Source organism: Pagrus major, chromosome 23, assembly GCF_040436345.1.
Source record: "Pagrus major chromosome 23, Pma_NU_1.0".
Classification (NCBI taxonomy): Eukaryota; Metazoa; Chordata; class Actinopteri; order Spariformes; family Sparidae; genus Pagrus; species Pagrus major.
In genome coordinates this window covers 21444973-21708533 of record NC_133237.1, presented here as the reverse complement: position 1 = coordinate 21708533, position 263561 = coordinate 21444973, and the positions used below count along the sequence as shown (strand labels likewise).

At 39.4% G+C, this 263561-nt stretch overlaps 6 protein-coding genes and 1 long non-coding RNA gene across 9 annotated transcripts; 2 read left to right on the top strand and 5 right to left on the bottom strand.

Moving 5' to 3' along the window:
- Positions 1 to 44524: 44524 nt before the first annotated feature.
- On the top strand, positions 44525 to 89252 carry LOC141018942 (uncharacterized). The gene is made up of 3 exons (XR_012180756.1): positions 44525 to 44733; positions 87979 to 88083; positions 89175 to 89252. It is a non-coding gene; the product is annotated as an uncharacterized lncRNA (long non-coding RNA).
- micall2a (mical-like 2a) lies at positions 79269 to 92783 on the bottom strand. The gene is made up of 17 exons (XM_073493693.1): positions 92631 to 92783; positions 91864 to 91912; positions 90564 to 90705; positions 90251 to 90417; positions 89659 to 89789; positions 89066 to 89569; positions 88749 to 88933; positions 86812 to 86863; positions 86155 to 86354; positions 85222 to 85329; positions 84982 to 85046; positions 84667 to 84790; positions 81559 to 81661; positions 81082 to 81155; positions 80893 to 81007; positions 80711 to 80757; positions 79269 to 80620 (listed from the first exon to the last, which is right to left on the bottom strand). Exons 1-17 carry the CDS (start codon positions 92771 to 92773, stop codon positions 80541 to 80543), a joined length of 2289 nt encoding a protein of 762 aa, XP_073349794.1. The 5' UTR covers positions 92774 to 92783; the 3' UTR covers positions 79269 to 80540.
- A 4279-nt stretch (positions 92784 to 97062) lies between these two features.
- On the bottom strand, positions 97063 to 98714 carry LOC141019974 (visual system homeobox 2; the record flags this gene model as incomplete). Its single annotated transcript, XM_073495012.1, has 3 exons — positions 97063 to 97491; positions 98018 to 98175; positions 98462 to 98714. Coding segments are annotated over 3 exons (840 nt in total), but the record flags the coding sequence as incomplete, so codon positions are not given.
- A 15014-nt stretch (positions 98715 to 113728) lies between these two features.
- Positions 113729 to 131695, bottom strand: ints1 (integrator complex subunit 1). 2 transcript variants are annotated; one of them, XM_073494639.1, is made up of 48 exons: positions 131622 to 131695; positions 131112 to 131240; positions 130736 to 131026; positions 130455 to 130651; positions 130218 to 130355; positions 129983 to 130142; positions 129773 to 129878; positions 129485 to 129671; positions 129249 to 129394; positions 129027 to 129168; positions 128757 to 128933; positions 128565 to 128673; positions 128356 to 128476; positions 128115 to 128192; positions 127864 to 128021; positions 127524 to 127620; positions 127349 to 127440; positions 127193 to 127253; positions 126910 to 127107; positions 126636 to 126765; positions 126229 to 126408; positions 125897 to 126046; positions 125631 to 125810; positions 125433 to 125537; positions 125160 to 125327; positions 124717 to 124828; positions 124476 to 124634; positions 124243 to 124389; positions 124059 to 124157; positions 123695 to 123819; positions 123249 to 123503; positions 122993 to 123152; positions 122781 to 122912; positions 122130 to 122298; positions 121633 to 121759; positions 121408 to 121523; positions 120520 to 120607; positions 120163 to 120413; positions 118653 to 118782; positions 117159 to 117292; positions 116859 to 117051; positions 116600 to 116724; positions 116092 to 116201; positions 115839 to 115952; positions 115661 to 115731; positions 115475 to 115566; positions 115171 to 115280; positions 113729 to 114970 (listed from the first exon to the last, which is right to left on the bottom strand). In XM_073494639.1, exons 2-48 carry the CDS (start codon positions 131164 to 131166, stop codon positions 114858 to 114860), a joined length of 6558 nt encoding a protein of 2185 aa, XP_073350740.1. In that variant the 5' UTR covers positions 131167 to 131240; positions 131622 to 131695; the 3' UTR covers positions 113729 to 114857. The 2 variants fall into 2 exon arrangements, with proteins under 2 accessions (XP_073350740.1, XP_073350741.1); XM_073494640.1 differs by having other exon boundaries at positions 121633 to 121756.
- Positions 131696 to 138583: 6888 nt separating this feature from the next.
- On the top strand, positions 138584 to 150444 carry mafk (v-maf avian musculoaponeurotic fibrosarcoma oncogene homolog K). Its single transcript, XM_073493897.1, has 3 exons — positions 138584 to 138684; positions 145010 to 145088; positions 145172 to 150444. Exons 2-3 carry the CDS (start codon positions 145044 to 145046, stop codon positions 145607 to 145609), a joined length of 483 nt encoding a protein of 160 aa, XP_073349998.1. The 5' UTR covers positions 138584 to 138684; positions 145010 to 145043; the 3' UTR covers positions 145610 to 150444.
- A 31-nt stretch (positions 150445 to 150475) lies between these two features.
- Positions 150476 to 170639, bottom strand: tmem184a (transmembrane protein 184a). Of its 2 annotated transcripts, none has more exons than XM_073493896.1 (9): positions 170234 to 170639; positions 169782 to 170003; positions 164843 to 165008; positions 163838 to 163928; positions 161266 to 161341; positions 156036 to 156127; positions 153856 to 154025; positions 153568 to 153765; positions 150476 to 152057 (listed from the first exon to the last, which is right to left on the bottom strand). In XM_073493896.1, exons 2-9 carry the CDS (start codon positions 170001 to 170003, stop codon positions 151828 to 151830), a joined length of 1245 nt encoding a protein of 414 aa, XP_073349997.1. In that variant the 5' UTR covers positions 170234 to 170639; the 3' UTR covers positions 150476 to 151827. The 2 variants fall into 2 exon arrangements, with proteins under 2 accessions (XP_073349997.1, XP_073349996.1); XM_073493895.1 differs by having other exon boundaries at positions 170216 to 170600.
- Positions 170640 to 171691: 1052 nt separating this feature from the next.
- On the bottom strand, positions 171692 to 174542 carry psmg3 (proteasome (prosome, macropain) assembly chaperone 3). The gene is made up of 3 exons (XM_073493899.1): positions 174439 to 174542; positions 173249 to 173477; positions 171692 to 172284 (listed from the first exon to the last, which is right to left on the bottom strand). The coding sequence occupies exons 2-3, from the start codon at positions 173465 to 173467 to the stop codon at positions 172132 to 172134; spliced, it is 372 nt and encodes a 123-aa protein (XP_073350000.1). The 5' UTR covers positions 173468 to 173477; positions 174439 to 174542; the 3' UTR covers positions 171692 to 172131.
- Between the last annotated feature and the right edge of the window lie 89019 nt (positions 174543 to 263561).

Sequence of the window (263561 nt, the reverse complement as noted above, 5' to 3'; positions counted from 1 at the left end):
GAAGTTGGACCATCGCCAGCCATGTTAATGGCGACCAAAACAGGTATTTTAAGAAAAACCACAACATTTCCTCACCCATACCAAGTGCTTTTGTGCCTAAACCTCAGCAGAGCATTATGACAAGAGAGAAATAAACCTAAACAAACGTTAAGTTGCAACATAAAGACACGTTAACTTTGAACTTACCAGTGGTTTTGCAGAAATGTTACGTAGCTAACATTTTACCCTGGTGTTGGTGGTCATCTCCATAACACATACAGTGGTGCATATAGAGAAGCAACTACACTTCCTTTAGATCCCCAGGACCTATTACATGAGTTTTTTTTGTGTTCCTCGACAGACGCCTCTGGAGGGATTCCTTCGATGCACAAGGATAGGTTGACACATGACCATTGAGCTTATTGGAGGTGTGCAAGAAGGTGTAACGTAAAGCAAATGAGCCATGGTGATTAGTGATCAATAAATATTTGTTTCCTATCATAAATTAGCTTCTAGAGTTCTTCAACTGCTGCTTCTATTGATGATCCGGCCTTCCAAAGTTTAGCATTCGGGAACAGCAGTTGATCGCGTATCCCTCCAAGGAAAGTAAAGACTGCCTATGTGCTCACTTCTGCTTTAAGTACATGTAGTATTCATGTGGGATACCCTGACTCTTCATGTCCTCTACCTCTTTGACTTCTTGCCAAACCCCCAAATCTACTGTACACATACAAGATCGTGGTTCCTGGTGTTGACAAGAGACAAGTGTCATCTGTCCAAACAGGAAGTAGCTGCTACTCTTCGCAGTGGGCAAATTAGCTAGGGAACCTCAATGCTTGAGGCCCCAGTATAGGATTTTATTGTTCAATAAGCCTATAATTTCTTTGAATCTTTCTTGCTGGATCAATATGAATCACCACCAGGTTGTATGTATCTCAGAAGAGGAACCCTGGAGAACATCCTCAGCCATTGCCTGAAAGCTTGTTGTTCAGTAACCACATCCCAGAGGTCTGCAGAGGCACCATCCAAGGCAAGACACTGCTGTGATCCAAGAAGAAGAGGACACAGCTCCAGAGCTGGGTCCCATGTGGACTTCTCAGGTCAGCACAAGACCGGGTGAACAAATTTCAAAGACCGTCATATCGACTACAGCTGAACTAAAAACTTTACAAAAAGAATCCGTTTTAAGTATCTACACGGTTGGTCAAAGTTTGGAAAGTGGTCCCCCAGAAGGGCGCATCCGGTTGAATGGGTATTTTTGCTTTTCACTCACTCTCTCATTTCAAACTGTACCAGCTCCCAGGCTCCAGCCTGCTATCAGAGTTGAGAAGACAATTATAGTTGGAGAATCAACTTTACTGTGTATATGCACAATGTACACAATGGATTTCTCCACATTTCAAGATGTCTTGACTGAGCCAAATTGATTCAGATGAGTCAAGGAAATAGAACAAATAGAGGCAGTGTTTGTTGTACTGCCCAGGCAACAGGAAGGGCAGCCAACAGCCAGCAGCATTAACGATCTGGTCCTCAAAGATCGAGCTCACTGATTTCTGTTGGATTCAGGTTTTGGTCATGTGTTGATGTGTCAGGGGTCGTGAAACTTGTTTTAGATAAACTGAAATAAACCTCAATAAAAACAAAACAAAAAGGAAAAGGAGAAAGAATCGAGAAGCGTTAAGGGTCATTTCTTAACCTTATGGTGTGCTACAATTCTGTAACTCAAGGTGCACACTAGATAGATCTTTTCCAGATACATTGTAGTTTTTGTTTAACATTTGGAGTTTTGTCTGATGCAAAAGTGGAACACAGTTCATATTTTGTTGAAGATTAGTTAAGCTATTGTTATTTTTTTGTCATTTTATTTATTTATTATTTAGACCAATAAAGAAACAACATTACGAAAATGACCCTGCAATTAACACCATATGCATTTGTTTTTTGTCCTCATTAAATAAATATAAATTAATATCTTGACCTTCCTTGGTTGGATCTCTGATCTTATCTTTAACTATGACCTAATACAAAGCCATGGATGGTTGTTGTTTTCCCTGTGCATTAAAATTAAACTGTAAGGAGCTAAATAAAATATCACATTGGAATATCATCACTATATTTATGGTATGGTTATTTTTAACACTTATAGAGAATAAATGGGGAAAAACCTAATCCCATTTACTGTTGTATTTTGTAGTCTGAAGGCTGTATACATGGCTACATCCAACTGGGATCCATGAAAGTGTCAGACTACTCCATGTATGTAAACACTTGCTTTGGTAGCTGGCATATGTCAGTGTAATCTGGGATACTGAGATAAGTAAACTTCATTTTGTCACAATTACTGTTGTTTTTTGCGAGTCGTGCAAGTTGGTTTTCACAGCAGTGTTTGTCATATTCAGTTCATGCATGGGTACATGGATATTTGTGATCGAGACGTGAGGGTGCATATAAACAGCGTTTACTGAATGGCACCTTAACCGGAATATCAGCTATTATCTGGAATACTGTGTGCATGTAAATGTTGTCATTCGGGGTTTACCGCTTGGTGGTGATTTATATGAGAAAGACAAGCATTTTCTTTCCTTGACTTCCCAGGGAATCTGTGCCCCTGAGGTTAATGAAGTGTGAAGTGTGAAAACTTCCTGAGATGGGATGAGTTAAATAGTGTTCTCAGATGTTAAAGCAACACTGTCCAAATTTATTTGTGTGTGTCAGTTCTTTATAAGTCTTAAATCTGGCGAACATGCCCCATGGGCCGTCTGCTACCACTGTTGGAGCTAATGCCATCTTGTGTGTTCCAGTCGGTCCACATAAACGGGTATAATAACAAGATCTAAGTGAGAGTTCGAATTGAATTCATGGAATTTCCTGACATTTGTTTTACCGTTCAGTGGTTATAATGTTACATTTACATGCAAAGGTGACAAACCACACCATCATATATACTGGATTTAAGCAAGTTTGTCACGACTAAGAATGACAATAATCAAAAATAACAGTCTGTCTTTAAGTCACATAAAGACATATAACTCTAAATTTGACCAATAAGATGGCTGTGCAGCAATTAAAAAACTGTCAATATATGTATGTATAGAAGAAATGAGTATCAACAATTCATACTGCATTTCTCAATGTGTTTGACCATGACAATGCTACAGAAATATTTGGATTAAACAAGATATTATTTAAGTTGCAGTATGGCCAATATCCAAATTGCAAAGCTAAAAGGCATCACAGTATAGAAATGAAGATGCTGAATAGATGCAAACTCCAGCAAAAAATCACATAATCTTTTTAAAACTATGAAAATTATGACACATATTGTAATTGCAAAATCTGTCAAAATATGCACAAAAGCCCTGGAGCTTTGTTGAGGTTGGCGGACTCCATTTTAAAACTAAGGTTAGCTACTGCGCAGATCAAAGCACTGAGACGAGGCCTTCGAGAACGTGCATAGAGTTACATCCTCTGGACTGTCCCGGAAAATCCAACCTGTGTCCTTCACAAAGAAATCGGCAGTCCAGCAGCATTAAACAACTTAAAGAAATTATCCACAGGCTGGTATAGACAACTGAGAGAGACGGGTCTCATTGTTCATGTCACGTTATAATCTGCTCACATATAGTAGATAAAAAAGTGATTAATACATTTAAATTGCTACAAATTGTTACATAGAGCCCCTTTAATGAAGGATGATGAATTTCACAACAGAAAAATACAATAATAATAATAATAATAATAATAATATAACAAATGGTGATAAAATCTTTTGAATGATGTATTTCAACCTAACAGTATGACCTCTATAATAGATACAATATGTGCCTGAGGGAGACTTCACTAATAGACACTTTTGGTTGCAATTAAAAATGGTTCCCATGAAAGGCCTGACATGTCCTCTAAGGCAAGAGTCTCAGACCGGGCTCCTTCCTTTCGTCATTAAAGTGGTATTGCAAATGTTCTTAGCACATCAAGGCCAAGACCTCAGATCTCACTATTACATGCACATTATTTAATCCTTGGGCTCTCTGGTAGTACTGACATGTACAATTTCTGTCATTAACGTGCCTGTAAGCTCAGGGATGGACCAGACTCAGAGATCCACTTGAGGTCCAGTTTTTCATTTAATGGCCCAGGGGAAGTAGAGTTCAACTGGGCCTGAAATGTTACTATAAAAGTGCTCTGTAGAGGAGCATGTTATGGCTCTGTAGCCAGCCCTATCGATCACATTAGGGCTAAGGAAGTGGCGAGATGTGACAGCCCAGAAACATTTCAATACTGACACAGTGTGTCTGAGAGCTTCAGGCACACTTCTGACAATAAAAAAAAATGCCTTGTATCAGTCCTGTAAATGGGTGTGATTAGTCATAAAGGAGCTTATTGTGCAGAGGCTGGAAGCAAATTAGAGGTGATAGTGGGACAGAATCAATGCTGTTTACCTCTCGGAGGTGTGAGCATATCCATCAGCGGCACTGAGGACGGCCGAGGATCCCTCCTTCCCAACTCGTTATTGACAGTTTCAGGAGGACCTGAGGAAGGAGCATTTTAAGACATAACATTCATTTCTCTGCTATCGATGAGTAGACGGGGCTTTCAAAATAAGTGATTAAGAAAGGGACGAAACAATTAAAACAACACCTGCAGCTTCTTAAGCTGCATATATAGGCAGTTTAGAGAAATGCGTACATTCACCTTGTCCCTTTCTTTGAAGGCATATAGTGTTATCTACACTGTGTCTTCTCTCCATACAAATAAGCCAACGAAAGGTTTACGATTATCAGTTTTGGTTCTTACTTTTAGCTTTTACCTTGAAACATGATATAGGTAAAAAAAGAGAAAAAAACGTCAAACTACAAGTTTTATTTTTATGCTTTTAAACACAAATGTTAAATGTTGCTGCTAATGACCAGATTTCTGACAATGATCATCAAATGTGATTTTTGAGCAGTTCATGGTATTGAGAAGTCATAGTAATAAAACATTCTTCAACACCATTAGTCCAACAGCTACCTGGTGATATATTTCTTAACAAGATGAGCCAGAAGATGAATTTTATATATTTTAAGTTATTTTAGCAAATTAGATTTAGATATTAATTGCTCATGCAATAATGTCAGTTATTCTTTAACAGGAACTAACTGTCCACGCTGTCATTCTGTTATTAGTGGGTAAATGTTCCTTTAAGAAACCCCATATTACAACCCAGCCTGCACCCTTTCATTCCTCAGTGGAGGACATACAAACTCTTTCTATCTGACATTTTTTAACTTAACTTTTGCTATAATACAAACATTATTGTATGAAGTCTTGTTGTTTAATAATCAAGTTGGTTTCTTCAGTCCTTTTTACTTTAAAAGTCTTTGTTTTTCCCAGGAAACTGATATCTTGCTGCATCAGAAGGATAGTAGATAGATAACTACTTGTAGTCCTGCTAAAGCCGTATATTGCAAAGCCGGCTAGCTCTGGAGGACAGAGTCGGGTGTAGAGCTCGACCTTCTGGAAGAACAGACACCCAGAGAAACATCTGATTCTGCTCTGATCCGGAGCTCACAGATTATTTTTCAACTTTTGAGATTAAAAAATTTGATTTATTTTCACTCCTGTTAATCAACCTGACTGCAGCAGGAGGTGACCTCCATTGTAGTTCTTTTATGTACTGTGTCGTTGATTGCTGACTGTAGCTGGAGGGGAAATGAGAATGAGAACTGGAGTCTCTGGTGAGTGCTGAATTCGGTGAGAGTTTACCCGAATTTAAACACATAGATACACACACTCCTATTGTGTGCTGTTGCTCGCTATCTTACGGCTAACGTACAGTAAAGTACTCTGGCTGTTTTGACTCAATAAAAACTGTGTGAGTAGTGAAAATAAACACAAATGATCTCGCAATCAAACTCGCTTCACTGTTGGTGAACACACCATTAAACAATCACCATTGTTAATGTAAAAAAACACAACTCAACATAAAAATATAACAGAGGTCTGGTAGTTTTAGACATTTTAATGCAGAATTCTTACTTTTCTGCAGGTCCATGTGAAACATTGACACTTTATCATGAAACCTTAAAGCAGCCATCATTTTGTTGCTACTAACCACTCATGCTCAGATAGATTGTCATCAGTTATGGTGTCTGAGAATGGTCAATTCTCCATATTTGTATCCGCAAAAGGTGATGTGATCCTTATGGATACATTACAATACAGTAGCTTAATCTATCAGCCTGTTGTATCCGTACCTGTAGCTGTTGAATCACATTTTTGACCGTGCCACATCTTGTGATGGTGGTTTCGTCGTCAGCGGCGGCTGGAGAATACACCAAACAAGTCAATCACGGGGAAAGTCACACACTGGGAGAGCCAGACGACATTAAGGAAATAATAGTATAACTTCCAGCAAAGAGGTGAGCTGACCTAGTTCCAGCAGTAGACTCACAAGCCACAGTGTGTCTCAGAGGACTCGATTCTCCTCCGGAGGAAGGTGACTTTGTCCTTGATGGAAGGCAGTCAGTGGCCTCTCCAGCACAACACAAGTTTTTCCTTCAAACACAAAGATATGATGCGAAGCACAAGTACAGTCTATTTAGGAATGATTTGTACAGCAAGACTGGTCTCCTTATAAAGTCTGTGTAGAACAATTGTAAGTGTTCAGTGGATTTTATAAAGAATCAGGGCTGATAAAACATAGGATCTGACTGTATGCTACACTTCTCTCCCAAACAGCAATCAAAGCTTAGCAACCATAACTAGGCATAAAAGCTCTGTCAAGCATGAGGCTATATTAAAAGCAACACTTTATAAAAAAGTTTGGGGGGGTGGTTTGTTTTCTTTTTTTTCTCTTTTCTACAAAACTAAAAATACTGCAGCTAAAGTGTAAGAAATTGATTGAACAGTGTGTTTGTCTGCTCTAAAGATAGCCGCAAGCCTGTCCAGGGATCTTCCTTTCATACATTATTTTGTGTACTCACAGGTTTTGTGAAAAGAAAAGCTCCATACACGACCACCACATCCTGTTGTGAACGACTTTGAACACTTGATGGGCAAAACAGTGGGGGAGCTGGTCCTGCTGCTACCAGTTTAGCCAACTCAGTGACATTTCTCGCTAGAGTCAGAGACTTTTCAGACTTAATGTATAAAGTCCCTGTTAGAGTTCGGATACTGGACCCAAACCTGTTGGGAAATATGTAATAAGGGGATATTAAGTGATAGCTGATAATAATTTCTGGACCTACTGTATGTGTTGTATGTCCTGTTACATGCTGGAGGTTTGTTATTTATGTGACAACGCTTTGAACGCAACACACAGGCTATTTGTTACTTTCCAGGCAACAAACATTCATGTAGTTCTAGCTCGCTAAGGACGGAGGATGAAATCTGTTTCGAGTTTAAAGTTTAAAACTACCAAACAAACAGGGTAAACAGAGAAGCTGTAATCATAGTGCCAACTTTACCACGATACATCCATATGTAAACTCTGAGTGCATATTTAAAACCACTTTTACAGCATTCTAGTTTTAAATCTAGAAAGTAAGCCTCAGAAATTGAAAAGTCAGCAGGAGAAGAGGAGCAATTTCTGCCATTGCATGAAGCCAGTGTTAGCTTAATTAGCTACCTAGTTGAAGGTACTAAAATCTTCTAGCCACACGTTGTCATTTCAGCAAACGATCCACAGTTGCTGGCTGTAAATGAGACACCTGCTTTTGTCTGCCTCTGTCTAAAATTCAAGGATGTATTGTTTTTGATTATTACCAAAAATGAACTGAAAGAAGGAAAGCTTGACAAGTGTAGCAACAGTAACTTAGGGGGACAGAGTTTATCATACAGTTAAGGGCTGAGAGAGTTTTTGATCTCACCCAACCTTTAATTGAGCAAGAACTAGTGTAATTTATGGATAAAATGTAAAGTGGTGTCATGTTATTTCTGTAACCTTACCTTAACCTTCCTGAGACATAATTATTTTTATTCTGTTGAGTAACTGACGGGAGCATTTCTCAGAGGAGATCTCCTCTAATTTGATAAATTCATCAGATTGAGTTCTCAAAGGAGTCTTGTGTGGTCATGTTTCCAGCTATTTTCAGATTTTCAAAATTGTTTTAGCTGCGATACCTGCTGAGTCTATTCTAAACAACTGTTCAGAAGTTGAATCACTTGGCCAATGTAATTTCCAAGGATCGTTAAAGGCAGCCTTTTCAAAAAATAATTGACTAGACAACACACTGACAAAAGCCCACACTGTCATAGATCTTATAGCATGTCTGCAAATTCAAGATATCCTCCACTACAAAAGTGCTTTCCCATTAATGAATAGAACATGAGCTGAGGAAATTATTCCTTGAATTCTCTGGGCAGATAATGATTCTCATCTTTATCAGTGGTTTATCTTCTAAGGTCAAGATTAAAGTGAAAAGTGATGTGAACCCCCAGTGTCTCCAATTAAGAAGAGCGAGAGAGAAAGAAAGAGAGAGGGAACGAGAGAGAGCAGAGGTGGACTCTGCTACATTACTCTGCTTTCTGGTCCCTAAAGTATCCATGAGAAATAGAAAACAACACAATTAAATTATGACACCTGACACCTAGACCTCACATCAGTGTGAATCATAATGGACTAACCGCTGAACGTGAGATCCTGTCAGACGATTAATGTGATCACACACATTAGCACCTTTCTAGCTTGACATTTTTTGATGTTTTTTTTTTCTTTCTGTTCTTGATAAAGACCTACGGATATGATTCTATAGAAACGGTATAGTCGAAGCTTAAAAGTGAAAATGACATTACACTTGTATGTCTCCATGTGGTTTCTATTGAGTTGTTGTCTCGCAAACCCTCAGCAGGTAGCCTGTTTCAGCTGTGCACCACTGTGTTTTCAATCCAGCTACTAATAGCTTTTATAGAGAGCTTCTCCAGGATATGTGCAGTGTTTAAAATTTTTGCAGACTTTCAGTTACAAACACAAAAATATTCAATTTGGCCAGTCTCTCCCAGAAGAATTACTTGTTTCAAGGAGCAGTAGAAACTTGCATGGACGAAGAGCTTCGTCGTTGCACTAGAAAGTACAGGCCCTTATATTAGACCAGTCAAGCCTTCTACCAAATATGTTGCAGTTTGTAATGTTATGTTGTTATGTTTTAAACTGCAAAGACTTTTTGTGAAATACTGTAAGTCCGTGTCTTGGTTAGCACCGTTGCCTCACAGCAAGAAGGTTGTGGGGTCTCTCTTTACGTTTGATTAGTTGAAACCTTAAGTTTCTTTATGTTCAATTTACAATTTCAGGTTGTTGACGATGATGTTGACAAATCAGTGTTTATGATCAGGTTAGTTTTCGGCACAAAAACGACCTACAAATAGGAAAAGATCAAGTTTTGGCTTATCTGGTTTTGTGACCACAAACATGGAAAATCGTCCCGATGTTATCCCATTTGTTGCCTTCTCACATGGCTGGAAAATGTACTGACATCTCATCAAGAATATTCAGTGATTTCAGGCTTACAAATGTTGAAACACCTTCTTGAACAGCCATCATCTCCTTGTCACCACCACTGTACCAAACATTCAAAACTAACATACCCGTGGTTTACAGAAACTTTTATGGTGGCAACTGAGCTGTTCTGTGAGGAGGAGTAAACCTGGGTTTGCTCCAGGAGCTCCATGTTGGTTAAATGTAGGTTAAATGGAGTTTCTAAATTGTTGCCAGTTAACCTAACCCTAACAGAAGGATTGATGGATGTTGATCTTGGTGAGGACCCTGTTAAGACAGATGATTGTACAGCATATTGATAGTATTTGATTAACAATAAATCACAAGATTTCCTTCCTGTTTCCCTCTTTTCATAATTTAAAAGGTCAAACAAGCACATAAGTGTTTCAGTCTTACACCTATGAATCTAGCTGTGCGCGGTTACCATAGAATTTAACCCCTGTAGTCTATTTTTCCTCGAACATGCTGTGTCTGGTAATGATTTTTTTTTTTTTCATGCGGGTGAAGCCAAGGAAGCTTACAAAGTTTTACAAGCAGGGCTGCTACTAGAAATTCTGCCTCCTCTTGACAAGATGTCATACTTGACCCCCCCTCACCCTGTTATCATATAACAGTAGACTATCACCTCAACAGTACCCTCCACCTCGGGGTCCTATTAAGAATACTCAGCGCATTTTCATGAGACCCACTACCTGTGCCCCGAATTAAGAGACTTTCAACACCAGTGAAAATAGCAGCCTGGAGCAGCCCCTTCCCCACCGAGAGGTTGAAGGAGCTCTCAATCAAGTGATGGAGGGGAGTTGTGACCATGTATATTTTAATGTGTAGCCAATCTAATTCCTTATAAGTACCTACACTACACCATCTAATTTAATAACTTCTTTTTTTTTTTGCCATATAATCACATTGTACTGTTTTATTTAGTTGATATATGTCCTGTGATGCATACAGACCAGTTTGCGAGAGAGGGGTCGGATTGACCTCATCCATGAATAATTCTGTAATCTGTAGTTTGTACAAGGACAGCGCCAGCTCCTCAACATCATGTTTCCAGCAGACAGGTCTTGACTATAATGAGTTAACTGTTGAATAACCAAAGAGATTGAAAGCAGCATGTGTTATAGGAACAAACATACCTTACCCAAGTTGCTTTATATGTGAAAAATACCGTAAAGCAACTAAATGTAACTTCCTTGATAAAGACAGTTCTCGTTCTCAGGTCATTTGATAGTGATGCTTTGCCATTCTGCCTATAAATGTCTGTCATGGTGGAGATTGTTCCACTCTTGCAGTGACTTCCTATTTAAGATGGCCTCTCTTTTTCAACGAACTGTTTGTCTGATGCAAATAAATGTATTTTTGCCAGTTAGACAGTGTTCAGGAGTTTGGTTGTATCTTCTGAAAGAAACACAAGGTAAAAACAGTTGACAAAAAAGTCTACTACCCACTTTGGGTAAAATTATGGAGAGAACTGATTGTGCCAGCTAGTCAGTACAGTATATTTCACAGGACTTCATCACGTAAAATGCGACTGGTGGTCAAGATTTTAGTTCTTTAATGTCTTTTCTGGCTGTTGTAACCAATGCCCAATATGGCACATACAAAAACAGTAAGATCGCCATCCATACCTGATGAAGCTGCTGACTTACTGGAAAACACATTTTCAGTCTCAACTCATGCTGACTTCTACAAAATAATGGACAATTCATGCCCATGTAGGTCTATTTGAATGCTGTGGTACTGGGTTGTATCAACAGCTATCAGTCCTTTCTTATTCCAACATGAATCAGACACTTCAACAGGAGCAGCCGCCCCATTATTTCCCTTCTCACTTTCATCTTTTCCCCAGTCCTCAATCCATTTCCTCTTGAAAACCTCTCAGAAGGTGTTGCTCTAGAAAAGGTTTCAACTTAGTGTTCAAAAGGATCCCAGAATTCACTGGTGCCTGATGTTTACACTCCATGAATTTCACATATGCTCACTTACTTGTCAGTCTGACAGTGATAACTAGTATTTGTCCTTTTATCTTATAGTGCTGCTCCTTTAAGTACATTTTTATGTCAAATTGTAGGTTTGCCTGCAGTGTAGTCGTACTTTAGGGCATGTTTGTTTTTCTTCCAGATAAAACTAAACATCAACCAGCTGACAAGTATTGAAGAAAAGGCCTTAAATCATCTTCTGATTTGAGAGTTTTGCCACCAAAAAAGCAACAAGAAATGGGATTTTTATGTTATGGACTGAGAGATCATCAATTCAAAAACATGCTTCTTCATTCTTAGCATTTTCAATAAATATTGAACTTTGAGCTGAAGTCATATTTCTTTGTTTCCAAAATGAGCAGAAATTATACTTCAGTACTAAAAACACACCAGAGCACACACGCTCACATAACACATAACACCTACACATTATGCCCACATTACAACAGTGGGTGCTTTGTTATCAACACGAAGCTCGATTCAAACAGTAAGTCCAAGTAATTCAGTGGCAGCACAAAACAAGTGCAACACATTTAATTGCTGTATGGTATGGTGTCACTATAAGGAACCAGAACAATTTCTGTTATTTTAAATAAAGCCCCCTCAAAGATGAAAATATCACGGCAGCAACAGAGAACAAAACGGACGTGAACAACAGCAAAAAAGTTCTTGACATAAAAGTACTTTATGGTGTTTCTTTGATACTTGAAATAAATACAGAACAAGCAATTATTCATTCTGCAAGAAGATAAAAAAAAATCACTTTCAGATAAATGATTAGCGTTTTATTCAGCAAGGAGAGAAAGATAACTATAGGTGCTCTTTGACTACCTTTTTGATCTTTGCGTTTATATGACATATTATAAATTCTGTATAATAAGTTTAATAACGTAGCAGCAATTGTGGAATAAGTAGTAAGATGCTTTACTTAAACCTGAAGTGTGGAACTGGAGTGATTAAACAAACAAAGTGCTTATGTCGCCCTGGGTTCAAGTTATAATCTGTGTTGAGGGGGGGTCTTGTTTTTAGGTGGCATGGTAGCCAGTCCAGACTACTTTCTATTTAATATATTTTATAAGGATAATATTGCCTGGTTATAGATGTAGTGGCCTTTCTTTTAGCTTGTTTATATCATGAACGTTAACAATCGTCAATACACTGAAAAATTTATTATTTGTGATTGAAATGATGGTTGTTGGTGATGTATGAGCGGCCCCAGCAGATGTACTTTTAGTGGCACAGCTCACTGGCTCCCACATAACTCGAACTCTGATGATCTGTTAAAAGCTGAAATGAACTTTGAACCTGAAAAACATTTTAAAATAATTGATTCACAATCGTAATAATGTTTTTAAGGTGAAGAGATACTTTTATTCTGCACCTTTCTACAAGCTCTGTAGATGTATTGTTTTTGAAAAATATTATTTGTCTACATAAAAAAGTCAATAAGACCTTTAAGTACCAAAAGAAATTGTCTGGCAATAAATGTACTTCAGTATAACAAGTACAAGTAGTAAAATCATACATATATTTTATGTATATACTGTACACTATAGGTTGGCCAGTTGTTGGCCTGGCAGAATCTAATCTACACGCGAAAAGAAGGCAATCACATGTGCAAGTTTAATGCATAATGTATATTTCTCATGCTTATTTTCATTCATACGTGACAAAAGGCAATCGCTTGTGAAAATGTCCAGTTAACATGTGGCATTTTTTTCTTTTCACATATAAAAATCTTTGTTCACATGTGAAATTGTCATTTTCACGTCTGAAAGGCAAATTTCACATGTCACATTTCCATAAGGGATTATACTTTACAGTTACTTCTGACTGCATAGCTGTAGTAGTTGTTAAAAGCTAATTTGAGAACAGAATTATTGCAGCATTTGCTTGTGTCCTAAATACTAAATTCTTAATGATAATTGTACCATTGATATTATTTTCACAGTGAAAAGACCTGTAACCCATCATTTCACCAGCTGTTCTGAGTGATAAAGACGTGGATAACAAGGATTTACACTCCAGTGGGAACTGTTTTAGTGACAGAATCAAGTAGTCTTCAATCAGTTTAATGTGCTAAAGAGACTCATTTTATTTTGTACAAACAATAGAAGCGACAGGGCTACACAGGGAAAGAAAAGCAATCCTTTTGCTCCAGTGGTCCATGGCAGATAGATGATTCCTCCAGGTAGATCTTTTAGTTCAGCTGAGCTGCATTGATTTGGCAGCATCGGGTGGATGTCACACATGCACTGAACAATGCTCAATGACTTTGCTATCCTATTCCCATTTAAATTGCCTCTACGTTTCCTTTCTGACACCTGTTTAAATCAATGCCTTCCTCTGCAGGTCATGGGCTGAATGTACTAAGGCGCACACCAGCCGCCTCTCAAATCCACTAAAATCAACACAATAATTGAAATATTTTCAAGCTGATTACACCGAAGCCCGGGGCTTGGCTGGTTGCTAAGAGTACGCTCCCTAGTTGCTAGGGGGAGTAAATCATCTTGCATTATTTGATTTTTGTTACTGATATGAAACTGCTAGTCCCTCGATTAAATGTCTCACAGTCAAACACCTAGGGGATGGACAGGGGAGGAAAAAAATAAAATAGTCACAGCGAACCTGTAAAATAGCATCTCTAACTTCTCTTTTCCTCGGGGCTTCAACACAAATCTATCTGCTTGTTTATGTTTGTTCCTGCCGAAATAAACAAAGCTCCTGTTTTCGGCTCTCATTGAGGAAAAACAGAAAGGACAGCGAAATATCAGGAAATCCCACATCACACTCAGGTTTGTAACATCATCTGTAATTTTCCCCCCGTCCCTTTTATCAAAACAGATTGCAAAGTCCGAACTGGGATTTTTTTTTCAAAATTGCAATCTCAGGGCGATTTGGGTCGTAACAGACTTATAAATAATAGTCAGTTAAATACAACAAGGGAACCATTGACTGAATAATATACTGTCATAGCAGATTTAGAGATAAATCACCTTGACTTGCACACAAGTTGTTTCATGTGTCACAACTTATGGATCTTACTCAATACAGTCAGTGTGGTTTTATATTTAGCAGAAAATTCATGCAATTTCCTCAGTAACCAGAAATAAATGTTGGCATTGTACATTTCTGAAAACCATGGAGATGTTAAATTTGTACGTTTCATACGTCTTCTTCTTCTTCTTGTTAATGAGTGCATAATAAAGGATTTATTAACCTTAATTTATTGATAAGAGTAGTTATTACAACAACCTTAATATAAAACCTCACCATGACTTTCCCTTGGGAGACTGGGGTTCCCATCCTGTTTGTAACCAAGAGTCAAGAGTAATTAGTTTTAAATGTGTGCAACATATATAAGTAATTGATATTAAGTCCACTAATCATGATGCCGAATTTCACCAGTTGCAAGTGAGAACGTGTTGAAAGTTTCAACATATCCATATGATACGTATTGTAGAAATTGCTGTATCCACATTTTATGTATCCATAGTTACATTTATTCTGGTGATTGGGTTGAATTTCCTCCCTGATGCACCTCAGTTGATTATAAGAAGCTCTAACAAGCTCTTATTTTCCTTCCTTCAGCATGAAAAATAAGGGGCTACAGTCTACTACACTACACTCCAGGATCTGATGCTCCCTGATTATAGCTGGACCTTCACTCTCATTCCATTTAATATTAATACTGCATTGAGGAGGATTTTCTCCAAAGACTTGTCAGACATTGAGGGCTGCTCCAGCCGGCCTTGTCAAATGAGATCAGTGCTCGCCATAATGGTGAGGTCAAGTGGAGGGGCAGCCTCTCGACTCCATAACAGCCTGACAGCGAGCGTTATATTATGCTCTGCAAGTATGGAGCACATAGACGTATGCAGACCTGCACGTTACAAACTACAGATGCACTTGACGCATAGCCAAGGTGTGCCATATCATTAAAAAAGTGTCAACGTAATCCTCCAAATGGGTGTCAGCTGAATTAGTTAATCTACTTATGCAACATTAGATTATATCTATCCAAGGACTCAACTCCCGTGAAAAGAATACAAGCCATTTAACAATATTCCTTGACCTCGGCTATGAGCTGGCCCCTGAATTTGTCTTTCCTTAGCCAATAGGAAAAAGCTGGCTGACAGCTCTACTTAGGGGAGAGTGAGTGGTGATCAGTGGCTACTAAATAAACACCTAAACCACGGACCAGTGTCCCTTCATTAGCCGGCCATCAGATCTGGCTCGGGGTAGTGGGATCGATAAAGCAGTGCCACTCTTTTTTTATTTACCAAGTAGCACATTTCTTGTAGCTGCTTTAAACTGCGCCGCTGTTTAACTGCTTTATTCAGCCTCTGTATGAGACCATCTGGTCCCCTGTCCTGTAAGTCTCTTCTAAAGCCCAGGCCTGACAAGCAAGAGATATGTCAGTGCAGTCCTCAGCACAAAGCAACATCTGCCATGCCTGACGCCCACTATTGTATGGCCATTTAATCTGTCCCCCTCCTCCCCTTAACGGCGCACAACAGTTCCTGGTATTATGTTTTGCCACTCAATTAGCATTATCATCCCGCTGAAATAGAAGCCAATTTACCTTTAATGACGTGATTGTTAGATGAGTGACAGCAGTCGGTGCTGCCACTATCGCTAGATAAACGGAGGCCTGCCCCTGTTTTCCTGACTGGTCGTGCCGAGGGCTGGGAAGTCAGAGCCAGCCAATCGCGATGGCCTGACTTCACCCCTTCACCACCAACATTGTTTCCTCCGGTTCATAGAGGCAGTGTGCTGGAAAATTGAGTCCAGATTCATTAGGTTTTCAGTGTGCCGCTCGAGTCAGTTAAATTGATACATTTCCTAACAAAATTGAAGTGCTTTTGTGGTGCCTGCGGATGGCTGGTGACCCCACTCGGCCCACTGAGCAGCCGAAGCAAGCTGATGGATCCATTAGACCGCTTAGACTGCTTATTCCTCTCTCTCCATCTCTGACTGACACTGTAAATCTGAACCAATTTCAGACTCTAATCACCATTACAAACCCCTTCCACTGTCCATTTGTTACTCTGCAATTCGAATACACTACCTAGATTGGTTCAGAAATACCAGTTTAGAGGGGCCCTCCTGCTTTCCCATGGTTAAATGGCTCATGACTGGTCCCTTTTCTCAGCTGAAGCAGAAAAGCAGTGGCTACTGGAGGAGGGAGAGGAGGAAGGGGGGGATAACATACAGTGAAACAAAAGGGCCTTGAACAATTCCCAAAAGATAAACTGGAATTAAGAAAAATGACAGATAAATGAATAAATACGAGGGAAAAATAGGAAGTGTGAAATTCGGTGAGATGACAGACAGGCCTCAAGGCCACACTGCCGGCTGTGGTAGAAGGGTGTCCCTTGAATAACAATCACTGTTACACCTCCAAAACATTTCCTCATCCACTAGCCATTTTTACCCAAGCTTTTATCTGCTCAGTCAACCGCACAGCACTAGCGAAGCGGCTGGAGGATATTATTTCCCTGTTGGCCCCAGTCATATAACTCTGCTTAATATGCACTCTATAATTTAAGAAACTTGAATTATAACCCGAATACGCCTTGCTTTATATTATCTATCTAACCTTCAACTTTGTTCAACTTTGAATTAGTGACTCTGAACATTTTCACATAACAGGTAAAAATGCTCAAAAAGTAAAGCCTCGCATGCATTATTTATGCACTTAAATCATAGCAGTTCAGTTGAAGGGCTTATATTGAAAACCGGTGAGCTCACCCGTCAGTCTCTACATCTAATTAACTGCTGCACCTCATATCCTCTAAGTGCAGTGGAAACACATTTTAATTGATATTGAGATGTTTATGCCCTTAGAAAGTAATTAAGATTTTCAATTAATCCTGTCTTATTTCTGGACATCTTGGTTCTGTGTCCTTGAGCGTCCAGCGATTAATTCCCCAAACCTCCTCCAAATGAGGGAACTTCAATTACTTTGCACTGAATCACAACCCTGTGAGTGACCTCATCCAAGGCTGCATCATCATTTAAATTAAAGGCAATACAAACCCAATTAATGTAATATAAGGCTGGTGAAATTACCGGTAGCTGAATGGCTGTTTTGGTACATCCTACAAAAGCGCGAGTGAACTGGGGAGTCTCCTTTAAGTCTCCGCAGGGTGAGAAGAAAAGCTTTTATAAAAAACAGCTGCTTTTGGGTTATCAATAGTTCTATAGCAATCAATTAAAACAGCCTCCTCACAGAAAGTTCCCTTTGGGAGCAGAAAAGCAGCATGTGCCTTCAAGGCTGACCTCCTCCCACTCCCCCATGTCTCCATTTGCTTGCTTACTATATTACATTCAAACATGCACACATGCCCACTATAAATATGTTTGCTCACCCATAGGAAAAAGGAGACACACACTTTATCAATCAACTCAAAAAAACGTTTGTTTCCTCTTCCCAGATACACCCTCACTGATAAGGGTAAAAAGTAAGGCCCGATATGAAAACATAATCCATCTTCTACAGAATTTTTATACCTTTGGAATTGCAACTCCCCAAACCTCAAGTGTGTACACACAATATGACAACACTCTGACTGTCCAAACCTCTATTGTCATGCCAAGAATAAATAATAATTTCACTTGCTGCCCTTGCACTGCTGTTTTGCTCACACATAGAATCACCTGCCCATCTAGGCAACAAAAAGCCTGCTTGGGGATTATGGTGACATAATCTTAGCAGTGGCCTGTGAGTCGGGGGCTGAATGGGTTTGAACCCTCTATGCCACGCTGAGATAACATTTGTCACCGGGGTTCCTAGGCGCCCTATTCATAGATTAGTGGACTGTCGCCTTTTCAGAATGTGAAATGGCTTTGGCACTGCTGCATGTTTATTTTTCAAAACCTGTGCCTCCAAGGATGAGGAGAGCATCTTGTCCTTTTCTTGAGAGCACCACCACTTGGCCTCATGCGAGCACACAGAAATCAGCGGCCTCTGTTGTCTCCGTGAATCTGTGAGGGCAGTGAGGAATAGTGTTACATAGCATTGTTGCTCAGTGGACCTCCTGAGATAATACATGATATGTTTCAAAGTGTGATCATTTCACACATTTTTAAGTAGAACAGCCTGATTTCTGTTTGCCTATTTTTGTTCTTTAAACCCAGAAGCACAGTGCAGTCGGCAGAATAAAGGTAGGCATTTTATGTTTCTGCAAACCGTAGGTACGTTCAGATTTGTATGAGCCGTATATATCATATCAACATTTATATGAAGCATGACATATCAGGGTCACATTACATGTATGAGAGTTGACCTTTAGGTCATGTGGAGGGGATGGTGGTGGCGTTACAGCTAGGCAAGACAACTGCTAAGACCGGGATAGCTGTTTCAAGACAGCGTTTCAACATTTCCCTGCTGTGTTAATGACAATAAAACTGTATATATTTCATAAGAGACATTAGGTCAATTTGCAGCCATGTTTGTGGTTACAAACAGCATCTTTTAAGCCCAAACGGCATCTTTTCATAACACTAACCAAGTGTTTTTTGTGCCCAAACCTAACCAGATCATAAGCACAGCGCTGTCAGAACATAAAGTAGAAGACTGAACCTAAATAAACATGAAGTTGCAACATAAAGAAATGTAACGTTTCAAGATATTTGTAGTTTACAGACACCTATTGCCAACATTTATTCTGGCAACTGGATTGGGAACCAGTGTTCAAGCAAATAAGAACAAATAACGCTAACGACATCCAAAGAAACACAATAGGAAGCTACAGCTAGCAGCTGGTTAGCTTAGCATAAATACTAGAAACAAAGGGAAAGAGTTCATCAGGAAAGTAAAAATGTTCATGTGCTTTACCCAAAATGAGCATTAAGTCACTCTTGTGAAGGCTCTACCAAAGCACACAGCACATAAAATCAGCACAGCAGGAGCGTTAGACAGGTCGAACGTCGTCTTTAACTATATATCTTTAAACGTTACAGTCACAGCAGAAAATGACAAAAGAAACAAAGAAGTTTGCCAATTTCACGTTTCTCCACAATGCAAACCAACAGCCAGTTTTCTACCCTGAAGTGACTTTTGCTGTTAGCGACATCACAGTGATTTGGTCGAAAAACCCAAATAAAATGGTGCATTGTTTATTTTTACACTTTGTTAAGTTGTTATTAAACAACAGATAAATAATGTGTTATTTAGTGAGCTGTAGATGTGCTGGTAGGTCATTTTGTTACTTTTGGACAGAGCCAGGCTGTTTCCATCTGTTTCCAATCTAAATGCTACGCTAAGCTAACCAGCTGCTGGCTGTAGTCTTATATTAACTGACAAACAGACAGAGTGGTATCGATCTTATGATCTTACTCTCTGCCAGAAAGCGAATGAGCATTTCTTTAAGCTGTCTTCCTTTAAACAATGAGCTTTACATTTCCCTCCTGTCACACCAGCATCAAGTCAGTATGAGCCATGAGTGATTGGTTACTTATTTATTGAAATTCATTCTGAACAGAAGATTTGGGGATGTTCGCCGCTGCAACATCTCCGCTATCCCTCTCTGAACATCCACAGTGTATTATTTGAGCACGCTTCAAGGGGTCTTTAATCAGCCCGAGCGGTCCCCACAGTTAGCATTTAAAGCGAATCTTTGCATCACAAAAGGGTGGGATGTGTAAATGAGATGTGACATTTTATTTGTGCGTGGCTATGCAGCAAATAAATAAATATCAGGCCATGACAGACAGAGACTGCTGGGAAAATCTCCCCTACACTGCACTCACTGGTTAACTGTCACACCATTAAATTGACTTTCACGTTGACATGTTGCCTTCCGATTGGTTAGCAGATGTAAAAAGAGGGAACACTTGCCAAACAGTTTCCAAGAGCATGAAATTGATATTGTGAATCACATGTGACAGTGACTCTTCTGCCCTATAATTGATCTACATTAAGGCTACAAGGCTTCAGACTGTGATTGGAAAACGGGGCACATCATGAGGCTCTGTGTATCCCCGGCTGGCAGCCAGAGGAGTTTATTCTTGCACTGGAAAGATTACATCTTCAATTTTACCTGGGGTGTATAGACCTCAGTGGGCCAGCAGATATCTCTCTATAAGTGGGACCTTACTTATTGCTCTTTCAAGTGGTAGATCTATCCATTCACTCTAATTAAATTGAGGTTTTTAATCTGGTTCCTCTAATCCAGAGTCAAGTGTGTTGGGACTTGGATGATGTGATTTGAAAGGGAATACTCTTGATTCGCTGAAACACTGTTATCTCTTCCCTACTATTGAAATAAATTTGAAAATGAGGTTTGTGCACTTAAGCACCACACACTCAGCTGGCTTGAGCCGGGTGCTTTGGCGTACAATGTATTCCGAGTAAAGTAGACGGATATAACCGAAAGTAAAAGCTCTAAATCAGCACATGCCATCTTTTTTCTTTTTTTAAACTGAAATGAAATTACAGGAGAAGGGGCTAAAACCAGATCTCAGCAGGGCCCCAAAATAACATTGCTTTTTTATTATTTATCTATTTATTTTTTGGCCAAACAAACATGGCATTATCATGTTGCGGAAACCTTATCATATGTGCCAGATTGGTGGGAATGCTAAATCAAAATTCCTGGCCAACCAGTGAATTTTAGTGCCAAATCCGTCCTGGAGAACGTTAAGTAAGTAAGTAAATATATAAATAAATAAATAAATAAATAAATAAATAATGAGTTGGATCTGTAAGTTGAAGATGACCTCTCATTGCATTTCTAGCATCCGAGTGGGTAAAGGTAAGCCCTCCATCTCAAAAGCAGCAAAGCATCCATCGCTGCACCATATAACCTCTCTGCTGGGGGAATTCATGCAGTTTGGTCTTTAAGATCCAGATCAGGACGAGGTTTGATAAAGCTTGTTCTAGCTGGGTATCCAGAGATAGGGGTCTTACCTATGAGTCATTTTCAGCATGATCACCCTTATCTGTGTTGAGCTGGGCTCCCCTGGCTACTCGGAGGCCTCCGTTTAACCCAGGCCCTCACATGGCTTCACCACCAAACACAAAAACCACTCACAGCCAGAGATGCTTGTTTGTCAGGGATTAAAGGTATTTTCCCTGCCTCTGTCGCTGCATCCTTATTTGGCAACAGCAGCTCTCTAATTCAGGTCATGGTGCCATCGCTCTCATCAACAAACTGTAGGCCACCTTCCAAGTTACACTGGCTCACATAAACCTGTGCAAATCATGTTGAACAAATATCAGGGCAGCCAACTGCCCCAGTGAGAAAAATAAAATGTTAGAAATTAAAAATAAAAGTTTAATGGTCGACATTCAGCCGTAATGTGTGTTAAAATCATGAGAAAATGAAAAAATCTGGGTTGAGATCAAAGCTATGGGAGAAATGTTGCAGGGATAGGACTGAGAAGAATGGGACAATGAATATATTTTAGGCAATTACCTCAGAGAGCAGAGTTCCATAATTTATGCCTGCCAAGATAAAAGTAATCCACAACACAGAAACTAAAGAGCTGATCTCATAATGGATATTTTAATCAAGTCCCTCAAAAAGAAAGAAGAGGCTATTAAATTCCAATTTTAATTTATGAATAAAGAAACGATTTTGCACCTCAGTGAAATTACCTAAGGCATGCTGCACGATTACACGGTGACCTTAAACATGCTCTTTGTAAATATGTATTTTGATGTGTTTGTTTTAAAGAGGATATTTGTCGGCCCATCATCTGCTGTCACTGTTATTCAAGAAAGGAATGAATTATGAAATAGAGCTTTCCTAAAAGGGATTCATCAATATTTCATGGGGGTTTAAGGGACTCGGTGAGGCCTGGTATAGGTTGAAGTGTTGTCTCTAACAATATGTGTAGTATATTTACATTTCCTCCTCATGGGAACGTGTATGCATGTAGGGCCACCATCCCCAAAAGGAATATCACAGTAAACTAATCATGAAGCTCTGACACCAGCATCTCTCTCTGTGTTTCCCAAAGTGGAATACTCTCCTCTAGACTAATTGCCACTGCTGCACACATCCACTGAGACATCACTCAACATGTCTTTATACCACTTTATTAACATTTATGATAAGAAAAAAAGGATTATAATTTCGGGGCTTTTTTTTGCACACTCATCTGGCAATGTCATCTCATTTCGGGCCTTGATTTCGATAACAGACAAACACCAATTTCTGCGACCCTGATTCCATCTATTTAGAATAACATACATTACAGCTAAAATGGCCTAAATGGATGTCTAAACGGCATCTCGTAAACAAACAGCAGCAGGGTGGGAATGGTCTTTGCTTTAGAGCAAAGCACGACACTCTGGGGGGTTGCGGATGGAATCTCCATAGTGACAGGATGTGATCAGAGACGTCCCCGCTGAAATCTATCCAGGTTACACGATACCCACCGCAAAGGGGACTGAATTTTTTAAGGAACCGTGTGGCTGTTGACCTTAAATGCATCTACCCTACGAAAAAAAAAAGAAAAAAAAAAAGCAATTCTGGCAAAGACGTAACAAAGGCAAGACCTTGGAGAAAAAGGAGGAAGAGGGAAGAGAGAAGAGAAGAGGAGGGAGGGAGGGATAGGAGATGTGCTGGTGTGTATTTGTCCATGTAAGGCCATGAGGGAAAAATAAATGGGGAGATGGGGCTAAAAAGAAGGGAGATGACAGAGGAAGCGAAGGAAGTATTGGGGTCACACTGATGGGCACTGAATTGTGTTGTGAATTGAATGAACTCATCTTTAAAAGACTACTGTGTATTTTCCCCTTTATTGAGAGAATAGCCATATTAACATCCTGTTCTCTTTGCGAAACAAAGCCATATCCGATGATGATTGGGTTTGGGAAACGCTCTGATGGAAAAATAGAGCCCATTGCATCCACATCACCATCTCACACCGCATTGGCATATGCGGCTCACTGCTTCCCACTTTTGGCCAAAATTGAAGAGCTTGCACAGAGGAAAATAAATAGATGGTTGAATAGCAATGGCCTCTGCCACTGAACCTTTTATCAGTGGGAATCTAACAGCCGTGCCGTTTCAGAATTTCAGTTTAGCTTCCGATTACGGTATGTCCCGGCATTTTATTCCCTACATCTCTATGCTTCATAGCCTTCAAACACTTCTCGGTAACTGCCTATTATCCAACAGTTCCACTCCACTGACCCTGCCAATAAAACTTTTCATATCCTTATAAATGAACTCAATTGCCACGTTCTAAACATTTACACTGCACTAACAGATCATCTCCACACCTTGGAATTGGGTAAATTCCCTTTTCCTTATGAATATATAGGAGGAGATTAGAGATATGATAGCTTTTCAGATTGCTGCACCCAGTGAAATTAGTTTAGTGAGCATTTACAGACTAAATTGGAACCATTAAATAGCGGATTGAATTGATGGCACATTCATTGTCTCTCCATCGGTATCACTGTAAAATCAATTAGCCGTCACTTTTCCATTCTCAATAAAGTATGATTGTCAGCCACGGATGAATAAAGAAGACCCTGACAGCCACTCAGACCAGAACACCATGTGAAAACAAATCTCTGTGTAGGCCAGGGGCTGGCAAATGTGACCTGTAATTGTGCAAAAAGCCACAATTGACTTCATCAAAAGGCCACTATGCATAGGATGGGTCATTAGTTTAAAAATGTACCACATCAAAGTGATACAGAGAACAGGAAAAGCTGCAACAATTGTTTCAGTGCAACGATAAGTAAAGAATGCATATTGAATTTTTATTATTCATGCAGAAATGTTCAATATTTTTTTTTTTACTGTTAAATAATTTTGAAGGATAGTGCATAAACAGTCTCACAATGTAAGATAGCTTTGCGATACTGTTACAGACATATGAATGAAACATTTGTCTGTTAAAGAGTTCCCAAGTCATTCTGGATCATCAGAAATGAATACAGCAACACATAAATATCTATCATTTAAAATGGATATAGCACGATGTTGACTGAGACATGCTGTAAAAACATCAGTTCATCTGTCACGGAATAAAATCTACAGGATTTGTGTTCATGTACACTAATTTTAAAGTGTTGGCACATTTCTTTGACTGATTGAAACACTGCTAGAACGTCCCAGACCAGTTTACAGTGTTTAGGCAGGGCCGTTTCTAGCTTTTTGGGGGCCCTATGCCACATGTTGTTAAGAGGCCCCTATTTTGGGAAACTATGGGGGGATTATAAAACCTCTAAGACATGTATTTAACATTTAAATTCATCTATATTGTGGAATTCAAGAGGAAAGTTTAGATGTTTGAAAAAATCCTAACTTTTTTAAATATCTCAAATCACTCAGGTCTGACATTTCAAGTTTACCCCAGCATATTTAAACCGACAAATAATGGTAATAAACGAGAACACTGGGGCTGTACTACATAAGGAAACTTTACAGCATTTACAGAATCTGCATTATAACATCAGCCAAATGTTCATAAATGAGACGGATGCTGCATTTTCCCTAAAAAAATAATGTCCAATATTCGGAACAATTTGTTAAGGAATAAAAAAAACTAGCTGACTAATGATGAAAAATTAACTTTCCCATCCAAAAAATAATAAATAATATAAATCTTCACTTTACTACACTGTTAAGGGACCCCATGGTGGTTTTAGGGGCCCTATGTACCTGCATAGTCTGCATTTAGCACCTGTGTTTAGGTTTGGGCAACAAAAGTTAGTTTTGGTTAGAAAAAGACATTTCCAGTCACAAAATATAGGAATCACTTTGATTAAGGTTAGGGAAAGATCGTCATTAATTCAAGTTAATAATAAAAAAAAGTTGGGGAAAAAATTGAAGAATGTAATCTTAAGGAATAGATGGACATACATTTTGTCACTATTTTGTCTGACTGGATAATATTAGGTTGGTCATATAACATAAGCCATCATGGATCATATGCGTATTGCATTTGACAACATTACACCACACATGCCTATAAAATATTGTGCCATGCTGGTTTTCTATCATTCAATATTCCACTTCTTGTTTTCTTTATCAATGAGTGGAATGTCATTTAACCAAACACTCTGTTTGTATAATACATTAATTGCCAGTCAGCTGTTCGGTTTTGGTTGCAAATCAAACAGCATTATGTCTGTCAATTTGCCAGAGGCACTGCTAAGTGTCCTCTGAGATCAAGACTTTCATCTAATTTTTTCCTCTAATGAAATCAAATAGGGTCTCCCAATATCCCTCATCACAATGCTTTGTGCAATATCTGCACTGAGAGCCTCTGCTCCAACAGCTGAAGTCCCCCCCCCCCTTATTTTCTCTGTATAGAGTAACATATGAACATGCATATGAAAATTACCAGAGGCAGCAGCATCACATATGGTATTATGCCATAGATGGCACAATGAAACAATGCCAGTTTTTCATTAAACCGTTTTTGTTGAATTGATAGAACAGCTGAAGCTTTTTGTTTTTGGATAAGCCAACAGCCTGATGGACTGCAACACTGTGACTTTTAAGACCTGCCAAAAATTACTAGTCAGGGCTCCAAAGCACTGATGCTAATGCAGTGTATCAACAATATTGTGATCTCAAGATTTGCTGCAAAGTTGCCTTTGTAAATAAACAAACGTTATTACATGAAATTCCCTCATTTTAAAAGTACGGCTGCAATATTGTTCGACCTTGTTGAGTTAAACCCTGATCACAGAAAATGCTCATGTTCACTTCCCACATTTTACTGCAAATAAACAGAAAAAATAAAAAAAAACGTGTTTCACCAAAGCCAACAGAAATTCAAAGGTTTTCATTGCAAAATAAGTCTCTTCAGTGTCATGAAGGAAATCATAATATGAAGCTAAAATGCAAGCCATGCTCAGTAGATATGTGCCAAAGCTTTTACAGGTATTAAATTCACTGTCAGGACCACATTGCTGTAATTTTCTAAAAAATTAATGAATCCTCATCTCCCTGCTGCAATTACTCTGGTGTGCATTGTGTTGGCAGAGGATTGGTTATCTCCACACATAGTAAAGGGCTTTGAGATGCTCAGATGAAAGGTGAGATGGAAATGCGATCGGGTATTATTGCTTCATGTTATCAACACTTCAGCTTCCAGCGTATGTACTGATACATTGTAGATGCTCATCTCGGAGGTAAATACTTTGATTTCATGAATACATATGGTTGCTCACAAAAGGCAGGGTAAGAATTCAATCTATATCAATCTGATTCAGCGACTCTTCCAGGCCCTTAGAAGAGAATGAAGGGATCCACGCGCCAGCCTTCAGATATGAGCTCAGTGTTTGGTTAGAGCAAAGAGGGAAGGTATAATAAACCGCCTGTGTGTTTTGCAGTTGGCCAATAGCTGCTGAGCTCCCAGGTATGGTGTGAGATTGACAATGTTTAAGGAGACAGGCCGAGCAGCGTCAGGGTCAGAGGATGTCCCAGGTAGCAGATCAACCTTTAGACAAGCAGAGGAGCTCTTTAATGTTCAGGAACTAGCGGAAGGTGAGAAAAGCTTACAGGGGGCTTTCTCATGAACCGGGCTGACCTGGGGGAGAGGCTGTAGGGGAGGCCTGGGGCTTCAGTGGAAAAATAGACAGCTGATGTTTGGTAGCAGGTGGGGTGCTGCTCTGTCCACAGGTGCTGCACAGATGCCTCCGAAACAGAGCAAGCACTGGTTATCCAGGGACGCCGGGACCCGCCGGAGTCTTCTGATTCAGTCTCACCAGCAGCCCTCGCATCTGCTCAGCCATTCTCTAGGAGTAATTACACATGGCACCGGGTGGGCACATGATGGATGCTGGGAAACAAGGACAGGAAATCTGACATGATTTTTTCTTTAAGGTTCAATGGCAACAAATTAAGATTCTTTCTCTCTCTTTTTTTTATTTTCATCATAATTTAAATGATGTTTTGAATGTAGAAGTGAGGTCAGGCCCAGCCGTTCTCTTCCAAAGAGATTTTCCAAGATGTTCAGTATTTCAAAGCCATAATGGAGAATAAATGAAATGTATGAAGAAATGCTGTCCAATTGGTGTCATAATTGCTATTTGGAGGATTCATAATTACAGAGTGCAGCCATCAGATAAAGGAGTGCAGATAAAAAGGAGTTGGGCGGGTAATGGAAATCTGTTTGGAGAGGAATAGTTTCTAATAAGTAATTTTGCCTAATAAACTATAACCGATTTAATCTCCACCTTATCAGGCCAAGATTTCACCACTTTCCTTTTTAATTGGCTATTTTGTAATCCCGATTCCCAACAGAGCGGATGGTCTGTCTCCCTCTCCTGAGACTTAGCATGAAATCAGTTTAAAACACTGTGTCAATCTCATTCTGAAGTGGCCATCTGGCCAGTGTACAGAAGCTGGGGATGGAACGCTGAACCATGGGGTCTCTGTGAGGCAATCATCAGCAGATTTACACAATGTGTTAATGCAAATTTAATAGAGACTTCCTGTCAGCCACTTTAATCTTCCATGTGTTCTCAGTGTTGGCCTGGACCAAAACCCACAACCACAACAGGAAAACATTCTCATCTACAACATATTAAGCTGCCGCACATTCATGACTCTTTTTCTGTATTTACATCTCATTTCCGCGTGTTTAATCATTCGTAGATCAGCTGTGGCAGTGAACAACATTTCAAGTGAAAATATAGCAACAGCAAAACACCGTTTTTGATGGGATGTGATGGGAATTCAGTCACTCACTCACTCGACTAGCTTTATAGATTCTTAATGTCGCCCAACAACACAAACGCTCAATAAAGTGGTAATGTACTTTATGTGCTGTTGAGTTCTGTTGCCCACTTTCAGGTTTTTAAAAGCAGTGACTCGATGGATTAAAGATGGGGATGTAAGTGCCAACATAACTGATCCTCAGACATGGATTTCTACATGGATGTTAATGCTCTAAAATGGATTTTAGCTTACAACTCAAATCAGTTTCCATCCACAGGACAAGCGAACATCCAAGTCTGGTGCTTTTAAAATGTAAGTAACAGTGGTAGACATAGATTATACTTTATTCAGTGCTGATAGAAGACTCACAGTATGCACTGGCACATCCCCAAGAGCCTTGAATTATACTTCTGCTACAAGCCAGACTTGAACAGCAGAAGTAGCTCACTGTTGTGCCCAAGACACCAAACAATATAACAAATGTTTCCTCCTTTCAGACAATGGCACTGCGCTACTCCAGCATCTGCCGTCAATGATTTTCAAGTCAGTATAGTCTCATTCAATTTAGAAATTCAGCCTTTTAATGAATTAAATTTTATAGGTTGTGTTTCATAATTGCTTCCAAAACCCAACGCAGGAATTCCACTGGAACTCTGCTGTGCGGACCCTGAGCAGTAATTTTCTAGGTTGGTTTACAAAAATATGTCTATTCCCTCTATTCATTAAAGTGGAATATATCATGCAGGGCCATAGCTAAGAAATCTAGGACCTTGAAAGAATATTGCTCTGGGCCCTGCTTAATTAATTCATACACCCTACGAAGATTTTTACGGTCTCTCTCCAGCTGTGGGCCCCGAATATTATCCCCACCTTTCACTCTACTGTGTTTGTATTGGCTTTAACAATATTTAATTTCAATTAGGGAAATTCCACATTTTTAATGTGTGCAGAATAAAAACAAACAATTAAACCTGATAGAAATACCACAATTTCTAATGCCAAGAAATATCTTTTAAAAAATACATGCTTAAATACCACACACTGTAGTATTATTCTAATACCAGTAGTTTTGTTTGTAATTGAGTAATATTTCAGTGTATCAATGTAACTATACTCATACTTGAGTACAGACTTTCAGTACTCTTTCCACCAATGAAAAAAAAAGCCAATCACTTGTGAAAATGCGCCGTTCTAATGGGACATTATTTTAATTTCACATATCAAACTTTAGTTCACATGTGAAAATAGCCAATCGCATGTTGAAAATTGTTGAATTCATATGTGTAGAAGCAAATCTGATGTGCAATGTCTTGTTTCCTCATGTGGAAATTCTAATCCACATGTGAGAAAAAACATTATTTTATTTTCCGATTATAATTTTTAGTTCACATGTGGTATTGTGATTTTTCACATGTGAATAGGCAAATTTCACATCTGACATTTTCACAAGTGATATGCCTCTTTTTCTCTTTTCAACAGTTAATAGAAAACAAACAAACAAATAACCAAAAAACTAATAAAAATGTCATTCCAGGTCACAGGACCTCTTTTCACTTTCTAATCATGTTGTGCTGTCATCAGATAATTTCCTTAACTATACTTCATTTTGCCAGATTTTCAGAAGATTATGATTGTGCTACATTTGTATGGACACACCAATACCAACATCAGAGATGGAAAGTCCAGCATCACTGAGCGTCTCTCGGACAGAAAACAAGGAACTGCTGTACAGCCTCAGGGCGCCTCAATGAACGGGGCACAGCCTCATTGTTTTCTTCCAAAGCTATAATATGCAGTCTGATCACCAGAAAATTACACTGGCTGCTCTCTTGGTGACCTTTTTGCATTTTTCCACTTCATTCTCTATGGAGGGGCACATCAGTGTGACATCACAGATTACAGAGGGTGGAAAATCCTCTCTTGTTTCACGTTATTGCAGAAATTATGGATTCGGATCCTTGAAGTGTCCTAAGATGTACTGTAGCAATAACACATTTCAAAGCTGAATGGTAGTGCAGTCTGTGAAGCACAGAGGGCTATAAAGGCAGACACAGCCCTGGAAAAATCAGGAACAATTCAACTTCTTGTATTTTGTTTTAGTTTGTCTGATTGTTTTCTTTGTTTGGTTATGGTGGCGAGAAATCGAAGCAATGACTTACTAACTTTATACGACTTCTACCAGCCCAAGCGCTGTAATAAATGTTGGCTATGTACATTTCAGCAAAACAAAGATATGTTGAAACTTTATATTTCTTTATGTTGCAACTTTACATTTTTTGATTTAGTTTCAGCTTTCAATTGTGTGTTCTGCTTATAGTCGGCTAGGTTTAGGCACAAAAAACACTCTGTTAGGGTTGAGAGAAGATCATGTTTTGGCTTACGAGGTTCTGTCGCCACAAACTCAGCTGGAAATGGTACCAACATCTCATTAAAATCTCCAGTGGTTTCACGATTACAATTACATGTACAAATATGTATGTAGCTGTGGTTTGCAGAAGCGTAAAAAGCCCACATTTGATTCTGGTTTCTATGGCTGCATCCACCTAACTTGTGTCCCAAATGGATGAGAAATAATTTTAACTCAATTGTATAAAGTTGTATTTACTGATGTTTACTGGCTACTGTTCCCCCGAGCTTGTCTGACTGTTTTTATCACACAGTGACCAGTAACCAGGAAACAACACTTAAGAGTTTTACTCATTTCCAACTATTGCTTTGTATCAAAAAATGAGAGGAAATTAACAAAGACACATCCCAGGACTGATGTTGATTAGAAAATGCATCGTTTCCAGTCTAGTTTATTCTGGTCATATTCCAACTTATAAAACGCAAATGCACTGACAGATAGACAATAAATAAGCATTAACTTAATGCTTCTCTAGCTTCAGAAAACAAATCAAACAAACAAACAAAAACAAATAAACAAAACAGGACCGAGAAGGTGTAGGCTGAAGCCTTAGCTTATTACACCAACCCTTTTAACATTAATTATATTTTTTTATGTACACTCTGGTGTTCATACTTCTGTTCTATATTTGTTAATCAATCTCAGTTTAATTTTTTTTTTTAATCTATTGTGTGGATGACACTCTTTCATTTCCATTTCTAAATCATTCCACAAATTTACTTCATATACTGAGATACATCTGTGTTTTATATTAGTTCTGGTCTTTATTTGTGAATATACAGTTATAGGGTTCCCTCTCAGTTCATATTGACATGTCCTTATTAGGAACAACCTCTGGATACAGTCTGGCAACATGTTGTTGTATGCTTCGTACATCAGTGATGCTATTTTGAGCTCTACAACTTCACTGAATTTGAATGCCTGTGAATTTATGAATAATTTGCTCTCCCCAAACCTCCACACAGTATGTAATGTAAGGATGTATGAATGTATGATACAATATGTGTAATTAATTTAGGTTAAGAATGTCTTTTGTTTTTTGTTGAGGCAAACAATAGAGGCAGCTTCTACTCCACTATACATGTGACGTTTGTGTCTACAGCTAATGTCTTTAATTTATCTTAATTAATTAGCCCACTGCCCATCTTTTCTGTATTTGCTCATTTCACTTTTCTTGTGAGTTATGAAAAGAGGAGTTGAAGTGGGAGATAACAGTGTTGCTCCTTAGCGAAAGGACATTTTGTGCCTTTGTTCACAGACAGTAAATAGACATTGTCTTGCCAAGTCCCTCTCTTTATTATTTGCTTTGCCCCTGTCAGGCCCTTTGTTGTTTCATAAAGCAGCTCTACAATGCTACTACACCAGTCACATATGCATCAGTGGTCTCCAGTGGGAGTATTGTTATGTAAATGCATATTAATGAACTTCTCTGTGAACAAGTGCACAGCCACTGGTGTTGCACATGTATCAAGGCAGCGAGGGACATTATGTCCCCTTCTTTAAGTGCTGCATTATTGATATAAATGGAGTAAAACACACAAACTAAGAAGATATCTTTTACTTTAACAATAGGCAGTAAGTGCCCTTCACTGACTAATAGTGCATTTCATTCTACATTCATCGTATGCCACAGAAAGTTAAGCATCGGGAGTGAAAGACAGAAGACAGAAGATTTGTCACAGATGACAGTCCTACTCACCTCTGACTGAGATTAAGGAACATTTCACAAACTTTCTTGAAACAATAAACCAGTTAAACTGAAAATGACAATATTTATTCTGATCAGTTAAACGCACTAAATGGTTTTGTTTCGACACTCCAAACATTTTGAATTTCATTTTGTTTATACTCGTTGGACCTCTCGGCTTTTAGGCACTCGCCAATAGTTTTGGTCATGCTAAATTCTGAAGCAATTAAAACAGTCAGACACACACCGAATGGTTTTTAACAAAATGACATTGTCATATCTGCATAAGACAGGGGACTGAATTTGTATGAATGGCTACAGAACAGGTAAATACAACCTTTGATTTCATTTTAGCTTGAGTGTTTTTTAACAAAAGAGACATGGCTGAAGAAAGAAAATGGATATCAAAATGGAAATTTCCCTGGCTGTTTAATTGGATGGCCACTTTTACTTAACTTATCTTTGCAGCCCAACTCATTCACTGGAAGTGAGCATTTCCAATTAGAGAAAATAACTATTTCTTCTCGGTTCAAAGGCATGTCTTTTACTGTTGCATTTAGTTATGATGGCATGTACCAGTGTAAAGAAATGAGACACTCAGCGATGTCCTCTCCTAACCCTGCTGTCTGTCAAATGTTCTTGTCAACACACATTTACTTAAATCATTTTCCCAGGTTTAGAAGACTCATAGTATGCCATTCAGAATAATACTCGTCTGAAAAAAAATGTTCGATAACATAAAACATGTACTTATTTATGGCTCAGAAAAATGATTCTGGCACAAACAGCCACCCTGGAGAGCATCTCTAAGTAAGTCAATACGACATGAATCAAGATGAACGACATTTTAAATGGCACACCGTTACAATCTTAACAATATTGCAAGCTGAGTTAAGAACAAATGATTTCATCCTGTATAGCCTCGGAATAATGGAGAAGGCATCCTACATTATTGCCCATTTTTTCCTGGAAGCTATAGAGACTGACATTAATCCCAACTGTCTGTAAAATTGAAGCAATAAAAACCACAAGCAGTGGCATCAAATTTTGCCATGGCAATGCTCCTCAAAAATATAGATCCACAGACAAACAATGATATACTTGATTGTTTCAGTAAAGATTCCTGGACTCTCCACATTCCCTTTGTTGTACATGAGAGAGACATTACACCAATGGTGGAATATGACCTCATTTGCTGCAAAGAGGAAATTTAATTAACAGAGCAAACAGCGTCTGCCAATATGCCTCCGTAGAGACTGCAGAGGATAAGAAATACCTTTCACAAGAACCTGCAATACTGCCTTAAGAATGGACCAACAGTTGGACACATGGCTGCAACCCTCTGTGAGCCTTTTAATTCACAGCCTTAATCGAGATCAGTGGAAGGGTACACTATCCATACCATCGCCAATGCACAAAAGATCGCAAGGCCATGAAAGCAGCACGGATGGATATTTTAAATTTAGACATAAAGAGCCAACACCGTGTGATTCTGTACAAACTCTAACATCATCGCTGATATTATCAGGCTTTTTTGCTCTTAACTTGTAAAACTGCTCATTTTTTACTTCATCGCTGTTCTTCTTTGCTGCTTTTGTTGTGCCAAATAAACTGAATATCCTCAAAGGAGCTATGTGTGTATTTTTTAATCCAATATAGTTCATATTGTGCCCAAACTTACTTTAATACACATAGTAATGATGACTATGTTCACACTTCACATTAATCAAGGAGATACACTACATACACATGCTTTCACATATAAACAAGCAGGGGACGTGATACAAACAAACATTCAAGAACAATAACAGATTTCAATTTCAGATGGTAAAATCCGATATACAAATAGGCAACCTCAGCACAAAATTCAAAACACTGGACTCACACTCAGATTGATTGACAGGTCCTTTACAGCCCTTAAAAACTTAGCTTCAAAGTGTTTTTCTCAATAAAATATATAACTAATTAAGAAACAAAGTTAAAGTCAAACTGCTTCATCGGGGTTGTAGGTGTATAGTTCTAGATTTTACTGAAAGTGACCAAGCTGCCCACCATCCACATGGTGCTGAATTCTGATTGGTTAAAATAAGTATGTGACATCACCATTTTCCATTTGAGCCCCGCCCATTTCAATCCAGTGAGAAGAACTCGGAGAAAACACAGAAATCAATTTTCTTACAAATTGGACCTTTAATATGTCATTGATTACAACACTTTCACAAATGTTAGGTTGGAGAATGTCAGACCACAGAAGTAAAGAAAATAACAGCTCGAGTTAACTCAAAACTAGCAGTTTGTCCAGGATGTCGCTGTTGGATAGATATCAAACACGCTAGCAAAGCAACACAGTGCATTAAATAAACATTTGAAAGCTGAGGTCTGACCATAGTGTTGAACTATATATCTTTAGACGTTACAGTTACAGCTAAAAATGACAGAAATAAACAATAATACTACTACTAGTAGTAGCTACTAAAAAACTAATTGATATCAGTAATATTTTGTAAATGATACAAAACAGTTTTTTATTAATTTAATTATGATCAGTTAAAAAAAACTCCCATTAAAAATGTGAATTTAACTCAATCTACAGTATAAAAATAGACATTTTCTTTCTGTCTGGCTGAGTGGATGGCCATTTTTCCTCAACACTTGCCACCGTCACATTAAAGTAAAGTGAACATACAGCCAGGTGTATATACACAGTATAGAACAAGGATGTTTGACTGAATTAACGCATCACCTTTGAGCTTTGCTAATGACTCTCAGAGCTGTCTTGACCTTTTTCCACCTTTACAATGTGCTAACATCTCACAACTTGTGTGAAAAAACACCTTCACATGCCAAGCAGCAATAGAGGTAGTGCTCTATTACCCATGTAGCCCATTCATGGTTATCATTATGCCTCTTTGTGCTCTGTCTGAGACTTAAAACACTTCAAGAGTGGACCGGCTTCATTGAATTGCTGTTACCCTGATGGTTGAGTGGACTGATTTGTTTGCACTGGGAATTGTTCATATGCTATCAAGAAGGGAAACAAATACACAGGGGCTGGTCTGCTTGGACAGGAGGCACATCATCTGTCAGAATAAAAAAAAGAACAATAGATAGCCACAGAAAATGTCACTATAGTTATTTTTTTCTATTTTATTTTTTATCTTTTATGCGGCAACATAATTGGTTTCTGAAACATTAAATTCATAGCTAAAGTGAGCAGCATCCAAACTTCAGTAAACAATTTTAAGCCTAATTTGGTATGAGACATGACTGGCCCAGTGGCAGTGTGCAACTCCAATTATGATAAGGATTAAGCACATGCAATCAAAAGATAGAACAAGATAATGTGCAAAGATACATTTGGCAAGCAAGCAATTAATTGGAGAAGCATGACACCCTGCCTGCAAAAGATGAGGCAGAAGATGATGTTTCAACACTTCAACATTATTAATGGCAAAGACTGCTGATTTCTCCCTGTTCCTGTGAATTGGCCGCAGTCATCACAGGAAAGGCTGTCTGTGTGATTCTGAGGAGCCAGACGGAGCTGTCAGGGAGTCCACTGCGTTTGGTGGTCCCTGTCTCTAACTGCTGTCTGTGCCTAGTGAACCCAGGAGGCAGAAAATGACCGAGTTCACAGGTTGATTAATGAGTGTGCCGCCACCAGTTGTCAAAATCTGACACTGATTGTGAAGCTTCAAGCCTTTTTACGAGGCAGAAAATAAAATACTATATCCTTTGATGAATCAATTTAGTGAGGAAAATTAATTATGGCTCGTACAAACTGACCACACATTCAAGGGAATAGATTCAAAGGCAAGTGAAGTAGATTTTGGCTGATGTGAACCCATCACTGATCCTGACAGTCTGACTTTGCTCCTTGAGAAACTATAATGACAGATAGTATTCACTTTGTAAGAGCAATGGTTTCAGAGTGATAGTAGTGATGATAGCATATGTTGAATCTGTTTAGCTGCTGACTGTCCAACTGTTAGGAGCGATGATGAGATTAATTAGGAGGGGGATGGCTACTGAGGGAGAGATGAAGCTGTCATTATACAGTAGGTGTTGAGTAATGATGACTGCCTTGTCTTTATCCTCGGCGAGACTCTCTCCGCCATGCTTTTAACTCTGACCCAATTAATACCCCAGGTAAACAGGCTCTTGCCGTGGTCACAGGCTCATTCCTCCTGAGATTACTGGAGAAATGAAGCTGTACATTTTATCTGTGCATCATGGTTGGAAAGTCAACTTGACAGAACACGGGGCACTTGATAAACAGTCTATCTAGGGCACACACTGTATAGCAGGTCTCCCAGGGAGGGTAGACAAAGCCCAAGACACTACAGAGAAACCCAAAGCAAATTATCCTGACATGGATGAAACAATAGCAAATTGGACAAATGATATAATTTGAGTCGTATAGGCCCCAGCAGAGTCTAGTTGTTTCTTGCACTCGGAGGGATTTGGAAACAAGAATAGTGTTTGATGGTAAAGGTCAGGAAACAAAGGTGGCTCCCTTCATGGTTTCTATAGCGGGAAGACTACCCTGTGAAACACCCGCCTCCACCAAATGTATTCATTATTTTCTTCCTGTTTTGTAATGTGCCTCATATAAGAGGAATGCTGCTTTCATTATTCAGGAGTGTTTCCTTTGGTATTTCCTCAAAATACAAAGAGATTTGAGGGATTGTCGAAGGTGCCATCCTGGAGGCAGGGCTGTCTCATTTTTCAACACACTGTAAATCAAATTTGTATATTTCTGACACCACAGCCCAGTCGCCAGAATAAAATGCTGGCATTGTACATTTCTGCAAACCATGGATACATTAAATACGTATGTTTTATACCTATCATATCAACATTTTTACCATACGAGTCAAATCAAGGTTGCCATGCTGATGACCACAGTTTGAGTCTGCGTTTCAACATTTTCAGGGCGACCTCGGGACAATGTCCAGCCGTGTTTGTGGCAGCAAAAAACAGATATTTCAAGCCAATACATGATGTTTTCCTGACCCTATTCAGGTGTTTTTTTTGTGCCTAAACCTAACCAGACTTTACCTAATAAAACGGAAAGTTGCAACATAAAGAAACGTTAAGTTTTAACTTATCTGTGGTTTGCAGAAATGTACTTTGCCAACATTTATTGTGGCGATTGGGTTGGCGAGAGGCCGCTGTTTGAGATGCCATTTCAACATTTGTAAGTGTGAAACCACTGAATATTTTTAACGACATTTCGGGACATTTTCCAGCCATGTTCGTGCCAACAAAACCAGACATCTCTGAAGAGACACTGGGACAATCTGGAGCCAAAAAACAGGTATTTATAACCAGACGTTGGGACAATGTGACAGAAAACAAAAGCCAAAACATGATCTTTTTCTAACCTTAAACCTTTCTGCCTAAACCTTACCAGACCATAGGCACAGTCACGGTCACAAGATACAAATGAACACTAGCCCAAAGAAACAGTTGCAACATAAAGAAATGTAAAGTTTCAACATATCTGTGATTGGCAGAAGCGTACACTGCTCATCACCAGTCACTCCTTGATATCTTTCCTGTCATTCCGCTTTAATAAATATGTTAAAATTTCTCCACTTGTTCAGCTAATTAGACTTGATTAACCATGAGGGAATGGAGTGACAGAAATGTGACTTTCCACTTAAAAATCAATTACATTTTTTTGAGTCAGAGGAACAAATGTGTTAAATAAGTTCAGGGGGACAAAGGTCTCTGTGGGATTTGAAAGTCCTCAAATGGTCTGCGGATGTCTCCTTGGTAAGGAGGTGGTAGGTTGGGGAAATCTTAGTCTAGACTGAGTGTGCACTTTTCAGCAGGAGGGAGCCACAGCGAGTCATTAATCACCCGCCACTGACACTGAAAACCTTCTGCCCCTCATAAGGGCAAAATAACCTCTAACAATGAGAGGAACTAAGTGGCCAGAGACAATGGGATATTGCGTGGTAGTTTATGTTCCTCTCATAAGCAGCCCAGCCAGCCTCAGAAGATGGAGCAGCCATTCGATGCGGCGCCCTGAGTGTACACAGCAGCAGGGAGGAACATTACATAGTCGCCTCAGTGAAGCGGGCCTACAGATTCAAAGTGCATAGTGGAACTTGTGTCGTTTCTCACAATGGAGCTGACCCCCGGCAGCATCATTACATGCACATTTGCAGCTGAAATACTAAAAACGAGTTATCGCAACAAGAAAACTGCTGAGTTTAATGACACGAAAAGTGTAAAACGTTTAGCTTCAGCTAAAGTCTGTAGGCATATAACACAAGTCTTGTTTTGTCTTTTGATATATTGCCACAGATGAAATGTGTCAGATAAAAATATACATTAAAAACCAAAATTATCAACAGAATGTGAAGAAATAACAGTTATGACATTATGTCAGAGACGTTCTGTGTATTATGTGCAGAGACATCTGAAGTTAACATGGTAAGCAGCTAGACCCGCCAGTTCTGTCTTGTAATACCACTTTGCACCACATGAGGTGATAGTCCAACAGCGTAGCCCCCCAACATTACAGCTGGGACACGTATGCAAGTTTAGTCGAGCTTTCTTATCATTCTAATTCTAAGAAATTGACAAAATGTAGAGAAAGAAAATATCATTACACCTATTTTCCTTACTCAACATAAAAATACAACCATGCACTTTCTGAATATAAATGTCTCTCTTTTACCTTAATTGCTTAGTTAAAACACACGCTAAAACTCACTAATACCAACTTGGTTTGTCCTTCAAAAATCACCTCTTGTTTGAACCAGATAAACAGAGATGTGTCCCCCTCAATAACCTATATCAGTGAAAACATATACAGTAATATCCACTGTGCACACTCGTGCTATTAAAAGACGAAGAACAATGTGTTTTTACCTTATTTTAAAGATTGGTCCCCCCCTCCGTTCGCCTCACAGTGGTTTGGTCCACTGCCAATCAACCGGCACGTCAAACACGTCAGCGCGAGTGTCTCTGGAGCAGTTTGGTGGTGCCGGCTGACTAAAGTAAGTAACTACTCCTCAAAAGTTAGCTCAAAACAAAATATTATTTTCTCTTGTCACAACGGGTTAGATTTAAGCACAAAAAAACACTTGGTTTGGGTCAGAAAAACACGGTTTCCTAGCTTAAACTTCCCGGTTTGGTCGCCACAAACACAGCGGCCGACTTCCCGTCAAAAATATCTGTTTTTTGTCGCCACAAACACGGCTAGAAAGTGAGCAAACCATGTAGTTCACTGAGCAGTTTAACGCAAAACTAGATGGTATTTCTTATGAATTGACAAACATTATATGTGTGCTTCATGACACAACTCAAGTGGGATTGAAAAATGATTTGTCTTTCTTCATTCACAACATCAAAGTTTGCATATGTTAACCACGTCACCAACACTAACATGGCCGCCAACTTGGCTCAGAAAAGATACTGAATAGGATGAAAATCACAATGAAACTGGCCATCATCATTACTTATATTCACAGTCTTATATTTCATTAGTTTCATGACAAACTGTGACTTTACTGACTTGGAAAATTACCTTTTGAATCAATTCATGGCACAATACAAACTTGTACAAACTTATTTGTCTCTCCCTATCGATTACTGTTCAACATTTTAAATTTAGTTGTTCACCGGAAAGGGTGTGACTCTATACAATACATAGCCCATAACTATTACCCATTTTTAGTCTATTTACTTCTACCTTATTAACAAAACCACATTTACAGGAGTTGTCACTGCATTTTTTTCAACCTATTACCCCACGGTTGAATATTTTGCATCACCGCAGCCAAAATATTGGTACCTTTATCTTTCATTATACAGTGTAGTTCAAAAGTATGCCTAGTAATCAGCGTTTCCTCTATATGTGTTCAGTATAGGCCTAACAGTAGGCTACTATTGGCAGCATCTTTGGTGTCGGCTTCAGGAATTGCTCTTGAGAATTTTTTTCTATTTATTGTCCCCCCCCAACACTGAAGTGAAATATCCGGCCTTGGTGTTCGGTTTGTATATTTTTCAGGCAAGCTGTTATGTTTGCAATCTTTGTGCTATACTTAGCTAAGCTACTTGCTGCTGGCAGTGATATTATATTTAACGGATGGACAAGAAGAGTGGCGTTGACCTTCTCACCTGACTCCACCAGAAAGCCAACAAGCGTATTTCCACAAAATTTTGAACTGTTCCTTTAAGTACAGCAGTTTGATGAATCATTCACTCCACCAACTGGATGGCACTTAATTTTTCTGTTAATCATCACACTGCCAAATTTTAAAAACATCCAATTGTCTGAGTTTACAAGACACTATTAAAGCATTTTATTTTTGTCTGACAACAGAGGTGAATTATATTGAATTTCAACACTCTCATATTTATCATTTCCCTCACCAGTTAGGTCTGTGCTCGTGAGCGCACACAGCTGTCACCGGAAAACAAAAGAGCTGAGCCTTTTCTGCTTCCTAAATTATGTTGTCAGTTCATCACACTGCACCTCTTCAGTGAAAATAAACTGGGAGGAAAAAATGACAAATTTGACAGAGTGAGACACCGGGATGATTTTCATGGAAGATGTTGCAGTGCAGTGAAACCGAGTAAAGCTTATTTGATTATAAATCCTCAAACACACAGTTGCATGTAACCACAAGTCAATTCATTCTTTGCCAGCTGGAAAACGGTAACTCATTTAAATATTTGGTCATGTTTAGTGTCTCCCAGATTTTTTTTTTTTTTTTTGTAATTTTGATTTGTATTTGTATTAGCCCTGTATTTATCCTAAATGTATGTCACAGGAATTTGGCACTCGAGGCCTGAATGATTACAGCAAAAATCCCCTGAAAAATGGGACCTACAGCTATAACACGCATTTGCATCCCGGATCTCATGAAGGCCTGAAGCTGATTGATTAATAGAGACAGAGCATGCCGAGCCATATCAGGGCCCCTGCACAGGTTAAGTGGTGCTAAGATTGTTTTATATAGCCTGTGATTAGAAGATGAGGAAGGAGAGTTTGATCCCTCAGACTTGTTGACCCTCTAATCACAGGGGGGTCTTTTGATCCAACCTGCCCCAACAACTTCAATCAGGCACACTGCTGCGAGTTTGAAACTGGCAGCAGGGAAAAGGAAACACTAACAGAGGAAAGAGAATTAGATGTTTCAGATCAGATAATGATAGGGATACATATACAGGTATTTGTTCTAAAGATCTGCATTATATCAGTTACATTACAGCTGTTGGCTACATACAGGAAAGTATGAATAAAGCTTGACTGTCTGAAGTGGCATTAAAAGTCACTGGGTATTATTGTGATGATCTGATGTTTAGGACACAACACAACAGCTCAGATAACTGGAAAAATGTTAATGTAAAAGAACATAAAGTTTGAACATATCAAAAGCAACATGTCGACATAGGCTATCTGTAGTTTGCAGAAACATACAATGGCAGCATTTACTCTGGCAATAGACCATAGTCACACGGCGGCCATTTTTCTCGTCAGACTCGGATTGGGAAGCTCAAATGTTTTACTGCTGTGAATCTCACAAATCATTATTATTGACTGCTTCCTGATTGATCAGCAACTGAAAAGACAATGGGCAGTGAAAGTCTGGAGGGACATCAGGCCATATGTCAAACATCTATCATTTGCAGTCAACTATTTCCTAGTTAACTAGCTACCGTTACGGTACCATTCCAAGATATGTGCACTGATATTTCAAAATTTATTTACACTTTTCCTATTGTAACTTGTAACACTGTCAAGAAGTAATGTTAGCTGGGGACTGATTGAGTGCTAACATTAGCTGCTGTCGTATGGTAAGTAATGGGTCATCAAATGTCTCTGACCTTGAAATATGGCCTGATGTGCCTCCCAATTTTCACTCTACATTGTCTTTTAGTTGCTGATCAAGCGGTGAAATTATATTGATTTGTCAGTTGCCCCTTGTTTATACTTGCAACCTGGAACACAACAGTATGACATGAGCTACCGACCCTGTGATGTCAGAGGACTATGGCATCACGTGAATACACTCGGCTGGGTTGAAAAATCAAACAAATCCCTGTAGCAGTGACATAAAAAACAAAGACTTCTGCATTCAGTTACAAGGATTAATTCTGCTGGCGGTTTCTAAATTTTATTTATATTTGCACATAAGTTTCAGCTAAATAATTCCAGAAATGAACACGCACTTTCTGAGAAACTAAGTGACTTTTAAACCTTATAGTGTTGCATGAAAGTGAAGTAGCATTATTAGCTCAAAAATACTGGTCACACAGTGTTTACGTGGGATAGTTGAACAGGAAAAACAAAGGTTTGAAGGTTTTTCTGTAATTTGCTTGGTGCAAAAACTCTCTCCGGACTGCAACATAATTATCTACATCATCAAAAGCAATTATGGATGCATAAATTGAATGCATGTCTACATCCCCATTGTCCCTTGCATATTTGTCCCTTGCCCAGATAACACAGCATTATCATTACAATGGAGTGGGAATAATGGAGTTGCCCAGCTGGGGTTAAAGGGACATGACAATAAGTGTGACAAGCCTCAGTCAGATGCTGTGCACAGCAAAAGAAAAAAATAAAGCAACTTTTCATCCTATTCAAATGTGGGTGTGTAGAGTCAAATGAATCACGGACATCATGGCTTCAGAGATGAGCCGCCATGCTAAACATAAACTTAGCATTAACAGAAATATCAACATCAGCATTTGACATTAAGGTTTATGTTAGTTTTTTTTTAGATAATTAAAAAACATAACTTTAGGCACGTATGCTCTTTGTTTTAAAGCTATGCCCTTACAGACATCTAGCCAGAGGCTTATTGGACTAATTGTACTGTATGATGCTTTGGACAAAAGAGAAATGTAGGAGGAGGAATGTAGGAGAGTAGAGATGTAAAGAAGACACATTAATAAGCTTATTAGGCTGATATGTTTTAGTGTTATTCAGTGAATTGGCCTCCAGGAAAACCACCAACTACCTTGAGTTTCTCTTTGAGCTGTGATGAATCTGTTCCTGCTCACTTTTGATTTATGGACTTTCCCTTTCCAGTTTGGGGTCTGAATACATATTTTAAGACATGCAAATTGATATATCATCTTTGCTTATGCTTTACACCCCAAATGTGTATACATCATTTTGGACTCCCTAGAAAAATACCTAAAAATGACATATGTTTGTGTTCAAGAAAACAAGTCCTCCATACTTATGATGACCTTTGTCAGTCAGGAGTAAAGAAGGAAATAGTCAGAAGTAGTTGTCAGTCTTTCCATAAGACAAACCAACTTACTGCTTTGTCCAAACATAACTACAACCAAAACATATTTTTGCAATACTGTTTTTGGAAGGCACATTGGAACGACAGTGTCCTGCTGATAGGGATGTCAGATCAGAAAGTTTCATGTGTTGTTCTCCAACAATGGATTTTTTGTTGAATTTGGAGGACTTGTTGCAATGTTGGTAATGTAAAGCAATTACACCCTTCAAAAAATTAACCCTGGCAGTCAAAGTTAGTTTCACACTCCAACCAGAAGTGCCATTAATTGTGGGAACTACAATCAGTGATGTTAGTCTGCATTGTGATTACAACATCTTCGAAAACACTTTACTTACTTTTGTAGATTCTCTAGGATTTATTTCTACTTTTGTGGTCAGAATAACTCTCCTGTGTCATTATACAGAACGAGCACCACAGGTCAGTCGGACGGGCTCATTTGTCATTCCCCATGAGAAACCACAAACAGTTCTTAAGTCTGTTTGCTTTGGTGTGCAATAAACAATCCACAGTACACAGACTCACACAAACTGCAGTTATTTTGCACAATAGGGACAGAAATATGCCAAACACAGCTACTGCTTACAAGAAAATGAACAACATATTCAATATTTTGATAACAGAGTAGGAACACTAACTGTTTTCTATTAAATTAATAATTTTTAAGCCTCTTGAGAGTCTCAGAAATAATTTTTCTCTTCTTTTATCAGAGGACCAAATTCCTCCACGGACCCTTAAAATAAAGAGCCCCAAACTGACTATTTTCAGACTAACTACAAATGATTTGTATGTAAATATTCAGGCACGCTCTGGTGACTTCAAGTCAACTGTCTAATTATTTGTCGGTAGAAAACTCCAAGCTGAACGTTGGTTCTTTACATTTTCTTTCCTGAGTCTGAATAGATAAAAAGTGAAATGATCAACAGAACAAAACACATCGGTTTGGAAATATTTGATATTTGCACTTGTCATTCAGAGGGTGGTATTTGTCAGACAGAAAGGAAAACTTGTGAGATGATGGATATCCAAACATCAATTCATCCTCCAATTTAACATCCTTATCCTCAATCAACAGGAAGTGATAAACGTCTCCAAATGCTTCATCCACATTATTATCATCAGTCTGGTGCAGAGACTCATTTTGGGCCTTTTTCCTGAGCTGCAGTCGGCACACCAGGCCTTCTTCTCCTCAGCTGAGACTCTCTGAGAATCCCTGGCAGCTCATATATCAAGGGAGATCCTCACAGCAGCACTCCTCTTCCTTTTTCAATGCACAGGGTAAGTATTTTAATTAGTTGGCTAATTGTCTAAGTAATTGGAAGACAACTTAGCTCAAAGAGTAATCAATCTCTACAGGGCTGTGTTCTATCACATCAAAGGATCTGTAATTAACACTGCAAACCATGGGATGGTCTTTGACTGAGCTCGATAGCGTGGGGGCGTATGATCACAGATAACACTGAGGTTGAGGAGACGGATCTGGGAGGCCTCCAATGAGCACGGAGAGAGGTGTTATCATTTAGACACAAACAGAGTCAGACCCAAACACTTTAAAGCAGAGACAGTCAGACCCTTATAGGCTGGCTGTGATGCAAGAGTTGCACTCTGTAAACAAAAGACAAATAAAGCCATTGGTTATTAAATACTGTGTGTAAGAGTGTGTGTGTGTGTTTGTCTTACACACATCTGAGCCGCTTTTATGCTTTTAAATTCTGCAAAACCATGTTTTTATTGTCAATAAGACAAATTCAATATGAATGTCTTACTGCAGAGCTTGAATGTTCAAATGTGCATCCTCCCCTTAAATTTCCCCGTAGAATATCTGTTAGCTTGATTTTGACAACAGAATTGGCAATTCATTAAATGTTTTCATATACCAAGTATCAATTTCACTTTGCAGCAAAGCTCACGCCAGGCATTAAAAAAATTACACATTTGGGATGAACAAGACTAATCATGTCTCGGATTCATCCATTTGAGGCCCCTTAATTTCCCCATTGTAGAAAACAAGACGTATAATGAACAATTATATATAAAGTCAATTTCAGTGTTGTGCAGAAGACTTAATTAAAATTACTAATGAAAAAAAGGACTGCTTACAGTGTGGAAGTTTACTCATCAATTTCAAAATGAGCAAATGCCTCGTCTTCATGGACTGTAATGAAAATGACCCTAAATGGCAACATACTCCATTTTTTTTGTTTACAAACAATCATCGTGAATAAAATTAGTAACCACAAACCCGTCTTGTTATTCATTCTGAAAAGAATTTGACATAATTGGCCAAATTGTGGAAGCAAACAGCAGCTAAACATCAATACCATTACATTATTGTGGGACAACGTATCATATTATCAATTAACAAATGTATTCAAAATGCTGAAATGAATGTCATGCTTGTGGCAGCAGCCTAAAATGGATAATTATGATGAAACATCCAGAGGAGAGCAGTCATTGGAAGACATGATATTCCCTGAAGTGATCCCCTCCCCCCTCTGGCCCCCGCGCTCCCCGCCGCAAGGCACAATCCGCGCAGTGGCACTGACAGATTGACAAATAAGGTTAATAAGTACTTTCCACCTCTCCTAAAGGCTAATCAAATATTAATCCTTGAGGTGTGGTCAGCAGAAAAAAAAAACAACAAACAATTGGTAGAGGGGAATTGATCGAATTGATTCTCTCTCGTAATGCTCGGGGCCGGGTGGAAGAAGAAGAAGAAGAGGAGGAGGAGGTGGGGCGGGTGAGTTGGAACTGTAGGAATTCATTTCAGGCTGAGAACGGACAAATATTTGGTTATAAGCGCTTAAAGCAATTTCAATTTTTAATCCATCTTCACATTCTGGTGGCTCGGTGGGCGCAGTTTATTCGCCACATGCTCACAGTATTGGAGGGTGTGCAGTCTGGCTCATGAACCCCCACCCACACCCAGCCCTTCTCAGACCCTCCACACTCACCCTCCCTCCATAAAACAATAGTTTTTTTTATTTCATTCTTTATTGTGCTCTATAAACCTTTTCACAGAAATGTCACGAAAACTGTCCTTAGAATCTAATTAGAAAACAACAACAAAAGACCAGCAGAGAGTTTAGTTAGTAAAAAAAAAAAAAAAAAATTATAATATGAGCTTTGTAAATGCCACCTCGTGCACACAGGGGGAAGAATCTAAAAAAATGGGACCCTTAAAAAACATACTATTGGTGACAAAATTTGAATTTTACACAAATCTCATCCCCCCTCAAACAGTTTTCACTAATCGGAAGCCTTGGGACATCTCGAGGCCTAGTGGACCATGTGAGCAGAGCCCATGTACTGATAGAGCAAAATTGGATCCAGTGAGAATGCAAAGAAGCTTATCAACCAACACTTCCAGGCAGTGCTCTCTGCAAGAGCATATGTCAACATCATTTATTAGATGTGGCCAGGGACTAAATTATGTATGATCACAAAACGGGGGGAAAAAAAGGGAAAAATAGGATCACGCGCAGCAGGTGGATAGAATAATATTTGGAGAGAATATGAAATTATTAATAGAGGCCCTTAAGGGAGAATATTTGTTAACATTAACTGGTGACTCATTTGTAATGCTTTGAGTCTATAATTAATCATATTGGACATTTCAGGATCATATAAAGAGTTAAGTGAATGTTTTATTTGCTCATATAATTCTATATTAATGTGTACACATACAACACGAGCTAAACATTTTTCAAAATTGCATCCAGTTAAAAAGTGGATGTGGAATTAAAAAAAAAAAAAAAAAAACCTGTTAACTGTATTTCCTTCACTCCAGCCAAACATATACTAAGTAGCTTTAATATTGCCAGATGAGCAATCTCTCAAGCAAAATACTCTTCAGAGATACTATGTAATTGACTCCACATCTAACAGTATGGAACAAATCCCACTAGCAGAGGGAGTTGACAAATTGCATTAAAAACACTCAATTGGGCCAGGATTGGATAGAAGCTCATGTTCCTCCTTATCCCATTAAACATGAAACAGTTTAATCTCTAAAACTTGCTGACATACGAGGAAACGCTTAAGCGTGCAGCCCGTATTTGATTTGTAGAAGAAAATCAAGGCACAACAACACGGCCTCTGAACTACTGTGCGCCTCTGTGCGGGCGTAACACGTGTAGACAAGAGCAGAATTTACACTTGCCTCAACATAGAAATGGCATTATTTTAATCAACGTCAATTACAACATCGTTTAATAGCAGACGACGCCGTAGACGTGCATATCATTTGTTTCAGCCTGCTCAAAGTAGGCAATATTAAAGAGACTCAAACTGTCAAATCATCCAAGTTTCTTCTTCAATAGCTTACCCGATTTGAACATGTTCCGCTTCTTTTCATGACATGTAAACAGGTTTTGACATGGGTCTAGTTAAATGTGTAAGACATGCTGAAAAAAAGGAAAGGGAAATGCCTGTGCAAAAAAAAAAAAAAAGCAAACCTGTCAACACACAGTACCTGCTTTAAATCTGTTCCCCATTTCAGGCAATCTGTGGGAACCAGGCCTGTGGAGTCTAATCCTGTTTTCATCCGTACCCCCCCTACACCCTCCTCATCTGTATCACACTTTCAATTCCACTTGCTGGTGCCTTTGTGTGATTTTCATTTGATCTCGCTTTTAAAATTCAAAATCTATTCAAGGTTTTTTTAGTTGGATTCACGCTGTTGCCGTGAAGCCCTATTTATGTTCTAGATTTGGAATTGCAAATCAAGAGTGTGTGATTTAGGGGGAATGGGAGTCCAAAATTCCCCGGCATCACCTTTTATGATTCTGTAGGTTTAAAAATGTTAACAAGGGTGTTTTAGCAAGCTGATTTGTGCAGTATCAGCCCGTCTCTGGCTGTGTGTGCAGAGAACTCTCTCTGATTGTGTCAGACAATAATCATGGTAAACTTACTCTTATTTACTGAGTGTGTTAGTCTGTGGCACAGAAGCACTGTTGTGTGTTTCATTCTGAGGTCTAGACAAAACCTGTGATCCAAATCTGTAGTACCATAAAGCACATCCTGAGCACACTGATGTTGATAATGCTCTGTTTGAGCAGCTTGTGCATAAAAAATGTAATTAATTTTTGCACGTCAGTGCACAAACACACAATAGATCTTTTTTAAAATCTGACAACTTCAGAAAGAGGAAGTAAAAATATACATTTTCCCAATAGTTTATTGGTTTGTTTCTTTGTTACCGACCTGTCATAAAAGTATTCACACCGCCTATTTTTTCACTTTAAAAAAATGTTTTTATTTAACTTTGCTTAGCCTCTCCTCTTTGTATTGTAAAACAAACTTGTGCATACTGGCATTTGTAGATAGCTTCTCATTTTTCCAGTCGAAACACCACCACACCACAACAACAAATGTCGAAAGGTTTTGCTTAGATTCTTTGCATTATGGAGCAATATTATATATTATTACTTAATTTCATCATTTTTTTCAAACCCCGAGCTTTGCAGTTGTGACACAAGACCAACCCAACCTCCAGAATAAATGTTGGCACGCACATTTCTTCAAACCACAGATATTTTGAAACTTTACATTTTCTCACATTGAAAATGTATCTTTCTTTAGGTTCAGTTTTCAATTTTATGTTGTGACAACATTGCGCTTATAGTCTGGTTAGGTTTAGGCCAAAAACCATGTGTTTAGGGTTTGGAAAAGATCATGTTGTAGCTTAAAATACCTGGTTTTATTGCTACAAACAGGGCTTGAAATGTTCTGACATCACACAACCGGTTTTGTCACCACAAACACGTCTGGAGATGTTCCAACTTCTTGTCAAAAATATTTGTTACCACAAATACTGCTGGAAATTGTCCTGAGGTCTCCTTAAAAAGGATGGATGCCATTTGACATGGATTGTAGAAATGTCAATATGGTATGACACATAGAAGTGCGATTGTGTCAGTGGTTTGCAGAAATCTTAACCATCACCATGCATCCTGGTGACTGGGCTGCACAAGACAGCTCTTAATGAAGTGACTTTTTGGGTGGTTAAATCAAAAGTGCAGTTACAAGCCAAGGTGCATGGTAGATCCTGCAGCAGCCACGGACATACTTGTTGGGAGTCATCACTGAAGTGATCTGCACACATACGCCTGATCATCGCCGTCTCCAAAGTCTCTTCAAGCTGTAGGATTTTCAGAACAGAGAAACAAAAGCACGGAGATAACAACATAGGTTTCTCATGACTGCTGAGAAATAATCTTTACATTTGCTGCAAAATGTCAGCAAAACATTGCATTGAGTTGCAAAGAGAAACATCTGTATGTACTGTAGAACAAACTAGGATATCAAAAGTATAAGAACCCTATCCATTTATAATACCCCGCAACAGTAAAGTATGGTTTGAGAAACCTTAAAAGCATTACAATCCAAGGCACTTGTGACTGATTTCAACTCAGCCAGTGATACCAGTGATATCGATGGGACAATATCAATATCGGCCAACTGTGAAAGATCTCAGTCTGTGCTATGGCTGTATCATATAAGAAATGGTGGGGAAACGAATTTTGCATCTATATGAATAAATTCCTATGAGCATTTTATGCAAAGAAATGTAATATTGCTTCTGATTCTCATCCGCTGTGCAAATAAATGATCACTTCTGTGCTCAGATACGACTCTAAAGAGCACATCATAGAGAATCCACATTCATATTCCTGAATCGTTAACATTCAAAAAAGATACACTTGGTTGTTTTTTAAATGTCAAGGCATAATAAACAACTGAATATTTTGTGTGTGTGTTTCAGCTCGGCAGTATGTAGCATGAGCCTTTGATGATCATTCCTGAAGTCATGTTTGTTTTGGAATAAGTTATAACTGATAATCGTGTTATGAGAAAACAGTATATCTGCTTATCGGAGAATATTGCTGCCCTACTTGATGCCCAGTGAGGGATTTAGGTGGGCATTATGAACTCAGCCATAACAAGCCCCACTTCCTGTGATTATCTGACACAAGGTGCTGACAGACGCTCACTGTTGACATTTCTGTTGATATTGGCAGTGAAAAGGACAGCAACAGCCGAGTCTTACACCGCTTACAGGTCTTACATAGATGTATTTTCCTCTTTGTTGGCCTGTGTTGTAGGACTTAGCGTATCATCAGCAGTTGAATGAGCCGTGGTACTGACCTGTCGTGACAGACCAGGATCATACATCAGGGCTGTTTTCTCTCTGTCATCACAGTTGTGTGGTCAGGCCTGACACCTGGAACAGCTGAAACATCACAAATGCAAAATGTAAAAGCCCCATTGTAGAGCAGCATGTCAAAAAGTAGTGTGTGTAATGGAGAGAGGGTCACAGTGTCGCTGTTTTTTATGTTGCGGTCTGATCCTAACCTGATTAGTTTCTGTTAGAAGTTATTATTAGAATAACACAGACCCTACTTACCATAAAATAACAGGTGAGGTTAATGGCAAATGATTTGTTGCATTAAAACCACAGTTTTTGCGTCTCTCTCACTTTTTTTTTTGCCCTAATGGATTATATTTTACTGAATATTTGCTGAAAGCATACATAATTCCGTGTGAAGGCAAATCTATTTTTCATGAATACAAAGCAATATTAAAAGCACAACTTAGGAGACTATGAATTAATAATTTTGTATTACTGAACATGAAAAATGCTCAATTAAGAATATTTTTTCACGCCCTCCTGTGTGGTGGCATAGATGATGTACTTTATAATATACTCTTTCGCAAACCTCTATTTGTTGAGGTCTTGTTACACAGTCCTTTTGAATATGTGAGTTTAGATGGTGCACAAAAGTACATTTGAAAGCATCACTATCATTTATGGGACATATGAAATTACCAATTTGTTTAAATGATAGCAAAAAATGCATTTATTTGTGCGATAGATCTACTGCTGAACAATGCCGAGCAAGACTCCATCCATAAAAAACATTGGTATTTGAGATATTGTCACCACATGACACCTTCAGGAGACTTAGACCTAATTACACCAAGCAGTATCATCTGACATGTAGTTTTAGGGCCGTGACATACCAGGAAGACGGCACAAGTTGGCACTAGTCGGCCCTTGCTGGCCCTTGTCGGCGGCTTTTGCCCGGTTGAGTTTGTAGAGTTGGCGGTGGAGCCCATCGATCAGAGAAATCACTCCAACTGGCTGTTCGGCTATTGAATGATTGTGCGAGAAGAGAAAGGAAAAGAGAAAGGGGAAACCCATTGAGCCTGTCACGGTAGTATTCATGATTTCATCCATTTAGTGCGGTAACTCCTCATTTTCTGCCTCCGCTTGCTCACTAGTGCCATGCGCAACATTTTATCAGACATATTCTTGATATTCTCATATCAGTGAGAGTGGAGTCAAAAACTGCTTCTTTATCATGACAATGATTTGTATATCTGCAGTCCGGAGTCTTCTGGTTACCCTTTTTGAAAGATGGATACATACTAGGAACACCTGGTGGTATGGAGAGGTATTTCCTCTCACACAGCTGCAGAATGTACAAGCTAGGTTGTTGTTGGCTGTGGTTTTTGCAGTGTGTTCAAGTGAAGCTTTTTGGATGAGACACAGGCAAAATGAGGCGACGCAAAGTCAGCCTTTGTCGCCACTAGTTCTTTGATGTCAGCTTGGGAGGATAAGTCTGGCAATAAACAAAATGTTTGTAATTGTCAACTAACTCGGTATCGTGGCAGTTCATGAAATAGTGACAAACACAAATTGTCCTTTTTTTAATTTCATCAGTATTTCGTGAACTGATCCTGATCAGCCTCCTGTGACTCCATAGAACCATGGTTAAGCACAGTCATGCTTAGAGTCACGAAAACAATTTGAAAATTGTGTCCAGTACCAGATCCTGGAGATTATACTTTATTTCAAAAAATGCTGTGATACTATGTTATGTCACCAAATCTCATTAAAAGACTAAAATACTCCATACTTTACAAGATCTTTACCCTGTCAGTGGATCATACTCTGGAGCACATTTGGTCCTACTGAATTTGTGCAACTGAAAAAATGGGTCATGAATTTATAATTATACTTAAAAAAAGGGTCAGTACAAATAAAAGTTACTCAAACAGGAGTAAATGGTTCCTACGTTTAAAAACTATTTTAATCTGCAGATATAATGCATTAGTGAATATTAGGGCAGCAGGACTCTGCATGTGGGATTGAGTCACAGTGCCCATGATCATCATTATAAAGGAAAGATGTCAGCCAGTTCAACAGTGTTTTTAATAGTAATAATGAAGATCCATGGGCACAGAAAGCAATGTCAGGGTTTGGCTATACAAACAATACTTGTTAGGAGAATCAATTTATTTTTGGTTTTGGTCTTTTCATGTGATGCGTCGACAAAAGGGAAAATATGAAATATCACCAGACTTCTTCTTTAACCTGCATTTCACTTCCAAAACCACCAATATCACTTTTGGCCCTAAACAATCCATTCAGGCATCCTCAAAATGCACTGGACCAACGATCAGAAGCTTGAGAGTTGATGGGTCTTGGTTGTAGCAGCAGGCTGAAACATCAGCAAGTAAGTGGATAGCACATCACTGGTATCAAAGCCTTTGCTGTCTTTTGATAATGCTGCATTTTAATCTTGCAATGCATTTTCAAATATATAAAAGCCCTGCAGTGTTAGAGTCATTGAGTGTAAAAATGCATTAGTTATATAAAGCATATGTCCTGTGTAGTCTGTCACCATGCTTTGCCTACCTGAAGCACATACAGTAATAGCAGTGGCAGCGGCTTTTCCCATGACATTTGGAGGTTAATTTGCACTGGTTTCATGGTCATTTATCGATGGTGGGCTCAGAAATTAGCATTCACCACGCTTTTTATTGACAGAAGTGTTTAATAACCCATCAAATCAAACAGGATGGCCAGCCAGGAAGTGCTCCAGTGCAGAGAAAATATGCTCCATTCAAACAGCAAATGTTTTTAGTTCAAAGTGTAGTGATTGAACTTGTGATGCTGAAACCCAGAAGTTTCTGTGAATTAATTTTCATGCTAGGTGTTGTGACAGATTTATGCCGGGGAAGCTATGAGGTAAATATTCTGTAGGAAGTGATTCCTGATGTAGGGCTAATGTGCGTGGAGGGATTTGCAGATGACGAACCTGCATGAGCTGCTTTGATCCAGATGGACTTGGTCAGTATAGTGGAGACAGATGAGGGAAGAGGAAGGAGGTTTCTTGTTCTCACCACAGGTTTTCCCTCTTTTTGACACATTTACAGCCCTGCTCAATCTGTTATATTTTTTTTTTCACCTATACAGCACGTTCTGCCCTGCTCTGCCTCAGCTCTACAGTTTCTCCTCACTTCCTTTCACAGCCCTTTTCACCAACTTTGTCACATTCCTTTGAACATGAGTGAAATTGTTTACTTTTGTGGTTGGATGAACGATAATTTCTTTCTGAGAGGCTGCAGAGGAGGCATTGTGGGCTATGGAACAATGTACCGTGTTCAAAAACATTTGCAGAGAACTTATTCAACAGACAAAGTGCTTGTATTAGCGGCAAAAGCCGAGAAAAAAGCGTGTGCTTTTTTGTCGAGGAAATTAGTTCAAACCCATAAAATATGTTGCACATAATTTTTTGTGATCTCCTTTATAATTCCCAGCTTCCTCCTCCACGCTTATCTCCCGCTAACCACTGTTGTGCTCGAATATGTATAATTTCACATCCACAGATTCACACGGCATGTCACCAACTCAGAGTGAAATATACTTATGTTCAAAGGAGTCCTAATGTGGAGTGATGGGTGGGCCTACGGTAGCCTCGCAGCCGTTGACACACAGCTGTCTTTGCTATAAATCTTGCAAATCCACAAAAAAAAATTCCCTCTCTTGAGACTTCTTTGAGTGGTAAATTGCTTCGGCTCTAAAAGTAAGTGTAGTAAGAGTCGTCCTGAATGAGCCACTATTGAGCAAATCATTGAAGTCCAATGGAGAAAGGCAGTCAAAGCTATAACTGCAGTTCAAATAACACGGAGCAATTCTTTTTAGATTATGTGTCTGTGTGACCAAATGTAAATAAGTAAACAAATCTGACTTCTAACGTATAGTTACTGGACAAGGTTAATCCTGCAGGTTAATAAATACAATGCATCCCCCTCTTAATGGCATGCATGGCCTTGTCAGAGTTCCTTTATCTACAGGCTTTGTCTGTGAGGCTATTATATAATTATATCATTGCATTTGTCATTTGCGTTTCACCCTTGGGGTGAAGAACAAATTAAAGCACTGAGTATGTTAGCTTTATAAGCAGAATGTCTGCAACACAAACCATAACAAAAGTTCATATTTTCTGTGTAATGAATGTTACATTATTTATACTATGAATTATGGATGAACTTGTGCAGACCTGCGCAGCCCTGACTAGGATGGCTTGTAATCAATCCTTGTCTGATGGACCTCTCCAACAAACTGTTATTAGTGGCTGTCTGAAGTCTTCTTGGGGAAAAATCGAACTAACTGGTACAGAGCGATAATATGAGCTATTATTACCTGCGCTCGAGGTGTAAATGACACTATTCACAGAAAATTCATTGCCAGTAATTTGGGAATAAATATTAAGATATTGTAACTGTGGTGATTTAAAGATTGTGGCAACAGCGATTAAGCAGTTCACTGATTTCGTGACATTGAAAGGCTTATTGAAGCGAACTGTTAATACTTTTCACCAAATACTATAGAGAATGCACATTAAATGACAGCATCCTTTGAATTAATACACTTTGTAACTTCGCAGGCAGTGGCATAAGCACTGAGCCGAGATAGGGAGGAAACATTATTCATGGTGTTTTTCATCCTAACTCTACTTTATTAGCTTATTTGATTCTCCTTTCTCCTCATAGTTGATTCAATACATTTCCTATTTGCATAAAACTGTCCGGTAAGATTATCTTCACTTATTCGATCTATCCTAAGAGTCACCTTGTTCAGGATCTTATATGAATAATGAGATTTTAAATTGGAAGACACTCGCACAGAGAATGAGGCATTTACAGTTAATTCATCTCATTGAGTTACATTGCTTAGAGGTATTGGAGGGTTTAGATTTTCATTCAAGCATCATATTTAACAGTGTCTGCTTCCCCCACTTTACTGCCATTGAAATTTAAATGGCCTGAGCCTGACAGATCCAATATTGCGACCCACTGTTGCTATTTTCCTGGGAGCAAATATATTGTCAAAATCCCTATATTCAGAGAATGAGAAGGCAAAAAAAAAAAAAAAGATCACATGGAAGCCCCTCATTATTGTGGTTTCCCCTTTTTACAAATATTTCAATAGGACCAAACTCCATTCTTTATTTGCCTATTTATAGAAATGATATGCATCTGAATGTTGCAGGCATTATTACAGAGCTCAAGAATTTGCTTTTAAAAAATGACTTCAAAATCATAGTGTTTTATGTAACAAAACAAATTTGTACAATAGCATCACATACTCAAATTTCTGTCACACATGCACACACATTTACAGTGATTTGACAGAGAGAAAGAGACAGAATGAGAGAGTGGGAAAGAGAGAGAGAGGGGGGAGGGGGTTAATTGGCTTTTTATGACTCCAATTAAATAACATTATGCATATACTGGCTTAACGGCTTATATGTGGCCTCCATTAACAATGTCCTCTTGATTGGTTCTTGGGCTTAAGGTCTCCTCCAACTCAGGCAGAGCTTGTCATAGTGTTTAAACCCGTATGTGGAGAAAAAGCTTGTGACAGTAAGAGATTTTATACGTGTGTGAATAATTTAAAAGGAAAACTACAAATCTCGAAAAAGATCAATGACCCTTTCTCTTCCGACACAACCTGCAACAAGACCGGCTGAAACGTTATCTGTCTGAGATGACAATTGAATAAAATAAATCTCATCATTAAGACCTTAGTGAGTTATCTTGAAAGCAAAAGAGAGAGAAAGAAAACAAGCATGTGCCTGTCCTGAAGCGGAGCTCCTGAGGTGTTAACTAATCTCTAGTGGCCAGTCTATGCACTGCCTCCTCTAATTGCTCCCTGTATTTCAGTCTGGTGTGAGAGCAGCCATTGTAGCGAGCGCCCAGTCAGCCCCCAGAGGTCTCACACCTTCATTATCACTCTTTATTGCAGAACCTTATACGGGCACTCGGCACCAAACAGCCTGCCCGTTAAAAATAGAGCCTTCTCCTCTCCTCTCCTTTTGGTGGTTTCAGTTTTAATTACTAACACAGAGCCAAAGCCAGAGTCCTCAGCAGGCCTGGCGTTTTTTGTTCACTAATTAAAGCGAGGATGGAGTTTATTGAAGGGACCCTGACTCTGCTCTCTCATCTATTATTAAGAGGGCAGGACAAATCATTTTCAAATTTATATGCTGAAACCTGTCCAGGGACAGGCACGGGGCGGTAAAGGTTGGGGGAAGGTGGGGTGAAATGGTGCTGAACACAAGGGGAGGTGGTTGAGACATACTGTATATGTGCAGAGTGGAGGAGATCCTGAAGAAGAAGGATAAATGCAGAAAACCAACTGTTATATAACGCAACACAAAGTAAGGAAGTGCAGCAGATTAATGCTAACTGCTGTAACATGTGAAAAGTTGCTGTGATGCAGCACACCTTAATTTTGATCATTAAGGGATGGGAGTCTGCTAGACCTGCACCGGCAGTATTAGCAAAGATAATGGCATTGATTGGAGGACCCCCTCTGTGTGCTCTGTGTAAACAGTGGGCATAAATACCAAAACAGCAGGGTGGTAATGCGAGAGCACAATGTCCAGCCAGATTGATGTTCTTAGTGATTCACTAACCCCCTCCGTCTAACATTCTTAATTGTCTAAACAGCCGCGACCCTGACAGCTGCACAGGTACCTCACTGACAGAACAAAAAGACAAGCCTCTGACTGGAGAGATGGGAAACGGGTGAGACAGCTGGCAGCACAGAAACAGTTTAAACAAGTCTTTACACATGTACTTTTAAATCATACTCTAAATATAATGTTTGTGCAGATTTTGAGCAAAAAAATACGTCAAAGTTGGATATGATGATGATGATGTAAAGGATTTTTGTTTTATCTGAGGAATTGTGATGGTTTTATTCATGGTAATCTCAAAAGTAATTTTCCGGAAGTAAATAAGCATCAAAACTATATCATACCAACATACCAATATATATATATATATATATATATATATATATATATATATATATAAGTATATATATACATGAATATATATATATATATATATATATATATATACTTGGTCGACGGATTACTGGCCGGGCTGATTATCGGATCCAATATTCAGCATTTCTTTAAATGGAATCGGTGTTTTTTTTTTAATTTAATCTTATTAGATTACAGTACAAATATCGATCACTTTCAGAGTGATGTTGTGTCAGACTTGTGATGCGTTGTCATGTGCACGTGTGCATAGTTACAGAGTAGTATATCATTCTTAATTTTAAATTGTAATCCTGTTAGTAATCCCCTTTTCTACCCAATGTATCTGGAATCTAATTTTTTATATCCTATTTATGTAATTTAGTTACATGTACTCTGTTACTCCTCAAACCTGAGCCTGTCCCAGCACAGTAAAAATGAGTATAGACTGATTTAACCAAGAATTCATTTATTTATTTATTTAAATCCTACAACGATTCAATTTAAAAATAAAGAATAAAACAACCTTGACTCTAACACTTTCAAAGCGTTATGAACAAATGAGCGCCTTATCAAATTGCCTGCCATATATTAACTTGGCCTCTAACAGCTGCAGTATGTGAAGTATCCGTGCTGAAAAACACAACTGGGAGCAAGTCCACATGGAAAATTAGCAACATACAATTAGAGAAAGAAAATCTTCATATCTGGTTTCTAACCTTTATGAGGTGAGGTAGAGTGAATTGAAAAGGAGAAATAATTAATTTAGCCTGGTGAAGAGCAAGAGAATCCTCCCTTTGCCTAACAAGCAGCTCGCATCCTCAGGGCAATTAGTCACTGTCATATGAGGGCAAATGTAGAACCCTTTGCATGCTTGTTAAGTAAAAACTTACACAGGGGTCACTGACATGTAAGAGAAATGCATGTAACCAGTGAGCTGGAGAAGATTTCGGAGTAAAATAAGGCAGATAAAACTCCACTGTTACAATAAATCTGTGTCCGTGAGATTTTTAATATAATTTAACTTTGTCTTACTAACCAGATTTGGTGCTTTGACTGATGTTGATCACCTTTATTCAAATCTGACACAAAATGTAATGCTGCTGGCCAAAACACATAAGCCTCCAGACAATATAACAATTCATGTTTTCTTTTATCACTTTCTGCATGCACAATAATACATGTTCACCTAAATAAGGATTAATTCCAAGACATTTGACGTAATGCAACTGCAAAAAAAGACAGCCCTCTGACATATTGTAAAATCTGGACACTGTTGCTGTCACAATATTATGTTTCCTTCAGTGTTGGTGTGAGATTTTACCGATTTTCACTCAATCGCCCATGTCCGGCATGTGCCAGATCATACTTCCATCTAGACAATTTAGCCCAATGCGTCACACCAAACAAATCCTCCATGTAGAGCTAACTCAAGAATAAAGTGAATTTCACAGCCGTGCAATGTGTGATTGTTTAATTTCACCATTTCTATGCATTATAAATGTACATTTCTTTCAGGGTGGATTTTTCCAATACATACAGGGAGGGATATATAGGTCAGAGACCCCAGTGCCTTATCAGTAATTCGCCATTGCCTGGTTATTAAGGACAGCTTAGGTGGAGAGGGCTGGAGTACCAGGAGGGGTTAAGGTGAATTGATTGCCTGTGGACATGTTAAACATGACCCTGTCAGGCCTCCACTCCACTCCTAAAATGCACCAACCTGTGCACCTCACTCCAAGTAATCAGCTGTAGAGGCTTTAATAAAATTCAGAAAGCCCCGAGAACTTCCCCCCAGGGACTGCACCAAGTTGGAAATAATCGAAACCCGCGGCAAGAGACATTTGCACTGTGTTACCGTAGGAAGCATAACAAAATGCCTGGTGCTCTGAACCCTCAAAAAATGTTTTCAGGGAAGGAAAAAAAAAGTTGTGGTTTATGAGCGTAATGGAAGCACATAGGTTGTTGTTGTTCACTGTTAAACAGATTGGAAAGTAATCACCAAAGTGTCTGTTCCTCTGCTGACTGGGTTCAGATGCAGCAGCTTGCAGCAGAGGGGCAGTGGCAGGGTAATTACGGGGTAACTTGGGCTCAATCTGTCTGTAGACGCCCTCCCTCTTGGAAGGGGGTGTTTCCCTTGATTAGCCCGACTCAGGGTGAAGCCCCCTCTGCAAACGGCAGATTGAAGTTCATCACAGGGGTCTCAGCTGCCAGTATGTTGCAATGAATTGCTAGCTGTAAGAAGGTGTTGACAGGAGCAGCTGGACATCAGAGAGTGATGAAAAGAAAGGGAAATTCATGGAGAACCCAGACAGAACGGTCCACTGGGGGAAAAGACAGAGAATTGGTCATCTGCTGGTGGAGAGCAGAACTGCAGCCATTGTAGTCTGGCCTCAGGGTGTATGTGTGTGTGTGTGTATGTGTGTGTACAAGTCATGTTAGTTTATGTGTGGCCTTCATTGAGGAGAGAGCCTGCGTTTGAGAGTTAAGAACAGTGAAGTGTGTGAAGTTCAGTCACGCCGATTGATTGGATCACTGCAGCCTCTGGCGATTACTCAAGTGAAAACCTCCCTGAAATAGATATTTAAGTCAAATAATAATGTGAACCATTCAAAAAATGATGATGTGCCTGCAGCATGTTGATAAAATGACAATAATGATGAGGATACATGTTAAATATTTCTATTTTCTTTATGTCATCTGTTGGAAAGGCAGAAGTGGCAGGAATTGTCAGAAAGCGTCGTCACTGTTTAAGACACAGATCACATCAAACCTCGTTTAGCATCCAAATTATAAATAATGACTTTGGACAGGCCATTCAGGGTGGCTGACAGCGACTGTAGGACGTTACACACACATGTGCCTATTGTCTTCTTAGCTCAGCAATGGTGACTAATGTTAGTGAAAATGAGAAATGTGTGTGTGTGTTTTGATGAATAGAGATGGTGCCCTAAGGTGAGGACAGACTATATTGGTGTGATTCTACCATTCACTATATTAATGAACTGCCTAAAGGTGCAAATTACGTTTTAATGGGTGTTACTTTACTAGCTTGGTTCCACCACACACAAAGCCCTTTCACTCAGTGGTCCTCCTGCACCTTTTTTTTTTTTTTTTTAAAAAAAGCAATTACAATTTGAGTCATTTTAGTAATGCCAAAATAAAATACAAACATTAGCAGCTCAACTTCTTGAGAGGAAAATAAAAATGCTTATTCATTTTGTTATGACACTATGTTCTGACTCTGTTCCCTCCACACTTGAAATGCCTCAACTCATACTGCCAAATTTTGTCTTCCACCAGCTTACTGTGAACAAAGCCAAACCATTTTGCATGCCTGCGCGTTTGAACCCTTCATGCTGTATAATTTAACGCTCTTTATTTTGCAGCAGGAGAATTTGGAAAGAGGAAATGTAGATTGCTGCATTTCAAAGAAATAGGTGCAAAAAGAGAGAAGTTTAGCTGGGGAAAAAAGACTGAGGGAACAAATGTGTTTTAAGTCAGTGGTTTGAGGGAGCAGCTCCCTGCCTAACATGGTCTCTTAGTATACTTGACACCAGCCACTACTTAATTAGCTGCCATCATCTCTGAGCCCTGGAGAAAGAGGGACAGGCTAATGATTAATGATAAAAATGCCGGAAAAAAAAAACCCTTTGACAAAACACAACATGTCATCTTGTGTCCTCTACAGACGTGAACCACTGCTGTGATTTACCCTCCTTGACGCCGCTGAAGATCATTTATACTCACAAACCTGATTAAGCTTAGATTTGTTTCTGCTTTTCCAAACACAGATGGGATTTTAGGACACTGTTTGCAATCGTAAATGATGCTGTTTCCCCCCACAATCAGTCATTCGTGAGGAATTTGTGACAGAAATAATGACTGACTGTACAAAGTCTTCAGGGAAATCTGAAGAGTCATGTTTCTGTCTGTATGTAACGGTCAGGTTGTATTGCATTTTTCATGCTTTAACTCCTCCACTGAATCTCCGAGCATACTGCAAAATCAATTGCCTTATTGATCTATAACTAATTAGGGGAAGATAAATGGTTCAACTAAACAAATACAGGCTCTATAATGAGCCGATACAGTGCAAGACATATTAATTGAGTTCTGCATAATATGAGGCTATTCTTCTATATTAGCCCTTACATGGTGTTCAACAAGAACTAATGTGACTGATGTTGATGCACATATACCTGCAGCCAGAACAAAGCCTGAACGTGAAATCATTTATATATGTTTTTAACAGTTAAAAAGATGTCCAGTCTCCACATCAAGGTATTTTGTGAGCTTATTGTAGCAACCAGTTCCCTTGGTAAAAAAAAAAACACACACACAAAAAAACACCTCTCCGGTGTGACTCGTGTTGTGTGCAGTCACCAGCGATCAAAGGCTAATTAGTTTCAGCTGACACGGGGTATGGCCCTCAGGTCAAAGATCATGACTGATGTTATGGAGATGATGGTGGAGAGAGGGAGAAGCACGGGTAGAGCCCAGGGATCCGAATCCTCATTAGCAAGAAATTGTTGCGCCTACATCAATTCCCAGACTGAACTTAAACTGAACACATTTCCTATTCTAATCACTTGTGTTACTCTTTTAAGATTTCTGAACGTGTTTGTGGAAGCAGCTCGTCCCTCGGTGTGTGTTTTAGTGGAAAAGGTTGGAAATAGAAAGAGATCATATTCCATACATTTACTGTATGTTTCCCCAAAGGCTATTTAAAACTCTACAAAATTATGCAGTTTACATTAGTGCTAGTGAAGCTCATAGACAGACTCATAACCAGGGGCTCCCTCTACAGGCCAACTGTTACCTCCACCAGCATGGCAGCTGAGGCTCTCACTGACAACATGCTCTCTCGCAATGCTTCATTTGTCATAGCAGATGTTCAAAACTATTTTCCCTGGAAGCCTAAAATCTGAAGAAGTAAATTAATATCCCCTCCCCTCCCGTTTTAAGTCCCTCAGACTCAGTTCATAGCCTGCACTAAGTGCCCTTGTTGACTCAATTGGATTAGCACTAATATGTAAACACAGGAGGTAAGAGGAGTAATCCTCTAATAAGAGGAGAAAAAGTGAAATAAATAAGTTGAAATGCCATGCCTTGCCGTTAACTGAGGCATCTGTCAGGTAAGCTGGAGATTGAAAGTAGGTATTAAATGTGGACCAGGGGATATTCTGAGGTAAACAGTTGTGACCATTCAGTGACAGCGTAATTACTCGTTTGTAACTTAGTTGGATAATAGGAATACAGCCTCTAGGGGATAAGACAAAGACTTGTTAATTATTAAAGCTTACATCAGCCAGGCACTAGAGAGTTGCAATTATTAATGTTGTTGTTCTTGTTTGTGCTTAAACACTACCTCTGCTGTTAATATGCTCATTAACCAAAATGAGTGATTTTATTACTCTTGATTTGGTTTGGGGTTTGTTAAACGTATCAGGGCTCAGCTGTCGTTGTTTACTGAAGGATAAACACTTGTGGACAGGTGAGGAGAGAAGCATCCCACGCGTTCTTATTTTCTCAGAGTAACTCCAAAAATATATATATATACATATTAATTACAAAATTCTCAATTAAGATCATAAACTTTTTGCTCTTTATAGTTCACAACCTTGTGGTGCAGTTAACCATGTCCCCTCTATTAAAAAAATATTTTACAGTTTAATCACACAGATACACTGCAAGGCTGACTCCAGTTTAATGTCACTTATCGTATACTGCAAAGAATCACTCCCAATTTAAACATAATATCGCATCGCGCTCAGAGTTAAACAAGTTCTGTCTAATTAAGCAAATGTTGTCATTCGCCCTCATTGAAATGGTGCGCTGCTATAACATAACGCCATCCTGTAAATGAAAAATTGCTCTATTAATATCTGTTGCATAAATTATCATGGCTCAAAGTATGAATACAACCACAAATGTAATTCAGGAATAAAACACGACTTTATTAATTATATTTATAAATATTTTGAGTATTTCTCTACATAATGTAAATTAAAAGAGAATTTATCTTGTGCTGTAGAACTGGTTTGTTCCAATGCACAGCATCTCCACAAACGATTTGTTGGTAAAACTCTTACCAATAAATGCTCCTCTGCCAATAGTGATTTCAGGTGTCCACACTGTTGTTGCTGCTCGTGAAGACTCTCTAATTGGACCTGTCTGTGGATCGAGGGAAGAAAAAAAAAAGCAGGATATAAACACTTAGAGTAAAGCTGCAAGTCTGAGCAATAATGTTGTGACTTATAATAAACAATTATTTGTTTGACTACAAGTTATATATACAGTTTGTCTACAACAATAATTAGCTTTACTTTAAGTTTGACATTTCTATTTTTTCGACTCGTACTCATTGTTCTTTATTTAGTTTGTCACTTGAGAGACAGTGAGCTGTAACTGCTCCAATTCTGTAGCCTTCATCCAATTTGGAAAAAAAAAAATACTACACAGACATATTCTTGAAATACGCAAACAGCAAAAGGAAAAAAAAAAATGTTAAAGCAAACAAGCAATTATATTTGTTCTCCGTCCATTGTGAGTTAAAACCATATGCAGCTTTAAAGGGTGTTCCTCCTCCTAATGGGCCCCGTGGGGACGAAGGGGTTAATTGATGCAGATGTTGATCGCTTTTACACACGATGCAGGGAGCATCTCCCCGGTGGCTCCTATTAGAGGCAGTTTTAATGAAGTGCTAAACAGAAGGCTTTCCTACAGTGTGGCCTGTCCTCAGGAAGACTCGGGGAAAAAGAAAGCACTTCACAGGAAAACAAGGTCCTCTATTGATCGCCATGCCAAATAACTGAATCCTTTCCCAATCAATGCTTATTTCTCAACTTATGGAAGCTAATAGAAGACAACGTGAGAGAAAGTCAATCGGAGAGGCATTATTTTGCTCAGGGCACATGACTGAGTGTGTGGTTGTCATGTGGAGAAAAAAAACACTGCTGTTTTTAACCTCTTCACGGTAATGGTCCTAATAATTCAGCTGTGATTTCTCTGACGGACTGCAGTTTAATGTTTAATTCTGAGGCTGATTTAAAAATGAAAATTCCTTTAACATTATTTTCTGCCTTTTTTATTATGCTCCATTTTTTGAGGTAAAAGGTACATTTATAAAAGAGGGATTGCATTGGGTCACACCGAAAAAGTATAAAGAATTAGCATGTAGTACATATCAAAATTTACACATGAATTTAATTCCAAAAATCAAATTTTTCCCCCCTAAATTACTTAAAAAGAAAAAAAAAGAAAAATCATTCTACTTAATTCGTGCTGGTGACTGGAGTTTGGTTAAAGTGATGGTAATGTAATGGGGCTTCTCACGCAGCGTTACCAGCCCATAGTCACTAAATTCTGCTCATTAAAATGACAAACCCAAACACACAGTTACTCAGGCGTGATCTTCAGCTGTGTATGGCATCTGGCCCTGACGCACCTCCGCCCCCCAACTCCCTCGAGTATCGCACACAAATGCGCACACACACACGCACAGAGTAACCCCAATCAAATTTTAAAACAATCAGCATTCCTTTCATTTCCAATTTAGTCACCTGCCACAGCCTCCTATTAGTGTCCACTATGATACAATATTAGAGGTTTATAAATGAGGACGGTGTCTTCCTCCTCCCCTTCAGTCTGAAGGAGTTTTCCACATTTTCCCCCCGTCAGCCTCTCACTCCATCCGTCAGCCTCTTCCATCCTGATTATCAGGAGACACCAATTTCAAAGAGACATCTTAATAGTGATGTCAACGTATTAATTAGAAGTGTTAATGAGCTAAAAGCAACCCAAATTAAATTAATGCAGCAATAGACAGAGAGCGAAATTAGCTTCAATTTCTGTAAATGATTCTGAAGTGTGCACAACGTATCAGCCTGTCTGAACATTCCCATCCCCCAAAGCTAATCAAGAGCTACATTGCAATTAGCTGCTTAATTAAAGCAACACTCTGCTCGGAAAATCCGGCACAATTAAGTAATGGCTGTTATAGCATGAAGACAGACTGTATTTTTCTTCTGGAAGGAAAAAAATAGAAAACAACATATTCTATCCCTAATGGCCTGCAGGGGATTGAGCCAGCCAAGATGTGCCAAGATGGAGAGGTTTCTATCTCACGCTTCAATGGGGATCTTTGCTCCAGCTGGAAGCCTTGTGAATCAATGACAGCAAGGCAGATCAAACTGCCGTGCCCAGGGTAGCTAAGACATCTGAATTGGCACCGACTGGGGTGACTGTGTCCTAATCACCAGTTCTGTTTTAGCAGCTCAATGGCTTCCAGTTGGACAGAGGAGCTCCAGACTATTGACACTTTGCACATATTTCAGCAGTGGACCTGTTACTGATCCCTGTGGCTGTGGACACTGTTGTCCTTCAGTCCCTGCTGGTGTGGCTGGAATTTACCAGCAATGAGAGATAAACAGTCTCAGAGCCAGAGGAAGATGTGCCTGCAGCTTTATCTTTACATTTAATTTAGATGTCCATAGATTTGATTTGTTTATCACAAAAAAATAATGTAAACATTTAACCAACACAAAGTGGGTGTGTAATAAGAATACTCTGAGCCAATTAGTACTTGAAATAGAAATTTCCTTTTCTATGGGAGACAAAAGACTTGTCTGTGGGGGATCATTCTTTTGAATTACTTATTTATTTATTTATCCCACCCACTGATGAGAGTGAACAGGACGGCATCTCTGGGGCAGGAGGTGTCATTTGAACAAGACTGTGTCCCAATTCCACAAGACAAACTGTCTGTATATAGTCTATAAATTTTAGTATGCTATTCTTGCATTTTGCATGCAAGAAATCAGCCCATTTTAATGTTTTACAATAGCATGAAATATAGATATGTGCTGATGTCTTTCTAAAGACGACTACTTTCTTTTAGTCATATATTTCTGGAGCTGTCTTCGTGCTCATTTCTTTTCATTATTTACAGCTGTGAGTAGCTATTTCATTTAATTTGTTCATTGCATTGTGGGACATTTATTGCCAGAATAAATGTTGGCAGTGTACGTTTTCAGCAAACCATGGATATGTTGAAAACTTGGTTTGTTAAAGTTGCAACTTTACGTTTCTTACGTTGTGTTCATTTTCAGTGTTATGCTATGACAACACTGTGCTTATGATCTGGTTAGGTGTAGGCACTCAAAACACTTGGTTAGGGCCAGGAAAAGATCATGTTTGTCAAAATATCCATTGGTTTTGCACTTATAAACGTTGAAACAAGGTCTTGAACAGTGTTTCTTGGCTAGCCCAGTTGCCAGGATGAAATGTTGGCAGTTGCTATGTTCACATTTGTACGTGTCATATTCACATTACATGTTTGCTCATGTCAGGGGGCAGACGGGATGGTGGCGGAATGACAGAAGGTGAGAAGGCTGCCAAGCCAGAGACTGCGGTTCAAGACTGCGTTTCAACATTTGTAAGTGTGAAACCACTGAATATTTTGAAGGAGACCTTGGGACATCTCCAGCCATGTTTGTTATGACAAAATCTGTATTTTAAGACAAAACATGACCTTTTCCTAAACAAGTAACCAAGTTGTTTTTGTGCCTAAGCATCACAACATAGAATAGAAAATTGAACCAAAAGAAATTTGCAACGTAAAGAAAAGTAAAGTTTCTTCATATCCATAGTTTCCATAGTGCAGAAACGTACAATGCCAACATTTGTACTGTCAGTTGGGTTACTCTGGCTTGGCTGCTCACCTAGCTGTCACATGACCCCCATCCCCTCCTCCTCCAGATATGAAAGTCAGATATTGTAGAAATGCTGGTATGATATTTAAAAAATGTATGTATCCATGGTTTGCAGAAAACGTACAATGCCAACATTTTATTCTTGGCTGACATGGAACTATCTAGTGTATTGTATTGTGCATACTGACTTTTTTGTGCATTATTTTTTTGTGACTTTGTCAGTGTGCACATACCACAAAACCTGATTAAACTTAAATGTAATATATGGAGTTGGGACAGTGCTTATGTTTAACCACCACTGGGACAGTAGATTTCCTGGGATGTTGTTGAAGGGACTAACAAATGCAGAAACACTTTCACGGTGTCCAAATTGTTGCATCTATTTATTCCACTGACAAATAACAGCTTTCAGTGCCTCCTAAATGTTGCAATAATGAGACCAACGGAAAACACAATTTATTTCTGACTAACAAAAAAGCACGACACTAAGTTCAAGTGAGGAACCCCCTTGACTACTCAGTTATTTTCTGGTTTTAAAAGTACCTGAACGAGTGGTGAGCTGTGATTAACAGCCTTCTCGGAGGTGGAGTCCAGGGACTGTGGTGTAAACGCCATCCTTCAGCAGGTGTAGGCCACAGCAGAGCATATGCCGTCAGGTAACCAGGCTGGTTTGCTCTATAGAGACTCCACTGTGATCATATCCCTGGGCCTGCTTCTGCTGGGAACCGGTGTCACTCACAAACACCATCTGCCAGAAAACAGGTCCGCCTGCTTAGAGCATTTATCGGTGGGTCAAGGCGTGGTGCCTTCCTCGGAAAAAAAGCTCCACACACCTGCTGGAGAAAACAAAGGGAAAAGGCACTTTGCACTGCTTTTATAGCTCTAATTTCTTCTTTAGGAATCAGCCATGTAAACATAAAACAGTAAAAGCACCAGGCACAGGAGATGGCTCAGACCCCACAGTGCTCCAGGATACCTTTCCCTTTGCTGAAGAGAGGGGAAAAGACACCTGAAGTGTTTGACGCTAAATTAGCTTTTCAAAGACAATAATTAGACTTCTCCCCCTAAAGGTAAATTACCTGCTAACCAACTGAACTGTGTTCTAATTATAGGATCTTGCCTCTGAGCCATTGCCAAGGATCCTTGTTCCTAGCACAAGATGTAAAACACATTAAAAAAATGCACGCTGAAGTGTTAAAGCCTACAGAATACACAGTGGAAACATGTTCTGTGCTCCCATTGCTCCGTAACACAAAGCTGAAAAACTGAGGGATCACTTGCATAACTGCAATAACCTTTAGAGGATTTAAACAAGATAAATTCATACAGCAACCAGATGGCAGTCGTCGTTTCCTTACGTGCATTTTGACAGAGGAGGTTGACTGAGCAACACTGAATGGGTGACAACTAGGTACTTATCTGTGCTTTGCATATTTTGCAGTTGATGTCGTGACACTGCAAATTGATTTGTAAGACACACAGTCAGTGAAAAGATATTGAATATTTACACTCGCCATGTAATAAAACCTGTCTGTGATGGGGAGGGTTTGGTTGGCCTTTAGGTCTAGGTAATTTCTCATTGTTCTGCTGGGCTGAGCGCTGAGTCTCCCGCAAGGCGGCACTGTGGCAGTGGATCGCTGCAAAGCCACAGCGAAGGGCCACACATTTGAATTCATCAGCCGTGCTGATAGCCTGCCACTAATTAATATGTAAATTTAACGTTGTTTGTTTGCTGCTGTGTCAAACTTTGATGTGAGGAGCGGCTTCCAGGTTAACAGAGATTTAGTGGAGATTGAGGACTGGAGACCTGCCACATATCCCAACCAGCCTGTAATCTAATATTTTATTTAAATACATCGACTAATACTGTACGTCTCCACAGCTTAGAACCTGGGAGACAGGCTAATGATATTTTATTAAGCCAGAGTAATTGAGGATCCCATCAAAATATGTAATTAAACACTTAAGCATAATTATCCAACACAGTAGGAACCCGAATGAATTAATTAAAAAAACGTCAATACATCAATTTATTTGAATTCCTTTGTCCCTTTTCTACTTGTAATAATTAACATTTTAATTGCCTTAATTTGTGATGAGTAAAAAGAAATTCACACTTTATTCGACACCAGCAATAAAGCCAGAGATTTGAGTTTAGGAAAATGATGATGAATGTTAGTCTCATGCAGCTCACTGCAGCTGAGAGAAGGAAAAACTGTTTAAATGTTTTTTGGTTTTTTTGTGGAGTAAAAGTGGGGGTGTGATGGGGTGTGTATCCATCTGTGTGTGCGTGTGTGTGTGTGTGTGTGTGTGTGTGTGTGTGTGTCTTTGCTTGCTCGCTTGCCTGGGTATATGTTCATTATCAGCAGGCTGCCTGGGTTTGATGCATACCTGGAGAGCAACTTAATATCCTCAGGCCACTACTACATGTCAGGCCATGAGAAAGATACACACACAAGACAGAGGAACATCTCTGGCCCCGGTGGAGCCATTTACCTTTCTCCAAGTAGGTTCAAGATATTAATTAAGATAAATCTACCTCAATTCACACATTCTGCCATCTGCCTATTTATCAGAATTATGTTAATCATTTCTGTAGGGCAGAAGAATTATTACCCATTTTGTTCGTAATTCGTATTAACATTCAGAACTAAATGATTTTGCATTCTGTTCCATATGGACTCCTTACACCATGACATCTTTTCAGCGTACACTGCAGTAGTGAAATAAGTGACACACTCATAACACATACAGAGCGCATGACAGCACTTTCCCTCTGGTACTCCCACAAACAATATGGAAATGTATCCATTCTAATCATGCACAGCCTCTCAGGATTTATTCGTCATGATGCACCTCGTGCGTTTGAGCAGCTTTAAACAAAACAATAATCTTACCATGATCCGTTCTGTCTCGGTGGCTGTGATTTGAAGTGATTCGAGGCTGCTTTTTTTTCCTCTTCTTTTGGCCAATAGATGAGCTAGTTAATTAAACTCTGAGGAGATAATTAAGATGAGACGGCTGCTTGAATCACTCCGGTCATTCTGTCATTATCTGGGGCAGGCCGACAGGTGGCACAGGCCTGCATCAGGTGACGGCTCAGCCAACAGATCGCACCATATGATGGTATGGGCAAATTTCATAGCGTCCCCCGGTGCAAGACACTCCTGCAGACCCACATGTCATGCAAATCTATTGTAGATCTGCAGAGTTGTTGGACTTTGAGTTTGTGAATGTGTGGATGCTGCCGGCTGATGGCACGTCTGGGTCAGAGTCGGGGGCTGGAAGGAGAGTGCCAGGGCTAAAACAGGGCAGATCATACTCCTGCACAAGCCAAGGACTAATGAGGGTGAGGACGGGGCCAGGCGATGCTATGTGATTAAATTTAGATCTGGAGGGAGATCTTGACCCATGGTGGCCTACGTCTAAGTGACATTTACCCAAGAGAAACACACTGCAGCTGAGGCTTATTAACCTTTTATAGATCTAAGCACTGCCGCCTGTCTTAATTGGCAATTGGATTATTAAATAGACCAAATTCAGAGTGATTTGATCCAACAAGGTCTACAATGTGGGGGCTATTTTGAAAGGTCCGGTCTGTGACAATGCGTGCATCCGATCCATGTAAGAGGTTCAATATTCTAAAGTAGGAAGATACTCAGTCAATTATAGGATTGCAACAAGCGTTATTGGAGGTAAGTCATTAGGTTAACTGTGAATTAGACTGTCAATAGCGCGGAGGTTGAATCGGTTTCTCGGAAACATACGTAAGTCAGTGCAAAAATCTGTCATGTGAAAAGAAGACAGATTTGGAAATTGTGTTGGCCACTTCTAACTGGATCCACATGAAGGTTTTTATTTGCAGTGGTAGTGCAACAACAAGTTATTTCTCATGTTTGAAATAAACATCTCCTCTCATATAAGACCAATTACATAAAGTACAGAATAAAGAATTTTAATCAGCTTAATCATTAACAGGTTGGAATTGTTTATGTAAATAAACTGTCGTCTTTGCCAACAGTTTAATGCAGAACTGCTAACATATTTACTTTGTACGGATTCACCTCGTTTGAGTCCAAATTAAGTGAATTGCAAAAGTTATGTGACCTTAAAGTGATGTTGTAACCATAGCAACAAAACATGTATATATATATATATATATACATATATATACAGTGACCTTAAAACAAACATGTATACGAAAATGAGAACAAATGTTAATTTAATGTTTATTTGCCCTTAAAAGTACCCTCATTTTCAAAAACATTAATTATAAAATACATGTTATTTTTAACTTGCTTTATAGAATAATTCTGAATTCATCTTGAGTAGAGACTTCTGCTTAATACTGTGTTCTACTCTAAACTGAGGCATAGGGCTGTTCAATATATCGATATTATGTCACCATTTTGATATGAGACGATATACCATCTTAGATTTTGGACATCGTTATATGCTGATATGTTGACTGTATTGTCTCTGAAACTACATATTGACATTTTTATATTAGTCTCATGTGTTTAGCATTTTTTTTATAATTCTGTTGTTACATTATTTTGTAGTTAGATTGTAATTTCCTTTCAGAGGCCATCATAGTTCTGTTAAACTTTAAAATCATTTTGTTGACAACTTCTTTGCCAGTATCACAACCAAGTATTTTTGCCATAGTTCATATTTTATTTCAACAATAGTATGTATTTCTTTATAACGGAGGGATAATTTCTCTGTAGTAGTATCTTCACATGAAATAAATAAAGACAAAAGGTACTAGATGTAAAACCTGTTTCCATAGTATGAAGCATGTTTTACTCTTAAACATAAGGCTGTCAAAAGGCTGTCTCATAAAGTTGTGTTACTTTTTTAAAGTCACATATGTGTTTTATATTTTGATTCTATGCCATGTTATATCTTACAGCACCAGTGTCAATTACTGCATGTGAAAAAGGTCATGTCAGAGTAAATTACTGCAGTATATTACTCTGTATTAAAACTCAGAGAAGCTCATGCACTCGACTCATGTTGCAGGTAGAAAACTTGATCCGAGATGCAGCATAAAGGTTTTAATCATCAGTTTAACTGTGGTGTGATCATTATTTGTTTATACACAGTTTATGTACTCAAAGACTCTAATGTAAAATAAAGAAATAAAGTGGCTGAGCCAAATATCATCAGTACAACAGATTTTCCCAGCAGCTGTAAAACTTGTGTCTGTCTTGTCGTGTTGATGCAGCTATTCATTCAGAACAAGACGTCCACTTTTTATGGACTTCTTACAGTCAGTTAAGATGACCGACAAGCACTGGGAACATTAGTTCTGTGCCACAAGTCCCATACATCAACTGTCTTGTGACGAGTAAGGGAGGGGATCAACATATTCTAAATGAGTAGACATAATCCCACTGAATGTGGAGTTAAGCCATTTCATAATTAGCAGATTTTCTAATGTATGCCAGGCTTTAATGACCTTTGCAAATGAGAATGGTTGTTTGAATTTCCATCCTTCACATCGTTTTATCCCTGCCATATCTGCCTGATAGAATGAGTGCACCAGTTGATGATACGCATAAGCTTAATGAACAAGTGCACACACTTCTGAATGGAAACTGATGGGCTCAAGCCAGGGAGATTGGAAATGCATTTCCACACCTTGCATATCATCATCAGGGCCATAAGTGGTGTCTCTCTGACCCGTTAACAATGCATTTCAAGCCTTTTCCTTCAATTAGGTACACTTCTCACTCAGATTCGCTCATCAAAATGCTATTAGCATACTATAGTATAAAAATATACTAGACTCCTATAGCATCACAACCTTTTAATGATAGTAAATGATAGAATTATTGTTCGTTCAACAGTGCAGATGACAATCAGGAAGAGCCTTCATAACCAATTAATATGATGTACTGAAGTGTGCCTGCGTAGATCTATAACCTGAAACAGAAACTTAAGCTTGACTATCATCAATATTTTTATATCAACAGCGCATCACATTACTACGTGTACTCTGAAAGTGGATGCTCATAGTGATGAGCCCTCAGAGACTTATCATCAACTCAGTTTCCTTCAGCTCAGAAGAGCTTCAGCATCTTTTAGCTCAATGTTTTGATTTCCAGGCTATGAAAAGTAGACTGTTATATATTCTGTTGAGTTGCGTATTTATATCAACCCAAATGTTTCCAACAAAATTCAAACCCAGAGAAATCTGTAATTTGTTTTAAGGGAACGGAGCATTTATTTGCTTGCCTGTCCTGTCGCTATAACTTCACGATAAAGGCAAAAGCCACCTCAAGTGAGCTGAAATTTTATTTCTACAAATTGAGGATTTTTTTGTCTAAATGTCCTGTTTCCACAAACCATTTCTAATGCGATACTTCACAATCTGCGCACAAATATGTTGATGGCAGCACGGCTATAGTCTAACTCTGATGATAGATGATGGGTTTTGCTGAACTACACACTGTCTATTTATCCAATGATAACATTGTAAAAGAAACATCAGAATCCTCTTTTTTAGCATTAACAAAGTTTCAAGGATAGGATTTCATATGTAGCTAGAAAAATTCCAAAGCTATACAAACTATGAAACCCTCATCAATTAACAATGTATACTTGCCTATCTTTGAGCAGAGCTGCTGATCCCACCGACATCTCGTAGCTAAGCCAAGCTCACCACTTACACTTAGCATACCTTTACACTTCAAACAGATATAAATTGATGAATACCTTTTTTTTCCCAACCTGAATAGTTGGGAAACATAAGCCCGAACACCGTACAATCCCTTTAAGTGTAAGATATACAGCGTACCAGGAAGTGACGGACTACAGCGGTTTCTCCCGGTCACAGAAGTTTCAGCATATTTAACTCGCTGGATAACAAAAAAAGAGCGTTTCACTAAATTATACCGCTGATGTATTTAACGTTCCACAGTCGCGCCGCCTAACTCTGCTCACGTCAGATGCCTTGTATAAGAAGCCACGTGGTGGGCTCTGCTAAAAGCCACCAACATTCATCATGGCTTTAATGCTATCAAACTGTAATCTGTCTGGGATTTCATGTGTGTTAACACAGCTACAAATGCAGGGAGCAAACACTTCAACAGCACTACATAAATGTCTCAATATATTAACTAGACAATAAACAACCTATTCAATTCCAGGGATTTGCATGAGAAACGTGAGCATTAGTGAAGGGAGACAAGTCTTCTGGCTTTCTGCTGAGGGGAAGGATGACTTCAAACATGATCCTTTGTCAGACGGGATGGGAGACACACAGACGCACAAGCCTCTTGGTTTTGGCAGATCTGGGCTCATAATGCCATAGATTAGTAACAGCCTGACCACAGAGCTGAAATAAGCTAATTGCTTAATTAGCTGACCCAATTCTATAAGCTTCTTTTAGCATATTAACAAGAGCTATGTAACAAATAGTTTCACAGAGGTGGTGTTTGTTTATGGAATTACAATAACGAGGATGAAATACAAAACATACGGTCAATGGCACTCCTTTCATGGAATCTGTGCTTTGGAAAATCAAAGCATTTATTTGATTTCAGCAACAACTGGGGTGCTTTTATACATGTAAAACTCAATTCAGCCTTTTGTCTGATCCACATGCAAATGATCCTGCTGCCTATTTGTAACTGACATCAATTTTACATCTGCTATCCGTCTATGTTTTGTTTTTTCCCCCACTCTTTTCTTTTTTCTTTTTACATTAAACAATTAAGCTGCTTCAGGGAACAGTTTGACCGCCCTCTCAATATTTTTGGACATTCAAGCAACGAGGGACAAACGAGAGAAGGGAGAGAAAAAAATCTTATTAGATTGAATGATGATTGAAATGGATTAATTTACATTTTCTGCATGCATACTTTACATACATGATCTTTGCTCAGCACAGGGAGTTCTGGGCAAAAGAGCACTATTTGTATGAGATGAACTCATCTATATGCTAATTCATTGGCATGTAGACCTGCTTCATTTCTCCCATTCAGGACTGTTTACCTATTAGCTCTTATAGATGCAAAGGGAATTGGAATATTAAAACCAAAAAGCTAAGGAATACAGAGCATTAGCACTACATCACCTGTTATTATATTTATATTACGCTGCCATTTCTGCCCTTTGTTTAAGCTGGAACCACGAGCCACCTTCCAAGACAATTATTACAAATAAAATAAGCCAACTCCGTCACTTAAGTGAGACTTGTTGCCCTTAACAAAGGAACAGTGGGTTTTCAGAGGTCCTTCAAAAGAGTAAAGCAGACTACACCCTGCTGAAAAGCCTCAAGGAGGCAAAACAACTTTGGCTGTTTAGCATTTCACAATAATTCATAACATTACAGAGCACAAAACCTGACTTAAATGCTGCATAGAAAACTAAGTTGGCCTTTTAAAGGAGATGTTTGACAGATCAAGTTACAAGTGACGCCTAAATGCTAATGTAATTTCATATGAACCAGGCTGAAAGAGATGCAATCAACCATCCTGATTCAGGCGACTGTTGTGTTGAAGAGGATGACAACCCCCTTTCTTATTGTCTATGTAATTCACCAAAATTGCCACTTACAGCCGCTAAGAGCAGGACGTTTCATCTCCAAGCTTCCTCTGGTCTTTGCTACTCATCCCATTTCTACTTCCTCCAAAAGTGCCACCACTTCATTAACCTTGCCAGGCATGAGATAAGAGAAGCAGTGCATCAAAGCTGCCTGCCCACAGAGAGAACAGAGCCCTGCATGTCTCCACTACACAGCAGCCATCACACACACTGGCAGATACACAGTCCACAATCCCTCCAACATGCAGAAAAAGACCTTTTGTGTTCCAAACTGTCATTCAGAAAGGTTTTTTTTATTGTGTGAGTGTGTGTGTGTGTGTGTGTGTGTGTGCTGGACATCGTCATATTTTAAATATAATTCTAAGTGGGGTGAAAACATTTGCTTGTTCCAAAGGTTTTGAGGGACTTTGATTGGGAGGAAATGCAAAATAATTGGTCAGGGTCAGACTCGTCATAGCCTCAGACCCTGCAGACACTTATTTAAGGTGCTGTAACAGGAGTTCAGGTACATAACACTGTCATCACTATGACCTACACACTTAAAACCTCCAAAATGAGAAAATTAAACAAGAAAAGCATCAAAGCCAACTTCAGCTCCGATGAGTAACGACTCCTGACTTCCTCAAAGCATGAAAGTAGATGGTAGGAAATGTATTAACTGAGTCACAATATTGTTTTACTTGCACCACATACAAATCTCTCTGGTGCATTTAATCCCTCTACCCACAGTTTCTCAGAAAGGAGGATATAAATTATTTTCCTTTGGTGGAAACTGCAAATCCCTGTCTGGATTCTGTTAAAAGGCTTAAAATGTCACTAAATGCCAAGGCTGAGACTCCTGCTAACACGTAGGTCTTTAAGACAAGATGTTAAAGCGTTGAAAGTTACCTGAAATTGATGAGGTTAATATTCTTATCGCTAGCTGAGGCTTCTGTGAAAGTGGATATTGAAAATAGCCAGGTAACCCTTCATATTAGAGGCTATCACGAGGATTAGCGGCATAAACAGCAATTACACGTTTAATTGTTTATTGTCAGAAGTGTTTAGAAAACATGCTACAGTGCACAAATTAAAGGGATTGGGATGTAGAGGGTGGTATTTGCCACAATAAAGTATCATCTTAAGTATGTATTTTAGTAAAGAAGACAAGGAAATGCTCCTTAAAATAACAAGTCAAACTGCTGGATGCTGGGCTCTAAATGAGTAATTTACCATGAATATCCTCCTCTATCCCTTTACGGCCATATGAATTTCCAAACCACGTTATACTAGCATGGAAGGGTCTGTCACTGAAATTTGAAATAGAGGACAAAGGGCCACCGAGCAAATGGGTTTTTTAGACACCATCCTCTGAGTTCTCTGCCAATGTGAATCAGAGGTAAAATACAGTGCATTAAGTCGACCTCTGAGGCAGCACAGAGGAGGGTAGAGTGAGACATTCTGCTATCTATTAAGACTTGCGTTATGTATATATTGTGTTTTGAAGGAATTTTACTGATCCACAAAACCAGCAGGAAAGGATAAGAGTGAGTCCCTAAGACCATGTGGTAAGCAACTGCAGTGCAGAATCTCAGGCAAGTTGAAAGTTGCTGTGCCGTTAAGGAGAAAGTCTGGCAGAATCCTGCATGCCCGCTGATAACATGGTTGGATTAAGGATGTTTAAGGGAAGTGAAAATTATTCATTTGAGATGGATGAAAGCTGCACTTGTCAAGTCTACCAGTCATGCACTTTATACATTTCATTTCCACTAGCCAGCATGCATAATTTCCCCTCAATGCAAATTTCTACACACTGAAAATTGTGAGCATATTTACCCCGCTCCCTTAACACATTCTCTGACACAGAAAATGGATCATCTCTATTGAACAGGGAGCAAAACAATGCAATTTTGTTTGCAGAGGTTTTTGAGAATCTAATTTTGAGCAGGAGGATAAAGTCACAAGACTCTGAATACAAACAATGGCTTTAATTTTGAAATGATGCAAGACTTTTGTTGATCTGCTCATTGGAGTGACATTTATTGAAATAATTTTTTTAACGCATGCCCAATTATCCAAAGAGACTTCATGATGTTTTGAGTGTAATTACCAGTTTAAAGTCACAAAAGTCTCGGCCTCAGTGTTGGTCTAGGAGCTTTTGTAGCTGAGTATATGTGCAGTGTATATCTGTCTCTCTATACAAATATTATGATCTCTCTGATGAGAATTAAGTCTCCAGCCTGGATGGCCAATAAATTAGAGGCACGCTTCTCGTTTACTCATCAGAGCTAATGAGCCTGATAAAATTACCTCGAGGATCATAATTACAGGCTAGTGGCAGAGACTCTGGCAGGCACTGGAATAAGACGGCACACACACACACGCACACACACACACACACAGAATTTAGATTGTGTTGCAAGTGGCAGCGTACAACAGCTAACCTAAAAAATCACAAAGCACTCACGTCTTATTAATAGAATAACAGACTAATATCAATGTGCACAAGCACAGATTATACATTGTACATTTTCATTCAGGAAGCCTAAACAATTCAGCTAATGAGACGTACAGAAACCTATGCTGTTTAAAAAATGTCCTGAATTAACATAATGTAAGGTGCTGAACAATATTACAATTTCCACCTTTCTGTCAGAGCAGTTCAAACAGATTTTTACCACCCTTTCATAAAGATTAAGCACTTCATGGGTAATGGCATATTTTAATGAACGATGGCAGCCTGGACACAAGAGCTCACCTCAGAGGATTCCATTTCATCACACATTCACAGGATGAATTGTTTTACTTATGAATATTAATGTCCCTCTAATTTGAGGCTGTTGTTAATGCTTGTCGCTAGGAGCTTGGCAAATCAGGTCCCATTCCTGTTAAAACCATGTATTAGACACCCCCCTGACACTAAGCCCTCGCCTTTGATTCTTAATTGCAGAAGTGCAAGCATTTGCAGTAGATGGGGCGCAAAGCTTTAATTAACTCTAATATCACACATTCAGTCTCGACTGTCACCCACATCACGCATGGCATTTTGTACCAATATCATCCCCAACTCTGCTCAGCTAGAAAGATTGTGTTCCAAGTTCATGATCACAATTTCATGCATCTCAAAATGAGGGATGTGTAGTTTATAAGTAGCTGCAATATATTGATGCCACCCTTAATAATAATTTAAAAAAACCCTTATTAAAAGCATACATTTGTGATTACTGCACAGCTTTAATGCAAAAGAGTCGCAGCATTGTTGGTTTCTTACTGAAAGCGACGTCTGATCTTGGCAGCCGTTGAATCAACAGTCATTGGTGAAGCTAGTAACAGGAAAAGTGGAGTGATAAAAAGTTCAGGGATGTGTTTAAATAGAGAGAAGTGTGCCAAAGGAAGCTGTTATTAAGTAAATAATTCAACCTCTCATACACAGTAATCTTCAAACGATTTATTGGACAACAGATTTCAAGTTGAAAAATACTATAAATAGAGTACAAGTACAAACCATTCAAAAACGCAACACTCCTTATAAACACTGAATGCCATTTTCACACATGAGAGACTCCACATGTCGTTGGAACATTTTAATAGCTCAGGTACGGAGCATTTCTGATGCAGATATTAGTAAAGAGTAATGTTTAATTAAACCCAGTTTGAAGATAAAGAGCTCAATACAACCTATAGTTTATAAGCCTTCCCCGGCCATAAGCTACTGCTCTACCTAATCCTCTTTCACATAACATTATTGCATCAGCACAGCTGAACATTTTTGCAGCATTTATAAAATTAGCAAAGAAATTAACTGTCCGTACTGTGGCAAATTGGATTTCCAAGTTCTCGCCTTGTGATACAGCATACCCAGGCTGCCACCTACAGTACAGCGAGAGAGAGGAACGACAGTCTGCAGAGAGGCAGCTCAACATGTGTGGCTCTCCATTTTGCACTCCACAGCCATTCAAAACTTAATTGTCAAGGCTTTTTCTCCTGCTAATATCCTTACAGGAAATTTGTTAAAATCCATTATTAAATAAATACTGAAATAATTTCATTTTGGATCAAGTCTGTTGAAGGATTACACGTTCATTCTGCTCAGTCCTATTTGCATGTGGAACAGCCAGTATTCCCTCAGCATAGTTTCTCTTTTTAACTCCCAATATCCCTTTTTTTTCTAGACCCAGTGAAAGTTGATTTGCTAGAACTATTCATTAGATACATGATTTAATAAATAAACAGTATCTTTGCACAACAGTAATATCCACCAATGATGGCATTTTTTTCTTGTGACACTCCTCTCCTGCGGTCTAATCAATATAAGGGAAATGCTCAGGGGCTGCATTTGCCACAAAATAAGCACCAACATCTTTAAAAAAAAAAACAAAAAAAAAATATTGTGATAAAACTTGACACCCCATGTGAAAATGAAACTGAATCACTTCACTTAAGAAACAGCAAAAAGAGAACGGGTACAGGTGAAGGTCAAGCATTTTTTTTTTTTTTTAACTGAACCTTTATTTTGAAATATTCTCCAACAGCTAGAAACACCACATGAATCTATCCTTTATGTTTCCTTATTTGACATCTCTTCATTTGTCTTCTCGTTACCACACTATGTGCTGCAGTACATGAATGTAAAAGCCTAAAAAGAATTAAAAAAGAGACGATAATAACACAATAAGACAGGAGTGCCTTTCAGTTCCCTTGATGATCATTCCACTCGTCTTTTACTTCTTCGCCTGAACAGTTTAGAGATGGAGGATTTCCTTTTATTTTTGGCTTTCTTTACTCCTATTCACAGAAAAAATAATGTGTTTTAGAATTATTCATTCAAAATGGAAAATCTCATCTAAAAGAAAAAACACTTTACTCAATACTTACCAAGATTTTGCATCATTTCATTCAACTGCTGATCCTCCTCCACTTCCCTGAAATTGATCAATAATTACCTTAGTCAAGCAATCTTCTTCATTTGCATATTAAGTCATTCTTTTGCCAGTATTGCTCTGCGTTTGTGATGACTGCTGTAGTATAAACATTAATTATAAGAAGCACTGCGTCACCTCAGCCTGTCTTCATCCAGACCCTCCACAATCGCATTCCTGCCATCCACAATCTCCATCAGTCTCTGCAGCAACTTCTTCTCCCGCTGTTGCTCCTCTCTGGACTTTAAATGATCTGTGATGACCAAGTTGACAGACTTTAATGTTAGAAAAATAAAGTAACAGATCTGAGAGTCTGTGATCTCTTACCTGGCTTCTCCAGCAGCCTGCGGAGCTCCCCCTCCACACCTGGCTGCTGCTGCTCCAGCTCCTGAGTCCTCGCTCTGAGATGTACAAATATTAATGACATCCAAACTGCAAACATCTAATTTAATATGCACATCAATTCTTTTGTGTAACTGTAAACAATCTTCAAGTATATTTTGGTTTAACAGTTTATAAGTTTGAATTGTTACATAAGTAGTGTTACATAAGTGCATAGGAAAAATAACATTTATAACACGAGGCTTTACTCTCACCTTACACTGGAAAATATTCCAAGGTATGGAGTTAATATATTAAAAAATAAAATATCTTTCATGTCAAAAAGTAAAACACACACTGTAGTAAAATTATTTTATAAAGATAAACCAAAAACACACAAATTAGTTCAGATACAATAATGGATAATAGGCATTTAACAATCTCACTGTACATCTTAATTCTTATATAAAATGAAGTACTCACGTGTATACGAGCTCTGACTCCTTTCTCATGTACATCTGCTTCTTTCGAATAAGGTTGAACCAGTCAACCATCAGTGGGTCCATCAATATGTCGCCTTCTCCCTCTGAAAGACACAACACCAAAATATGTAGGACGCATGCTAATCATAATTAGATACACTGTGATAATCTTCAATAATGGTCTTAGTGTAATGCTGAATATTGGGTAAAGGTTCCTAAATCACTTATTATCTGTTCAGTTCAAGTATTCACAACACCTGTAATGACTGCAGGGTCTCTTTACATATCTTTCAAAATTGTATTTATTATCTAACTTTTGACTAAATAAATCTTTGGTTCGGACTAGAGCCTGACCGATAAATTGGTTGGCCAAGTTCATCAGCAGATATTAGTCTATCACAGATGTCCGTATTAGGTGATATTTTAAATATTTTGTCAGATATCGACTGATATTTTATTTATTTTTTTAACAGAACAAAATAATAATGCAATAAAACAAAATGTATAGTTATTACATTCCCAGTGAAGTTTACTGGTTCACTGCACTGATTTGCAATAAATGTTATGAATGCATTTTCTGCAATACATATCCAGTATATCCAGTATGTATATACGAGTGTTGGCCAATAAATCAATATTGATTTCTTCAAGTATCAGTATCAGTCGGGCTGTAGTTCAGACAGCTCTGAGCTCCTCTGGTGTCAAATAAAACACTGACTGAGATTAAAGAGCTGTTGAATGATTCTGCTTTCACATTATACGTTCTGGTTATGTTAAAAAACAGACATTTGACATCATCATATTTAATATAAAACTCAAGAAGCCTCTTCTCATCCAGAATCATGGCTCATTTTATTTTCACCAGATCAACTCTTTGTTTTCACATGACTGTATTAGCTGCACAATAATACAATTAAGTACGATAAGAAATTAGTTATTTTGGATAATTTGGCTGCTAGGCAGCAGCAGCGGGGTGCAGGTTTGTTGACTCACCTCCTGGGATCATGTCAACACTTCACTTCAGGGACTGTAGCAGCCAATAATACACAGCCCTGCAGCTCAGCTGTAGGTTATTTAACATTCGACACTTTAAACATCTAAACATTACTGTCCATATACTGGGGAGCATATGTTTAACAGTTAGGGAAAATTGTCTCCATTTAATGTATAGTTAATATTATTATTCATCCCTGCTGTTGCAGATTTTCCCAAATGGATCACTTTATTTTATCTAACTGGGTTTAATTTATGTTCTGAAACACTCAATTAGAGAGAAAACTATTAGTGGATAAGGTGAGCAACTATTTTTGATAATCAATCAATCTCTTCAGTCAGTTTTCAAGCCAAAATGCCAAATATTATCTGGTTCTTTGTTGGACGCACAAAACAAGAATTTAAAATATCACCTGAGGAAATTATAATGAGCATTTCTATTGATTTTCTGACACTTTATTATTATTATTTAATCATTAGTTGCAGCCCTACAGTAAACGCAAGGTCATATTACTGCCATCTATAATAGAAATCCTTATCGAAATGCTACTTTAACTTTGTCTTAATATGTAAGTTTTAACATGCAGGGGGGGTGTAGAGCAATACAGAGGGAATACATGGTGTTTTGGACTCTAAAAGGAAAGGATCACATTGGAAAAAGTCCTTACACCAGAAGTACAGTGAAGCTTTGACAAGTTGAAGGCCGTTTTAATATTTTCCTGAAGCAGTATTCATGGTTTAGGGATTCCTTTTGTCCACCACAGTATCTGCAACATTGCATTTTCTGCTTCACAACATCAGACCTGAGTAGATGGATCAATACATTTTTACAGTGAATATTTGAACTGACAAGGACTGAGGACAAGGCCGTCTACATCCTGCTATCACCAGAACAAACGTGATTTTATTCCGGATTGAACCGGAGTGCCGGGGTTTAGTTTTGACAACGACAAATTCCAGTCGAGAAGTTGATGATCTCCTAGGTGGTGTGCAATTGATGTCAAATTCTGGCCAAGCGATTGCATGCTCAGGCTTCCTGGGTGGCATGTCGGGAAAGAAAGTGCGCAATCGACCAGAATATATATTACTATACCCAAGTCATGTTGACCTTGAGCAAAGCAATCAGGCCCCCTACTCCCACTCCCTCAAAAGAGAAGCAACATCCCTGTGGGCTGTCTGTGCCTCTCACCTCATTTGGCTGCAGAAACAGTAATAGAAATGGCAGGTAAATCCCCCCCCCCCTCCTCCAACACACACACACCAAGCTCCAGCTGATGGTGAGTGTGTGTCCGGTGTGAGGCAACCAGGACACAACTCTGCACCGGAGACACTCTCGCAGAGGCAGCAGTGGGATTCAGCACAAATACAATAAAATATCAAGGTTTGTGTCACTGCAACAAAGCTAAATCGACCGATGCATTGATGTCTTTTGCCCTAAAATAAGTTGTTTGAGAGACTGTTTATCTTCAAAATTGCATTGTCAACATTCAATTTTATTTGCACGTCTAAATGAGTAAAAGGGGAGCGCCTTGGTAGCCAAATGGTTACTGCCACATAACAGCAGCGTTGCCAAGATGACGTTCTTAAATGTCTTGTTTTGTCCACAACACAAAAATATTGAGTTTACGTCACAGAGGAATAAAGAAACCAGAAAATGTTCACTTTAAAGAACCTGGAATCCGAGAATTTCTTAAAACATTACCCAGACCCAGTTCAATGCAATTAAACGTTTCTGACTTTTGACCAAATAAAATCTTCGGTTCGGACTAGAGCCCGACCGATATATTGGCTGGCCGAGTTCATGAGCAGATATTGGCCTATCACAGATATTGGCATCAGCTGATATTTTTAATATTTTGTCAGATATCCGCTGATATGAATTTTTTTTTAGAATAGTTTGTGATTGATTTAATAGTTGACAACTAATCAATTAACCGCCTCTAGTTGCCGGTTCGATTCCAGCTGGTGGCTCTTGTTGCACGCCATTTCACCTTCCCTCTCCCTGTTTCACATCAGCCTCAGCTCTCAATCTGTCCATTAAAGCATGAAACGATGCCAACAAATAAACAAGGAAAAGGAAGGAAGTGGGGGAAAGAGTGACAGGAAAAACAAGTACCTTCCTCACAGCTGCGGAGTTTCTTTTCCAGCTCCACACCCTCCTTCTCCAACTGAGCCAAGTTTGTCTCAATATCATCCAGCTCCCTCTCAATCTGCTCCACTGGAACATGATAAGACTTCACCTGATATAAAACAAAAGAACTTAAGAGTCACAGTCAAGTACAGATAACTTTAATTTGAAAATTCCGACTTTGGCTTCTTCAACGTAAAGAAGGTCGTCCATTTTTATTTTTTTTTATACCGGGAATGTAATGAAAGCATATTTGTAGAGCTGTTAATTAATCTCTTAAGAGACTTAATGGAGGGAACTTACAGAGGGTGACCTCATTTCGGTCCTGGAGGCGTTGGTGGGTGACAAATACTTTCCCTTTTTAGCGCCTAAGAGGTAGATAAAATAGGATTAGATAGTCCTTTCATGGCAGCTTTTCAGAAAAGCATTGTCACATATGACTTCACCTGATTTATTTTCAGGGAAATATGGCTGCTCATATGAAATCAACAAGATGGCTGAGGCCATGTATGTGTGGCTTTGATGATGATATTTTTAATCAACCTGACGGATTTCCGTGATTGGCTGGAACAGTCGTTGGAGTGCTAATAGATTCCACAGCTGGCCGTCTGGGTGGGGATTTCACAGACGAGTGGCTTCCATGTTTGTAACCTAAAATAAGGACGGGGAGGTTTATATGCTGTAGATCTGCAGAAAGTTCAACCTGCTAACGGCTTTTACTGTTTCCTGCAAAACAGAAAAAATCTACAATAATCTCAAAACACAGGCCAACATGTCTGTTTGGGAATTAGTGTGTATGGATGTTGCTTAGTGAATTTTTTGCCGCAGTGGCATTGTCGGCCTGTCTTTTGGTCAGTCTGCCACTTCAGTTAAATATCTCAACTACATTTAATTGGATTACCATCACACTTTGTACAAGCAATCATGGTCCAAAGAAGAAGAAGAAGAAAAATAACTTTTTCAGCTCATTATTTTTCTAACTCCAACCGCTCTCTCGTAGTGTTGTTTTTTGGCTACAGCAGGCAAGAGCTTTCGCTTTCCTGAGAAAAAGCTCTTAAAAACCACTGTACACTACCTGATCAGCACTGAACAGAAGACAGACACAGCAAGAGACTAGCTAGTGAAATCATTGCAGCATGTGGAAGTGCCAAATATTTTCCTCAAGAGTTGGAAAAGACCAAAAACAGAGCTAAACTAGAGAACATCTGGCAATGGTATACACAACATCCCTAACACTCCCAAACACAGCCCCAACACTCCTCATCATAATACAAAGTACTGTGTAGTTACCAAGTAGACCTTCATTATTTCATCAATATCTTATGATTAGTAAGTGGTGCTTCATATAGAGTGGTTACAGGATGCTGAATAATTACTTATGATCGCTGAACGTGGAGCTTTTTTCATATCAACTAATACAAACCGACTCTACTAGTAGACAAATGTTCCTTATTTCAATGCACATATGTGACTCACCCTGGTTTCCAGAGCCAAGCTGAGGTTTCTGGGGAGACACTTCCCTAAAGTGTGCAGGATCAAAGAAAGCAAAGCTAACTGGAGGTGCTGCAGGTGCTGGAGCCGGCGGAGGCCTTGTTGTACTGATGGAGACATTAGAGGAAGTCGTGGACATGAATCCAGGCTTATGTTGCTCAGTAAAGGTTTCAGCTTCAGCATCTCTGTAAGAAAGACACAGTGACATGAGCCTTTAAGTGTGTCACCATGTTAAAATGGTGTTAAGGTACGAAGATGTTATACTGTACACTTTCAGAGGATAAAGAATGAAAATATAAGAAAAGGCCTCACCTTGTTATTTTGTACTGATAAAGGCGGTGAAAACAATGAAGGAATCATCAGCAGGGAATAGAAATGAGAGAATCTATTGTTAGAGGAGGAAAGGTTCAGGCCTGACACTGCCTGGGGCTTGTTACGATGGGGGGACAGTGCTAGCAGCTGCACTCTGAGCTGAGTTAACATTAAAAGAGGAGGACGAAGATCGAGGATTCTGCATTCTGGAGAGTGAATAAACTGAATAATCAGGGATGTTCAAAGAAATGTTCCAAGACAGTTTTTTTTATCCACCTGTAAGCGAGTTATGAGGTAATGGTGATTATTAAGATGATTGAGGGTACTTACTTTAGCTCGGTTCTCAAAGGTTTGGGCTTTGATTGCCGCTCGTAGACTTGATCTGCAGGCGAATGATTAAGACAGATAAAGTTAAGTGACTGACTGATGAAAATAAAAGCATGATGGCAAAGGATATCTTATCACTACTTTATCTGTCACAACTGTTGAAATCATTTTTACTTTTAAACCCAGGGACACGTTATCACATTGACTTTTATTTGACATCTGCTTTAGCGATGAAGTGTGCGTTCAAAGCGGTTTAAGTTCTTGTTAGGGCTGGCAGTATATTGATATTATAATTCATATCATGATACGAGACTAGATTTTGGATGTCATTATATTGTGACATGTCATAAGTGTTGTCTTTGCCTTGGTTTACTGGCTGTATTACAGTAAAGAGATGTAACATTCAGAGCTTACCAGGCTGTTGTGTCATTATATCCACATTACTTTTTATTTATCAAAAATAGTCAAAGTACCAATAGTCATCCCTACAATATTGTTGCAATATTGAGTTATTTGGTCAAACATACCATGATATTGACTGTCCCAGCCCTATAATAGCCTAAGGGTATATCATGTATCGCGATATAGCCTTAGTGTCGCAATAGTTACTGTACAAAATGAACTAAAGACTCCCTTGACTTTTTTCCGTCTCACACTTGCTTCATTTCCCCTAGAGCTGATAATGAGTGCAGCTATTAGTTTCATTATTAAGTCTCTCACAGCAACGCACTAACTAATCTTCACCTGCATATCTGTATTAAAGACTCAAATGACGCTCTAATCTGCACAAGGATAAATCCACAAACCCTCTGTAAAATTTTAGAAAAAGGTGATCTTGATTTTCAAGAGAAGTTTCAGTAAATATCAATGGTCATATTTGGTCAATATTAGCAGGGAACAGGGTGGCAAAATGAATCAAAATGCAATATCCAAATTGCAAGAAGCTGCAGTTTTGACGCGTGACAAATGTGTGACAGAACAGCATTATAAAGAAGTGCCGTACTGCTGCTGAGATGCTCTGGCCTACAAATCTTCTACTCCAGATGTAAGAAAACATGTTTGTTTGGTCCAGATCCCAACAAATGTCACATCATCATAATTACCTCTGCCAAGGAGGTTATGTTTTCAACCGTGTCTGCTTGTTTGTTTGTTTGTTGGTTGGTTTGTCAGCAGGATTACATAAAACCTACTCAACAGATTTCCACGAAACTTGGATAGAGGATGGGTCTCTGCCCAGAATAGACCCCATCAACTTTGGTGTGGATCCGGATAAAGGTACGGAGTCAGAAATTTTTGCTCACTGTTGACACCTCACAGTTTACAGTTATGCAGTTATAGGTGGTTTAAAAACTGCTGGGCCTTGGCAGAGGTATGCACTCTTCTGCTGAGGGCCATTCTAGTTTGAATATTTGTTTTCAATGAAAATTGGGATGCAAAACTGCTGATTCCTGCGAATCCTGAGTCATATCGCAGTTGTAATATCTGTCAAAATAATTGCAATATGACTTTTTTTAACGTATCGTGCAGGTCTCGCAGGCAACATAATTACTTTCCATTATAAGGAGAGTTCTATCGAAGATGATAATATGATGACCATTTATATTAAAAACCCAACAGTAATTGTATTTCTGTCTGAAAAGCAACCGACTGTCAGGACTTTGCACCCATGCCTGTGCATCCATCCAAACAGAGTGACAGTTCAACTATGAAAGTTCATTACAAGTGTGAGACAGAAATTAAAATGTCAGTATCCAGCATTGAGCTACCATCACGCTAAATGCACCGGCTGTGTAAATAGGGCAAAAATGACAAAAGGGCTTTGTTTTCTATGAATGCGTTCTGAGACAGACAGACAATGAGGGGGAAGGTAGAGGGTTGGAGGTTGGCTAGATGTCAAATAATGGATCGAGATGAAGAGAAATACATTTAGTAGCGCTTGCCTTTGGCGCTTGTGTGTACAGTTGTTGGCCTTGCGTTGTCTTTGTTGATGGCTTTCAGACATGGCGATTCCTTATTGTTTGTCTGGCTGGTGGAGGGCTGTCCTGCCCAGTTTCCTGCTGGGCCTTGGCTGCATTTATCCTTTCTCAAACCGGGGCTGTCAGCTGAACTTGGCTCATCTCCAAAGCTGCAGAGAGAGGAAGCCCTCACAGTCAGTCCTAATAACAAAAGTCATTACAAAACCATACAGACAGTGGGAACGACTAGAAATATCCAAATACCGCAAAGGAGAATCTTGTCACGGTACTGAAACACTCACCGTCTCTCTGCTGATCGGATGGTGAACTGGCGTTTGTTGTTGTTGTTGCAGTTTTCTTCAGCCAGTTTCTTTCCAATGGTTGTCCTGGCTTTGCTCTTCTCATTTTCAGGACTCAGTGGAAACTTTGAACTTCCTAAAACACTTGACAGCTCAGTGGACTGCCTATTACCAGTTGAGGCCTCTGTGGCGGGCGGGGAAGCCTGAAAAAACCTCTGACGGGCCGACTGTGTCTTCTGGGCTGAGGCCGTCCAGGACTTGGAAGGTGGAGTAGGACTGACTGGCTTCACAACAATTTTCAGTGGGGCTGACAGCACAGAAGAGGGGCGTGGTGCTGGCTGGGTCCGGCTGGCACTATTTAACGGCCCAGCTGAACTGGCGGGTCCATTTTTGATCTCAGAGGAAGAAGGTTTGCAACTGGTCTGGTGGGCGTTGCAGATAAAAGTGTCTGGATTCTTCCCAGGTTTGTAGCCTCCTGCGTGAAGCACGTTGGAGCATTCACTGCATCTGGTGGAAGTTCATGAACGTGACATTACAAATGCAACAAAAACAGTGCATTACAGGAAAGTGCTAATTAATTTATATTGAATTCTTACTTGAAACAGCTTCTGTGATAGAGCTTGCCTTCCACAAAATGCCTCTGAACCAGGTGAACGTGACTCTTGCATGCAACACATTTGCTATTGAGAGTCCCATTTTTGTTGGTGTTTTCTGCCAGAACTGCCTTCTGTGGAAAGAAAATGAAAACTCTGGTGATGATCGAAACAAAAATGTATTACAATTACTTTATTAAAGAGTCAGAAATGTGTTTTTCTTCTTGACACTACAGTTGAATGTTTTTTTTATCTATAGTCTCCCTGAAATTACTGTAATGGAACTAAAAACTGCCTGGAAAAAAGTTGTATATCATGTGGAGAGCCAAATAGCTAAAACTTACTGGTATTTTCCTCCAATATTATGATAAAATACTGTAAATTTTGCCCTTAAACAAGAACACTGATACTGCCACAGTCTACCTAAGGGGTGTTGTTCTTTTTTTGTATGCCTTAATATGTGTGGAGGGGATTTCTAACATTTCCCAGCACACAAAAAAGCTAACTCCTCCTTGTGAAGTAAAAGTCTAAGACAACATAGGTGTCTTGTAAACACAGCAATCATTTAAATTGTTTTTCTATGATGTGTTCTGACCTGAGCAGCAGCTCTGGCCAACTTGGGTGAGCTCTGAGCTGTGAGAGTCGAAGGTGAGCGGTTCTCAATGGCGGTTTTAGACACAAAGGTTTTGGCAACCACTGGGAGATTCTTCTTCTCTGATGGCTCCTCCTTGGAGCCCTCTGCTGGCCTTTTTACACCTCCCACTGAGGAAAAATAAGACACTGTTAATGTCCATCATCACATATGATTCAAACTTAAAGAAGAAATATGAAAGGAAAGGCTCTAAATTAAAGAAAATCATATATGTTAGGAGGATCTCTAGGGATGTTTGAACCAGCGGTGTTCTCACTGGGAGGTCGTCCTTTGAAGTAGTTGTAGTACTGGGAGACGTAGGTAAGAATGCTCAGCCTGTCCGGGATCCTTAACGCCACCATGTCTTCTGCATCTAACAAAGCCGGGATCCCCAACTTCTCCTCTGCGACCTGAAAAGCCTTGACAGAAGAAAAACACAAACACGCAGTTCAACCAACAGCCATCTTCTCCTGCCAAGACAACATTTAATGGCAGTGTACGTGGGGCCAAGTGAACAAATCCAAAGCATTTTTTTGCCATGTGAAAAACAGGGTTTTCACTGGGTGCAGTACAATTACAGCATGTGTAAAAATGTCCGACAATACAATCTCCTTTAAATAGACGAGCAGCAGTCTGTGGCTCGGCCCGGAGAGGTCTGAAAAGGGCTGTATAATGAATAGCGCACTTCCTGTGAGCTGGTAGGGATAAGAAAAAGGACGGAGGGAGGAGGATATCGGGGCATTGTTGAGGATCAGCCTGGACATGCTCATTAAATTTAAAGCAAAGCCTTACTGAATACCAAGTCTGTCCACGTAAAAGAAAAAGCACTGAAAGGTGAAAACTGCAGCTGGTTCTGCTACAAACACACAGAGACAATTTCTTATTTAACAACTCCCACCTGTAAGAAACGTGACACTATTCATGAAATATAGAAGGGTGTGAATTACAGCTCCCAGTCACGTTCTCATGTTTCAGTCCAGGGAGCATCTTCAACAGCTGATCAAAACTAAACCCCCATCAAACACACTTTTCTCTGGTTTAAAGTTCTTCTTGTGTAACAATCGAGAAGAATACAACAACAGTGGCTTCAAGTGAACTGTCGTCGTGAGGATCGAGTAGCAGATGACAGCAAAGCCTCATTCAAAATGAATAAGAGCCTCTCCCCTGAGCTCGGGTTTGTTGCTGACACTGCCAGGACCATCCAGGACAGCAGAGGAAGTCGTACAGAGCGAGTACTGAAGCGCTCTGCAGGGCCGGCAATCCTCAGAGGAAGCTGGGAAACTGGAAGAAGACTAAATAATGGAGAGGTCCCGGCTGCGCTGCTCGGGTCACGTCAGGGTTAACAAAATAAATGAGGTCAAGTGGACAGAGGCAGAGAAAAGATTCTGAAATTTCTAAGTTTGAGAGGCTTGTTGAAACTGTTAAATATTTAACCAAGGCAAGAACAAATCCAGAGAGTTGCTGCTTGTGTCTCGGGGTTAATGAAGTGGAAATCTTATGCTACATCAGATTGTTTAGCTCGAGTATGAAGTCACTTCCACTCAATAAGACAAGGGTTCAACAAGTTGACATCTTACCAGTCTGTTGTTCTCGAACACATCCTCCTTTCTGAGTGAGTCATAGTCACTGTGGAAAACAGAAATACAATGAACAGAGACAGGGACGTTAGACATGTCTGTGAACACCTCATCTAACTAGCTCGGGCTGAAACTAAAGGTTCTTCTCATTATTGTTCTTCTCACATCTGCATATTATTTCCATGATTATTTGATTAATCCTTTATACACAATGTCAAAACATAGTGTGAAATGCTCATCACAGTTTTTTTGTCCAACAAACTCAGAGACTCTTCATTTTTTATCATAAATGACAAAGAAAAGCAGCAAAATCTTAGATTTAAGTAGCTGGAACGAGCATATGTTTGACATTTTTGCTTGAAAAATGACTTAAAGGATTAATCAATGACTCTTACGATCAACGATTAATCGACAAGTCGTTGCAGCTCCAACTTTGACTGTAGCAGTCTGAGAAGTTCAAGAGCTCAAAAGAAGTATTTACATTCATGAAGGCATCTTCTTTCTTACACATGATGGGTTTCCTTGAAAGTAACAAGTAATAAACTCAACTAATTATATAAGGATTAGATAAAAATAAATCATTAGGTCAGCGCAGTACCAAAAAAAACAAACAAACAAACAAACAAAACACATTAAACCTCGTAAAAAAAACTGCAAAATGTGAACAATTTAGGCGGGACAGACCTCCCCAGGACCACTTGTGTTTCAGCTGACAGTTAAATAATGTCCGCTACTTTCTAACAATTCTTTCAAAGTAAAACACTCACATCAGGTCCGGTCTGTACTTGTGTATAAGCGCACAAAAAGCCAGTCCGTTCCTGAACGAGGTCGTCATGTTGGTGATGGCCACATCTCGGTAGCCCTCGCAGTGCATTTTACACCACAGCTCCAGAGCCTTGATGGCAGCCATGGTCCGCGACAGAGACGCTGTGAGCAGGCGAGGTGTGCAACAGGCAGCGGAGGCTTCAGTGTGGAGGAGCCGGAGGAAAGACGCACACTAAACAAAGTGTGTGCTCAGGATCTGACCGTGAACTGCGGCGCAGCAGCTGCGTCCTGTTTCCTCCTTTTACCTGAATGACCGCTGAGGGCGAGCTGCTCCTGCTGCTGCTGCTACTGGTGGTGATGGTGGTGGTGGTGCTGGTGATGGTGATGATCCTGTCAGTGTGTTTCTGCGCTCACTTCACTAATTGACACCGAGTACTGATTCGTCATTCACTACAGTTGAATCAAATGCAACTAGAAAGGTAAATATATGTTTTTTAGTGTAGAAAGTATCTAATTTCTGCAAAATGCAGCAATGATAGACTCTTATTTTGAAGTAAGTATCCTGGCCTATTACAACATTACACATTTGGTCTGACTCTGCATCAGCCCCAAGTATGAAAGGTCAGATATTAGTAGTGATGGAATGTAACTAAGTACATTTACTCAAGTATAATTTCCATTATCTGCTACTTTGAACTTCCTCTCCACAACTTTACAGAGGCACATGTACTTATCGCTCTACTACATTTACGTGCTAAATTTAGTTACTTTGCAGATTACATGTTGCATCAGAGCCAAAGAAGCACATTTTTAAATTAATCTAGTTTATAAACAATTCAAATAATCAGAAAAATCCTGAGTATCACATCTGATTATCAGTCGATGCATTGGATATACAGTCTATACATACATTTAACTATTTGTATAATTCACTTTTACTTTACTTAATTACTTTGATACTTACAGTAAGTATATTAATTGCCAGAAAATTGCTTTTGAAACTTAAATACATTTAATATCAGATAGTGTAAGACTTTTACTCAAGTACTATTCATATGGGTGACTCTCACTTTTACCACAGTAATGATTTAACTCTATTTCTTTACTGTTTCCTCAAGTTTGACTTTTGAGTACTTTTACTACACTGGATTTCAGTTAGTCCAGTTAGTCCTTTAACAAATTAGTGACAAAATGAGTGACGGTGTCAGTCGCTTTTTTTTTTTTAAGCCAAAATTGTCTGATTCCAGCTTCTTAAATGTGAATATTTTCTGGTTTCTCGACTCCTCTATGACAAAAAACTGAATATATTTGGGTTTGGGACAACACAGGACATTTAAGGACGTCATCTTGGGTTTAGGGAAACGTTTTATCGACATTTTTCATAATTTTATGACATTTTATAAATGAAAGAACAAATCGATTAATCGAGAAAATCAATTTTTTAGATTAAGATTAATCAACAATAAAAATAATAAGGGGTCGACCGATATGGCTTTTTCAGGGCTGATACCGATTATCAGAAATAAGGTGACCAATAACTGATATTTGCAACCGATATTTATTTGCATTAAGAATGAAAATCTTAGTGTCAAAATTCAGAATAACCAGTGACGAAGTACAGTGTACTCAAGTACTGTAGCATTTTGAGGTACTTTACTTGAGTACTTTCCTTATCTGCTACTTTATACTTCCCCTCCATCACATTTATTTGATAGATTTAGTTACCAATCAGTTAGTGTTGTGGGCGGGACATTGTGTGACAGGATGACGCATCATTAAATTTGTTTATTTAATCAGCAATCGGACAGAAAAATCACAGATAATCGGCAAAATGGTGAATATCGGCCCCCGCAAAGAGACCTTTAGATTGAAAAACAACTCTTTGCTTTTGAATACTTTTTAATTACTCGCACATTACCTCTGATTTACCAGTTTGAGGTAACTATCTGGGTTTTGGGGGAAATTAAATGCAAGTTGCGGTATCCATATGGTTAAAGTCAAACTGAGAGGGAGCAAATGTCTCTCTAGATATTGTACTTTATGATACTTTACATTGGGGCTGTTTTTAATTGCTGCACTGTGTTGTAATCTGGCAAAGAATGCTGGTGCTGTGATTTTATTTAATTTTTTATTTCTGTTGGAATCTCCACTTAGGACAAAATCCAAAAGTTTTATGGACATTTAGAAGAGTTTTCCCTTTTAATGCCTCCTGAATTTTTTTTTTTTTGGGGTATTTTCTGCAGGATTTCTGAAGTAATTAAACAGCAAACACTATCTCAGCCTGCATATCGAGGTCAGTGTGCACTATGAGAACCAAGAACAAAATCTGTGGTGTGCTGTTTTTTTTTTTTTTTTTGAACCTCAGTCATCTTTGTGTGGGGCCCCTAATTGGGGACTAATTGAGGCCAACTATTGTCATATAAGGATTCTGACCTAATTAGCTCATATTATGGCGTCCCACAAAATTTTAGGGAAACTTGTAGCTTGGTTTCTCAGCAACTTTCACACAGTAAACTGATTATAAGGAATTATACTCGTAAAGTTTGTTGTTTAAGAAATGTGTGAGAAAGCTTGAAGAGTCATTCCTTTAAAACACAAAACAAAAAAATAATCTTCCAGTGTGCTTCTCTGACCCAGAGACCTCCCGCTGAGTGTTTAAACATCTGACGTGGGGAAATGTGATGAGTGTGAGAGCCGAGTTGAACTTGAGTCTCTGAAATGCGAGCGACCCACACTGACCTCATTCACTGTAAGACATAAATTGTTTATTTGTCACCACAACGAGGTCTCCAGCAACATTAGGCACATTAACACAGCTTTATGGTCAGCACAACAAATAAGAAATGTGTGAGTGCAGCAAAATTGGATTTTAAAAAACAAACACTGCTCGTCCTGTCTCAACTACAGTATCGCTCTCTCTCGTGTCTCCTGTCTGAGGACATCCTAATGCCCAGAAGGGGGCAGCGTCACACTGCACTGTTAGAAGACTACAGCACCACTCTGAGCTTGTGGTCAAATAGAGAAAGAATACATCTAGATAGACGATAAAGTCGGCCTTCAACAGCACACAAACTATACAATGTGTGCATTCAGTACAAACAGGCAGAGATTAAACTGTTAAAATATTAACTTGCAACTCTGGTAATTTATTAGCTGATTAGATGTTTTGAACCAGTGTCCTCTTATCCTGTTGTGTTTTGTTTTGATTGAGTAACATGTGCAAGGTTTCCCACTAAGCTCCACCTAAGCCGAATGAATTTAAAATCAATGTGCTGAGAGCATCAAAACTAACTAAATGACAGATCTAATGGTAGTTACTCACCCGTGGACTTCTTAAGCAAGTTTTACCTTTAAGCTTTTTGGAAATTGCTTTTTTTTTAAATTGCAAAACGTAAAAAAAAAAATTCATGCACGAGGGCCCCCAAACCTGTCCGCCAAATACGTGCACCTAATCCATCCATAAACCTTGGGACAACACTAATAAGATGTACAATATTGTTTGCAGTAGTTGAAGACACACACATGGGATTATGAAATCTTCCAGAGTCACTGCTGTGTTTGTTTAATAAGTTAAACATGCGAAAGTCACTAATAATTTCTCTCATATTGCTCTAATGAATTTTGTCTGCAGTGTCTGCAACAATGTTTGTGTGTTTGTGTTTGAAAAACTCTGAATGAGCCCTCAAAATGTCTTCTCCTTGCCTTGCATTGAACGTAAAAAAGAAAAAAACTGCATATTATGTCCTTGATGTATATATATATAAAAATGGATGCATCATCTTTATGGACTCACTCGTCATGATTTCATTTTTCAGCTATTTCCAATGTTTCCTGTGAGGACGTGTGGCTGCACGCACACATCCTGCCTGTCAGTGGAGGTAACCTGAGCGGTCAGGGATGAGTTTGTCATTAGTGAAACCGTGTAGAAATTATTTGTACTGTATCCCATTTCAGCTGTGCCCCGATGGACGCATATGATAACGTGGCAGCATTTGTCATTTGTAACTATTAGCCGTTAAAGACCCGACATAGAGCCTGCATGATGTATGATCCGTTCAGTGTTGACAACCTAAACACTTTTAAGATCTGATGAAAATCACTTTCAGAATATGAAGAGATATAAATAGCGAATGCATGTGATGTTAACTAATTAATACAAACAATGTAGGGGACAGAAACTTTTAACACTTCTACATTTTTATCAAAATAGACAAAGTAGTGACATGTTCACCACCCAAACTTTGAAACTTTAAAATAGCCCAACTTGTTTATAGATTTGTAGAAAATTACATTTTATACTGCAAGAACTACTTAATTAATGATGGCTAAATAAAAAAGCTCCTTATCCCAAAATGTATGTATGTTCCAGCACAGTTATGGTACACAGTGTATTTTTGTTATGATTATCTGTACAAACAGGAAGAAGGAAGATGATCAATCATCATGCGCGGCATCAACTTCAGCTTCCTGTGTTTGTGACTGTGTGTCGCCTCCTGACATGTTTATAGTGCTGTGGATCTCGGCCTCGTGCTCTCTGGCTTTGGCCCTCAGCGTGGCGATGCTGCAGGAGCGGAGCTCCTCTGAACTCGGCCCCTCCGGCCTCTCCCACTTCCCCGACCTCTGGGTCACAGGCTGCACATTCACGCTCAGCGCAGCACCCGCAGCTTTTGTCCATGGAGAGTTTACTTCTCCTTCCTGTCGTCTCTCGCAGTGCTCGCCGTCAGAACTGTGTGTCTGCTGTCTTAAACTCCCGCTCGCTGTCTCAGATGTTTCATCATTGTCTCTGTTTACATAAGGCCCTGTGAGCTGGCCCTGGAGTTTCAGCTGTCGTCTCATCTTGGCACGGCGGTTTTGAAACCAAACCTGGAGACAAATGAAGGAATACTAAATATAAATGAAACTATAAATAATCTGGGAATATAAATTAAGTTTGTGTAGTATTACAAATCCAAGACAAGATATCTTACTGAAATTGTTTCAAAGTTATTTCCACACTAATTAAAAGGTCAATTCTATATCTCTTTTTTCAGTACTCCATTAAACTTCATCTGAACTTTTGAATGCAGTTTTGGATGGAACAAGTACAGTTTGACCCAACCTCTTGCACTATAGACACATCAGTAAGGCATCTCTTTACGGTCAGTGTGGACAGGAGGAACAAGTACAGAAACCAATGACTGTTTCAATGTACGTATGGACATGTGAGTGCTGTTTTCAGACAGACTTGAATAGTTGTGAACCTATTGACGCTATATTACATTTATATTGATAGAAATAATCACTGCTACTAAAATATTAATCATTGTGACATTTTTGGTACAGAAAAAATAATATAAGTTGAATTACTATGCGGTGAACATTTCCAGGAAGAGTTCAGTGTGCCAGTTACCTGCACTCTGGCCTCGATGAGGTCCAGTCTGACGGCCAGGGCCTCCCTCATGAAGATGTCTGGGTAGTGGGTGGTCTCGAAGGCCTTCTCCAGCTCTTCCAGCTGCCAGCTGCTGTAGTTGGCTCGTGCGCGACGCTGCTTCACTGGCCTCTGTTCATCTGGAAAGCACAGCGCGAGCACCAATTACACAATCGCCAACGGGTGACAACGAACTAATGGCTCTAGATTGGCTAATTAGCGCAGCAATCATTAGGCCCACTTTAACACTGCCTGATAATTGATTGTTGGTTACGAGCTGTTAGCTAATCTTTTGTAAACATTTACACTGCAGTCAGATGGTGCTCACTGACTGTCTTAGAGACTGTGGTCATACAGTGCCTGTTTCAGTCCTGTAACATACAATAAATCCCTTTCTGGCTGCAGCAGCTCGTGGTTTGAACTCACCTGTGCCCTCTGTGAGCGGCCCCATCCCAATCGCCTGCGTGGCCAGAAGCAAAGCGTCCTTGCATGGCTCTGGCTGCAGATAATTCCTCAAGGATTCATAGCTGATAAAAGGCCCCGGGATCAGGATCTGAGGTTGAGAGCCCAGTCTGGTTGGGAATGCAGGGAAAAAGTGAGCTGCCGGTGAGTGGAAAACTGCAGGCAGGAGAGTAGATACCAGCTGCCTTGGGCCAAACATGTCCAAGCTATTAAGAGTCCAATATTAAGTGTCAGTCCACTGAAAAGGGCCAGGTTGACTCCTAAAGGGATGCTAGTGGATTGGTGAAATGCATCCCAATGTCCAGAGTAAAACAGACGAGAAGATAAAACAGATGTGATTGTCCCACCAGATGTATCCAGTTGGTTGCTGAGGTGCTCAGTGCACGTACTAGTTGTTGCCTGAAGAGTAAAGGTAACACTTGAGTAGTGGAGGTGGTCTCACCTTAGCTTTCTTCTCTTCTCCTCCAATCCTCTCCCCCTCCCCTCCCGGTCACATGACCTCCAAACAGACAGCAGGGCTTGGTTTATAGCACTGAGGTGAGAATCCAACCTGTGATTCATCTCACAGTGGATTATCTTTATTGCTGCATCAGTATTTACTGTATTCGTCATTACTTTCCCAGTGATGTATGTCCCACAGTCTTTTTGCTTACCTTAAAGTGATGTTTTCCCTGAACTTTTCTCTCACCACCTACACGGGGCAAGTTGCAACATCTTTAGCTTGTCTGAAATTTCACTTGGTGAGATGGACAGGAATTCAGTGTGTTCATTTAGACACGTTCACGTTCAACTTTTATCTGACTGTTGTCAAATATAATAAGAACAAATTACTGCAAAGGAGACATAATGAAAACACAAGTTGTTCGGTCCTGTGGGATGAGCACAAAAGCAGCAGACCCTGAACAACAGGTTCCAGGATAAACACACTCAAGTGACAAACCTGAAAGCTCATTTGCGTAATGTTTTTAATCCCTCCTAGCAACCTCATGTGTACCTTGCTGTTGATTTAATTTCACTGTTCTTTTTAATGTTTTATTTTCCACATCACCAAGACAGGCTGAGTGAAAATGATCACGTCTGTCACCTTTACAAGTTGTAGCAGCGCACGTACTCAAATCCATTCTTCACAATTATAAGGACATAGGACATATGGACATATTAAACAAGGTAGACCAGGTGTAATGAAAATTTTACTTCATTTTACATCATGATCTCATTCGACTTGCTATCCTTATATATTTAGATTATCTTTGTATTTGAACCTTGAAATTTTCAGATTTCAGACATTTTAGGACCCTATAATGAGCCTTTTGGAAAAACCACCATTATCTGACATTTTACAGACCAAACTGATTGATCAATCACGAAATTACTCGACAGATTTATTGACAAAAAAAGTCATTTTTAGTTGCTGCTAGGGCTGTCACGATATAATTTTTTTACTTCATGATTATCATGGCCAAACGAATGTATGATAATGATATTATTGCGATATCTAAAGAAATTTGAAAAAAACAAATTCATAAAGTGTATACTAGACCTAACCTGATGATATCATAAACACTGATTATTTGTTTTGGAGAAATTGTGCCTTTACTACCATTTCTTTTATGCCTAAACAAAACAAACAAAAAACATTTTGGAAGCTTTTTTTGCCCAAAATTTGAAGTAAAATTTTTGAATTTGAAGATAAAATCCTGTAAAAATGCAAGTTGCTAGTCTCTACACTTACTTGGAATACAACTTTTTGAAACAACATGCTAACTAGCAGAATGTTGCCAGAAGGAGTCTCAGCGGAGCAGCTTCTCCAGATAATATGTTTAATATAAAAGTTTGTTAATAATATACTGCAATACTAAGTGCTGATATATTCTTACCATCCTCTCCCCAGTATGTAGACAGTAGTCAGTGTTTCCGAACACTTACAGGATTTTTCCATCTCAGATCAAAGCATACACATCAACACATTAACAGCCGAGACAGGAAGATTATTAACACTTTTTTTCTTTGAGCAAAGCAGCTGTAGCTTAGTGTTGATGGATCTCTGATGAGATGATCGCCAGCACTGTCTACGTGAATTAAACACAGGTGCGTCAATTAATCCGAAGATACATATCACCTAACAACACATCTCGCTAACTGCTCATCAGCTCAGACAGCGGTGAAAACACTCAGCTGTCAGTGTTGTCTCCGCTGAACTGGCGGGCTGAGGCGGCTTTGATCAGCCCGGGACCTCTGCAGGAGGCAGCTGGTCAGAGCTGAGGTGAGTCACAGGATGGTCATTCCTCCACTTCCTCACCTGTGGCCCTTTCATCTGCACCTGTTTAAACACTAAATTAATGCTTTTGTGCAGGCAATAAAGAGGTCAGTATTGGGGTTTGGATTTCTTTAAAGCTTATGTTGAGACTGAAAGCAGATATTCACTTACTTTTTTGTTGTTTAAGTCAAAAGAATAAAGATTAACCCATCTATTGTAAAAACAATGTTTAACAGCTTTAAGAATATCATGGGATTCTTTCACTTTACAGTGAAACTTGGCTTTTGCACTTTTTGAATGCAGGACTTTTACTTGGAACAGTGTATTTTTTTCACCTTGGTATTGAGTACAAAAGTTCTTCCTCTGTCTCTGCACAACAGCCTCCACATTACTGGAAAAGTATGTTGAATAATACAAATATTTCAGGCTCTACTTTACTTTAACCACCGTCAATGATGGATGGCATAACCAGCCAATTAAAAACAACTTATAGCACCTTCAGTCTGTTTGTGTGTGTGAGTGTGTGATGGAAGGAACAGACAGATGGAGATTGAAAGAAATCATTTTTGGGGGTTTGAAAGTTCTGTGGGGAAAGGCAAAATAGATTAAAAGTGTCTCGTCTGAGCTGTGGCTAAATAAACACTGTGTGTGGTGGGACTGACGACTGAATAGCCATCTCCGTTTGTCCCTGGCACACAGGTAGTTACAGGGATTTCTGGTCTGTTTGAAAGAAGACCCCCTTCTCCCACCCCCTCAAACTACTGTGTTTGTCTTTGCCTGGCTCCTTTAATGCCCATTGATCCAGATAATCAGGGACAAAATTGGTGAAAAACCGGTGGGGGAGGTTCTGACAGTAGTTGCTCAAAAGAGCTGCTTGTGGATAATTGAAGGAGGCATTAAGACAACAATAGTAATGGATAATGCCGGGCCTTATTGGTCTCTCAGGTATTTCAAGCTCCCTGGATGACAAGGCAACGCTGGAGATTCACAGCTAAAATGGCAATCATTGTATCATTAGCACACCTTCAACAGCAGGGACAGACTGTGCATTATCCATGGGTTTAGCAAGCCACCGATGGGATGTCCTTGAGATGGCTTTGAAATGGACTTGTTGGAGCTTGCATTCAATCATTGCAAAGAAGAGGGAAAGGGACATCTGAAAGCCACTTAAATGTGTGTTTGTGGTTTTCAAAACACATTCTCAAATTTGAAAAATGTACTTCCTCCTCCATTAAAAAGTGTGTTGTGCTTATCGTTTGTTCACTTGAATGTTTGACCTTCACTGTCCAGAAAGATGCAAACGACCCCATAACCCTTTAACACTAGAAGGTTGTTTTCATCATTTATCTGCTGTAGAAGGAACGAGAATGACTTGGTGACATCACAACTAGTTTGGAAGTGAATCATTGTCTAGTGCACATCTTAGGGCCCTGACACATTGAGCATCTTTAGTTGTTGTGGTGCGTCACACACCGTTGGCAATGGTCGGCCCTTGTCAGGGGCTTTTTGGCTGACTGAGCAGGTAGAATGGTGGAGCCCATCGGTGAGAGAAATCACTCTGATTAGCTGTTCAACTAAGCAAAGAAAACACAGTCTTCCAGTTTACCTCTTTGGATTAAACAAGATGGAAGCTCTGAGGGGCAAAGTAAAGATTTTTTTCCATTTTCTAAGTCTGACCTAAAATGTTATCCCTCCTTTTTTTTTCTGTAGGAGTATTTTTTATCTGAGAAAATGGATCACCAAAAATAAGAAAAAAAAAAAATTCCGAAATTTTGGTTTTTCACTCGGTTTCACACATGTTAAACAAAAAAACATTTCTCATGAACTTTTCTTTTTTCTCATGATTTTCTTTTTCTTAAAATGTAGATTAGTCTGGCAAAACTTTTTCCTCCCACCAGTTGTCAATACATTAACGCAGGAAAGAACACAGTTTAGATCAGACTGAGAAATGGATCGCCACTGTTTCACACTTAAAAAAAATTAGAAAAAAAAATCTTCCAAAATTTTAGTTTTCAAAACTTTTCTCATGAAATTTTTTCAACTTTCTCATGAAATTATTTTTCAAATTTCTCATGAACATTTTTTTTTTCTTAAAATGTAGATTAGTCTGGCAATGGATCACCAAGAAAAAAGTATAAAAATTCTTCTGCCAAAACTTTTTTCACTGTTTCACATAAAAAAAAAGAAAAAATAATCTTCCAAAATTTTAGTTTTTCACTCGGTTTAACACATTTAAACATTTCTCATGAAATTTTTTCAAATTTCTAATGAAGATTTTTTTTTCTTAAAACTTTTTTTTTAGATTATTCTGGCAAAACCTTTTTCCCCCCACCAGTTGTCAATACATTAACACAGGAAAGAAACAAATTAGATCAGACTGAGAAAATGGATCACCAAAAAAAAGTAAAATAAAAATTCTTCTGCCAAAATTTCACATTAATTTTTTAGCAAATTTCTCATGAAAGTTTTTTTTTTCTTAAAACGACGATTATTCTGGCAAAACTTTTCCCCCCACCAGTCGTCAATACATTAACACAGGAAAGAAAACAGTTGAGATTATACATTAAGCTTTTGTCCAAAGCGACCTACAATGATGGCGGTGGCTGCCATGCAAGGTGCCAACCAGCACATCAGGAGCAGTATCTTGCCAAAGGACACTTTGACATGCAGACCAGGGGAACTGAACCAGTGACCTTCTGATAACAAGACACTCACTTTACCCCACAGTCACCCGCTAGATCAAACTGAGAAATGGTTCACCAAGAAAAAAATGAAATAAAAATTCTTCTGCCAAATTTCTCATGAATTTTGTTTTGCATATTTCTTGTGAAATTTTTTTTGCAAATTTCTCATGAAAGTTCTTTTGTGGCTGCCATGCAAGGCGCCAACCAGCACATCAGGAGCAGTATCTTGCCCAAGGACACTTCAACATTCAGACCAGGGGAATCGATCCAGTGTCCTTCTGATAACAAGACCTTGGCTCTACCCCTGAGCCACAGCGACCCGCTAGGTCAGAATGAGAAAATGGATCACCAAGAAAAAAATGAAATAAAAATTCTTCTGCCAAAATTTCTCATGATTTTTTTTTCATATTTCTCATGAAATTTTTTAGTAAATTTCTCATGAAATTTTTTAGTAAATTTCTTATGAAATTTTTTTGCAAATTGTTAATGAAAGTTTTTTTTTCTTAAAACGTCAATTATTCTGGCAAAACTTTTTTTCCCCACCAGTTGTCAAGTCAAAAACACAGGAAAGAAACAAATTAGATCAGAATGAGAAAATGGATCACCAAGAAAAAAATGAAATAAAAATTCTTCTGCCAAAATTTCTCATGAATTTTTTTTGCAAATTTCTCATCAGTCACATCGTAGCAGTATCTTGCCCAAGGACACTTCAACATACAGACCAGGTGAATCGAACCAGTGTCCTCCCAATAATAAGACACTGGCTCTACCCCTGAGCCACATCCACCCACCAGATGAGACTGGACTTTTGTCCAAAGAAACCTACAATGAGTCATACATACACTGATGGCAGTGGCTGCCATGCAAGGTGCCAACCAACACATCAGGAGCAGTATCTTGCCCAAGGACACTTCAGCATACAGACCAGGGGAATTGATCCAGTGTCCTTCTGATAACAAGACCCTGGCTCTACCCCTGAGCCACAGCCTCTTGCTAGGTCAGACTGAGAAAATGGATCACCAAGAAAATAATGAACTAAAATTTCTTCTGCCAAAATTTCTCATGAATTTTTTTCATATTTCTCATAAAATTTTTTTGCAAATTTCTCATGAAAGTTTTTTTTTCTTAAAACGTAGATTATTCTGGCAAAACTTTTTCCCCCACCAGTTGTCAAGTGAAAAACACAGGAAAGAAAACAGTTTAGATTAGACTGAGAAAATGGATCACCAAGAAAAAAATGAAATAAAAATTCTTCTGCCAAAATTTCTCATGAATTTTTTTTGCAAATTTCTCATCAGTCACATCGTAGCAGTATCTTGCCCAAGGACACTTCAACATACAGACCAGGTGAATCGAACCAGTGTCCTCCCGATAATAAGACACTGGCTCTACCCCTGAGCCACATCCATCCACCAGATGAGACTGAGAAAATGGATCACCAAGAAAAAAATGAAATAAAAATTCTGCCAAAATTTCTCATGATTTTTTTTTCAAATTTCTCATGAAAGTTTTTTAGTAAATTTCTTATGAAATTTTTTTGCAAATTGTTAATGAAAGTTTTTTTTTTTTCTTAAAACGTAGATTATTCTGGCAAAAAAATTTTCCCCACCAGTTGTCAAGTCAAAAACACAGGAAAGAAAACAGTTTAGATCAGACTGAGAAAATGGATCACCAAGAAAAAAATAAGATAAAAAATTTTCTGCCAAAATTTCTCATGAATTTTTTTTGCAAATTTCTCATCAGTCACATCGTAGCAGTATCTTGCCCAAGGACACTTCAACATACAGACCAGGGGAATTGATCCAGTGTCCTTCCGATAACAGGAGGCTGGCTCGACCCCTGAGCCACAGCCACCCGCTAGATCAGACTGAGAAAATGGATCACCAAGAAAATATTGAAATAAAATTTCTTCTGCCAAAATTTCTCATGAATTTTTTTAGCAAATTTCTCATGAAAGTTTTTTTTTCTTAAAACGTAGATTATTCTGGCAAAACTTTTTTCCCTACCAGTTGTCAAGTGAAAAACACAGGAAAGAAAACAGTTTAGATCAAACTGAGAAAATGGATCATCAAGAAAAAAATGAGATAAACATTCTTCTGCCAAAATTTCTCATGAATTTTTTCCATATTTCTCATGAAATTTTTTAGCAAATTTCTCATGAAATTTTTTAACAAATTTCTCATGAAAGTTTTTTTTTCTTAAAACGTCAATTATTCTGGCAAAACCTTTTTCCCCCACCAGTTGTCAAGTCAAAAACACAGGAAAGAAAACAGTTTAGATCAAACTGAGAAAATGGATCACCAAGGAAAAAATTTTAAAAAAAAATTCTTCTGGCAAAATTTCTCATGAATTTTTTCCATATTTCTCATGAATTTCTTTAGCAAATTTCTCATAAAATTTTTTTGCAAATTTCTCATGAAAGTTTTTTTTTCTTAAAACGTAGATTATTCTGGCAAAACTTTTTCCCCCACCAGTTGTCAAGTCAAAAACACAGGAAAGAAAAACAGTTTAGATCAAACTGAGAAAATGGAACACCAAGAAAAAAATAAGATAAAAATTCTTCTGCCAAAATTTCTCATGAATTTTTTTTGCAAATTTCTCATCAGTCATATCGTAGCAGTATCTTGCCCAAGGACACTTCAACATACAGACCAGGGGAATTGATCCAGTGTCTTCCGATAACAGGAGGCTGGCTCGACCCCTGAGCCACAGCCACCCGCTAGATCAGACTGAGAAAATGGATCACCAAGAAAATATTGAAATATAATTTCTTCTGGCAAAATTTCTCATGAATTTTTTTTGCAAATTTCTCATGAAATTTTTTTTTTCTTAAAACGTAGATTATTCTGGCAAAACTTTTTTCCCCCACCAGTTGTCAAGTGAAAAACACAGGAAAGAAAACAGTTTAGATCAGACTGAGAAAATGGAACACCAAGAAAATAATGAAATAAAATTTCTTCTGCCAAAATTTCTCATGAATTTTTTTCATATTTCTCATGAAATTTTTTAGTAAATTTCTCATGAAATTTTTTTGCAAATTGTTAATGAAAGTTTTTTTTTTTTTTCTTAAAACGTAGATTATTCTGGCAAAACTTTTTTTCCCCACCAGTTGTCAAGTCAAAAACACAGAAAAGAAAACAGTTTAGATTAGACTGAGAAAATGGATCACCAAGAAAAAAATAAGATAAAAATTCTTCTGCCAAAATTTCTCATGAATTTTTTTTGCAAATTTCTCATCAGTCACATCGTAGCAGTATCTTGCCCAAGGACACTTCAACATACAGACCAGGGGAATTGATCCAGTGTCCTTCCGATAACAGGAGGCTGGCTCTACCCCTGAGCCACAGCCACCCGCTAGATCAGACTGAGAAAATGGATCACCAAGAAAATATTGAAATAAAATTTCTTCTGCCAAAATTTCTCATGAATTTTTTTGCAAATTTCTCATAAATTTTTTTTGCAAATTTCTCATAAATTTTTTTTGCAAATTTCTCATGAAAGTTTTTTTTTCTTAAAAAACGCAGATTATTCTGGCAAATTTTTTCCCCCCACCAGTTGTCAATACATTAACACAGGAAAGAAAACAGTTTAGATCAGACTGAGAAAATGGAACACCAAGAAAATAATGAAATAAAATTTCTTCTGCCAAAATTTCTCATGAATTTTTTTCATATTTCTCATGAAATTTTTTAGTAAATTTCTTATGAAATTTTTTTGCAAATTGTTAATGAAAGTTTTTTTTTTTCTTAAAACGTAGATTATTCTGGCAAAACTTTTTTTCCCCACCAGTTGTCAAGTCAAAAACACAGAAAAGAAAACAGTTTAGATTAGACTGAGAAAATGGAACACCAAGAAAAAAATGAGATAAAAATTCTTCAAAATTTCTCATGAATTTTTTTTGCAAATTTCTCATCAGTCACATCATAGCAGTATCTTGCCCAAGGACACTTCAACATACAGACCAGGGGAATTGAACCAGTGTCCTCCCGATAATAAGACACTGGCTCTACCCCTGAGCCACATCCACCCACCAGATGAGACTGAGAAAATGGATCACCAAGAAAAAAATGAAATAATTTTTTTTTCTGCCAAAATTTCTCATGAAATTTTTTAGCAAATTTCTCATGAGATTTTTTTTTTTTTTAAACCTTGATTATTCTGGCAAAACTCCCCCCCACACCAGTTGTCAATACATTAACACAGGAAAGAAAACAGTTTAGCTCATACATTACTTCATTTAGCAGACACTTTTGTCCAAAGAAACCTACAATGAGTCATACATACACTGATGGCAGTGGCTGCCATGCAAGGTGCCAACCAACACATCAGGAGCAGTATCTTGCCCAAGGACACTTCAGCATACAGACCAGGGGAATTGATCCAGTGTCCTTCTGATAACAAGACCCTGGCTCTACCCCTGAGCCACAGCCTCTTGCTAGATCAGACTGAGAAAATGGATCACCAAGAAAATAATGAAATAAAATTTCTTCTGCCAAAATTTCTCATGAATTTTTTTCATATTTCTCATTAAATTTTTTTGCAAATTTCTCATGAAAGTTTTTTGCAAATTTCTCATGAAAGTTTTTTTTTCTTAAAACGTAGATTATTCTGGCAAAACTTTTTTCCCCCACCAGTTGTCAAGTGAAAAACACAGGAAAGAAAAACAGTTTAAATCAAACTGAGAAAATGGATCACCAAGAAAAAAATAAGATAAAAATTCTTCTGCCAAAATTTCTCATGAATTTTTTTCATATTTCTCATGAATTTTTTTTGCAAATTTCTCGTGAAATTTTTTAGCAAATTTCTCATGAAAGTTTTTTTTTTCTTAAAAAATGCAGATTATTCTGGCAAATTTTTTCCCCCCACCAGTTGTCAATACATTAACACAGGAAAGAAAACAGTTTAGATCAGACTGAGAAAATGGAACACCAAGAAAATAATGAAATAAAATTTCTTCTGCCAAAATTTCTCATGAATTTTTTTCATATTTCTCATGAAATTTTTTTGCAAATTTCTCATGAAATTTTTTTGCAAATTTCTCATGAAAGTTTTTTTTTTTCTTAAAACGTAGACTATTCTGGCAAAACTTTTTTCCCCCACCAGTTGTCAAGTGAAAAACACAGGAAAGAAAAACAGTTTAGATCAAACTGAGAAAATGGATCACCAAGAAAAAAATAAGATAAAAATTCTTCTGCCAAAATTTCTCATGAATTTTTTTTGCAAATTTCTCATCAGTCACATCGTAGAAGTATCTTGCCCAAGGACACTTCAACATACAGACCAGGGGAATTGAACCAGTGTCCTTCTGATAATAAGACCCTGGCTCTACCCCTGAGCCACAGCCTCTCGCTAGATCAGACTGAGAAAATGGATCAGCAAGAAAATGATGAAATAAAATTTCTTCTGCCAAAATTTCTCATGAATTTTTTTCATATTTCTCATGAAATTTTTTTGCAAATTTCTCATGACTTTTTTTAGCAAATTTTCAGGAATTTTTTTTGCAAATTTCTCATGAAAGTTTTTATTTTTTTAAACGTCAATTATTCTGGCAAAACTTTTTCCCCCCACCAGTTGTCAAGTCAAAAACACAGGAAAGAAAACAGTTTAGATCAAACTGAGAAAATGGATCACCAAGGAAACATTTTTTTAAAAAAATTCTTCTGGCAAAATTTCTCATGAATTTTTTCCATATTTCTCATGAAATTTTTTAACAAATTTCTCATGAAAGTTTTTTTTTCTTAAAACGTCGATTATTCTGCCAAAACCTTTTTCCCCCACCAGTTGTCAAGTCAAAAACACAGGAAAGAAAACAGTTTAGATCAAACTGAGAAAATGGATCACCAAGGAAAAAATTTAAAAAAAAAATTCTTCTGGCAAAATTTCTCATGAATTTTTTCCATATTTCTCATGAATTTCTTTAGCAAATTTCTCATAAATTTTTTTTGCAAATTTCTCATGAAAGTTTTTTTTTCTTAAAACGCAGATTATTCTGGCAATTTTTTTCCCCCACCAGTTGTCAATACATTAACACAGGAAAGAAAACAGTTTAGATCAGACTGAGAAATGGATCACCAAGGAAAAAATAAAATAAAAACCATTTTGCCAAAATTTCTCATGAAAGTTTTTTGCAAATTTATTATCAGGCACATCATTTTGCCCAAGGACACTTCAACATGAAGACCAGGGGAATCAAACCAGTGACCTTCTGATAACAAGACGCTGGCTCTACCCCTGAGCCACAGCCATCAGCTAGATCTGACTGAGAAATGGATCAGCAAGAAAATAAAAAAAATAAATAAAAATTCTTCTACCAAAATTTCTCATGATTTTTTTCATGTTTCTCATGAAATTTTTTTGCAAATTTCTCATGAAAGTTTTTTTTTTTTTTAAAATGTTGATTATTCTGGCAAAACTTTTTTCCCCCACCAGTTGTCAAGTCAAAAACACAGGAAAGAAAACAGTTTAGATCAGACTGAGAAAATGGATCACCAAGAAAACAATAAAATAAAAATTCTTCTGCCAAAATTTCTTTCACATTTCTCATGAAATTTTTTTGCAAATGTCACATGAAATTTTTTTGTAAATTTCTCAAAAAAAATTTTTTTTTCTTAAAACGTAGATTATTCTGGCAAAACTCCCCCCCCCCCCCCCCCCACCAAAAGGCTAGCTAGGCTAGGAGATTAAAGACACATCGATTAAAGTATCTAAGAAGGAGAAAATAAAGCCAAATAAAGAACAGAATACTCACGAATACATAGATCCAATCCCACATGAAACATTGGGCTACTTTTCAAAACTGCTCTCAGGGTGTATTCACTGATGTAGAAATCTTGTCATCTCATTGAATTTGTTGCTGAGAAAACACTTCCTATAAGTTGAAATCTGAATTAAATGATGGGTGCTATGTGTGCCCCTTTCTCCTTGACAGACATGGCTGAAGTGGATTAACTATCACACTCTGCCCTCGGTGTGATAAGATGCGATCTAACATAATGGAGATTGTGAACACTGCACATTATTATTCTTTCTCATCCACCACAATGGCACTTTAGCTCATAAAACAGGAGTTCTGCCAAATGTCACGCGAAGATGGATGATTATCGTCAGCTCTGCTGTCATGGGAATATATCTATCTGGTGTAATTTGCAGGCTGGAGCAGCAATGAGCACAGATAAGATCAATATTTAATGAAAGTGTAAGTGAAGCTTAAGGGTTGTCACTTATGCCTCTGCTGTTAATGACATGTCACATTATCATACTTATCAGATTGGGTCAATCTTAACTGCAATTACTGGCCTCATTTCTTTTTAATTCATTACAAATGTTGAATCATTTCAGTCGTCCACTTCTGTGCAAACACACCCGGAATGTATTCTCTGGCTGCTTGCATACGTATTTTAGTGTCAGCCTGCACAAACTTCAAGCTAAAATCTATTAATGGTAGCGTAGATGGGTATAATTCAATCAACACACCTAAAATGTGTTTGTAACTTGGAAGGAAAGTGTATTTCATGGCTGAGGAAGCCCCTATGCTTGGTGCCTCTCTCTCCTTGGTAATAGTATCCCACAGTGAGCAGGCTGATTGTTTTAGTCCCGGATCACTGGCCATGGGATAAACCTGAGAGCCCAGCCTGCTTTTCATGTCAAAACCTTCAAGGGAAAGCGGCCACAATCCAAGAGCAATCACACTTGAGACATCAAAGTGCCAGGGAGAAGAGAGGCGAGAGACGGTCCGCATATTTTTCCACGCAAGCCAAGTGCAACTCAAGCGTGGAGGAAGAGGAGATGATCTAAGGCGAGGGTGCCATTGAGAGGAAGACGGAGAGCAGACAGATGTGCATGGGCAGGTAGCGGCACATCGGGGCCCCTCCTGTAGTTGAGAGAGACACCGAGAAGCCTCCGCTGGCCGCATTCCTGCTCATTCACTGTCCACTCTCACACGGACAGGAAAGGCCCACTGACAGCCATGTTTCTGCACTTTGAAACAGTAATTCATGATTTTCTTTCTTCAGTGTTGGAAGTATTCAGATAAGTTACTCAAGTTAAAGCACGAGTGATGCAGCAATGGCAAAATATATTTCTGAATTTTACATAAAAGTGCAGGAAAATACAAAAATATTACCAGCTAAAGGATCAAGAGTAAACGTATTTGTTATGCACAGAAATGTCCCTTCTGAGTGATACCCCAATACAAAAATGTGTAAGTAGAGTTTTAATGTTTTATGTGGTCGAGGTGGAGCTGATTTTTAAGACTACTTTCTATACAGTTTGGTAGTTTAGTACAATGGTTCCCAACTTAGGGGTCAGGGCTTCCTCCAGATGGTCACAAGCCAAACTTTGGGGGTCATCAGGTGAGTGATGCTGAAGGAAAGAAGAAAAAATAGATTTCTGCTACTTTAGATCCACATATTTTGGCCTTTTTACTTTGCCTGCTGTTTTTGTAAAATATTCAATGATTTAACTTTTTGGTTCTGAACAATTATTCAAAACAGCTACGAGGAACTTTAATTTTTTGTTGGTCTGGCAGCCCCTGTGGACAAAAGCGGTCTGAGCACTGTCGCCCTGTGCCTAAAGATCTTGATCTGGTTAGCGTGTCTTTAGTTTTTTTTAAAACTATTTTTCTTTTTGAAACACAACAGTTTGCAGGATGCATAGCTATGAGATAATGCATCTATTTGTGGCTATGTAAGATTAATAACTGAAAATGACGATGGTGAGACAAAGTAAATACGGTTATGTTGCTGTTCATTAATGTAATCCTACAGCTAACAGATGCAGTAGCTTAGTGATTTGATTTGATTTGTTGGAACTCCTAAAAAACCCAGACATCTGAAACATGACAAAGGGGCCCCAACTAACAATGTATTGTTTTTAAAAAGTTTAATGTCTGCTTCTTTAAATGTAACCACTAAGTAACATGTGTTCAGTATGAGCTGAATGAGCGGTTAGCTCTTAGCAGCTGCATTTGAGGGCATGCAGCCTGGTATGATGAATAAAGGCAGAGGTTGTTAGCTTGTCAGTGGTCCGTCACACTATTCAGCAACAGACCTCCTTCCCACCCCGCCCTCCCCCTCCCACCACTTCCTCCTTAGCTGTCATTCATCTCTGTTCCGCCTCACTGCTGCCCAGCCAATGGGATGCTGGCGCCTGACCAAGAGCCCGGGCTGCTAAGACTTGTGTAGTAAGTTGATTGATAACCATAAACAGAGCTTTCAGCTAGTTATAGGACACCATACAGGTGCAATTAACACATCAGACAGAGTCAGCAGAGGGAGATCAGCAGGTATGAGGCATGATGGGTAGGACATGATTGGGTTTACATATGAACAAGTTAATTATAGGACTGAATGTGTGAATACATATTCATTAAAGGGGATTTGGAGGCATCAGGAGGGTTGAGAAGACAAAGGCACATATATAATGAATTCACAATGTGTTGGGTTTGAGTCCTGCACATGACAGCTCAGTCTATGCTTATCTTTTGTTGCCCAAAGAGATAAAATAAACATAATTGTAATTATGTTTAACACGATAAACTGACAGTTTTATTGTGTTTATTGACCTCTAGTCTGTTACTACAGTTACTCAGGTGCATTAACGTAGTCTGAGTCAACCTGCTTTCAGCCCGTGTATCTGATTGAATGCCGGTTATTTGTGAATGACAGATTCCACTGACCCACCAGTGTGGGCATGTCTCACCCTCACTGAGGCTCTTTAACCATCTTCACGGCCTCCTGTGTAACAAAACACCAGCAGCAGTCTGTGCATTAAAAACCCACATGATGTCTTCAAAGCAGCCTTTGGTCTGTCTGATTGAACAATTACCGCCACGCTTAATTTACTATCAATGGGGACTTCCACTTTCCTAGTTTACCGGCACGCCTCCATGTTGTTTAACTTATCCCTTTGACTCCATCAAGAGGTTTTTCAGACGAAGTCAGTAGCACTGGGCAAAACAACTTACACTTTCATGGCAAAATGGTTTCCGTCACAGCATGTGCATCACGCCTTTAATTTGTCTGTTACACGCCAGTGACGAGCGAGCGTGCCCATGACGGCTATGCCGGTTTTATCAGGATCCAAGTGTTATTGGATTGAAATGAGAAGCACAAACCTCGCACCATTTATATTACATCTCGTTTGAGGAGTTAAAATATTGTTCTGAAAGGTAATAATTGGTTCTTGTGAAATTTGTGTTTTTACAATTTCAATATTAAACTGTTTTCCCATTAAACGGGGGTAAAATGTCTCCATCTGTCTGGGGCAAAGCTGAATGAAAAATACTAGAGAGACATTTTCCAACCATCATTTTATTCAGTTCACATCGAGGTGGCTCACAGATGGTGTTCAGGTAACAGAAAAACATTGTGACTTCAAAAGAAATTAACTTGTCATTTACTATCATAAATGACAAAGAAAAGCAGCAAATCCTCACATTTAAGAAGCTGAAACCAGCAAATGTTGGACATTTTTGCTAGAAATAAAGAGTGCAACAATCAAATATCAACATAGTTGGCAACTAGTTTTCTAGTTAATTAACTAAGTTAATTGGGATAAAAGGTAACTAAATTACATTACTGCTTACGTAAGGCATTGCAGTAGTATTTGGTATCTAGCCAAATTCGTTCGAAAGTTTGAGGAAAATTATAGCTAAATTGCTAACATATTGACACAACATTGGATAGGAGACCATGAGCAGATATCAGTGTTTTATGCTCTTAAAAACAATTACAGATGAAGCATACAGTCAGCATTATAATTGTGCAATAATGTTTACATTTCATATTCAAACTATTTTTTTTTTTTTAAATGAAGCCAAAACTAGCAAAACCTGCACAAAAGTGCAAAAACTCCCTCTACAATGTTTGAAAATGCAATGTGTTTTAATTTCAGTTTAATTAAACAATTTTTAATATTTATTGTATAATATAATATGCATTATTATAATATTCATTAAATCAGTATTGTTGACTACAAAGCCATTTTTATTTACTCTGTAGTGTTTTTAACAGACTTTATTTTAACAGCCGAATCTTCATTATTGCTTAATGTATCATTACATCATCAGTTAAAAATAACTTACATCCTTTAAGAAGTAATAACTGCACTAATTGCAGCATTATTACAATAGCCCTAATTTTATGGTTTTAATTATTACATTTTCAACTCATTTAGAGGGAATTTAATGCATTCTTTGAAGTCACTTAATTATCCAGAAGTTATTCCATTACGGGTAGCTACCAGCTCACTGCAGGATCCTTTAATCTGCACCACTGAAGAGCCACAGAGTTCGTTAATCTGTCGTGATCAAATTAGAGCAACGTTTGAACTGAAGACAACAGGAAAAATTATCTAGCTCTGGAATGCAGAAAATGAATGACACTTTTTTCAATCAGATGTGGAGTTAAATTCTTTGTTGTTACGTTGCCTCCATGTGAAGGACCTTCATGGACTCCGCGATCATTGAACTGGTGTCGATTTGTCCGTAGATACCCACTAAAAACGCCTTGTGGAGCAGGATGTCTGCGTGTTCTGTGAGGAGAAAAAAAAAGGCACATTACAACATGCAGCTTTGGATGCCTGACTCTGACTAGAACATTGGTTTCATGCTTCGTTAAATCACTTTTTCCCCTTAAAACTACTGCGTGGTGACTGTAAGACAAGAAAGGCACAGGAATGACTGCTTACCAGATTACTGTCAACAATAATGTGACTAAAGGGTATCCTCTTACCTTGACAGAGAAGCACGTATTCTGGAAGATTCCTGAGAGCAGTCTGCACAACGTCGAAGTTGCCGCTGCCCATACAGTACATGAATGTAGGCAGGAAGTCTGTTGCCAGGCTGCAGAGGAGAAAACAAACCATTATGTAGTGAAAAGTAAATGGAAACAAAAGTATGCAGACAAATGGACTGAGGATTGACAGATATGTATCACTACAGCATTCTTTAAAAAAAAAACATTGGCTTTTCTTTATCTTCACACATTTCCAGCATGCTTTCTGTAGGTGTTTGGTCCCAGGCTAAAGTAACCTTACCAGGGATTATTCTGGATGCAGCGCAGAGCCAGACTGAAGGCCATGTTACGACAAAGCTCCTCGGACGACGCCATGAGTCTCTGCAGATCGTTCTACAAACAGTGACACAAGGTGGTGATTGACGTGTTACACACTGACAGGAACTACACTTGACCTTTTGTTTTGCTTCTGTTGTTTATGACTCACAATGAAGTACTGTATGATCTCTGGGCTCCTCCTTGACTTGTCATCCACCTCTGTCAACACTTCCAACACATCTGTAACCGACAGGACAAATTACTCACATGTACATAGGACATATTACTCACTACTCATAGACAGAGGATCTATACATGTGAAACTGCTGCAGCAGTGAGGTAGTTACCCTCGACTGCTTCTCCTCGTGACATCTTTTTCAGGTACATTGTCATGTCGGCTGCACTCAGTGAAACAGAGGCAGATATGTTGACGAGGGGCAGGGAACCAGTGGCCACATCGTCTAGTAAAGAGCAAAAACAATTATTTAACAAAGCTGTTGTATGCGAGACAAGAGTGCAACAGTGGCTCTTACGACCCAACATATAACAGTAACCGCATATCAAGATATACAGAAATCATTGCAGAAGTCGTGTGCTTACCTTCTCTCTCGTCTGCGTCAACCTCTGCAGAAGAACTTTTCACAGGCAAAGTGAGTCCAGCAAGCAGAGATTTTAGTTGAACCAGGTCTGGGTTTTCTGCACACAAAACCCTGACAGAAGGAACAGCAGAACCATGGTTTTATTAAGAGTAAAATTCAAGCACTTACTTTCAACATTTCTGTAGTCTCCAAGTCATCACATCAGAATTTTTACTATAAATGCAATTGCAAAAAACATATTTACAGAATTCCTTTATACCCCCAGCAATTAATGTAAATTGTCATTTTGCTTAATTTACCAGCTGTTTATATTAACTTTACTGTATGTTTTGATCTTTGCTTATTTTAACTCCAGGAGACAAACAAATATGACCATGGGATTGTTTCATTTCAAATACTAGAAGATTTTTGGTTGATGCGAGTGATTGTGGAGATGAAAGACCAGATTATGTTGAAAATCAAGCCTTCATTATTCAAAGGATATTTTTTGATAAACAGGGTATACTGACTGCAAGATGTAAGAGTGCTTCTGTAGATAGGGAATGGCAGCTGCTGCATCGTGGGTGATGTACTTCTGTGTAAACTGCAAAAACTTGTTGATGAAGACCAACGGAGAGCGAGTCCTCTGAAAGTTCTGCAAGATGAAAGACGCACAAACACGTAGGAACATTTAAAAACTTTGATTTGAAGCTCAATGAAACATGTAGTTAAGTCTGATCTCAATCCTCAAATCTGTAGTGAAGATTTGACAGTGTGTGAGCCGCCCACCTGAAGGACCTTCATGAAGGACAGAAGGCAGTCCTGAAGCGCCCTCTGGTGGTCGCTGTGGAAAACAAGAGGCTGCAGTAGCTCCAGGATGGCAAGCACATTGCTGAAGAAGGTCATGTGGTTTTGCTGTCGAAACTCCTGCATGTTCAGGTGCATGCGACCGTGCAAGAGACCTGCAATCATAGGCAGGTGTCTGGAAAAAAAGAGGGAAAACAGTCAGCCGTTTGAAACATCTCCTATGGAAACAGAAAGTCTAGTGTTTGTAGACTAAACCCCGAGAATATTACTGCACTTTTTTACCTGAGCAAAAGGACAGGGTGCGACACAGCCATCTTCCGACAGGCGAGGTTCGCATCAGACACACGGCTCTCTGTAGACTTTGAGTCTCCGATATCAGCCAGCAGTGTGACGAGGCGATGCACCAGGACATCAAGCTGAAAGAAACGTACTGTGAGTTCATGCTTGTAAGTGGTATACAGTATCATTTGATCCAAACAAAGACACTTCGTCTTTAATTTGTCAACTACAGACAAAGCATTTTTTTATCAATACACGAAGCAGTGTTCCCACATCTTTTTTAACAGCCAATTCAAGGACTTTTCAAGCCCAACTCGCTCAAATTCAAGGACCCAACACTCCATACTTTGAAACACATAAAGGTTAATTACTGTTAGAACACTGAGGGCTTTTATAATAAAAACTAGCAGGCTTTTCAGAAGCTCACAGACAAAAATTAAAATAATTGAGAGGTTTGAATGTACGAATACATCTCAACTGTGCTGCAGTGTTACAGTGATGTGTGCACATGCACACTCATGCAGGCACCGCAACATAAACTATTTACAAACATTAAACAAAAGAAATATCAAAAGAACTTGTAACTTTATAATATAGAAATTCAGGTACTTTCACTGACACATGAAGATGGCCATGACATCAGATCACAATTTTCAGCATAATGATCACTTCCTATGTAGCTCAGTGAAGGTCATGACTTGTGACTTATTTAATGATCAGCAATGACATTTTTCTGGTGTTTTGGTGCGTGTCCACATGCGCCATTTAAGATGCGAAGGGTTGCGCTGCTTCCCAGGATTTGACACTTGACCAACAAAGAAAACACCTTCCTGCAACCGTGAAAACACTTCCTGTCTGCACTTGATTGTACGAGCGCCACTTGTGAGCTGTTTGCTCCTGGATTTCAAACCCCACCAACTCCTTTGGAAACTTTAACATTATATTATATTATATATATTTATTATATTATAAAAACAGGTCACCAAAATGTGATTCTGGAAACGTGAGGTGACAATGAGCCATGCTGTTGCTGAATCTTTCTTCATTGTAGATCAACAACGGTTAGTTTCCAGAATTTCAAGACGCTCTTGATTTGCATAAAGTATCCTAAACCCCAACTTTGTGCAAATGAGAAGTCGCCAGTGTGACACCACGTCTTTTGATACACAACGCGATGCTACTGGAATGCATTACACAGCTGCTTACACAGACGATGAATGGGAAGCGTAAAAATAACAGATCTTGAGGACGTATACCTTCACTGTTGTTCTGCTGGGCAAAATTTTACAGCAATTTCAAAATCAGTTTTTACTTATTCCTGTTCCTACTAAATCCAACCACACATTTTTTCAATACTAAAAGCTTTTAGACTAAATTCAGTTTGACATCTCTATTGTATTTACAGAAGAAGAAACAAACATTATACCATAAAAAGACACAGAAAGTCAAATCGCATTTAGATCGTAATGGATTGTGAACCAGGTGAGACATTTTTACCTTGCAGCTGCTGCCGTATGCAGCCCCCCCACTCCTGAAGGTGCCTTCAGGCAGGGTAATGTGCTGAATGACCTCAGGGAAGTGCAGGTAGATCTGCAGCAGCAAGTTCTGGCACCGCTTGCTCATCGCACTGAAAGACAAATCGGATGTGTATTATGTACTAAAGATTTTAGATGAGACACCAGCTACAGAAATGTGCCATTCAATTTAGGGAAAAAAACATTTTTTTATTGGCTTACAATAGTTAAGATGTCCATAGTAAAGCTAGCAGCTAATCCAGACTGTAATCCCTGATGTTATTGAGTTGTTTATCTTGAAGCTCTTTAATTGACAGAGACAGGTTGAACAATTTTGTGCAGCCATAGAAAGTTTGTCAGAGTGAGCTTCACATTACAGACCAAACAGAAAAATTACTTTGGGTTTCGTCAAATTCACTTTCTCCATCTCTTTCAGTGGATTATCAACAGAGCTGATTATATGAGATCACAGATTAGACAGCACGATGAAGCACGTCTCTATTGTTTCTGTCTACATGCGACAATAATTAATGTACATTAATACAAACTAGGCACGTGAATAGCTTAATGTAATTCCGAGGCGTTTGCCTTCAAGTCACTGTGGTTTCATAAAATCATCTAAGGCTCCCATGATGCACTCTCTACCGACTGAAGAGTTTATGCCAACTGTGAATAAAGCAAATCAGAGCGACCTTGACCAACAGTAAAGAGTCTGCTCACTCTTCAATAGCTGGTGTGTAATTGGAATAAACACCAGCTTATATGACAGCGAGTTTTCACAAGAAGAATGCTTAACATACAATCAAGTGTTTACTCAACACAAGGCCAAAACCCTTTACTTTCAACATGGTTTTATCCCGCCATATTTTGACTAGCAACCATTTTACCAGACAGCTTAGCTGTACTTAAAATACTGTAATTCGGAAGCTAATTTTGTTTGACCTTGGCCAAAGTTTCCTCATTAAAGTGGTTTAATAACCAGAGACATATTCATGAAAGGAGGGTTTGCCTCCACAAAGAGTTGCACCCTGATCTCTGACAGCTAAGTCAGAGCAGGAATTCACAACACAGGCAAGTTTAGAGCTTCAGCCTTAATCCTCTTGGCTTCATTATAATACACTGAGCTTTTAAAGAGATCACAGTACAGACGACTTCTGCTGGTTTTAATTTCACACCAATAGACCTAATTATCGAGTTTTCCCTGGTCCACAGCATTGTGGCTGACAGAGGAAGTCAAAAAAGTTCATCTGCACTGAGAAGGAAAATCTAGTGTGATTTACCCCAAGTTTATCAGCACACCATAACAGGGAAAATAACTCTTGTGTATTTGGGCTAATTAGAAAGAACAATACAATGTGTCGAAATGGACAGGCTGAGTACTTTGATTAACCTTATATGATAAAGTGTGATCGAGCATGTGTGTCTTAAATATGGAGGCATGAGACAGAGAAAGAGAGTAGAAGATGAGTGTTGAGTCTGGATGACAACCTCACCTGTCCTCCCATTTCTTTGTGCAGTTGATGAGATACTCTGAGACTTTCTTGATGTTTTCTAGAGCTCCGTTGCAGTAGGAGTGAAGGAGGGGCAGCCTGGACTGGATGAGGGAGCAGGACGCCTGGTCCAAGCTGCTCTTGTCATCGTGGGGTGAGTCGCGACTGTTGAGCTCTGACTCTGACAAGATCAGGTCGACCAGGCTGATGAGCTCCTCCGAGCTAAGCCGGAGCACAAACTTCTCAGTTTTCTTCTGCACGCACATAAAAGAAACATACATGAGTCATCATCTTCAGCAGAATGAACTCCCTCTGACTTTGGTCTCGTGAAATGCTCTGTATGTGGGCTTTTGATCTTACTTGGCTGATCTTCTGGTCGCGTCCTTGCCAGATGCGTGGGATGTGGCTGCACGCCCACAAGAAATCCAGAGCTGATGATGGGTCAAGCCTGAAAAACATTTAAGAAAGTTAAAATAATCTTCCAATTTAAGAAACACTTGGCTCAATAAAATCTCATCAGATCCAGAAAATAAATATTGCTGTGCCATTACTCTATCTTCATATATTGAAGGCACAGTTCACCCCCAAATCAAAAATACATATTTGTGCTCTTACCTGTTGTGCTACTTATACATCTAGATTGTTTTGGTGTATGTTGCAGAGTTTTGGAAGTATCGGCCGTACAGATGTCTGGCTTGTGGTACCAAAATGTACATTTGAAAAAATTAACAGCAATGTCCATTTCAAAAAAATCATGACCCGTTTACTCAAGATAATACACAGACCTTTTTGATAGCATTTATTTTTTTGTTAGTATCACTGCGCAGAAGGAAGTGTACATTATGTCGTGGACAAGAGGCTTGTGCTTTTGACAGTGTGGGATGTGAACATTATGTCGTCCTCTTCTGCTGAGCTGTAATGTTACCTAGCCTAGCTAGCTTAGTTAGCCATGTTAATGAGTAGAAAGGATGTAGTTCGGTAGACAGTAAATAGTTCCTAACCAGGTCTTGATTTTTGGAAAGAGACATTGCTGTTAAGGTTTCAAATGTATATTTTTGGCGCTTTGAGCATCACAAGCCAAGTGCGATGTTGTTCCTTTATATTGGAAAGAAGGTAGACATCTCTACAGCCAATATCTCCAATCATGATGAAACAATCTCGAAACAATCATGATGGATAAATATCACCACAGGTAAAAGTCACACAATAATACCGTGGCTGACAAAATACATAAGAAAAATGGCGTACTTGTAGTCTCTGCGCTTGTTGAGAAGAGCACTGATGCACTGCAGGAGGGTGGACCAGTTTGACTGATGCGTCAGTAAGGCCAAGAGATAAGGTCTGTAGGCAGGAGTTCCTCGCGCCTGAAACAAGAGAGAGTAAGAAAGGCTGCATCAGTAACGCCAAGCAAACACTTACTCCCGTGTGATAAGACAAGAGACGTACGTTATCTGCAGGCAGTGCTTATCTTACCTTGTTGAGGGCGAACAGCAGTTTCTGCTGAAGGTCTGGACACACAGAAGTGACCTCAGGGTCGAGATGCTCCAGCCAATCAACCAGCAGCCCAGAGTTTAGTCCGGACTTTGTCACCTCGGAGCTGCTGGCAAAAGTGAAATGGAAGCTTACCTCTACGGAGATGTGATGAACATCTAATTCCTACTGAAAAATAATGTGTAATATATCCACCATTCAACAGAGCTAAAGATCTAATGCCCAGTGGTGATGTGTCTAATGTGCTGATTCATTACAACCAACAAATCCAAGGTTTTACTGTTAATACTGAGTCACTTGGAAGCCATTTGGTGATACTAGGGTTGCCAGTTTCACGGTATACTGTGGTATGAACGTTAGGTTGGAAGTACATGGTAGTAGTACAACAGTAGTAACATGGCTCCTACAGTTAAATCAAGATACTCGCTTTACTAACAATACACAGACAGTATTCAGGGAAATAGGATCGCAGTGCTCACTTGTTAGAATCCACTTCCTTTTTCACAGCACGCTCCTCACTTTCCTGAAGCAGCAGGGAAATCACCGTGGCAACGGGGCCAGCTGTGCCGTTCTGCGTACCAACAGTCATCAACAGAGACAGCAGCTCCTCCAAATACGGTGACCTCACCTCCATCAGCCCCTGTAACACTGGGATAACAATATAAACAGCTGTATTATGTATCCTCATGAAACTAAATAAATGTTAAATGTTGCAACAGCTTTTGTGTTTAAGTGGGTGTAACGATACATTTTATTCCATGAGTCTTTCAGTACGAAGCTTTTGATTGAGTTCACATGGCAGTTCACAATTCACCACTGTGTTGTTCTTAATTCAAGCTTCTGTTTTTGTCACTTACTCTGCTTTTGGTTTCTTTTTTTCTGCAAAGTACTTTTGTCTTGTTTTATATATGCTGCTTTTAGATATCCATTGTTTAACTTTAACGTTTACGTCTACTATAATAAAAAAAATGTTATAACACTTTGAAAATGGAACTTAATTAATACATTAATATCTTGCTGTCTATTGCTGCTGGTCTCTGAGGGTTTACCAAACAAAATTTCATTGTATGCCTACAATTACAAATAAAGTATCTTATATCTTAACTCAATCAATAATTCATCGATATTACCTTTTCCAATGAGCTCGGGTTCTGCATTACATCTGTCTCCAGCTTTCAGCATTGCAATGATGGCTCTCAGTGGCACTTCGGTATCTCTGTGATAAGCCAAAGCCTCAGCCAGGTGGAGGAAACCTGTACGCACTGCAGGGCAGAGAAACTCGTCACTCACCGTTTATATAAAATTAATAAGTCAACATTTGAGAAAGAGTTGAGGTGCTCACCATCATTGTGTCTGAGTTTTTGAGAGTTCTGACCAGCGAAGGATCTGAGCAGAGTCTTCAGTGGTCCTGCCTCCACAGGTGGGTTGTCTAACCAGATTAACATCTCAACAATGACCTTGAGGAATAGCGAGGAGAAAGCCATGTCCTGGGACACGAGACGCTGGAAGAAACAGACATCAAGGAAGAGGAATAAGAACAAATCTTAGATAGTGTATAGTGTATTATGAACCAACATAGAATTATGCACCAAACATACCTGGTAGAGGTGAAGCTGGCGCATGAGAGGACAGGAGAGGGCATGGCTGCGGTGCATTGACATGATAATAGGCCCTGCATGAGCAGAGGTGAGCAGGGCTGCAATAGCCTGCAGTAGCCGAAATGCTAACCCACCCTGCTGAATCTGGCCTTGCTTGGCCCGCATCAGCTCTTTAGCCAGGGCCTGCTGTAAAGCCAGAGAGAGCTGGCTGGGAGGAGGGCCAGGCCAGCGAGGGTCCACCTTTAAGGGGAATATCTGGGGAAGAACAGGAAACAGAAACAGGTCAGTCTGTGCATGAAAGAACCTTGAAAATTGTTTGCAATCAACCACTGATATTTAGCCCACAAAGAACTGAGTTTTAACTAAAAGTGTTTATTCAAAAAGTTAATATGAGAGAGACAAAATAATACCAGAAACAAATGAGACAAAAAAAGCTTGTATCCCACCTGAAGCAACATGCCGGTGAGATCATCATCAGGCCCGACTGCAGGAAGCTGACTGGCTGCTCTCATCTTCACAGAGCTGTGGGGCGTTTCCACGGTAACTTTGGCCTTACTTGTTTCAGCAGAATCTGTCAGGGATGTAGTCAGGAGATGGACTAACTGAAAAACATTTTCTGGTAGACTTTTTGTCAGATACTTAACATTAAATCTCTATGTCATCTTAAAATATGTGCAAGTATTCAGTCTTAATATTTAGAAAATCGTGAGTAGTAAGAACTTTATAATGTAAGTAATCCAAACAATTAATGTCATTTAATGTGAGCTGAAGTTGAACATAAACAACCATATGGAGAATAAAGTCACCAACCTCTATCTGGAGGAAGAGAGGAGCTCAGTAATGAATGGAAAGTGTGCCCCCCAGTGGCACCTCGCTCATGCTGCACTTCAACCAGGTGGGCCATGTAGTCTACAGCAGAATAAATAAAAAGTTAGACACATCTCCAGTCTTTTAAAATACCAGTTCAAAAGTTGTATCTCTGTAGCACTCTTACGCTTATCCATGATGTTCTCTTCCAGCGACTGTGGATCATGAGAGACGGCCTGGTCCAGGTACTGCAGCAGTTTACTCATGCTGGATACTGGAATGCCAAAGGACTGTACAAACAGCAGCAGCTGCTGGGGCTCCAGGTCTTGTAAAGCTGTTGGGAAACACGTGTACTGTTCTGTTAAAAAGTAAAGATGTATTTAAACAACACACATTTTTGTGTACTACAACAAGTTGTACCTGCATCAACCAATCGAGCAACCTCTGATCGGATCATCCTCAGTTTCAACCAATCGGGAAGCAGAAGGGCCTCTTCTGAGGTGTCGACCAGGAAGGCAGTGGGGAGAGGCTTCTTGTCGGGAAACCAAATGTCCAAGAGATTGTAGAAATCACTCTCTCCTGCAACAATACACATCGCTGAACATGTTCTTACAGCCCCTCTAGCATTGCAAATATTGAACAGTAAAGTGTCCAGGACTACCTTTGGGTGGCCCCAGAGTCAGCAGGATAACCATGGCATGGACGACGAGAATGTGCATCGTAGCAGTCTCTCCTGTTGTCCAACGCAGAAACACTTGGTCCTGAGATTCTGACTAAAAAAGAAAGAAGCAAAAACAGTTTGTCAAGCACAAGTTTTATCATGCAGTTCCTCACTTTCCATCACAGGTCTCCACCAGACAGACATCAAACAGGGATTAATCTTCAATTGCAGATGACATTTTCGTTTGCAGTTTCAAAGCATATTTGATCACAGGACAATTGTCACTAGGCCCAAAACTTTGCAACTTTTTTTTAATATTTTAGATGGAAGTTTCAGCTTATTTTCAAATGCTTCACTTAAACTTTGAGCCAGGGAGAGGACGACTGTAATAATGTAAATTGCAATGCAGTTCAGTTAGCAACACAACTCTTGCCAGTGCTCACCCAGCTGTAAAGATCCTCTCCCTCTTTGGTCTTCCTCATCCTCCTGATGTACGTCGAGAAGATGGTGAGGAAAGCACTGAGCACAGCGTCGGACTCGGGCCTGCAGGAGTGTTTGCAGAACAGGCTGTTCATGATGGTGGAGCGCTCCACGATTAGCCGGGCAACATCCTACAGTGGGTGAGATTCAGGTCAGCACTGCTGCATGAGAACAAAAGTAATTGAAAAAAAAGAGCATGTAATGTAAATTAAATTGAAGCAACTCGCTTTGATTACCAGGGCCAGGTCATTATGAGAAGCTTGCTCCTCCACTGGTGCATGCTGGGATAGGTAGATGAGATAAGCGCTGATCGTCTGCGGATCTGTCTCCATGTGAATAGCCTTCAAGGGAGCACAGAGGCAAGACACACCCTTCAAACTCCAGCTCAATAATCTTCCTAGAAGGTTTCCATTTATCTCCAGTCAGACACTGACCTGCTGCAGAGCGGTGGACGTCATGCCTCGGACGCTGTCAAACAACGGGAGCTTTGGGAGGTCTTGGAGCAGCCACTGATACCCTGGCAAGAGCTCAGCATCTGCAGAGTCTTCCTCCATGGGCTGGTCGCGCTCCTCTCCATCTTTCAAGCCTCCTTCACTGAGCACCAATGACAAACCCTACACACAAATACATGATGTAAATTAAATCGTGTTTAACAGCATAACAATGCTACAGATGATATTTCCAGCTTCCACTGAGGCACCTTCATGGCTAGCACTCTCGATGCCACCTGAGAAGAGCTAAGGCGACGCAGAAAGTAGTCCAACACTTCACATGTTGTCTGTTCGTCGGCCTTGGGACCCAACAAAAGATCCTGGAGCCGTCCGAGTAGCTGTCTTTGCTTTTGTTGTCTCTAACAAGAAGACAGATAGTAATTCTGGATTAGTCGAGAGTCAGTGCGAAAAGCCACCAGTATAAATGTAGCATGTTAATTTGAGACCAAGACAAAATAAAGACTTGTCAAGTTTTTGAAGAAAGAATTCAAAAACAGTGTCAAAATAGGACAATTTCAGTAAGGTGTAAGAATCAACACACTTGTCTCTTCTTGGCTTTCTGCTCTTTGCTCTCTCCCTCGTCGTCATCCTCTATCGGCAGACTGTCGTCTGCGGCATCATGCAGGAGGAATTCACACAGGCACTGCACTGGCAGCACATCCAGGGACCCTTCACTGGACTGGACCAAATCAGCCAACCACGGCATGGACTGAGAGGAAGCCTGTGAAGGATTGAAAATGCACGACAGTTACAGGATGTACACCAAAGAGAGAAGTCTGAGAATAATGCTTTATTTCTTCCTCTTTAAATGCACATTATGTAATGCTGCTGGGGGTCTCTCAAAAAAACAAAACATGTAAGTAGCATATGATCATTTCTCTGGGTTTGAACACTAAAACACTTACATAACATACAACAAACTGTTTTGACAGTGCACACGGTCATTACCTGTCTCTGGATGATGTTGAGGAGGAAGTCTGGGTTGCGGCTGCGGCAGAGGAGGTGTCCCAGACGCAGAGACTGGTTGAGGCTTTTTACCTGCTCCTGGACCTGAGGAGGAGGACGACGAGGAGGACCCCTGAAAACAAACAAGAAATCAGTCCATCTTCCAGTCAGAACCAATTTGGGTAACTTTTCCGTCTTATAACTGAAACATTTCCTTTGAGGAGACATCAATTAACTAGTTGCATGGCACATGAAGTAAGCCCTCTTGGTCTCTTACTGTGGATCCAGGCTGGTCAGCTGAGACAACAACAAGCTGTTGCTCTCTGTGATGGTCTGTTTAGTGGAGGCTGCTGCCAAGTGGCTCTCAAAGGCCAGGATCTCTTGTTTCTCTCTCTGGGAGATCTGCAGCTCCCTGTTGATCATCTCTGTCTTTGTGTCTTCATCCGCAACGGTGCACGGAGGGTAGGTATAGTTACTGTGGGAGCATGGAGAGAGTTGTGTTAGTTGTTCAGCGTTTTTACCTTGAAACTATTTGATTACAAATGATAACCTTCACCTACTTTGTCATGACCATCTCCATGAGCATTTTCAGAGTAGGATAGCCATCCCAGGCAGCCAAACCTAATAAGGAAAATGTCAGACAACATATTAACAGAAAATATTTAATAGCTTATAGTATTTTTTATGCATGCAACATAGAAAAAGAAATGATGTACCTATTTTCTGTGGATTAAACGCAGCCACCACAAGCAGCAGCAGCCATGCCTTCCAGTACAGTGTGGATATCGCCAAATTTGGTGGTTGGTACCTTAAACATGAAGAGTCATTTGTTATTTTAGACTGTAAACTTTATCATCTAAAAATGTCTTTAAAAGCTGGTGAAGCCAGTACCCTGCAGGCAGCTGAATGTTCTCTGGGTGGTGGTATGTACACAGATTGAGGACCGCGTCAATGAGTTGGATCCTTTCCACTTTCAGGACCTCCAGATCTGTTAAAAAAAGAATTTACGGATTGAAACTGATGTTGTCAAGAAGCATTCAAACTATAACAATAAAAAACATATTTCCTCTGTTTGTACTAGCTAGCGAAAGATGTGAATAAGCAGTCGTACTTGCAAGACTTGAGTCGGCTGCTCATTAAACTGAGGTGTTTATCAAACGTCCAAATATTCTGCCAGAGAGTTAATAAATACAGCTTTAACTGTGATCATAAACAGTGGATCTCAACACACCGTCAGACTGAACTCCAGCAGCCCTTTTAACCAGGTGATCCGCGAGCTCCATGGCATCGGCAGGGCCCAGCGGCAGATCACGCGACAGCCCGATGACCAGAATGCGCATCAGTGTGTCCTCCAACAGAGGCACCTCGGAGCAGAGGCGGAGGAAGAAACTGAGGAATTAAAAAAACAGCTTAATCAGGTGACGGGGCTCGATACAGTCAGAGTAAAACATGATTCATTTTAAAGAAGGAAGGAAAACTCACTTCCTGTCGCTCTCTGGAGGCCAGTTGTCCCACTTGTAATACGTCTCCGGTTGCTCGGTGAAAAGCACTTTGTGAAGGCTGCAGACATGAAACACATGATTCATATTAAGTAGCTGAAAATAGATATAAATAAATAAATAAATCCTAATGACTAATTTCCCTGACGATTAAAGAGGAAGTTTAAAGGATAAGTTCACCCAAAAATGAAAAATGAACACTCTGGATGTTTACTGTTACCGACCAGTGAACGTAGTCCTTTGCCCCAACTTTGCTGATGGTAGGAACGACGGTGTGAAGCCACCACACAGCGTCTCTCTGGATCGCAGCTATCTGGTTCTGAAACGACCTCAGGCCCTCCAGATCTATAACAAAGCAGTCACATATTCAAAAAGGCCAAGAATACGTAAATGGTTAATAAATACAAAATTACAAATAACGCACAGCACTCACTCTTCTTCTCTCCTTTATCCCACGCAATGCCAGCTTCTTTGACCTGAGCGGTGATGCCCAACATCATGGAGACCGTCAGCAAATCTGTCACCTGGATGACAAAACGCTCCTGTGGGAGAGGATCAACAGCTCAGAGTCAGATGTAAACACGTTGAGATTAAAAGGGGAAATGACTGTGGGAGTTTTACTTACTTTGAACTCCATGTCAACATAGCTGGACTCCTTTCTCTCCTGCATTAACCCGAAGCAGAAGGACTGGAAGTTAATCTCATGCTTGGTCTGTTTGATGATTTCTCTCAGCAAAGCTCGGGAGGCTCGGAGGTAATCGTCCTTATTGGTCAGCAGGTCCTGGAACACCATCGCCAAGAACTGCAGACACAAAGGAGAAAACAATTCAGATTTAGGAAGCCAAAAAATGATGATTATTTCCAGTCTACTATCCTAACAACTCAAAAGTTTCACCTTTGGCGCCTGCTCTGGGCTGTGCTGCAGCACTGTGTGCAGGACTTGCATGTTGTTAGGATTCCTGGCATTGGACAGCTCATTGAATATCACCAGCTTCACCATAGTGGCCAGGTTGTCTCTGTGTGCATTGAGCAGCTCCCTGGAGAATCAGCACTAGTTAGTGTTCGTCAACGCGCATAACTACAAGTTAGACGTGAAACAAAAAGAGACGCAACAGACCTGACACACAGCATGTAGTGGTTGAGGAGGACTTTGGGTTTGAGTCGGATCTTGATCAGGTTGGAGATCACCTCCATGTCGTCTGCCCCGTGGGAGTTGCAGTTCATGCACAGAGACATGAGGAGGTCTTGAGCTGGTCGAGTCAGCTGTGTACACAAAAACAAAGAAAGTGAGTCAATACTCATTATCAACATTCATAGTAAGAATTGGTTTATTCCAGGATAACTGTCACTGACCTTCGGGTTCTGGAGCCACATCTCCAGCCTCTGCACAGCCATGAGTCGAGCCTCTTTGTAGCCACACGTAGCCGTGAGCAGACGCAGTAAGTTTCGGGACACGTTGTCCATCGGCTGCCTGCGGTTCAGCTGATCTCTGAGGACATCGAGCACGTAGTCCTCCACGCTCTCTGCCAGTTCTTCATACCTACAGTGCAACACAGGATGAGAGAAAAGACAAAGGAATCTTAAACTCTACAATAAACAAAGCAAAACTGACTTGTATGTAAAACCTGCACTTTTTCATACCTCGGCATGACCTGCCCTTCATCCTCAGGGCTCAGTTTCTCCTCAGCTATCAGCAATTCAGTCTGGCTGTCGTCCTCGTCCGGGGTTGAAGGATGAGGGCTGCTACCTAAAAACAAAACCCAAAGGCAGCATTAACCAACCAGTGCTTGTTTCCAGCAGCAGTAATCCTCACACTCAACCAGCCTGTGTGTTTCCTTAACATAACCGTACCTGCACTCAGATCTCCACCAGTGCGACCAGTGTCGGCCTGCAGCAGCATGCTCTTAGGTGGCATCTTTGTCCCAAAAGCAGTCTGGATGTTGTCAACGAAATTTTTGCAATGAGAACTGTCCACCCAGATTCTTTCTCCGAGAGAGTCCTCGATGTACACCTGAAATTACATTTGAGATTGAGAGAGAGTTCATACATGGCTGAAATTAAAAAAAGGACTTCAGGAGATTCTTACTTTAACGAAGATCTCTGGCCAGTTCTCGTCCTCCTCGTAGGCTGCCATCAGCAGATTGCAAGCGAGAACAGACACGAGGCTGTTCCCCTTTGCTTTAAAGTTGATGGAAGCATCTCGACGCAAGAGGCTGCACAAGGCCTGAAAAACAATAAGAGACCTGTCAATACCCATCCATGATGTTCACAGAGGAAGGATGTCTTTACAATGTCTGTAATCAAGCTCTATTTGAAATCTTACCTCAATAATTCCTTCAGTTGCAAAAACATTGGGCTTGATTTTGGCCAGGAACATGAGGCTGAGGTACAGCGTTATGTCGGGCTTGGCTCGGTTCATCTTGAGTTGTTTCACTGCTCCACACAGCAGTCCCTCGATGCGATCATCATTTCCTTCAGACTCTGCAGCTTCGATCTCATCCAGCAGCACTGCCGGTGACACTACAAGAAAAAAGAGGAGCTTTAACTTTCCTTCCAAAATACACAGCACGGGTGTTTTTAATAGGTGTAAAGCCACTGGTTTACCTTCAATAGGCACCACTGATGGCTCCTTTATTGAGGGTGATATTGCCCTCTTGTCCACGGCTGCAACATCAGCGAGTCGTCCCAGAGCACTGACAGGAGGGGTGGTGGATAGTTTGGGCCGCTTGGCGAGGCTGGACAGACCAGATGAGGAGGGCAGTGCAGAGGAAGTCTCTCTCTTACGGTCAGCAGGTAAACCTGTGGATGCTGGCTTCAGGAGGACAGCGGGGGCTTTGGGCTCTCCACCCTGGCTCTTTGACCCGAGAGCAATGAAATCTCCTGGTGGAGGGTGACCTGTGGAAAGCAGACGCCACAGTAAGTTGGGATTTTCTTCTGCTGGGCTTCTGAAGAAAAGATGACACTTAGTTTTGCATTTTACCTGATGGTTTTGCAGCACTGGGGCGCCTGAGAGTTGTAGGCTTTGGGCGATTCATCTTGATCAACAGGCACAAGTCAAAACCAGATTCACAGCAGGTTAAGTGGATGACATTATCTAGCTGACAGCCGTCTGTGCATGAGGAAAAACATGGAGAAACAGAAAATTAAGGAACTTCAAGCACCCACATTTAGTAGCTAACCTTCGCTAAGGTAACTGAACGGCTACAGCTAGCATTAATTAGCAAACGTCAACGTTTTTAAAAACGTATCGTAAAGTTGTAGCAAGAAGGTTGTGTTGAGTCTCAGTTGACAGCCTGCATGATGTTAATTACGTTTCTGCAAAGCCACGTACTGGACAAAACTGCTAACGCTAAGCTAACGACAACAAATACAGCTACAGCTCCTAGCTAGCAACTTTAGTTAGCTCAACGGTGTCAACCCTAGCGCTGACAATGAATGATAGCGTTAATTGGCCCGCAAATCAACAAACTTGAATTAAAACAGGACTCACGTGTTTATTCGGCCTCATAAAACAGATCGAAACCAACTTGAACCACTCGCTTTAAGCAAAAAATGACGTTTGCCGACTCAAAGCTCTCAGATAGCCCGAGCCGTGATCGCTTCTTCTTCTCTGGCTGTTTTACTGTCGTTCGCTAAGAAACATGGCGGTCTATTGCGCCACCTAGCGACAGGAAGTTTCAGGTGGTGTTGCTCTAATAAACCTCTTAACTGAGCAGATGTAAAATGTACGCTGCCATTCAAAACGCTAAAACAGAAACTTCTGCTACTTCCACTTCTGCTTTGAGATGTTTTACATCGCTACTCAGCTATACTTCTTTACTTTGAAATTATTCACCGGAAGTAGGAGGAATGGAAGTATGCCACTGTGTCTAACTTGACGGACAGTTGTAGTTACGCGCTGTGTCCGCCAGGGGGCAGAGGCAGTACATTGAATAATAGTTTATTAAGATATTTTCGGAGCTGTCTGTTGTAAAGGTGCTGACAATTATGCCTCTGCTCTAATTAAACAGTAGGCAGAGGTGTAATTACACCCTAATACCACAGGGGGCAGTGTAAAAAGCATAACAATTGCCCTCTGGTGGCCACAGTGGGTAACTACAACTGCAACATCAAGCTAGAGACAATAGCATAGTGACGCTTCCGGTCAACACTTTCAAAGTAAGTCTTTCAAAACGACAGAGTTGTAGTTACGCAATGTGACCACTGGAGGGCACTCAGGAGTCATTTTTGTAACAGTGCATTACATGTAACATTATGTGCAGACAACTAATCATACAAAGGATGAAACGAACAAGCATTTCAAGTTTTTTAAAAAAAACAATTACTTTATAAAATATGACCTTTGCTAATGGACAGTGACTCAGTTTCTTCGTGAGTTAATTCATGTACACAAAACAAATACCAGGAAGTTTCCAGCAGACGGTGCCAAAGACTCATTTTAAGCACTGTTGCTTTACTTTGGTTCTGTCAGTGCTTGAGAAAGCATTTTCCACATCAGTAGAGTCAGTGTCAGCAAATATTTTGCCATCTCATACTCATAATTGACAATGTTCTGCATGCAACAATGATCTATTTTCCTAATGACATTTTTGGATATAGTCCTACTTCAACAATAATACTACTTTCACTTTAATCACAGGCATATTTTGCATTTTCACTGACAGTTTTGGGAGTTTTATGTTGAATTACTAAGCATTCTGATAATCACGACAAGAGAATCGTTCCTCAAGGAAAGAAAGACTGATTGAAGTTGTTTATAGCAACTTATTTCTATATATAATGAGACCTAAGGATGAATTATAAGATGTTTAGAATAGAAAGATGATCAAACAGAGAAGTTTTGATAAAGGCATCTAATTTTTTAAAATATTTGAATATATATTCTTTTCCAGATGAGTAAAACTGGGATCACTTTCTCACCCAGAATAGCAAAGTTGACAACTTTACACTCACACAACCTTTAAAAACAACATATTTAACACAAGGTGGCAGCAGTGTCCATCCCACTGCATTAAAATGGTGCCATTTCTTCAATGTATGCAGGGTGGGAGGTTTCACCTCACCAGAAATTTCTTTCACATGTGAAAACCTAAAGAAACACAAGGCTTCAATCAAAAAAGGAAAATAAAAGCATTGTGTGAGGACGTTGAAACGAAACAGAGCAGCGCCAACACAAAACACAGCAACTCTGTCATAAATCTCAACATTTCAGTCCAGATTATACCAAAGTTGGAATTTAATTCAGTAAATCAGCAGCCACAAAATAAAAACCACATCAGTTTGAAACCAAAAGGAAATGAGATGCAGAAGTCATCCGTAAAGTTCATGACAGTGAGTGAGTCACATGTTAAACTAATATAGATGCAATGTTTCCTCAGAAATTACAGAATGGAATACTTCACAATGTTTTTACTCTTCAAATACGTCCATGCCCCGAGGAAAAGAAAGTGGATCACAGAAGCTTTACTGCTTAATAATCAGCAGCAGCGATCTGTTCATTCCTTAAACATTGCTTAGCACTGACGAGACTAGTTGGTACTGTAGCTCTCAACTACTACGTTTAAAAGCTTTCTTTAACTTTAATTTTGCTAATCAAACAGTTTTTCAGTACGGTGAAGCTTTAAGATAGTGTGGTGCCTGTCAGGCTGTAAACAGTCCACCACGGCCTGCTCCAGCTGCTGCCACCACTACTACAGTAACTTCACCATGTTCGTTTCCATGCAGCTCGGACCTGCCAGCCGGTTACGTAAAGTGTTTTCATATGAAACACATTTCGGTGAAGTCAGTGGAATGTCCAGTCAATGTTCCAAATTAAATCTTGTGTCATATGGGAAGTCTACAAATCTGCAAAAACAATTCTTCCACTTCTGACATGACGTACGGCTCGCAGTGTGCCAGAGGCGGCTGTCTAACGTGTCAGGCATTCTCAGCTAGATATTCCTGAACACTTGGAGGAAGAAAATGTTTCTATCCACTTGTGACTCATTATTTCAGTTTTAAAAACTCTGCGTGGTCAATAACTGCTTTTTTTTTTACTCTTTAATAATATGGAGCATTTGGGAGAAAAAAGTGATCCCCTTACAACAGGGGGGCCTCTTTGTGCCAGATCAGATTTCTGACTTCAACAGTCTGAGTCAGAAAGGAGCGAGATTAGTGACTCAGTGTTACTTCCTGTAATGCAAAACCGCCTGGAAAAGGCGAGACCCCACAGCACGTCGACCTAGCGAAAGCCCCGACGAGTCTGCCGCACATGGTCGGCTGTTTGTGTTTTGTTAGACGCAATGGGAGGACGTCAGGTCATCTGTGGACACTGTTAGCAGATGGACAGTAATTGGGTGGTGTGGCACTGACTGAGCAGCTGGATGTCTGGCTGATGCAGAACATCAGAGCTGCTCCTGCAGAGATTGTTATTTCTCTTTGTCGACAACTGGCAGGTTTTTACAGGAAACAGATAATATAGCAGCGCTGTACTGTAGTTTTATTGCCCTGTCATTGTCTCTGTTCAAGGTTTTCTGCAGTCTTTTCTCATTTAGTCTCATCTCATTCTAATCTACCTGTAATCTCATCTCTAATCTAATACCACCCAGCTCACCTCTAATCTCATGTAATCTGCTTTTATGTCATTTATTCCCATCATATCTCATTTCTGCTCTAATGTAGTGTAAAGTGGTGTCACACAGTCTACTCTCAGCCCATCTGATGTAATAATCTATAAACTATTGAAATCTCACCTCTAATCTCATGTAATCTGGTCTAATCTCATTAATCCTCATCATATCTCTGATGTAGAACAAAGTAGTGTCACACAATCTACTCTCAGCCCATCTGATGTAATAATCTATCAACTATTGTAATCTCATCTCATCTAATGTAATAATCTCTAATAATAATATCATCTAATCTGAGGTAATCTGGTCTCATCGCTAATGCAGTGAAAAATAGTGTCACATAATCTGCTCTCATCCCATCTGATCTAATGTGATAATCTCTGATTTAAAGTAATCTCATTTCATTTGAGGTAATCTGGCCTCATCTCACTTATTCTCATCACATCACATGTAATGTAATCTAATATCATGTCACACAATCTCACCTCTGTTCTTATCCAACGTAACCCGGGCTAATCCCATCTCATTTAATCTGCTGGCATGTCATCTCTGTTCTAATCTAGTTTAATATAATCCCATTGCATCCAATCTCACTTCAGATCAAAATTCATCACAACCAATGTCATATTTTAATCTAATATAATATAATCTAGGTATTTAGATACTTTACTCAGGTAAAAGTAGTAATACAAGTGAAGTTACTGCATTAATACTCAGGTATTAGCATCAAAATACACTTAAAGTAGCAAAGTAAAAGTATTCACAGTGAACAACTGCACAAAAGTATCATCCCACCATGAAGTCTGATGTAATGTAATCTATCTCTTTACCCTCCTTCCTTCCTCGAAGCTCTTCCTTTTATCTCGGAGGTACAGAAGCAGATGAGAGCTGCTTTACCTGCTTTGACGTTTGCATTTATGTCGTTACAGGAAGGTGACACAAAGGAAACGGTGCGTTGTTGTTTGTGGTCAACACGATGACACAAGCCAGCCAGAACACAGCGCCGCTTTCTCATCTGCCAGAGTTTATTTGCTTTTTTATTCGAAACATGCTCCAGTGCAGATGAAACAAGTCAAGCCCACCGCCTCTCGTACAGCAATTGATTCCACGTGGGATTCAGAGGAAGAGCTTCGTGTGTTGAGTCACTAGCGGTAAATGATGACAGTATCCTAAATCTACGCTAGGCTGGAGATTGGGCACGAGGCCGAGGCAACTGAGATGAATACTTGGGAGGTTAGTCAGTTTTGCTGGAAGCAGCTCAGTGTGATCTGTGTGAGGGAGAGCTCCACTCAGTATTCAGGGTGTATTTGTCTAACGTCAGTGCTTTTGGAAAAACAATAAAAGTCTCCAAAGACTAGAGAAACATCTGTACAGTAACTGGTCTAAAGTGTTATTCATTTATTTAATTAATTTTTTTGGCCTTAAGAGCCACATTACTCAAGTCTTACTCACCATTTCACATTTGTTTACCAGTCATCCACCAGTCACACTTTATCTGAAAGGTCATCATGCATCTGAAACGATGTTTGTGCCTTTATTTCCTCTTTTTTCTAACTCAGCACCTTTAAACAGAAACCACAGCGGAACAAAATGATTTAATAAGGAAGCTGCTTTTGGCCTGAAACTGGCAACTAAAAGGCTTCGAACCAGGTGTCCTCAGATTATACTTTTAAATAAGATGTTTGGCCGTTTCTTTCCCCAAGTGTTTGTCTCTTGTCCGCACAAGTCAGCTGCAGACATGTGACTCAAGTCATTTACTACGAGTCTCAAGGAAGTCCCAGTTCATTTCAAGTCAGGTCAAGTCGAGTCCTTAGTTAAGTCACAGACAAAATGGACACAGACGAGTAATTCGAGTCATCATGTCTCAAATTAAGTCAAGTCACGAGTTATTTTTCTGTCAAGTCATCAAAACAGCGACCTGAGTCGACTCGAGTCCACATCTCTGCTCAGCAGACGGAAATAAATCAACTGTACAGCCACTATTAACTGCTACATATGAAAATGTTCATGAAACTCACCAGACTCCATATGTGGTTTAATCATTTCTGCCACACAGGCTCCAGATCCAGATGTTTACCTTTCCCACATGTGCTGACATCTGTGATCTAAACTTGTGTTTTACATTCCTGCATCGCTCACAACATTTAGGATATGAGATAACATGGTCTACCAGACAGTATATCCTACAGGAAAAGTGTATTTCACAGGATTAATGTAGTTTTTCAAGATTTACTTGAGGCCATAATCGTCAAGTCAGCAGATAAAAACAGGAAAGTGCATCCGTCTCTTCTTTTAAGCCTTGTTTGAACTGTGTATCCCTCAGAGTTTATAGTGTAAACACACTGTTTTAAACAGGCAGCGTCATCTGAACCAACCTCAAACTCAAGGTGAATGAACAGGGAAACCAATCAGAGTCCATCCCTTAAAAACCTAAAGGCTTACCGGCTGCAAAACTCCCCAGATTACACATCTAATTTAATAATTCCTGCCACACAGGCTCCAGATCCAGATGTTTACCTTTCCCACATGTGTTGCAAGGCTGCTGACATCTGTGATCTGAGTTTCAAATGTGTTTTACATTCCTGCAAATTCCACATACAGTATCATTACTCATCGACGCTGAGATATAAAGCGGTTCACCAGGCAGTATATCCTGCGAGAAACTTGCGGGTAATTTCACAGGATAAATTTAGCTTTTGAAAGTCTGCGCCGAGCCGTTATGGTCCAGTCAGCAGAAACAAATAAAAATAAAATAGGAAACTGGCTGAAAAACTCAGATCCCAAATGTAATTTAGTTATTCCGGCTGCCACACAGGCTCTAGATCCAGATGTTTACCTTACCCACATGTGCTGCGAGGCTGCTGACATCTGTGATCTTAGATCCAAATGTGTTTTACATTCCTGCAAATTCCACATACAGTATTGCTCATACTCATCGAAGATGTGATTTAAAAAAGTGGTTTACCAGGCAGTAGTTTTTGAAATGCAGAAAAAAAACAGTATAGTGCCTTCGTCTCCTCTTTAAACCTCGTTTGAACCGTGTGTTCCTCAGTGTTCACACTGTAAAACACACTGTTTCAAACAGGCTGCATTGTCAGAACCAACCTCAAGCTTTATTTTCTCATACGGGGTAACTTCACACGGGGGAACCCACCACAGTGCAGCCCCTTAAAAGGCTCCTGACTAAACATATTTGCATTCAGTACTTAATTACCCCAGAATAACCTGTGACGTTACTGGCTGCAGCGCAGTTAAAATAAGAGAAATCCTGTGACTGCTGGGCTACTACACCACATACTTTCCTCAGGAATGGAATGCTACCGCTGCTCCCAAGTCAGATGGAGCTAGGAGGAGGAGGAGGAGGAGGAGGAGGAGGAGGTCGCTGTTTTCTCTCAGCTAATGCACATTTCTTTTGAGAACCTTGTAGTTTGACCATAAAAGACAGAGGAGAGGAGAGGAGAGGAGAGCGAGCAGCAACTTCTGTCTTTTCAGGGAGTTAAAGTGAGTTTTTTTTTCCTTGAGTGCTCTTTGGCAACGCGTTTGCAACATGAGCTGACTTTGTACAGATTAGTTTTGTAAAGTAAGCAAAAGCAGCCGCCAGCAGTATCTATCTTCTATTTATGGCCTCACCACCACCACCCCCCCACACCCCCACCACCACCCACCCACCCCCTCCCCTCTTCCCAGACTGACGTCAGCAGAAAGTTATTTTCATGAATGGAGGGGGCGGTCACGAGGAATCGGTGACGTGAGTGCTTGCGGAAGCAGAGCGTGGAATGTTGGTACATTGTTGTTGTTTTGTAGTTAATTTAGTCCGAGGAGACACGGCGGCCCGGCTGCTGGACGCGCTATACGCACTGTGTCAAGTTACTGCGTCGGCTGTGTGGGAAACCTACTCCAGGAGATTTTACGCATTCCGCTCCACAGATACCCGCGTCCACAGAGGTGAGGTTGTGTTTCTTTTTTTTCTTTTTTGTGCGTGTTGTTGTTGTTGTTGGGAAGAAGTTTTGACATTCCTGGTGATATTTTTTGCTTATGCTGGACTTGTGGCGGTGACATATCGGAGCGCGCAGTCAGCTTCACGTCGGTCATGTTAGGAGTAAGTTTGGATCCCCGGGGTTGTGAGAGCTGATGTTGACTTTGTGAGATTGTTTCAGTGGCGTAGACACGTGTTGTGTTGGAGTAACATAATAACACACGAAAAAATGTGGCTCCAGTTTGGTTCGGTCGTCTGTAGGAAGTGTGCGTAAAAATCTGCTTTCTTTAAAAAGCTTATTTTGTTTCTACTTTCTTTAATTTTTTTTTGCCTGTTTTTTTTTTTTTTTTTTTTTTTAATTAATAATTGTGAAAGTGAGTAAAAACGTGTTGGCTATCTGTTAAAAAATGTAAATAAATGCGTATTTAACACTTTTATTGAAGAAATATGTAAATATGTTACTTTTGCCAAAGTAAATAAAAGTTAATATTGAGGTTATAATGCTGCTAAATGTTCCTAAAGTTAATATTTCACTACAAAACATTGAGTTATTATATAATATTATATTATAAACGTACGAAAAATGTTAACTTTCTCTCACTTCAATGTGCTTTTGGGTAAACAGAAGTGAAATAAACCTCTTAAATAATAATAATGATAATAAAAAAAGATCCCGTCCACATCGCCTTTAATTCTGCCACTCTTGCTCCTTTTGACGCGGGATTTACCAAAGGCTGCCTTAATGCAAAATACCAGCCTACTTCTGACATTGGAAACAACACGTGGTGCGCATTTTAGACATGTGGGACAAAGGGCACGATGTGAAGTCAGACCACCAGCGCTGCCTGACTTGACTTGGCCTACACAGGAGAAACAAACAGTCACTTAACAGCAGGAGGAGCGCATATTTCCACAAACTATAAATCACTGTGGGGGGGAAAGAAAGGGCTTCATCTTATCTTTGTGATCAGCTATCAATTCTCCATGTCTCCATAGACGTTTATGGCATGGGTGAAGATAAGGAAACTTTGTCCTGAAAGTCCAGTACATTTTTATTTATTTATTATTACCAGATAATAACACATTTTAACTAAGAAACAATCCAGCTTAACTTGTTGTCTTTTTATTGCGTAACCCAGACTTTGACCTTTAAATATATGGAAAATATTTGTCTTGTTTCACTCTGATGGTCACAGATTTGTGCCGAGATCTGATTCACTGTTGTTTGTGGTGGGTGCACACTGTCTGCTGCTCTCAGAGTGGGAGCGGGTGCACTCCCACCCCGTCATGAGGTTAACATGTGCTTCAATCACCAAAGCGATGATGTCTTCTCTGGATGGAGAAGTATCACAGGCTGGCTGCATGACTCATTGCACCACCTCCACCAGAGCCTGTGACAGTGACGAGGCACAAATTCCCCAGGAAACGCAGGACTGAATTAAATTGTCACCAGATATGTGCGATTTCTCGCCCGGCTGGTCAGTGGTGATGGATGAAAGCGACGCAGAATGCAAAACGTTTCTGTGGTGGAGTATTGTGAAAGTAGAATAGCTGTGGTTGGTGATGCGATGAGTCACGGTCGCTGTGGTGTTTTGCTCCTCTAACTGGAAAAAAGATGTCGAGTTTTGATTATTGACTTTGGGAGCCAGTGATTTTTATCCACAGCTGAACATGCCCAACACAGAGGCAATAACAGACGGATGTGTGAACAGGCCTGTGGTGCATCCATCCAAGTGACAAAGTGACAGTTATAGAGCGCCTCAGACTGCTCACCACGCCACCCACAGTGATTTGCATCCAGCCTTTTCCTGTGTTTTCTTTCTCTTTAGCTGTCAGACTGAATGTTAACCAGCTGCTCTCACCTCCGAGGTGTGGCAACTTTACTCATTTATTTATTTTGTGGGATAGTGTTATTGGGAATTCCTCGTGGGTTCTCGATGGAGCGGACTTGCTGATTCAAGAGCTGATCTTTTTCCTTGGCAGCTTCCTGATTCCACTGTGACTCAGTTGCAGCAACACAAACAAACACTTTCAAGCTCCACAGCATTCAAAATGTAGAGGCTGCTGTCACATTGTGCCTCGGCTAGCTGTTCTCTGAAATCTGGACCTTATTAAAAAAAGTATTTTCAACTAGAGAGCCTTGCTTTGTTTTGGTGAGTCTTGTTCGAGAATGGAAGATGTGATGACATTATGATTCACACATTATTGGTTCCCAGCTAGTAAAAAAGTGGGATAGTTAAGTTCTTGTTTTTTTTTTTTTTTTTGCATTCTTGACATTTCTAACAATCCCAGTGTCCCTGATTGGGAGAATATCTTTGCTCAGATATTCAGCGACTTCTCCTCCTTTTCCGCCGGTCACGCCAACCATTTCCAAGGTTCTCTGTACTTTTCCTTCCTCCCGGTGAAACAACGGGATTTTCCAGGAAACGTCAGATCGGGAGGGTGTGATTCCCTACCGCTGGTCGTCGCTTTTACCAGTAAACAGCATGACTCACCGCTCAGCTATGCTCTCCATTTCCTTCACATAATATCCCACCAAATGTGCTGCGCTGGAGAAAGAGCAGCGAGCGGCGGCGCGCACCAGACTGGAGAGAAATCTCCCCACCTCCCTGATAAAAATGCAAGAAAAGCGAGAGCTTTCTCAGAGGAGGGCGTCAGGCTGTCAAGGGAAGCAACAAGTCTGCTTTACCAACTCCCAAAGTGAAAGAAAAAGAGAAGAAAAACAAAGAGAGCAGGCAAACCAACTGTGCATTTATCACAGGAGCATGAGCGCATACGTCTTTGATATGCTGTTTATTTTAGGAGAAGAGGGGCCCCACAGCTACCTGCTGTAACCAAAGTGCAGCCTGGAACTTGATCAGATGCCTGACTTCAAAAACTAAAACATGTGGCATCAGTGACCGAGTGGCACACAGTTTTATTTAACTCAAATACAGACTCATTAGAGCTGTTAAACTCAGGCTGATTTGTGCGTAAAAATGAGTCTTTGCCTGTTTTTTTTCCCCTCAAAAATAGTCTTGAAAAGGTCCAGCTCATCTTCAAAGCAGTGTGTTCACCCAGAGAACAAAGTCGCAGGTTAACCAGAAAATATTCTGCTTTCCACATCAAATAAGAAACAAACCATTACCATGAAATGTGTGTTAAGTCTTCATAATGGACAGTTAGCTGTTCTCATGTCACTAATCTGCACAGTTGTGACTTGTTTCATTACATTATTGCTGCATAAACAGCACATTTTTTTGGTTATCAGTCATCAGAGGATCACCTTGAGGGAGAATGAGAAAGTTATGGAAGTAAAAACACAGATAGGCCTTTTTGTTTCCAGTGTCTGGACTCCTGACTTCCTCACATGTGTACACAGGCTGCCTTTGATTTGTTTGGGCAAGTGAAAAAGACATGAGACACTTTTGAATTCCAGACATTTTGTGAATTTTGCAGCCGTTGCTTTACAAGTGGGATCGTCTGAACTCCACCCCCATAGCCGAGTGCATCGCGGGACATATCCAGCCTGAAAGATTTGCCTGCGTGTGTTTTGCATGTGAGGGTTTTGCACATGTGTGTTCACTCAGGAATGCGGTTTTGTTCTTTACCCCGCCATCTGCGGCTTTTCTTTGGAGGTATTTTCCCAGAGTCCTTTTCTTACTGTTATGAAAAACCTAATACGAGTTGTTTGCTTGACTGTAGCCAGAAGCCATGATTTGTTGTGAAATACGCCTGTCTCGTCCGTGTGGCAACATCATAAAGAGTGGATTTTGGCTGCCGCTTTTCATCTGAGGAAACGTTGCCGTCTTGATCAGGAAAAAGCCTGTCCCTCTGCGACTTGCAAAAACATAAGCACATGCCTAAAGAATTTCAGGGACACAACCTGGCCTCTTGGTTCAAGCTTTAGGCCTCTTGTATGAAGCGAGGGAGGCCCCCACACCACTTTTCCATGATCTTTGCAAAGGAATATACCCAGGGACCCCCCCTCTGACGCAACGCCACTTAAGATAGGCTGTTTAGGCCAACTTGCTCTCGAGGAAAGTTGTGGATCGGCTCTTCATCTTTATTTGATGCTTGTGAAATCTCAATTATGCAATTCTTTGCTGGGTGTTTTGCAAAACGAATGAAGGGCCTCAGAGAGCAGAAGCTGCTCTTTAAATGTCTAAACAGCAGTTCATGTGGCTCTGGGTTTGGTTTGTGCATGTATTTTTCATCTGTTCATTTTCCGAGGCTGGAGTCTTTGAGGTTCGTCTGCTTGTGACAGAAAAAGCACATTTTGTAGATGGTGATGTTGCTATTATAAGAGCATTGACTAATGTCCAGCCCCATCAAAGAAAAAAAAAAAAGTTGTTTTCCAGTGTTTCCAAGTCCACAGTTGCAAAGTATTAGTAATAGAGCTCTAGCACATTGAAAACTAAAGCTAAATATCCCTAAAAAGGATCAGCCACACCCATGAAAGCTGCAGCTACCAGCACTGCAGAGAATATTTGCCCTCTTCCTGAGGTATCACTTATCGCGCGCTCACTTAAATTGTTTAGTTGGCAGAAATTTGTGTCAGCACTGTGAGCTAAATATATCCTCCAGAGTTAAATAAGGGCATGGAGCAGCTCAGGAAAGCCCAGTGTAAGAGGATCCAAGCAGCAAGACGCGGCTCTAAACCGATAGACTACATTGTCTCGCAGCAAAAAATACATCAGTGACTATAAAGGAAACTATTTCTCTGTGACACTCTATCTCCAGGAATTTTTTCCACATGCGTATCTGCTGCCCTGTAAAGTTCAGCATAACTGTAAATGTTATGCTGATGTGATGGTCTGTTTTAATGTGTGATGAGGAGGCAGAGTCGGCTGAGTGTCCCTGCGGACCCGCGTCAGATTAGGTGAATAAACACAAGACCAGATGGGAAACAGAGAAGGCTCACAGACAAACCGAGCACTTTAACTTATCAGAGTCTGATTTGTACTATGTATAGGCTGTGTTGCGGTTATGAATGAGACTTGTTTACCCTTTTGGTGACCATGTGACTCACACTCCTACGCCCATTTGCAGGGCGTTTCCATGGCAGCAGGCGAGCATGGAACAGTGAGCTCGTAGTCAGGCTGGTCTGCAGGTCCTGAAATGGAGCCTTGGGGGGATGTGTGCCTCTCACAGGATCACAGCTCAGCGCTCTCGCCTTTTTTTGGCCATGGCAGCAGGCTGGAAAGCATGCGCCTGACTGTAATGAGCACAGAGAGGCTTTTCTCAAAAGAGAGCAGGGGGGTTTAAACGCAAAGGTCTATGAAGAGAGAGGGGGAGAGTGGCTGTCTGGCTGTTTCTAATCTCGCTTGGTCTAGTGAACTACATAGTCACGGCCCTCCTTCTCAAACAAGTAAATATAGGAGTGTTCCAGCGTGGGTGTTCAGTGGTGTCATGCTGCCCTCTGCTGGCGTCTGCGGCTCTAACACGCAAACACAAATATTGACACATGACGTAACCGTGGTATGTTGTTGTGATGTCTTTGTAGGAGGGTTATGGGGAGGACCAGTGTCAATATTACACAATACTCAGTATGTGCAACATACAAAAATAAGGACGAGGAGTGTTGTAATAAGTGTTCAAAAGTCACTCTTGAGTAAAATGAGTGTGAGTGAAAGTCACCTGTACGGATTGTACTTGAGTAAAAGTCTGAAAGTAGTTTGATATGGCTGATTATCAGATCAGATATTTAACATTTTTCTGATTGTCAGAATCAGTCTTTTTTAATACGACTGTCAATAAAAAAAAAAGGTACTTTGGCTCTGATGCAGCTTGTAATCTGCAAAGTAACTGGTCATCAAATAAATGTAGTGGATTGAAAAGTTGGATATTTTCCTCTAAAGTGAAGTGTCAGTATGAAGTAGATGAAAATGGAAATACTCAGGTTAAGTACTTCAAGTACCTCAAAATTGTAATTAAGTAAAGTACATGAGTAGTTTACTTTATATTCCATTAGTGGTAGCAGAAATATTTAGATCTGTCACTGTCAAAGTATTAAATAATGGAAAATTGTAATAAATAACAAATTAAAAATACTTAGACACTACTTTATTCAAAATAGTTAAAAGTACACAGTTATTAGAAGTAAAAATATAAAATATCAAAGGTAAAAGTACGAATTATGCAACAAGAATTATTAAATTACATATTATAATAATGGATTATTATTAGTAATGTATAAAGAGGCATGTTCTACCTGGCTTCCTCCCACTACTATGTTACTTTCCACCACTGATATTTTTGTTTTACGTATTATAAGTCAGCTGTTTACACAATTTCTTCTTTCTTTCTTTTCAGTGTGTCTTCTGTGAGATTCTGGCCAGTTGTCTGCATGCAGGGAATGACGACTCATTTTAAGACGAGCAAAGCTTTAAAGGTAAGTGTGAGAAGTTTGTTGTGTTTCACTGGACTTGTGTCAAGCATGGTGCTGGTCCTTTATCCGCTGCTCTTGTTCCACAGGTCAAGAGGGAGACGGGCGAGAATGCCCCGGCGCTCAGTGACGACGAGTTGGTGGCCATGTCCGTGCGGGAGCTCAACCAGCACCTGCGTGGGCTGACCAAGGATGACGTCGTGCGGTTGAAGCAGCGGCGACGGACCCTGAAAAACAGGGGCTACGCCGCCAGCTGCCGCATCAAACGTGTCACCCAGAAGGAAGAGCTGGAGAGACAAAAGATAGAGCTGCAGCAGGAGGTGGACAAGCTGGCCCGCGAGAACGCCAGCATGAGGCTGGAGCTGGATGCCCTGCGAGCCAAGTACGAGGCCCTGCAGTGTTTTGCCCGGACTGTGACCCGCGGGCCCCTCTCACCGGGAAAGGTGGCCACCACCAGCGTCATCACCATCGTCAAGTCGGCCAATCACAACAACTCCAGCCCGACCCCGTTCTCCGCTCCCTCCTAGTGTTGACAGGACTGGGCTTTCCTTGTCCTGCCTGGTCCTTCCCGGTTCTGACCCAGCCTGAACCCACTCATCCTGTACTGAGAGGACGCTCAGTAGTTAGACTGAGGGATGGAATGGGGTGGCAAGCTCTATGTGATGTTATGCTGCATTCACAACTCTGTCTTCCTCCTTCTGTCTCTTTTACACATTCTACGTTGTCTGTGCACTGTGCAAAACCCCCCCTCCCATCCCCGACCCCCAGCACCGGCAGGGTATCGGACCTCTGTGACCCGTCCTCCATGACTGATAGAGATTTGCTTTTACTCCAGTGTGAAAAAAGTATGTGACATGCCTTAATGTGGCAGCACTGGTGTAGGACAGCTCTTATACTTGAGACATGAAAGATTAAGTATGTGACAGTAAAGCTATTTGTAAAGCCTATGCCAAAATATCTAAGTAAAAGTGTCTCAGTGTAGATTGAGCCTTTGAAGCCGTTGCCTTAAAAGAATCAGTGAGTGATCTGTAGAAATGATTATCTAATACTGACATGTAGTTTAACACAAAGATGACTCATCGTTCCAGGTTACCAGGGGTCTTCAACCAGTTGCCTTTAAGTGCCAGCCAAACACAACAACAGGTGTTTTCACTGATTGGTTCCCTCTTTTCTGTTGGAAGGTGCTAAGCGGTAAAATCACCTGTTGGAGTGTTTAGATGGACTGAAATCCTGCCGACACGTGGCTCTCTACGGCCCGTTTGGAGTGCACTGCATTATGCAGTTTGATAACCTACCAACATTAAGCTTAAGAGCTCTACTCGTGATGCACCATTGTTTGTACTTCTGTCTTGGTTATGCAGAGTTTAACTCGGTGGTCGGTCATGCCAAATAGCTTATTTAGCGTTTAGGAAGTAATACTAGACAACAGCAGTCAGAACACTCCAGTAAAGGCTTCCATACATGTGCTAATGGCGGTCTCATTTGACAGTTTTGAAGTTACACTTTTCATTTGTGTTTGAAAAGTTTAAAACTCAACCTGTAGGCCGGAATTTTTATGGAAGCCTTTGCTGGAATATATCGACTCCCCGTGTAAAATATTATTAAAGCTGGCAACGTGTGCCTTTTGCTCTCCTGTCGGCAACTAGTCCATGAAATGTTTGACATGTTCTCGTGACATTGATTTTGTCAGTGGGGCTGAAAATGCTGTTGAATACGTCGGAGGGCGTCAGGCAGGTGCTGCAAGTGATTCTGTTTGCATCTTAGCAAAATTACTCACAATTTGTAATATTTTAAATGCAAAAGAGGTGAATGCTTTTTTTCTGTAGATTTGGGAAGACTATAATGTAAAATGGAAAGTGATTAAGGAGCATTTTGGGCCAGATTTGTTTGGATTCAGACAAATTAACATTACTCAGTGCCTCTCATTATTTAGCACTTAAAAGAAAACTGTAAAGATACAGTATAAAAAAGAAAAGAAAAGAATTCACAAGGCGGCTGATACCTAGAATTGGATGACAGAAACTCAAGTTACTGGGGCTTAATTGCATGATGATTAAATGTGGTGTGACCACCTACTGCGAGGTCAAGCCTCATGTAACGGAGGATGGTATACTCTGTATGCCGCAGCACTGATTGGGTAATGTTTTGCCTCTTTCTTTTATATGCCACTCTTTGGTAGGTAATCCATATTGGATATAGTGATAATAAGAGAGGTCCTTACAAGTGAAATGCAATTCAGCTTACTTCCTGTATATTACAGATTATGACAAAGCTCCCACTGCCTCCGCTATCACTTTACATTGAGAACTCCGTCCAAATAGAAATCATTCCTACTGCTGGGTCACGAGAAGTGCCGCTGCTGGTGTTGGTAACTCTGAAACAGTAGCTATTTACTTTTGCTTTTGACACACTCTTCTGCAAGAGAACTCCTGACGCCCATCTCTACAAACAGCGGTGTCATGACAACTAACATGCAGTAAAAACACCTTCCTTCTGTTGTGCGTTTTGAGATATTTAAATATGAAATTCACTTGAAATCAAACCGTTCTTACAGAGGATCCATTCCTAATTTGGAGTGAAGTCAATAGAGATTGCTCATGTCAGGATTTTCTCTTGGCTAAGAGGACATGACAGTTCTTCCCCTGTTCCATAGCTGCAAAGAACAGTACGGGGAACTTTGCTGCTGTACAACCTGCTGTGATTTTAAAGCAGGGGCATTGCTGTGTTCTTACTCTCATTTTGTATTTTCACCTGGTTTCTATGTTGATACATCCTATGTTCTCTTTCTGATACTTAGTTTTATATGCATATACAGTATATAAATATATATATATATATTATATATTACATATTTTTCTATATTTATGTCTTTTACTATCCTGGGAGTGGTGTGATTATGTAATCATTCTTTGAAGTCGAATTATGTTGACGCTGACCTTTTATCTGAAAAAAGTTGTATCCACATTTACAATGAGAAAACTACTCTCATAACTTAAGTCTTCTTTGTGAGTATTTATACCCCATGAATAGTTCTTCTCAGCACATTTACCATTGGTCTAATTCACAGGTTAGACAGACAGTGCCTAGGGTTACATGCAGGCTGCAGATAATCATCTGTAACAGTCAAGAATTACGTTTTTAAAAACAGGGAAATGACAGCCTGACTGCTGGTTCACACTGTTAGCGAAGAGCACATGTGCATCTCTTTTTTTAAGCATAACAACAAACAATCCGGTAACCCTTTAAAATAATCATCATTAATAAATGGTGTAGTTAATTAAATTTTAGCTAACAGCTGTTAACAAACAATGAAATGTTTAATAAACCATTTATTAAGCAACTGTTTATTGTGAAGTTGTAACTGATTGTGACTGTTTATGATTTGTACAATTGCTTAATAAATGGTTTATAACGCATTTCATTGTTTAACAGTGACTTAACTATTCACTTAAGTTTAATCAAACATAAATTTACCATTTATAATAATTGTTATTATAAAGCGTTACCGACAAAGCAAATTAAAATGTAATTAGGTGAGAGGTTGGCAGTCAAAACGTCTATGCAAACAGAATTCAAACGTTAAAAACTCTACAGGATGTCTGGATCATTTGGCTGGAACTTCATGCCAAACATTCACTTTAGCACAGGAATCAATGAGTTCAAATATTGAAATCAACTGTACATAATTCAACACAAGAGCTCATCGGTCTGATGTGATCCGATTTAAAACTGCCTGATATTGACGAAATGTTCAGTTCTCAGTTGTGCCTTTTGAGAATGAGAATATTTCATGTAGAAAAAGAGAGATTTTGCTCTTATTTTTAAATATTCACCTAAATGTGAACCTAGTCGGGTGTTCTGGACATCAAGATCGACCTGATGTATTTTTTTTTAAAAAGATGGCAACCGATTTAGTTGAGCGTTTTAAATGATTATGATTATTTTGTAACCGAAAGGAAACCTTTACGGAAAAAGTTCCAAAGCTGCTACGGACCGTCCACTCAGACCTGTTATGTTCAAGGTCTGTTTAAACCTGAGGCAGGATTAAGTCAGAAGAATATATAGATACACATTAAATGTTTACAAGTCATTTTTCAGCACATTATCTTACAAGATTATCTGAAGCATTTTCTGACAAACATTACAACCTCTCTTTGTCGAACTTCAACACAAAATGCTGTCAAACGAGGCATTGTTGAATTTTTAGCACTTAATACTGTATTTGGTTATGAGGTGGATGCTTTTGGCAGCACACCCTTTAAAAAAAGTCTGAAAGTGCTCAAAAAATGTTAAAGTATGTTTCCGTACTGTGCCATAATCAAAGACAAACCTCTCTCCAGGTGAATAAGTACTTTTTTGTGAATTCTACATCCAGTGTGACCAAGCAGAGGTCCTTTAATGCTTTCAAGACACATGTTGCTCTTAGGCTAGCTTACCACAAGAAAATATTTGTCAAGACATAATTTATCTTCACTTTTTTTGCTAAAGTAAAAGCAGTTTTTAAAAAAAAAAAATCATTTAAAACAGACATGTAGACAAGTTTATAGGTGAAAGGAGGCAAAAACATTACCTACCGTGGATGTTTACTGAACTTGTTCTCAACAGCCTTATTTCTTCCCACAGTTGATGTGACTGAAGCTTATTACTGAGGAGCTGTAAAGGAACTGTTAAAAGGTTATTTTACATGTTTATATGAACCGTAACAATGCAAATGTATGTGTAGAGTTGGAGGTTGCTCGTATATTTTGGTTAAAATGTCCTCATGAAAACACATCTTTGATTACATAAGCTTGATTAAAAGCTCTGCCAGTCCTACAAGCTACAGTATTTAATTTTAGCAATGTGGAAAGTCAGTTTTAGTGTTGCAGATTGAAATTCAGTCAAAGCTCCATGAATAGAAAGAAATGAGCAGGTGTATGGATGATACGGTTGTCGTGTCGGTGAAAGACATTATCTGTTTAGAAGCAGAGGTTTCTATGTTAAGTTTGTACTTTAGAGATAAATGGATTTCCTTGTTCTAGTCTTGTGGTAACATGTCGAGGTTTAATGAGTGACTGTATACGAGGAAAGTAACATGGCAGCGTAAACTCATTATGTACCCTTCACAACTTGTCATTACTCTGCTCATATATATTTTATATTTATTTCATTGAATTGTGTAATTTTATTAAAAGCAAACACCTAAATTATTTTTTATTTTACATTCATTTATTTACATGTCTTCTCAATGAACTACCCTCATGTACAAATAAAATCTGTATTTGTTTCTGCTCTGATTTTAAAGTATGGTAAATTATTCCTATAAATAGGTCTGCTGTGTCTGTTTTTGTACTTTCAAATAAAGCTTTTCCCTCATCGAGAAGCGCAGATTCCCTCAGTTCAACAAATGCAAGTTTCGCAAGCAAACACAATTGTTTAATTTTGCCACACATGACTAAAACAAACTAGTCAACTATGAAGTATAGTTTTAAACATGATTTTGCACACAACTGTAAATTAGTTTCTGCTGTACCAGAAAGACAGCTATCATTGGCACAAGAGTGTATCAAAATGAAAACAACCTATGACTTGATATACAAAATTTGCCTCCAATAACTAATCTATTTAGACAGCTACATGTCTCCAATGTGACATAAACACAGATAACGAGTGGGAAAACAAATTTGCTTAAATCACACAATTTTGTCTGCAGTGATCTTTTCCCTCCGCACAGATTTTGGTTTGATCCGACTACATCTGAACTACATACATTAAATACATGAAGATCTTACCAATTCATAATCCAAACATTAAATATAGAAAATATTAAACACCACAATTAGATCAATCAAATTCTGTACACATTATATAATCCCTGGAACATGGGATTATAACACAAATATGATGAAAAAAAGTTCTGCAAAAAGTGTTTACAATAGTGCAGAACTGCAAAAAGACTGATTGTCAGCGTCTGCTGAACGGCTGGCTAGTTGCACTGAATTACACTCTTTAGCATGCTGGGAAAATTAATGAGAATGATACAACTCCCACTTTGTAGGAGACAGTTTTGTCAAAATTGTCCATGCTACGGTAGATACAAAGGACTGCGAAGTGCTACCGTCTGCAGTTTGAAGTGCCTGCTCCAAAACGAATGTGTCTTTGAACGAAGCTTTCCATTTGTCAGGAAACCATGCACGGGAATGTTCAGCAAATACTTCAAACGAGCAGATGCGAGAGACGGTCCGTGAAGTGTCACTCCCAGCCATCGCTGGCTTCCCCACTTCCCACCTGGAGTCACGTATTAATCATCTCCTCTTTGGAACTGACAGAAATCAGAGGGAACGCACTTCAGACAGCCACAGACGAGTACTGACATAATGACAGAAACTGAATCAGAATCAGGGACACTGCTGAACAACCAGCAGCTTGATTTACAGAAAATGCATAGCTCCAGACTTCTCTGGCAGAGAGCAGGTGACATGTCGTTTTCCTGTAATTGTTACAGCTGAGATGGAGATGGATCAGTGCTCTGGTCATTGAGCGATCAATTCGGAATAACCGATTTTCATTTCATCCTCTTCTTGGTGCTTAAATTATTCATTAAAACAGGACACAAGCAAGCACACAATCTTAAATACTGCAAACATGAAAATTAAACACCTGGATTCAATCCAGCTCTGTGCGAAATGCCATACAGCTGTTTCCACAGGGGGTCAGAGATAGGGGTGGCGAGGACACAAACACCTGGATCTTGCTGGAAAAAAGCCTAGAACTCATCATCAGAGGTAATCAGCATGATTTTATCCGACTTGCGGGAGCTCTTGTTGCCTGTGTTCGTTTTTCCGTTCACGCTGGGCTGGACCACCTCCTGCGTGGACTGCATGGTGTACTGCTGATAGGCCGGGGAGAAGTTGTGGATGGCGTCCTGTACCATGTCTCCTGGGTTTATGGTCTCCTTCAGCCCGCTGGAGATGCTCTGCATAGGAGGGATGTTCTCTGTAGGAACAAGGACATCGAAAGATTAACGATTACACAATCATGCCTAGATTCCAATGCTACAGCTTGAAGAGCAAAAAAGGTTAATAAAAATAATTATTGACTTAAGTGTACACAACTAACAAATAATTACTAATGAATTAAGTAATTCAGGTGGCTTATCAAATTAATTGTCTATCAATGTATCGCCTACTTGTTTCAGTGCTACTATAAACTATCCAATGTGAGGCACGGTAGCAGTAATATTAAATAGCTAATTTAAAAAGAGATTCACCAGATAGGCATAATTTCTTTCTTTCATTGTGTTGTTTTTTTCAGGGTGCAGTGTATAAATGGACTGAACAGAATTCAGTCACAGCCACAGTCTCCTCTGATTGTCCCTTAGCACCCAGCTGTGAGCCAGGTTGAATTTACCCCACAACTAAAAGGGTGTCCGAGGGAGAAAAAAAAGAGAGAGCCTGCAGCCTTCTGTTTCAGGGTCACTGACAGCGCTGTCTGGATCGACTTATGGAGGTGGCAAAGAGAAGGTGGAATAGGGGGGTGGGGGTGCAGGATGGTTGCGCATGTATTTCTGAGTTTCTTGTAAAGCCTGCTCCCTCCACAGGGCTGAAGCAGAGGAATTGGAAACCAGATATGTGGCAACGTCTGCCATCACCAGCAGACAGTATCAGTGTTAGTGGCAACAAGCCCAGCTATAGGGAGGGCTGAGGCTATCAAACAAAACACTAAAAAGAAAAATAATTATCAGCTGTCAAACACTGGCGAAACATTATTATTATATTTTCACTGGACAGCAAAATGAATAATGGATTTCCTTCCACATGGACAGGTAGAACAGGTAAAGGGTGAGGATGAAACCCAGTAATTTCATCCCATTATCTTCTTGATTAAAAAAATAAATGGTCGTATGATGTTGATACAGTAGTGTCTCAATTTTCATCATCGCTTCTGCGTGTTAAGCAGCTCACGGGGACAACGGGGGTTTCCTATAGCAGGAAAAAATGCCAAAATGATTGATATCGCTGCAGAAGGCTTTTCCCATGGCCTCCATTTGTCTTTTACTTGCGAGCAGCATTGACGTCAAAGGGGTGTCGCTCACTCCCTGTCTGTTAGGGACAGCTGCTTTGAATTTCTCTTCATCTTCCTCTATAATGCTTTACTAGTGACTGTCCTTTGGGCCATGAGTAACATTGTATGCCTTTAACATGATGAAAGCCCCTGCTGACATCCAACCTGACTGACTCACTGATAACAGCAGCACTCCATTAAGCACAGATTTTTAAATATGGAGACATCCACACTCGTGTAGCAGATAAAATAGAGTAAGATTTCACATTCAGTTCCTCTAATAGTCTGTCTGAGTGGGCTAAATGGTCGCAAAAGGTACAGTGCTATTACTGCTAACACTTTAAAGCCAGTTCTTATTCTGTAAGGAAGAAGGGAAATTAGCTTCTGAACATGACAACAAATTTTCAAGGCGAGGGCAAGAGGTAATGATCAATGCTCTCACCTGGCACTTCATTCTTTTTCTCCTGGTACACGTCGCAGGTGAAGGCATATCGGAGGGCGATGGCAGCGAAGAACATTTCAATGCAGATGATGAAGTTCTGCCAGCCAGCTGCCACGGTGCCGGCGCCGACCTCTTGTCCGTCGATGAAGAGGGCGTTGGGTATGACGCCACAGCGCTCCAGGATGGCGAGGACCATTCCTACAAAAGATGCAACATTTTCATGAGCAACTTATAGTTTTATGTGATCGTACTGATACAAAAAAAGGAAGGGTAGAGGGGTGAACTTACCTTGCCAGAAGGACAAGAAGATGACAGATTTGATTGTGAGGAATTTGAGCACTGGTTCATATGGCCGGAGAAGGTCACTTGTTGCGAAGAAGAAGAGGAAGAGAGCGTAGAGAGAGAGGCTGACTGAGAAGTTGTAGATGATTGTGATGTACAGGTATCCTCCATTTATGCTGTATAGAAACAGAGTAGGAAAAGCCACGGTTAGATATTTAGAAAAATGTACAACCATAAGATGTTTTCCACATGTGAAAAAACATTTGTTTATGTTTTCAGTCCATTTATTACTTTGGGCTGAATGACAAAGACCGGGAGCTTAACGAGACAGAATACCCCAAAATTAAAAATACATATTTTTGGAGAGATAAATATGTCTTGTGGTGCATTAGTGTAAAGAAAAAAAATACATTCGAAAAACTCTATGGCAATGTCTCTTTGCAGAAATCATGACCTGGTTACTCATGATAAACCACATATTTTCCTTCTACTCGAAACTACACCTGGCAGCCGCATAACCGCACACCAGGAAGTGAGCATGTACTGTGTATGTGCTGAAGTTACAGCTCAGCCGATGAGTACGCCGTTAATGTTTACATCCTGCGCTATCACAAGCACGAGGGTCGAAAAACATTAATAGCTAACTTAGTGAGCTAGCCTCTTATCTGTGGTAATTGCACGCTTCCTTTTGCACGGCCATACGGAAAGAAAATACTTGTGAAACTTCTCACAACAGGGTCTGTGGATTATTTTGACCAGTCATGATTTCTGGAAAGAGACATTGCTGTTGAGTTTTTAAACAGTTTTTTTTTTGTTTGGTGCTCTCAGCACCACAAGCCAAGGGCCATCTAGTTACATTTTATTCGAGAAAAGACAGACAGCTCTACAGCCAATACCTTCAAAACTCTGCAACTCACACTGAAACAATCCAGATGGATAAAAAGCACCACAGGTACGATGTTGGGGTGGAGTGTCCCTTTAAATAATGCAAGAACAGCTGGAAATTCAACCTTTTTTGTCCTCAGATTTGAAGCAGTTAATACAGCCTAATTGTACATGGCTGCCTTATTTCAGGATGCATCCGATAAACAGGCGGATTTGTCTACATTTCATTGTCAGGCTGCCTTTCTACCCTCTTTGCATTCTGGAGAGCCTCCCTGAGGACTCAGCTGTGACTACACTAATTACTCCCATGCAGTATAGAGTGCACGGTTGGCTGAAAGCGTATAAGTAAACAATCTGTGAATCATCATGGTCTTGCTAGAGAGCTTAAAGAAAGACATGAAAAAAAAGACAGTCATTTCTGCCTGCTAATTTTGCTATTGAAGTATATGAAGAAATAAGCAGGAAAGGTTTAATCACGTCTGTCTTTTAGCTCGAGAGTAAGAGGGTGATTATGCCAAGCTGATTGGAAACTTCTGTCTTAAAGCCCTTGTTGAACTCTGAGATTCTTTTGAGTAGTTTGGAAACAAGTGTTGTCACAGCTGAATCTTCAGAACGAGATGCCAAGAAGAGTCATACAGAGTTTAAGGGCTGCAGATTTTTATAGCTTTTGATAACACGCAAAAGACAATTTTATTGAATGTATTAACCTCTCCATATTCTGTTCAGACCCTTATTGGCTCATATGGTACGAGTGAAAATACGCCAAAATTAGATTTGTCAGTCTGCAATTTATCCCCGTCTTTGTATCACTTGACATCTAAAGTAAAAGTATGAAATGAAACAATGCATCTCCTTTTTATAACATTGTGCTTCGCTGTGTCTAACACACAATAAGAATTAAGGGTCTTCATTTCAGAACACTTACTACATTTCAGGAAAAGTTAATATAAAACGATATAATTTCTTTAGTCCATATTTCAAAAAGCGCTCAATTGTTCTTTGCAATACCAACAATACTCAAGAGGCTGGGATTATGGCTTGGATAGTGACACAACTGGGACAACATGCAGTGAAGTACCTGTACGCTCTCACAAGAAAGTTTCAACCCAGTACTTTCTGCTTGATAGTGAAACCTTTTAACTTGAAACATTTACATCTGCCGAGAGGTGATATAATTATCTCCATTTGCAAATTGTTTCCGGGTGCGCATAAACAGCAAAACAAGCCTGCTGGCAATGACATGGATGTGTATGATACATAAAGAATGAAATGGGAAAAGAAAGACATGTGGTGCTGCTCACTTAAAGTCTCCATCATGATATTTGCCAAAGGCCTGCAGGATGATGGTGATGACTGCCATGATGGGTTTGACAACGCAGAACTGGAGAGTCGCCTGGAGAACACATTATAATTCAGAATGAGACACCCAAAAATCAAGGACACCATGGAGAAGGAGGAGGATGAGGGATGATGAGGGACATCAGCATCTGCTTGTACACATTAACTGCTCACTGACCATGTCTCTGAATCACTTTCACCAGTGGTCATTTCTCACTATAACCATTACAGCCATACTTTTGATTTTTTTCCACTCAACATATCAGGGAAAGGTATATATTATATTGCAAGAGGAAGTGAATATTGTATCTACTATTGTTAAAACATGCAGGTGCTCTGAACAGATTGACTTACCAGAATCACTGCTTCATGACTCCTTATGTTGTAAACACCTGTACACTTACACAGATTGAATTTATACAGACTTTAGTAAGGCTTAGTTGTGTATTTCTTTAAATATTTAAATAGTAGAATGAATTGAGGAGTCTCACAGCCTGAGGACAGAAGCTGCTCCATGGTCTGATGGTACGGCAACAGATACTTCTGTATTACTTGCCAGATGATGCAGATCTTAGATATCATGGACTTAAATAATGGTTTATATGTTATGGGTAGTATACAGGGCTATTGACTTATATATTGGATTAGGCTTGACTGAAATATAGAGGACTGTCTGGCCTTAAATACATAATTCCTGCTTTTTGCCCTTTAGGGGTATTTTTCTTTTTCGGTTACACAGACATCATAATATATACTGTCTTGCAATGTATTAACAGTACTAAAACGTATACAGTGATAACCATTCAGTACCACAATACATTTTGTGCCCTAATGTCTAAGAAAAGCTTTAATTAAAATACATCAGAAAACACACATAATTCATCCTTAGTTGTCTCTCCTTCAATTTTAGAAACTGAACTGTCCTGAAGCTGACGTCTCATTGCTGAAGTCGACAGGGATTGGCTGCGACGACAGAGGATGCAGGGGGATGTAGACCTGCATGCAATATAAGACTGGAGGACAGGTGTCCTCTGTGCTGTGAATTGAAGCCTGAACCAACCAATTTGACAGAGGCTGCTCTAAACTTCCATCACTGCTGCAGCACTTGAAAGCAACAGAGCAGGAGTGTTCGACTTGATTAGCCCGAGGGAGGCTTTTTAGAATGGCTGGAGTCGGTGGTGGGCTTCACAAAATGACATCAATAATCATTTATATTACTGATCTACTTTGAAGCTTTTGGTACGGACAGCCTTTGCTCGCCCCGCGCCTGTTCTGGTGCCAGCTTGTTGTCACTATTCTCAAAGCGAAGAATTTTGCCTGACACTTCCTGACATGCTTGATATTCGAAACACAATGCACATTCATACTGCAGGTGGATTATAAAGTCAACTGTGGTTTCTGCCACAAATTATTTTTGTTATTAACAGCATCCATGCATGCACAATCTATACAGAGCTAGTAATGAGCTTAAACACTAAGCTACATGTGTGTGTACACTGCACAACACAAATGTAAGATAGGAGAATGTGTTCATTCTAATACTTTAGGCTATAATAACCGCTCTAATGCAAACTGATGCTTCAAAGGTTTATGTAAATTAAGGATAACATGCACATCTGTTATATTCATCACTTTGACTTATCCCATCTTGTGTTAGCAGCCTGCCAGCATTTTTCATTACAGCACTAAATAATGTTTAATCGTAAATTCACAGCTTGAAACGACCCGCAGCATTTTCTCTCTGTTATACAACTTCAGAGTTCACTGCATTAGTTCAATAGTGGCATCTAACGACATAACTGATTTCTAAATTTCTCCTGAGTCCTAATTACCAGCAACACCTCTCTGCTTTGTGTATTACAGCACAGAGCGTCACCGCTAAATCGATAACATTTTAACTATGACTTTACAGTAATGTTCGTCTTCCTCTGTGCTGCCGTCTGCTCTTGCATCTTTATTCTCTGAAAGGAAACTCTCGAGAGGCCTTCCTGATAAAACCTCTGCTCTACATCATTATTTTTTATTAACTGCCGGTGTATTATTGTTGCTGTTCTTCCCTTTAAATGGGAACAGGACAAACTAAACAAAATCATAATTAAAAAACACCCCTGCTGATGTTACAATTATTACATTTTGGTAGTGAAAGAACAGTAACGCACAAACAAACTCACAATTCACACTCTGATGGCAGTCTTTTGTTTTTGCACTTGCACATGTTTGGTAATGTTCTGGCTCTATACAGAACAACTAAATAAAACAGCACATAGGAACAATAAAAGCATAGTTTACTGTAAGATGAGCTGCTGCAGATGTTTCCTCATTACAGTTACAAACTAGAAAAGTGCAGATCTCTGCCGGGATTAAAGTCAAGATGGTGTGAAGATAACAAAAACTTTTTTTCATCTCATACGTTCCTAATTTTAGTGGATCGTAACTTTTTATGTATGGACTCAACCTGCAGATGCTTCTATTGAAGATGACAAAGGAACAAATGTAGCCTGCAACAGACTAGATAAGCTTTGTTTTTAGCCTAGCCGACTGCTGGAATGCGTTTTGCTACATTGTCCTGAAGTAGTTGTTGATCATTTGCGGCTGTTACCAGCCAGTTAAAAATATAATAGGGAACATTTATGCATTAAAATGTATAAAAACAACTTGACCTTTGTTGTATATTTTGTTAAGTTGTGTACTTACAACTGTTAAATATCCATTACATATGTTTGTCAAGTGTTTGATAACAACATTTTATGGATCAATGTGAAAAAATGTGTGTTCAATGGCTGAAATATCAATATCGGGAATATTTTACTCCTGAATATCGTTTAATGCAATTAAGGGTTTCATTCGGTGACCTGACGCTATAACTTCCAAATCTTGCTTTGGTGCCAGACTGTGGTGACAGCTGTATTGAAGTCTATGGGAGATGCATGGAGAAACACACTAAAAACCCAATATATCTAAAACGTGTGACTTCTGATGAAGAAATGCCTCCAGAAAATGAAAGAACACACTTCAGAGAGTAGAACAACCACTGATTTTTTCCCCCCCAAAATGACTGACATGCTGATAATATTGTTACCAAACAGGGCAGGTCTGACTGATTTCCGCTGATGAGATTGCACTTACACGGCATACAAGAGCCTTTCTCAAACAAAGTCCAGGACCAAACGTGTCGATAAAAAATATCAGTGGTTATACTACTCTCTGAACTGTGTTCTTCCATTCTCTGGAGGCATTTCTTCATCAGAAGTCATACGACATAATGACCCTCCTTTCTTTTTTAGGTTCCTTGAAGAGAGAAAGGAAAGAAGGCGGCAAATGTGACAAAACAGAACATGACTAAATCTTTTAAACATTACCGTCTGTGAAGATGTCTGCCTGAGTCATGTGAATAGATTTTCATGAGCTATGGTGGTTGTTTGATAATGAATACAACACCTCCCATGTTCCCTAGCTACTTATGTCTTTTGTTTTGTTTTGATTGAGAGACCAAGAGTGGCAGAAAATACATACAGTGCGTTTAAGAGGTGTGAGGAGTCAGCGGTTAATGGGGGCAAAACAAGCAACGGTCAATAAAAGAGTTTTTCAAAAATTGTGAATTGTCACAACCATGAGAGGTCCTTGACTATACAGTCATACATGTGCTCAAAATGATTACACTGATGGGTCCAGTAGTATGTGAGATTAGCCACAGACAGAAACAACATGGACATGCACACACAATACACCCAACCGAACATGCTTACTTTTCGGGGGGATAAAAAGACTATTATTATGCATGGATGTTGACAGCATTTACATTATATTTGTGTTTTAGGACTTCATGGTGATTCACAGCTACGTTTACAGGGGGTAAGTAGAGCTCGTGTGATTGGCCATCGTTTAAGCTTGATTCAACTCGACCTGTTGATTCAGTTGTCCTCCTACTAATAATGTATTGTATGTATAATAGCAGTAACCTCAGCTGTAGCGCCTGGTTCATGCCACATGGACTCGTACTCATCCAGCCCAACAGCTGCCCATGGGGTCCACAGGATTACACACCAGTTTCAGGAAAATAAGACCCTAAAGTGTCCGACAATATGATAAAGGACTTAAAACTGAAAAGTCATAAAAACAGTTTCGGATGCAAGAGCAGCTAATCCTCTCACCTTATCTCCAACAACCACCATAACTCCAGGCTGCTTTTCCATATCAGTGATTCATTTGTTAACCTCTCTTCTAATCACACACTGAAGCTTCCACAAAATGTGCAACCAATTTTCATGTTTTTAAAAGCTTTCAAAAAAACAAAACAAAAAAGACATCAAGGCCTTTCTGATCATGACCTCAGACAGGGATTGATATATCTGAGTTATCCAGCTGGGATAAATCAATATGTATGACAGCGGTTCATTATATTGTATACAGTTAGTCACTCGCTCTGTTGGAGTTGAACTGCAAAACAGCATTTAATAATTTCTGAAGTGTTTGATATACTGATTTTTTAAATGTTACGTTGAATGAGGATGACCTGTTTTAAAAGCTCGCTCGAGGCCATCACTTTCACTGCACTCAGTACAGCAAACAACAAAACGTCTGGGAGCTTTAAGCACAATAATACAATGTAAAATGCTCTTTTTTAAATCTTCAATCGCCCTCACTAGAAGAAATATCCTTTGTCCAAGATTTCTTTCAGACACACCACCAGAGAAAACTCAAGGTTTTCATTTTGAGACACTTCACGAATCATTCCCGTCGAGGCACATTGAGTTTTTATCACTCGTCGCTTATTAGAAAAAAAATGCTCATTTCACCATGTATTTTGTTTTGAGGACGTAACTCTCAGTTCCAATTTTCAGTGTTAGACTGGGAGCTTGTGCATCATCCCAAGACACTTGGAGGGAGCTCCGCACTGACAGCTCATATCATCTCTCTGTGTTTATTATCAAGCTGCTTTCACCTGGCCTCAATTGCTTTTGTTTTTCTCTTTTTTTAAGCAGTGGGATGTTATCCTCTGAAACGCACACAGCCAATTATAACGGCTGTCATTTTTAAGCAGTCTGGCGATCTGGACAGAATGGTAATTTACAGCGCAGTGGGTTTTTTTTGGGAGATGATTCAATGTATTCTAATTTTCAGTTTGTGAACATTTATTTCACTGGTCCGAGGGAGCATCTCTAGAGTGCAGATAAGGGGATGATTGAAGCTCACCTGTTTGCAGAATCTTAAAAAGCCGATGGAGTAGCTGTTTCCAACCAGACAGCACGTACCGTACAGACAACTTGACCTGTGAAGACAATGGGACATGATGAGCTATACTGGCTAGACTCAACATCGTATATTATATATGACATAGAGATCATCCATACAAAGTATATGTACAGAGTGACAGGTAAAACAGATGTATGATGTAATCCACCAGCTATAAAATTAGGGCTCATCATCTTTGGGTTTTGGACTGTTGGTCTTATGTTCTGCCATTTTACAGACAAACGAACAATTAAAACAATATTTTAAAAAAATGAAAAATAATCATGAGATTAATCAATAATGTCAATAATTATTAGTAGCATTAGTCAACAGTACTGCCTTAGTTTGTTGCCTGTTGAATCAGCTATAATGGTACGTTTACTGGGTGATGCTGTATTTAACTGCAATGTATTCAATGGCGCTCCTCATATTTTGACCACAATATTTACTTGTGTTGCTGAAAACTCAGAAAACAAATTTATAGGGTTAAATAAAGTCAGAAATTGGTATTAACTATGAGTGTCACGATTCTCCAAATCCACAATTCAATTACATTTTTGGTTTCAACATGTTTTTCAGCACTGAAGTATAAGCCATTGTTGGACACTGGATTTGTAAAGATCAACAGATCATTGGTTTTGTGTCCTGACAACGTCCTGACGATGCATTGTACAACAGCAGCTCCACTTTATCCTGTTGACTTTTTGCAGGTTAGAGTTCGGCAAGTTAAAATAAAAGTTCGACAAACAATGCCACCCTTTCAACAATTCAACAATAAACAACAAACAACAGAGGACAGAAATTCAGTTTGTTTCAAAATGCAGTTTCTCCAAGAGAAAGAGTCCAGAGAAAACCCTCTTCCCAAACAAATCAATAAAGGATCTTTCGCAATGTTATTATTTCTGTTTATCTCAGTTCTTCCCCCACAAGTAAACCCTCTTCCCAAACAAATCAATGAAGGATGTCAAAAATAAGCCCAACATCACACATTTGTCATTGGGAATACAGGTATTTGGTTGCATTAGTGCCAAACATAAATATTGCGGTTATTTACCTTCTCAATAGAACAATATGCGTAACATGAACACTGGGTCAAGCCGTCATATGAGACAGTGAGAAAGACTGACTCTGCTGTGGGACTGAGCCTGAAGGCAGCAGAGAGGAAGACTAGAAACTAAACTCAGTCACGTCCTAAATAACAGCTCAACTATAGATCACCTTCATCTGCCTCATAACCCCAAGATGCTACTTAGAGCACTTTAAATGCTTTTTAGACTGTACAAAGGCATTATCCCATTTTAAACAATTGCTCTAATTTGCCTGTCTTCTTCTTCGTTTTTAAAGTACAGATAGGCGACTCATGCCCAGACACACAATGACATCCTAATCACTTGCAAATAAGAGCGTGGATATTCAGTCAAACTGAATTTGAGAAACAAATTAAGATTTGTCTGCAGAGTGAATAAGTCCAAGCATTTGTTGTTCTCTGTGTTGCCTCCCATCGAACCTGTGTACATCGGAGGTGTGTTATTTAAGCAGTTTACAATGAATGTAGTTTGATTAATGGGTACATGACACATTTACGCTGAATCTAATATTAATGTGCAGTATTAATTAGATTAGGAATAGAATTAATGTGCTGCCAAAATGCTGTGACCATGTGTCTAATGAGCTAACATATAGATTGCGAGCGTGGTAATGGAAAATATACATGAACTATGGCCAAATCTCAGTGTCCGACCCAACAGCTCTGAAACCTCATGGACATAATTGAACATATCACATTACCTTGACAATGCAAAAACATGTTACATAAAACTGTGAGTTAAGGGGCCAGCTGCCTGATTTAAATATCTTCCACCTCTTTCAGATAATCAATTTACTACTTTTTTTTTACCAAAACAGCACCATACACTTTCCATGGTAACCCCACGTTTGACGTTGCGATTGGGTTTATGTGACAGTATGTATGACTTATTCTCTTCCTTCAATCGAGATTATACTTTGTGTGAAATGCTTTCTGGAGACAATTTAAAATCATTGGCTGGAAATGTGGAGTTCTCATTGATTTGAGAAAGAAAATACTGGCTGTCTATGGAAATCCTAAAGGACGTGTTACAGCAAGGCAGAGGATTGATTTTTCAAAAACACGATGTAGAATTTATGCCTCATTTCCAATGGCTGTTGTTAAGCAATAACATCATTTATAAGGGCTCAACACTGGAGTCTCCACTGTCTTAAGCAGCTGGCAAAGAGCGTCTGCCCTGTGGCTGAGTCAGCCATAAAACAAAGCCTATCTAAGGCTGGTCAAAAGCTCTGAGATAAAGCATGACAGTCACAGATTAACAAACGTAGTTGTTTATTGCCTTCCTTTTTTTCCATTGTGTCGTCAAACTAAATGCCAATCCAAGGGGAGCAAGACGCACCTTTGTACCTTTTGTGATTATAAAACTGCCCCATTAATGTATGTACTGCTTTTCTTCTTTAATAAAAATGCCACAACTGAATGGAGAATAGGAACGGCAGCACTCACTGTATGGACTTCCCTCGAATCTCTGACATGATTGCACTCTCTCCTCCCAGATACTCAAAGGACAGGCTCAGGAAATTGTAAATGACAAACGCTGCAACAGAAACAAAACAGTTACTTCATTAAACCCTGTGCCATACATGTTTTAATGGCATGATTATGACTGCAGAATTATTTCTCATCACCTTCAAGTTTAACTTCATTTTTAAAAAAAAGGTCAAGTCATTTTAGAGGAGAAAAACTTCCACATGATAAAAAATAATTAGTCCTACATTTTGCAACAATAAATGTTTCAGTTCTTACATTAAGAAGCTTCCAAGGGTTCTGTGTCTTGGAAATCCCTTCCTAATCCTTTGTTGCTATTTAAGGAGGGATTAAATGAAGCTAATGCAGATGGTGTCCAGTCAAGAGAAGGTTCATTATGTTTTAGCCGTAGCCGCTGGTGGTATTGCGGTCTCCCTGCTTTTCTGATGAGCTGCACTATCAATCAGCCACAAAATTGGCCTGCAAACTGGAAACTAATCTCCTGAATAATGTATTTCCTACTTTTCCCTTTCTCAAATTACTTGTAATCCATTTTGCATATGATTCACCTTTGCCATCAATGAAGTGCTTTGGTCTTTAACCCTTAACACATTATTACAGTAACTATGGTAAAGGTAATTAAAATAGAATCTACAGTACAGAGTTTATATAGTATTTAAATATTGAAAATTAACACAGAATTACACATTTTAGTTTAAAAAAAAATTCTACCCAATCTTTCATTTGCAACACCAAAAACCAGAGCAGAAAACAAAGGATCCTCCTTAAATTACTTCCCTGGGAAATGCAACACCTAAAATAATGAGGTCTACCAACATGACAACAATGACTGGTGTGAAAAACTAGTTTGGTCAGTTCCTCGTCTTTCCTTTCCTGGCAGCCGTCTAAAATATGAGGACAGGGTAACAGACGTGGCTGTCTGGAAAGGATGTTATTTAAAGTGTGAGTGCTTGTGGTGCTTACCTTCGTAGCAGTCTCGAACAGAATCAAAGTAGACATAGTACTGGTCGTTGCTGATGAAGAGCAGGCTGAGCCAAGAATCAAAGGCATAAACTGGCACGATAAACAGGATGCGGATGATGTAGCGCTGCTCATTTGGGACAGTGTAGGATCGAAGGTGTGTATAGATCTAGAATGAAAATGCAGACAAAGCACATGAAAAACATTAGTTAACAAGAAAAATGCAAATTCCCTCATCTTGGCAAGAATTGTTGCAGATTTCTTCAATAGACTTCTTAATTAAATAACCAAGAAGCTGAATTTCTGCTCATGATGTCTGAGATTAAAATATAAATATAAACTGTAGCCAACATTGGATATTTCCCATAGGCACTGCCATGAAAACTACAAGCTGCTTTCACTAAAATATGTTTACAAAACAATGGTTGTCAGAGATGAAATAACAATATTGTTTAATCTACAGATTGTTGTTCTTGATTAATCAATTATTACAGTCAAAAACCAAGAGAATATCTGTCATTTTTCAATGGCTTTCATGATTGTTTATCAAAATCCATTTAGCAGCTTCTAAAAACTGTAAGACATATCACAAATACAACATATACATTAAACAAATATTTTCATTGTAGATTAATCTGGTGATCATTTTCAAGATTAATCATTTAGCCTATGCAATGTCAAAACAATTGTGTGAAATTCTCAACTTCCCAAAGCCTTTAAATGACTTCTGTTGTCCAGCCAACCGTCCGAAACCCAAAGACTCTCATTAATCATTAATGGAAAAGAGAAGCAGCAAAACCTCACATTTAGGAGGCTGGAGCCAGCAAAGGTTTGACATTTGCTTCAGAAAATGACTGAAAAGATCGATTATCAGAACAGTTGGGGATTAAGTTTAAGTTATCCACTAATGGTTGCAGCTCTAAAGTAATTTTGTTGTTTTCCTATAACATAATCACTGAAGCAATATAAACCACGTGGGTGCGATCAACATACGTCAGCCCCTTGAGAGTCAACACAGAGCTATAAAACATGTTCTTTATCTGGACGATATTATTTATAGCTACACTTTGTCTTGCACTACTCGCTGTGTATGTGTGTGTAAAGATCTGCCATGGTGAAATGCAGCAGCAGGATTGACGGGAATAAAAAAAGAGATCTCCAACTCTCACTTTAATGACCTTCCAAGACATCCCAGCTTCAAACTCACCGACCAAACATTATGTTTTATAGCTTTAACCTCAGAATTATAATCAATAAATAAACCTTTTTCACAGAGCTGATAAAGTTCTGAACTTTTAGTTTTTAACACAAACAAATGCAACTCTGCCCCCATATGGCCTCCATAAAGGTAATGTATTGCAGGTGACAACATTTATTGGACCATACACAATTTATGGCAGAAAATCTGATCATCGTTCTTTTCAGTAACACTGAGTCTTTAAAGGCAGGGCTTACTTTTTAGACAAAACTAACACTGATTTAACAGTTTTTCACACCCATAAGCCTCATCCAAATGAGGAACTAAAGTCAGTACGAGTCCCTCGTGACATGTGCAATTTGCCACTGTAGACAGGCGGAGGTAAGGCCTGGGTTATCCGTCTGATCTTGAGCAAACACAGCACGGTATGATCTGTATGTCTACAGAGGGAGATATGCTTTCAACTGTCTAAGTAAAGTCCAGTTAAATCTCAGGTAATGCTTGCAGAGGAGTACAGGTTGGCCAATCTCACCAATATTAACAAAGCTATTGCAAAATGAAGCTATGTGGAAACTGTAACAGTCTGGGATAACCTAGGGGTCTCTTCAGCTGAACAATTATCAGATTTAATAAGAAAAGCTGCCAAATTGTTCCTCCTCCAGTATTACTGTCCCTCTGTAGATGACTGCAGTCGTGCACAAAGAGCTCTTAAAATGTAGAGCCTATTAAAGACCAAAGCATGTCAGGGAATAGTATTGTGATGGTATAATGAACAATGACTAATTCTTCATAAAAAAGACTGTTGAGTCAAGCTGGATGCTTATGACCCATTAGTCATCTAATTGAGTACGAGGGGGCAATCCAAGTAATCACACCAAGCTCAGGCCACTGCTGAGTAATAACTCACAAAAGAGAACAATAACAAAAGTCACTTCTTCGTGTAGTTCATATTCATGTCCCCAAGAGGTGTCACGATTCTCCAAATCCACAATTTAAATTTACTTTCGATATGAAAGATCACAATTTAATTTGATTTTTTTGATTTAATTCTTTTTTCAGCACCGACGACCATGCTTTTTTTAGACTCCCATCTGGGTTTGCAAAGACTTTGGCTTTTTGGAGGTTAGGATTAGATGAGTTCAAATAATATTCCCCAAAAATAAAGAATCGAGAGTTCAACAAAAAAATACAACCCCTTGGGGATTCAACAATAAACAACAAAAGACAGAAAATCAGTTCTGGAAAAGGGGGTCGCCAATACTGCCTTTGAATCAATGACGGAAATTGAAAGCTTATTTCTTTCAATTAAGAATCCAAATTGTGACTCATCAATCAATAAACTCATTGCTGAAAACATAGTCAATTAATTGGCAAGTATAATCGTCAGCAAATTAACTATTCCAATAATCAATTGATTGTATAATCAACATTCTCTTGCTCAAGTTGCTCCAACCTGGTGACTTTCTTTGTCTAATGTGTTGTAAACTGAATATCTTTAGGTTTTAAACTGTTGGCTGGATCGAACAGGGATTATGAAGACATCAGCCTGGGCTTCATGCAATTGTGATTTTTCACAACAAAGTCGATTAAATGAGAAAATAATTACCATATCAATCTGTAATAAAATGTATCGCTAGTTGCAGCTTAACTTTCAACTTCAGCAGGACTACTCAGCTAGCCAATCATACAATTAGCCATAGTGTCTAACAATAAGAAATATTGAAGATAAATCATCTTTTTTTTTTACTAATTGTACGCAAACTCAAAAGATGGTTACTGTATTTAATCCATGTTTAGTTGACAGTGCTGTGAGAAACAGGAAGTGACTATTATTATTCATTTTAACTTTTTAAAGCTTTCCCTTTTTTGTGACTGTAATCACATTCCCTGAACCTGAAGATAATGTATTCAGATTGCTTGCTTTATTTGACCGACAGTCCAAAACCCAAAAATTTTCATTTTACAGTCAGATGTCAAAGAAAAGCAGCAAATCGTCCCATTTGAGAAATTGCAAATTTTCAAAATATTCACTTGAAAAGTGGCAACAACGATTAAGCGTTACTCAAAAAGTAAAAAATGTTATATATTTAAGACTTCTGTTTGTCAGAACATGCTAAACAACATCCAGAGTCTGCTCAATGCATTCAGCTTGATTAAATGCCCATTAGACGCTGTACATTAAAGCTTGATTACTGTGAGGGTGTGAGTGAGATTCATTTGGCCATCTCCACATGTGAAGGGAAACACATGTCCTCCATTTGCCTGAATAACCGACATCCTTCCTGACTCTGTGACGCTGACCTGACAGTAACATATAGTTGGTTGCTGAAAAATGTCCTCCAGCCCAAGTAAAGCTCATTTCTTCCCACAAAGTGATTGTACATAAGTTAGCTAAATGAGAGGGACATGTGCCAAACATGACGCAGACATGCAGCTTACGATAAGTGTAGCCTGCTGCTCTTAATCCCAAACACTTCAAGTTGCAGAGGGACCAATAAGCCCACCGAGGAAAAATGAGCCACACTCCAGTGATTACCCGTCGGAAAAGCGTTGGCGACTTTACAGCAAAGAGGATCTAAGGTCATTGTCTATCTGTGTTTAGTATTCAGAATGTGAGTTTAACAGTCTATAGCAATCCTCTGGAGCCGAGTCAGACGAAACACCACCGGCATCGCAACACTAGTCCTGCAGACCATTTTACTCCCTGTGTGACAGAAGGGATGCCAGTTGCAAACCTGCTCCCTTCTCCCTGCGGTACACTTGCTATTTATTTGTTCAATTAAAATGCCTTGCTGGCAAGTGCCTGGCCAAACAAGTGCTATATTAAAAAGATAGAAACCAATTTGCTGGATATTGAGTCACAAATCTCTCAACAAGGATTGTTTTTGGATCACAGGATGCAACATGTTTTTGCTCTGTGGGGATGTTCAAAAGCTTAGAAAATCTAGCAAAACAATAACAACTCTTTAATTAATTACACCACATAATACACACAATGAAGACCATATGCGTGTTGAGATGCATATGATCCGGGGGCCTGAGGATGTTGGATGGATGCATATCCAATCTGGGAACCATTACAGCTGCACAGCATTAACACAACAGCAAACAAGAAAACAACACCCTCATCCTTTATGACGCTCTGAATGTTATCGCAATATCAATTGATTTCCCTGCTGATAATACACTGCACCCTGCCGCATTCTCTGCAAACGATAAAGCCATAATGATAAGCTATCATCCGGCACAGTGGGTAACTCACCCACACAAGAGGAAACTCTCATTTACAGCAGCAACGAAATGCTTTGTGGGTAAAGGTGGGCTGTGTTGAGACCGTTATTCTTCCTAGAGAGAGCTGCGTGTGCATCCGCCGTCCTTTAATTGGCTAAGAGATTCGTCCATTTTAATCCGATAGTCACTTTTTTCCCACAATGCAGCAGGGGCAGTGCATGGAGGAAGAATAATACCTACCTGGGAAGGAAGGAATACTTTACCCCTAGATAAGACAAAGTGTCACTGTGAGTACTGTAAGGTAATAATCCTTTATGGATATAAGAGCTTGTTTCTGTCCTCTGGCTAGGGAGGTGCAATCTGTCATTCTCTAACCACATCACTGGGTGTGCAATGCTTTGAAGCCGTATTACTCATAGTGCTGTGTGCCGTGTGCTGCAGTGATTTCTTCCACTGTGGGTATTTAGAAATGCTTCTCTGTCTGGAGCTTCTGTGAAAATGAAACATACTCACCTGGTGGCATGTTATGAGCAAGGCGGACCAGACAAATATTCCTGAGAGAGCCTGAGCGGGCAGAGTGTTCAGAAACATCTGGTCCTCTATGATTGACCCGTTCCCTGTTCGGATAATGGTCATGTTGGAGATGTCTGACTTGTCTGGGAGAATTGGTGCAGCCAGGTGGACAACAGAGTTATTTTCGGCTGATGAATCCATGTCTTGGAGAGAAATGTTCATCTGGAAGAGAAGACACAAAAAGTCAGTGTAGGTCTGACAGGTGACATGTAGGAACATCTCCCCTGTGGGTTTGATGCTGACTGGACAAACAATACTACTAAACAATACTACTAAACAATAGATTAAATAGAATATATACTATTGTAAAGCAAAGTGACAGACTGTCCTGCTGATGTTCAAAAGATCAGTGTCTTGATAAGCACCTTCCTTACCGTCAACAAACAGCTCACCTTATGCCAGGCAGGGTGGAAGCAGCTTTGTTCCGTTTAGACGTTATGGGATCAACATTGAGAATAACACCGCCTGTCGAAACAGCCAACCGACTTCATTCAGGCCTAAAAACACTTTACAAACGACGCATCGACTTCATTATCGACGGGCTCAACACACTGGACTTCCTCGTTTGAGACAGGTGCTTCACGAAGGCAGGTCGAAGTCCGCACACACAGCGATTAAAATAAAAAAACTGAAATAAAACCTGTTAAAACACACGACAATACTGCGGGAGCCGGACGAAACCAGTCAAAGTCAAAGTTTCAGTGTAAACGACGCGGATTTGAATATATACTTGAGCGACGAGTCGGAGGAGCAGCAGAGATAAACAGGTTCGGCACAGGTGAACGGGTCACGTGTCCTCTCTACGTCTGTCGTCATCACGTCGCCTGGAAGGATCATTCAAATGTGATTCACCTCTTCTGACTTTATGCAAAACACTTTATTTTAAACCTCTTCCTATTTTTTCACTTTTTCTTCTAGAATTAAATGTATTACTTCAATCCTTCAATTTAATAAACAACCTCATAACTACAATTATAAAATCTTTGTCCCTGAAACCTCTTCCTGGTTGTGTTCTTTATACTGATCTATATATGTACCTCTGTATTTTTATATTCTTTATACATTCTTCTTGTTCTCAACAAATAAATAATAATAAAAATAATAAGATTATGTGTTAGCCAAACCAAGCCTTATCTTTAAAAGTTACTGTATCCATCACCTTATATTTATTGGATGCTAGATTCAAATATAATCAATCAGAAATAACATGTGACCCATGTTAACCTGTGGACCCAATAGCATTGGGTCACTGGTAGAAGTAATTAAGTACATTTTGTCAAGTACTTTACTAAAGTAGAATTTTAAGGTACTTAGGTCCAGTACATTTTGATGCTAATACTTATCCTCAACTTAAATTTTTAAGTGACTTTTACTTGTAAAATAGTACTTCTATACTGTAATATTACCACTTTTCCTAAAAGTAAAAGATTTTAATTCTTCTTCCACCTGTTTAAACTTAAATCAACAAATCACCGACAGTCAAACCTGGAATGGAAGGTATGCAGGTTATAATATAAATAAGTCTGGCTGTTTTTATAACCAAAGTCACACAAATGTTTCCAAATGAGTCCCATAAATTACAAATTAATTTATTACATTTTACAGAATTACAAAATTCTGATGACTGTAATATTGTGTTGAATACCTAACACTGATAGCACAGAATGTTGAAAATTATATTCAATTTCTAATAACTGATTTATTGAAAGACTAGAGAAGGTCGAAGCCAAATTTTCCAGTTGAAGGGAATATTTGTGATGCTTAAACTATGTAACCAGTGCTAACATATCCTCCCCTTCACTGGCTGAGATGATTGAGTTGTATTTGTTTCAAAGAAAAAAAGGGCAAGATTTTGACCTGACCAGTTTTTATTTGCATTATCAAATACAAAAATAACACAGTATTACAGATTACAAAAATACAGTTTCATACAGTGGTGACACATGGAGCAATTGGCCATCATTTTCCAAGGTATAACTTAGAGCTAACAGAGCACACTGGATGCAGTAAATCACTCTTTACAGCCAGATAAAGTCTAAATTATGTTTTCCAGAAAACATTCCTTACTGTCTCAACAAATCAAAAGGATCAGATAAATGAAATTGTATTTATACATTTTGTCTTGAAGTTTGAGCCTCAGGGGATTTTTTTTTTATCACAGTTTGGCATTAAGTAAAGAGTAAAATCCTTTCAGTTCAAAAAGACACAGAAGAAAAAGGTGACATTTTGGGAATCCGGATGGCCTGTATGTCATCAAGCCTTCAGGCTTCATGTCCGTTTGGTTGACTCTCTACCAGACTTGACAACTTTTGATGATCTCTTTCATTTCTTTGATTGCATCTTTGGAGGAATCCTTAAGTGCCAGTCCCAGTAAGACCGGCCTGTTGCTGGCTTCTTGCGACACAAACGTTGCCAGGTTTTTGGCACAGACATGCGTCAGCGGCTGAAAACAGAGAGATGAAATCAGGCGTGAGATCATAAATACAGAAATGCTGGGAACCCTTTCAAAATGTGCAAAGGCCTGGCCTCTAAAACTTCTGATAAAATGAAGAATCTATCCTTTTCGTACACATGACCCCATTCCTTTACTTTATGTTTGATATCATGCGCATCAATAATCTTCTATTCAACACAGAAACCATTTCTCACCCTTTAACTTTTTTTTTCTTTAATTGCATAGCATATAATTGTCTTATAACTTCAAACATGGTGAAGTTTCACAGGTATCAGTTCACTCTCCAAATCATTTCACACTGTGAACCAGTCAGCCAGAATAAAATACTTTTCCTCTCACACACTGTGCTGTTGCCATTGCATTATGTGGTTAAGAGTTATAACTTGCCTTTACTGCCATGCAGCATTATTGATTGGGCCATATTCCACACATATCATGAGAACAGTAATTTATTTTTGTGAAGTGCTCCCAAAGCAGGCAGCGTTTGCACGACTTACAATACGACTTGATTCTATTTTAATGAAAGCCCTGACGTGGTTGGAGCAGGTTATCTGGCTGCTGTGTAATCCAGTAAACTTGACAATAACAGAGATGAAGACTCAGCTGTTGTCATAATGCTTAATTACATTACATAACTGTATTCAATCATAGTCCATCATCCAGTCTGTTTGATGGTGCTTTAACGCTGCACACACAGTAGAAGTATTGTATTTTTGAATGTGACAAGAAGAGTGAAAAGACAAACATTAATATAATCAATATCTCTGTTTATGAGACTGTATGCCAGTTAGAAAATGACATGCTAATACAGAGCTAAAATACCCAATCTCATCTGCCCTTTCACACCAGGAAATGAGTTACCCTGTGTTGCAACGAAGTCTGCCTGATGTCCTGTGAACAAGTCTATATCACACTGATACAATATTTATTTGAAGGATATCATCCAGCGTACCTCGTCTTTGCCCAGCAGTACTTTGGTGGAGAACGTCGGGGTGCTGATATCATTAGATCTGGAGTCAGGCGTGACCGATATCAATGTCCCGATTTTGCCATACTGACTGAGGACCACGAATATGTAATTGCTGAACTCTGTACAGACGACCTGTGTTGAAATCCCATTGACTTCTTTCTCCGTCTGTCTCGATCTGATAACGGGCTCAGAAGAAGACATTTTGTAAATCCTGCGGAAGAAAAAGAAACAGGAGATGGAACATGAGGATTATTTGTAGAGCTGCAGCTGTAGGGCATTCTCATTTTTGACCTTTATTACTATTTTATTGATCAATGTGACAAATAATTATGTAAAATAGAGGGAAAAAATGTCATTTCCACAACCAAAGCCCTGTGATTTACTATCAAAGCCAATGACTAGCATATATGACAAAGAAAAGCATCAACACTATTCATCTGGAAGCTTGAAAAGAAAAAAAAATGTGTTTTTTTGTAAAATAACTGAAATACACAATAAATTCACAAAACAGTTTCCGAATAATTTACTGTCAAACGACTGATTGATAATCATTTTCTTTCTAATCATTTGAAAAGATAATTTACACCACTGAAATATTTGTTTTCTCTAGCTAACAGTGGAAGTAATGACACTATAAATGAGTTTAATTCGAGATAATGTTTTGTTATGTAAAGTAACATCCAACACCGCATAAGTAATAAGCAAATGAACAACCTCTGCAGCTGCCAGCTGTCTAATTTTGAAGTTTTCTGCTGCATCTTTCAGATAAGACATAATCTGTTGTTACAATAAAGATTTAACACATAACACCATGCTTATCTGCAAACAAACGTGGATATAATCTTTGTCAAATACGACAAAAAAGTTAGCTATGTGCTGATACAGCATGTTGTTAGCTCCCGAGTAAAGACAAGCAAACGCCAGAAGACTTTGAGAGTTGTGTCTTTCAGTCCACATCCCAAGATTTAACGTGATTATTGTGTTACTTTGCGGCTGGATATTGAAAGAAAAAGCTCCAGACAGGTGATGCTCTGCTGCGGGGAAGTACTGACCAGCGGAGAGGCTAACGCTAGCTAAACAGCTACTGTTCGCTCCAGCTGTAATATTCACCGTTGACGTTGCAATTAGCAGATTATTAAGCGTCTGCGTAGAATAAAAAAAACCTTCCTCACCCTGCGTCTTTGTCCACGCACAGTGTAAAACCTTCTTCTGCACCGAGACTCTTCACTTCCAGTAACTTTATAGGCGCTCTGTCATTCAGCCTCCACCGCAAACAAACGTGCTTCACCGAGTTGAGGCGTCTGCGCAGCTCTCTTTGCGTGATGACGTCAGTGAAGACACGCCTGACTTCCGGGTTTGTTTCTGGCTCTGGTCTGCTTCTTTACAAGCCAGCTCAAGATTTAATCATTTTTTTTATCCTCATACATCCGTGATTGTTTCACAATGAAAGGCTGAACAGTAATAGGCTATATGTTATTGAATTAAATGATGTTAAATCTGACTTTTGGATTTGATTTGATTTCTTGTCATATTTGATATAGCCTTTGTGATGTGGTTATCCATTTGTGTGATTTTGCCACTCATAATTGCTTGTTTATAACATCTAATTGGATGAAATTGAATAAAAAACAGAGAAAACAGAGTTAAACTTTGAAAATACGCAGTGTTTTTATTCCTTCCCCTTAAATTATAATGATAATAAATAAATGATGAGACATATATCGTTCTCTTGATACTCGTTAGCCTCCTGAAATCATAGCAACAATTGTTACCATTAATATTTTAATGATTTTGAAAATGCTGCACAAATTTGTGTGAAGTATGAAATGTTTCAGTAGTATCTCAGAACAAAAGATGTCATGAGGGTCTTTCAAGGTTTGAGTTGAGAAAAAAACAGTGAAACAATCCCTTAAGGTTCTTTTGTCCTCGGCTTTGTCCTCCAAATAAACCTCCTTACATTTCACCACAAATTTACAGTAAGTGTAGTTGAATTTTCTGTTTTTACATAAAGCTTACCGGAGACTTGAAGAACACATTCAAGCGTCTTTCTCTTTGTTTTTCTCAGAAATAGTATTCAAGGTTCCAGCATTGTTCACAAAGCATGCTTGTACTTAATCTGCATTGTCACTTTCCCAAATGACTCTGATGAACTGAGGATGATTAAAATAAACTTTCCAGTATTACCACGAGTGAATTTCTTTGAGTTTGAAAATAAGCCGATCTTCTGCCCTGCTACATTTCAATCAATATTAAGTAACAGAAACAACTCTTCCAAAGCAAGAAGCCACAGAAGCAAGAGGCTTTTAATTAAGTGTAAATGGAGCTTTAATTTTAGAAGCAGATAAACCCTTACTTTTTTATTTCTATGCTATGGCACAAGGGAAAAACAATGAATAGAAGGTACAAGTGTTTTTCTTGAGAATGGAGTTTAAGTAGTCCATGAATCATTTAATTTTATCAAGTGTGATGAAAACAAACTGAAAAACTGCTTTCAGAGCCTCGTATTGGAGCTACATTCACATGCTATAGGCTATGCAAGGAGAGTTTAGCAGGACTTGGACTTTGGCTAGAGATTGGCCATCTACAGCAGTCCCATCTGCTTTTACAGCTGCAGGAGAGGTGAGCAAATTCAAGAATTCTCACTGTTAACAAAAGTGCTTGCATGACAGTTTTTTTTCAGGTGGATGTGAGGCTCCACTGAAGTCTGCAAGTGCTGCATCAGGCTGATCCAAAAGGAGCCATCCCTATGAACATGACACATCCACAATGTCAAATAGAGCGGGCTCAGCGGAATTGTTATGCACTCTGAGTAGGCAGCAGTAGGTATGAAATTGGTTGGACCGCTCCCTATACTCCCTGGCTGACCATCTGTGTCCTTGACTGATCATTTTGATCTAAACAAAACTGTAATGCAAATATCAATATACAATATCTCACCATTGCTTATAATGTAGTGTAATTCACAGTCATACCAGCTAGAGTCAAGGAGGAAAGATGGGGAAATGTTTGAAAGCAAATAATAAAACTATGTTCAAAACTGACAATCCAAATTTTACACAAAAATCAATATTAAGGGTGCACAAGTTCAGACTGTTTATACAAAGCAGGCTCAAATTAATCCATCACTGAGTGTCATCTTTCTCATGTCTTGAAAATGTCTCACAGCCAACAGGGGGTTTTATTTTCACATTCTCAGAAAGTGTTTTTGTTTTGGTCTGTCATTCTTCACACAGTAAGACGACACCTCTGCTGGAACAAGCCACGCTCTTCTCTTTAATTAAAGGTCACAATGTAGATGGTTGTGTTTCAAAGGTGAACTTTCAGAGTTCTAAAAACGACAAAGGGTAAGGCAGAAAACATGTTCATGTTTATGTCAACTTGCAATAAATAAAAAATGTTTTTGAAATTCGCCCACAGCAGTTGACTTGATATTCAATTAATGATGACCAGTGGTGGAGGAAGTATTCAGATCCTTTACTTAAGTGAAAGCACTAATACCACACTGTACAAATGTTTTGTTATAAATGAAAGTCCTGTATTGAAATGTAACTTCAGATAAATGTAATAAAGTAAAAAGTACAATATTTCTCTTTGAAATGTACTGTATTGTAAAAAAGTATCCAAGGGTCATACTTTACTCAAGTAAAGCACAAATACCTCAACATTGTACTTAAGTAGCCAGCAGTATTTCATCACTGGATGTTTAGTGGAATAGAGATATAAAGTGGCACAAAAAGAAAAGAAAAGTACAAGTACCTAAGATTTGTACTTACTTACTTTAATCTTGAGAGTAGATATTTCCACATGCAACAACATGTCTCTATTGGCACTTTTCATACGCCAGTTTAAAACAAACACAACAGAAAAGCTTGATTAGGCTTAATGACATATGAAAACTTTGTTCATATTGGATTTTATCCAGAGTCCTCACAGCCTTTGTGATCTAATTAACCACAGCTTTGGCATTAAAACACCGACGTGTTGTGAAGCTGTTTCTAACATGCTGCATTCTCATTTTCCATATCATTGCTTTTTGTTGAACAACTGTGAATGTGCTGTTCGGGAACCAAGAAAAATGGCACAAATCAGGTTAAGCAAAGGGCCATGAGGAGGATTGTACAATAGAAAATACCACTGAGACTTTGTAATGAGTTCTACTTTCACATTACTCATTCCATGTAATATTTCTTGGTGAATTACTAAGGCTCTGCTTTGCATAATGAATTACAGTGGACTCACACTAATGGTTGAGTGGCCGTTTCAGGGGTTCAAGGGTCCTTGAGCAGGTTCCAGGAAAAATGAGGAGTAATTTAAATCATTATAATGTGATTCATGCAAAGATAGTACTGTCTGAGAATAATTACATGAATGTTTTTCAAATGACTTGTACTCTTCCTTCTCTCCATTCCTATTTGCTACATTAACCTTTTCCAAATCCTCTGACATGTTAACAATAGCAGCCGTGCAGCTCCAGTGCATGCACAGGTAGTGGAGGGCCCTGATAACGGCGCGCAGGCGTTTAATTTCAGTTGTTGGTTGTGTAAATAGATTTGTACTTATCAGCGTGCACTCTGGATGACACTTTGGCATTTCACGTTTAAGAGCCAGATGCACTTTTAAACCGTCTTAGAAGACATCCTTGAGAGGTGTTGTTGTTTCATGATCTTTCTTTGGGCAATAAAAATGCTACGAACGCCAGCTGTATCCCAAAAGTTGAGGCGTTGGCGTCGCAAAGAGAAAAAAAGAGTTCAACTGTCACCCATTTCCAAAAAGAGTTGATGGTGCTTAAGGGTTCTCAATTTTACAAACACATCCTATCTCTGTCTGTATGACTAGTCAAGCATTTTCTCTGCCTCTGTCTGTCTGTCAATGCAGACGCTCTGTGTCAGAAAGTCTTCCCACATGAAAATATCTTATTTCCTGGATGAGGCACTTCCTGCCCATCATCCGCCCTGCATTTCATCTTCACATTCAAAATTGCTGCATCGCTGTGCTTGTCTCATCAAGTCTCTTTGGTACAGACTGAATAGATATCTACACACTCATTTTTCTCTCTTTACCCCTTTTGAATAATAACTACTTCAATATTAGGTCATCAGTGATTCAGCCAAAGTGGAAACATTTTCCTCACATCGGCTTTATTAAATCAGAGAAGCTCATAGAGGTGGATAGGGGCAAAGAGGCACCTTCATGCCTCAGTCGCAAATGCTCACACTCACACACATACATGCACACACACACACACACACACACACACACACACACAATTATTACCCTTGTGGCCACTAGAGTGCTGTGCTGTATTACAGATAGAGCTCAAAAGCGACTTTAACATGACATTTGAAAGTTGCACTCATGCCACGCGGGATCAACCACTGGGGCTAGTTTCCATTAAGTGTTTTTAAAATGCAGGCAAAGGCAAACCAAAGGGGGAAAAAAACAACATGTTCAGGGCTTTGTTAGAAAGCCTGAACATTCTGTGATTAAGCCCGCAGACCACCCAGCATAATTGTGGTTTTCATGTTTTTTTGGTTTCTTTCAGTTTTTTGTTTTTTCTAGATTAAAAAAAACACAGTGTGAAAAAGACTAATAAAAGGGACAATTTGTAAATTCTGTACTGTTCAGAAGCACAAGATTACCATAATCTGGTGGGGATTGAATTAATAGCTGGCAGCGATTGCTTCACTTTCTTACTATACAACAAAATAATCTCTGCAGCTGAAATCTCATTCTCGACCATGCTGCCAGCTATTTCCCTTCTCAACAATGGAAGACTTCCAAACAAGCAAGACATTTAATTCTCATGACAAGCTATTTTGTCGCACAACGAAAGAGATTACCGATTTCTTATGTTTCACAAACCACAGTCAAAGGCTCCATGTTTCTATAGTTCTTCTGTTGGCTTGAATGGATTGTGACTGACAGAAGGCAGACCCAAATATTTTGGAGAGGAAAACAGAAATCAGAGCGGCAGCAAAGACACCTCCCACTCTGTCTCATCTCAGCTCTTCACAGTGTTCCAGAAATGCACACTTTACATCGTGACTGGAACATCTTTATTCAGTTTTTGGCATAACATTTAAATGCTTTGTTGAATTACTACATCCTCCTCAAACCATGGAACACAAAAGCAGGCACAACATCAGAAACTAGCAGTAAATCCCAAATAATTAATCAGAAAAGGAACCTTTATCATGGCTGATTAAACTTCCCTCGCAGTGTTGATGATCTGTACTGCACAAGTTTAAAGGTGAGAATGTCAGGTCAGAAATCTGAAGCAAATTCTACGTCTTTAATTTTCCGTTCTATGTTTTTATAATAGATTATTTATGAATGGCAGTGTGCAGTGGCCCTGCACTTATGAGTGTACAAACCAGTAGCCAGCTTGTAAAAGCATCACCTAAAGCTGATGCAGAGGCAGCCATTCATACTTCAAGGTGTAATAAAGTTAATACTTTGGAAGAAACAAGCAAAGCATGCTGAGGTAATCTTTTAATCCAACTATGATCCGATTAGGCTATCTGTCAAACAACATAACTTTCAGCTGAAAGTGTCTCCACCTTACTTACAAGCAAACTCAAAAGTTTGAGACTGATTAAATTACAGTTCTCACTGAAACTGAGTATTAATAAGGATCATATGTTTGTGGGGTAACACTACTGGGGTAATGAAGCCCATGTCTATAATGCATTATAATGCATCATGAACATGCTTATAATGCATCACAACGCACCTACCGTATAATGCCATATAATATTAGTTACTTTATAAATAATCACAATAATCACAACTCATTATTACACCAATGTATATAATGCACTATAAACATTAATGTAATTGATTGTGGAGCCTAGTAACCCATTCATTGTATGTTAGTACCTGTTAAAAAATAAATACATTTTACAGCATTTACAACATTTAGTTTGTTTAATGTATATATGTTGCATGCACACACCTCTAACTGGTCCATATGTTGTTGTGTTGAGTTTTTAAATGCTATAAAAAGCTGCTCAAACCTTGGAAAAATCTGACAGAGACCCCATTAAACCCCGAGTATTTCATTTTATGTGCATTGAGCTGGCCTGTTGTCTACTGACTAAAAGGTTCTTGAGGTATAATCAGCGCAAAAGTACATCCTCCTTTATATGAACCTTCATATGAATAAACAGTTACATAACAGCTCCTTACAATAGATTTGTACTGCAGAAAATATAAATGTTTTCACATGGCATACAAACCTCAAGTTACTATAGGTTTTAGGGTTTAAATACTGTCCTCTTTACTCACAGCCTTTTGTGGTATCGTCATATATAAGGTCAAAATGGGAGACAACTCCGAAGGTGGTGGAGAATGACCAATTCAAGATCCTGTGGGACTTCCAGAGACAGACCGACAAACTGGCTAATAGATGACATAGCTGTGGCAGACAAACATCAGAAGAATGTAGATGTAGCAATCCCAAGTGACGGCAACATCAGGGAGGAGGTGCACAAGAAGCTCGAGAAATATCACGGGCTGAAAGAAGAGCTGGAGAAGATGTGGAGAGTGAAGGCAACTCTCTATATTTCCTATATTTTGAGTGCCTGGTTTTTGATTTTCTGCTAGTATGTCTTGTATAATATAACTTGCCCAATTGTATACTACAATGTTAGCCGTCTAAAGTACTTTGCTTGAGATGAGGCAGCTGTCCCATTTATCTGTTAACAAAGCATTATAATGTGAGGTGAAAACTGAAACCTTGAATCCTGTTGAAAGGCTCTTGAGCTACATAATCAGTACCAAAAGGCATCGTCCTCTTTACGAACCTGAATGAACTTTTACATCACAGCTCCTTTATAGTAGATTTGTCCTGTAGGAAATGACTGTAAGACTGTACGATGTAGAAATGATTATAGTATTAGACCTGTGGAATAAATGTTATCCAGATGTCGTACAAAACTTACGATAGGGTTTAAATACAAGTAAAAAATATGGCTTGCATGTTTCAAAAAAGAAGTCATACAAAATAATTTCTGAATCATATTGTAAACATCCTTTTATTTTAGAGCAACATTATGTAGAAATTGGCATTTTGTGTGAATGTTGCCCCCCAAAGTTTCTGAGAGCAACACCATGGATGTAAATACAAATCCCAGGTCTGTAACAATTTGTCAGATGTAATGTAGGTTCTAACTACAAACAAAACTCGCTACATCATAACAATGTTATGCGTTGAAAACTTGCTTCTTGAAGTAAACATATCTGTAACACTGTGAGCCGACCCTGTCACTGAAGTTACATCGTGCAGAAACAAATGATGAGGGGTGGAGTAGCTGAGACAGAGACAACATTCACCCAATTACAAGACTCATGATTTTCAAGCTGTTATTTTGATGCAAAAAAGTTACGTAATGTTGCTTTAAATACAGATCAGTTAACATATGAGTGAGAACATTCACTGTTTATGAAATATCCATACTAAAAGGAAGGGTAGAACATATCCATAGACCTGAGTGGAGGTGGGAACACTGCACTATTAATATTTCCATCATGTTGAAAGAGAAACCTTGTCCTTTGGTTGCAAGTTGCGAGGTGTTATATAACACGTAACCCTTCAGCACCTTCAGATTCCTCAGTATTCAGGTCAGCAGGGGATGTATACTATGCTTGTCCTTGTTTGTAGATCACACGCTGAGACATTCTTGTTAGTCTCTTCTGCGTTATTCTGCTTCCTTTTTTTATATTTAGAGTGGAAGGACACTATCAGCGCCTTTTCTGCAAGAATATTTGAATAATTAGCAGAAAATAAGACTCACTTTAAACAAATTGCTCTCATCTCTGGGGTCCTTAAGATAGTCAGTGCTTTACATTTTCATTGTTCTCACACATTAAGCAAAAGTACTTGGTCCTTGATCTTGTATTTGTGATCATTAATCATTACTAACGAGCTTCATTAGGTCTTAGTTTATCTGCATCCATGCATGTTTTGCTGAGCAGAATATAATAGTTAATACAAGATGGAATTAATGTCATCGAAGTCAGGAGATATTGATGGGTTTCACCTACACCGTCTAAATAGTTGAGCACGTTTTGGTTGATGAGTTCATTAATGGTAATCAGTCTCAACTGCCTCTTGACACGGGCATGAATGAAATGAAACATAAGTAGTGTGCCCTTTAGTGTTGTTTAAATTTTCACAAGAATGTATCACCTGATTAATTCAAATAACTTTGTTAATTTGTGCCACTGATTATCTGCCTGGTCTGTGATGCAGCACCTCATTAGATCAGGACAGCCAGAAGGAATTCAGAGCAGTCTAGCAGAGAAATTAATTATTACAAACAATTAATATTGATATTCAGCACCATGACGTGCAGCAATATAATTCCTAATTGAATTATTAAATGTACGCTGAAAAGTATTAGGAACTGCTGTACACTCCTTGAATAAAAAAATGGTGAAGCCACGATGAAAAGTTCAAGATTCAGTTTTGCGCCAGCAACGCACTCCAGCCATCACATCTGAGAAAATATGAACACTTCCACTTATTCACTTTACTTATTCTGGAGGACGGGAGAATAATTGCAGAGGAGAAACTATAAAAAGTACATCCCATGTATTTTCACAGCTGGTAATGGGGGAGGAGTCATTTTTTTCTTGACGCCTCAGGATCTGGACTCAAATGGCATCCATTAGTTTTGTTGAGGAGTCCCACAGAGAGTTCACCCCACACCTTCAGTCTCCACTGATACCAGGACACATCTCGCCTGTGGTTTAATAAGCAAACTCTGCTTGTGAGAATGTTTACAGAGCTGAAAACTGTCCACATCTGCTACCAACCCTTGTTGGGAGGCAGTTGATTTCTAAGGCATGAGTGCAGCATGAACAATAATTATGTTAAAGGGTTATTTCACTCATTCGGTGTTCATTTCATAAATATTCTAATTGAAATAACTAATGAGTTTTACTGTTAAAGGAAATCACATCCAATTATTTGATGTTGCTCTGGCTTGTGTGGTGAGAGGACCGCAATGGGAATAAACCTCCAGGCTTTATTGTGTTTTCATCCTCGCTGACTTTGAATGTATGTAACGAGTGATGTGCAGATACGTGGGTTTTTTTTATAATCAACTAAATTCATTCATTTATTCACTCTTCTACAATTGACTTTCCTCTGTGTTACTTTTCTCTATGATGCCAACACTTGTCAAATGTTATGGTCACAGTGTTACATACATGTTTACTTCAACATATAAGTTTTCAACACATAACACTGTTATGATGTAATGAGTTGTGTTTGTAGTTAGCACCTACATTACATCTGACAAACTGTTACAGACCTGGGATTTGTATTTACGACAGTGGTGTTGCACTGAGAAACTTTGGGGCACGCCAAATCTCACAAAATGCCAATTTCTACATAATGTTGCTTTAATGAGGCAATACGTTTTTAATAATAGCAAACACACATTTAATGTTAGATTTTAAGACATATATAGGAAATTGTGAAGAGATTATAGATGCTTAAGAACATTAATAAAAGTTTTTTGTAATAGTTTATTACAGCATTACAAACATAGTCCAGTTCAACTAACTTACCACCTCATTGTTAAACCTTTACTATGTTTTTTTGTTGCTTTTTTTAGTAAATTAAATTGTGTTTATTAATGAATTTATTGAGATTAATACAGTTAACAGTTCACTATGCTTTTTGCAGCTACCAGATCTAAAACAAGAACAATGCCTTGTTAAAGGATAATCAATTCTCAAACCTGCCATAAACAAATAGAGGAAAGGTTTTTATTAACTTTTTAAAGCAGTCTATAAACTGTTTGTTTTATAATCCAACAATAAACAAGTTTATGATGCTATTATTACAGTTTATTAATGTTACCTTAAGAAGGGGTCTTATTGCTTATCAATTATTATCAATTACCCTTAATATAAAGTGTTACCAGTTTCTATACTGGAGACATGTCAGTTTGACTTGACAATAATCTGTGTATAGACCTAAAGCCGAATAAAAACAATTCACACAAACAAAAATGGGAAAGCTATTTGTTTCGAACACTTTCAGAGAGTTCCTGGGGGGGTTCGTGGTTATTCTTTTATGACTCCTGTAACGGCCCCAGGGCCTCTGCTAGGGCTTGCTGTGTGTTGTGTGTTGTTGCATTGTTGTGTGTTTGTTGTTTCAGCGTTGCTGGTCTCTTGTTGATTGAAGCTGAGAAGTCATCAGGGCCACCAGTTTGCATATAACCTGCCTCATCCTGTCAGTCTGGTGGTTCCCTCTTCCCCTGGCACAACATCATCTTTCTTTAGAGTCTTTTGTTTTTCTGTATAGTCTATTTGTTATTACCTGAGTTAACTTTGTATTTATTTTTTTTGTTTTGTTATCGTCTTTGTTAGAAACCTCATTCTTTGATACATTTGTTATCTTAATATTAATCTTTGTTGAATAAATTTCCTTTTTTGTTTATCCCTCACATGTGCCTCCATGTTTGTTATGGTTTAACAGCCGGCCATAACACTCCAAATGACACAGACATTTGGATCTTGTATTGGCAGAAAAGGGACATTTACCAACAGACTGGGAACTATTTTTTTATGTAAAAAATGAATGTCAAATAAACAACTCAAAATATTCTAATATTACAGTGTGCTCTATATGTGTCTATACAAAATATCTCTTTGGCGACGCTGGCGACATGTTGGAGAGACTTATTTGAAAGTCTTTGATGGAGACGATTTGCCAATTCCAGAACATACTGTATATTTATTACCAAGTTTTTCTGGTTGTGACTTAGGATCTTCTAATTGGTCTGCATTTTCAAAGCACAGGCACATTTACTCAAAGGTCAATTTACTTGTTTTTGCCCAAAAATATTTGAGATGATTAATGAACTATGTGCATCAATTTTAAATACCGAAACACCAGGCGAATCCAAAGCAGCTCAGTATGGAGGAGTACGAAGGTGACTACATATTTAATGCTGAGACAAATCCCTAAAGAGACAGGAAACGAGGAGCTTTAAAATGTGAAGCAGTGTGAAACTCTCTTCTTTCTGTTCTGACAGCAGAAAGGATCATTTGCTGAGATTAATTCGCTAAACACCCCGCAAACAAACAAAAAGATCGGCATTATGCAGTTTAATGAAGTACATAACACTGACGCTCAAAAGATCTCACGCATCCAGGCGGCGGGGAAGGGGTGGTAATTCATGTTGCATCAAAACATACATGATATGCATATTTTAGAGAGCTGAGAGTTCTCACCCATGCATTACTGTTGAGAGGTGACTCACATCTGAATACTCAATGCGACCAAGTGAGTCCGCTGTGCATTTGTCTCGATGCAGCCCAAAGGTTCAGCCAGCACGAGCTGAACCGCAAAACAATCAATGAATAAAATAACACGTGTGGCTTCTGTGAGAATGGGTGATTTTTAATTTTCCTGCCTAGATCAGCCACTGCAAAGCATTCACTTTTTTCTGTCATCTATCAGTATTTCTGCCAGGAAGGATTCTTGTCACAGGGAGCTCTGTTGTCTGTCTTTGTGTACAAAGGGGAGAGAAACTGAAGCAGGTTTTGTCAGCAGACAAAGAAACCTTTTAATCACAGATGTGGTCTCAAAAGAGAGCCATGGCAGCGTGTTCATAATGTTCAGGTCGCTGCAGGACCTCATCTAATATTCTTAAATGTGGAAAACAGCGTGAATAGATTTTGGTCTGAGCAAGGGAAATTAAATCTGTAATCTACAAGCAGTCTCATTGGGCATTCTTCATTTTAACACAGAGCTTTTTTTGAGAGCTGGGTTCCATTTTTGTAGTTGTGTTTGGTGTTTCTGTGCTGCTGTTGTGTGTCATTTTGCATGATTTATCACCCGCCTGATGACTGCTCACGCACACTGAGAATGGTGTCAGGACTCGAGTGAAAAAATGCAAAAAGAAAAATGAAGTGAAACAGGCTTACTTCTTCAATATTTGACATTTATGCTAATTTGAAATGAAGATCCTCATTTTTGAAATATCAGCCTTTACAAAGCCTTTTACATTTCGCCCACCATTTAAGATTTCAGCAGAGGGATTTGGCTGGTTTTCAGTTTGTTGTTTGATGAATACATGAGACCATTTGGGTATTGTTTTTCATGAGACATAATGGGCACAATATTTTATAGTGACATGGCCATGTCTTTGTAGGCGGGCCACCCTTAATTCATTCATCAATCTGGGTGCCTGTGTGTGATGACTGGGTGGCATTTTGTGAAGACCGAGAGCAGGTACGGTGCTGGTCTGAGATTCTGCCTTGGCATTATTTAGAACAGCAGGAAGCGCACAAATGCATTGCACACACCTGAGAAAAGGTCACAGAGAAAAATGGAGAACAGCAGCAAATTGCCTCTCAGTCCCATTACTGGTCTTACCACAATATGTTACCTCGTCTGCCACACTGGTCGATGTGGACTGCGGGCGCTTGAGACTTAGGAGGAGAACTTTGACGGTGTGACATTAATCTGGTCTGGGTGTTTTCCACTTTCCACAATGAATTCTTTGTTTTACCTTCTCAGGGGAAAAACAAAAGGTTGATGAAATTATTTACCACTTTGATTTTGTGGTTACCTAACATCAAGGCTATGACCTATTATATGACAATTGCAACCCGATTGCCAGAATAAATTAACAATGTACATGGATATGTTCAAACTTTATATTTCTATGTGCTGCAACTTCATGTTTCTGTAGATTCAGTTTTCATTGTCATGTTCTGACAATGCTGTGCTTACGCTCTGGTTAGGTCGAGGCACAAAAACCACTTGGTTATGGTTAGGAACAGATCACGTTTTGGCTTGAAATACCTTTTTTTGGTTGTCACGAACACGGCTGGGGATGTCCTGAGGACTTCTCGTCAAAAATATCTGTTTTTTCCACAAACATGGCTCAAAGTTGTCCCCAGGTCTCTTTAATAATATTCAGTGGTTTCAGAGTTACAAATGTTGAAACGCAGTCTGGAAATATCCCCTTAAAAATATCCACTGGGGTGTCTCAAACTGCAGTTGGCTGTTTGGCAGCCTTGTTTGGCTGTAATAACACCACCACCATCACCTCCTTCTTCTGATGTGAAAGTCAGCTAATAAGCATTTAATGTGACTTTGATATACCACGTTTGCTACACATGTCAACCTTGTACTTGGATCGGTTGTTAGCAGAAACGTTAACTGTTAATATTGTAACCTGGCGACTGGGCTGGTAACTCCACTACCGTTAACTCCAGCTTCTGATATGAAAGTCAGGTAATAAACATGTAATTTGAAGGTGATATAACACATTAAGAAATGTCAATATGGTACGCATGATGTACAAGATGATCGTTGATCAGTGGTTTTCAGAAACTGCCAACATTTTGTTCTGGCGAATAGGCTGGTAGTTGTGGTTTCACTATGTTGGAAGTGACATAATGAACATCCCATGTTCATTTTCCCATGAGTAATGAAACCTGAGTGCTTTACAGAAAAGTAATTGTGCCTAGACTGGAGTGACTTGCTTTCAAATATTGAAATGGAGTAAGTCCTCAATGTAAAAAGTGTTGTAAATGTTTCACATTCAGTTGCAAAGATGAATATCTCCTCTCATTCATTCCTGCGAGTAATGATTCACAGTCATACATCTGGCATGTGAATGGGCGCTACAGCTCTTCCAAGCACATTAGCTACAACATACAAAGAGTTCATTGAAAGCTGCAGTGTCACAAATGCTTTTATTGATCAAAACCTTATACATTTAATACACTGAATAATTGCGCTGCAGATTAAATATTCAGACTGTTTTGAAATCCTCCAAGCAATGGAGCTGCTCCGTGGCTCTGATCAGAATTCATTGCCAATGATTGCTTGACTTTTGTGTAAATGACAATAGAAGAACTTGAATTCATGTCTCTGTCAATCCCCAGGCTTGATTTGTCATTATCAATGGCTTCCACTCACACTCTCGCCTCTAAAGTTATTTTCTCACCCGTTATCTCTGCTGTGTAAACACGTCTGCAATGTTCAGCCCTTGTCATCCTGCTATTATTACAGACACGTCAGTTGTGAACTCTTGACTTGCCTTGGACTCATCAGACTGTCGAAGTGGTGACATTTAACCCGATGGTCTAGGACAAAGTGGAAATGGAGTTCAAGGAAGCTAAAAAAAAGAGAAAAGACAATTATATTAGATTCTTTCTCACAAAAATTCCTTATGGTGAATGCACAACATACTGGATTTTTCTTACAACCTAAGTAATCTTATACAGAAGTGTGTGTTGGTGTCTGCGTCTGCACAGACACTGCTTTTCTCTTAATATTTTACTGTAGTTGGGACGATTTTCAGTGTCAAGCTTTGGGCAAAAGTGTAGCCTCCGGCCAACAACAGTGTGAGGCTGGGACTTGGTTGCAAAGAAATGTAGCGACCAGGTTACATCACTGTCTCATTTCTCTCTCTTCCGCTCTAGGTCTGAGGTCTCATTGACTGAGGGCGAGGCTGAGCTACACAAACACACAAAAGGCAGAGCAGAGACGCACAGAGCAGAACAGCAGACAGGATGAAGTGTGCACTCCGACTGCATTCACACAACATCTAGAGGGTAATGTGGGATTGTAGATGTGTTTATTTGTCCTTTAGAATGGAATCAACGTAAAACATCCAGAAAATAACGTTTACTTTCTCTGAATTAGCGATTTTGTCTTTGCTAACGCTGCAAATTTTAATGTTGTGTTAACAAACGGCAACCAACAAATCCTGCGTATTATGCCTTTGAGGCTAGGGAAATAATGTGCTTGCTGTAGTTGTTATGAACAGATATTGTTGTAAGTAGGGCTTCAACTAACAATTTTTTATGTTTCATTATCAATTACTCTCCTGACCATTCATTTTATTATATTTATGTCAAAAGTAGGCCATGGTGATGTCTTCAGATGTCTTGTTTTGTCTGACTAATGATCCAAAACCTGAAGATATTCAGTTTACTATAATGTCTGACAAAGAAAAGCACTGAACCTTCAAAGCTGGGAAGCTGGAATCAGTAAGTGTTTTTGCTTCAAAAGGTGATTATTATATTAACAAAAGTTTTTGTTGGTGCAGCTCTAAGTAGTAAGCTTGGGTATTTTGGAGGAAAACAAATTAAATATGCTGTCAACAAAATGAAAAACTAATAGAGAAAGAGAGAAAGAGAAAGAAAATGTTATCCAGACCGGATAATATGTTTTGTTCCTTCAAAACATATTTGTTTGCATTACTTGTAAAACTAATTTATAATTTTTCAGGGTTGTGGTTGTTGCTACTGTAAAGTCCTCTAGGACAAATCTATGTTGCATTTGTTAAAAGCTTCAACAAGTATGTGTTCTTTGTTCCCTACCACAGGAGAATAGGTTAGTTGAATAACTAATGACGCAGTAATTTTTCACAAGATAAAATAATTCTCCACTCAAAAACACTTCAGCCTTTTATCCCTGCCCTCTGGACTTTCTAGATACACCAAACTCCTCTTCAACACTCCTAGGACAACAATTACCCAATTGATGTCTCTTTTAACTCTTCTGAAATGCTCAAGGCTGTATGTGCAATACAGTTTCATGTTTCATGTTTCTCCTTGGAACATTTCCATTCACGAATTTCTTGAATGAGCACTAAGCTACATTCAAGATATCCTTTAGGATACTATACTTTGATTTTGTGTTACTCAGCAAATCAAACTTCCCATCGGCCTGGTTTTTAATTCTCCTTTAGCGCTCCACTAAATTAACAACATGACAGGAGTGATTCAGAGTGGGAGTGCACTGCCTGTCATCATTCACAAAGGCATCAGAGCATCAATGGAGCACTATGTGTGTGTGTGTGTGTGTGTGTTGTATGTGTGTGTGTGTTTGGAGGTGTTGAGAGTGAGAGTGAAGCGGTTGATGAGGTTAGGGAGGTGTGTTCCTCTGTGGGTCTCTGTGCTGTTTGCTTTGCTTTACAATCTGTTTGGAAAGGACTCCCAGCGAAAGCCTCAAATGTTCATGTCTATGTGTCTTCAAGTGTACCCGGTGTCCAGGGCTCAAAATCTGCCAGTTTAATGTGCTCACTGAACAGGAACATTGTGTTTGACTTCGGCTGTTCTTATCTGCCCCTTGGTAGTATCCTTCTCACAGTCTAATTTACTTTCCACTGAAAGGCATTTTTGTTATTAAATTATTCAAATGAAGACTGCCACAGTATATGAAATAAACTTAAAGAGAATGGGTTCCACTTCAGGCAGTAACGCTTTAAAATCATTTTAAACCAGTAGCCCTCAAACCATGAAGGAGACGGGGGAAAAAAAGCAATCAGGCCATTCTGTCATCATGTGGATACTTTCCCACCCAACAAAAACTGATGAGTGAAAACTTTGTGGACCCTACACAAAAAGCATTTAAAGGATAAGTTCATCCAAAAACTGAAAAGTCAGCCATTATCTTCTCATCTCCGTGCTGATGGGAAGTCAAGTAAAGTTTCGTAGTCCACAAAACATTTCAGGAACAACTGTAGTAGATAGGGGCTTGTTTTAAATGTAACATGTCAACTTGGACTAAAAAAACAACCAAAAAAACAAACATAAAATGTCTCCATACAGTTCGTCCAGCGTAATCAAAGTCTCTGGGAACCCTGAAATCCTAAATCTATTTGAAGATGTTATTTTCAACACGTTTTCAACATAAGCTAAGCTTAAAGGCTATAAATAACTCAAATCCTTTTGATTGCACAAAATAGTTCACCTGTTTCCCAACATTAAAAAAAAGGCTGAATCCAATTGTCCATACTTCACCGCTCGTGTATCTTGGAAGTCTGCATGTGCTGAGGGCTGTCTAAACCCACAAATCAGGCAGTAAACAAGGGGCCTCAGGTGGATTTTCTGCAGGCTTCCAGAGAGTCAGCTTGGGGTGCAGATTTCACCAGACTTCACTGATTTAATTACACAACAATTCATTACAATACACAAGTGAGGTAGTTTTCCAATGCAGACTAAAAGACAAACACAAAAAATGTATAAACGTGTAAAACATTTACTTTATTTAAACATTGCTTGAATCGTGTAGGTAAAAACATTTAAATGCATTTAATTATTGTAGTCTGTCTATAGCCTTGCTGTCTCGTATCCTTGTTGACATAAAGGTGAGCTGGTAAGAATGTACGACTTTTACTGTTCTCAAAACTGAACCTCTTAAAAAGCGATATTTCAAGCCTACATGAGGTCAGTAATTGATACTTAAACAATACTTTTTGGTAGAGAATAATTTAGAGAGAACCAGTCGGCTTTATCTCGCATTACATTTGTTTCAACAACACTTGCCTGACATTAGCTTCTGACTTGGGCCAACTGAGTCCTTTTGTAGAAAATGACATGACAGACCATCACATCATATGATTTATAGGCACTACACTTTGGGCTTTTGAACAGTTACCTGTTGCTGTCATTTGGATCTGTGAAGTTAGCTCGTATTGTGAGCCAAAAACATAAAAGCGCCACAACAAAGCTGACATTTGACAGGCTATGAAACATCTGTGCTGTGTGAAAATACAAAAAGGAGCTTATTTGAGCAGACTGATGAAACAATCCTGATGAAGTGATTGGATCTGGAGATCTCGATTTGCATCCTCTCACAGACCTGCATTTAATGTTGGCCTTTTTTACTTGTGACGACAATCTGGAGCTGAACAGACTTTAGCTGCTTTCCTTGACGACAGTACTTACCTGTGGTTGCCACATGCAGATTCTGAAAGAATAAATAATAAAAATAAGTTGCCATTGAATATAGATGAAGATGTATTGTTCTGTTTGAGAAGAGGTTGACAACTCCCATTACAAAAAAACATTAGCGCTCAGCATAACCGTTACCACACTGCTGGGAGCGTTACCTATTAAAAGTAAAAATAAAAAAAAATGGCTTTAGAATCACCAAAGGCGAATGACAGCTATTTCTGCAGTGCATTTCTACATCACTTCATCCCCAGGAAGCTGTAGAAAAATGTTAACTTTGCTCCAGCTGAAAGTGAGTTCAGGCCCGGGAGCTCTTCAACAATTAATTAGAGATTTCTAATGAAGGAACCATGAATAATCCATGTCTAAAACCACAGGAGTTAGCATAGCCTAGAGGGAGATCAGCATGCAGGTTTATTGTAATTATTATCATTCCCATTTCATTTATTTACTCTGCAGCCAACGCATATTAACCTCCACCTTCTTCTGATAAAATCTGTTTGCATTGGGCTAATTTCAAGGCTTAAGCCACTCAAATAAACAGCTTAACTGACAGTTTCTTGCCATTAGCAATGATGAAACTTCCTTTTTCTCCATTTCCAAATCCATTTAGTCTGTTTTCACCTATTTTGGATCTGCAGGTTAATTTATTATTACAAGAGGACTTCAGTCAATTGTTCCAGCGTGTTAAATCAATGTCACTTAAGTGAAGCATTTAATAGAACAATCACTACCAGATATCACACAATTCTTATTTTTATACATTTTGTTTGTCACATTAGCAGCTCTTTGACAATTTCATAGCACCGTGGAGTGTTTTCATATTAACATCACAGGAAGGATTACTGTTGTGGATTAGAGGGACTGAGTCATGTGTGGGTAGATCAGGTAAGCAGAAGACGAAGTGTTGCTATGGTGTTGGACTTCTCTTTATGTTTCAAGATATCAGACTGGCTGCGTGGGCAAAGTCTGTACAGTTGTCATCCATCCGACCTCCAATCTAAACTCACATTTCTGCGTGAAGCATTTGATCTCAGATGTAATGTCTCAAGAGAAATCAAAACAGTGTTTGCAGTAACGAAATGGTAAAAATCAATCTTTCTTTTCTACAAAAACAAACAGTTCAGCAAAAAGTAACAAATAGTCTTCATAATTATTGTTTTGATGGTAGAAATCTTAAAAGAGGACCTATTATGCTTTTTTCCCATTTCCTTCAGTGTGTTCAGGTTCTTGTGCATGTAAAAGATGTTGAAAGTTAAAAGCCACACATTGTCGAAATGTCACACATTCGCTTATTTTTTTCCTATATTCACGGTAGAAGGGAAGCTAACTGGAAGCTGAAAACATGACAGAGCCGACCGGAGACACATTGAGAGGTGCTGGGTCAGGCGTGTGTGAGCTGACCAATCAGAGCAGACTGGGAATTCGGGAGGGGAGGACTTAAAGAGGAGAGCCTGTCAGAGGGAGGGGGATACAGCGCTACTGCAGAGAAAACTGATGCAATTTTGAGCAATAAAGCATGTCAGCTTAATCAAATAGTAACCCAAAATAAAATTATGAATCTAAAAAATAAGTATAATATGTCTCCTTTAATGCAAAGACTGGAACAAGTGCTTCATGATAAGAATGAGCAAGAAAGACACAAAAAGGAAAATGGTTACAGAAAATGACCTTCCAACTACGGAAATGTCAGGATGTCTCATAAACTTTTATGGCCTGTCATCAATTGTCCACATAATAACTGTGTCATCCAGTTTAATCAACTCAATCGCCAGAATAAATGTTGGCAATGTAAACTTCTGCATACCCAGTAGTTTATGTTGCAACTTTACTTTCATTATGGTTCAATTTTTAATGTTTTTAATGTTATGTTTTGACTGTGTTTATGATCTGGTTAGATTTAGGCACTGAAACCACTTGTTTAGGGTTAGGACAAGATCCTGTTTTAGTATGACACATTTAGTAGAAATGTTGATATGATACATATGAAATGTTCAAATTGAACGTGTCATTGTTTTGCAGAAACGCATAAAAGTCAACATTTTATTGGCTGGCGAGTGGGTCGGTTTAATCTCTAAGACTCTATACTCATCCCCACAAACTGACCTTGAATTGCAGTGAAAATACACATATTTGCATATTGTTTGATAATGATTATAAATAAATAAAGCACTCTGACAAACTTTTTGCATATTATGACATATAATGTAATTATTGTTACATTATATATATATTGAAACAGTTACAGCATGGTCAGGTTTAAGCACAAAGACTACGCGGTTAGGTTTAGGAAAACACCCTGCTTTGGGTTAAAATAACTACATTACTTATGCCAGTTCAGTCAGTCATGCCACTTATGTAACTTAATTTACGTAAGATACCTTACTTACGTAACATAACCTAAAAGCAAATCAGTCTCAAGGCTTGGTCACACACAGGACTAAAACCCCTGTATCCTAGGGGAGATGTCTTTGTATGATACATCCAACCGCCCCGACCATTCTCTGATGTGGACTTCTGTCGCTTTTTATAATACTGCCCAGATGGGCGCTTCACCAGTTGATGCTAGGGGGATAACAACAACGCCATACTTGGAAGAGTTGGGGCCACAGGCCAGGCTGCCGTATTTGATGCTTTGGTAGTGAGAGCAGGTTGTTATGATGGCCCTGTTTGACAATAGTTCCTTACCAAGTCTCATTAAATATTCAAGCCAGCTTTACAGTAAAACGGAAAAACAACAGAATATTTTCAATTCCAGTTTTGTTTACTGTGAATATTCCTGAACATCATTTGTTGAACATGGATCTCAGCTGCGAGTAAATAAATGATGAGGAGATCAAACCTTTGTCAAGTAATTCATCTCTTGCATAAAGTTATGTTTCTATAAGAGCAGGAAAACTGCTATTTGAATTCAAAGCTCCTGTCAAAGTTGGAAGTCTTTCAACTAAATTATACCCATAAGGCTTTCAAGACTAAAGGCTGCCAACTCAGAGGAGGGTAATGCAAAAGTGCCGACAAAAATCACAATCTACCAGAAATGATAATAATAATAATAATAATTTTTCTGTAGTTTATAAATTCAGGAAGTGTATCATTGCTATATCACATAAACATGAAAAAGTGAGCAAGACATGCAGCTTTAGTTTAGCTCTGGAGACAGGCACACATTTATATACAAACAGCATGAATACACTACACAAACATTCCAGCTTCCCCTTGTTTTCTTCAGTAAGGCAACCCGGTGGGTTGAATATACCGGCTGATATACAGTATGTGTGCAAAAAAGTCCCATCCAAACAACTTTCAAAGCAGAATGTGAACCAACTCAGTTCACAAATTGTTTGCCCTCTCTGCCTCTAAACTCTGTGTGCTTGCAAATAGTATTTTTAAGAGCCGGTACCTGCGGATGTGCCCACCAGATATCTGGATGCAGTGGACCCTTGTGACTGGTTGATGTGGAGTGGAAGTTGCACAAAGGATGTGATGGAGAAAATGTATGCGATGTGGAAATAACAGTGAGGAAAATGTTTGAAAATTTTAAATTGCCGTTGTCACGTCTATTTAACTAAAAAAATGGAAATAACTTATCTCACTGCCCTTCAAAGTGAAGTTAATGAGTATTCAGTGGAAGTTGTTATCTTCCTTATACTATGCTTCTACACTAATTATTAAATACCAATCATTATACAACGCCTTTAGATTCTTGTGTATGTGTGTAAATATAGATTAAATGATGTGGTGTGCATGGAAACGAGAAGCAGGGGTGCTGAGGGGGCTGCAGCAGCCCTAATAAAAAACTTTCCTGAACTACATACAAATAAAACACATCCATTTTTACACTAAAAGGAATACATTAATGTATAATATATGCCACATTTACAAAAAGGTCCAAATAATCAGGAATTTGTCATAGTCAACGTTTCACAAAGTTCATAAAGTTTCTCTTGTCTCAACAACGCTCCAAATTGAGCAGTTTTATAAGGGAGTCTGGGAAATACTCTCCCTCTTCATCTCCTTGCTGTTGTTGAGTGTAGTTGCCGTGGCTGCTCTGACCTATATTGTTGTAAATTGTTCAAAAAAACTATTTGCCATTTAAATAAATACAAAAAAACATGTAATGTTGCGCACCATTTACTATGATGTCATTATTACTGTCCTCTCAGCACCTCCAGCCGTGACCGAATGTTGGCTGTCCTGCTAGCCTGGAGCAGAGGAAAGTGCTTCACTGTTCTCCTGGCACCAAATGTGAAATCTCAGTATGAACATATGTGAATATATGTATGCAATTACAAGAGTGCATTGCATAAAAGGGAAATGCTTTGCTGGACAATCCTGCAGATTCCCTCTCTTTTATTGATTTGCTGCGGCCTACATTATAGAGAAGTGATAGGACTTGTTCTGCCTCACTCTGCACACTGCTGCTGTCCTTCAAAGTCTGATAGGATCTTGACTTTGTCCAAATTAAAATGATTTTTTTCCTGGTCTTTAAACTCCATCACCTGGCTTTTACCTCTGCCAGAGTCATTCCTTTACTCGTAGACCTTCTTTGTATGAAACGTCAGTTAGCCATAGTGCTGTCGCTTTTAATTTTTTTCTCAAACCTTGCTGCATTGTCTGACTTATCTCTGAATATAGCTTTCAATTAATGTGGCATAGCTTTATTGTATTACCCCAGTAACAAGGATTTCATTCAGAAGAAGTGCTTTTTAGATGCTGATGTTTTGACATGATGATCGTGTTATTAACCAGATTTCATGTTAAGAGTTCACATGTACCGAGGCACCAAGGATTAATAACCGTATAAAAGACAGGAGCTGCTGGTGAACCGGCTGTGCACATCAGTGTGGCCCCGTCATGTTAAGTATGGAAGCATCCTAATAAACTCTTAAGCACTCAGAATGATTAGCTATTGCATAACCTGAAACAGCGCCAAAGGGTTAAAGCCCAGTTTTAATGTAGTTCAGACATTACTGGGCTTCAGTTTTGGGCTCCATTCCAAAAAGACAATTTAAGAGAATTACTAGCGGCACATTAAGTTGTCAAGATATCCATTCGATCAATGAAAGCCTAAAGAAACATTGTGCTGCTGGAGAGAAATGCATCCCACACATGTGGGCTTTGTTAATTTGCCGCATTCATATCCTAAATGAACTCTCTTCAGCTAAAACAGGGCGGCTAAATTGCTCACAGTTTAAACCTTCTTCTAAGGTAGACCACATATTGTTTGTTTTTGAACGGTGACCTGTACACTGTGTGGGCTGACAAACAGAAATGATGAACAGCTGCCTCTTGATTTGATTTTTATCATTAATAAAAGGCACAATTGTTTCTGTTTGGAAGAGGTGAGAAGAATGTGGTTTTGATTTGGGTCACCACAGTTATATCACCGTTAATGTACATCTGCTTCTCAGCATCACTGCAATCATCATTATCTGTAAAATCAGACGGAAAAGCCAGAGACCTTTTCAGCATATGGTTGCACTTTTGTTCAAATTGTTTAAAGTGATGTTCACTTGAGCAGAAATCCTTAAATTAAACATTTACTTAAGGCAATTAGGTAGACATCTTCATGAATTTTCTTTGTAACTGTGTGTCCCAATATAATGTACATTCAGACATATTTTTGGTACACTATAAAAAAAGATTTAAAAGATGAATACTTACTTGAATGAACAATTCTTACAACAATGAATACTGTAAAATTACAGCTTTTCTTTGGATATTTTCTGTAATTTTACGGTGATATTTTGGTAGAATTGGTGGTCTGTGTTTTTACACTGATAACTGTTTTTATAGTGTTGAGTAAAAAATAAACATAAAATCGCAGAATTGTGTTAGAAAACACAGACTTGTACTGTACTTTTACAGCAGATATATTTAAAAAGGTAATGTTCCCATATGTTACAGGTGTATTCTCTTATTATGAAAAAATAAGAAAAATCTGCATTTATTTATGGTAGATTTCTGTAAAATATATGTTTACGGTGTATATACAAGTTCAATTTAATAGCTAGGTGCTCACAATCTTCTGTATGTGTATGTCATTGTAAAGTGGTTTGAATAGCTTAAGGTTCGGCCGGCTAAGTTCATGCTGTCTGCCTGGTTCTGTATTTGCTCTTTGTTGTTGTCCCTGTTCAGTAACACTTCTTTGATTGAATTGGTATCAAAATCACTTGATAAGGACAGTGTGAGTTTGCCATGTCCTGAAGAACAGGAGTCTGATAATATTCATAACCCAGCAGTTAGATGGTAGAAACTTATTTATTGTTTCACAGGAGCAGAAACCACAGCAATGACTTCCATGTAAACAGAGTCTCTGACTTTGTTTGCGGTCCCCAGTTGCTCCCGATGTGTAACAAAAACTAATAAAAACACAGTGCACATGAAAGGTGATCCATCATTGCAAAAAGAAGCAGAAAACAAATACTAAATATCACTATTTCACTTATTTCTGATGCATAGTCTTTGTTGCTGTAAGTGACTGGACCTTAAATATTAGTGCAGCACAAATTCATTTGATGGTGATAAGCATCGATGTCTGATATCCTAATGGTAGAATTATCTCATAGATCTGGACCAGACCTGATATTGTTGCAAAATAATCTGCAAAATGTGAGATAGTTGGCAGTGCCAAGACTTCAGTTGTGCCAAACTTTCAGTGACAGCCTGTTATTAGTTTAACACTATCAACTATTCCTCATTTGTCCATAAGTTTCCATGAAATGTCTTCTTTTCCTTTAAGTTAGGTTACTGTTGTTGGCAGAGTAGGCGGAGGTCACATCAAGAGACACATCTAATATCCTTTTTTTCACAGAGTTTTTTGGCAGCTGGTGCACAGTTACTCATTTAGAGTTACAGTTGGTTCAAACCCTTTCACGGGACCTATAGTGCTCAGGTCTCTGTGTATGGTCCTCAGAGCTTTGAGAAAGATTGGCTAACTGTAGAGTTTGTTCAATACGAAGCATTTGTGTATGAATGCGGACAAATAAATGAACTGCAGTTCACGGTTTGTGTTTGAATGGTGTCAGCATAATCATCTGGAGTGCATTAAAAAGGAAACATATTTAGGTCTTCTTTCTGCATATGTGGAAAAAAGATGAAGCTGTACAAAATCTGATAAATTGCTTCTAGTCACCATCAGTTGGGGCTGACGACTACAACTTTGGAAATTAAAACAGTTAGTAAGTTTAAAAGTCAAGTTACCAGACAACTAATTGGTGACTACTTGCACACAAAAAATGAACCTTTGACAAAATTTTCAGCAGTCATGTTGCTTTGTGGGTAATGTAGGTGTCGTATTCTGACAAGGAAGAGGAATGCATTGAATAATTTTTAAAGGGAAAGTTCACCCCCAAATCACAAATAAATATTTTTCCTCCTCCTCTGCATCTAGATTGAGGTATCAGCCGCAGAGATGTCTGCCTTCTCTCCAATATGATTTCTTGAGCGAGTTCTTCAAATGCATTTTTTTGGCGCTTTGAGCATCACAAGTGTTAAATTATATCCAAGAGAAGGCAGACATCTCTATGGAGGATATCTCCAAAACTCTGCAACTCCAACCAAAACAATCAAGATAAATAAATAAAAACATGTATTTTAAATTTTTGGGTCGAACTGTCCCTTTAAGTATCTTTAAAGTGCAGAAATGATTGAATTATACCTTTTTTTCCTGTTTTTCTAAACGATTGCTTTTCATTGAATTGAAATTCCTACCTTTACATACAAATATCCAAACTAGTATCTAAAAGTATATACATTTTTTTGAAGGTCTCAGAGATAGAGAGAGTTTGAGCAGCTGTCTTCCTTTGCCTCTTCACATGCAACCTTCCTTTAAAATGCTCTGAATTTTCTGCCAAACAACAGCACGGAGCAAGGTTACAGCTACAGTACACGGAAACCCAGATGAGAAAGTGGTAGCCTTCACTCTTTTTAATACAAGAGTCACCGTGCCTGACCTCTGTGCTGTGTTCAAGATTATGTAACTGCTACAGAAGGTGATACTGTCAGATCTGACCGAACTCTGAGGCAGTCCTCACAGTCCTGTCTCTGCTTCACGTCCATTGTTACATGAAGGCTGAATTTATGGTTTTATTGAAAAGCCATCAGTAATAAATGGGTGTGCTGCATTTGCTTGCATGGTTGTCTTTATTCTTCACATGGAAAGCCCAGCCTGACCCGGTATGGCCTGAGCTGATGGACACTGACTGAGCATCAATATTCAAGCTCTGTGGCACCATCTGCGCTGCCACATTAAAAACAGCATTTTAATTTCACAAAAACAAAAGCGTTTATGCCACACCTACTTGTGGTAAATAAAAATAATATAAAGTTGTTTTTTTCAGCCTCTGTGACAAAATGACATTTATAAAAGTGAACCGTCAGACACTAGAAAGTTTAAAAAGGACAATTTACATCTTGCAGGAAGGCAGAGCGGAGATTAACAACGGGTCATTTCCAAATTATCATTAATCACAGATGAATAACCCAGAAACTGAAAATATAAAATATACACATTCACCCTATTATATTATGTCAAGCCTTCGAAGATAGAATAACTTAATTTCCTCTCTGTTTTCATTTAAAAATGTTTCATCTTTGCCCGTCTGTGTTGTGAATATGCGAGGGGTATTTGTACATGTACTGTATTCATTAATGAACATTTCTAATGTGGTCTAGTGCGGTTACAAAAGCAGCTTAGTTCTTTTGACTGCCACTGAATGTAATCATCAGTGGGAAAAAATACACATAAGTGTTTTTTAATTAAAGTCTCTTGCTTAGAACTGCCTGTGGCAGCCTCTAATCTCAAAGCACCATGTTGTTGAGAACAGGGATATATTATTTTCAGGTCAAAATTAAATTCTCTGCAAAGGTTCCTATCAGAATCAAAGACCTTGCTTTTTTTTTCTCCGATGTGTGAAAAAAATGCTGTCTGAAGTTGTCTGATGTCGGTGGGACTGAGTGGAGCTTTTTATGTCACACAAAACGCTGTCTAACGGCTTTATTCAGGCCTGCTTTGCTTACGTAACAGTATTCATCTCATTTATTTTAACCTGTATTAATTTTCTCAGAGAGTAAAAGTTGACTACAGCAGAGCTTCCACAGAAGTGTCGCCTAGCAGAAGATACTGTAATGCAGGAGAGCAGTGAGAGAGAGCGATGCCAGTGAAAAATTTAGTTTGGCAATTTCAACATTTAACCTCAGTTAAATATTTAGACTGCAACCCTTCATCTAGGATTTAATTAATTATTTAGTTTGGGAAACTCTATGTGTAGGATTTAGTTAAATATTAATTATGGGAATCTTAACATTTAACATTTGATGAAATATTTAGTTTGGGCTCAACTTCTGTCACGTCAAAAAATGCATTTTGGTAAGATCTTCTGTTAAGTGTCACGTCTTCGTTACAAAGCTAACACTGATGTTGGGGCAACCCCAGGAAACTCTTTCAGTCAACCCAAGTGCTTGCTGCATCAGCAGACTTAAAAAAGTACTGGAGGCAGAAATAAGATGTAGAAAGTAGAAACTTGACTTACACTTTCCATCTAAGACATTTACTTGAGAGTGTGTGGAGATATCACTTCATCTGAATGCTATTTTTTGTTATATAATAATAATTAGTATGTCTCTGCAGGAATATGCTCAAGCATGTAGCACGGCTGGTGGACGAAATAATGCATGCCCTTTCTCCTCATACAAAACATCAAATGAACACCAAGACATGTTTAAAATTTATATGGAAACAAGCTTAATTGGGTTGGTTTGAAATAAAGTAAGTGAGGTTGTAGCCCTGCAGGTACTGGCACAGGACTCAGCAGCTTGGAGTCTGTAACCTTAAAAACCCTGTGATGCTACCGGAGCAGAGTTTATCAGGGAGGACAGGGAGGAGGAGCGTGTGGGAGGAGTGAGGTGTGAAGGGCTGGATAAGGTCAGTAAATCAAGCCCAAGACCATATTGGACTTGGAGCCAGTGTCTGTCCTGCAGGGAGTGTTCACGGGGTCAGAGTGTAGAGATGAACACTCTAGGTGTGCTGCCACCTGTGTAGAGACAGAGTGGTGTTCATGTACTGGGAGGAGGGGTGTTACAAAACCATGCGTTGGCTCTCAGATAGCTATAGGAGAGTGCATTTTGAGCTCTTACTTCATAAAAATTCTCAACGTTTGCTGTGTCGATGGACATCTTTCATTAAGAGATGAAGAAGTTTTTCTTCTTTTGAGTGAGAGATTCAAATGTGTGGCGCAGAAGGAGGAATCGCTGCAATTTAACAAATGCCAAGAGCATCACTTCAGATCTGGATCTCACTGTTACATGCAGAATATAAATTAAGGTGAGGCACCAGAGTAAACTATATCATCTCTCCATATTTTTACTGGAGGAATCATTTTCAGGTTTAGCTCATTAATTAATATCCGGTCAATCAAGCAGCTATCAGCCAATTCTGAACAACTCCTCGCAGATAGACCTTTGATATTTTGAAGGCGATGATTCACAAAACTTTTGAAACCACAACAAAAGGAATGAAACAAAAATGATTCCCATCCTCGAAATCCACAAGATGACTTTAATGACAGCATTGTTTCGGCAGCAGATGCCTTTATTCTATATTCCTGCTGTTTACCAGCTGCAAGGCTTGTGGTGTTTTTCTCTCACGATTGCACAAAGTGACATCATGAATGTCTCTAATTGTATGTGTGTATGTGAGATAGATAAATGTGTGTGCAGACACTGGGAGCTATTCAGCAATCTAATCGAAATAAAGTTTTGACAACTGCAGTGGCCAGGGACACATGTAACGTGATAAACAGCCAATAGAGATGAGGAGAGAAAAACACTTTTCTGGATAAAGAAGAAGCACTTGTTTTAAAATGTGCTTGTTGTTTGCAATTACAGGAGGCAAAATCTATCAACGATGTGAAAGGTAACATGCAAGAGGAACCGTTTCACAATGTGATATTATGGCACAGTAAAAATTTACTGTGACCCTGAACAATTTCAGTTCTGATGTGCCAACATTCATTCCTCTTCAAAAGCGAAGAACAATTCACAGAATGGTTCTCAGCAGTGCTCATTTTTTTTATGTTGACAACCTCCTCATACTTTCAACCCAGCAAACAAAGAACCGGCTCGTGGTGTTGAATGTTACGTGCCGAGATCACAAGAATTGAAGGAACAGTTTGACATTTTTGGAAATATTGTGTTTTTTTACACTTAAGTTTTTGTACAAATATAACAAACAAGATATAAAATATTAATTAGTGAGCTTTAGAGGTGCAGGTAGTCAGATCTCCTTGCTGCTGGACAGAGCCAGGCTAGCTGTTTCCCCTTGTTTCCAGTCTTTTTACTGACATAAGCTAACAAGCCTGCTGGCTGTAGCTTCATATTTACTGGAGTGAAAGTCGTATCAATCTTCTCATCTAAGTCTCGATAAGAAAGTGGATGAGCAAATTTCTCAAGATGTCAAGCTATTCCCTCAACACATTACTGTGAGCTCACTGATTCAGTTTTCCAGCCACATAAAGATCATAGAGTTAAGGGTAAAAAGCGTTCCCAACAAGTGGCCTTGAACGATTCAATTGCACACTACTCCTCAGCGTGACGACAGAGGACAACCAAAGTTAACAAACGGCTAGAAAGTAAAAACGATCAACAAACTAAAGATCAATATGTTTCTATGTAGTTGTTTTTCTGCACTTAGACCTGAACAATCCTACAAGGTCGCTTTCCAAAGACTCCCAACAACATGACAGTTCCCAAAACAACGTGACATAAAGCTTGGAGTCTGTAACCTTAAAAGGTAAGTTAGCCTCATCTTAATTCTTGAAATTTTTGTAGAATTATCCTAAAAACACCTATCCCAGTCTAGCCCAAAGTAAATTCAGAGCTGTTGTTGAACCATTTGGAGTACAGACGGGCTGTGGGCTTTTTTGAAAGGTTATAAGCTGATTATTCTCCCCCAAACTTTCAGAAGCTCTGCAAGTGCTTCTGGCATTAATTTATAGGAGTTTGAACACACTGAATTATTAATTTATTTTTCTTGCCTAACTTCTTAATGCAAAAATAAACCTGCAGATGACCTGTAACTGCCCCCTTTTTAACTGGAAAGCACAATGGGTCCACTTCTTATTACGTGGTCTAAGTTCAAATTTGATAACAATAATAATAAAAATGAAACCACTTAACACCTCAATATACCCTTGCTTTAGAGTAACAGGGGCATTAAACTCAGTATAGTTCATTATTTCCTTGTTAACACTAACTTGGTGCTGATAAAATTGTCAAAAACAAGTGTTTTGGTGGAGAACAAAATGCAAAAAAACTACATAAACTTGCATAATTTCCAAGTTTAGAACTGTAAAAATTGCTATAAACTATATATTGCTGGATTTGAAATCTCATTGGCTACATGATACATCAGTCATCCAGAGGCTGGCGTGTAAGTGGCTCAGGAGAGAAGAGAAAGAAGAGAGAGTGGGTCACTTGTCTACACAATCACTCGCTGGCTATTGTTAGCTCTAGGACGGGCATAGAAGCTCATATCTGCTAAAATGAGCTGTCAAGAGGGATAATGGCCTCTGCTCTGCAATGAGAGTGTTTTACAGATAAAAGCATGACAGAGCATCCACAATGGCATTTAATTGTTAAATGGCAAAATTAAAAGGCACCACATGAGGTTTTCTTGCCATCATAATTAATTAAAATCAGTGTTTACAAAAGAAAAAATTATACAGTAGGTGTTATTATCTGAACTAACTTTTTACTCTCTGTATTCCCGCTAAGCTTCAGAAAGGTCAAAGACGAACAAAAGGATTCCTCTGCATGTTTGTTTGTGTCATTTTTTCTGACTGATCCGATTAGAAAAGCTCAATTTGTCACAAGAAACATGTTGAAAAATACGCTTATCGGCTGTAACACAAAGCGAATGTTAATCCTGCGAGGTTTATCATGATGATGAATTTAAATGACAACAATAGTTTTCTGCAGATAAAATTATCATTTCAAATGCCTTTCTATTCAGTCCCACTCTCACCTTCATGACCTCCCCCAAAGAGTGAAAATGTCCTCTGAATTTTAAATCAGAAATATGAAGATCCTTATTGTGGAAATGTCACAAGGTCTCATTTGTCATTTAGCCTTGGAGACTGTCCCTCACTACCATGTTATTATTAGCAAACTAACTTTCAAGGTTTCAGCGGAGTTCAGTACAGAAGCCTCGACATGCATTTGATGACATTAAACTTTCGGGTGTATTCATTGAAATATATGATCTCATTTGAATAGGATGAAAATGCCATCTGTGCAACTAAACTTTCATGATTTATAGATTTAAAAAACTGGATGAAACGCAGACCTGAGCCTTTGAAGAGCGCAATCACGTCTCACATTTTTCACTCCATCTGTCATGTTGATTTGCCAGCTTTTAAACACTTTCCTGTATTCATGTTGTTTTTCAGTTCCAAACATTTGCCAAAGTAATTTCTTTCTTTGGTACAGTGTGGACAAGGAAGCCTGTCTGTCGAGAGCCAATTTTCTTTCTAAAGCCATTCAAAAAACAGAAGAGGAAGAAGAAGAAGAAGAAAAAAAAGAAAACAGTACTGCCAGCAGCAAATTTCACTAATAATGTAAATTCAGCATCTAATTGGCAGCACACCAGCTGTTTCTCATCAAAATAATGAGCTTTTTTCTTTTATGAGAATATCATTTATCTTCTTTAGATGCTGAAAGCTCAGCTTTAGTATTTCTTGTCTTTCTGTTGAAGCAGTGTGTCCTGACTACACCGCTGCAGCCTGAGGTTTCCACACAGAGTTCCAGTCTGAACCTGCCTAATGTTGCCAGCAGCCAGAAAAGAGGGAGGGAGGCTTTTACCACCAACAGGCACCTCACTGACTGCTCAAGACTAACTGATTAATTTCCTGCCTGTGTTGGTCAAGGCAATATAGACTCCTTCATAAGTCTTCTACCTTGTCGTCATCCTCCTTAATGGCTCGCTGCACAGTTTGATTGTATGCAGATGAGGGAACCTGATCAAGTCAGTTTCTGTGCACCTGCAGGGGCTTAGAGCTGCCACTTGAGTGCGACGTATTAATGATTCCTGGGACTCCAGCGCTTACATATGCACTGAGCAATATAAAAGGTTAATAGGTATTTTATTCTCCCTGTTTAAAGGAAGGCGGACGCCAGTGATCAAATTGCAATTCTTGTTGGGTATTAAATAAAAGAGCCTTCTGGCGGGGTGCTTTTGAGATTGAATGATAGCCACTCAGTAGCATTAATGAATTGCTGATGGCTGATTACATGAGATTGCTTCAATTTGTACTGTATTTGAAAGTAATGATATTCAGGTTCTAATTAAGTCTGTGCTTGATTTTTAATGAATAAACATTAAAAAAATGTCACTGATCAATATCTGCTTGGTACTCATAAAAAGTTGATAGTCCTTTCATATTTTACATCAAAATATCAAGAACTCAGATACAGAGTACATACATCATATGTATATAAATAATTCAACAAAGAGAAAAGTCTAACCTCAAAGTTTCCTCAGGTTTTTTAAACAAGGGTAAACCCGCAAAAAAATTGGCGATTAACGCCTTTCATATTGCCAGGAGACAAGTTTGTCTTTCTGTTGTTTTTTTCTTGTGTATCACGTTCGTCATCGTGGAAAGGGCTAAGGAACGAAGACATCTCGCTTCTTTCTCATATCTGCTGAGAGTTCAAGGCTCCTAAGTGCGTGGTAACACGGAAGCCACTGACAATGAAGGCTCACGGTTTCTTTGACTTCAGTCTCTCTTTCAAACTCAGCGTATAGAAAAGTATGACCGCACCAGCATCCCTAACTTCAACATAGCATCACGCCTGACAAAGGGCGAAGATTAGCGTGTCCTACCAGGTGGTGCTGGAGCCAATAAACACCTGTAACCACTGCAGAGTCTTTTGACGAGGGAATGCATGCCGATTGTACCTATTCACATTTAAGACCAGATATAATGTTTACTATGTTCACCATTTTGGTTTCACATGTTAGCATGCTAACAATTGCTAATTAGCACTTAACACAACACAGCTCAGGCAAATGGAAATGTAGTTTTGCACCTATTTGCTCATACATGTCTCAAATGTTCTGGAGTACGGACAAGTAAACACAGCACTTGGAAAGATACACTCACGCATATGAAAAACTTCACCATATGTTAAACACTCTTGACACTTGCAGGGGATGTAAGCCGTAGTGTCACCCCCACTGAGTTTTCATGTGAGATCCGATAAATTTCAAGACTCCATTACCAGCACTCATGGGTGATTTTCCTCCACAGCACAAGGAATATTGCTAAGTGATTGCACGGTTTGCATGCAGTGATATAGGATGAGAGACGTGACGCAGAAGGTTCACAGCCAGTAATGTGATTAATTTTCACAGCATATGCTGCTCCATCTTTCTCCTCTTTGCCCCCCTTTGGTTTCTGAATAGTTTTTTTGCACGTACTGTACAAGTGAATCACAAACACGAATGAACATTTGATATCTTGTGCATGTTAAGTCGCTCCCTCTCATACAATTACACTCACATTTCCAATCATTGTACGAGTTACTGAATAGGTTAATGAAACTGATTGCCTGTTAACATGCTCATGCATAATGCCTGCTTAATTAATCGCAGTTTGTCCTACTTAATTATTGTTCCTCGCATGCTGTTATTGATTATATGCACAGGAGCATATTTTACATAATGTTTACAAAATGATTCTCCAAAAAGTGTAGAAAGTTAAAACCTTTAATATGATAAAGTAGGCTATTTACTGTGACCACAACTCTTCCTCTGCTGTTTGTGAGCCATAGTGGCCTTATTTCTTTGTATTTCTTATTACAAAACAGTACTGCTACTTACTCATAATGATCTTCATGCATGATGCTGTTATGATTCTCTAGCGACAGGGCTTCCTAATGTGGAGGTTTAAAGCGCTTATGGAAGCAGAAATGATCAAGAGTTTTTTCTGGTATTTCTAGAACGCTGAAAATGTGATTCATTCATTCAAGTTGGCCTTTTCACTGTTGAAATCTTTATTAATCCTTCACAATCGTTGACACTTGCAGCGCATTGTGCACAATTGACTCGTGATAGAAGATTTGTTACATCCTCAAGACTGAAGAGATCAGCAAGCTGTTGATATAATGCAGTTCTCATATCTGAACTGCCTTTTAAATCTTATGTGATACAGACCATGAATTATATATTATCTTCCACATTTATTTGATTTCTCTTTGGCGTAATTGAAGACACTATCGTCGATGGTAAAAGGCAACTTGCTGAGTAGAATGCGCCAAAGTGTGATGCATTTACACCCCGGTAATTGTACCTCATAGCAACACATATTGTAGACCTTTAGTAGACCTGCATCATGTGTCTACCGGGCCATGCTGTAGGCCTCATAAATCACTGTTCTGAATATTGAATTGAAGGTGACCCCAACCTCGGTGCAGTCATAACACATTGATTCCTGCATTTTGCAACAGAGATTAGTGAGTTATGGATCTATTGAATGCCTCCTTATGCATTTATTACTTAAAGGGGCACTATGTGGTTTTTGTAAAGAAATTCAACACTTGCGTAATTAAAGAAAAGAAAATCACATGCATGTACATCCTACCTAAACTTATGCTACTTTTGAAGCAGTTTGTCTCAATGTTGCAACTCTATAGGTACATTTTCACATGCAGCATCAGAGTCATAACTTTATTATAACTATTATTCTCTATTTTTTGTTAAAGCTAAGCCGCCCCACATGCCTCAGTGGTTGGATACACAGTAACGCAATAAATATTAATGCAAGCTGCAAACACATTTGCCAAGAGACATGGCCAACAATCTGTTTGGAATAATTATCTTGGCACTTTTTGTATAGTCAGCTAACTAAATAGCTGTGTTTATCTCGCATCAGGCCTTATTCAGACATAATGTCAGTGGTAGCGACAGTCAGGCTCGGTTTGCATGACAACAGTTCGCTGCCTTATAGTGAAGACATTGGGCCAATCAACTGCTGAGAAGGGATTAATAATGTTTGTGCTGCTTGTTGGATGTTGTTCTTTAGGATGTGGCTATTGTATGCACAGATGCGTGACAAGTTAAAGGAAAAACACAACACAAACCTCCTCGTCTCTAGAAACCTCTCCAATCTCTATTGTTTAAAGGATTCACATCATTTTTGTTCTCTTAGAAAGTAGAAAACATCTGCATTTGTCATGTTTTTCCACCCATTCATTCAGAGCTTTCCTTTTAATTTGTCACCCATCATGTTTGCGTTACAAAACAAGGGGAATTGCTGCAATAAGTTTCTAAGCAAAACTAAACAAGCTCACATCGAGCCTGTAAGCGAAGGAACATTTTACACTAAATAAAATCCAAAGGGCAGACACCCATGTGAAGCACCCAGCAGCACGCTCATTCGCACTCAGGTTTTTATAAATCCTTTAATGAGTATTTTTTCATTTGGTGAGACACAGCATAACCAAACACTCTGAGGCATCCTCTGAAAACTTCCATTTGGACTTTAATTTAATACCCCGGCTGTTAGGGATTTGATGTTCAAAAAACAATGAGAGAGGAAAGAAAACTTGTATGGTGACAGAGAAAATTGTATAATTGAAAATGAAATCATGGAGCCCCTAAAGAGACCACACTAATTTGCATAATAATGAGTAACCGTGTGTTATTGTGCAGTCCGGTACATGCTGTTTAACTGTGCCGACACTTTGAAATGGTTTGTTCCTGGGCTTTGAACCTCTCGCTGTACAGCTGATGACTTTGCACCAAGCAGAATGACAGGGAAATAATGAAAAAACATCTCGCTCACATCGGAGCGCTCTGTAAATTCATTGGAACACATCTGTTCCCCTGGAGTGTCATCAAGTGATGCAGCTGTAAAATATGTGGGAGCGACGGTCGTTAATGGGGAAGAGCACAAATGGCTAACATTACCCATCAGCGGCCATTTATTTAGAAATAAAATGGGCTTACTTGTGTACTCAGTCGTTCTTCTCTGCTCAGGGGACAACTGAAATGATATCCTAGCAGCGGAAACAATAAATTGAAAATGTACCTAAATGTTGAGTAGCTGAATAAAAACCACTCATGTCATTTATCAATTAAAAAACAGGCTTTGCAGGCCCATATGCCTGCCATTAGCGGGTCTGTTATTCACTGTGTTGGCGAACAAGTGTTTTTTACCCTTGACCTGAATGAAATATTCACAAGACAGCCACGCACACACACACACTGAGCTGGTGGAACACAAGCAGGTGTTATCTCCGGGTGGGCAACAAGCAGACGTCTTCATCTGCAGCGGTCAGAGTCATCGGGGTCGTCATTGTTCCGCTCTGACCCGCTCCGAGCGCCAGAGACACCTGAATCATTTTAATGGTTCCATCATATGGAGCCGCAGACATACGAGGCAGGATTACTGTGATTGCATCTGCACCGCTCCAGTGATATCAGTCTGTGCGGTGGCATCGCAGGGTCACGTACGCCTGTGATTGAAGAAGCCAGCGTAGAGTTTAACAAACCTACAAAACAAAACTGTAGTCCAGAGACAGAGGGAGAGAAAAGTCTCTTTGGCATTCACAAAGTAATTTCTGATTTTTTGTCTCCCCTGATAATCCAAGTCGAAAAGCAATTTCATCTTGAGGGTTGGAGGTAATATCTCACTTGAATCGTATTTAGTTCAAAGATGATGGAGAGAAAAGGATCTCTAACAATGGTCGTCAACTGGCGGCACACGGCCGCATCTGGACTGCCAAAGCTTTGCGTCAGAGCATTAACGTATTCAGATAATGTACACATCTACTCATCAGCAGAAGAGGCCCTGAGTGTGATCATCGATTGACTTGCCAACCCCTGGCAATCAGCCAAAAGGTCATTAATTTATATTTCACCCGTTCTACTCCATCCTTTCTACTCCAACATCACACTGCTCAATAGCCGAGCATTCCCTGGAGTCGGCAGAAACACATTGGCTGGACTATGGGAGTTAACCGCAGTAGTCAGAGAAACTCGTCTAATTGACACAAGAGGCGTCAAGTATTTACTGAGTTTACTTCCTGTTCACCCTGTAGCACTTTGTAAGGCTACTTGCCATCTAAATAATGTTAATGGAGGAACTGCACAGTATTTATTAACCAGGTGTTATAAACGTCAGTTGCACCTTCACAGTAAACAGTTACTTAATAAAGCGTTTCATTGTTTGTTCACAGCTAAATAACTATGAACTAAAGTCTGATTCACTATGTATTTACCATTTATTAGTGATGGTTATTTTGATGTGTTACCGAATCTTTTGTCAGATAAGGACACTATTGATTGGTCGTTGAAGTGTTGGATTTGTATTGATCACTGACTGCCTCCTTAGTGGTCTGAGAGCAGTTTCAGTGTCTAGTTATCATTATGGGTTTTCCATGTTTTTTAGGAGTCTGTTCACACTGATACAGGCTAATTAAATAGCATTAATTTCATAAGAAAGTAAGACTTAACCTTTTTTTTCCCCCCAAAGAGTTTGCTTATAAAAATCTGGCCCTTGGACAAATGTAGTTGTCTAAAACATCTAAAAATTGGTTTTATAATATCATAAAAAGGACAAATTAGGTCTATACTGCTTTTATGATAATTCAAAGAATGGGAAATACTCTTGTTCGATTTCTTAAAACAAATTAAATGAGAAATTTAACACTGCCTTAATGAAGCTAGCTTCAATAGCCAGATAATTTAGCAGATTAGCTTAGCAGGTTAAACAAATGAGAAATAATGTGTTAATTAGTGATTGTGATGCATTTGGACAGAGACACTACAGCTGTTTACCCCAGTTTCCAGTCTTTATGCTAGGCTAAGCTAACCAGCTGCTGGCTACAGCTTACTGTAAAGACATGAGAGTGGTATCTAACCACTCTTTTTACGCTGGGCAAGAAACCAAATAAGCGTATTTTTCTCAAAGTGTCAAACTCATTTAAAATGGTCTCATATCATAGTTCAAGTAGTAATGTACAGTTACATACATGCAGAGAAAAAGCAGTGCTTTATGATGTATTCACGGAGGGAGCCGGTAGGCTTTGCAGCTGAATGCCTCCATATGCTGCATGCTTTACACATGAGAGCTACGGGCCGGAAAACAAGGCAGGCGCTGTCCTCAGCGGTCCTTCCTACATGCTGCTTCTGTCTCTGGGGTTCTTGGGTTTGCATGTGTGAGACCGAACTCATTCTGCATCAAAACCCTTCCTCTGTTTCACAGAAACTCCCTCGTCTACTCACGCTTCTCTCTTTGACTAAACAACGCTTTTACCGTGAATGAATTTGTCTTAATTATCCTTTCAAACTATAAGTAAAAACCTCTCAGTCTCAGAAGTGTGTGGGGGAAATATGTGACTATTTCACTGTGATGTAACAAGCAGATTATTCATTGGATCATAGCAACACCAGCTGCTGCCCTTATAGCTGCTGATTTGCGTATTTGACACCTTTGTAGATACGGCATGTGGAAGCATTCATAACTCTTCCTGTCACATTCAATAGTACCACAGAGTTGCAGCAATCTATAAAATGTACAGTAATTATAAAAAATGTTGCTTTTGCAAGCTTACAGTAGCGGCTTTTTGACTCCTTGACATTAAGCCTTTCATGAAACCAGAAGAGACTTTCTGATTTATTTTTTTCTTTGGCTTGCTTAGTCTCCTCTAAGGGACCCCCCAGTGATGGAGTCACTTGATTCAAAGTGTTTTCTTCTGAGAGAAGCTCTTTCAGAAAGTGATGTGTGATTATCTCCGCTTGTCACAATCCTAATCAAAATAAAGTTCAGATGCACCGCGGCGCGGGCATTATGGGGGGATGCACAGATGTCTCAGATGGCAAGAATCAGGTGTTACTCCCTTTCTGCCTCAAACAAATAACGTGATGTGTGAAAAGTGAAGGAAGCGTTTAAAATTTCATGTGGGGCATAAGATCGGAGAGCGGGGAGTTTATTCAAACTTTTAGTCGCAACATAGGAGTATTAGTACCACTATGTTTTACACTGCTCAGGTGACAGTGTCTGACAGTAAACACCTCATACAATAATCCAAAGCTAAACAAGTGGGATTTCAGGTCAGATCAATATTTCATGATACTGACAACAAAATACTAACAGAGTGGAGCCACTGTGTAGTCAAACACTATCTTCTGTTACAGTACATCAATATGGTGAAAAGGGTTGAGTCTCTTTAAATGTACAGTATTCGAAAGGTTCACATGCTGAAAAAGTCCCACACATGCTTTTCAGCTCTGCATTGATAGATTTATCAAGCAAGGTCGACATCTGAAAAGGTTCTTTGTGACCAAAATCTCAACCCATTTTTAAATAAATCAATGAAAGCAGAGGTGAAAAGACGTCAGATGTCCTGAGAAAAGATAATTGTGGCTGAGACGTTCACTTTTTTAGATAGATGATTTGATGGGGGATTCAATTTTCTTCACCACAAAAACACAAAAAGCGAGTGAAGTGCGTGCTGCCTTTGACTCAAGGTGCTTGCCAACATTTATAAATTCAACAAAGTTCACATACAGTAAGTGCTTGACCCGCACAGGGAGACTGGTGTGTTTAAATCCCCGAGCATTGGACTTCGCACATTATGGGACAGCAGCTCAAACCTCTTTTGAATAAACTCACTGTTCTTTATGACTGGCACAGCCTTCGTGCTAATGTCACAGATCAGTAACTGGAACTATCTAAAAACCCTGCAGAGCTTTCTGTGCCAGCTCAATATTTGGATATCCTTGTGGTGATGAAGGCCAGAGTGGCCAGATGACAATTAGCAGTTAGTGCTGTACGAGGCTCATGCATGAGTTCACTACTTTCATAAGCGTATTGACTGTTAGCAGAATATTTGCTCATTTGCTCACAGGACAGGCAAAAAAAAAAAAAAAAAAAAAGCTATGGGAGTTTGGGTGCAGCAAAGTATTCACCACAATCATTTTATCACACTATAAATCATGGATTTATTAAACAACTTTCTTGAATTCTGTATTGTAGTTTAATTAGGCAGCCCAATATGCCTGAGGCCACCAGATTTCTTCACATTAAAGTGAAGGGATATTTTTCTAAGAGGGCTACACACAGAATGTTGAAAGAACTAATTTATCCAAAAAGCCAGAGGTGTAAAAACTTGGCAAACCGGACGGAAGCCACAGCAAAATGGTTGTTTTCAGTATTTTGTTACAGCTGACATAAGGCTGAACGTAGGTGACTTTTCACCAGTCATAATGTCTTTCATAGTTCAAAGGGGCTCTGTGGAACTACTGGTCATTAGTTTATGTTAACTTTATTTTGGGTTACTATCAGAATAGATATCGATGCTTTAATGCTCAAAAACGCATTGTCGTTCTCATACTGTCCAGTGCAGCAGCACTGTATTCCCGCTCTTGTCTGAGACGCTCTGTTTTAGCTCCTTTAGTCTCTTTAAGGCACCCCCCCCCCCCCCCTGAATACCCAGTCTGCTCTGATTGGTCAACTCACACACGCCTGAGCCAGCGCCGGTCACCATGTCTCCGTTGGCTCTGTTGTGTTTTCAGCTTATAGTTGGCTTCACTTCTACTGTAAATTATGCAAATGTCTGACATGGTGACATAATGTGATGTCATGAAGTCACAGGATTAAAGGCGTGTCTACTGACAAGGCATTTCAGTTAGGAGCAGTGTTTTCTGAGGAAGTGAGGAGTTCCCATTGGGCTTTTTAACTTTCAAGACCTTTTTTCTGTGTAGGCTTGTATGTGAAGGTCTCATTTTTCACGTTACAAGCTGCTCACATATGGCCAATAAAGAAGTGATTAATACATGTAAATTGCTACAAATTGTTAAATCCACTTTAAATACTAATAAAAACAGTGTTCTGCTGTTGAATTTATTTTAACAGCATTTCTGTATTAATTTTGATTCCGCAAAGTGGTGATTTAAAATGAAAAGAGTTATTACAGATAATGTGCAATCTATATGAGATCATGAATGAATAAATTCTTGTTTCATGTCAAGCTGGTAAGGTCATGACGGATTTAGTCGCTCATCAAAACCTTGACGAAAAGACAGAAGCCAGAATATGTGTGCGCGGTCATGTGTATATCGTGAATGCCTTCGCGCATCTTGCTTTTATTGCTTTACAGCTTCAATAACAGCACCTGCAATAATAGCTGAACATATGCCTGCTGTGTGTGAGTGCACTTCACTTGCCCCGCGCTCACCTTCAGAAATGTACCGGAGTTCAAAAGAATGAGGCACTTTTAGCCCGAGTTTATCAAAACAATCCCTCTCCCTGCACAGCCTGTCAGAAATCATAGACCAGCCTGCAACCTTTGACCCTCCTCTTTTTATTCAAGCGACTCTGCAGAACACTAATGAAAAGTTTTACAGGAACTGAGGCAAGTATTTCTCTAAACACTTTCCAACCTCCACTGATCATACACTTCACAATATGCTCGGCTTTTTTCACCGTTACGTGAGCCAGGGAATCATTTAGACAACACAGTGTAGGCGGATGTCCTTTTGTCAGTATGCACAGCATCTGTGTGGGCTGCCTGCTGGGCTCAGCTCTCTTATGGATAGGGCACTGGAAGGCCCAGGCTCCCTGGCTGCAGTCAGACAGATGCAGACTGGTGGGCGCCTCATTGCTAACTGCCTGCAGACAGACACACAAACAGCAGCGATAGTGTACCAACACTGGGTTTGAAATGACTGTGAGAGTGATGTGGATATCCATCACATGTGCGCCTGAGTCCACTTCCCTGGCCTCTGACCCGCCATCAGTCTTTTTACATCTTATATTATCATGAGTCAGGTGTTGTGAATGAAAAAAACAACACTGTGTAGGATGAAGGATGTTTCATCTGCATGTTTGCCTTTATTATTGCCATACTGGATTCATGTCTTGTTTGTGTTTAATTTCATTAAATCACACAAACAGAATGAAAAGGGGGTTAAAGGAATAGTTGGGAAATATAGTTATTTTCTTTCTTTAATTGGATGATTGGTAAATATGGTAACACAAACTCAGTACTTTAGCTTTGATTAACTGTGTTAACGGGCTCGAGTCGGAGTCGAGTTTGATGACCACTCTCTTTGGGTGGTGGGTCGACTTCCAGGAAGTAAGAGACAGCCTCAAATACGTACAACCCCTTGTAAAGCCACAATGTGACTTTTTGCACTTTGTTTTTTCATCAATTAAACAATCAAGTTGTAACATTTTTAACTGATGAGCTTTAGAGGTGCTCGTAGGTGGATTTTGTTACCTTTGGGAAAGGTTAGCCTAGCTGATTCCCCTTGTCTCAAGTCTTTCTGCTAAGCTAAGCTAAGTTAAGCTAACCAGCTGCTGGCAGCTACTGTACATATCTGGCACACAAACATGAGACTATCTAAAAGCAAGCGAATAAGCATATGTCACAAAAGAGTTGCCAAAAATGAAAGTGACTGATGTACAGCGTCCTGTGAAAGTGGGCAGTAAAGGTCTGACCTCATTGCTGTATAAGGGATTTAAATCACAAGTCAGAGAGAAGGGTGACTGGTTCTACTACCATGTGTATACGCAGAGCTTTTTAAGAGGCCAGCTAGGCTAGCTGACAGGCTAACTTCGCTAGTTAAAAACACATTTTGTGATTATCAAAAATGTTAAAAACACGACATACAAAAAAGAACGGTAAAATATTAGCAACATATACAGAGCAAACTGAAACGTGACTTACTTTAAGTTTAAAACGATTCGAGCTAAATCTGTTTTGATGAATGTTCTATGGTTGTAGGAATATTATAATATTGTCATAAATATATTTCAAGCCCAGAAAGTTAATATGAAGGTGTCATCTAATATTAGCATGGTTGTCTTCATATCAGCTCACATAATTACTACTAAAGAAGATTATAAAGAATCTGAATGGGCAGCACATCCTTCATGACTGTTTCTCTTTGCTACAGCTCAATTGATACACCGTACGTCTGTACTGTTTAGTTGAGATGTTTCTCAAGACATTTCAGATGATGAAAGACGGCATCAGTTCCACAAGATGAATAATTAACTGGTTATTTTAGCCCCTCTGGGGCATGAAGCGGCTGCCAGCGTGTGTGCAGACAGGTGAGAGGATTGCTGACTGTATAAACGATCACATTGAGTCAGAGGATCTCATGGCTTCACAGGTGTGCAGCCGAGCTTGTTAATAAAAGTCCCTAGTAGGGGCTTGCTCTGCATTCAGAGCACTCTCATATTTGAATAATTCAAGTGCAGAGATATTGGAAAGATTATTCTACATCCTGAGAAATCGAAGAAAACCATGTGGCTTTAAGTATCTCAGGCATCTCTATAACATGCTAGCGGTTAAACCACAAAATGGGCCGACATGGCTTATGATCAAAAACTAGCTAGATGACAAATCTACGACTACGACAATGACTAGAAGCCAGTCAGAGATTTACTCTTGTCTCGCTGTCTCTTTCCCTCTTATTTCATCCGTCAGCATCCTCTTTGGTCCCTTCAACTCTGTCATGATGTCCATAGAGGCTGCTGAGCCCAGTTTTGTTACCTCCCCCAGCTCCAGTTCTGGTGCCCTTTCTGTCTGTGGACCTGAAAACCTCCCCCTCCCGCGGGTCTAAGCTTCTATGATAGCAGTTTAAAGTCACTGTACCATCACAACGATTTTAAAGCTGTTATATTAAAGGAAAATAGTGACATAATGTTGCTTTAATTCATAGATTTTTAAACACATATCAGTTTATATTGCCAATGTATTATCAAAAAGTAAATTCATTATATTTTGTAATATATTCTTGAAGAACAATGACAATGTATTGGCACATATTGTTAGAAATTAAGACATATTCTAATATATTCCATTATATTTCTCAGATTATGTGAATATCTGCGTGTTCGCTCAGGGTTGATGGCAAAGCGAACACATTCCTTTGACTACAGCGTCAAATCGTTGTGATATTCAAATCAAATCGATGTGTCACAGAGCCTCAAATCCGAGTCAAGTCGTTACTTGTTGATGGATAAATTGAGCCGACAAGGCTCAACAAGCATCTGAATCATGCAGTTTTCCTCTGAGCTACGTGTAAAATATAGGTATAACCCTATTTCGCTTCCTGCCTCCAAGCTAATGGCTAGAGAGGGAGAATAGGTAAAAAGACTAGAGCAGGCATACAAGCACTTAGCCATTTTTAATTATATATGTCTTGCATCCCTTGTCAAAATAATCCCACTGTGCATTCCCAGTAAGTGTATCAATATGTGCCTGACACTATTTACAGACACGGAGCTCCGTTCCTTTGGTCGGGGGGAGGGCAGCAAACCCTAAACCTAAACCGGAGTAGCTCAGCTGGGAGAGCTCAAAGTACCAGCATTATTTTCATCCGTTCTTCCCTCTAAACCATAAATAAACCTTGTTCATTCCAGAGTCACCGGGTACAGGCTGCATGTCACAGCTGTTGGAATAGCCGTGTCTCTTTTGTAAGGCTTTTAGTGTAGGTGGTGTGTTTATCCCACCGGTCACGCTGAGGCAGCCACCATGGGGCCTCAGCCCTCCTCGCTGAGTGTTGGCTGAGTTTGCCCACGCTCTGCTCTCCACTGCGAGCTGTCTGTCTCTCCCGGTACCCAAGCTGTCAAATATCTTCACAGGAAACATGCAGGAGGATGGTGGTTGGGGGTGGGGGGATGGGTTCTGAGAGTGGACGTAATTTTCAGTAAATTACAGAGCAAGAATGACCCTCCCACTAATTCTTTTCGGGCTCTCGGGGAAATTGTGACACGATCAGCGTGGACACTGGCAAAGCAGAGGGACAATAAACTTCACAGAGCACCGTGGCTTGAGTGACAGTATACTACTTCCGCAGTCAAAGATAAGAGAATAAAATCTCTAGATGGACTTCCTGTCTTTGTCAATGGGTGGTTGATGTTTCAGCAGAGCAAAGAAAGTTTCTAAACAGCTACACATAAAAGTACGTGGCCGGATGAAATGAAAACAGATCTCTCACTCGGTGACGACTGCAAGGCTATTCCAGATGTAATTTAAGACTTACGACCCCACCAGGAAGCAGGAGATCAATTATTATCTCCAACAGTTTATCTGCACTGACTAAATATTTAAATGAATGCAAATGGTACTCCCACAAAGGCTCGTGGCTTGGGATCTGTGTCGTAACCTAGTCCCACTCAGTGCTCTACCTAGTGTTTATGCAAATGAGTCTTCAGAGTTAGTCTGCTCATTGCAATTCTTTGGTTAGCGCAGCACAGGTTAAACTGGAGCCTGCATACATATTTCTCCTTCCTTTTATCGCCCTGATTTGTCCCTCTGTCACTGCTTGTTATCGTGCACTCAATAGAATTTTAGATGAAGCCATTAAAGAGAAAATGCAAATGCATTCGCAGCGTTTCATGGAGCTCTGTATATTGCTGTGTTAATATTTAATAGTGGAATGTAACTGAGTACACAAGTACTGTTCTTAAGTTCGCATTTGTTAGGGATCTGAACTTTATTTTGGTATTCCATTACTTTATACTTTCACTACACCACATGTCAGAGGAAATATTGCACTTTTTACTCTGATACATTTATTCAATTCATCAATTAGCTGATGAGTCAATATGAAAAAAAAAAAATCAGTGGCTTCTTTGTTTTGGATTCACAAAGAAGACAATCTGCTGAGTTTCCTCCAGTTAAATTATAGTTAACTGAATCGTTTTGAGGTTTAGACTGTCGGCTGGAGAAGAAAACATCTGAAGACGTCACTTTAAGCTCGGGGGTAATTGTGATGTGCATTTCTAATCATTTTCTCTCATTTTACAAACCAAATCGATTGATCAAAAAATGACAGTCGGATTAATAATGAAAATGCTCATTAGTTGCGGAAAAAAGAACAATGTTGGATCAAGATGGAAGATTCAAGCAGCAGCAGCAGCAGCAGCAGCAGCAGCAGCAGCTATGTACAATGTTGTTTTTGTTCCTTTTTAATGACAATGAAAATAGAAGATGAACATTTTGAGTAGGTGCTTCTCCTGTGTAACAAAGTCCTCCATGTTGCCTTTAATTAACAAAACAGCAACAACAAAAACTAAAGAAAAAAGCACCCACATGTTGGAGAGTACACAGTGATCTTTTCCTAAACCTAATCAAGTATTTTTGTACCTTAACGCCGCCATTTAACAATGTTAGTAACAGCCAAAGCCATAATATGTCATAATATGTTAACTGTTTGTCAGGAAGGTTTCATTTGAAAGTCTAACCAGATGTTGAACATTACATGTTATTGTAGCCCTTCATGTGCAAAACTGGCACAAAGAGAGGTAGGTAGAGCGTGATAGTTTGAAGCTGAAGGCCACTGACCAAGCTGCCGTACTTGACAAGTTGGGAGTGAGAACATGTTGCTATGCTGGACTATATATAGCATCTGATTAGATATACACTCACAGGGACCATTTCTCTGCATTGACTACGTTTACAGCTGCAGCCGTCTGTACTTTTGATAATGGTCCATTTGTATGGCATCAGAAACATTTGTGCGACCATTTATTTCTTTAATTAATATGTAGGTAACAATATTGTCACTTTATTTGATCAGGATCAGCTATGGATTTATTTTTTTCCTGACAGAGAAGACTGACCAGACCTGTGAACAACAGCAGAGAGTCATTAATGCCATGTAATGTGTAATCATTTCATACTGCTGCCTTTCCCATCTGTATGCTGTGTGGACAATAAGCTCATGTGTAAGTAGGGCTGGTAAGTGTCAACAAGCACCTTTGAGTGCAGTCTTCTATATCTTCCATTATCATTGGTGAAGCAGCTGTAGATGTCGGCCCCACTGCTTTGCCAGTAAGATGGATCTGCTGCACTTCACTGACAGCAGATATTCCATTATATCAACCAGCAGTCACTGTCTCCTCCCCTGAATTATTGCCTGGCCTGCTACTTGCCTCAGCACCAAATTGGCTTAGCCAGTAAATGAAAGAATTGAATAATACATTCCACCTATCTGCCTCCTTTTCTTCCCCACCCAGACCGCCTGGACCTCATTTAGTGACATTATAAGCTTTTCATTTGGAGCAATTTCTCACAATTTACACAAAGCATTACCACCATCTGCGTAATGCAACGCAAGCCAAAACTACCTGATGTCGAAAAACAGTAGTGCATTTTTATCTTTTAAAATCCTGGGTATGAATTTGAGTTAAGACTAAAAAAAAAATCTGCATTTCTGTTATATGTAGATGCTCTGAACTTCACTGGTTAGTAGGAGCAGTGGTGTGTTGGTCTCCTTTGGTCCTTTATTTCCCTTCAAACCTTTGTTGATGAAACACAATTCAAGGTGTTTCCCGAGAGGCTGAAATGTAATGTGTAGTTGTGTTTTCGCAAAAACACAGTAACAATGTTTCATAGCACTCAATAAATACAAAAAACACACTACTTACAATTACTTATTGCTTATTATTGTGTCTTAAGGGTAACGCTACCATGTTCACACATTAAAGTGTGTTTACAGGTCTCTGGGGGAGCTACTGCATATGTGAAATAAGTAGTATAAAGCCTTTTGAGGCTTAAGAGGAAGCTGCATGTAATCTGATAAATTACCTCCAGTGATGCCACTAAATGGCTGAGTTGCATTGTGGGTAATGTAGGCACCAGGTTTTAAAAGCAGTCCACTGGTCTCTGCACTCCTAATAACACTGTTGGACTCATTATGGACAAAAACAAATTATCAATACAGCAGATTCAGAGAAAGGCCTGATGCCTAAATTTCCCACATTGCAACTTAGTCACTGCATGACAGGCAGTTTAGAGATTATATGCAGCTTCATCTGTAGCCACAAAAGGCTTTATATATTGATTTTTTTATCTACATATGCAGTAGTACTCCCCAAGAGCTGTAAACACACCCCAGTGTGTAAAATTGGTGGAATTAATGTCAGCTAAAGTTTAGATAGTTTCACAGTAAAATATTCATATTTATTCTACTTTTATTCAATATGTACAAACGTTTGTGTGTATGAAATATCTATCTTGGGTGTATGTATAGTGCAGTTTTCAGACCTTGTTTACCCATTTGTAAAACAGTAAATTAGAAAAACAGGAAAACAATAATTGAGACAGATTTAAATTTTTACCAATTGCCGAGGGGGAGTCATACATTTTAGCTTAAAGCGTGCATATAGACTAATATTAAGTGACAAATTCATTGCTGTGCTTGCTTGTTTTGAAGGGACAATCACCTTGAACAAAATGTGCAGCTTCAGGCTAAAACCTGAAAGCATCATTTTTACTGAAAAGGTGATTAAGCCACTGATGCAAAGTGACTGAAATGCAATGTAAACAAGCCTATTACTTATATTATTATAACACCTTTCTGTTAATGCAGTGCCCCTTTGTATCAAAGCAGACACTAAATTTCTAGATTTTCCCACATTTTTCTCACATATCCTCTACATCAATAAATCCTGTAGCAGGCTGACAAGGCGACATGACATTTATCAGATATTCCCTTATATATTTACCCTCCTCTGTACATCATTAATCATTATTATGAGCAGGAACAGTCCTATCCACTGGGAATCAAAGCTCATACCTGGATGACATTAGAGCGATCATGCCCTCAAGGTAAATTCAGCTGGGAAGGTTCATTATGAAAGCCCATCAAGCCCATCCCATCTGCTGCACTCTGGCAGGTTCCTCATGATGTATCTGAATGAGAAATCAACAAAACAAATAATATTTCAGAGGCTTGTGATCCTTTTTCTGATGTTTCCCTAAAAAAATATTTTGCATGTTCAGAATTGAAGCAGAAACATTGACATTTGTCAGAATTCATGTAGCTTTGACCGCTCAAAATAACAATGAGACCTTTGACTGTGACCTGTCTTTCTTCATTCTGCCAGCTGTGGGTCCTCATATCTTCAAACCTTTATTTTTTAAATTAAGGCTGGTGTGCGGTGGCAGCACCGGGCTCAAAGGCTATAGTGTTTGTGTGGGGTCACGTATCAGCCTCGCCCCGAGGTCGTGAAGATATTAGGGAGCATGATACAGTGTGTCTGTCATCCTCAGTGCTGCAGCTGCGCTGCTCTGACTTCCTGGGCCGGGCTGCCCATATCCACATTTCACAGCTCCAACGTGACTGCTGCAATGAGACAAGACATTGCAGTGTGTGTGCCAAGTCTTCACACAACCACTTGCTCCCTCTCAGAGAGGAGCATCTGCAGCCTGGCTGCCGCTTCCCGACTTGCTCGGGTCATCCCCCAGACTACGTCATTACAGAGGACATCAGGCTGCACTCTCCATAAATTAAATCTGGGACTGCATTTACACAGGGACGGACAATGTGGGTTTAACCCTTGAGGCACAGATCAGATCTTTGCAGGGCTGTAGCTTAGCAGAGGAAAGTCACATTACTTTTGTTTACCACGGCAGGTTTGACGATGTTGTGATCACATCTTTGCAACATAATTAGCATTAATTGGATTTTATTAATGTGCTAAATGAAAGGGAAAGAAAAGGAAGTGTTTGGTATCCACACACAGAAACATATCTACAGGTAAACATGTTAGCATCACCTTGTATTTCTTGTAAACACCATCCTGTCTCACACTGTGTGGAAACAGAGCCTTACGGGTGGGAATTTGTATTCTGCAGGTTCTTGTATCCAATAATTTATCATTGATATGTATTGATTTACTATCACAAGGACCGAGGCTTGACCTCTTCAGTGAAGTATGGTCCTTCTTTCCGCTGCTTCCCACTCTATTTAACCCTGAAATTTACAGACCACAGCCTTCACAATGTGGCAGTTTTTACTTGTCTAAGGGGACTCATTAATGGTTTCAATTTTCATTAGTGTGCTCGTGTGCTGTCATGACACAAACAGTCTGTAATCAAGGGTCTAAGGACAGATGTTGTTATATGCTGTACACATGATAAAGACTCTTAAAGGATTCATTCAACCAAAAATGAAAAATCAGTCATCATCTAGTCATCCTCACGCTGACGTAAAGTCAGGTGAAGTTTTGTAGTCCACAAAGCATTTCTGGAGCTTCACAGCAAAACAGAGCCACATGAGTATTATCATACTCATTTACTCAGTTGGGTATCTATTTTAGCTCATCTATTAATATTGTGTTATTCAAATTCAGTTGTTTAGTTGTCTACTGTACTACTGAGAAAAATATAGCTGACATTATGTACATTTAAAAATAAATGAATAATTATATAAACATTGAAATTAAGATTTAGATCGGAGATAAATTTAGGTTTTTATATATTTAAAATATTTTAAAATGAATGTTAAACATTAGTTTAAGTAGGCAGTTATTTTCTCCTCTGTCTGGGCCCCCTAGTAGCAATAAGGCCCTTGGCATGTGCCCTGAATAGATCCTGCCCAGAATTTGGGATCTTGGGGCTTCTGGAGACAAGTTCTGTGGAGCCGTTTTATGTTTATTTTTTAGATGTTTTTATGTATTTTAAAACAAGTCCCCATTTACCTCAGTTGTTTCAGAGAATGCTGCAACGCTGTTTTGATCTGAGGCTCCAGAAACGTTTTGCAGACTACGGAAATTCACCTGATTTTCTGTCGACTCTGGGCTGAGCAGATAATGACTCAACTTGAATTTTGGGTGAACTTATCCTTTAACGGTGCAATATGTAAGAATTGGCCACCTGTCGGAATCTTACTCGAAACGAAAAGGGGCAAGATATCCTCAGAGAAACCGCAGACTGCTGCTAACTGTAGCTGCTTTTAGCTTGTTAGCTCAGTTAGCCGTGCAGCTAGCAGTTCGGACTGGGAACTCTGACAACCGGGGGAGCGTTGGTGTTTACACCGCTGGCACACAGGCCGTGGCTAGCTGGTTAGCATGCTAACGTCAGGAGATATCTCTGAAACACAAAACTACCATTTATTCATATTCTGTTTGATAATAATAATAATAATTTAATTAATAATAATAAAATAATTATAATTTTAAATAAAATGCTTTTAAATAACATTCTTACGTAATGCATCTTTAAAGCAAATTCATGATTTAGGATATCGGAGCTATGTAAATAAAATTGACTTCATTGCATGAATTCAGAGGGATGCAAACATGAATGTGAGTATCACAAAAAACATCCAGGTGATGTTTAATTTCACCCGCAGGCTCCTTCACAATACAACTGGCAGGAATCAGTCAGCAAACAGCATTAGCTGGACATAATGAGCAGTTATTTTGATTTTCAAGAGGCCCCCTGCTGGTGGGACCAATGGACCTTCATGTGGGGAAAATTTTTATCTCCTTTCATGCAATACCAAATTAAACATACCCCCAACCAGACTGTGAAATTGAGCAATTCAAAAGCATTTCCAGCGCGGTGGTGCAGCCCATACTCACTCAGAGAGAGAGAGAGAGAGAGAGAGAGAGAGAGAGAGAGAGAGAGAGAGAGAGAGAGAGGAGGAAAAGTTTGCGCACAGATAGGCTGCTCCAGCCCCAGAGCTCATGTGACGTAGCTGATACTTTACACTCCGGCTGTCTTCATTAACTTGAACCTATTCAGTTTTTATAATACACCGGCTATCATGCGTTTCCACCCCAGCCGGATAACCCTCCCGGCATCCGTGATGAACCTGCCACCATTTAAAGTCTCGCGGTGACAAACAATCTTCTTATGAGATTTAAACTTTGCCTCGGCTAGACTGGAGGATCAACATGCGCTCCTCTCGCACTTATTCCCCGCAGTTTTCCAACTGATACTACCTTACCTACCTTACCTTACCGCCTCCTCTCTGGCTGTGGTTGAACGCCGGTGTCAGCTCTCGGTGTAACAGACGAGCCCAGGCAGGGCTCCGGGTCTGCTCAGCATACATAAAGGCGAGCGGTGAGAGGAGCTCAGCCCTGAATTAAATCACTCACCGCTAAATGGATCTTTGAGACTCTCCCTTGACGCAGTCAGCTGCCGCTTTGTGCGTCTTCAAACCGAGAACAGAAAACTGGGATTCTCTCTCTTTTTTTAATGTTATTTCTTTTTTTTTTGCATCATCATCTTGCAGAAAGATCTCATCTGTCTTTAAACATGTCTTGTGTTCGTGGTGACATACAGTAAAACCGCCAGCTTTGTGCCGGAGAAGAAGAGGCTCTCGCTCCGCGATCGTCAAGCAGGTAAGCTCTCACAGTGTTTCTAGATGTTAGACTTTACAGGCAGGATTCTGTAGGAGGTGCACCTTTTAACGATTTAAAGAGCATTGCTATTTGAGTATTGTTCTGCTGTTGCGCGCAGAACAACTCTTCTGATTTTAAGTGCATGCACACCTTTGCAAAATGCGCAGCTGAACTTGTGCACCATCGTGCCGAAGTCGGTGCATTTTTTTTGCGTGCGGGAACGGAGTCACTTCTCCGCGATCCGTGCGTCATGCAAATAATCGCTCAAGTTTCTTTTTAAAGTTCATTATTATTATTATTCTTTCTTAATCAATCTGAATGTCCGCTCGTCTCAATGTGGTGCATTTCTAATGGCACATTCCCGCCGCAAACACTCCACCTGATACAGCTCCAGTGAAAGTCGAGGCTACTTTGCAACTGTGGAGCTCCAGTAACACCCGCTGGAGACGACGCTTCAGCACCGCGGACAGCTCCCCGGCCGCTTCACTTAAACAAGGAGAAGCTCAACTTTCACACCAAAACATAAACTCTACTACATCTGACTGAGAACTGATGCTCATGTGAAGGTTTATGTTCTCTGATTAGCATTTTAGATAAACAAATAAGTAACAAAAGCTCCATCTCACGCAACAAAAACGCATTAAGTCATGACAAAAACATGAGAAATGATTAGTGCATCCATGGCCTGAACCCATTATGTTGTCATTACACAGTAGCCTACTTACAGTACAGTAGCTCTGTGCAGTCTCACTCAGATTAGCTGAGGATTTTGCTGCGTCTGTGCCATCTGTCTGGGAAATGCACACTATACACACAGCTCACTATAGGTGTTTTAATTCATTTGAAAGGCTTCATATGGACTGATTTTCTTTTCTTTTTTATTCTAGTCAGCATGAGCCTCATTTCCAAAGCTTGTTAGAAAGCTCTGGAGTCTTTCACACTAATGAAGACTGTGAATTCTCTGACAGAAAGAGAAAGAGGAGGAGGAGGAGGAGGAGGAGGAGGAGGAGGTGGAGGAGGCGGTGGTGGTGTTGGTGGTGGTGGTGGTGGTGGTGGGAGTTGGAGGGGATCTGCAGTCCAAAGCAAAAGGGTTCAGAAATGCTGAAACATTGCCAGGTTTAATATAACCTACACCTGCGGTGACACGAGAAAGAAATGAGAAGCCGATAGGAACAATTTTCTGGCTTTCCACTCAGCTGCACTATGGACGTAGGTGTAGGAGTGCTGTATCATCTCTGTTCTGGCTAAGTAATGTGTTACTGTCCTAGTGACATTTAAAGCCAGTGAAGCTTTTCAGATGTACCGCTTAAACAATCTGTTTCACGCCACTGAACCGCTGGCATTGTATTAATTGTCAGCCCAGTCGTTTCACACACAAGATCTCTGCTCAGCCTTGACCATCGGTGTGAATCCACCTCCAACTTTTTACCTCTGTTTCAAAACATCATAGTTTTGCTGCTGTTGCTAAAGCTGTCTCTCGCATGCAGCCTTCACATCTTCCCTTTTCCTGTCCCCCGTCTCCCTTATCTTGATTATGCAGCTGGATGATTGAGTCAGCTATTTTGTATGCAAGTTGCCTTAGCTTGGTTCTTTGTGGAGGAGAGAGAGAGAAAGAGAGTGAGAGAGGGAGAGGGAGAGATCGTGCCGAGGATACTGAGAGAGAATTACAGCTTCTCATGATGGTGAGGAGTGGGAAAGACGAGGCTGCCCTGTTCGATAAATTGCTGTTTGAGAGAGACAGATATCCTCGGGGGGGACAGTGGTTTTGGAAATGTGACCAACCTTTCTAAATGGAAATGGCAGCGCACATTACAGTTTTCCACGGCTCTATACTGCGGACCACTTGAATTGAAGCATCCAAAAGTCTTTGTTGCCAAGTTAGTCTGATATATACCGCTGAATGAGGAAGATTTTAAGGGCAAGTCATGTTGCACAGTGGGGAGGAAGGGGGTGGAAATATCCCCATTGACAGTTTCAAGCCCAGAGAAACCTTAAATGTGTGTCACTGCCTTTTATCTCTTCGCAAGTCATAAAAAAATCCTCTTTTTATCTATTCTGTGGGGCTGATCCTCTTGATAGTCAGTATAAAGCACTAAAGATGCTTTTTTGATGTGTGTGTGTGCTGAGGATTGAGCACAGGAAGCAACAGCCTAATCATCACACATGCAATGCAAATAACGTGTTTACATTTGGACACTGATGTCAAAGTTGACGAGCCTTGGCGTGCCCTGGATATACAGTTAACAATGCGTAAAGTGTAATCAAAGGGACCAGCCGGGGTTTTGTGGACAGAGCTGTGAAACATATGGTACAACAGCACGGCGTGTTTCACTTCCACAGCTCCACACACCCGTAAAATTCAGACAGTAACTTCCCGTGCTGTAGAGTGTGTTGGCCGCTTTACAAGAGCTGTTGCACCACCTCAGTCTCAAGTGTCTCATGTGACACTCAGGTGTTTTATGAAAGGAAGAATGAGCTCTTTTTTTCCCTCACTGACGAAGAATGGCGAGGCCTTGAAATGAATCTTCTTGGACTGGATGCAGCATATATAGTTAAGTGGAAACAAGGAAAAGCCTGCTTATAACAGTTGCAGTTATTAGTCGATTAATAGAAAATCTATTTTGAGAATAAATTAATTGTTTCATTTTTTAAAGCAAAAATGTCAAACATTTGCTGGTTCCTGCTTCGTAATTTGCTGCTTTTCTCGAGTCTTTTGGTTTTCGACTGTTGGTTGGCCAAAAAAGAAGCAATTTGAAGATGCATGTTAGGATCTTTAAATTGTGATGAACATTTTTCTGACCTTTCATAGACTAAACAAGTCGTGAAATTAATCAAATTTATCAAAAACAAAAACAATCGTTTGTTGCAGCCCTACTAATAATGGGATGTACTTTTTCAGCAATAACCATTTAATTAATTTACATTCTGTAATCACCTCTTCATGTATTAGTATGTACTGTTAGAGTTCACCATCACTGTGCTGGATTTTAAATTGCCTTCCTGAGGGAATCAGTGTGTAGGATTTAGTGGCATTTAGCAGGAAGGTTTATGATTGCAACCAACTGAATACCCCTTGATTTATGTTTCCCCATGTAACCGAGCTCGTCTCATTAACATTTCCGCACACATGTTCACACAGGGGAGCACGCAGTCATTAACCCTCAAAGACCTAGACTTCCAGTGGCGGCTAAAAATAGCAATTGTTCTAAAAATGTGTTTTTTCAGAGTTTTCAGCTTTTCTGTGGTATCGAACGTGTCTCGTTTGGGCCTCTGTAGAGATCGTGATCCTGCAGCACTGATTCATCAAGAAAACCCAAAGTTTCTTCCTCTGAGCCAATGGGCGATGGTTGTATCCAAGCTACTTAAGTTATTCATATGCAATGGATAATAGATTTCTCAGAAAAAAGTCACTTTTGCTTTAATGTCCTCTGTTATGATTTAATAGCCTTTCTGTTTACTCTCTGGACTTTTTGGGACACGTCTTCATGCTCTCTCATGAACTGGCAACATTTTAAACCTGCCAGTGGCATTTTTTGTTTAAGAGAAGGCACCCATGAGCCAACAAATCCACACAGATACATGGATATGTATTATGGCGATTGTGGCAAGTGGAATTTCATACTATATAAAGGCGGAAGGCCCTCTCCAGAGCCAGTGTTCACATTGTCATGTCTTGGCTACTGTAGAAACATATCGGTGCAAAGGCTCATTCTAAGGTCACAAAAACCTTTCCCAGGTGATTATAGACTCATTAAAAAATATAATCATGAATAAAATACACAATTTCTACCAATAGACCCAACTAAACCCAACACACTGGACCTTTAACGTCATTGGTTTGTATGTTTGATGATGTAATAGTGACTCAGGCCTATCAGGTCATTATTATCTTAGCTGTGAAAACGAATCACAATTAATACATTATAACTGTATGTACTTTGCCTTGAGTCTTTATTTCTCAGCTTTTTAAATCCAATTTTCCAGTGGCAGGACTTGTGAAGAGTTCTTTGTTGTGAAGGACAGGACCATCAATGCCACTGTCAGGGTTGTGCCTCGGGACAACAGACATGAAAAGGAAATGATATTGACAGTAAATTAACATTCAGGGCAATGGGTTGAGGATTTCCAATATCTAATAAAGGCTGTAACTAGCAGATAAGGCTGTAAATACACAAAACTGCTGCCTCCTAAATGCAGCCGCCCTTGGGCACATTTTATTCAGCGGGTGCAAAACAAAGATGCACCTTTGCTGAGATGATGATCTCCTAGAAAGCATGCAAAACACCATTAGCAAACTTCACCTTGAATCAGCAACTCGTGTGTCATTAACTGCACATTGTGCCCACAGAGCTGTGGCCCGGCCTCATCTCAGGAAAGAATGTATTTGAGTTTACCTAGCCGAGTTTATTGAAAGTGGCAGCGATGGCCCTTTGGATTCCAGGCGCGTTTCAAGGAAAAAAAAAAAAACAGGGCAGGTGTAACCATTATTGCTGGGTACTCTGATTTCTCCTACTTACCAGCTTCTTCACGTGCTGATTACATTTCAGGCGAAGATGAGGTGAGTGCCATTTATGACGATTTTTACATATTCCATAACAACTGATTAGCCAGCAGAGCTTAAGGGTATACACATATGTACAGGAAGAGAAAGATGGAGACAGTCAAGTTGGAATGAGCCATTGTAACATTGGCAGATTGTGGGGATCAAGCCGGAGATGTTGGGATTCACTCGAGGGTGTGAATCAGTCATAATTAATTTAGGAGTGCCTAAAAATTAATCCAGCTGAGAGTGCCAGAAATTTTAGTGTGTAGTTTCCCCAGCCACCTGCCGGCTGCCTTGTGATGGATGAAACCCTTTAGTAAACAAGCGTCATGAAATGTCAGTGAGTGAGGCATATTGAACATCTCTGTCTCTTCCTTGCCATCTTCCCGGCAAAGTAATTAGATGCTGGGATGCAAAACACCATGGCAGTGTATCTGCAGGCACCTGCTCGGCTTGATGAACATCCTGTACATGAGAGCCCATTAAAGCCGATACATAACGGTTCTGTCAGAGATCACTTTTGTGTGACGTCCCTAATGGCTTAAATTCATTCTTTTTGCGGCATCAGATTATGCACATGATGATGAATATGGTTTGCCTTATGGTCTGTCGGTCCTTTTCATTATAAACCAATAGCAGGGGGGCAGTCAGAGGGAGTTTCAACAATAAAACTCAAGTGGAGTTTGTAGATACGCTGCTCACAAACATGGAGCTGGCTCACAATATGCAGGGCTGCCCGCTCTGTGAGGCGACATATTTCCTCTGTGCATTGTGCACTGCAAACCAATACACTGAACATAAACACACACCAAAATAACTCATCTTCTTATCTATTTTATTTCATGAAACTGAACTCTGTTAGTTGTATCAGTTCCAAAAGACGACGCGACATCATTTTTAACAGCCTGTCAAATCACATTAATATGCACTCTTCAGTATTTGCATGTCTAAGGCAAAACTCAGCAGATAAGGATCATGATATGGGATGTTGTTAATAATCAATTGCTACGGCCAGTTTCTTTTAAATCCTAGAGCTTTCCTAGTTTTTTTCTCCTTGCCCCACAGCACAACTGGGGGTTAATATGCACAGCGGAGCCGTTACACTTCAGTCTGAAATATGATGCCTTAAGGCACAATATAAAAACAAAATTATGAACAGAATGTTCTGAAGTCATGCCAAAGACATCTATGTAACGTGTTTAAGTGATATCGACTGAAGTTAACCCTCTAACCAGCTAGCCCCGACCCGTCCGTTCTCCTAACACCACTCTGTGCTCCCAGCCCAGACTGCTAGCTGCACGGCTAACTGAGCTAGGTAGCTAACAGCAGCTACAGTTTGCAATAATTAGTAGTTACTCTGGTGCTAGGCTGCCCCCGATTTGCACGAATTCATGTAGTGGCCAATTCTTACATAATACACCTTTAATGCTAATATCTGTGTGTCATAAAAATATCTGTGTTCAAATTTAAACAAAGAGTGGGTGTGGTGTGTACTGGATGTCATGGTCTGCTGCATCATCTGTATTTATACTCCTCCTCATACAAGTTTAGCTGCCAGAAAATAACATTATATTTCAAAAATGGTACTTATGGGAACTAAAATGGTACTCATGGGAACCTCACCCTTAAAAAAAAAAGTCTAAACTGAGTCTAAATTAAAACTGAATGACTTTTCCACTGTGAAAACTCAAAATCTTTTTAAGTATATTCGTCTAACTTCTAGTAAAAACTTCTCATTACACTTAATGTAAGACACCTAACAATTTACTTTTCATTGAGATAAAGGAATTTGTTTTAGGGCTTCACATCTTGGTTATGTCCGAAATCACCCACTCATTCACTTCTCTACTCACCATCTATATAGAGGACTGTATAGTGAGCTTGTTAGTCAAATGAAAAAACACTTTTAAACATCGCCCGGGCCACTTTTTTCTCTCCAGCATAATGCAAGATGGCATATAACACTTTGAGTCAATTATATAGGGCATAATAATTACCACTAAAACATTTGGACGGCAACACAAAATGGCAAACTCACTATATAGTCCACTATGCAGTGGGTAGTGAGTGATTTTGGACACAGTCCTCATCTCTGAATTTTTTCTCAATCTATTGGCAGATTTTGTACTCATCACAAGCAAGAAGAGCTTGTATTCATTCCCTTTTATCTATTTTTGAAGTGGCATTTCCCTCCAGTGTAATAGTTCAAGAGGAAATAGTAGAAATGGAATGGGATGTTCTGAAGTGGAAAAAGTGGAAAAATACAAGTCAGAAATGCGATGGGTCATAAGTGCACAATCTTCTTTAAAAGACAAAATTTGTCTTTATAACCAGAGGAGGCCGAGAGGACAAGGGAGTGAATATAAGCAAAACGTCGTTGATGGATTTTGTATTCATCCGGAGCACACTATCTGTGCATATTTGAATATAATATTTGTATTCTTTAACCCCCCTTATACTTTCACATGAACTAAAGGACTCCTCTCTTATCATCATCTTTCTAGTTTTGGCTTTAAATTACTGCTCTGCCAAACATCAGCTTCCTATACAGAGTCACATACTGTACGGTGTCAATCAGAAAGTACGAGCAGTAATAAAAGCCGTATTTAGCTATAATGAAGGCACTTATGTGGGTTGTGATTAAGTCTATTATTAATTTTCTTGGATCCAAATCATGCAAGAGAAGTGTGTGAGATCTGGTCAGTGTGCTCGGAGGTTTTACCTTCAGGCAAACGCAGAGGTGATAAATGAATAATTGCATGTGAGAGTTAGTCTCATGGTCTGTATGGTCCAGACAGCAACTGCTCTCCATTAATTATAAAAGGGATGCCATAAAGATAAGGAGCCGACACATCTTACAACATATTGTTTATTGCCGTCTCAATTAGGGCTGCGACTATTTTTTTGACATTATTTTCGATTAATTGATTAGTTGTTTGGTCTATAAAAAGCCAGAAAACAGTGAAATATGTCGAATTGGGGTTTCCCAAAGCCAAATATACAATGTTTAAATACAGTTGATTTTATGGTGATGACTTGCTTGTAAAATTACAGTATTTTACCACGAATTTACCAAATTTTAACAGTAAAATTGTGTGTTTTCTACATACGATGGTCTTAAATCGTCTCCATTTGACAGGTTTTTACCGTCATTTCTACAAACTTTTCATCTTCACATGTCTTGTTTTGTCACAAACATTCATTTTACTGTCATAGAAAAGAAAAGAAACCAGGAAATATTCACATTTAAGAAGCTTGAATCAGAGAATATTGACATATTTTGAAAAATTACACAAACTGATGAATATAAAACAGTTGACAACTAATCAGTTAATCATTGCAGCTCTTGTCTCGATGCAGTTTTATGGGGCTCATTTGAGTTTGAACGGCACTGATCTCACCTGCTAAAGATAAAAGGCGGAGTGTCTTTTCATGAATTAAAATCTAACAGGCTCGGTGTGAATGTGCCGTCAGGTGTGAATGAACAAAGACGACAACATGCCAGGATGACGTAGTTGTCGTTTATTGGAGGCAGCGCTTCCCGTTTTTTATATTTAAATACATATTAGAGCTGAGGGATCATAAAAACTGACAACTACTCTAAGGAAGTCCTGGTACTCGATCTCTAAGACACACAAATGAGCACCAATACTTGCATGCACACACACAACATATCCTCTCTCTATCTAATACAAACACACACTCTCTCTCACTGAAAAGGCAGGACACCAATCACGTTAATTGGTTCCTTGGGGAAATATAAAATCCAAAGAGTAAGTCTACAAAGTCCAAGGCACTCAAAGTCTACCAAGGAAGAAAATATATCGAAGATTGTGAACTGTCTGTCCATCAAATCAAAGACATTTCATACAGCAGACTTTGTGTCTCGTGTTTCGCTGCGAACTGCACATCTTTTGTTTGGATAATTACATTAGATTTCAGTGCTGTTACAAATATTGTAAGAAGATGTCGCTGATTAGATCCCTGATTTGGTAATGCAGCATGATGAGGCAGTTTGCAGTTTCCTACCAATTATGAAATTTAAACCAACAGCCTTTTTAAGATGACAGATGTTCCGTGAATAAAGCCGCTCCCACTTGCCACACTGGAGGCGAGTGCTTTCTCATCAAACGGTGAGAAAATTCTTTGAGGTCAAAAATGTGCCAGAAGTCGTATCATGATAATCAATACATGGCTCTCCTCCCTGTGAATGTTAAGTAACCCCAGTCGGTGCTTGTAAACAGCTGATGTACTAATGATGCACTGAGGAAATTAACCTGTTCACTGACTTCTGCAAACCTCTGCAAATATCAGGCTCAAAATGTGTTTTTATTTTGCAGCACCATCAGCTATTCATTTTATATACATCTGTATTCCTTTTAATGTTAATTCATACTGGTAGTTTATTCATTCATGCACCACAGTGAGATTCGTCCAGATCGATTTCGCCCATCCTGCCAGAGTCATTAATTCAACTCTGAATGCAAAGAAAACAACTCTGGAGACCTCTGATTCAGTTAGTTACTCATCTCTTTAAGTAAGATTTCATTTTAATTTAGGCACAACATGAGAGCAAAGAGAAGACAGGACGAGGGCTTTTTGCCTCCGTTCTGCTTGTAAACAGTCACACAGCTTCCAGGAATGTGTCCCAACCATACCGGCTAAGGTTGTTTGTGATTATGTTGGAAAGGCCTCAGTAACAATTCTGTAGTTGTTTTGTTTCATGTTGTGGTCATTACGTCCGTTTGAGGTCATTCTGCATCTTTTTGTAGACTTTTTTTTGGCCTTTATATGTTGTGTATCACTCTGTGGTCATCTTACTTCTCTTTAAAGTTGTTTGGCATCTCTTTGTGGTCGTTGTGAATCACTTTGTTGTTATAATGTCTGCTTGGGGTCACTTTGTGTCTCTTTGTAGATGTTTTATGTCATATTGTGGTTGTTTTGTGTTTCCCTGTAGCCACTTTCGCATCTTTTTGTAGATGTCTTTTGGCATTTTGTTGTTGTTTTGTATCACTTTTTGTTGTCATTTAACTTGTCTTTGCTGTCGTCATGGTTGTTTGTGGTCATTTTGTAGATGTTTTGCATCATATTGTGGTTGCTTTATGTCTCATTGTAACCACGTTTGCATCTCTTTCAAGATGTTTTGACATTTTGTAGTTTTTTTCTATCACTTTGTAGTAATTAAACTTCTCTTTGAAGTTGTTTTAAATCTCGTTGTGCTTGTTGGTAGACGTTTTGCTTCCCTTTGTGGTTGTATTGCGTTTCTTTGAAGTTGCTTCTCTTTGTGGTCACTTTGCATCTCTTCATAGTTGTTTAATTGACTTTCCAACAAGAAATGTTAACAATATCTTCACTCTGCAGTTCTGATCCTAACAAACCCACTACCTATCACCTTTTTACTCTGGTAGGGGATGCACCAGAAGTGGCCAAACAGATTCCAGGGAGGCAAACACAACCCTTGCTTCTGATCTGGACACTGTTTCCGACTATTTACTCTGAAAAAGAACTATGATATGGGGAAGATAGGAAGTGTGATAATGTGATCAAATGACTTGAAAACACTCTGCAGTGAAGCGAAAAAAGGAAACTGACAGCAGGAAATACTTTTGAAAAACCTCCAATTTTGTCAGAGTTGTCCTTTTCAGCATTCAAAAACAAAGACCTCTGCTATCCAGAGTCAACTCGCAGTGTTGCTGGATATTGTCTCCACGTTTTTAACTCGGGCGATTGATTGTTGGAATGTTTTTGCTCCGTGCACCCAATTGCCCCTCACTGACTGAACAAACATTTCTTTAAGTGTACAATCATCTGAAGTGAAAGCCAACAAGACGTGGAGCAATCAGATGATCAGGGACTCATCTACACTTTGATGTTGTGTGAAGGTCATCCCTTAATCTTCCTTCACACAACAGACAACCACATTGTCGCACAAACATCTGACGGATGATTTGATCAAGCCGATTGCTTCCCGCTGAGACAACTCTACAGAAGCTATATAGGGGACATACTGCAGTGCTTGGGAGTGGTTGATGGCTGATGGGCAACCCCTACAGATATCCAGCTGACCTACATAACAAGGTCAATATCTGACAGTTCCCTGGATCATAGAAATGCAGCAAGGTCTATGACTGAATTTATGACTTCTAACATTATTAACATTGTTTGGATCATTATTATTACCACTTCTTAGAAGGCAACGTGAGAAGGAAGCAGGAAAAAAAAACAAAAAAAACAGCACATAGTTTAAGTCACCAATGGCAACAGCTATGACTGAGTCTCCTGGAAACCGCTCAACATGATCTTTGTGAACATGCTGCACATAGAGCACAGATGAAATTCAATGTGTAAATTGTTTTGTGTTCTTCTAAAAAAGAACCTAGCTCATGTCGTTTGATGTGTTTAATTTTAGCTTGTCTGCTGTGCCCAGTAGAAAGAACATATTTTAATTGGGAATGCAGGGACAGAAATGGCTTTTAAGCCTTTAGGAACAACATTCACTTAATCAGTCAGCTATCTTATCAGACAACTGATAATTTTAGGTTATCAGGACATTTTAAAACACCTAAAAACAAAACAAATAAAGTTATGACTTTATTTAAGTGTACACTTAAAATATTAAAATAAGTTCAGAACAAACCACAAAGGCACGGAGAACAAAGAAAGAACGCTGAAGACACATGATAAGCAAACACAAGAATACATGAGGGGCAAAACACAAAAAATGTACAAGGACTGAAGCAGACAAACGGACAAAAAGTTGGTGAAAACACAGACTTAAAAACACTTGGGACGGGAGACTAATGAGGGACAGAGTGTGACACGTGAGGATGAAACCTACAAAATAAAACAGGAAATAACAGCTGAAAACCCCAGTCCATGTCTTTGCTATTTGGATTACACTAGGTTTTCAAAGTACATTTGTATTTTGTATTTGTACAATAATATATATGATAGTACATTTCTTGGCATGATGTGTACTTTCACTTTACAGACTTTATGGAGCATTTTTCTCAGGCCTCACACAACTTTCATTTTCCCCATACCTATTAGAGATTCAGTGTGGCATGGAGACTTGATTCTGATTCACAGTGAGGAATAATGCCACACAAGTGATTGTGGGTGATCATTTCCACTTCCTGCAGTAACAGCCTCTTGACTCAGTGTGCAGCTGTTGTAACAGAAGGCTTTTATCTCACAACAATCCTAGCATCTGTTTTACTATTGAAGTTCTGTTATCTTTGCTGCCAGAAAGATGGCAGTCAAACAAAGCTTAAATTCCCCACTTCTCTTCATTTTCAGGACTTTTAAGGGTTCTGTTACTGTAGGACAATCACGACTCGAGGGAGGTTTGAGCAAAGCCGAAGCTTTTAAGTCAAGGCTAATGGCTTACAATATCACAGAGTATGGATTCAGAAAGTCAAGCTTTGTTCAGTGAGAAGACGGCTGCTTTAAAAACCAGCCGAGAAGGGCAGGTTGTAAATAATAGGGGGACTGACTCATCAATAATTTAGTCAGCCATATGTCTAGCCTTTCCAACCTGCGGACGACCTTGTTTGTTGTGCTGTGGGGATCAAAGGTCAGTTTTGTGAGGAAATAATTAAGTAAAACGTCTTTTGATAGCTATTGAGTTCAATTGACGAGTGTGCAAGCTGGCACAATACCTTCAATGCATCTAAACTTAAAAGCCTTTAAAGACTTCTGTCAAGATCATGTAGAGCTTTTAAGTTTTGGCGATCAAGCGGCTTTGCTTACCTAAGCAACATGTTTCAAAGTGTCCATGCAACGGCTGCCCGCAGGCTTGTCTTCATTTTTCATCAGTAGTACTAGCTAAATCTACAGATTGTCAGTGAGAAAGTGAAGATAGGACATTGTTGCCATAGAAACTGCTTCCAAACTTGGAGCCAACATACGAGCATCTACTTATAAAAATGTGCCAGTATTCACACCATTAGCAGGCCACAGTGTACCATAACACTCACATTGGAGAGCGTCGCTGCATACTTGACTTAGTGTTCATTGACACTATCCGAGGCTTTAATATGATGCAAATTATTCAAAGAGCCTGATTTCTAAACAGTCATTTAAATTAAGTCTTGAAAGGGCCTTGGTGTAAGTGCTTTGCACAATTACTTGCAGAAGGGAGCTTAAAACAACCAATGTGATAAATTAATTAAGACTCACAGTGTTTGTAAAGAATCCCACTGAGTCACTAGTGTTTCCATCTTTGTGACTGATTAAACGATGCAGTTGTTTTAGAAAAAAAAAAAAAAAGAAGAAGTGTCCTTTACAGAGAAGATTGATTGAGGAGCAACAAAGCAAGGCAGAACACCGGACTTTCAAAGCAATAACTGAACCGAGCCATATCAGCTGGAAAAAAAAAATCCCTATATTTGGTGTGCCCAGAGCAATGAAGTCAGTGTTGCATTGTGCCAAGTTTGAGAGTGCTGTTACCAAATACTATGGAGCATGATTCAGATCCGATGCAAGACCTTTCTTGGCAGCGTTCTTGCTGCTTGCAGCAGCGACTCGGAAACATATCAATATTTACCTGGACAGCTGCCATGATGAAAACTGATGTCTCTCAACAACAGCCAGACGGATAACATGCAACTTTTTTCTCCAAACAGCTGATGATATCGTGGCCAAACACCCTGGTAGCATGAACACTTTTGCAAACATACTTTTTTAATGATTATTATCCGGGTCGACAGCTGGCGAGAAAAGTGGTCCTTCTCCAGCTGCAGAGCATTAATCTGACGCTCCACCTGTTGTCTCTACACTCACGCCCTCCGTTGCTCATTAAACAGTGCTGCCTTTCAGGCCGAATCAGCTCAGCCTGGTGATCACCCACTGTGAGACCAGAGCACAGAGAGAGAAGGGATCTGGGGTGCCAGATTGTCAGGCCTGTGAGGTGTTATTCCTCAAATAAATATGGAGATTATGTGTAAAGCCTACGTGCCAATTATGCTTTCCCACTTCTTTAGTAAGACCACTTGGAATCTGTGCGAAGCTACTGTATGCACAGTGAATAAAATGTACAGCGAGGGTCCCTCGTGATTGAAAAATATGAGCGTTAACAGAATTTGTCTGTGCAAAACAGGAAGTGGATTGTCCTTCCACTGTTGAAGGCGCAACAATCAAACCCCTCGGGACAAAAAGTGTTTTGTATGTGAGGGCAGACTCTGTCCTTTCCCTTGGGCATGCATAATTCCCATTTCACACCCACATTATTTTAGTTTCTGTGTGCAGGGCTTCAACATCAAGGTGGTGGTACCTTGATAAATAAAATATTCTTTTATTTATCCCCAGGTTGTTGCTAAGAACTGGCTTTATGTCACTTGGTGTTCATGGATCATGTGTCACAGGAAGAAGGAATTGGCTAGTCACCCTGACTGAGCCTGTAAAAGCTTTTACTGAATATTCAAGGGATTTTACCACACACTGGGTCATTGCATATTCACACTTGTGTCATGTTTTCTGCCATCGTGGCTCATAGAGTGGCTCCCTGGTTATAGTGTCCTGAGTTAAGTTTGAAAGATTTTAACAGCCACATTCTGCAAAGACACAGATGGCATCTTTCTACAATAGTCTTGTCCCCCATTTTATAATGTACGATAATGTACTAGTATAATAAAGCACTGTGAAAATCTGAGAAAAAAAACTGTCTGACCTCTGATCTCCCTGTGTGGTCAAAATGTCAGGATGCATTGCCCACATCCAGGGAACTTTATCACTAAACCAAGATGAGCACACGTCTACCTCGATGTCACAAAACACAGTGAATGAAAAACTGAAGCAGCGACGGGTGGAACCAAACGATCGTCAACCATCTTTTGCTCAGTAATTTGCAGCAACTCAATAATGACAGAGGTGTTTCTCACATTAGCAACTTTATTGCTTAATTTATCCGTCCTCTACTTTATCACAAGTAGGGATATTGACATATTTCAATCAGATGATATTCGACTCGTGAAAAGTACATTATCTGTACTCACTCGCTCAGCTTTACCGTGGGTCCTCCCTGGAGAGGAGAGTGACCTCCCACACAGAGTGTTCAGCTGAAGGCATTCACATTCAATTAAAGCCATCAAACTTTAGCTATACCTAAAGCATATTTTAGTTACTTGATGTTTTAGATAACCGGTGATTGTTGGAACAGTGGAAATAATAACCAGTGAGTTTCATTTTGTGTCTGTCGAATGTGAATGAGATTATTTTTTACGATGATCTTTGAGATAAAATCAGTGTTTTTGTCAATGGAGTCTGGTGGCTTTGAGGAGCACGTTTGAGGAGCTTGTTTCTATTTAGAGGGGATGTGCGGCCAACACACTAATTCGTTTTGGTCGGAGATTTTGGTGCTCTACCGCGGCATATAGTGGCAGTACGTGTAGTCTCTGGAATCGGTAACAGAAGCTTAATGCTCATTTTTAGGATGAATTGTTGGAAGAGATCTGAAACAAATGAGCGCTCTCCATAACCTGTCTGAATTTAGATTCTGCCAAACCACTTTAGGCAAAATATAGGTGCCAAGGACCTTCACGATGACCACCTGCTGCCAAAACCACTGGCAAATTCCACATAAAAGCTGCAAGAAACAGTAAGAAAGCACTAAAGCACATTTGCACCTGTTGTGATCTGCGGATAACAATTATGAGGCTCGATAAGATCATAAAAATTATAAGACAGAGCCTAGAAACACCTTGTTGCTGGTGTCTGTGTGGCTATGTGTGTGATTTTTCTGTCTCATCTGCACTGTTTTGCTAATGCATGTCTAAATTATATAGTGTGCCCCCTTCATACTGTTGGCTACATATAGGCCACCTATATACATACATATATAGGCAGTAGAGTGTAAGAAGTCATTACAGGTCCTCGCTTCATTCAACATTTGACTGGAACATTGCTGCTGAATCAAAAGGGTGATTGATTGCGGTGCGCAATTGGAAAAGCAATTCACGTTCTACCATGTAAGTGTGAGACTTAATGAGCACTCTGGTCGTACTGTTATGATGTAGGAGAATAAAGATCTGACCTCTTTAACTTTAAATTCACAGCCTTTTTCAACTTTATTGCCGGAATCTGAAGTTGTTCATTTCAGTAACTACATGAAAAACCATAAAACATAGAGGTGACTCTCTAGTGGTCAAAGCACTGTTCAGAGAGCAGATGAATACCAAAGCCTCACGGTGTCAGGGCAGGAAATAACCTGCGAACGAAGGGTGGAGCAGAGTGCTCGCCTCGTAATATAATGCATCTGCTCGCTTGCACCGGCTGCAGAGGATTTTCATCAGCGGAATACACCTAATAAAAAACAGTGACATTGCAAGGAACAGGAGGAGAATATGAAGTGCACATAAACATGAAGGACTTGAACCTACTGTCACTGATTTCATGCAGAAAGAGAAGGAACCCTGTGATCCGGGAACCCTCTCTCCAGAGAGACCTCACTATGGGATTAGACTGATGGTGTCAGAGAGAGGAACAACCCTCACACAGGAAGTTACAGTACAGCGATGTAGATCAGCTGAACCCCAGGGAGAATGAGAGGTGTTTAAAGGAAATACTGTATAAGTAAGAGATGTTCCACAGACTGAAGTCTAACACCACTCGGGCCCTTCAACACCCTCAGAGTGCTCGGTGGAGTACCGGATGAACTGCAGGAATAAGCCCAGGCAGTGAATATTACTACAGCATATACTGTATGTTTTATTCGAGGACAGGGCCTCCCTCGAGGGCCAGAGTGCCTATTAGCCCTGCGGGTGTGCCTGCTCAGACTTCACTCCTATCCGCCTCAGGCACAGTCCCTCTGTCCGTTCCTCTGTGTTGTGCCTCCAGTCCCTCCTCCAGGGAAGTTTTCAGAAAGATACATCTGTTCTCTCGCACATAATGCCACTTTTAACATGGTGATTAACTTGTTCTCAGTGTTTTTTCCTCCTTTATAACTTGTGAAAAGAACTATGATTATTAGTTTGAAGGGCCAGTGTGGAGGATTTAGGAAGGTTTAGTGGCTTTGCTCTCATTAGTTGTCTTCATTTTTCATTACCTTCCAATGAATGAATGCTGCACCCTTATTTTTTTACAGTAGCCTAGAATGGACAAACCAAACACTGGATCTAGAGATGGTCTTTGCGTTTTTAGTGGCCATCTTAAGAAGGGTGAGGCGAGAACAGCCAACTCCCCAGAATCTAATGTTGGCGGTTAACATTTCAGCAAACCACTGATACGTCCACATTTGTACATGTCATAAGCTACCATATTTAGATTTCTACAACACGTGCTATCATGTTCACACTACACGTTTATGACCTGACTTCCATATCAGGAGGTGGAGGGGATTGTTGCAGCAAGAAAGACTGTCTTTCAACATTTATAGATGTGAAACCACTGGATATTTTTGACAAGAGACCACAGCATTTGCAAGCCTGACACCAGTGGATATTTTAAGGAGACACTGGGACAATGTCCATCCAGTTTGTGGTGACCAAAACAGGCATCTTAGAAATGTAAAGTTGCAACATAAAATAAACTTAAATTGCCAACATTTATTCTGGTGAGTGGGTTGAGCAAGAGTTATTCACTCGGTTACAAACTTCAACCTCACCGCTAGATGCCACTAAATCCTACACACTGGACCATTTAATTGTGAAAAATATTATGTGCGGGAGCTAGTTTCAAGTTTTTTCCATGAATGAATAATAAACTTTCCAACATTAATTATGCATTTTAGTAACAGTAATCAGTAATGTGAAAAAGCATTTTTCTGGAACTGTGCGTGACACAACCCTTCAATATGGCGTGAAATGTAAAAAATGTGTTATATTATGATTACATTAATCACAGCATAACAGAGGTCGAAATTTCAATTAATTTTCCCCGATAGACTTCTGAGATGTGAGCGTGATTAAAACGCATAATCCGTCTTGACCAGCGTAGAAATCCGACATCAGAGGAAGTGGATATATACATGAGGAAAAGTGTGAGTGAATGTTGGGCTCTGCACCCTGTTATTAGAGGTTCAGGCTTGACTAACTGTATCCCTTTCTGTCTAATCTGATTTGCACAGCTAGATGCTTATGCCTAGTTCTACGTGCCAGTGTCACTGTACTTTTAATTAAAAATGGTAGATCTTTCACTTTTCATTATTCTTGCTGTTTAAGGATTTTCAGTATTCCCGGTCGGTTGATGGGATCTGATTACAAAGATATACAGTGTAAATGACTCTGGCTGGACTGAGGAGACATTGATGCCTGATGTCCAAGTACAAGCACTTTTAATAATTAGAAATATATGCTAACACTGCTGATAAATTAGTCATTTTACACAATTGAATCCATATTCTTGCATCCAACATCTTTCTCAGATCGCATAACTACCAGTGAAACTCTAAGATTAAAGTGGAAGTATGTTACAGAACACATACAGAGTTCAAAGCGTACTTTTCCACATTAGTTGCCGTTCTGTGTAAAAGCGCCTTGATGGAAATGATGTATCGTATGGTGTAAATCTTTAATGTGGACAATGTTCAAAGTGATGAGGCTGCACGGCTTCTATCATACAAAAAGCACAGGATGTTTCAGATGTTATAAATGAAATATAGCCTGAAGTATATCATTCACAGGTGTACATCAAAGCTTTAGGAGTTTTTGTGTCTGGCTACACCAGTGAGCCAAAGCTGAGAGATTTGAGTTCTGCGATCTTGGCTGTCGTCCCTGCAGCTCGGACTGCAGCCAGGGTTCAGTCCGATGCGGGGGCTCCAAAGTTTGAAGGGACCTCCCATAAGAGGGAGACATTTGAACTTTGCTTGCCGCACTGTTTCATTGATTAAAAGTTGAGTTTTCTGTGAAAATGAACCCGCTGATACGAAGTGACTTTGTCCTCTTGTCCCAGCTTTCATCAGAAGTTTTTGTTTTATCCCAGAGAAAGTTTGCAAACTTGCAGTTTCGTTCAGCAGTGTACAGTACAGTGAGTGACTGTGACTCACCAGGCTAGAGCCTCGTCAATATGGCCCTCATGAATATCTTCACCTATGAAGTGTAAACTAAAAATGTGGAGCAATCATTTTTTGAGAAGATCACTGCCAAGACTATCTATAGAAAACTGAGGTCAGTTAGCCTCTTTAAGTAAAGTACTTATTACAGAAAATGGACTCACCGGGCTGAACGGGCCTGTTTGGGCTGTAGAGAAAATATTAAAGAGTTCGATTCACGTCCTGTTTTCATTGCGAATAAAATAAAGCAGAATCAGAGCTTAAGGCACTGTATCATTTCAATGCTTTTTGTTTTCACACACCTAATATGAACTAATTAAAAGCATCAGTAATCCCTGTGAAAGGAACTGTAATAAGATTAAGCATTTGTGTAAAACTATCACACTCTTGCACAAAGCACAGCATTTTACTATCAAGCCATTAATCTGCTTAAAAATTGCGACTGGCAACCTGCAATGTATTTTTTTATTACCATCTCTGTTTATTCTTATCCCTTTTTGAAGCATACTCCAGTTAAAAGTAAACATCTCTAATGATACAAAGGCAGGCTCTATTTCCGCCATGTACTTTTCTATATAAAGCCTGTTGTCGGGGTCTGCTGCAGCCTGGACCGCGCTGCCACGATGCATTTGCATTTATGTGCATCAATAACCACGCAGGCCCCCGACCACATGGGGCTTCCTGGTGACCCAGTGGTGTAAAGCATGAACAGTGAAAGTAAGGTCTGAGGGCCTTGTTACACGTCTTTGCCCCCAGGCTGCAGCTGTCTACTGTTAACTGCCAGGAGAAAAAAGGAAAATGGAAGTCAAGTTGGAGCTTGGTTTGTTGGATATTGCCCTGTTGATTTGTTTTTACAACATCAGGATTAATGTTGCTCCAAAACCACCACTGTAACTGAGCAAAAACGCTATAAATTCTGTATGAAGAGCAAGTTGTTGTGGTTGAATAAGTGAAGCATAGACTTTCATCCACTTTGTGTCCTGTAGGGTTGGGCCTATACACAATCCCAACGTCCATTGCCAACAGTCATCAGTTTTTGTGCGTTTTTTCCCCCAGTCGTACCCATGTTGTTGGCATTTTCTTAGCTTCCTCAGTATACCGGTTAACTAGCCGGCTAACTATGTCTCAAACAACAGAGTTACAGACATGTGGTGAGGAGAAAAAAAACACTTTTAAACCCAGCACTGGCATGTATGTGGGACGCTCATCAGCGAGGATGTGAGAGCTGATCTGCCTGCTGGTGACGGGGCTGCTGTCAGAGCAACAGTGGGAAGAGGCGATGACTACAGTTGTGAGCTGGTAAGAGACTCCAGCCTTATAGCAACTCTGAAGGGACACACTACCTCATACAGGCTACATAAATGCCCTGTAAACCCCGACCATTTCTTGTTTGTTTGTTTGTTTGTCACAGTTTGGTTTGGTTTAGGCAACAAAACTACACGGTTAGGTTTAGGAAAGGATCAACCTTTTAAGTTAAAGTAAGTAAGTAAGTGTGAAATATGCATGATTTTCTGGTCTTTTTCCCAAGATGCAAAGCTATGACATTACTTAAAGCACGATTGGTTGGTTGCAATGACTATGATGTTAGCAACAAAACCAACATGAAGATTTCACATCGTGTTTTTAGCTTTAAATTCGGCAACTGCAACATATGAAAGAGATCAACCACTCAGGCCAAATATGTACAACCGTGGATGCCGCTGTACAAAAGCCTTTGATGATTTATATTTCTCTCTGCAAAACAAACTGTATTGTTTGCATCACATTGATTTTTGTTGTTGTTTCTCATAAAAACCTCTCTGGAGCGTGTAAAGCACAATTACATATGGAAGGAGAAGATTCTGGTGTTTTTCTGCAAGTGCATGTTTCTCTTTGTGAACAAGAACACATGACAGTGTTAATATTTCATGCACGGTTCACAATCTCAGCTCAGCTGTTTTCTTACTATGTGTGTGTGGCCCACATTCCAAAACAACACACTCTTGTATTTTTCTCATATTATTCAATGCATGCATACGACTGCTTACGTTGGCGCGGGAGGCAAGGAAGATTCACGCATCTCGCTCAACAAGTTCACATTCACAAGACTTTTTTTATACATATTTTTCCGTCAGCGCATTTTTGTGAACTGCCAGCCGTGTTGGTTTTAGCAATAGTCAAGTATGAGGAAACAGGCTCTTGTGAAATTATACAAGTCCTCTCACAAAACTGGAGAGATGCCAATGGCAGCTTTGTGGGACCAGCTAGACCGGGCTTCTCTTCTCTTTTTGATGTGCTCTGCACACACAGCCATGAGAACTCACACTTCCCCCGGCGTCCTACAGACTCTCTCCTCCTTTTTTTTTTTATCCTTTTAGTTTTGTAGCGTCTGACTTTACCCCAAAACAGCAGTGTTGGTTTTAAATGGGCGAGTGGGAGTTCTACTCATCCTCTCATATTGTTTTTATTGACTCAGACAGTTTAAAAGCACAGAGTGAGAGACTTGGAGAGGGAACTGAGACAGAGGTGTCAGACGCTGTCCTGGAGCTGCTTTGTGTTCTGAGGCTTGTCAATAGATACAGTGAAAATGTATTTGTGTGTTGTCCGGCTGTATATATACCAACCAACGGACACAAGCATGTTCTCCTTGGTGGAGGTAAAAATAATCAAATTGAATTAAAATTGCACTGTTGCTTTTCAGAAGATCATTTTGTTGGATTTTAATTTCAACTTTTGTGGACAACATAATTTTTTTTACAGCAAAAATATTTCTTAACTAACTGTGTTTGAGTCATAACTCAAACTGAAATCTGAACACACACATTTTTAGGTCGGAGGAGCTTCTCCTCACAAATTAACATCAATAAATCTGCTTGAAAATCATGGAAAACATTACAGAACTTGTCTGAGAATTATCATGTTTTTAAGGGTTTTTTCAGTATCAAAGTAATCCAGTGATCACTCTGAAAAAGCTCATAGCATAATTTACCAAATCCATGGAGACATTATACTTCCTGTTTAAATCCCCCAAAGAATTATTGGAAATGTAGTTCCTAACGTACAATACAAGAAAAAGGTAAGACTTAGAATATTCATATTTTTTTTCTATATTGGTTTTCCCATTTGAGCATTACTAAAGCTCAGATTGTCCCATCGACATGGTTCTTACATTCCTGCAACAGTGGCATACCCCTCCATCCATCCATATACAGATATTTGCTGAAAACCTGTGGACACACAGACAACTAAACATTTTTCAACAAAATGTCCAAACATGTACGATAGGAACCGCAGTAATTTTCACATCAATTTGGTTGAATACGAAAATTGTGGGTGGTCGTCGAGTCACAGAGAGAGGGACAAATAACTTTTTGATATTTTGAAGACAAACATTCTTGTCTCGTCGGTCGTCATTAGTTCAGCTGAATTGGTTTTTAGCTCTTATAAAATCTTTATTTTTCATCTGGACATGTATTAGAACTGCCAAGCACTTTGATTGCGTGGAGTGCCACGCGAAAGACCTGCCACTCCTGCAAGCTGTAAGCTCTCCCATGCACTCCTCTGAATTACCTGTCAGCATCGATTACAGAGAGTCGGTGTGGATAGGATCTTGGATTTTCTCTCCCTCAGAATTAAGATAAGCTCCTGCCTGCCTGTTTGAGATGCCCCTTGTTGACCCACCTGTTGTGTGTGATGCGAGATGTGTGTTCCACCGCTGTGGCCATATTATCCTGCCGCCACACACACACACTCACGCCCAGCTGGCAGCACTCACTGTCCTCATCTGTTCACTTCTCCACCTCGCCCCCATTGCTCGCCTCTCCTCTTCACCTTTGTTTTCAGACCTTGTTTTTCTTCTCTCTTCTCTGACCCCTTGTGCTAAGCTATCTGTCTGCTTTTATTCAACCTCATCTCTCTCGCCACACCTCGTTGACAGTGAATTCCAAAGAGAATGTCCTATTTCTGCCATTATCCAAGCAGAAATAAAACATTCTGCTCATTTAGTTTCTGAAATTGGAAATATATACATTTAAATAGCCCATTTCCGTATGGTTAGGGTGCAAATTATTATGCTCTCTGTTTTGTGTGATGCGTTGTCACAGCGGACAAGAAGGATCAAAATGTTCATGGAAAGAACCAATCCTGCATGTTACAGTCAGATTTCACCTACAAACTGATGCATCGTAATTGAGCAAAATTGACATATATTGCAATTACAATATGAGTCTTGTTTTGAGAAGGAATGGTCATTTTTGCATTGCATTTTCATCACAAAACCCCCACAAAAAAACAACATAGAAATGATGATGTAATTTTTGCTCTGTGCTAAACAAACATTTTTCTTTACGGCTGGAGAATATGATTTATAGCACCCACGCCTCATTAAAATGGTAAGTGTGACATTTAGCCTTTATTCAAAAAATTGCAGTTACTGCAATTTAGATAATGCACTTGGCCGTATTTCAATAATATTTTGATTAATTGTTAAGCCCTGATTATAAGTCATATAGCATAATACATACATAATAGCAACACATATTTGATTGTGCCAACAAGTCCTCCAAATGAAATGACGAATACGTTGTGTATTGTCCTCCAGAACACAAGAGTTTTCTGATCTGACAACTTTATTTGGCAGTATCTTCCAAAACCGTCACATATCACTGTGTCTGTTCTGAAAACATTATGGTTAATGTTTACTGAGGTTTAGACAAAATACGTCAGGGGAAGGATCATAATTTAAAACAACCACAGACTTTTTTTTACAATTGTACATTTCTTTATGATGCAACTTCAGGTTTCTTAAGGTTAATTTTCATTGCTGTGTTGTTACAATGCTGTGCTTATGATCTGGTTAGGTTTAGGCATTTTGACATGAAATACCTGTTTTGGTCACAACAAACAAATTGTTCCGAGGTGCCCTTGAAAATATCTAGTGGTGTCCCACGTGCAAGTACGAAACACAGTCCTGAACTGTGGTCACTAGCTTGCAAGCCTTCTTGCCTGTCGATATGGAAGTCATAAATATGTGATGTGAATAGGATCGGATATGATGGTTTTGTAGAGATGTCGATATAGTACATAGCCCATGACATGTACAATTGTGAACATATTGGTGCATCAATAAAAAAAAAGAAGATTATGGCAAAGTGCATTGGAAACAGACTTAGCGAAAAAATCATGATGTACATGAAGAATGTGACTCAAGCTTCCGATCAAATGAGGACACTGTGCCTTCCTTAAATTAATGCAAGAAACTCATAGAAATACAATTTTTCCATAACAGCCCCATATATCTCGTGTTTGATCGCTTGCAGGAAATTATTTAATGATAATAACTCTCTAACCTCTGGGCTACACACATTTAACTTACTACCTCTATATTTGTGCTGCAGACTTTATACTTTGTCTCCATTTATCACTCATATGCATGATGTAGTTTCAGATATTCAAACAGATACCTCAACTTGAGCCAGAAATAAGAGTGCAGCTTTCAAACATTATTCCTGTTTTATTACAGTGTTGTCGAGAAAGAGATTTCCCTGAGCTCTAATCTAATGCACAGTGTGTTTCACTAATATACAACTTGAGAAAGAGAGAAAGAAAGGAGTAGAGAAAAAATAGATGGAGCAAATGGCCATGGCAGTACAAAGGATATTCTGTTCTTAGCAAATTGATCAACTTTCTCTTTCTTACTGGTATAATAATGTAAAGCTCCTTGAGCTGTAAAGTTCAGACAAACTATTTATGAGTCATCCAAGTCCGTTTCCTGTGCATTATCGATGGAAGAGCTCTAGGCCGTGCATCAATGTGACACTGCAGTTTGGTCTTGGTTCCCTGGCTTCGAGAGGGAGTTTTTCATCTTTATAGATTCTGATTGGAATTTTTAACGCCTCACGAAAATGATATGTGACTTTGCGGCGTTCTCCGCAGCCATCGCAAAAGGTTTCATCAGGGTGGAGAGGCCGGTCCTTAAACGAACGCTTTCCATAATTTGCACAGCTTCAAGCCTAATGTTAAGTTGATGAGAGTCTCATGGATGGGCGTCTGGAATCTAATATAATTTCAGCGGAGGGCTGATTACACTCCAAATGATGTGCAGACTTTTCAATATGTTGGGTTAAGTAGATAGGGGGAAAATGTATTTTTAGGCTTCTTCCGAGGGATTTCAATTACAAACACTGAATGGGCTTTTCAGTGGCAGAAGAAATAAGATATGACTTTGTAGTGTTCTCCCAAACTCTTTATGCAATTTCACCTGTGGAAACAACATATTTTATTGTTGATCTGGAACTTACACACTTACACCCAAATTAGTGGGTCAAAACTAGTCCAACATGACCCTCTATCCATGAGTAGAAAACTGCCCTAGATGAAGGTTTTTGCTGGGAACATGATGCAAACTTTTTAAATCTATTCTATTTAATCTCTTTATAACTTTCATGTCACTAATCTGTTCTACTAAATGGTAATAATGTGTTAATTCTTTGCAGTTTCCATTGTCATGCATGCATATGTAGTATATGACACATATGCCCCTATATCAACAGCCAACAAATGATTTCAGGGAGAAGCCACTACTTGTTCCATCCTCTTACTACTTATTTTTGCACCAACAAAAAAAAAAATCATTGTTTTCATCTTCTATAGATAAACGACTGTTTGGGGGAAAAAATCAGACTGTAAAGTTTCAGGTACTTCAGCTTCTGTGCCTCATTTACCTGCTATGAACCAATATTACCCTCTTCCATTTCATGATGCCTTGTCGTACTTCTGCAGTTATTTTGGTGAAAGTAACACAGTCATTTGAAAGGAACGTATTACTTTCAAATGAAAGTAACGAGTAATATGTAATACATTAAATGTTGTAGGCAGGTTCCTCAACACTGCTCACATATCGTCTTACAAACCTGTGCAACATTGCTGTTTAAACTCATGTTTGACGGTGCTTCTCTCAGAAACCATTGTGCAGTTTGGGATTGTACTGAATGATGGCACCAGTTGTCAGAACACTTGTTTCTCTGTGCCTGTTTAACACAAAAAAAGCCTTCTATACAAACAAATGGAAGATAAACTTCTCCCAGACCAAACGGGCTACATCCTCAGAGGAATATGGTACAAAAATGGAACGTTTTCACACAAGGCAGACGCAGACTATAGCTTGTTTGAGGAAGAAAAGAACTGACTGTCAGTTCAATGAGAGGAACAGCTGATCTGTAGGAAGAGGTTCGTCTTCTCCAAGCGAGCTGAGCAACTGTCTCTGTTGCCTTTTACATGAACCTGTTAAACTGCCAAGATGTGAGGCAGCAAATGATCAGTGTAAGTCTCCTGACTTCTTTTCGTCACCTGACACATGTCCATCACTGTAATGTATTGGAGGAGCTCAGGGGAGATAGGACACGCAGAGATGTCTTGTGCTTAGAGTTGTGATTGACTCATGCCTCGGTCCTCTGAAAGGTACGGCATGTCTGTCAGGGGCTGAAATAAACACTATTGTGTGACAGAAAACACAGTCCGTCCTCGGCTTTGTTAACTGGATGTGCTGATGTGGTTCCTGACAAGCATCAGAGGGCAAGCATTTTATCTCTGTATGCAGATCGAGGCTTAACATGTACAAGTTTAAAATCCTGTAGGATGATACTCAACAAATGTAGCAGAATAAGATCCCATGTAACACCTGATGAAGAAAAAAGTACTTAAAAATAACTCTCTCAACGCTATCACATTTCAAGTAGTGTGAATAGACAATGTCAGAGGTTTGAGGTTAGTTGCCACCTCAAAGACAGAGTGCAGGGCCAATCGAGCTCCAACCACCACCTCAAGCACTCGAGGGGACAATGCTGTCACCTTCCTTTGTTAACTTGCTGAACCTCTCTGACCTCACTTGAGCAACTTCCACAAGTTGGGACATGGGGGACTGAGGATACAATAAGAATCAGAACAGCAGTAAAGTTTCATCAGCCGTAACTGCCTCAACAAGAAAAAAAATATGAAAGCAGCAGTGCCTCAAAATGACATTTGTTTTCAAGTATAATTTACAGTCATGTTTTTATTACTTTATAATCACCTGTAACTAAGAATCGTTGTGTCTGTTATCTTTTTAGCAACCACCAAAGTTTCTCCCTTACTCTTGGTGAATGAGAGGCATATTAAGCTCCTTTAACCCTTAACAAAGTAGTATTAATGCAAACCACAATATTTCCCTAACCCTCAACAAGTTATTTTTGTGACAAGACTTAACCACACCTTGACCACTGTGCTGTATGTTATATGTAATGTTGTCTTTGTCATCGATTGTCCATCATATTAAAAAACACCATAAATTAAGGTACACAAAAAACAACTCATATTTAATGAATCGTTAAGGATTAATTTTCCATTTAAAAATCTTGTTCGAGGACTGTAAATCATTGAATCATAATAATTAGTTCAACATTATCTGTGAATGGACAAACTGACCACTGTCTTCATGAGTTGTCCCTGATTAACTATGAACCAGCCGCTGAGTGGCACGAACTGGTGACGACTCATTAATTACTAATTACATAATCATTAGTTACTCTTTGGTTTACTTTCAAGTAAAGTGAAAAAAAATACTGAGTAGATGCTCAATAAACTTAACTAAACACTAATTACTTAATCGTTAAATAATGCTGTTTACAATTATGTTTCACTTTACTTAAAGTTACACAAAAAGAGTAAGTAATGTGTTTAAAAAACCTGCATGCTTATTTTGGTGTAAAAGTGGCTTTAGACTTCTTGGAGGTAAATAATGTCATTTTTAAACACAAATTCAAACAAACACCATACGTGAAGCATAGACACCTAGGAGCGCCAGAGACACTGTAAACACATTGCGAGGACGTGGAAATGGAAAAGTCTAACAAGACGAGTGCACTGTTTTTCTTAGAGACTCAGGTTCAATGCATGTGAGAGACTATTAAGCAGTCTCGCAGTCGGTGGTGGTCAGCGCTCTGCTCTCTGGAGGCAGACAGGATAAACAAACTGTGAGAGAGTGTTGAGGCTGGACAGCCTGGAGGCAGCAGCAGAGAGGAAAGTAAGGTCTAAACTGCATCTTAGACAACACCTGGTGAGCTCATGCAGCTACAGAGCACCTCCAGCCTCTGGCTCAGAACCCCACGGTGCTACACAGAGCTCTTCAGGGGCTCCGCAACCATCAGTCTTTTTACAGCAGTGCTTTATTTTAATGCTCGGCTCTTTTTCTAACTTTGGGTGAAAGTTCTGCATGTAAATACAGCCCAAGCTGCTCAAGATCATGAAGACACAAAGCAGAGATTGAGCTCTGCTTTGTTGTGGATTTTCTCTCTAATCCTCTACACAAGGCTGTACGACAGAGTAAAAGGGATTTACCAAAGAATTTCAGTGTTGCATGTTATTCTAACTAAGATTGTAGAAATTCTTTTGTATCATTCAGAGCCAAAAAGGATGGTTTATTCTGCCAATCTCCAATTGTGTGCTCATACAGTACAGTTAAGAAAGATTCAGAAAGGACTGAAGTTTGAGCTTTAGAGAAAGACACTCTCACTTTCTGACCAAGACTTAGATGAAAAGATGGTATTACTCAAAACATCGAGTTGTCATTTTTCCACAGTTTTAGTAAAGTTAGAGAAGAAGCTAGTTATAGATAATGAACTCTGAAGTTGATGGTAGACTTTCTCTCCACCTCCCTACACTCGTATTTTGAGGATATTGATTTGCCAAAAACAAGACAAAATACAAAGTAAACAAAGAGCTGATTGCTGACATTGTGTGAATTTGTTTGGTCACAATAATCTGATATTGTCACAGCCTTACTTCAGACAGAGCCAAGCTGTTTCCAGTCTTTATGCTAAGCTATGCTAACTGGCTGTAGCTTCATATTAACCATAGACACATGAGAGTGATCCTGAAGCCAGGAAACATAATGAGACCTGGTAAAGTAATGACAACTGTTATGCAGAAGATATTCCTAATGTACGATTGTCTTTGTAAAATTAAACTACTGTTTGGCATAAGCTAATTCAGGACTATTCGGGAGCCAGTAAGATTTGAGCATGTGTTGCAGTGAGACTGTGCTATAAAATCTTCTCTGGACAGTTGGCTCATATACTGGCCTCAGAGTGTGCCTGGACATATTAGATCAGTGATGGCACTAAGGAAATGGTGTCAACCTCAGGGTGGGATGGGCCCGAGGCGGTGTTGACTATCAGCTGATAAGGATAGCTGCTGAGTCCTCGGGTCCTTTCTCCACCAGTATCACTCGATTCTTACTGAAGTTCAAACATGGAGAGTATATTCTCAGCATGGCAAATAAAGGATTAGAGGGATTAGAGGCTAACAAACATGAAAAGAATCATATGTTTAGAATTTCCTTGTGACCTAGATGTATGCCGGCACAAAGGGAGAGATAGAGCCCAGTGTGCCGGTGTGTGTGTGCGATGTGACACAAAGTGAGAGCGAAGGGGTGCCGGACCGAGTGGTTTCATGTGCATGTGTTTGATGTGTGTGGCAGAAATCAATTTACGGAAGATAATTGTTCATTTCCGAGGGGAGAGGAGGAGGCAATGAAAGATTGAGTCTACATCGCTGTACACAAATGGCACTAATGGGGACAATGATCATCTCCAAATGAATCCAATTACGAGGCTGTTACTCTCACACCTCACAAGTCTTCGCGCTTTCATGTGGGTACAGTTATTGAGCTGACAAAAAGCCGATAAAAAGTTGTTGACCACATCACGCCTTGCTAATAAGCTCATATCTGCACACAACAGTTTGTCAGTTAAATATAAACAGATGACAGGTGTCCGGGAAAGCTCAACCAGGGAGGTTGTGGCTGTAGTGAAGTCGATGGGATTACCTGGAGGATTAGGAGCTGTAAATACAATAACAAAACAGGCTTGACGAGGACACTATTACTTTGCCATGTTTGAGACGAGCTGATAAACGCTCGCAGTGTGGATATGAAGGCCTGAGTCACTGCCCATCCCAACATCAAATAATTAAAAATTTTTTTACCGAAAACCACTTAAAATTGACATAGTTTGGGTCAATACTGAGTACTCAGTGGGTTCTTTTGACCAAATGCTTTTAATGATTTTTATTATTTCTTATCAATATATACAATCATTCTGACCTATTGTTGGACACAACAAGACAAAGATTTACCTTAAAGGTGCCCTTTGTAGTCTGGGGGAAGACGTTTTAACCATCAAAGGATAACACAGTTTCATTTGTTTACATTTGCAGGACCCTTCTTATTAGACATTTTTTTCTAGCTTCAAACTCCTACTCTGAGGACAGCAACACCTCGTGTTAGCAACTGTGATTAAGCCACAACAGATGTCCTTTCTGTTGTCTTGAAAATATTTTTTTCTTGCGGTCTTTCATCCTTAACACTTACAGTCATGACACAAAGCAATCACCAAGGATAATAAAATGTTCAGGAGGATATTTAGTCCTCATCATTACCTTAGTTTGTAAAATCCAGGCTTATTTACTGATTGCACAAATGAGACATCATGAAATGAAAACCACCAAATTGGCGGTCATTAGGGGAACCAGCCATTTGTGGAAGCATGCGTCCCGCTGGCTTTGTCGGCACTTGTGGATTCATTGTTCTAAAGCATCCATTAAGTGCAACTTTATAGATTGAACAGACTCATTACACGTTGCCATGGCGACGATAGTCACGAATGGTAACTCTAGTTTTACAATCACAGTCAGGGTCTTTTAATGGGGCTCTTTGCCACTTAGCTTTGAATCTCTGTTGAGTGAAAATTTGCATATGTGCGGCCGTCCAGGATGATCCAACTTAGTGGTGTGGGGGGCTGCTTCCCATGAGTGACAACACCACTTCTCTTACAGGAGAATGGTGTGGCAAAGTGCAATTACTGGGTCCTCTGCCCCTGACACTGACACAGCGACGTAATTAACTCTGAAGTTGGCCCAATGCAACTCTCATTGTTTAACCCTTGTGTAACAGGCCAGCAGGGATGTGGCCCGGTGCTCCCCATCTATCCTGCAAGCAGAAGGTTCGCAAGCTTGACAATAGACACATCAGACAGGAACAATCCAACACATCCCACCTTTGTCAGGAAGTTGATGGGTGGCATGACGCAACTCAAGAGCCCCACTGTGCAGAGAAACACACAAGAAACACACACACACACAGCCTCAAAAGTGAATGCACATAGCAGTTCAAAACAACTGATTTCAACCCAACAAGATACCGACAACACATGGCATTAGTTTTATTTTTATTTTAGTGAATCAAACACCTTGTCACCAAGCGCACCTGGCAACACCTGCTGTAGCTGCTGGAGATGAGTCAGTTGTTGTCAAGAAATAATTCCACCCACTATTTCTAACACCGTGATGTGTTGTTTATGCATCTATTTGACCAAACTCGAAGGTAAAAAAAAACCTTGTCGGAAGGAGAATTTGTTCTTAAGTTGTGATGAAAATAGGCCGAACTTACATAAATCTGATCTGAGCAGGATGGCTAACAAGTACACTGCTACTAGTTTGTGTAACTAAGAAAGAGGAGAACATAGAAAATAGATTGTGCTGAGTGAAGCAGTATGGAAATGATGTGAAATCAGAAGGGTTCCTGGTCGGTACCTAAAGAAAACATTTCCTCAACCCACAAGTTTCCCCATTCAGAATTCCTCCCAAAATGGTAATAAGCAAAGGCAATATATTCAGAATGGGTTTACAATAAAAGCCGTAACCCCTTCTAGGTGAGCAGTGTGATTTTTGAGGTTATACAGTATCATACTGTATGTAAATAGTGGATTCTTTACGACCCCCAAGTGAGGTGAGAAAGTTCATTACATCTTGTATTTATTGCTTCTGTGATGCTGCATTAGTAGTCAGAAGACTCATCAAACCACTGAAACAGCTCCGACACCACCTGTAATGTGGAGACATGGAAAAACCAGAAGACATTTTGCCAAACATCTCTTCCCAGTAGAACGGTGATGTAAGCACACAGGCTTTTAGGTGGCTGGTGTGCAGCCAGGTAGAATGGCATATGGCAGGGAGGCATGAGCAATGTGCTGCAAATCACACTTAGGTGAACACAATCTCTGCCTTGACTTTCAGGTTTCATAAATAATGCAGCGCGGGCAAAGGAAAACATTTGGATTTCCCAGGAGCAAAGACAAATACCTTTTACATTCCGCTTCTAAGTGCACTTGTTAAAAAAGAAAAAAAAAAGCATTTATAGTGAGAGAGAGAGAGAGAGAGAGAGAGCTTGGAAATGCCACTTGACTGTTCAACTTTGACCCGAAAAAATCTATTGTCATCTATTTTCAAACACGACATAAATCTGGGAGCTGAACCAGACAGCGAGGTGACTGGCTCAGTCAGGTCTGTATAGGTGGTCAGAGTTCAAACAGAAGCCAGATCCATTCACAATGTGTTCATCTCCGTTTAAAGCCAACTCTCCCTTAAGCATTTAGGAAAATAATAACGGCTCACACATTCTTTGTACAGTCTATACTGACGATCTCGCTACTGCACTGTGAGAAGTATACTGAGTTTCAGGTGATACAATAGTGTGAAAAACAGTGTGAAAAGTGTGTAAACGTATTCAGTGTCTGGATTATTGTTAGAAACTGAGTGAGGAAATGTTTATAAGAGAAAGGTTGGGGTTTTTAAATAGTAAGCTACCTTATAGTCTATCATATTCCTTAAAAAGCCACTAAACCACATGTATTCAGGCATGTGTTCCAACATTTGTAGATGTGAATGCACTGGGTATTTTTGAGGAGACTACAGGACAATTTGGGACAACCTTGATATTTTTGAAAAAAGTCAGGACATCTACAGCCGTGCTTGTGGAGACCAAAGACCTAACCCTAACCTGACCATAATCACAGCACCGTCAAAACATTCAACTGAACACTGAACCTAAGGAAACGTAAAGTTGCAACATAACGAAATGTAAGTTTTAACATATCTGTGGTTTTCAGAAACCACATTCAAATCCTTGCTAAGTGCTAAATCAATTCTTACGTGCCAAACCACCTGCGAGGCATAAATTATGCAAATGTGTGGCATGTCACAAAGTCACAGATTTAAAGGTGAGAGTACTGACGAGGCACAGTGTTTTCTGTGGAAGAGAGGCGCTTCTGTTCCTGTGGACTCTGACCTTTTTAGCTTTCAAGATCTTTGACATGTACAAAAACATAAATAAATACTGAAGGAAAGGGGGGAAAAAGCATAAAAGGTCTCCTTTAACTGCTAGACATAAGACATTTCCTACTTCACATTCTCAGTGTTTGGACACTGGAGGCTTCAGGTTTCTGAATAACATGCTGATTATTGGAGCAGGATCGGCTTCCAAACTTTTTGTGATGTCACAAATCAAACTCGTAGGTCCTCCTCTGAAAATCAGATTTTCGATGAGCAATTAAAAGAAGATTAAAGATTTGAGCAATTAATGTGAAAACAGCCTTCTAGAGTCAATCTGTGCACATACATCATTCTACACAGTGAAGCGCAAACATTCAACTGTAGGAACAAACAGAAAAACACATTATTGGCTGGAGGGGCACTTTAACACTGTTTTATAATATGTTGTTATATCTTAATAAGATAATAAGACATCTTGAAAAGATACACTGGGTTTTTAGAGTAAGGCACAGCAGACACTCATACAGTAGTGTCATAAAAAAGACAATGAATAAATGAGAGAAAGGGTGAAAAGGAGGTGGTAGAGAGACATATGAGGAACCAGACAGGGAAATAAGAAGAAAGGTTTCGGACAGCATGTGGCCCTTTGTGTGATAGCTGGCGGCTGTAGGAGGCTGTGAAAAGATAAGGTTTACTAATGGGGTGTTCAGGAGAATGTTTCATTTATTATCATACTCTGCTAATGCGACCGTGGAGTAATATTGAGCGTCAGTGCTATTCATGCAAGCTCTGAGAGGTTTACATTGTCAGGACTGTTAGTGGTGCTTCCAAAACTGTTAATCCTGCTGCAGAAGAGGCAGCTGCGGCCCTGAGAAGCTGTTATGAAGTGTGGCTGTAGAGTAGCCGTGGGCTAGAGTACAGTATGTTCCACAGACCTGATGCAGGTCATTTAGTCCGAACACATTTATCTTATTAACTATTCCTAAATGGTAGTTTTGTTTCTTGTTGTCTTTTCTATTCAATGCAAAGCCTGCTGTCCATGTTACCCACAATGCAACTCAACCACAGACAGACCTGATGGAGATTCATGTGTGTTATACTAGCAGCTAATGTTGCCTGGAGCCTCTAGCCTGCAGCAGAAATGAGGAATTAGCTATAGAGGTCTGGTAAGCTCATTGCTTTCTAACTCCACACCATCAAATAATTCTATTTTTCAGGCTTAGGCTTTAACCAGCGCTTAAGTGACATCACCTGAGGCAATTTATCAGACTGTAGCTATGCAGCTCCCTCTGGCCCCACTAAAGGCTTATTAAACTATTTTCATATATGCAGTAATACTGCCCAAGACCCCTAAACAGGCTTTGATGTGTAAAATCGATGGTGTTTTCCTTTGATCTTTCCATAACGTGCAAATGTTTGTATGTTTGTTTGTTTGTTTTGCTATTTTCTAAATTACAACATCATTTTTACTTGTAGTTGTAAGATCTTTTCATATTCCACCTTTACTGGAGGGGCTGCAAAAAATAAATCAAATAACATCATCCATGATTAAAACCCCTTTTTTTCCTTTTAAATCATAAATATTTCTTTATAATAAACACTTTTGAACAGGCAACAATCAAAGTAAAAGTTAGGAAGATAGTTTAACACTTAGGAGATAAACCTACAGTTATTGTGAAGGGCACAATTAAGAGTCTTGCACAGTACAAGTTATATGTTTAGTTTGTCTAATTGTGTTATCTCTGAAAATACCTTCAAAGCTGAGTTAGCTGTTCTGTGCAGAACAAAATTCTAATAAAATGTAAATTAACTTCTCTATCATTGTGTCAGAGGTGGCATTCTCCTCTGCCAGTTTAATCTCCCTGATAGCTTCAATAACTCCAAGGAATTCAAGCATATAGTAGAGAACGAATCATGGGAATTCAGATTATTTAAAGAGAGAGTATTAAGAATGGCACAGCAAATTAAGAGAACCACACAGCAGATGATCAACAGGAGGAGGAACATGCATGCACTGGGCAGGAGACGTCTCATGGGTGCACAGCCCAGAGGAGCTCTGGAAGCAGAGAGAGGAAAGCAAATCCCAGGAACATCGCCAGCACAAACAGATGTTGGAAAATGTACCAGAAATTCAACACAGCCCAGGTGCTGCATGGCAAAATAAAATAGCAAGAAACGTAGAAAAACATCACAGAGGGAGAAAGTTTCTGTTTGTTGCAGACAAACCCAAAGTGTTGACCGATTTGATCAAACTATACCCTCAGACACTTCAGAGTGGTTGTTTGTCTTTTTTCTCAAGCAGCGTTTCATGCAGAGAATATAATGCATGTCCCCACCAACCAGAGGACTCACAGCGAGCGATCTAGAAGGAATAAAGTCAAGTACCATGAACGAACTAGAAAAGTCTAGTATAGTAAAGTGCTCCACACTAAAGGTTCAATCAGTCCAAATTCAGAAAGTCCATCCATTTAAAGGTAAATGCAGGATTTCACAGAAGGAAAGACGACAAGGTAAACGACACAGCATGGACTGGTGTGCGCAGATGCTTGGTGCCAACAAATGAGAAGCCAGAATTATGTTTAACTAAAGCAGTTGAATGATAGCAAACAGGGAAAAGAGGCACATGATGTTTCCCAACAAGACATCAGCTATCTGCAGCAGTCGTCTCATCCCTTGATGCATGCAGCGAGTGGATTCTGGCAAATCCCACTGCATTAAAACAGAGTGCAAGCTGCTCAATGATGCCGCATGACATGCTCTATTTTTATTATCACTGTCATGTGAACTTGTGAACTCCGGTAAACAAAACGCTTACCTATGCTTGTGAAACAAAGCATCTTATTTCATTTATTTAGCAGATGCAGGTTTCTTTACCAACTCAGCCCGTTCCATTCACTGCAAAGCAGCGACCGAGATTGTGAGCAATCGGTTCTAACAATTTGGTAGCGTGTCTTTTTTTATTTAGGTTTGCCACAAAATATCACTCTTCGGCTCCCCTTTTCTCACTACGACTCAAGTCATATTAGATAGTAAACCTTCTGGATGACTGAAGGAGGAAAACGGGGGAAAACTGCATTTGTGATGAGACATTAGCCTCAACGTGTGTGTAGCCCTCAGATAACACAGGTATCTATAGAGTTGATGGTGAATTATATATGTTATGGATGTTCTAATATCTACAATGACACATTTTGTTTACATGCTGGTGAGAAATCAAAGATTAGAGTTGATAATAAATGTAGGTCCACATATTGTACAGGTGAATCAGCTGCATCAGTTTCCCTCCTGTTTTAGAGATATTGTGTCATTTATAGTGCAACATTTGTCGAATGTCATCCCCCTACACTTGCGACATCTTAGCAACTTGAAGAATGAACCTGAAGAAGCTGAATTCAAAACATGCGCAAAAGCTCCTTTTATAAAATGTAGAAATAAAAAATAAAATAGACGTTTTGTAAGCGGTGATATTTAAACTTCAGCTTTAGTTAATGTCGATCATTTTTCAACGGATAGCTACATGTAGTTTTATTAATTGAGGCAAAGAGTGCATGTTGTAGGCCACCTGTTAATGTCAGTGATTGTAATCGTGTTTCCAACAGCCGACGGTTGAATTTGTCTTTGTTTTTGTGCATGTTACTTGAGACAGGTAATCCATCACAGTGAACAGCATGTCATCTTTTATTCATGTCAAAGTAATGTTATTGTTGCACATTACCAGCTCCTTCTCTCATAAACTGAGATTCTGAAGATTTTTTTTAACATATTTTGTTGACGTATGTCCTTGAAAATGTTCAACAGTATACCTGCCAAAGCTCACAATTTTGCAGGAGTCTCATTATTTTTAACTCCTTCTCCCGCTGTGCTCCTGATTGGTTATTAGTCCCGTTAATCTCCCAATTTCATAGGGGTGTTGTCTCCCTCTCTCTGTGGGACGTGTGTCTTGGTACCTGGCAACCCAACTCAGAGCCAGAAATAAGCACGAACAAACGACCCTCCGCTTCGCTGAGTTTGCCCCTGAAAAAGGATAAAACAGGTCCAAACAAAGAGAAATCCAAATTTCTATCCTTCCTCTTCTTCTCTGAAGGTCTAACAGGCAGTGATGGCTCGTCAACTGCTAATACCCCAGAAGTCTCTGTCTTTTTTACAGCCTAATGTTGGCAGGTGTGCTTGAGCTTGACCCAAACTATTAATTTGCAAAGCCAATTAATCTTAAAAGAGTACTCCACTAATATAACATTGCACTAAATTTATTGCAAATAAAGATAAAATAGATGCAGCAGAACCAGAGATACAGTATAGTCTTTTTTTATTCCATGCATATTTCTTCCTTTGTCAAAACCTGGCGCCTACATTGACTTAAATGCAGTCAATAAAATCACAGGATCCATCAATTGCCGAGAGTTCAGTCAGAGATTCAAATAAAGTGTTCAGTAGCCTCCAGCTACTAGCCTCAGGCAGAGATGAGGAGCAGGCTACAGAGGTCAGATGAGCTCACATCTGCAGTCGTCCACTCCAGAACCCATTAACAGACTTTGATGTGTGAAATCAGTGAATTTTCCCTTTAATTTAACCTGAATGTTAGAAGGAACAATAGAATTGCAAAAAAAGAAAGAGAAGAAAACCAGAAAATTGATGTATGAAAGTACTTGATTTAAAAGAAAAGCATAACGACACTGGGCAGGTGAGTCCTGCAGTAATCATCTCTCCTGTTCGAGAAGTGGTGAGTCTTTTCTGGTTTAAAAAAAGAAAATGAAGCCTTGTTTC

Bases quoted from the DNA above. Each gene is read 5' to 3' on its own strand.
- micall2a (XM_073493693.1), bottom strand. From the start codon at position 92,773: ATGGCTGCCATCAAGGCTCTGGAGCTGTGGTGTAAAATGCACTGCGAG. The intron at 86,864-88,748 runs GCAAGCGCTACT...ATTCGCCTGCAG, and splicing joins TGTACACACAAGCGCCAAAG to ATCAAGTCTACGAGCGGCAA. The intron at 85,047-85,221 runs GTTGATTAAAAA...TCTACCTCTTAG, and splicing joins CAATCACGGAAATCCGTCAG to GCGCTAAAAAGGGAAAGTAT.
- ints1 (XM_073494639.1), bottom strand. From the start codon at position 131,166: ATGAATCGCCCAAAGCCTACAACTCTCAGGCGCCCCAGTGCTGCAAAA. The intron at 127,254-127,348 runs GTACATCATTTC...TTTCCTTATTAG, and splicing joins GTTTAATCCACAGAAAATAG to GTTTGGCTGCCTGGGATGGC. The intron at 125,538-125,630 runs GTCAGTGTCTGA...GCTCCCTTGAAG, and splicing joins CGTCCACCGCTCTGCAGCAG to GCTATTCACATGGAGACAGA.
- mafk (XM_073493897.1), top strand. From the start codon at position 145,044: ATGCAGGGAATGACGACTCATTTTAAGACGAGCAAAGCTTTAAAG. The intron at 145,089-145,171 runs GTAAGTGTGAGA...CTTGTTCCACAG, and splicing joins AGACGAGCAAAGCTTTAAAG to GTCAAGAGGGAGACGGGCGA.
- tmem184a (XM_073493896.1), bottom strand. From the start codon at position 170,003: ATGAACATTTCTCTCCAAGACATGGATTCATCAGCCGAAAATAACTCT. The intron at 165,009-169,781 runs GTGAGTATGTTT...TTTTCATTCTAG, and splicing joins TGCTCATAACATGCCACCAG to ATCTATACACACCTTCGATC. The intron at 153,766-153,855 runs GTAAGTTCACCC...CATCTTTTGTAG, and splicing joins CTTCTTGTCCTTCTGGCAAG to GAATGGTCCTCGCCATCCTG.
- psmg3 (XM_073493899.1), bottom strand. From the start codon at position 173,467: ATGTCTTCTTCTGAGCCCGTTATCAGATCGAGACAGACGGAGAAAGAA. The intron at 172,285-173,248 runs GTACGCTGGATG...CTCTGTTTTCAG, and splicing joins TACTGCTGGGCAAAGACGAG to CCGCTGACGCATGTCTGTGC.